At 35.5% G+C, this 275,346-nt stretch overlaps 8 protein-coding genes and 1 pseudogene across 13 annotated transcripts; 7 read left to right on the top strand and 2 right to left on the bottom strand.

Moving 5' to 3' along the window:
* Positions 1-17,272: 17,272 nt before the first annotated feature.
* On the bottom strand, positions 17,273-32,837 carry LOC115444716 (putative cyclin-dependent serine/threonine-protein kinase DDB_G0272797/DDB_G0274007). The gene is made up of 3 exons (XM_030170598.2): positions 32,711-32,837; positions 18,929-19,199; positions 17,273-17,983 (listed from the first exon to the last, which is right to left on the bottom strand). The coding sequence occupies exons 1-3, from the start codon at positions 32,723-32,725 to the stop codon at positions 17,295-17,297; spliced, it is 975 nt and encodes a 324-aa protein (XP_030026458.2). The 5' UTR covers positions 32,726-32,837; the 3' UTR covers positions 17,273-17,294.
* A 6,837-nt stretch (positions 32,838-39,674) lies between these two features.
* On the bottom strand, positions 39,675-53,524 carry LOC115444700 (protein mothers against dpp). Its single transcript, XM_030170580.2, has 3 exons — positions 53,023-53,524; positions 46,834-46,995; positions 39,675-46,593 (listed from the first exon to the last, which is right to left on the bottom strand). The coding sequence occupies exons 1-3, from the start codon at positions 53,128-53,130 to the stop codon at positions 45,595-45,597; spliced, it is 1,269 nt and encodes a 422-aa protein (XP_030026440.1). The 5' UTR covers positions 53,131-53,524; the 3' UTR covers positions 39,675-45,594.
* A 681-nt stretch (positions 53,525-54,205) lies between these two features.
* Positions 54,206-60,233, top strand: LOC115444715 (stress-induced-phosphoprotein 1). Its single transcript, XM_030170597.2, has 7 exons — positions 54,206-54,458; positions 54,538-54,987; positions 56,943-57,402; positions 57,784-57,984; positions 58,245-58,441; positions 59,324-59,449; positions 59,564-60,233. Exons 1-7 carry the CDS (start codon positions 54,450-54,452, stop codon positions 59,741-59,743), a joined length of 1,623 nt encoding a protein of 540 aa, XP_030026457.2. The 5' UTR covers positions 54,206-54,449; the 3' UTR covers positions 59,744-60,233.
* Positions 60,234-71,224: 10,991 nt separating this feature from the next.
* Positions 71,225-104,784, top strand: LOC115444721 (protein croquemort). Its single transcript, XM_030170610.2, has 11 exons — positions 71,225-71,455; positions 77,088-77,217; positions 78,415-78,594; positions 84,222-84,347; positions 84,886-85,095; positions 95,292-95,500; positions 96,458-96,566; positions 96,981-97,141; positions 99,389-99,493; positions 99,951-100,098; positions 100,631-104,784. The coding sequence occupies exons 2-11, from the start codon at positions 77,101-77,103 to the stop codon at positions 100,742-100,744; spliced, it is 1,479 nt and encodes a 492-aa protein (XP_030026470.1). The 5' UTR covers positions 71,225-71,455; positions 77,088-77,100; the 3' UTR covers positions 100,745-104,784.
* Positions 104,785-115,714: 10,930 nt separating this feature from the next.
* Positions 115,715-187,560, top strand: LOC115444720 (protein peste). 4 transcript variants are annotated; one of them, XM_030170606.2, is made up of 10 exons: positions 115,715-115,840; positions 156,611-156,751; positions 174,408-174,546; positions 174,995-175,152; positions 179,779-179,994; positions 182,187-182,312; positions 182,673-182,844; positions 183,390-183,592; positions 184,084-184,157; positions 184,372-187,560. In XM_030170606.2, the coding sequence occupies exons 2-10, from the start codon at positions 156,632-156,634 to the stop codon at positions 184,637-184,639; spliced, it is 1,476 nt and encodes a 491-aa protein (XP_030026466.1). In that variant the 5' UTR covers positions 115,715-115,840; positions 156,611-156,631; the 3' UTR covers positions 184,640-187,560. The 4 variants fall into 4 exon arrangements, with proteins under 4 accessions (XP_030026466.1, XP_030026465.1, XP_030026464.2 ...); XM_030170605.2 differs by lacking the exon at positions 115,715-115,840 and adding an exon at positions 122,364-122,686; XM_030170604.2 differs by lacking the exon at positions 115,715-115,840 and adding an exon at positions 139,320-139,498.
* A 3,233-nt stretch (positions 187,561-190,793) lies between these two features.
* On the top strand, positions 190,794-198,910 carry LOC115444722 (protein FAM151A). Of its 2 annotated transcripts, none has more exons than XM_030170611.2 (5): positions 190,794-190,951; positions 194,381-194,482; positions 195,025-195,269; positions 198,078-198,320; positions 198,655-198,910. In XM_030170611.2, exons 1-5 carry the CDS (start codon positions 190,921-190,923, stop codon positions 198,883-198,885), a joined length of 852 nt encoding a protein of 283 aa, XP_030026471.2. In that variant the 5' UTR covers positions 190,794-190,920; the 3' UTR covers positions 198,886-198,910. The 2 variants fall into 2 exon arrangements, with proteins under 2 accessions (XP_030026471.2, XP_030026472.2); XM_030170612.2 differs by lacking the exon at positions 190,794-190,951 and adding an exon at positions 192,801-192,953.
* A 25,396-nt stretch (positions 198,911-224,306) lies between these two features.
* Positions 224,307-253,833, top strand: LOC115444709. Of its 2 annotated transcripts, none has more exons than XM_030170592.2 (6): positions 224,307-224,744; positions 249,578-249,788; positions 250,033-250,174; positions 250,751-250,865; positions 251,284-251,522; positions 251,795-253,833. In XM_030170592.2, exons 1-6 carry the CDS (start codon positions 224,322-224,324, stop codon positions 252,084-252,086), a joined length of 1,422 nt encoding a protein of 473 aa, XP_030026452.1. In that variant the 5' UTR covers positions 224,307-224,321; the 3' UTR covers positions 252,087-253,833. The 2 variants fall into 2 exon arrangements, with proteins under 2 accessions (XP_030026452.1, XP_030026451.1); XM_030170591.2 differs by having other exon boundaries at positions 251,783-253,833.
* Positions 253,834-264,295: 10,462 nt separating this feature from the next.
* LOC119190465 (titin-like) lies at positions 264,296-270,200 on the top strand. The gene is made up of 4 exons (XM_037442432.1): positions 264,296-264,525; positions 264,713-265,873; positions 265,906-269,655; positions 269,849-270,200. Exons 1-4 carry the CDS (start codon positions 264,417-264,419, stop codon positions 269,998-270,000), a joined length of 5,172 nt encoding a protein of 1,723 aa, XP_037298329.1. The 5' UTR covers positions 264,296-264,416; the 3' UTR covers positions 270,001-270,200.
* A 2,243-nt stretch (positions 270,201-272,443) lies between these two features.
* Positions 272,444-275,346, top strand: part of LOC119190464 — a 9,162-nt pseudogene continuing 6,259 nt past the window's right edge.

Here is a 275,346-nt window from a genome sequence, read left to right as displayed (position 1 = left end):
ATCGGAGCCTATGACGGGATCTCACTTAACCGCTTAACGATCAGTATGAAGATAATATTACAGTTAATATCAGGCTTTTAGTATTATATAGCTACTTTGAAATTGTAAAATATTAAGTTTGGAATCTATTTTGTACCCACAGTGGCATAATATAAAATATCACATTACGTATTATTTTAACGACTATTTTTTTTTATAGATATGTCTTGCGGCTTCATTTTCGTAGATATTAAGAAATTTTATGAAAAAGTATTTTTTTATTCTTTTTTGACATTTTATATTAACATATTTTTCACCGCATTCGTAATGTTCACAGCATACAATCTTCTTGAATAGTGCCGATTTCTAGTTACCATAGTATATTTCCACTCCCTATTAGTGTTACCTAGAACATTTAACTGCCTTCGTGTCGTAGTTGTATTGCGTAAGCGGAACGACGACTGCTTTGACTTCCCGGGTTTGAGTCTCGGCTAAGATCAAAAACATTGTGACTGTGTTTTTCGATAATTACTCAGTAACAACTAGGAGTCAGGACGTTGATTATGTGAAACCCTAGTCCCTCGGAATGTACATAAAATAGCCGTTGGTCTTGCACCTGATCTCTCTCCGGTCATATCAGATTGCCGTCTCACCGCACTATAAGAGTGACGGAACAGAGAGTGCACCAGAGTATTACGCATACAAGCACTATAATATCTCCTGCGTACCTAGCAGATCTCCGTTGAGACTGGCCGCCGTCGCCAAAATTAGATCAGGAAGGATTTATTTTATTTTGAAAACCATTTATGTTTTGATCATAGTTGACAGCGTCACTGTATTCGTCTTGTATATGACGAGACTCAAGTAAAGATACAAGTTATTGTACATAAAACACAACTATTTATAAATTAGTACGCTTCTTACAATCCTAATGTTAACAGACGGTTAGGGACAAAGTTAAACTTGTTCTAAAGAGGTACAGAGCAGATTACGACGATATTTTATCACACGGCTGACACCGCGCGTAACATTAACATGTCCAGACATAGACCAGGAGTCTTCATGTTTTGCATAGTGTCCTTTTGTTACATAAAATTTGTTTATTGATCACGTATACAATTATACAGCTTTATACAGTAAAGAAACATAAACCAAGTCTTTTGATATAATATCAGCCCTGAATTAAATACTGTCCCACTGATGGGTACGGACCTCCTCTACTACTGAGAGGATTAGGCCTTAGTCCACCACGCTGGCCTAGTGCGGATTGGTAGACTTCATATACCTTCCGGTTTCCTATATAGAACTTCTCAAATGTACAGGTTTCCTCACGATGTTTTCCTTCACGGTTTCGTCGCTTTAAGCGACCGATAATTCACAAGAATACACACATGATTTTAGAAAAGTCAGAGGTGTGTGCCCTTGGGATTTGAACCTGCGGATATTGCGTCTTGGCAGTCCGTTTATACAGTAACTAAGCTATCAAAGCTTCTTTTGATATACTTAATATCAGCCCAATAGTATTATAGACTGTTGTTCCAATCCCGACACTGGTCTATGTAGGACGGCTCACCACGCTCTTATAGTGAACTGCTAGATAGTCCATTTCCGCCCAAAATGTATAAGAAAATTCACAGTGTTACCTAATACATTGGAACTTATATTTTATAGGGCATATATGATCAGATAAACCTTGTAGGGCAGAATCATGAACATTTCACTAAGAAATATGTAATTTTGATTTACATTACTTATTTCTTAAATGCGAATTATAGATATCATAATAATACTTGCTCCCCGTAAATTAGACATCAACGAGCTGCCATGTATTATAAGAGTAAGCCAAGAAAGTACCGCTAAATAAATATTCATGTGATCATCTTAAAATGTTATTTGTGTGAAAATATAATTTATAACAACATTTTTATGTTTAATATACATTGTCATTAATATGATTCTTGCAGGTATAAGTCTTACTCCCGCACCTGATTCTTAATAATTAACTTGCTCTACGTATTTAATTCTTACGTTATATTTGTTTTATAAACAATAAAGAAGATTTCGAGCACGAAGGCTGTGGGTCTACACGTGCTGACGAGCATGAATGATGAATGCTCATGTGTCAGATTACAAAAGCATTAGCCTCGTTTGTGCCGAATACTTGGCAGACACGTTACTGGCCCACTCCTTGAATATTATTATACAACTGACGGAGCGAGCAAGTTACTCGACTGTCTGTTTGTGCATACACACATCACGCATTTATCTCTGAAGGGGTATAATAATATAATAATAATATCAGCCCTGTATTATCTACTTGCCCACTGCTGAGCACGGGCCTCTCTACTACTGAGAGGGATTAGGCCTTAGTCCACCTCGCTGGCCTAGTGCGGACTGGTAGACTTCACACACTTTCGAAATTCCTATAGAGAACTTCTCAGATGTGCAGGTTTCCTCACGATGTTTTCCTTCACCGTTAAATGAAGACTGAAGGGGTATGCAGAGGTGCAACCAGGGCACACACTTTTCGTCAAATGTGTTCGGACCCATGATTTGATAGGGGGCGAGCCTATTGCCATATCAGGCACAGATTCCACTCCGGGTTGATACTGAGCAGAAAAACCCAAACATTTTGTCCGACCTGGGATTCGAACCCAGGACCTCAGAGCACTGCCGTACACAAGTAGAACTATGCCACTGAGGCAGTCATTCTGTGTGCTTACATATATATTCATGACGGGGTAGCAAGAGCATTATGTTATCATCAGTAGATCCTCTATTTAAGGCTTATTTTGCTTGATCAGCTCTTTGGAGCACTGTCTCGAGTTGGTGAGGGACATACTCACCTGATGCGTGGCATCAGACTGATGATAGGAATGTCAATATCTGTCTTATTTCAAATTTAGTAAATCACGAGACGAATAAGCTCTTCATAATGACAAGCGTCGCGACTATTCGTAAACAGTATGTAGCATAGCGATAAGTGAGCTGTTGAACGAGAGGTAGCGGGTTCCATCTCCGTAGCGATACAAATGTTCGTATGATGCGAGCACACACACACCTTTTATCCCCGAACGATTAAGCAGAGGCGTAATCAGTGCACCGACTTTCAGCCGTATGTTTACCATCCCATGATGTAATAAGGAACTATCCTGTCGCTACATCGGGTACAAATTTCAGACTCCGGGCTGATACTAAGTAGGAAAACCCAATAACATTTTTCCCGACCTGGGAATCGAACCCTAATAATAAATTTGAAGTCGGACCGTAATACAACTAGGCCCCCTAAGCAGTCACAGAAAATAATATCATAAATTTACCATTTAGCTAGAGTACAAAAAGTCACCGAATTACTTACTGTTATGGAAGAAAATAAACATTAATTAATATGCATAAAACGTGCAACCTTAATTTAGAATATACCGTATTAGGAAGGTGTTAAAGGTCAAGATAGTAGGTTTGGTAGAACTTGACCCCTTTCACTTATCTTTTCATAAGTCGCTTGACTAGGTTGCTTAGTCGGAATATATCAAATCTCTTATTTAATATACTGAATAACTAGACGCACAATCTACTCGCCTTTTTTGGAGGGCAACAAACGCGTTATCGCTACCGTCACTTGGGGTGAATGGGTCGGTTATGTTGGTTTTTAGTCTTACGGCCCAATGTCAACACTCGGGAGTATAACATCATCCGAGCGAGCATTGGCCCGAATCCCTAACCCCTGTATATCCCACTCCGGCACACCAAACAAAATCCGCGGTGACCTTCGACGCATACGGGGCCACCGGGCTTCAATAGTCCGTTCAATAGGCTTGTAATTCAAGGAGTTGGATGGTGTTTCTACTGTTTATGGGCGTCATATCGGTTACCATCACTAACGGCAAGCTCGCCTCGTTATTCAAAGGAATAAATAAAACAAAACCTCACATGGTCTCTGCTGGACTAATGTGAAAATTACCTAAAATCTTTTATATTCCTTCCAACTGAGAGTCCATAAAAACATCCTTTCCAATAATTCTTATAAATCGCAAATCTTTAGGATAGTAACATCAAGTCACGAGCCAACCGCACTGAGTTATTCGCAATTAATGTTAATATCAAAGACCCGGGGCAAGTTTACTTCAATGACAAACTTGTTTCATGTTCTTAGAAATCATAAACTTGGTAATAGCGTCTTGAGGTTATATATTGAAATCGTACATTTCAAATTGATCTTATAGTATGACGATATATTTATTTGAAGAACTTTAATACTATATATACTCGTAGATGTTAGTACATGCATTTGTGCTGATTGTTTTTATTACATTTTTGTTAAATATTAACTAACTCAAATAGCCGATGTAGCACAGAAAGCCGCTAAACTTAAATGGAACTGGGCTGGTCACGTACGTCGTATGCCTGACGAATTTTGGGCCAAGATTGCTACCTTATGGAGCCCTGACACTGCTCGTAGGCGGCAGACCAAAGAAGAGATGGCGGGACGAACTGGATTCATTTAAAAATAACTGGTTCACTATAGCGCAGGATCGTGATTCATGGAAGGATCTTGGGGAGGCCTTTGCCCAACATTGGGACATTATAGGCTGATACGATACGATACGATTAACTAATGCGTATACAATAGTTGCACTCAAACTAAATTGCGCTTGTATCTTGGACAGCTATAAGTTACGAGGAAGACGATGAGCCCATACACAGGAAATAATGCAATGGTATGATTTATAAATATTAAGTAAATGGAAATTAGGTGAACAAACAATTAAATTAGGTATTCACACCTTTTGTTTCCTCTTGTTTTCTAATTCTCGAATTGAAAATTTTCAATATAATATAAATAATTTGTAATACTGGTTAATAAAATGCAAAAAAAAATAATTAGATTAAATTTAATATCAGTCATAGAATTGTCACAACACCTTACAATTTATCTTGACTTATTTATTCAATTAAAATATCTTATCAACTCCTTAAGTATAGACATTTATCTAAGAATCAATCAATATGGGTGCATAAAAATACTCGTAATTGTGTTTAAAATGTGTCGGTAGAAATCAGCAAAAGCCGTCAGCCTCGGCGCGGCTACATTCTTAGACAAAGGCCGATTCAGACCACCTATCTCTGCTGAACACTACATCGTAAAGACCAGCGCACGCGCTCATTTCCTGCGCGATATTTTACACGTAAAATTTAGTAAGGTATGACCCCCTTAATTCTTTTGTCTCACTCTAGGTTATGGAAGTTGATATTTTTTCTGACTCGTATTTTTCTCTAATCAGATAAATTGATTGACTGGGTTGATAAGTTTTAAAACTACAGGTAGCCATCTAACTTCTTAATCTTTATCTTTATAAGTAAGTATACACTTCTTCAGATAGCTATAGAGATATACTACATCTTTACTTCCACTCTGCAAATTCCCTTATATTTTTATTAGCTTTTCCAACTTTCTGCAATTACAACGTATAAAATCAAAAGTATATATTAGAGATAAATTGTAGTGTGCGCTCGCCCTTAACCTGAACTGATACGTTTCAGGGCTAAGAGAAGGTGGGGTTCAAGAGTCATGACCTTTTGAAACTGAAATTAATGTATGCTGACTAGCTTCTTTTGTTCTGTACTGTGAAAGTATGTCCTGTAGTCAATTTGGTACACAAGGCCGGACTAAGCAACATCAGAATGTCACACAGTATTTCTTAATTTTCTAAATTAACTTAGTCATACAACGCTTTGTCTCCCAAAGACCTCTTCTGGATTTTAAATATAAGTCACGATTGTCCGCAAACAGTAGCTTTAAAGTCTTTTATTAACTCGGTTTCTATGCGAAGCTTAAGCGCTTGCCTTAAATCGTTTCTTCTCGTCTGAAATAAGATAGCCATCAAATTTCATTGGAAAATTTTTGTATGCATTTTTAAATATTAAAAATATATAATCTAAATTGAAAATAATGCGAAAATATAAGTTATATATGCTTATTAGTTAATCAAAACTAGCTAACTTTTATTCTTTATAATATTAGCTCAATTTCTCCGTCCATAGCCCTAATCTCGTTCCTGCTGTCATTATATTCTATACTTGCAAGCCTGTGGTAATATTTCTCAAAATATTCAATCTAAATTATTTTAATGAAAATTTTTAACATTCATGTATTGACAGGTCATAAGAGCCTTTCATATGCCTACATGATGAAAGTATTTTATTATTTTACTCAGTGAGATTTTTGTGTTTTTTTTAAATCATCACACTAGTTATACATTACTCTGTAGACATCACATTATAATCCAATATTATCAGTCGTTTACACGATTGATTTTGATTAATAAAGACCTATCTCGAAACATTTAAAAATAAATGATCCATTTCTCAATTTAAAGGACCTTCAATCTTACATCCTAGTCACGTCAGGTATGACTAAATCTAGTGCATATAGCAAAGCGCGATACACGCACGGGGCCCGGAAGCGACGCCGCGACCGACCGACCTTGGCACTGCTTTCGTATTGAAAGCTTAACGGGAAACGCAGACTGTTAATGTAAAGGCAATGCTGGCATGAACGGTTTATAGTTAAAATTTCGTAGTGGTGTTATTAATGGATGTGTCTGTTTAGTTAAATGATTTGCTCATAAATAAATAAACTATCTCTACTCATAAATAAATAAAAAAATATAATATCTTTGAAAGATGTTATATAATGAAACATTTATAAATTTAAAAGCTTTTTTAGCTTTATTCCAAGCTTAATACTGGGCATAAATCTAAAGTATGTCACGTGTTTTCTGAGTAAAGAAATGCTCCAAAATATGTTTACCAGTTGTAAGAATCGATCACGATGTCAACGTATACAGTATATTAAAACTAAACCAATAAAGTACCATGGAGGCATCAACACTTGCTGAAGTAGCCCTTAATTTCAAAGTAGTAAGGTCTCGTCAAGTTTGTCAATAAAAATTCCGTCTGCGCATCACCTAACGCGATAATTAAGGCAAGTATATTACATTGTAACTGGATAAGATCTTACGAGTTCAAAGCAATAATTATAAATGACAATCAGTATTATTGAGGGTAGAGCAATTAGCAACCAAGTTTCTAAGAACAATGAGTTTATTGTCGATTGGAAACCTAACTGGTAACAATTGTCAGTTTGCGAAACTCTTTCTTTTTGTTTGCCCGTATTAAATACAAAGTATACACAATGTATCATAATGGTGAGTTGTCAGTTTGTTAGAGTACATGATATCGATATACGTTATCTATAGTTCTAGGATTCATTTTTACTCTCAAGAGAGCAGTTCACAATAATTCTATCTGTAGTAGATCAGGTCACTGATAATTGTTATCAGATCTTATATTGATAACTTTAGATTGTATGTTAGGAATTCAAAAAGTTTGTAACCAGTTTGCAAAACGAATGTTTTTGGAGGAAATCATATTATGTACCCTGCATCTAAGATGTTTTTATTACATAGATACGTTGTCCGAGCTCAATACTGGCAAGACGAAAGTAAGGTAATTGCCCGACTTAACAGCTAATGAGCGTGCGGCACTAACGTTGTTACGTAACTGTCGATGTATATAGGTATATCCTTTTCTAGCTAATATATGCTGCATCTTTTTATTTCTTCTTCGAGCCAATTTGTAATTATATGTACAAGTACGTGACTATAGCAAATAGTGCGCCGTTTTTATGTGCCATTTTGTTAGTCTATTTGTAAAACGTCATTGCCCTGCATAATAAAAACGCCATTATGAATCCGACATCGCTTGTTAAAATCCTTTAAATAATACATTGCGAGTGCGGGACGTAACGTCTTTGAACCAAATTTTGACCACCACAATTTTGACCACCACAATTTTGACCACCACAATTTTGACCACCACAGTTTTAACCACCACAATTTTGACCACCACAATTTTGACCACCACAGTTTTAACCACCACAATTTTGACCACCACAGTTTTAACCACCACAATTTTGACCACCACAGTTTTAACCACCACAATTTTGACCACCACAGTTTCTTATACTGGCACGGCAATCTGAGTCTACTGCACCTGATGGTAAGTAGAGTGAGGTCCAATAGAATGTTGACTGACGAGAGATGATTACCCCTCGATAGTCGTCGTAATTATGCCGGCCTCCTGATCCTGTAATCTGTTTATATAATATCAGCCCTGTATTATAAATTTGCCCACTGCTGAGCACGGGCCTTCTCTACTACTGAGAGGGATTAGGCCTTAGTCCACCACGCTGGCCTAGTGCGGGTTGGTAGACTTCAGACACCTTCGAAATTCCTATAGAGAATTTTCTCAGATGTGCAGGTTGCCTCACGATGTTTTCCTTCACCGTTAAAGCGAACGATAAATTCACAAAAGAATACACACATGATTTTTAGAAAAGTCAGAGGTGTGTGCCCTTGGGATTTGAACCTGCGGACATTCGTCTTGGCAGTCCGTTCCACGCCCAACTAGGCTATCGCCGCTTTTTGTAGTCTGTTTGTGATGCGTTTAAAATTATAAAGAACTAATATAAACCAACACATAAATGGTATATTATATGACCGACAAATTTGACTATGACATTAACCGGACATTACATAGTAGGCATTAGCTATGTGACAGGAAATATATTGACAAATACTATCCTATATTTACATTAGATTAATTATTTTCATGGCTTTAGGATATGGTGTGAAGTAACTTTAGATTATTATCATTAATAATATGTCAATTTATTGAAGTGGTGTCAGGTGAAGGGATTTCGATAGAATTATCACTAATTATGAGTGAAACTGTAGTAAACACAAGACCTTACTTATAAATATATACTTCTCTCATGTCAAAGATGTTTCGTCTCCCTTCCTCTGTCGTTAAATGTCACTGCCAATAAAGAGAAACTACTGACTAATGCAGGTATTTGCAACTTTACAATAGGGCGGATGTAGGCTATATTCGCTCCCTATCACATCACAGGACGAAATACATATGGCGATAAGTGGGTTGGTTGTACCCTTGTCTTCGGGTTTAAAAGCGTGATTTTTGTTGAATGGTTATAGGGTATAACTCCAAGTTTTAACATAGAGGTGATACATAATTCAAACACAAACTCGGGTAATGGGTAAGTTTCTGTACTCACCGGCACAACAAGTAGACAAATAAACCCCGGCTGACACATGTGTTACAATAATAATTATTGACATTAAGATAATTGTCCAACATGTTCTCAATGAAAATTTACAACAAAGTAAACGAATTGATTTTCGAAGATATTGAGGATCTTTTGACTTATAGAACAGGGACTTATGTTTCGGGTGACCATGGAACATGTCATTGGAACGAACTATTTTTGTTCTTTTACGTGTGTATTCCCAATTTGGTCAGATATATTCCACCCGATACTGAAGTATGAAATACTAGGTGTGCTCGCGGCTTCGCCGACGTGAAAGTCGTTTCTCGCTACAAAAGTCTCTTAAACACTAGCAATTTACAGCGCCATCTATACGACGCAAACACCATCTATTTAAAAAAATATTGAAAATTTCCATTATTTCCCAAGGAAGCAAATTATCAGGATAAAAAGTTGCTTATATGTTAATCCAGGACATGGTCTATCTGTGTGGCAAATTTCATCCAATTCACAGTTGTTTGTGTATTTACTGCTAACAAACAAACAAACTTTCACGTTTTTAATATTAGTAAGTAAAAGAAGTAAGATAAGATAAGAAGTAACACAAGACTAGAATTTGCTCGTGACTTTGCCTGCTTCAATGATTTTCCCTGCTATAAAAGTCTCCATTGTACTTTTCCGGGATAAAATATAACTTGTGTATATCAGACTATGCAAACAAAATTCCATTATACTGGCTGATATGGTGATAGAATTGCGTCTTATCACATCACAGGACGGATAACAAATGTGTCAAAATACGCTGTATGTCTATTGGTTGCGGTTCTGCCATCCCACGAAGATAAAAGCGTAAGCATATGTTTTTTCATCTCAAATAACAGGATCTTATATTCAATTACTCAAATATACATACATAATATAAACTATAGTGTTTTGTTCAATACGGAAGTGACATTTGGGGAGCGAAGTATTTACCTTTTTAATTTAATCTACAGAGCAGTTTATGATTCAGAGACAGCGATGAAAATATACGATGACCATTAATTTAAATATTACTGTATATTCCTCACATGCCAGACATACGTAGTCATCTAGGGCCTTATTCTCTCACACGTTATTTTGCAAGCAGTTCAGTGCAAGCACGTAACGCACCGCGTCGCGTTTAAAACAATATAAATTATACACAACACCATTCCACGCTGATTTCACGTACTTAACGTGACACGGCAGGGTTAAGAATTTACACAGGGATAGAGAATAAAGTCCCTAAATTAATAAGGAGAGAAGGCTGTAACAGGCTGTCAGTATTTTATTTTCCATACAACTATTAAACTGAAAATAGCTGCAATAAGAATTTAACACCGTGCTATTTTAAATTTTTTTTTATGCGAGCATGGCAAAGTGCCCCCCGCTGCTCCTGATGATAAGTGGAATAGAGTCAATAGAATGTCAGCGGACGAGAGGGCTACCCCTCGACAGTCGACAAAATTATGCCGCCCTGTTGGAACCGGTTATACACAGGTTTATCCCGGAACGCAACAGACACGTGGACCACTATGGTGGGTTTTAACACCTTGTGTACGGTGGTTGCTATCTCGGATATAAAATATATCCTACCAACACCAAAATTAGTTACTTCTAATAGTATGGAATAAATAACTCAAAAGTAATCCCTACATTAATATTGATAGCAAAGAAACCGAAAAGTCTTTAAAATATATTCAAATCTTTAGGCGCACCTGTTCCACAGATTTGTTTAAGACGCTAAACGATCATGAAATTAAATAAATTAATACCTCATATTATATAGGTGACTGACTCCACGCAATCAAACTAAACATAGCAATCTGACAAAAAATTGCAATAATTCGTCTTTTTATAACATTAACGAATGTATGGAAATATCACAAGCATGTTCATGCTAGCAGTAGTTTTTGGAATTATAAATATTGAGAACCTGATCTTGTTTATATATATATATTATACCACAAAAAATATCTATTATAATATTTCAACCCGGAAATCGAACTGAAACCTATTGCGCCTCAGGCGATTACGCACCCATGTTGCTAGACGTCGTCACTAAAGCCTAGTTGAGACTACGCCACTATTTAAGTCAGTAGTCAGTAATTTAGTAATTCTAACGAGACTGTACTTGCCTACTCGACTAAACTTTCGGTGTTCAAACACGTTTAGTTACTAAATTATTTACTGTTCGACTAAAATACTATCCAAATCGGAACTAGGCTTAAGTTATAATTCTCTTGCAAATATCCTACCATCGTACAGTAACGAATGGACATGATATTGGATTGCACATGAGTTTTAGTTAGTAGGTTTAGCTCGCGGTTTTTACGAAAGAGATGGACATTAATTTATTTGCCATTTCTGTTCGTTTTTACTGAAATATATGTCAAGTTTCGTGTTGTTCATAGCTCCACTCACGTAGAAATTCTTTCTGATAAAAATCAAACTCTCTAGGAAAAACGGCCCTATGTCTACGCACTGTGAAGACTGCCATGCCGTCAGCATAGAGAAACAGACTTGTAATCACAGCAATGTTCCTCCTTAGATAAATAACGTCTATGAATAAGGGGGTAAATCTGTTCCGCAATTCATTAATTTGCCTGAAACAAACACAAAAACATATATTTTAAGTTATTATATTATTATATATATATTTATTATGTAACATTTTGTAAATACTTAACAGATATGTTTTGATAGCCACTACTCGTAATTACGTAATTTAATATGTTTCAATTAATATATTATCGTACTAGTACGAGTATATTATATTTGGAGAGTGTAAAATTAAATATTATTGCAACACTGTTGTGTAAGTATGAATACAAAATGTCTTCGGATTTAGATAAATGAAAAAAGACGTGGTTTATTTATTAGTTCTTTACAATTCTTATGAATAATAATAATTTTTAATATTGTGTAGAGTTTTAATTGGAACTAAAACGATAAAAAGGGCAGAATTTATTCGTATGATAAGCGCAAGATTTAGATCAAATTTAATTTCAACCTGTCAGTTTTATTTTACAATTCCACAATTTTTGATTTTTCTACTGATGACAATAATCACGACAACAAGCTATCACGTCATAGAATATAATCAAGATGAACGGACGAGGCACACTGTTTGGTGATCGCTCCAAGGATAATGGCGTTAGATCATAATATATTTAATAGTACCTAAATAATTTTGACTTGCGCTTGGTCTCCACACAAAATGCATGCCCATGCATGGAGGCACATTTGCCACGACCCTAGGCACACAGTTCAGTGTGTATCCCTCATGGTTGCTAAATACACATTGAGGCTTATGAGGATACGCGAACATTTCCCCTCCCTCTCCCTTCCAGCTGTCCTGAGAGGGCTCCTTCTCCTTCCTATTCTTTTTCTTCACTCTATCCCCTCCCTTCATCCTCCCAGGCCCTGAGACCGGATAGCCGTGGGTCACCAGCATAACGTGCGCTGGCACCCTCGGTGATAACGGAAGGGCCTACCAACTCTTCACAGGGACTGCCGTGGTTGCTAAGCCGGGGGATCGCATGCACACTGTTCGCAGGGTACCCTCGGTGATAACTACGGCTGGTCAACAAAAAAAAAATTTAATTTTGACTCAATCTATGTATATAAAATTAAAATGTTGAATTTTTTAATGTGTTATAACTTATTAACCTTTAGGAATATTTCAGTAAATAAATTAAATTTGGTTCTTAGTTTGTGATTTTTGTTTTTTATTCACTCTACCTACACAATCTGAATTAAAATGTACCTTCATAATACTCTTAGGTAGCTTGCGGTACAGTTTCGCCTAGTTTAGTTACCACTGTGCCATATTTATGTTTATTAAAGTAAATTATAAAAATGTGTTAATATTTTTATAATATTATAAACAACTAGCTTTTGCTCGTGTCTTCGCCTGCGTGTAGGAGTTTTCCGGGGATAAAAAGTTAGCTATATATTTAAAGCTATATATTTTCCCGGGAAAAAGTAGCCTGTAACTTTCCCAGGATCTCAAATTATCTTCATTCTAAATGTCATAACAATCCGTTCAGTAGATTTTTAGAAAATCTATAACATACAGGCAGAAAAGGGGACTTTGTTTTATAACATGTATAGATTTAGAACTTCGACGTGATTCATTTCGATTTTTACCATGAGAGTAAGGTCGACGGGCGAGAGACTGACGTATCTGTCGACGGCGACACTTCCGATAGCGCCACTATAATTATATCTGCTTCCTTTCCCACATTATTACCTCAGAGACGCTTCCACAAACCTTGATGGTCGATAATACTAATAAGATTTAACGGCAATTCTTTCGGTAGTTTGGTAATTGTTTAATTTAAAGTGTCGATCTGAAATTATTTTTATTTTTGGAAGTATATTAAGTTTCTTACTTATTATGTTACTTCTTCTTCCTTTTTTGAAGGTAGAACAACGCACTGTTTTAATATTCAATATTGTCTGCTTAATAATTAAAAAAAAAAAATGTTTCTCCGAAGATTCGAGAGATCGCAACTTACAATATGTCTAGTTTTAAATAGACCCACATAATTATGTCGAGTTAGCGATAATTATTTCTCATCCTCAATATTTAAAGGTAAACGACACTCCACCTACCTTCTCTTTGCCCTCATAGTACCAATACTAAACGTTCCTCACATCTCCGCTGTTCATCTCCGTGCAAGTCCCATTATAATGTGCCTTTTAAAGACAGAAATACCGTATACGTCGATCGATGTCATGCTTTTGCTAAATTTATGTGAGAGATATGTGACAATTGGAGAAATTGATATTTTACACACTTTTTTAATCTGTATTTACATTCAGTAGTGTGTAGCGGTGATAGCCTAGTTGAGAGTGGAACGGACGGACAGACTAATTGTGTGTATTCATTGTGAATTAACGCTTGCTTTAGCGGTGAAAGAAAACATCGTGAGGAAACCGGCATACCTGATTAGGTCTCTATGTGCATTATCGCTTGCTTTAACGGTGAAGGAAAACATCGCGAGGAAACCTGCATACCTAATAAGATCTCTATGTGAATTTTGAGGGTGTGTGAAGTCTGTGAATCCACACTAGGTCTGCGTGGACTAAGACCCCTCAGTAATAGAGGAAGCCCGAGCTCAGCCGTAGGACAGTATATTATAAACGATGGATATTATTATAGATACATATTTTATTTAAATAATACTAACATTGACTGAAACTGCAGATCAAATCAAGGTTCACCCATTCTACTGAGAAGATGAGCTTCATCATTCGCCCTCGTTGAATCCAGGTCCCCACGTACTCGTAGACTGATGCAGTTATAATTACATACAGCGGTGGTAATGACGTTTCGTATCGCAAGTGCTAGCGAACGTTAAGCAACCTTACCATCAGTGTGCTAATCACTGACCGTGTTTACTTCATTCATGTATTTTTTATACACGTATATCTCCGAAGCATCTAGCATTTATCCCCGAAGGGGTATGAAGAGTTGCAACCAGGTCACCGCTTTATCGCTAAGTGTGTTCCGTCCCATGATAAGGTACAAATTCCAGACTCCGGGGTGATACTGAGCAGAAAAACCCAAATATCAATTTGGCCGACCTGGGATTCGAACCTAGACACACTATCTGTTGGTAAAATGCCCCATTTGCAACCCCATTCATTATAAATCTTGGGTGGTCATATACGCTTTCCCCGCGTAGAAATGAATACAATGTGTATTATATAACATTTATTGGAGTATTTACAATCCCAGCACGTAGAGTCTGTGTACTGAATCATTTATAGAGTTACATAACTTGACATTACCGTATTACATATTAAATTATATCTATGTTGTGCGCAGTTTTTCGAGGTATAGTCCCTAACAATCGTATTAATAAAGACTATTAACAAAATTTTAGAATTCTTTATGTGATCTATCAATTTTAGGTTGAGAAATGCTATTGTGAATCGGACATTAGTTGAAGTTGTTGAAGCAGCTGTATGTTTCTCTATAAGTTGAAAGTGTTTGCGCAGCGTCTAACTAATCACTGTATTTGAAATAAAATTAGTTTTTAAAGTTTCTTATAGTTTATTTTATTCATTTTTTTTCCGGAAGTTTCGAAGACTGCATCCTTCATGATCTCGGCAGTCTTCCAAAGCTCCGGAGAAATTAAAAAACCGCAATAAAATCCGAAAACTAGTTTTATTTCGATATCTAACATTTGCGTAAACATCAGAAAATATTAAACACTGTTTTATTACCTTCGTCAAAAATTCTATAATCAAAATGACTCACTGATATTTCTTTTATGTGTCACCTATCACCTTGTATCATTTTCTTTGAGGCAGGGTTACATAAAGTACGCATACTTAAAATGTTGTCACATGTTTATAATCAAGAAAGTTAGAATATACCTCAACTCGTATTTTATAATGGTTTTGTATTAAATGGGCCTGTTTCACAAGTTTCAAGTACATATGATTTGACGGTTATTGTATTAACCAGGTAATGTAAAAAATATTTTAATCCTTACTTGCTTTTGCTCGCAGTTTCGCCCGTGTAAAGGACTTTTTCGGGATAAAAGTCCCGCTTTATATTTTCCCTGTAGTCTGTCATACAAACATACATAAAAGGGGATTTTGTTTTATAATACGTATAGATTTACCCCCTTAATTATAAACGTTATTTATCTAAGGACGGAGCATTGCTGTGATAACAAGTCTGTTTCTCACTGCTGACGACATGGCAGCTTTCGCAGTGCGTAGACATAGGGCCGTTGTGATTGGCTAATATTGAGATACAACTTGAATCTAGTTAGCTGTCAGATAAACAAAGCTGAGAAACAGACTTGTTTTCACAGCAATGCTCCGTCCTTAGATAAATAACGTCTATGAATAAGTGAAATAGAATTTAACTTTTATATTTGGTCGCTTTATACGGTTATTTGACGAGCAGCATTTACTCAGAACTTGTGAAAAAGACCCTTAAACTCTTTTAAGCTGGGATTTTCTATAACAATGCTGCAATATAGCATCAATGTTGTTAAATTTTTAAAAAGCATTTGCGTATCACGCCATTTCTATTATAGAAAACCACAGCCTTAGCAAATTTGTTTGGGCTTGACAAATTTATAGGGACATAATACGAATAATATTAATATCTAATTGGCACTATCAATTATCAATTCAAACTTTATATAAATTACTGTACTTTTAGTAAAATACATTGGAATTATTGGTTTAAAATATACATACATACTTGTTACACGTTATATGTCACATTTTGTTAATTTTTTGTGTAATACTGGTTTAATAACTTAATTTGTATTCTGGAGTATGATAGTAAATATAGTTGATAATAAATAGAGTATAATAATATATAAATACAAAAAATATGTATACAATACAAATATATGTTATTATATGCTAGTATATATAGTGGTATGCGACTTGGTGTAGTCTTGAGGATTAATTTAGATGAATCAAGGGAACAGTATTTAATATTAAGATATAATACATATGCAGCTACATAAATACCATTGGTAGAATATGACTTATAGAAGGGGTACATGACAAAGTACATACATACACTTAGGTGGCCAGCGCCGACCACAAACTTCCACAATATTTACCAAGAAACTTGTGGATGGATTGTTGACTGGTGTAGTATAGATTTCTGCGGACTATTATATTGTCTAGTATGTATATATTATGTTTACATATTTTTTATTACGTAGAGAATGTATTTTTATCGTAATTTTGGCACATATTTTGTACAGAAAAATGTGAATTGCAATAATTTAAATAGTTTGTACAAATAGATTTAAAGCCACGAATATGGGATATAGAAAAACGTATTGACTAGTTCTAAATGTATATAAAATGTTCTATGTTTAACTTGTAAAAAAGGATAAAAATTATATTTCTACATTTTAAATATTTATTTACAATTTTTATTTATTACTTGATTGCATACGCAAGTTAAGTACTAAATAAATAAACACGAGTATAAATCGAATTAATTAAATTAAATAATTCTTGTAAATTTCAAGCATTTTTGTAACTTTTAAATTATGTTTTTACTAAAATACACGATTAACTACTTTAAAATTGACCCAAAGTTACAAATAAACTTGAAATTTTTAAGCTCATATTTAATTTAATCAATTTTCTCAAGAAATACTAAAAATTAACCAGTAAAGTTAATCGTGTAAGATCCAGTGCTGGGGTCGAAGTTCTGGGCAGGGTGACCTCCGAACTGGTTGTAGTTTTGTCCTTGATAGTTTTGGGGTTGGGGTTGGGGCTGTGGCTGGGGTTGGGGTTGGTAGCTCTGAGGTTGGTAATTCTGGGTTTGGGATTGAGAGTAAGGCTGAGGGGTAAACGCCTGGTAAGAGAATTGGGGCTGTTGGTGATACACCTGGCTCTGAGGCCTATTCTCCTGAGGGAACTGTTGAGGACCCTGGCTGAACAAACTGGTCTGCTGTGAGAACAAAGGTCCAGATCTGAACTGAGAAGAAGTCTGAGGCTGGTACTGTTGGAAGTTTTGTTGAGGTTGAGATGGGAATTGGAAGTTGGACTGAGGTTGGTAGTCCTGGAAATTAGTTTGAGTTTGGTACTGGGCTCTTTGCGGCTGAGGTCTAGCCTGGAAGCTGGACTGGTACTGCTGGTATTCTGGTTCTGGTTCAGGCTGAGCTGGCTGGGCTGGTCTGTGGTATTGCCTGACTGCTTGAGCTGGTTGCCTTTGTGCAGCTCTGCCATTGTACTTGGGGTCTTCGTAGATCTTGGGATCCTCTCGGTATTGACCGTCATCTTCCTGACCGTCAGTGAGAGCGTTGGACGGGTCGTGTAGAGTCGGTGGGGGAACTTGGATTCCTGCTCCTATAATTGTAAATAAAATTGTGTGTTAAATAGATTACTTTGACATTTACTTTGGTTATGCCACTGCCTATGCAAAATCTATTTTTGAGAATAAATTTTACTTAAATAACCCTTAGAATTCAGCCTATCTCCATATCAAATCATATCAAAATCATAATAAACATATTTAGAGAAAAGATATCTTTAAACATAGGAAACACTAAATCCTGCTAACATAAGGATAACTCAAATTAACATTTCGGTCGTGAATTGAACCCACCCATGCAATTGTATCATACAGAAACTATGTATTACTGCATACCTCATCGTAAACCTATTATTGATGGATTAATAGCATAACTTACGTGAAATCTGTACTCTACCTGCACTATTATAATTGGAAAAGGAAATTTGTCTGTTTATCTGGTACGGTTTACGGCTTAATCACAAAAAAAACTTGATAACGGACGTAAGCTGGGCCTTTGAGAAATTTTTCTACCTCAAAATCAAGGCTATATGTGAGCAAAACCGAGAACAAAACTAGTAAAGAATAAATCGACATCATTAAAACATTTCTCAACGTCGGAAAACAAGCGAGAAAGATGGAAAATGAAACGTGAAGTAACGCGGCACAGATGTTTGTGGGTTAACGGTAACCGCGGCGAGCGTTGGGCCAACAAATACTATTAGTTTTTATTATATTATATAGGAAATACGACATGGAGATTCAAATAGTTAAAATTATATTAAGAATGCGAAAACTTTTGTGATTGTTAAAAACGCAGAAACCGCAGAACGAATTTGGATTTTGGGTATAGAGTTAAACCATATTCTGGATTTTCATAGAATACTTTAACTTTGAAAACCTGTATGTGAGTTTTATAAGGGGAACAGCTCATGTCGGAGCTACAATGAACTCATAATAGCCTATAATTACATAAGGTAAAGTATAAAAATGTTACAAACCTTCAGGCTCGAATCCTCTTTGACTGCTAGCACCGTACGAGATCTCCCTTAACTTGCCATTCTCGTCTACATAACCGTACTTCCCAGCCACGTCTCCGCTTGGGTACTTCGTCTCGATCTTGAAGGAGCCATCAGCTGCTTCGTATCCGTAGCTGTAGGACCCGTCGTCGTTCTGCCGGTTGATCTGCTTGAGGATCGGCACTGGTGTAGTGGTGGGGCCGTTGTGGCCTTGAGAGGAGATGGCGAGGATGCTCGTCGCGAATATGAGGACCTAAAAGGAGATTTCATTAGCTGTTGTTTTTTTTTACGTACATAGCATCACGCCTTTCCTATTTTTTAGACGTAAGCGAAAATATAATTCCAAAGTCCAAAGTTAAAATGAAAATTATCTTTCTATGATTGATTTAGAAGTTCTTTTAGATTGTAATGAATGTACTACCGCGTCGAAACATGTTATTACTATGAAGGAGAAGCGTCACAAGAAACAACTTCTTCCTCTACCTGACATTTCACCAATAATGATAATTCTCTTGTGATTTCACAAGAGAATTGTGATTCACCGGCCACAATTTTAGACTCAGGGTTAATATAACTGTACCCTACCCAGGTTCTAATCTTGGACAACGCGACAGTGGTCCTACAATACATCTACAATGGCATAAATAGAAATCAAGAAAAGAATTTGCATGGAATATTGAAATCACAAAATATGAAACAAACCGTTTCATAGTTAAAATGAAATAATTATTTCATGAACGCGCAACAGACCGTTTCATTCAGAAAAACGAAATATGAATGAAGGTTGTCCTTGAGTCTAACAAAAGAAAGACGCTGTAACGATAAACAACGTGACGACCTTGATCTTGGCGCGGAAACGGGACGGATCCGTCACGATCATGCTTTTGCTTTTCAGTATTAAGATGTAGTTACTTAAACTAGGAAATATTTAACTGCGTCTTCTATAATGGGGAAGTTCCTTAAGTTTAATTTCGTACATTATATTAGATAAATCGACATCAAAATTGATTGTAAATTATAGCAGTTTTTAATATTTAAAGTATTGTGAGCAAAAGTAGGGGCGTGGTGGGGTTATTGCGCTATCTCTTTCTCACGTAGCGTTATGGCTGTTGACACTTAGTGTCGTCACAGTTTGCTATGATTGTTATTTGACAGCTACCTTTTCCACCAAAATTCAAAGCTTTATAACTTTATTTGCATGGATTTTGAAAATATTTTTTCAGATTTATTTTGGATAATATACAGTTTTGATAAATGTATTTGAAAACAATGCCGTAAAATATCAGTAAATAGTAACAGAACCCAGAACTTTGAATTACAAAGCCTTCATGACCATTGCCAAGCCACGAGTTTAGGTCAATATAGTCTAGGCTCGTCCCCCTTAGATTGTAGATGTAAAGAATGTGATACGTGTGTGTAGATTAAAGCTGTGAAATGGTTCTGAAGATTGAACCGAAACACAAAAATGTTCGCACTTTACATGAGATATATATCGATAATAGGTTGTCAATGCCGGGGACATCTTTGTACCCTACTGTTTGGATGCTTACGGATCGGATACGGATAAATCCTTATGGATTACAGAAAATCCCTCCTCAAATTCCCATTTGCTATATACCTAGATTGATTTTTGATCCGTTTCGTTGACCCTAGTGCCATTTCCGCTAATGAATAATAGGTATGTTTCCCAGAAAGCAATGAATAGGCGTTGGCCGCGGAGAATGTCCGAGCGAGGCCTTGGCGGTGTCGGACGCAAATACCAACTGTATTGACTGGGGTTTACGAAAACTGGGCAGCAGTATCAATATATACGTAAACAAAAAACTAACTAAATTTGTATCCCTTTTAAAGCACAATGCGCGCTCGTAGGAGTGCGATATGGTATAATTAAAGATAATAGAAGTGCAGAATAATAACATTTACGTATAATATGTTATAAATATATCAAATTCGACGGTCGAATTTCGATCACTGGAAGCCCACTAACCTGTACCTACATTTTATAATGCGATCACGCAAACGCTCACGCCTTTTATCCTCGAAGGTACAGGCAGAAACGCAACTAGTGCATCCAGTTTTCGTTGTGTATTCCGTCCCATGATGTGATGGATGGCGAGCCTATCAATATTGGGCGATATTATCTGAACCTTACGAGAAAAACAGCCGATACACAAACTTACAATTTATAATATCTAAGTGACCTTTTAAGACGCACTGAAGGAGCATAAAATATTCTTGGTGTAAAATATATGGACGGAAAAATTAAATAGCCTTTTTTCAACATCTTAGACGCAGTGCACATATATATTTATTGTTCTGAAGTTCTACACTACTAAAGATTAGTTGATTTATCAACTTTGTAAGTGCAATGCGTATAGAGTTTGCCGGCAACAAATTAGCGTCTGCGCGACGCCTAATATGTTTTACAATAATAACTCGTGTATCGACAAGGACAACGTGACGCAAGTTCCGTAATTAGTTTATTAATATTTCGTGATCGCTCCAATTTTGATTGGGTAATAAAGATTTTGTGCGAATAAGTAAGCAATTACTTCACGAGTTATCTGTAAATATTTCAATTGTTACATTTCAACGCGATATTTATCTATTTATTTATTTTTATTTTTTATTCTTCTGATTCAAAAACCAACGCCAGGCACACCTTGCCCGGTATTATAAAGTACAAAATCTGTAACAATAAATCCCCTAGGCACTCGATGCAATCGAATGCTAGATTCAACTTCCAATAATAATGATACTAATAATATCTCACTTCGGACGTTTGTCGCGGCCCTAGGCACACAGTCCAGTGTGTATACCTCATGGTTGCCAATTAACATTGTGGCCAATAAGGTTTCACGAACATTTCCTGGAGTTCTCCCCTCATCCCATTCTAAGAGGTTTCCTTATCCTTCTCCCATACTTCCATTTCCTATATATCCCCTCCCAACTTTCCTCCAGGCCCCTGCAGTCTCTTAGTCGGGGGATTCCAGTATCCCATTTCCAGGTTTACCCCAGTATTGACTGCGTAGTCTGATACACAAAAAAAACTTCCTATAACTACACTAGCTATAATACCCTTCAAAACATTACTCAATTAAGTGCTGCAGAAAAAAAACGATGGTATCTATCAAGATAAGCTCTCGTAAATGTCATACATATTTATTTCCCTCGTTGTATGAACTTATTTGAACGTCTAAAAAGGACTAGTTACATTTATATTGAAAAAACAATCGCATAAGAGGCTTTACATCGTATACATCATTATAAAATATCTTTGCATAATTACTTCCTCCACAGTGTGAACCAGACAAAAAACTATATAACGCATTGAATATTGGAAGGATATCTAGAATTATAATGAAACAAAAGGCTCTTGTACACGAATTTACAATGCTTCATACAATGGACAATTCAATTCTTGTTACAAGCTAACGTGATAAGTTGATTTTTCCGTCTTAAATTTGGCTCGCTTTGAGAAAATATTTCAAATCTCAAAAGACAATTGTTTGCAATAAAAAACACGGTAGCCATCTCCGGAGCATACAAGGCATCCCTAAGATGTCCTCTAGCTTTGAGATAACTTCACGGAACAGGCTTAACATCTACGAATTTTATAAATAAGAACTACGAAGTACCAAGGACCTTCGATCACAATTATCGAACTGCAGAAAGCAAACCCGTAGTTTGTGGTTTCACCGATCATTCATAACCCGTTGCGCTACGGAAACTTTTGAGTATTCAGAAAACAAACTTAACCCTTTTAAATATAGTTTACTTTCAAATTCTATCATTTATCTCTACCTTTAATTTTGATAAACTTGTTCAACACAGAATCGTCATGAATTTAATAATGAAAATTCCCTATATTAATTTACCCCTACAAAGAGTTTGTCATAGGCGAAGTATACCGCCTTGCCATATGTATTTCTGTAATAATAAAGTCATCGTTTTGTCGCACGCTATAACTCTCATGTTTTCTTCGGATTAAAGAAACTTGATTTAATTGCGAATCATGTTACAAACATATCTATTACTATTCTCTTTCTAATATATTTATTATCTATTCCCCCGCATTGGCCATGTCACATATCGTTAAGATATTACATTGGCATTTTTTTGTTTTTAGCCAGAGGCGCTAAATATCATTTATAACCAGAGAAAAATGTATTGTATTTTTTGCACGAACAAAGCACTGAGTTATTGCAATCTGTTTTATATAAATTGTATGATACAAATAAGACCAGAACATGATGTAGCAATTATATGAGACAATTTGACCTTTTGTATTGTGGCTGCAAATATCTGTACTCATTATCTACTACACCAGTTATATATACTATTAAAGGCTGTAAAATTTACAGCATTATACAAAGTTTATAACATTTAGGTCCTTGTAGCTTGATAAATAACAATTAACAACGCAATAAGCTTGGATTTGAACCTCAGTATGGATAATGAAAAAGAAATAAGAAGAGCCCGCGGATTTTTGTTCATAGATTTTCAATAACTGCATGTCTCAAAATGTAGAGGCATAGTTATTCAAAATTTATAGGAAGTCCGTTAACCGTAAGTCTAAAGGCCGTCTCGTAAATTTCGGTTATAATAAAAGTAGAACCTAACTTATATAATTATTAGAAACGTTTATACTATAGCATTTCTACAATGCCTTACTTACTTTTTTTATAAAGACAAAATACCTCACTGAGCACGTTAAATACAATCTAGTCCAAATAAAATGTATCAGCATCACCTTATCGGCTTTACCCTGTATACGGCTACACACACCAATTTCGGATGTAATTCCAATCAAACCAGCTTATGTAGCTACGCACAATAAGCACGTCATTACGAAAGCCTATCAATAACTCATATTCATAGAAGGAATGTTCCAGATTAATACATATTGAAATGTAACAAGTCGGCCTTGCGAATCACGCATAACATAACTTGATAACGAGAAGTACACCTTACGTACACCCTACTAGGGTATACATTCAACCAACATGGGAGTGAAGGAATGCAATGTCATAGCACAAAAAAGGCGCGACATGTCTCAGAAACTGGTTCATTTTCCGGGCGTTCTTAATTTGAAAAAATAAGTTTTTTATTCAAAGAGTTGAAACATTGTTTCTATAAGGCAGAGCCATGCTATAGATAATTTGCTCTATAGCAATAAGAGCCATAGACATACTAGCTTTACGAACCGGGCTAAAGTACCACGTTTGCTATCATTCCCTCCAATGGGACTTCCAGAAAAGGTTCAAATTCCCGACAAACGATTATCGCACGGTTCTTAAGTGTGGGTGTTGCGAGTCAAAAAGTGCCTCATAGTTCCTTATTCCATGAGACTTATTTAGAGTAGGTCAGCAAAATATGTAACAGATGTATTTATTCACAATATAAACTGCCAGTCAAGTTGTAAGGGCCCGTCCTAGTAGTATATTAGCGGTGGCGAGTGGCGACTGGTGAAACCACCACGCCCCCCATTTGCGGCCGTCATGCGTCGCGCATTCCGCTGCTTGCAACACAGTTTGTTATATTGCTTGTTTTTATTGTTGCCTGGATCTAGAGATATTTTTGAGTCTAGTACAAATGAAAGTATTAGTAGTTCGTATATTCTTGTGAAAACGGAACTCTAGTCTTCAAAGCTCAATATCGTTTGAAAACTTTTAACTGCATGCAATTTAGTTTTTAGTTTTAATAAGGTATTTGGGTTATTTTTGTTTGTCACGTTTATCATATACATATAAAAATACTAATAAACAAAGATTGATTAAAACCCAGTGAAAAATCAATAAGTTATAAGTCTTTGAATTTCAGTAGAAGGGGTAAATGTCAAGACACGAGAAAAGGGAGAAATACGCGCAGGTGACGTCATTGGGAATTACGATGCGTGCGAAAGAAAGTGATGACATTATACTAGCACTAATGCACCCACTACTGCACGTTGCAATATTTAAAATATGAATTACTGGCTCATTTTTTAACCAATTTTAATGCAGTTTTCACAGATGGGCTACGTGCCTATAGGATAATGTGTAAAATCAAACTTAGGAAAATACCCTACTATATTTTAACCAGTGATTGAGCTAATTAACCAAGTATATTGTAATTTTCTGTGAAAGCTAGGTTTTTCAAACTCGCCTGAAGGGTTGAGGTCATAAGTGTGTATTTACATTGTATCAAAATACAGCTCAGAACTAAGGACAAAGCAAACACCCTTCGAACTACTAAGAATTCAGTTAGGCTGATATTGATTAACGAAATTTAGACTCTAAAAGGTATTACGCAGAATTTAAATTAAAGATTCTGTAATTAAAAAACAAAGCTCATTCACAAAAAAACTGTTTATCGCAATGTCTGTTAGTATGCGCGAACAGTAATAGTTGATAAGTTGAGGTAACGCCGCGTGCTTGACCTAGTTCGGTTACACAATGCTCTTGCCAAAACACTTAGATCACTGTTTACATTGTACTTTGAGTTTCCGTAACAGATTTTAATTGTAGCAATATTTGCTGGCGAGGTTGTCTGCGTCTAAGTTCTTTTGATAAGGCATTACAAAAGTTATTAATTTCAAGAGGAAGATTCATAAAAATCAGTTTAGTCGTTCCTCAGGTTATATTTTTAATCATAAGATATAAAAACGAATGTTTAAATAAGGTATTATGACAGTTATTAATTGTTAGTGATAGGTCCATTGTTATCGGTTAAGTCGTTCCGAAGATTATCGATAAACGTAAGATAGGTAAAACAATAACAAATGATTAAGTTTTAACTACATATGACTACAAAAAGATATTTTTCAATATCAGAGACACGAACTTTATTTGTTACTACATAGATTGAAATTTCAAGGAACAATAGCTTAGTTTTATTTTAATCATTTTTGTTCTTAGAAAGCTATTGTGTATTAATACTCTATTATGTGACTTTTGCAATGTCACCAAACCAATTAGATCGTAAGTACAACAGTGCATATTCGTGGACACGTGACCTTAGCCAGCATGTGCAGAGGCCGGTTTCAGAGATTGGGTCATTACCGGACACGCTCCGACCACTGGGCATCTGAACAAGTGCGAATAAATCATGTACCCATTCATTTATACTTTGTTTATAAATAACATGTGATTCATAAATCAAATAGGCCGAATATAGACGATGAAATAGGGACAAAACTGGTCTTATGATTATATATATGCATGATCCGTATTATTGTTTAAATATTGAATATTTCCAACAATTTATCCAGATTATATAACCGAATTGTAGAAAAATCTAATTGTATTGACATATTTAATGACTCGCTTTCTATCTTCAAAAAGAAAATATTGAACTCGCTTGTTGAAACCTAAATCTAGTTTTATATTCAGTCTTATATTTAGAATATACTGCACTTATGGTGCAGCCAATTGTTTACTGGTATGTAATAATATGTTCATGCTGTTTCCTCCTGTAATTAAAACTGCACTGCAGCAATTACTTACTGTAATGTTACAAATAGTTATGTAAGGTGTATGTTTTGTTAGCTGTCCAAATTTAAAAAAAAATTGAAAATGATGTTTATTTAGGTAATTAATTTAATTCAACTATTGTTGTCCGTATTTATCTTTACCTTTTTTATTAAGTACATATCCCCTCTGAAATGTTACTAAATGCGAGAGAAATTGGCGCTTTCCCACCAAATTATAAGATAATCTTTAAACTGATGAAAATAATATTAGAATATCATAAATAAGTAAGACCAAATCTACGTGACTTTTCTTGCCACAACGGTGGAAACCAAAATTCTATTTGACCATAGTATTGTAACATAGTTGCAAATTGCAAGAAGTCACTGTTCTAGAACAGTTCTATATCGTAGGGTTTTTTATTTAATATTACTTTTAATAATTATGTTCACACAACGTGGAGTACACAAAATAAATTGCGGTCTATAGTATTATACATATAATGATAAGTGGAGATTCGACGCGGTCCAAAATTGAATGTTTGCCAAACCAATGTCCTAGGTGGATATATGCTCACTGTAACGTATTACTTTCCTTGTAGGCTTGCGATGAATATTGTTCCTTCGACAATAAAAATTAGTTGTAATTGCGACTCAATGATAATAAAAATGATACATACCACGTCTACTGATATGAAGACTCAAGACGGAACCTATTTAGTCCTTAAATCAATTAATTTAGTTTTCGTCGACTGACTCACGCACATATCATTACTATAATTCTAAATAAATATAGGTTTTATCAAATTTGGAGCACAAATAAAGAACGCGTTGCAAAATCCACCACAATGACGACAAAATTGAAATATTAAAATATTTCGTGAAGTAAATTACTTAAATATAATGATATCCGTAATTTTATTGTTTCCGTAATGATCTAATAATTTAAATTATTAACCACAGAATACTGAATTGTAGATACTATTACAATAATAAAAATTTGTAATTTAAAAATATCTTTTAAAACAATTAAAACTTACAACGTGATTATACACCCCACAGGATCCCACCAAGAACATTAAACAGCATGGCGCTGAAATTCACGCGTCACTGGGAATTAAATAAATAGAGGAAAACGAGGAAGTAGTTAACCTAATAGTACCTAAGTGTTCACTGCCGCCCAAAAGAACCATGATACTAAAAATATTATCAATAACTCGCCAGTCTGAACGAAGTAGTTATTTCTTATGTTTACGCGAATGTTAGCCATTACACTTAAATTATTTTTCGGATTTTATCTCGGTTAGCGGTTGCGAGGGGTCCTCCCCGTGACCATGAAGGCTGCAAAATCTTCGAAACGTCGGCAAAAAACTAAAATATGAAAACCGCGATAAAATCCGAAAAATAGTTTAATTCTAAGTAGTTATTGTCGGTTTGAGATACATTACTACTCAAGTTTCATAATTCCTATGCTTAATTACAATACCTACAAAATCCTTCAAACACTTCGACTCGTGTAAATCGCGGATAGATTTAAGTGATTAAATATGGCATTTGCCCTTTTAGGTCAGAAACGTAAAAAACGGCCCAAGTTGTGAATGGCCGAAGAAGTTGCATTCATTAACATTACATTACACGAGTTACGTGCGCGTGAGAACTGCGCGTTTGTAAAACGTATACGATGTAATAAAAATGGTGTAGATTATACAATAGTTTAATAACAGAATTATTAGTCAGTAAACATTTAACTAACATTTCATCATAAACTAGTTCTGCGCGGTCTGACTTGGTATCTTACAATGTCTAATCCTGTTTCAATTACTGAAGAAAGTAGGGATTATGAATCTTAATTATTGAATTCTGATACTATATGTTCTTAATGACTCTCAAGAGGCTGCAAATAACAGTACAGAAAGATACTTTGGTAAAAACAATTTAGATAAGGAATCGATATTGAACTTGACTTTCAACTACTGCACATACATAAACTTATCATTATTATAACAAAATAGGTACAATACGCAACATGAAAATATAAGAGCATGTCATCATTTTTATTAGTACTATATAGGGCAAGATATGGAACAATCATTAGACGCCAAAATTCAATAGATGCTGACGCGATACTAACGCCGATTGTGCTAATTATTTAAATTAAAGCTTGTCACTAGAAGACAGACTCATCGACATCTTTTTAATAAAAAAAAAACTATGATACAAGTAGTAAATTCGTAAGTCTATATTGATCAGTGATCACCAAAGTTACAAAATTACAAATATTTAATATATAATGCTATATTAAGTGAGTATGGTACTTTCTACGGTTATGTTGGCTACCGTGGCGCGGGACGGGGAACGACTAACGCTAGCTAACGAACTCCCGCGCAGCTACTAAACGAATATTCAAGAAAAAATCAAATTCTATCACGAACATATAGCGTGTTCCTACAAGAATATTGAAGGAAGTATAACGTACTAGCTTTTGCCCGCGGCTCCGCCCGCGTTATAAAGTTTTTCAGGCTAAAGTTTTCCGTTATAAAAGTAGAAGTTTCCCGGGAGCCTATGTTCTTCCCAAACAAACTGTCTCCATACCAAATTTCATCATAATACGTTGGGTAGTTTTTGAGTTTAACACGTTCAGACAGACAGATGCACTGGGGGACTTTGTTTTATAATATATTTTTTAGAACTTTTTAAGTGGAACAATCCCGTCATACATCATTGTTGCATAACTTTAACCGTTTACGCAGCGCAGGCAACGGAAGCTCTCAAAACTAATAATTTTCCCCGTTTTTGCAACATGTTTCATTACTGCTTCGCTCCTATTGGTCGTAGCGTGATGATATATAACCTATAGCACTCCAGGAACAAAGGGCTATCCAACACAAAAAGATTTTTTCACTCCTATTGAATATAGCGTGATGATATATAGCCTATAGCACTCCACGAACAAAGGGCTATCCAACGCAAAAAAAATATTTCAGTTTGGACCGGTAGTTCCTGAGATTAGCCATTACTGCTCCGCTCCTATTGGGTATAGCGTGATGATATATAGCTTATAGCGGTCCACAAATAAAGGGCTATCCAACACAAAACGATTTTTTTAGTTGAAACCGGTAGTTCCGTAGATTAGCCATTATTACTCCGCTCCTATCGGTCATAGCGTGATGATATATGATTTTGAGCACTCCACAAACAAAGGACTATTCCACACAAAAAGAATTTTTCAGTTCGAATCGGTAGTTCCTGAGATTAGCCATTACTGCTCCACTCCTATTGAATATAGCGTGATGATATATAGCCTATAGCACTCCACGAACAAAGGGCTATCCAACGCAAAAAAAATATTTCAGTTTGGACCGGTAGTTCCTGAGATTAGCCATTACTGCTCCGCTCCTATTGGGTATAGCGTGATGATATATAGCCTATAGCACTCCACGAACAAAGAGCTATCCAACGCAAAAAGAATTTTTCAGTTTGAATCGGTAGTTCCTAAGATTAGCCATTACTGCTCCGCTCCTATTGCGTATAGCGTGATGATATATAGCCTATAGCACTCCACAAACAAAGGGCTATCCAACGCAAAAAGAATTTTTCAGTTTGCACCGGTATTTCCTGAGATGAGCCATTACTGCTCCGCTCCTATTGGGTATAGCGTGATGATATATAGCCTATAGCACTCCACGAACAAAGGGCTATCCAACACAAAAAGAATTTTTCGGTTTGGACCGGTAGTTCCTGAGATTAGCGCGTTCAAACAAACAAACAAACAAACTCTTCAGCTTTATATAATAGTATAGAAGTATAGATTATGAGCCTTAAATCATATGACGAGCATGCTTCAATTCTCAGCTTTATAAGCTAAAGTTCTGCGTAGCGTTATTTATGTACCGGTGCTCGTGACGCTGGCATGTTAAATCAGGCGAGAGATCTTTTGTCTGCTGTTATTTATTGAATAAAAATCATCGACAATAACTTTATGACGCGTAATTTTTTTTAAATAAAGGTTTTTGATTTACTATCTTTAAACTATTGACTTACTTATTCTGGAATAAAAAACTAGGAAATATGACCGACTGTCTCGACGGTGTGGTTGAATTACGGTACGACTGCAGTGCTGAGGTCTTGGGTTCGATCTCCTTGTCGGGTGAAATGATATTGCGTTTTTCTACTCAGTATCAGACCGGAATTTGAAATTTGTGCCCAACATAACGATGATCCCGCCTCTTATCACAGTATGGGACGGAATGTACACGGCGGAAAATTGGCTGAATCAGTTGCACCTCTACCTACCTCTTTGGGGTTAAAAGGCGTAAGGATGTGAAATATAATCCTTTTTTGAAAATAAACGAGCCACTAATAATTTTGATTATCTACTTATATGACACGGTCAATATTGAGCCGAAAACCGTATAAACCTCAAATTATTATTTGACAATGATTACGTCATCCAGACTCCCAACTCCATAATGCATACCTGCTTTGCTAAATAAACGCGAAGTATCGAAACAACCTCGACTAGTTAGTAGTACTACTAGTAGAAGATTAATGACAGTAATTCACCACGCTAGGGATATTTTAGCTGGTTTAAACTGTAAAAGTTATGTAAAATGTAATTTAATTATTAGCAAGATAAATTACATTACGACTGATAGGAAGACCACGTGACAAAAACTGTAACAATACCACTAAAAAAAATAACTCATATTCAGCGGACGTCTGAGATACTCTTTTGATACGTATGAATCTCCAGATTTACTGGTTATATTTTACAGCGAACCAGAGCGTAATAGTACTAGCATATTATATCTATCAGAAGTGGATAGTTACTCTATCTATTCTTAAGAGGTTCCACTTAACATTAGTGATTTAAATAAAATGCTATAACGCATTGCTTTTTCCGACTACTATTACAAAATGAAGAAAAAATTGGCTAATAACACTTAAATCCACTTCATTATAATATTATGTATTTGAATTCAAGTTTGTATTCGTTGATCACTGGTAGATAATTCCACTACTGCATTAGAAAACATAGGACCTAATCAGCGAACATAATCTATGCAATAGGATGCTATTAAGACATACATTAAGCAAATTAAGTCACTTCTTTGAACTACAAACATTTTAATTAGACATGATAGATTTATAGCTATTGCTGTTTAAAATAGAGCTTCTGAAATACCACAACCAAATATGGACACTTATGAAATTATTTAGAATAAATTTAGAATAGCAAAATAAAAGCATGCCGGTTATATTATAATTTTATAATATTTATGATTGTATGAAATATTTATGAAAAATATGAAATATTAGTTCACATTAATTATCTATTTGTGTCGTTTTGTCTTTATGTAGTCAGTAAAAAGGAACACTTTCCAAATTAAGATTTGGATCCACGAGACCAGCGTCTACGACTAAGGCCTCCACTTCTTAATACTTGGTAGAGGAGGTCTATGACCGTCAGTAAGACAAAATGATAATATAGGGCTAAATTTCAGAATAAAAAAATAACAAAAAACACACTTTCCTGTTCTATTTATATCTTTTACAAACACTTTTCCAAAACACACACACCACGTCTTTAAAATATGTAAAAAATTACGATTCTAGGAACACTAACGATTACAAATTACTTGAAACAGGCTGTAATAAACTATCCATTAAAATACAGAGCCGATAGTGAGACATATTTATCTAGGCTGATGAAATAACGGTAAGAATTCATAAATTATGCTATGCCTATTTTCCTTTGTTTACAAGAAACTTGTTTTATGGTTGTCATATTACATAGTCGTTAGAACGGAGTCCCTTTAACAAAGTCGTTTATCATTTGAATATTATCTTTCGATGCACTTATAAACGAAAAGTGACACTTCGTTATGAAACTTATTCTTCTTCTTCTTTTTTTTTTATTAGAAAGCAAATACGTTTTTACTGTTATACGGATAATTATTTTAATAGTTACGAGGAAAAACCATTTGAAGGTTAAACGCATTCCATTCCCTTTATTTTTTTTTACTTCATTCGGAACGTATGTAAAATTGGAAAATATATATATTTTGTGTTTAAAAATACTATTACGATTGTAAAACTTTTGATTATGGATATAAGTCGTTCATTATTTTGTGCGGAATTGAGATAGTTATTATCAATTAATTAATTAAAAAATACTTTTAAATCACACTGGTGAATAATTATTATATCAAAAATAACTCTTTAATATGGAATAATTTTTATTTATTCCAAATTGAAATCCAAATATTTATTTGTTTACAAACAATAATAAAAGATAAATTTAAAACACTAACCTTAAAAGCAAACATGGCTGCCGGTAAAAGCGCGCGTTTTCCTAGACTTGTGTCAAATTTTCCCGCGCTGTGCGGAGTATGGCGGCCGTTCACAACACGTCTGAGTGCCAGCCGACCTCCACTTGTATTTATAACGTCGTCATTTAAATTACAACAGAGGTTTGTTTAATATTATTATGCTACTCGGAGCCCTAGCGCGGTTTTGTAACTTACACCCCCGCCGCTGCCATGTCGATGGCTAGGCTGTTTAAATTAGCTTCCATGTACACGCCTTTTTTTTTAACATGGAAATTTAAGGAATTTCTTTATAGGTTTTATACCATATGTTTACAAGCAATAACTACCAAATTTTATTAAAGTTACTGTGACGGAATTTAACTGGTTAAACTTATGCTACGTTATTCATTTAAAGAATTATAAGTTGATATCTAGTATTACCTACTAAAGACTTATAAGCTTTTTAGGGTTTTAATTCTCTCACCTTAAAGTATATATAGCGTAACGAAAAAGTCTCAGTATAATTATAAATTATAGCATGGAAATAAGAAACAAAATATTAATATATATGTAACAGGACAAATACCGTATGTTAACAACATATTTTATGGAAAGTGTAGATAAGTTCTAAAACTAGACAGATCCATCATCAAGTCATGTACTTCTGTACAGCTTATATAGCATTAACGACTTTTTTAAATTTTACGAGCTTTTCTCGAGGCTACGTACGCTAACGTCTTTGGTTCTAATAAAGCATTTAAATAAAAATGTCATAAGTTGATGGCGTTGCTATAAATGTTCGGTAAGTATTTTGATTAGCGAACTTAGATTCGTTTTAATAGTTCTTGATAACTCCCTTTAACTTAACCTCTATAATAGCAATGTAAATGACCGTACATTACTGCTACCAAACACAAAAAAAAATATATTAAAACCGGACTAAAGCCTTCCGTAAACAAAGAAATGCCCATCAGTAAAGGAACGAACAATAAGAGCAATCAGACGTCGCCTACGAGCATTCCAGATGTATCTGGCAAGGCTAAGAATGACCGGTTATGTGTGAAGAGCTTGCCTAGTTTCTGCATTGTCATCACGAAATATTCTGCATAAACAGATCACGAGCTTAAACGTATGCACATAAAAATGATACAAACTGCGCATTCATGCATATTTTAATTATTCTGTTGGCAATCACAAAAAGCTACATTTTTAATTACTGAATGAGGAGATCAGCAAGCCGCTCGCCTGATAAATCATACTTCCGCCCATAAATAATAGTAATGTTATCCTTTAAATTACAGAGCTTAGTGCAACACCTAAGTTCATCGCGTAAACATCCTTATAAAACCCAGTACATAAAAGTAGAGGCAATGTGATTGAAGGACGCCTCTTATCAGCCGACAATAATTTTGAACTAAATAAGATGAAATAAATGGCCAGGATTAAAGACACTTGTATCAGTGTTAGGTGGCTATATTCGTGAATTATATTATTAATATTAAATAGTATTCGGCTGTTACACTACGATATGAATCAGACCGTGAGATGACTTGACACGGCTCTACACTCGTGAGAGACAGTATTGGATTTACGGATTTGCGAAGAGTTTATGGGGACTATATCCCCCAGCTCTAAAATAATAAAACACAAAACGTAATACACAATATATTTTGGCAATTTACTGTAGTGCAGGACGACATAGCATTTTATTAGTAATACATGTACATACTTTGCTCAATATATTACGTCTCAAAAGTTGTCTGTATATTACATGGCTCTATCCTCAAGAAAATATTTGTTTAACATTTGATTGTCAGCTCATTAATCATAAAAGTCGTGGCAATAACACTACTTAAAGATTTATTTAGAGCCCACAAAAATCCTAAGTCCGTGTCTGTAACTTTATCTCATGCATGTCGCACCACGACCAGCACTTGTCGCTCCGTGTGCGGGCCCTCGGAACCTGACAGCTTTCGTAGCAGCCAATATACAATGTACCGACACCGACCCTTTGTGAAACATCGGCTGTTTATTTGGAATTCCTTTGCAATGAACTTGAAATGGACTTCTTTGATATTGTTCAGAGATTAATGGTGTTGGAAAGGTTTTGCTCGTGTTAGTTGAGAGTTTAAGATCCTTATTCCTCGTATTGGAATCATACATAATACAATTTTAAAGTATCTTTCCTGAATATGTAGATAGACGTGCATTAGTGCACGCACGCCTTACATTCCGACCGACCTATCATCTGACGTTACAATCCTATCACTATCAATAATTATAATCCCAAACAACTCTTAAATTTGACTTATAGGTACTTTGTCTATCTGAGAATGAATCCTCACTTATTTTGCACTTTCATTACGTTTGTCAAAATGATCATGTTCATGTCGTGGCAACTATTATGGTTTTCCACTTTAGCGATATTTGTAATGTGGCAACTCTCATGGGTTTTGCAGTTCATGAAGAAACGTACTACAAAAGTAACTATTAAGGCGATATATTTAAAACAATATCAGCGCCTCAATCACAAGGCCAGAGAGAGCGGTTCCGCATTTTCTCTGTACAGTGTGACTCACATCGTATCCGATCTACTGTTCATGTGCAAGATGGAAGATTTATAGAAGCGGGTTGAGAATACTAAATTTGAGTGAGTTCGCCTTTTGATAATATCACGCCGCGTTAACTCTACAAGGGTAAAATTCACTTTGTATTTTGTATGTGAATATTATCTACTAAATAGGTTGTGGTAAGAAATATGAGCAAGGTAACCAATGGGGGCCTCAGAAGTGGGGGGATGCAATCTGGGAATCCCTTGGGGCCTCTTGCTTTATAAGGAGCCACGCGCAGTGAGGTCCTTTTAATAAAAACTCAGTTATTTCATTAGCTACCTGATGGCCATTTAGGCTCAAATTAAGAAAATTGTTACCTCTAATATCTGTCACATAATTATGCTACAGGGCAGGTTGTGAGCTTACATGTTTTCTTCCTCCATTCATGCACAGTCTGTACAAGCAAACAGGCTACTTGCTAGCATAATTATTATTCTTTGTCAGCATCAGACAACATTGTATCTTAATAGTTGAATTTATTGGAATTAAAGAGCAGTTAAATAGATTGTGTATTTGAACGCATAGTGCATTGGTGGAATAGTCAGTTGGTATAATCTTTTTCTTCAACTGGTCTTCTCCCATACCAAGATGGGATCAAACAGTATATTTTTACGCATGTTGCCGAAACGATTTTTCTTATTTTTCGATCAATTGCTTTCCTCACATCAATTCGTACTGGAGAAATATACTCCTATGTAAATCGTGTAAGGAATACCCACATAAAGTATTGGTCGAATATGTAATTTAAACTAGAATCTCCGATCTGCAGGCTCTAGATCCAGAACCAGATTGTGCTGTACTCAAATTATATACTATCTGCGAGTAGGTTCCCTTTAATTGTATAGTTCAATAATACAGTATTTCTTTTAGATAATGTGACATTGCTGTGATCTCCGTAAAAGGCCGAGTGTGAGTTGGTCACGCATACCAAACGCTGTGACATTGCGTTCAGAATCCGATTTTCAGTGAAAACAGTTCAATGCTACCTATTCAATAATAATATACGCATTTTACGTTTAGCGAATATACATATTTTTTTCTATAATAAACGTTTTATACGTGGATTGATACAGGACAAATGTTATATGATACCATGGAACTATAACAAAAAAATAACATTATGTGGATGTTTTGATACTAAAAGCCTACTTTGCTGGGTATTGCGATTGTATTTAGATCTTGCAAAGGTCTTGATTTCAGACAGCCGGTCATAAAGACTAGTCCAAAAAGTTTTCTATAAATCGTGTGTTTTGTATCAGTGACATAAAAATGGAGTAGGTACCTAAGGGCAAAAGGATAACAATGGATAGAACAACACACTAATAATATATGCAGTATAGTATAAATGTTACAATGTAGGTATTGTCTAACAATCAGAGATGTAATGTAGATTCCCTTGAAACATGTTATAATTTGCGTGTTTCTATCTTTGAATCCCTAATAGTCTTGTTTTAAAATAGGCGAACATAAAAAAAAAGAATATTTTTGGTAAATTCAAAATACTACATAATATTGAAATATCAACAAATTAAATTAATGGTGTTCGGATGTTACCTAATGTATTATTTATTTATTATTACGATTTTCCTTGACGGACTCGTATTTTCTATAGACTAATGTAGACTTAACATTTAATTTTGGAATATGGTGTTAAAAATATCTATAATGGAGGAAATAATAAAAACCTCTTTCCATTAGCAATATTATTAACATAATGTACCTATTTTATTAACGCTCCCAGGATAAATATATAAACTGGTTTAATTAATAAAAAAGTGATCCTAAAAAGTTTTTTTCAAACCGCCACCAGCTGAAACAACAGTATTAAAAATTACACATTACTCACTTTTTAGCCACCATTTTTGCATACTGACAAAAATTAAATTGTATTACATCACACCACGTGTTAGCCATAGATGCTAGCTATACTCGATTGGGCATCTGTTCAGCGTCCAAACTTACTTACCCTCATAACTTAATACTTAACAATTAGCTATAAAATTACTCTAAAAATTCATCATTGATATAAGTAAATGTTTATTTATATTTCTAGTACAAAGCTTGTGAGCACACTTTAGTATAGTTCAGGCCGTATCTATTTGATTGTTGTAATAATCCGTTATATTTATAAATACATCAAGGGCCATGTTAACATACAGTTTGCAACCCGTGACATCAAAATAGATAGTAAATGTGATAGGATGATTTGGCGACAACAACACGATAATCGTTGCGGTTCCGCAGACTACAGGCAAATGTCAAAGGACGGCGTTTTGCAGCGATTTTAGGCTCATATTTAGATCATCAAAGAATTCCACGTATTTTTTAGAAATATCTTTACTTTTTATTTTAAAAATCATAGCAATTAGGTACTGTATATCGGCTAATACAACTGAGTTAAAATCCGAACCAAGTTAATTGATATAGAACTGGTATAGCGAATCCTATACAAACCTTACAAACTACATAACACTACTCTACGTTTTTACAAGACGCTTATCCAGACTTACTATATATAAAAGCTGATTACTAATCCAATTACATAACAGTCCGAATAACCCCAAAACAGTCGCAATCGATGATGGAGCACCCCAATTTTCACCGCATTACGTTTCAGTGCGCGTGCGCCGACGGCCATGACACCTACCATTTGTATTCCGCGGGGAGCCGGTCCGTAACCGATAATTGCATATTATTTCACCCATTGTTACTCGCTGTCATGCCTTCATTAGGTGCGTTGCGACAATTCTCATATCGTTTATTAGTTCAACTTAGTATTGTAACATCAGGTGGTACATATTTTCTTCCGTGGCGTAATCGTTGATTCGGTTTGTTTTAAAGCAGACTAGACAGGCTCTCCGCCCTGTGGAATGGGGTCGTTTGGAGAATTCTACCACGGTATCCCCTGCCTGTCGTAAGAGGCGACTAATAGGGGCCACGAAGGGGGTCGTCGGCGGGCAGCAGGGGGCTGTCCGCCCTAGTGCATTTCTCAGCCCCATAGGAGACGGGCCGCAAGGCGGCACCGCGCAGGGGCGGCTGCGGTCGCAGACTAGACACTTCAACGTCAGAGGAAGCCCGCAGCCGTCCCTAATGCGCCGAAGAGGGCCACCGCGGAGTTTTAGCTGGTAGGCCGTGCATAGGTTTAAGTTGTATATAGGGTTAGGGACTCGGCCCGGCGGTCGCCCGAAGGTCGTCATCAAATCCGGGCGGCTCAACGCCGGGCCGTAAGGCACGGTTACCCCAGCATAACCGCTCAGTCGCCCCCCACGAAGGCTGGGCGGTAGTAATAAGGGACTTTCTCCGCGAAACAAAAAAAAATAATAATAAAAAAAAAAGACTAGACAGGCTCGGTGGGGTAGTAGTTGCGACATATTGCCATGCTGAGATCTTTGGTTCTATTTCCGGGTTGGACAACACATGGATTTTGTAACACGATTTTCTGGACTGGCTTTTTCAGACCCAAGTATACAGGTCAGGGGAGACCGGTAAAAACAAAGCTAAATCGTTCTAGCGACATGCTTGAAAAGATTGCGCGGTCTCCACATTTATTTGGGATTCAAGGTCAGGTAGAGATACACTGATATCGCTCATTTAGTTACGTAGGACGAAGCCTTGAAATAACCCACCGAGGCACGATCAATTGTTTTCTTGCTGGGAACACTCATGCCCTAGTTGACAATAAGGGCGTGCACTCAGCTCATAACTTCAAGGAAAATGCTCGTGAAGGGCTATGTAGATATACAAATACACTTATTAGCGGACACGTATTCTTGGCCCCACGCTAGAATTAAGCTCAAGGGCGTAGTTAGCACAGGTGACGCCTGGGCGCATGGATGTCATCCATAAAACAGACTCACTGTGCGGTGACGACCCTCCCCCCCTTCCCCGCAATTCTCGTGAACTTGGTTTTCACACCAAATAAACGCCCGCACGAGGAGACATTTGCGGCCCTAGGCACACAGTTCATTGTGTATACGTCATGGTTGTCAATACACATGGAGGCCTATGAGAGCTCGCGAACATTTCCTGGCCTTCTCTCCTCTGCCCTTTCTATGAGGGTTCCTTTTCCTTCCTAAAATATCTCCTGCCAATTTTTCTCCGGGCCTCCCAGATTTCCCCCGATGTTGAACGCGAGATCCGATACACAAAAAGACTGTGTGGTGTCATCCATGAGGTTTTTGAGTTTTTGAGATTACTGTGTATGTGGATATCGTCGTTCAGGTTAAATGATTCCATTTTCCACATTTTCGCTACTTTATAATCCAATAGGTTTGAGGTTGGTTGGAATTCTTTCGAAACAAAAAACCATTGCCCATACAATAAGCGGACATGTTCTTTAATTAAAACACAATTGGTATCAATAAATGAAACTTTATTAATGGCTAAACAGGAGAAAATAAAAATTACACATACGATGGCATCTATGCACTTACAACTAACTTACATTACTCGGAGCGAACAAACACTTTTTGTACAAATTACAAACGAATACGCTATTTTTGACATTCCGAAACATCTACATACAAATTTCGCATAATTTAGACTTAACAGAGCCATAAAATAATCTTTACATAAATCGACAAATCTAATTTTATCACGTGATCGAGAAAACTATTTTTTCAATTTTTTTACGCTCTAACAAGTCCAAAACCATTTAATCCAATTATAAATATAACAAATCGTACTGAGACACACCGATATATCGAATATATTGATTTAAATACTTTTTAGCTTTCATCACGAGCATTCATCGACATTGGTATCGTTAGGGCCTCGCCACACTGGTTTAATTTGCACATCCGTCCGTCAGCGCCATCAAAATAATATACGAATACATGTTATATTTACTACATCGGCTATTGCATATAAGAAATCATTTAATTTACAACAAAATATAGAACAAATTCTGTTGTAGTGTGACGAGGCCTTTACGACCCTGGGTCCAAGATGACACGTATAATATAATGAACACTTGATTACAGCGATTAAGACCGCCGCGAGGCGCCAAAATCTCTTTACATGCGATGTCACTTAAAATATCTAATTAAATAAATTCGAATAACGAACACAATACGAAAAATTTATTTACAATAAAAAAAATCTCATGTCGCACTCGCTCCACACGCTCGCTAACTTTACGAAGCCGATTTGAAGACACAACATATAACTTTGTATAAATATAAAGCAAATAAAACATGCTACATAAGGCTTTTAAAGCGTTATAACGCTTATTATTTTTAGTGCCTTTCAAAATCAGCTCCGATACATTAATCTAGACCAAATGAATTGTATCAAAATTTAATTTTATGGTAAAAGTATAAATTTAAGTTTAACCGCAAAATATATTAATTCTTCAATGAGTGACAATGGAAAACTTCGTTTAAATAATTATATATTTACCTATACATGTGGCTTGACAGTGTCAAAAATATTTATTTATTGTTTTTGCTTGAAATTTCACAATTTTAAATAGTTTATTTTAGTATTTAACACGCATAAGTTGATACAATCCACTTAGTTTATAAAATATACGTCATCAATATAATGATGTAAAACATCAAGCATGCTATAATTTACACAGACGAAGAGAATCCACATGATTTGTATGAAAATACTCAGCATTTATTTACTTTGAATATCAAAAGGAAAATAACTGTTAAAATAAAAAGATATGATCTTAGTGGGAAGTATCCGAACTAATATGTTCAAACTTCTGAATACACCAACATTATCGAAAAAATCTCACAAAGTTGTTAAAAATTAATAAAGTTATTTTTGGTAAAAATAGTTCTTTTAGTATAATTTTCAATTGTTTGACGTATTCCAAGACTTTTTCTCGGAAATAAATATAGTCATGCCATAATTTAATTGACATTCTTTCAAAGGGTCAAAAATGACCCATTAAAAACATGCATGTCACATCATACAAAAACCAAAATATTTTCATACAAATACACAGAATAAGAAATAACGTATAATGTTGGTATTAAATCTAATTACAATTAGGCACTATAATAGTCAAATTATTAAACAAAATGCAGTAATAATATGAATACTATTTCTTTTTAATGTAAAAAAAATATAAATATAAGGCATTTGTCAAAGGTCAAATTGTAAAAGGCACGTTATTGTAATAAAAATAAAATAAAACACCATAATGGTGAAATACGTTTTGCGAAGAACAGCATCAATTATGAACAAGCACTATCTCTGTGAATTAAAATTGATATAACATAAGAATACGTGTAAAGAAATTTACAGAATAATGTTTTGTATTCACTACAATGTCAGTACAATTAATATATATTTTTAGAATTAATTTTAGTCGGCGTATTTGATGTGCCTATTAAAATTATTTGTGCAACCCTCAAAATTCCTATTGAGAACTTCTCAGGTATGCAGGGTGCCTCGCGATGTTTTCCTTCACCGTTAAAGCAAGCGATAATTTACGAAGAATACACACATGATATTAGAAAAGACAGAGATGTGTGCCCTTGGGTTTTGAACCTGCGGACATTCGTCTCGGCAGTCCGTTCTACACCTGACTAGGCTACCGCCGCTTTGAATATCATGCAAAAGATAAATAGAATCAGAGATCTTGCTTGTTCACTGATACCAATGTATATATATTTATGTCTATAATATACATACAATATATTTATTGGTATAAATGTACGCGACCTGGTGAAAGATACAATTCCATAGAAATTGTCAAATATCTTCAGTACCATACATCACATGAAGGTGTTAACATTTAATAGACTTTTTAGTTATCAATCGAGCATATAAATTTAAAATAAAAAATATTTACTTTCTTTTCACGTAGTTTTTTTTTTTTATAATTATTAAGACATTTTTCTTTTTGGCTCAGACGTTACTAATCCTTAAAATTTGGTCAAATATATTTTAAATTACAACAATCACCAGATCGAGCATACAGAGTTCACATTAAATCCTGGACGGCACTGTCTACAGCAGGCACATTTACACGCCCTTACGTACAATATGAATACATACAAAAGTATGAATAAGGCCTTTACCAGCATCACTGTATTGTTATATCCCATATAATAATATTTTTGTCATCAATTGCACTACATTAAGGCCCGGGACACTACAGGCGTTCTTCATAAGGAACTTAATATTTTGAGATCAATTTGAGACCAAAACTCGTGGCCAGAGACGGGTCACTTAAGAAGACCCGAAGGCGCCGCGAGTGTCAACCTCGTTAACAGCATACGGTGTCCCGATTTAGTTTAAAAAATGTAGATCAAAAATAACGATGCAAACGTTTATTGAGGTCGATGAATATGTTAAAACAAGTTACATTTGGTTAAGCGACATTTAAAATTAGGAAATTTCCATATCATCAACAATCCATATTTTTTATTTTTTTTTTTTATGAATTTTTACTATTGTTATAACAAATTCGCCATCACTAGAAGTGAAAAATTACTCAATACATTAATAACGCTCAACATTAATTAACTGCAAATCGTGGACAAAATTTCAACGACCTCGATAAACCACGTCCATCTCTACTCAGCCTACACCCTGTGACGTCAAACATCTTATTTACAACCCGAACAAACGAGTCAATATTCTTCGGTACATAATTTCGTTACACAATAACAATTTTGAACATAATTTACAAATAAACAAGTTCGTCCAAATATTTGGTGCCAATTTCCAAATTTACCGACAATTGGACGACGGTTAAATAATGTTTTTATTGCAAAACACTGTAGGATAATTATCTGAATTAAAGATTAAGAAATTTTATGAAGTACTGGGAACTATCCAAAAAATGTAAATCATTTTTTTTTCAAACGCAACGAAGGTACGGTTTACAAACATTTTATGCATACTAATTACGATTTTCGGTTTTATAGAAGTTTTAATATATTGAAAAATCCGTTAGAATCAGCGCACATCAGGCAAGCTATATATCGTAACACATAGAATTACAAATATCCCCCTAAATAAATGAACCTAATCGGTGGGATGATGTTGCCCAATGTGAGCACTAGACTTTGGTTGGTTTCTATATTCAATATTAAGAAGTTACTAGAAGTGACAATTCGTTTTAAGTTACGGTCAAGTCGGCAATTTGGAAATGGGCTAAACTAATAAATTTCAATAATACACTTTACAAAAGACGAATAGAAACATTGTTTATTAACTCATGCGATGGCACTTATAAAAATATTATTATTTTATTGCCGAATAACTTTTTTTAGGGCATGAGTTCTAATATCTTTGTGAGTAAAGCTAACTTAAACTTTATCTATAGTCAGCCAAAAACAGGTAATCCTGGTTACATAATAGAAGGAAAAATATGATAGACCCTTGGCCAACAGTGAAAAAACCATAGCTACAATTTGACATAGACTCAGTCACATTTATTTGGGAATTTTTTGTATTTCGATTTAGATTCGGTTAATCACCAGAATTAATAGTATAGGAGTTATTTGGCAATAAAATATTTTTAATCTAGTGTACAATAAAACACTTACAACACTAATGTGAAATGATAGAGTGGTTCATGTGCGCTATATTACTTTTTATTTTGTTCATATTTAAAATATAATCAATTGAGATCATCGCTAAGTAGGTTTGAATTTCTCTCCATTTTATAACATTGCATATTATAACATATTTTTTTTACAATTCCCTTTTTGGTAATAGGTCAATTTGTTTGTGTACTTTCAATATTTTTCTGTGTTTTGGTAGGGGTCTAAATTGACCCCTTCCCAAGAATTCATGGTTTAACCTATTTCGATCTAAAGGTTCAATTTAGACAGTTTTTCCTATCCTCATTAATATTCTACTAAACTATTCTCTATACTCAAAGTTATAACTTAATCATAAGTTACTTAACCCCACAATGAACCACGGAATCATAAACCTATAACATTAAATGTTAAAAATTAAAATTGCGCTTTCATTATAACTAAGCTAAAACATAATCTAGAAACTAAGCTTTTTACCTACGCGAAAATAACAAGTATATAATATCAACTGATATCGATTTTTGATGGATATAATTTTGTTTTAAGGTTGCCGCAGTCTAGCTATGCTAAGCGACATGATATATAAATATTCTTTGCTATTTTTGGTAACACGAAAAAGTTTCATATTGTGTTTAAAGCGCCAAGTAAACGCCAAACATAATTTATATTTACTGAAAGTAGGTCATAATAGTGTCGCTTAGCACAGTTCGCAGTAACTTTAAGAATTTTGTCGTGCAATTTTCGTCAAATGCAGAATTTTCTATTTGATTACGTCTACATACAGACAAACCGATGAAGCAACGTATTAAGAAAATATGCGACGAACAAATCGTACACGACTTTAATACTTATTTTCACGTATTTTAATGGAATTTGCAGCCGATGTAAACAAACTTAACATTTGCCTTTGAATAACCGGTTTTCATATATTTAAAAATGTGCATGGAGTATAAAGGTGATTAAGGGTCAATGTACAGTTCACGAAAACTATGTTTTCTCTATTAATGCTTTAGTTTTAAGTTTCAGAGTACAAAAAAATATAATTGAAGACATATCTTATTGATTAATAAATAATTTCAAATTTATTATGTCGTGAAGTACCGATGGAAAAAATAGTTTACACTGCAAATTCTATTAAAAATATAAATCAATATTAAAAGCATTATTTACATCAATAATATCGTTAATTACCTTGTCAACATTCACGAGTATAATTACTTAAAGTTCTTATATGTCTTTATAGTTACTCTAATGTACACTTACGTTAAAATTGGACACTCACTTTGAGCTGCTTTTGTTTTCGCCTTGCGGTCACTAACGTACGTGGGAGTTTCGGGTCGGGCTTGCACTTTGCGAACCTCCGCTATGCGGTAAACGAAACGATACATAATTCTGATATTTGATTGACATCTTGCTCGTATTTGATGTGCAAGAGTTTTAATACACGATCCCAATCTTTATCTTCGAACCGACTACAGGAATAAACCAATCAAATGAAGTCTTTATAAACACATGTCAATAAAACTTTATTTTGATTGGACCATTTACGCGATGGATTGAAAAAACGATTTCGATCGTTTAATATAAATGGCGGTTAGACGCTAAGCCAAAGGCTATTTTCCGAAGGTTGTGTGCATAAAGTGTTCGCTCGAACCAAATCCGAAAATTTCGTTTATAAAAAAATGAAATGCATTCCGATGAGATTGACGACTCTAATAAAAATACCGAAATCTCGGTGGGTGTTAATACGTCCATGCGGCGGCTAAGAGACGGACGAGATCGCGTTGTGTGGGGAGCCCATCTGCGTGAGGACCTTATCCAGCCACTGCAGCGGCCCGTGCAGGTGGATCTCGATCCAACACGGCGTCGATGTCACATCCTGCCGGTGGTACTCCGCCCCCCAGCCCTTCACGAACGACATACGTATGGTACACATCTTCGTCAGCTCGTATACCGCTTCGAAGCCGTGGTTCACGCTTTGAGAAAGGAGTTGTGCGAACTCGCGGTTGTTGAAAATCTTGAGCGAGCAACCCGGCGGTATCTTGCACACGGTTGACGGGTGGAAGCCGTGGTGGTGGTTGCAGTTACGACTCTGGACGAATATCGCCGCATCCGACAGGCATTCGGCATACACCTCCCCTCCCACGTAGTACAGATGCACACCTTTGCCTATGTGACGTCTTGTGTTCTCAATGGTGGAGTTTCTGTTGACGTTACTCAGCTGGCCCAGGCAAAACCTATCGCTGTTATTCGATGGATCAGTAAAGCCGTCCACGACAACCGAATGCGAGTTACAATGAAACACTTCGCCCACTCTGCAGTTTAGTTCGTAGTAGGCAACCGACGCCCAGTACAGTGGCTCTTGGTAGGAAACCGGCGCCACCTCACCAGGAGGCTCCGTGTCTTCTGAAGGCGGGGAATACGCTGGCGGGGGAGTATCAGGCAGTTCAGAACTGGCTGACGGAGGGAATCCTGACCCGGAGTACGAGACATTATGGGGCATGGAGGGCTCTGCTGTCCTTTGGAACGGGAGCAGAGAATGGCCGGGGGCGAACTCCGAATGACGTGGAACCAGAACAGGTGGTAAGACTGGACTCTCAACGCGTTTGTAGTGATAGGGGTTTATGCAAACCTCCTTCTGCTTGGCACTGAAGGGGTACTGGCAGATCTCTAGAGGTTTCAGTTCGTGATGGCTCTGTAAGTCCGGCCATCTCCATACTCGACAGTATATCACGTGCGGAAGACCTTTTCGATGTGAAACCTGGAACGAATATGGTGGAATATAAGAATATGATTGTCTTTTTGAGTTTGGTGTATCATTCTTAACTTTATGAGTGTCTAAATCTAGACATTTACATCGTGAAAGAAAGTAGTTATCATTGAGTATCAATGATTTGTGTGCTTTTCATCGCTGATAAACTGAAACTGAAATCCCTCATCTCTTGACCCAAAACTTGTATCTCTGTATGAGATTTTGTCCTGTGATGTATTTCCTACCTACCTGTAACCTTCCATCAAGCGACCGTGGTATAGTAACGCATTTGGACGGCGTGCCGGGACAAGACAGCGCCCGCTCCAACTCCTCGATGGCGCCCTTCCTCTTCTTCAGCTTCTTGACCAGGCTGTCCACCGCCTTCTCCGCCCATTTCTCTTCTTCGTCACCCTGGAAAGGAAGAAAAAATTATGTCAGTGCTAATAAAATTTAAAATTTTTATTACTTCTTGACGATCATTAAGGCGACCAATGAAATTTGTCCTCTGTTTTCGGCAACAAAATCCAACATTAAAGAAAGAAGGAAATACATTGAGCCGATAGGGGACCGGACAGGTATTACCAAAAAATCTGAAATTCAGTTTAAAGTAAAGTTTGTAATATTAAAAATATTATCTCATATTTGTTTTTGTAAAAGAGTTGTGATTTGTATTTTTAAATCAGTAAATAAAATATAATAATTATAATATTTTTAGTCTGTTCTTTACGGCAAATGAAACACCAATCACGGCGCATGACGTCACACGTGGGTAAAATGTAAACAAACAGACGTCATCTGGATGTCATACCGCGTTGTGTTATTTTAATGCTTTAAAGGTGTTTTTTGACACAGAACTGCTCTAATAATTAATATTAATTTATACGGGACGTTGTTACTATCTTCCAACTTAACGTTTACAGATTGTTTAATCGTTAATCATAATGGACCGCAAAAAATATCGTTGGTGCGTCGTACCTGAATGTAATAATACTTCTATATCTACCAAACAAATTATTTATTGATGTACCACGAAAAGCAGATATACGAATAAAGTGGTAGCAGTTAGCAAGACGAACTTGTGAGGATCACTTTGATGTAAGTAATTAAAAAATAGTGTTTCGGTTTAAAATAAATCGATGAATATTTCAATTAATTAAATCATTTGTACACCCAGGAGGTTATGGTTATGAGATGTATTTATTTATGTTTTAGCTGCCACATGATATGGAATAGAATATTTATTTATATAGAATTCTGGTTGTTACACAGTAACCTGAGATTGCCTGAGATTAACACGGTCTATGCAGTGTTGCCAGATCATAATTTCTCTTTACCCCAGGATTATTGGAATTTAAAATTTTACCCTTAAACCAATCATAAATAATTCGGTACTTTTTTTTCCCCAAAATTACCATAAAAATACCCTGCTGATTCAGTTTTACCCTAAATCTAGGGTAAATAACCCTAATCTGGCATTATTGAATCACTGTTCAAATGACAAGACTTGTCAAGTTGCTTTATCCACGTATGACGTCACACAAGACGAAATGACATAATGTATCGTTTGCGCGGGAATTATAGCTATTTAACATTTAGGCATGGTTTTATGTACTTTTTAAGCTTTATTTGTGCAAAATACTATTTTTCTTGGCTATTTATATCCACAATGATCAATTTAAAACACCTTCTGAAAATTTGTCCGGTCCCCTATTCTAATGCTAAAAATCGGATATAGTACAAGTTTGACCGAGAGCTGATAAAAAGTGATCTAGCTAAGTAACTATTTTTTCAAGTTATATAATGAATGAATAAAAAACCTACTTTGGAGGCGCACTATTGCCTTTTCATTTCAAGTTAATGTTTTCAATAGAAGTAATTAGTTTCATATTTTACCAAAACAGCCTTTTGCTAATCTCGAGACCCTGGCGTATTGGTTCAATCAAATCTCAACTTGTAAAAAACGTGTTGCACCAACGTCACGCAATACGATAACAAAAATATGTATTCAAAACCCTTTTTCCTTATTAGCTGTTTCTTAGTAACTAATTGTGGTGAAATAAACTTGTAAAATGTAATAGGAACCTGTTGTTAAGGACGAAATGAGGATAAATAATATGTAATCCATTTTTCCAAGAAACTTGACTTGGATATAATCTATTCAAAGTACTGTCGCCATGACAAACTGCGTGATTTCCTCGAAGTTATCGTATCGATAACTATGATCCTGGGTCTTGTTTCAATATCATCACGAAATTTATGTATTGCCAATATTCAATTCTCCAGAAACTTCTATAAAGTAGGATTTAGATTAGCAAGAAAACTTTCAGATGTCATCTTCTGTCAGAGCTTTTTACAGTGTAAACTACCACAGCAAGCTGACGGCTAGATTTTTTTTTATGTTATAGGAGGCAAACGAGCATACGGTTCACCTGTTGGTAAGTGATCACTGTCGCCCATTAACATCTGCAATACCGGAGGGCATAGAGATGCGTTGCTGGTTTTGAAGCTTGCAAGACTTGCCGCTAGCGTAAACGCATCTAGAAGTTCTTGCGCAAAATGTTGTAGGTCAGGGATGGCAAACCTTTAATGGATAACGTACCATTATTTATAACAAAAAAATGGCATGTAACGTGTCATCCAGGACTGGTTTTATGATTATTTATCCGAGTGCCCCTTTTGAGCTACTTTTTTAATGACCTAACTATATTTTTGTTTGGCATAATATTCGCGTGCCCGAATTATTGTATCACGTCCCACCACTGGCACGCGTGCCTTTGGTTCGCCATCCCTGTTAAAGGTCGTAATGAATTTTCAAAATCCTTTGCTCGCCTACATTATGTACAGACAGTTCTGTGCAACATTTTCTGTCTCTGGTGCCACTTCTGCTACCTTCTTTATGCGAGAAACTCGTTCTACTATCTACCCTGGTCGAGACAAGCCATTAGTGTTGATGAACTACAAGTGGCTCTATCAGAATTTGATAAAAAAAAATTTTTGCGGATAAATGTTGACTACATACTTATACACGTGGAAAAACCCGTGTGATGAATCATTCCCGAGAGTCCCGTTTCGGGAACAGACAGACAGTGTATATCCATTTTTTTTAGCTTACAATGAATCATTTGTAAACTTTATCATCATTAAAAACTTTGTTGTGTTTTTCGCCGACTGGCATTATACATATATCACCATTGGTTGTTCCTTGCAGCTCCGCCGGCGTGATAGATCTTTACCGAAAGAGTACAGCCTTTTTTTAAATGTCCATGGTAAAAGTGACTCCACTGCACCTGTTGGTAAGTTGGGTCCAATAGAATGTCGACTGACGAGAGATGATTACCCCTCGGCAGTCGACACAATTATGCTGGAACTCTATCCCCAACTCTTATTTTCTGCCCTTAGACCAATCAGAAAATGGCGTTGAACTAGAAACTTACTCGTCATTTCATTCAGTCTTTTTTTATCTTTTATTACATTTAAGTCGAGTGATAACAGAGAGATTGCGTCGATGTACTGTTATTTGTTACGCGATACGACTTCCGGTGTGAGATTTCAGATTCAAGTCCCGGTTCTAAAGATATTTTGCATTTCTCGGCTTAGCATCACCCCAGACTATGGTATATGGCCTAACATTCCTGGCATTGCAGGTATGTTACATAGACTCGTAGTTACGCAGACGCATATACTTCATAAGGGAAAAGGCGTTGTGTTATGTAAAAAAAAAAGAATTGTCGCAAGTCAAAATGTGTCAATAATGGGATAATCCTCGCAGGCACTATCGCACCACGGCATTCGTAAGCCAACGTTAAAAATAGCCGCCACGTACCGACTAGGTAAATAAATAAACAGTTCAATGAATCACATATTCCACGAAACGACATGTGCAAATCCAAGAAACGTTTAGTCATTAATCGAAAATACGTGGCCGAGTGTACCGTGGGTGCGTTACCGGAACCTTAGTTCCGCGTTACAACGCTAACAATTGTTATCACGAGCACCGAATTCCTAGGAAGACAGTACTTAGTAAGCAGTCGAAGGCTGCACACGGTAAAGAGCGTGAGAACTGATTTTAGTAACTAAAGGAGATCTTAAATTATTGTTTTTATGACGACAGTATCGACCAACAAATATTATATCGACAAGGAGTATTCGAAAATATTTTAAAAGCCATATTTTTACATGCACATAATAAAATACCATCAATGAAATGAAATTAAGTTATTTATTTGAACCTGTACTATGTAATGCATTATTTAGATTCTGCAGCGAGCAATATGATAAATATTTCATATTGTTTAATATCAATTACCAGCAATTATGGAGCCACAATTGTATATTATATGCTGGATCATGTTGGAAAATATCACTGCCAATATATGGACATGAAAAAAAATATTTAACAAGGCAGAAATGTGTGGGCCAACACACACACACACTCAAAAACCTATTAATGTGACAACAAATTTGCTTTCTACATGTTGTCCATATGTATTGGTGACAATTGATTAGACATAAATTTATCTATACATAGAAGTAATGGATGTGTTTACAGTAATCCGTTGTAGTCCAGTCTATACAAGAGGAGTCCAATAACGCACATTCTTAAATTAATCAAATAGCCACTATATACTACATTAATAACAAACTGCCTCAGTGGTGTAAGTATTGGGTGTGTCCTATTTTAGGATTAACCTAGAGTGTGGGTTAATTTTCCCCTCAGTATTAACCCAGTCTGGAATTTTTGCCTAATATGGTGATAGGCTCGCCCTATCACATCATGGTATGGAACACACTTAACAAATAGTTGGTGCCCTGTTTTCACCTCTGCCAACCTCTTCAGGGATATAGCTGTTTGTGTACTAAATTAATTTTGCTAATATAATAAATATGATGGTTTGCAAAAACATTTGTTGTTAACAGGTTTGCATGTTCATTGAAGAAGCACACAGATATTAATTGATTTTATTGAAATTTTACAGAAATCTTGGATCAACATATTTCAGGCTATTTATTTGTTTGAGATATGATTTGTCTATAGCGGCGATAGCCCAGTTGGTTGTGAAACGGATTGCCTAGAGGAATTTTCGCAGATTGAAGTCCCAAGGGCACAAACCTCTGACTTCTATAAAAAATGATGTGTGTAGTCTTTGTGAATAATCGCTTGCTTTAACGGTGAAGGAAAACATCGTGAAGAACCCTGCATGACTGAGAAATTCTCTATAGGAATTTTCGAGGGTGTGTGAGGTCTACCAATCTGCACTAGGCCAGCGTGGTAGACTAAGGCCTAATCCCTCTCAGTAGTAGAGGAGGCCCGTGCCCAACAGTGGGACAGTATATAATACAGGGCTGATATTATTATATTATTATTATTTGTTTGACCGACTTATTCTCCTAGAAATGACATTTATGCAGGTAGAGCTGATAGCAATACCTGTTAATTAAAAATATTAAAATGTCAATGAATCTTTTCAAGTTGTTTATTTCCATTTATGTCTTCTGGTATGAAAACTGCAAAATTGATATTTGGGAGCTAGGCTTTCTTGTATTTATACAGAGTTATTTTTATATTGCAGTACTAAATGAAACCAAATACTTATCTTTACTGCTGTTAAATTGCCAACAAAAATGATCCATGAATAAGGAGTATTTTGATCAAAAATCCAAGTTCTATTTTTCAGATATTTTTAATCAATTTATTATCTAATATGTAGTGTGTATAAGTGTATTTCTGACTGAAAATGTGATTTTGGCTCTCCAACAAGTTCTTTTAGAGCGATAGTAGTGGGATTGGGGCATGTAAAAATAAATTTACTTTTTGTTGTTATTTATTTTGTTTGCAAATTATTCTTTTATATTTTATGATGATGATGATATTTATTTTATATTTACAGTTACTGTAATTTATTGTAGTAGGATAATCAAGAAGCCAAGTAGGTTGGTTTCATTTACTAATGCAATATCAAAATGACCCAGTATGTAAATATTTGCTAGGATGTCATTATCCAAAGGTCAATTTTGCACAAATAAAAATAAACTTATTTTTCAAACTGGCAAATATTTCCATAATTATTATTGTACACCGGAGAACCAACATTCATTTTACAATAACATATTATATATAATTTAACTACTGTTTAGTAAAAACATAGGGCACAAGTATTATGAAACTGTTTAGTTCATCATAGTCAACTATTCAGATCTTTGTTAATTATGTTCAAGTTGATGAAGGATATTTTAGACACAGTAGAAAGAATTTGCAATCTATACATATACTGTAAACAGTTTTTTTATTAATTATTGTGTTTATATATGCGGTTTCAAACTTAAGTGGCAGAAAGGGGGCGACAATTTCTATTTGATACGTAATTTGTGGCTCACCCAGTCAGCAGAGGTAACTGGCGCCAAATACTAAGAAAGATCAAACAGATAACTATACAGTACCTGCTTCCATCCCAAAAGCTTCTTCACAGCGGGGCTAGTGAAGGAAAACAAGCTGTTCAGGCTGGACATAGGCCCGCTGCTCGAGGATTCCCCATCATCCGTATCCATGGTAACGTCCTGTCCTCTATGAGTCACCAGTCACCAGCGGACCTTTTCCCGCCAACAATTACCGATGAAAACGCCACACCATCGATTACGGCAATTTGGTATTCCCCACGACGTCCTAGGACCAATTATTACGACCCACAAAATAACGAATGCTGACAACTGACAAGCGTCCGTCTCACAATGATTTACGACTGCACAGTACTTTATAAATTTCACCACGTACGTTACGGTAGCACTTTCATTATGTACACGCGTATTTTAAATAACATTTATTGGCGAAAATATCATCAATTATATAGAAATTAAATAAAACACTTGCGAAGTAAAAAAGAACAGCGCAAGATTTTACTTTTCTAGGCACAGATAATGCAACGGCCCACGCTGGTGTTACCGGTTTTTTTCTGGGTTACCAACTCTCAAAATATACTGATTTAACACCATCAGCCATCGTCGATCGATACCATCAGCTAGAATCTTGGCTAGAATATATTAGAAGTATTCATTTTTATATAATATAATGATAATATTAACTTTAGGAACTAAAATTAATTTTACATATTATATACCTACACATCATAATCTACACCTTATGTTCATTAGTAAGTTGTTGTTGTACGTGTGCGAGTAATAAAGAAAATAATATAACTAATCCATTCGTAAACTCATATTCACAAACGAATTATAACGGTACTTATATGATTGGTAAATTAAAAATAGTCAGCTATGTGTTTAGTACAAACAATTATTTGATTAAATTGTTAAATTGAATTGAAAGATTCGACTAAAATCAAGTTTTGCGTATAATTAACATTACTTACATTCTATTTAGTAAAAGAGGAAGCATTCTAATACTACGTATTTTATAAATCGTACCTATATATAATCGACATACAATATTTTTTACAAATAAAGCATTCCAAAACCAAACAATTTAAAATGATTATTTTGAATCATCACTGTTTCTACATTCTGTATTCCTTACCACGCAAAATTATTAATTATCCAACGTGTGGTTTAGCAAATAAAATTTATATGTTCAGCATGAACTTCTAAAAAAGCGACTAAAAGCCATATGCTAGAAAAGGATATAAAATAATATGATGTCAAAAATAATCTAGCTGTTGAATTATACTTTGCGTTGAGAATGGAACAATAGCTTTATCGTAGCGAGAATTTTCTCGAATTTGAAGTGTCATTTCTAGATTTCGTGCTGTGTAATTTACAGTGGAGAATCGAACAGAAAGAAGCTCGTGCAGTGAATAAGTGATCATCATTCATAAGTGCTTAATAAATTATAAATAAATTATATTAAATTAATTATGGAACAGGTAAGAGGTTATTTCTGTGGTTCGTTTGAGTGTAAATTAAAAAAGTCCGTAAGTTATTTAAATTTGAAACATGTTTTAGGTGAATCAGTTGAAGGAAAAGGGAAACGCTGCTTTAGCGTCAGGGAATTATGATGAAGCGATTCAATGCTACACGACCGCGATTAACTTGGACCCAAATAACCACGTTTTGTTTAGTAATCGGTCAGCTGCGTACGCCAAGTCCGGTAATTATACGGCAGCTTTAAAAGACGCCGAGCAGACAGTAGCTATAAACCCCACGTGGAGTAAGGGTTACTCGCGGATGGGCAGCGCCCTGGCGTTCCTGGGAAGACGGGAAGAAGCTATCGCAGCCTACGAGAAAGGTCTAGAATTAGAGCCTAGTAACCACCAGCTTGCCGAAAGCTTGAAGGAGGTGAAACAGCAGCCCGTTGATAGGTTTATGTCAGAGGCAGAGGCTTTGAAGAAGCTGGAAGAAAATCCACAGACAAAGGAGTGGCTCAAAGATCCTGAATATGTGAAAATGGCATTGGTAAGTTTTTTGTATGCATTCTATGTTACTTAAGATATCCATCATTGTCCAAGTTACACAGAATGATAATTTCAGTATGCATAAAAATTTACAGATAGTACACAGTTGTTACAGCATTATTTCTTTTTGGAAACAATAGGAAGCATCTTACAAAGTGTAATAGGAAATATTGCTACATGTATAAAAACATAATGATAGCATGTATGCCTTCTTACAAAAAAATGCTCTCTCATCTCATCTCATCAGCCTACAACTGTCCACTGCTGAACATAGGCCTCCCCTAGAGTGCACCATGCTAATGTGATAATGAATAATAAAGAAATGCTAATGAGACACAAATACCAAACAAGACCCAAGACTTACACTGAGAAAAACACATTTTCCCTGGATACATAATTTGGTATTCCTTAATTCTATTTGAACTATCAAAATGAAAAAACAGATTGTATTATAATTTTCTCATAACATTTTTAATTAAATCGGAACCTAGAGGACTGGCTATGAGACCAAGACCTTGTGAGCTTGTTCTGCATAGATATAACTGTCAAAAGCATTTTTCATTGTATAAATAATTCCAAACGTAAGTAGATAATGTAAGTGACTTCTCCGGCCACCAACACCTCAGTCTGCCCTCTGACTAGACTACAAAGTCTTCAACACACTGGGAGACATTATAATATAAAAACTATGATAAAATTAAAAAACTAGTTATTTTCATTTCATTTATGTAAACCTAAAAAATTATTTTCAATTTGGATAAGCTATAACTGACCCTCATTTGTAAGAATTTTTGAAAAATCAGAAAAAACCCTGATTTCCATTAAATAAAAATTGCAAGTCATTAGTATTAATGACAGCCATGGTCAATAGTATATAATATCAGCCCTGTATTATATACTGTCCCACTGTTGGGCACAGGCCTCTTCTACTACTGAGAGGGATTAGGCCATAATCGAACCACGCTGGCTTAATGCAGATTGGTAGAATTCACACACCCTTAAAATTTCTAAAGAGAACTTCTCAGGTATGCAAGTTTCCACACTATGTTTTTCGTCACCATTAAAGCAAGCGATAATTCACAAAGAATACGTACATAATTTGTTTAGAAAAATCAGAGGTGTGTGCCATTTTGGGTACTTGAACCTGCAGACATTCATCTCGGCAGTCTGTTCCACAACCAGCTAAGCTATCGCCGCTTTTGGTCCATAGTTATTTGGTGTATAATATGAAAATGTTTGTTTGTGAGAACTGAAATATATTAAGTAATGCATTTTATATTTACTTATTACCTTTGGCAATAAGCATAAGTTCCCATGATGGTAAACCACCACACATAAGAACAGCAATAGTGTCAGCCGTCAGGCATATGGCCACCCTGCCGCCAACCAAAATGCTCTTTTTTACTACCAATCTATTCTATAGTGTCCCTTGCATTTAAAAATTGTAATCGTTTTAAAGCTTATGTTCTTTAAATATGTCACTATATTTCTTTAAGAAGTTAGATATAAACTCCTGATAAGTTCAGTGAGCATAGAAGTCTTCTGAACTGTGTTGTGAATCCCAGATGTTTTAAGTTAGAAATTGATAAAGAATACAATACTGGACCATTATTTAATACAAACTTGTGATTTGTGTAGAATTACTTCTAGCATTTGGCACTTTATTGTAAAAACTGTATGACTGTACTTTATTGTCTATAAAGTTCATTACACAAATTCTGTGGTGAAATTGGTTTTATAATATGGTTGATAAGATAACTAATACCACATCCTATGATTTAGATATTATGCCCTGAATGCCTCTAGCATCAAGGGCATTCATGCAGCTATGACTTACCATCATATAACCCACTTGAATATTTGCTTACCTTCTATAAAAACTTTGTGTATAGAAATGCATCAGCTACCGTAATTTTATTTTCCATGACATGTAACAATCAATCACGTTATTTGCAGAAAATTGCTCAGAACCCATTTGATGGCTATAACTTAAAAACAAGTGACAAGCGTGTGTTCCCAACAACATCTGTGTTACTGGGTCTAGGCCTCAACTTCTCTCCTATGGATGTAGACCCGCCGGCGGATGAGAAACCCGAAGCGCCACAACCAAAGAAGGCAGAAGAACCCCCCAAACCGAAGTACCAGGATGTCCCAGAAAACCGCAGATTGGCTTTAATAGAGAAAGATCACGGGAATGAATGTTATAAGAAGCGGGACTTCGATAATGCCATCTTACACTATCAGAAAGCCGTAGAGCATGATTCCACAGACATCACATTCTACACCAACATGGCGGCCGTGTACTTCGAACAGAAAGATTATGAGAAATGCATCAAGGAGTGTGAAAAGGCCATAGATATTGGCAGGGAGAATAGAGCAGATTTCAAGTTAATAGCTAAAGCTTTTACTAGAATTGGTAAGTGATACAGTAGCATAATTAAGTTGTTATACAAGAAATTATCCATTGTTATATGAGAAACATATTCATTTTAATTTGATTTATATTATAAAGTATTCAATACCTGGAGTCTAGATTTAGAGTTCAGCTGAGAATCAGTTTTGTAGTCCATTATACATGATAAAACTGCTGGGCGGTAGACTATTTTGTTTGTTTAAGTGTTTCATAGGTGACATGCATTGTGGAAACTCTTCATGCATATTTATTTCAAATTCTTCTTTAGTGTTTACTATTTTTAATCTACATAGGTTGCTAGATTTTTTTACCATTATTTATGTTAATCCAAACCTTACAAATCTTGCACATTTTATTAACTTTTTATAACATTTCCCACAATAGGTAATGCATACAAAAAGATGGAGCAATGGAAACTAGCTAAAACATACTATGAGAAATCAATGTCTGAGCACCGCACGCCAGAGATCAAGTCTCTGCTGAGCGAAGTGGAGCGTCGAATAGTAGAGGAGGAACGAAAGGCGTTCATAGATCCAGTGAAGGCTGAACAGGAGAAGGAGCTTGGCAATGACTTCTTCAAAAAAGGTGAGGGTATTTGCTTTAATCATTATTCTAAATATTGTAAATGTTTAAATAACAGAAACTAGTTATATATATCAAACTAGTTACCAGAATTTTCGACAGCAAAATCTACTTTTTTTTGTAGATATAATATGTAGGTAAATATAGAATGTATGGTTTACTACTGCTAAGAAAAGTTTTAATTTGGTTTTTAATTAACCCGAGATGCTATCGATAATATAAAAAGATGTGCAAAGAAAGCTGTAATATTATTTTCTCCCCAGGTGACTACAGCACCGCAGTGAAACACTACACGACGGCCATCCGACGCAACCCGGACGACCCCAAGCTATACTCGAACCGCGCCGCATGCTACACTAAGTTGGCCGCGTTCGACCTCGGCCTCAAGGATTGCGAGCAGTGCTGCAAGTTGGATCCCAAGTTCATCAAGGGATGGATACGGAAGGGAAAAATTTTGCAGGTAAATTATATATTTCTTTATTGGGCTATTCTAATGACTGCCATGGTGGCATTGTTGAATTATATTTATATTTGGTGGTACAAATGCCAAGTGGGAGGTTATGGATACGAATCCTGAGTTAGGCAAAGTAAAAGTTTTTTCTGGTCAGCAACAGAATGTAGTTTGAAATTTGTGCGCGATATGACGATAGCATAGGCCCTTATCATATCACGGAATACATATTATAACAAAAAGTGGATGAACTAGTTGCGCTTTTGCCTACTTGAGTGTATGTATGTTATAGTTGCCATTTTAAACATTTAATGTTAAATGCGGTGAAGTCCATGGAAAGTGTTAATCAGTAAGAACTTTGATATCTTGAATTTTGACATAATGATGCTAGATTGAGTACTAAATGTCGCATGTGGGGTGTGGAAAAGCAATACTGTCAAAACAGTAGAAAAATTCCAAAGACTTCATTTTACATCAAAAGTTTTTTATTTTAATTTTGTGTCCCACGAATTTTATCTCATAAATTAAATAGTTTTATATCCAAAGATAAGGATGTTTAGACAATGCCAGCTTTTGTAAACCTAATTGTGTCAACAGACTGCTTGTGTCTGTCTTTATTATTTTTAAAGTTAGTTAGTCATCCAGTGATTGTAGATAGTGGCCACATCCTGTCAACAAGTGCATTAGTTATTTTGCATAATATTTGTGAACTTCATGTATATTGTGTAATTAGACAAAATACAAGATAGCATAAAATATATATATTAAATACGTATAGTATTTAAAATTGTTTAGTTAAGCTTTACACTGAATTTCCTTAGTCAGTGACAATTAAAGCAATACTTATAACTTTTTTCCTTTTGTTAAAAATCAAAATAACATTTGTTATAGGGCATGCAGCAGCCGTCTAAAGCTCTCACGGCATACCAGAAGGCGCTGGAGCTAGATCCCAGCAACGCAGAAGCCTTGGAGGGTTACCGCGCCTGCTCCACACAGCTTAACTCCAACCCTGAAGAGGTAAGCCGAAAATTTAGGCATAATTTTCTTCTATACATATTTACAAACAAAAATGTGTTTAGAACCTTATAACTATTATATGTATATAGTAATTGTGAATTAAACTTTGTTTAGGTCCGCAAACGCGCTATGGCTGACCCTGAGGTGCAATCGATTCTCCGCGACCCCGCCATGCGCTGCATCCTCGAACAAATGCAACAAGACCCGCACGCGCTGCAGGATCACCTTAAGAACCCCGACATAGCAGCCAAGATTCAAAAACTCTTGGAGTCCGGTCTCATCGCCATACATTAGCTTACCAATGCTTCTAGCGTAGGTTCACCTCCAAACGTATTGCGTTCGATCGGATAAATTACCATTATAGTAGCAGTTTTGTGTACTGGTAACACTGTAAACGGTGGGAGAATTTAAAATTTTAATATTAATGAACTGCCGATCTGAGGGTATAAAATTCGGTCGTCACGGCCGCCACCATGATATGGAGACGTTCTTAATTTGTTTCACAATACGCCTACTAAATATTTTTTTTTTCATATTATATTGAGTATTACAATAATACTGTTTTACTGTGATTTTATTCGGGTGTTCAAAGGTGTTGCTTGTAGGCTTTTTGAACCATTCCAACGTGTGCTTTCTCGGTAACATGAATTGCTAGAAACATTTATGCCCCTTATACAAATGGATCTTGCTATTTGCAATTGGATATTTTGGATACGCCTAAATGATGGAATTAAATAATTAGCATTTTTTGTAATTAATTCATTAAAGAAATATGTGTAGGCAATAACATGTTTTATTTAGCCCCTTTGTATCACCATCTAGTTAATTTTCGTTACAGAAATTCCATTATGACCTGTTCATGTTCCTTGTTTTCTCTACACATGCTAAAATTTAATATTCTGAGGTAATAGCAGATGAAGGATAATTCAGTGCTCTAGCCCTGCTTGGTGGAAAAAACAGACAAAGCAACCGTTCTTACCTACCCACATGGATTTGCATACCTCTGAAATTGTATACTGTAACTGTGAATTTTGGTATACCAAAATATAATACCAAAAATAAAAATTTATACATTCTAAATGATACCCAAAGATTATAATCTTTGGGTATCATTTAGAATGTATAAATTTTTATTTTGTTACATTGTGCCTACATCGTTAACAAGAGATGATTTTGCCATTATCATAGCAGGAACTCACGGTAAAATTTTGAGAGGTCTAATTTTGCCTGTGACTATTGAGCGGTGAATAAAGAAATGGCACAAGAAACATCCCGTTTCACAGCTTTTAAGGGAATGTCACGCCTCACATTAAATGTGTTAGCCGATCAAAAACACATGATTAAAATGAGCATTATCTACGTCAACTGGGCCCTTATTCTGTATGATAGTGTAAACGCGTAATGCGGCCGTGTCATGTTATCTTCGAGAAATGTGCGTGGAATGGTATTCTGTAAGCCTAATTTCTATAGTCCTAAACATGATGCGTTATGTTACGTGCTTGTTACACACTGTCAAAATAACGTGCGGGATAGAGAATAAGGCCCCTGTAGATGATAACTAAATAAATCTAATTGAAAATTGTTGAACAGGCCTTTATTAAATTTTGTTTTATATTAGTTCTGTACACAAAAAAATAACATTATACGGAACTACCTACACTTGAATATTTGTGAAAACATTTGGGGGTTTTGCTAGACCAATATCAGCTTTATATGTTATGTACACAAAGTCGTTATTGCTTTGGCGAAAACGTGTAAACATTTTGACGAATATGCAGTGTAGTGACACCATTACAGCATCAAGAAATTGGAAGACGTTTTAAAAACACGGTAACATTTTTCTGTCAATGTCAAAACCATCAGAGTTGACAGTTGACAGCACACTTCTCTAGGGATTTCCAACAGGTAATACCAAAAGTATCGATACATACATCAACTATGTTTATGATAAGTATCATAAATAAAAATCAAATCAAATAAAATTAAAAATCTTGAAATACTATCGCTACGATTTAAAAGGTAATACTAAACACTACTATATTTAGCCCAGATTATATCAATATACTCTCAAATCAAATAATTACTAATAAACGGATATTTTTTACTGTAAAATATCAAGTACGTAATAATAATGATGTGATAATAGATCGATTGTTACGCCGGGTAATACATGTTGACGTCACCATTCCGCATGACGTTAACCTTGTTAAGGCCGAAAAAGATAAAATGTCTAAATATTTAGACTTGGCACACGAGGTTACCGACATGTGGGATGTGGACTCTACAAATATTGTTCCAATTGTCGTTTCTGTGTTTAATTTTTTTATACTTTTATATGCATGTTTTTTAATATATATGTAAAAATGTAAATTAAATCTCTAAAATAAAGATAATTGATCATGATGTAAAATAAAGCAACAAGATAATATTTCAGTATTTAGATTTTTTTAGAGAAATTAAACGAATAATGTATCTCTTGCCTTAGTAAATATAAGTTTTCTTGAGTAATTATTTGAAATTTCTATGAATGTTATTTAAAATTGTTGCTAGTTCCGTTGCAGATTTTTGTTGTTAAGTAACTACTATGAGATGTACAAAAGCTAGTAATCTCCTTCTCTGAAACCAAGATTGTACTATGTATCAAATATTTTCTAAAAGGAGTGGGGCGAAGTAGCGATTATCAAGCCTGATTTTACTGGTTTCACTTTTCTAGATATTCTTACAAGATTATATAAATTATATTTTATCAGTTTGTTCGGTTTAACATGGAAAAAATATCTATTTCAATACTTCTATATTTCAATCAATAATTTGAAATAATTTAATATAATTAAAAATATCGATATATTAAATAAAAAATATCGATATTTTACGATAAGCTAATATTCCACTCACGAATCACAGTTGACATTTCATTGCAAAGAGAATTATAATATATATGGAAATAGAGAGCCTACTCGTTGGGTTTTTGTGCCAATCGACATTACGGCTGCTTCATACTTGTGAGGTAGAGGGCGTTCGCGATTTTCGTTGCGTTTCACGATTCAGGTTTATTGTGTTTTATTATTTTGCAAACGGTTTTAAAAGTGCAGAAGACGGCAATCCAAGTATTAAAATACTTAGAAGCAGATCTGTATTTGCTATGCCGTCGTAGTATAATATTTCTGACATCTTATTTACAGTGTACTTTTATCATTATTAATACATAATAATTCGATAGTAATAAGATCTAAGAATAAGATCGTTAATCAGACAAACATCATATTGAAAATATTATTTTTATTTTATTTTTTTGCTATAACATTTTGTGTACAAAATGCTTATAGTAAGTACTAATGATATTCACATTCCATATTAGATTTACAAAGTATTACACCTCTATTAAGCTATGTAAGCGCTGATAATTTGATCTTAGTTATTAATTATATTCAATGGAAAAATAAACGATACTACTTTAAAATAAACTGTAATACACTGTAAAATTCCGAAATACTAAATAATAAAATATACTTAAAATTATTTTATGTCTAAAAATACATACTGTGACGAATAATAATTAACATTGATATTTATAATATGCTAAAACATTCTCAATTGTCAAACTATATTTTTATCACAATTGATTTAACTTTATAAAAATATATGAATTCTTTTGTATTTCGATAATCATTTTAATGTATCATCAAATAAATATCAAGTATCAATGTTCAAATAAAAGAGAATTTATAATTTTTTATAAAAATTGCCTAATAATATACGATTCAATATAGAAATACATAAAAATTTACAAATCTAGAACAGCAATTAACTCTGAAACATACTAGCTAGCCATATTATTTATCTTTGTCTTCATCAAAAGGCAATTCGGATTCTAGCATTATCTTTCTACACAAACAAGTGAAACTAATATTAACAAGAACAAACTTATTCTAAGCCAAACAAAATTATTTCACAAATAAGTCACGCTACTTTTAAAAATTGAAAATGTTCACTGGAAAAGAAATTAACATCAAGTTTACAATGATCATTATACTTATCCATAGAAAAAGGAACTATAAAGATTAGCATTCATTAAAATATACTTTCTTCGTCATGCGAAGGTTGTTTTACTAATGATAATAATATAAAAAATATTTTATGTAGATATCAAACAGATTAATTTAACAATTTGTTAAATAAGAAAGATTAAATAATTATAATAAGAACTGATTTAAAACAGGTCTATGAAACCGGGTAGTAATCAACAGCGAAATGCGAATGCGATACAAATTGCCAATACATATTAGATATATACCATAACAGTGGGTATATGATCTAAATAGAGTATGTACTAAAAAAAAGGAGAGATTCGAACAATTAACGCGATAAAAGCAAAATAATTTCGCACTTGTGTACATATTATCTTTAAATTGCCATCACTTAACTATTAATTATGGGTTACGTGGTGGTTAAATTACAACATACAATAAACACAAAATGAGCATTATGATCAAACAACGAAATCATAAATAAGTCGTATACAAAATGATAATTGTTACATAAAATATAAAGGAAGTAATGCGAATTGCTGCAGAAATGTAGGTACCAGTTGTAACATTAACAAAACATCAACTAAAGCAAGCAGGTCGACGCAGGAACGATTGAATATTTTCTGAACGATGCAATATTATTAGGCGACACAGAAGGTATATATTTTGTATAATAAATTAATCCTCTATCAACCTGGTATAGCTGGTCCTTCGTTAATTTGACACCTGTATAACTAAAAGACTTCATCGAGCCAATTTGTAATTATATGTACAGTCATGATGCTATAGTGAATAGTGCGCCCAGGGGGTGGACACTTAGAACATTTTATGTACTGATGAATGATTATATATCTTAATGCCGTTACATAGAGTTTAGTTTTGGTTGACAAAAGGACGTCTCATCGTAACATCTTGTACCAACATAATAATCCAAAAAAAAATTAAAGTATGTTGGCTACCATGATAGTTGATAATTTGCCGCCATTATTGACGGTAGATTTGTCATTGTTGAAGTTTATTTGCAAAAAAATTGTATAATTGCGATTATGTTCAATAATAAGTTAAGTTTTATGTCGAATATGTTGAGTTGAGCCAGCTTTTCCGTTTCGTGTATATTTCTTCTTGAAGGAATTTGTGTAGTGTGTGTTACGAGATAGTGATTCTTATTATTCCGAGATATTGACTCTAATTCTGTTTACATTTGTGTAGTTTATTTATTTTGTGTGCGAGAATGGGGAAAAGAATTAATGTGTATAAAAATGTGAGGTTTGTGGCATACAAAAGTACCCAAAGTCAAACATATTTATGGCTAAGTATCCACTTGATCCACACCGGTAACAGAAAATTTATATTATGATTTAAAACATTACATAAAAGTGATGTATGTTTAATTCAAATTTACAAACTCAGGTAGTCGTTGAAGAGAATACTCTATATTATCGAGTTTCAATTCTATGCTTAGTAACCTAATCAAAAAGGCACGTGCGAAATCTATGAATTTGCCCTTGCAATAATTGTATCATAGTAATTGTTGATTGGACGGAAAAAGATCATATCTGTAAGGTATTGAATTTGACAATTTCCATATAAAATTGGAAATAAATAACGGAAAACTGGAGTGTTATGAATTTCTAAGTAGGAGACCTAAACATTATACAATTTATACATAAGAAATTCACGTGATAATATTGTGTATTTTCTAATTAAATAAAGGGAATTATTAAAAATTGTGGACGTTTTATTTTTAATATTCTAAATTCAATCATAATTTATACCAGTGTAAGATTTATGGTCAGCAATTTTTATCGATATAAAGCTGTTGATACAAAATTATCGATAATATCGATTAAATAAGGAACGTCCCTAGGAACGAGCAGATTTATAGTAAGTTGGCAGCCTTGCGTGTCATATTTTCTGCGTAATATTGGTACAAAATATAACTCTACTGGGCTCACGTATGTGTGCGTGAGCTCAAATTCAATGTACTAAGTGCCGCCTCTTCTTACGTAGTATATTACTTACTCTATGAGTGCGCCGTTTTATGTGCAATTTTGTTAGTCTATGACGCGTCTATTTGTAAAACGTCTTTGCCGGTGCCACACACAGACAAATATTAGAACACTTGTTTGAACTCATGTTTGGCACGGGTATTTGCGTATTTGTATTCTATTACAGACACTGACCAAATTAAATTTTTTATGGCATTTTACTTTTAGGTTTCCATATATAACCAGTTCTCATTCAAGCAACTCTATAACTTTGAACGCTTGATGTGTGGTCGTAAAACCAATACCGAATGACAAGATAATACGTAAACATTTAAACAAACTTTGCACAAATACGAAAATTCCCGTGCCACACATGAGTTCAAATATTTTTGTTATCTGTGGCGCCGGCATAATATTATCTTTTGACATTGATAAATGACGATGTCTTAGTTTTTTTAATAAAAAAGAAAAGGTGGACCAAGGAACAACTTTATTCAACTGTATGTGTGACGTCATCAATAATTTCTCTGTTTTTTATTTTTTTTTTTATTTTGAAATTAAGTATTCAAAAAATATGAAAAATACATAATCGTACTCAGAGTAGAAAAATTAAGAAATGGTATTTTTGTTTAAGGCGATACCTCAAGGTCCATTTTCATACATTTTGTTTCACCTTTAATCTGGGTAACTAAACAAGTATTGGCAAGTAAAGAATTTAAATTCACGTCTAGTTAGTGATTAGTTCTCGCAGTTGAAAGAAAAACGTAAAAATAATTAATAATCATGGATATTTCTGCCTTTAAAATGTCGTCATATTAAATTTTAAAGGCCGAAATATCCATGATTATTAATTATTTTTACGTTTTTCTTTCAACTGCGAGAACTAATCACTAACTAGACGTGAATTTAAATTCTTTACTTGCCAATACTTGTTTAGTTACCCAGATTAAAGGTGAAACAAAATGTATGAAAATGGACCTTGAGGTATCGCCTTAAGGCACTTTAACATTTTGAAATGTTAATTTTACGATGAAGCTGTTGTCCATGAAGGATACATCAGTAAAAAGAATCACACTTGGACTTGATAATTTATCTATTTTAAACTCAAATCAAAGTCGTTTGCCCTTATGGTAATTTTAAAGGATCTTTTAGTAAGGGACCGTAAACACTGTAGTCACAAGAAATCAATCTTATGAGACTGCTAATCATTTTTGTAGATACATATTCTATTTTTAAGATGGGACAGCAAGGGCAGCACCTTTTACCATTTAAATATGAACGTGAAAGATAAAAAAATATCTGTATAAATAATAATAAACAATACGTGAACAAAAAAAAAAGCGGCGTTGGCCTAGTTGATTGTGGAACGGACTGCCAAGACGAATGTCCGCAGGTTCAAATCCAAAGGCACACACCTCTGACTTCTCTAAAAATATTATGTGTATATTCTTTGTGAATTATCGCTTGCTTCAACGGTGAAGGAAAACATCGTGAGGAAACCTACAAACCTGGAAAATTCTCTAGAGGAATTTTCAAGGTTGTGTATCACTACTACTACGTTGTGACTATAGGTTATATATCATCACGCTATGATCAAAAGGAGCGGAGCAGTAATGAAAACTGTAGCAAAAAGGGGGGGAACTTTATAACTTTTGAGAGATTTAAACGAAAAACTATATCACGCGGGCGGAGCCGCGGGCAAAAGCTAGTTTACAATAAATAAAAATCGCTACACCCGTTCAATGAATTAAATAAATTGTTAAGTAAAATTGTGAAATCTACTAACTGACGACATTCTGCTGGAATTCTGCTCTTGCCGTTAAATGTTCAGCCGCAACAGCTCATAAACGGGGTTGTTATTTGTCCTTTAACGCGTATTATGTCATGTTACCAGTATTTTCCTTTCCGTAAATATACAGCTTTAGTTACATCTTTCTTTAACCAACTCTGTTATGGGACCGACATTAACGGGTGCCTGGTCGCATGTTGTGTTGATTACGTTAAGCCCAGCATCAATGGCATCTTCCAAGACAGTTCGTATTAATATTTTTAGCTCTATCTTATTAAGTCCATTTGTGAAATAATATGCTATTGGCTGATTAAAATATTTTTTTTATGCCTTTTATTATAAAAACCAAAGCGTAGCTAGAAAAAGAGCATTTTTAATGTGAAGCAAACTCTTGTATCTTTGTATGGATCATATGACACAGACAAAAGACCAAAGCAAAAACAATCTTTTTTCCTTTATTTCCAACAGTGGAAAATTATAGGATTTATTCCTGCGATTATATTAATTTGGCTTTTTTACAGTTCTTGATGATGGTAGAGTAAAATACTTGCATAAAAGTTTGTAATATTTAGGACGTTTTTTTGAATAAAGACAATGACAATGTTTTTTCCTCTGGTGAAAATCGTCTTCCCTTCACTTTCGTAAATGTTTTATATTTTTTTGGAATAAACCAATTTGAGTATTGTATACCGCGTGTCTTCGGGACCTACTTGTAAGGCAGTAGATATGGTCCGAAAATACTTTAGTAATATCTGAAAAATAAAACATTAATGAATATTACTGTTCGAGCAAGGAAAAGTAACTTGTTGAGTAGGACATATAAGAAGCGGTACATTTGTCCCGTACATAACGTCAAAAAGGAAGAGTGGCTCAAAATTATATATTGTACTACTTTAAACTTTATGTCGCGGCAGTCGCGTTACTCATTCTCCGTGGTTAACTATAGGACGAGGACAGAGAGATAGACAATTACAATAGGACGTTATTTTACAATGAACATTATGGTACTGCGTTTCGAGTCGCGAGTCAGAGGAAAGTATTTTGAGTGTTATCATTACAAAATACTGTAAGGCGCACATTAAAGCGCCTCGCCTCAGTACGCCTCGCCTAATTTGAAGTAGGACATTGTACCGGCTCAATGTTAAAATGAGGCTACTCTTACAAACTCGTTTTCATGTCATGTCCTACCCAATTCTAATTAGTAACTATACGTTATCAAATATAGGATGATAATTTTGACAGCTCCTTCACATGAAGTTTCGTATTTTTTTTCGGTAAAATTTACTACAGGTAATATCATATTTTATTTTGAAGTGCCACTCATTATCATAATGAACAATCACGGACTATCGCAAATCGCCATTGAAATAAAATAAATCGATAATATAAAAATTTGCATTTAGATTTAATTATATTATTTTTGCAAATATTCGAGTTGTTTGTAATTTATCACATTTATTGGTAAAAAAATCTATAATTAATATATCTAATGTTTTCACGATTTAAATAGTTAACACAATGATAACTGCAAGTGGTGTAGGGTTTAAAAAAAACATAAATGGAAATGGCTTACCAATAATAAATAGATAATTCAATAAAAAATATTTATATCATCTGAACATACCAAATAATTATGCAACTATCGATATCAAGTTTTATAAAAATGGTAATCGATAATCGAATACGTTCAATAACGATTATACCTTAGCCTCATCATTAGTGTGATTTGTCAAAATTAACATCCTAAATTTTAAAAAGTTTTAGTAAACATTTTCACAACTTTAAGTAAGATATGTATATAGCATTACCGGTGAGATATGTGCTTCTTTCGGCCATTAAATCCATGTTTTCATGAAATGAATATCCGGTGTATAATGTTCTGTAACATAATTCGATATGAGAGACATGAACGGACAGAAAAGTGAAAGCCGAGATCTTTAGAGAAGATTTTCTCGTAGTGTCACGCACGTTAAAAGCCCTTCCCGCTAGAAAAATGCCTAAATAACAGTATCGATGCATAGCACTGTCTATTTTATATTCAGATTCACAATTAAAATACTATCCAGGGGATAAAAAGCAGCCAGCCTATCTTATATTATTGCAACTTTGTCCGTGTGCCAAATTCGCTTAGCACACATATATTATACACACATTATAAAAAATTAAATAAAATTATATTAGTAAGCACTCAGGCTGCTGTTGTGCTGTCGCCTGTACTTTTAGTCCCAACTTACATACTTTTTAATACGGTGGCATGTAACCACGGCAATATCCCTTTTTTTAGTTACTTTTTCCAATTAACAAAGCTAATAGAAATGTTTCCTCATCTGAATTCACTCTATTACTAACTGTCCAAAATGCGTAGCGAACTGTGAGCCCGCTGCGTGAACGCTACGCACCCACGGCTTGTTCGCTACACGCCCGCCGCTGAATTTACAGCGAATTCATTATGCATTTGATATATCAGTGTGATATATCGTATGCCGTCAGTGTGATATATTTAAGGGTACAACATCTAGTCTAAGCACTTTTAAGGAGATATATAATATATAAGTATCTGAATCAGTTCAACCTGTAAATTTCTTGGCGCAACATGTGGAAAACATCTTACCTAGATTCAAAGTGGGAAATGTAGTTCTACATAAAGCACCAATATATAATTTATAACAGCTCTCAAAGTGCTTATGTATATATGTACCGCAAGTTTTTTTTTATGTATATTCTTGTCCTCTGTTAAGAGTTTTGTCGAGAACTTTAATTCAAACTTGAAACCTTTTGTCCTGCCAGGATTTCCACCTATAACTAGTTGCTTTAGGGACATAATGTAATGGTCCTGAAAAATAATACAATAATTTATTAAAATATAATAAATAATAAATGATGCCATGTATTTATAACACAATACAAATGCAAGGAATTAGTCCATTAGAGATACAGCTCTGAAATTTGTTTATTCAATAGTCAAACCAAAATAAGTATATTAAACCAAGATGACGTAATAACGACAATCTTGTCTACCAACAGATTTTTCATAGTTTAAAATCAAAAGTGAATATCGCATAATTTTAAGGTATGCAGATTCCCACACGTATTTTAAAAAAGACTATTTAAATGAGCAGATTTCGCCATCGCGGTGACTGAGTAAATATTATGTACGATTTTAATGAGTACTATCGATATTATTTTTATAAAAATATAAATGTCATTTACCATCAATCGCACAACCAAGATAACATGAGACATTTTGTCCAAATATTTTATCAGTTCCTTATCGCGTGCAAAACAAATAACAAAGCCCGGGGTGAATTAGTAAGAAGGCAGCGGTGGTCCGTTTGAATAAGCAAAGTTCTTTCATTATTGAGGAAATCGTAATCGAACTTATCGCACACAAACTGCAATGGGAAATTTGAAAATTTTCAACCGGAATTCAAATTACGGAAACAAGGCGATATTGCCACTTTATGCAATAAATATTTTAACATGCTTATGAGAAAATAGATATGTAATTTATTGGAAACTAGAATAAAATTTAAAAAGTATGCGTTGTTTTGTTTATAATTGTATTAATAAAATGGAAAAATTAAATTAAGCTTCAGTTGTCATGTTACAACAAAAGGAGAACTTTAATATTTTACCATTTAATAACAATCATCAGATATTGTGGCAACTCGTTTGAAATTGTATCAGACGACTTGCCACAATCTCTGTCATTGTGTCAGTCAATTTTTATCGTATTTCGTTCGGAATTTTCAGTAATGCATATTTTTTAATTAATTAAAATAGCCTCTGACATTTGTTTTTATGTTTTTACTTATCTAATTTAATTACGTACATAATTATTTTATAAATAGGGATAAAAGGCATGATTAGTGTTTTGAAAACTTATTCTCCAGTGTCATCTAACTGAAAGTATCTTACAACAAAATTAATTTGAGGTTAGACCAAAAACAAATAGAGTGACTGTTTGAGAGTGACATACCCCTGTTTCATTGTTTTCCATTTGCTGTCGTATGGGATGCACGCGAGCATTTTTATAATAAATTTTACGTTTATATTATTAATTTAATTATGTGAAGTGTTTAACTCAATTATAAAGTGTTAAGAGTGGCGCAGTGGTTGTTTATTGTGACTAGAAGAATACCAAAGAATATTCTGAAGATATAACTGAAAATTTATATTTATCTAACAATTTGTCGCATCGGTAAGTGTATTCACTTACGGCAACAATGAATTATGTGTAATCATCGTTGTTTTTGCAAACTATTACGTATAATAGTACGCACTATTTGTAAAAGGATAATCAGGACATATACTTTGAAACCGCGTTATCACCATTAGTTTATTTCTCATTTTTTTATAACGGTTATTTATGGCCTAGTTAGATAAACACAGATGCTATGTTCAGTTATTGTTTTTTTATTTAATTACCTATGCTGTATTGGCTAATGCCTATACTTTGTAGTATAAAATAAAAGAGGTAATGTATTGAATGATACACACAAGTTATTATTAACGTAAATTATCGGCATAATCTGCGCTCTACTAAGATAGTCTGTATCTATAATAATAAAAATGATATTTTCAATACACCTACCTTTGTAGATCACAGTATAGTATATGCTATAAAAGTAAAGGGTAACATTATTTTGTTTCTCTTTACTTTGTTATGTTTATTTTTTATACACCATCTAAATAATTTACATAAAAAGATTCAAAAACAATAATTGATAGTGTCATAGGCTTCAGATTTTGAATAACCTGTCAAATTCCTAAGGCATTTTATAAATAATGTGGCACTAATGTTTTGTTAGGTAAACAAGAATATACTCAACACATAAAACTTTGGGATTTTTTTAAATTAAAAATGTACTCATAATCGAAAGCAATGACACCTTAGCGTATAAAAAGCCTTGAGCCTTGAGACATCTTGAAAAATAATACTTAGGTATGTTAAAGAAATCTATTTTAATTTTATTAGTGCTTGTTTCACATCACTAAAGCAAACATTATCTATCAGTAGTAGTACATTAGACAGCTAATTAAGTAGTACGCATTTGAAAAGTGAAATAATGCACAAGAATTTCTTATGTCAATAAAAGATTTATTCATGACTCAATAAATTATATTATGTCTAGTTATACAAATCAAAATAAAAATAAGACTGTTTGATTGTAATTCCTTATACAAATTTCATGTTAAAACAACTGTGTACTCAATTTATTATTAGAATGTATGTAAATGAGTACAGCATTTAGATAATAAACAAAGATAATAAATGTGTTAATAACTTATAAATTATTTAATGAATCACTTCTGAATTTTTATTATTTCTTGCTTATATGAATAAACTTAGCTCTAAAATGTTTAGGCTACATTGTATGTACCTATAACTGTAGACAAGTGTCTAAGTTCCAACTCTAAGTGATTTTTGTTTAACACCTAACATGGGCAAAGCTGAAATCCCTCTCAATTGTTTATTAAAAGAAAATGATATGCGGAATGCTTTAGTATTCCTAAACATTATCTTTACATATGATAAGGTAGCTGTGTACTAAGTAAAATATGTGGCAATGACGTATTCATATAAAAATAAACAGAGTTACAAGATAGCCAAGTTTGGATTTATAATAAAAGGCTATGTGGTAGGTGCTAAATTTGAACATAGAATGTTATGAATTTTTTGCAATCGATTTTTTTTCATATGGTTACTGTAATGTGATACCACTGCACTGCAATGTTGTCTGAAGAGAGATGATTAATTTTGCTTGTTTTAACCGGATATATACAGGGTGATCCTGGAACACGACGCACTTACGTTGGCCAGTATGGAAGGTTTTAACTTTTAACACATTGTTGTGTCGCTATCTGAGCGGATAATATATCTTACCACTACCAATGACGAGGGCACGGCAGCATCTTTCGCTTGGTGGTGAACTTCATTTTTACCCATGATATTAGAAACATATAGAACTTCGAATACTATTTTGTCGCGTCTCGTTACACTGGCTACAATGTCGTCGAGCCGAAAAACTGTCTCCCTATTGCTGCTCGGCGACAGAAGTGAACAAAACACTCTATCATCGTGAATAACGGAAAATTTTCTCTTACCGCGCCATCATTGCGTATTATTTGATTAAAAGGATTTATTTGCTTGATTATGCTTGTTATCTATAAGAACATACGAGTGTAATTGTTATCTTGCAAATATTTTAGCTATCCCGTGGATTATTATTTACGTCCGTGGTGTGATGCTTTAGGAATGCTAATCATACTTATGTAATTGATGTAGTGCGAACGACAAACAACGATACTATATAACCGCTCAGTTGATATGTTTTGCGATAGTGCTAAAATAATTGTTTTTTTTTATATAACCGGGCAAAGGTAGGTGGCTGTCCGGATATTATTTCACTGCCCATTTTCGGAAAAATCCTTATAGCGGGCTTTAGCGAGGCGCATGTTTTCTGAAACACCGGCGTACAACGAATATAACCGGCATTTCGGCAACTGTGATGAATGAAATGAAGTTTTGGTTACCGTCATAGATATATTCAATTTGAGCTGAATTTATCGGCAATGCAACGTTTGACGACAAACATTTGCAGTTCATACACCATCCAATATTTGTAGCTAGTACAAAAATTTGTTGTGGTCATCGAGAGTTGGTCTCTATATTCTTAAGTCGACTTAACACTCGTCTGCGGCATGGCCGATTTCCAAAGAATTTCGAAGTGATTTTGATAAATAAAACGGAATTACAATAAGTACAATCAGAGATACGAGAATCATTCATGACTAATCATGTAAGTATTCGTTGAACGGAGATATGAATGGAACTGATAACGCACGTCCAAAGTATTTAGCACTTATCGGTTATAGGTTACATCTCTGTTCTGTTCTTTACTATGTCATGGTAGATATTTGAGAGGAACAGGACATTTCTATTGGCTCCATATTTTACTGGATTAGATTGTTTCCGCAAATTTATACTATATGGGTTCTGAAAGCAGTCTCACGCTTGACATTAACTTCTTTTGATCGACAGAGAAAACAGATCAATCAAATTGGCAAATAGATTTTAATCGGTTAATCTTTGCATTGGGAGTAAGCGATAGCCTATTTGGGATTCGTATGGACTGCCGAGACGAATGCCGCAATTTCAAAACCCAAGGGTACGCGCTTTTGACTTTTCTAAAATTATGCGTCGATGATTTATGGAAATTGGCTGTTGGCTATTCGCGTATGCGTAATAAATAGGATCCATATGCAAATATTTTTGTTGCAATTTGAGTTCATGATAATACAACATCGTTAACAGAAATGTAACAGAGGAATGTTAGCCTGTGTTATATACACAGCGGTGATCGCTACATGCTCGCACTAGTCATATAGGTTTTCCACCATGTGTAAGGGTCAACTCATACTAGCGCAGAGTCGATGTGCAGCGAAGCGTCAATCTAAAGCGTGGCGTAGATTAGCAAGAAAACTTGCTGAAGACGACTTCCGCATGCGATTAATTAACTCGCGGCAAACTGTCTTCCACACTGCCGTGCTAAGATAAAATGTGGTATCTCAAAAAAATCGAAATATTGATCTTTATAGCGTCGGATAGCTTAAAGAAATACCTATCCAATGACCTTACCTAAATATCGGTATCTTGTTTAGAACTTGTTAATAAAACTATTTTAAAAGAACTATAAAAGTTTCCCTGACATACCGCTTTTGTGCTTAGCACGGCAGTAAAAATGTGGCTACACACACTACATATGCGACATTTTGTATATTATGATAAGAACCAATGAAATATATCTACTAATGAAAACGCATCTGAAGATTTTTGCGCAATACATTGCTGCAAAAACTTGCTATTCTGCACTTTATATTAAAGTTAATATCGTTATCGTTTATCACGATAGAAATATGTCCCTATCATAACAAGAAGAACACAGATAGAATGATAGGCGGATACCTCGTCAGTTACAAAGAGGCGCCAGAACATTCTAGTAATATTTTGTCAACGAAATTCTTGTTTCCTGATATTAATATTTTATCTGATATCGCATAAATTAATACAGATAGTGCGTGCGATATCACCATCCGTTTAATACGTTGCGTGGCCTATCACTGTAGCCAATTGGCTAAACGTCTGTTTTATCATGAGTATATAACGCACTTTTCTGCAGGTCTTTTGTATGCGAGAAACCGTCTGGGTAAGACGCATTGTCGCAGACGCACTGCATTGTCTATTTGTTACGCATTTTTCAAGCTGTTCTGTTCCAAGGTGTTTATGACAGTGTAATGCAAATAGGGTACCGGACTCATTTTTGTTCTTTACTATTATCAAATATTTACATAATATAAATTATAACACAGAAGGAATTATTAAAATCCGGTAAAAAATCAACAAGTTATAAGTCTTTGAATTTCGTTGGAAGGGGCAATTAACAAGAAACAGAAAGGAGACGAAATAGCCACATGTGACGTCATCGGGAATTACGACGCGTGCGAAAGAAAGAGATGAAGCGATATCCCCTCATCGCGCCCACTTCTGCACATTACAATATTTGAAATATGAATTACTCGCTCATTTTTTAACCAATTTTTATGCAGTTTTCGCAGGAGTGCTTCTTTTTCATATTATTAACCATTACATATAGAATAATGTACAAAATCAAGTATAGGCCGGTCCCCTATTATAACAGCTAACTTCTTACGTCTAAGGACGGGAGCATTTCTGTGCTGAACGCGGTTTTGTATTTAATCCTAGAGGTGTTGCTGGGCATACCATTGACAGAAATGCACTTCTTGTAAATCAGATTACTCAAAAATATATCGGTAATAGAACTATGTCGTAGATACAATACTAGGAGCATTATCTACAGACCTTCCCCTAGTAAACGGCTTGAGCATTCAGTCTATAAATTAATAAGAGTTGCGGGCGGGAATATGCAAAGATTTACGAATAATTAAAAAACACTTTAAGGTCTTTTTAAAAAACTGTTCCGTTCACGGACGTCAGACCATGTTTAAATAAAAATTATGAAATTGTATTACTGATTAAAAAATTAAATTATTGTACGGGCGTTATTTATCGTCAGCTTGTTACCGAAAAAAAAATATATTTCAAGTTGTTATTTATTTGTTTTGTAATTTGCATACTATATTCATGTTTGCGATATTTCGCATTCGGCCATGAACTCATTTGCGGATTCGTTCGCATAATAAGTGATCAGATTCGTTTCATAATATGCAAACACTGATTGCCTTCACACAAACGCTCAGGACATTTTTCATTTTAAAATATGTTATAAAAAGAAAATACTTCTTTCATTTTCGTTATCACTTAGACTGTAAAGTCTTCGAAACGTCGGGAGAAAATTATAATATAATAGCCGCCATTAAATCCGCAAAATAGTTTTATTTCAATGTCTAACATTCGCGTGAACATAAGGAATCGTTAGTTAATCGATTTTAAACATTTTGAAACACCTACATGTATGAGATTAGCCATATTATTTGATTATGTTTTAAGTGTATGGACAAATTCGTATTAAGTCAAATCTTTTAATGAATTTGTCTCTAGGACATGACGAGAAAACTCCTCGCTTGTAAAAGATCAACTATACGTCAAATAGGAATAATAGTGCTTGCATCGCTTCAAATAGGAGTAATAGTATCTGGCGACAGAAACACACAAAGAAGTAATACTTACCCAGATAAGACTTGCATGAACAGCATTACTCGTATGTGATTTACCACCTAGGAAAGCTATTGACAATTGTTTAACTTGATGCTGAAGATTTTACTAAAATATACGTATTCTCTTGATACAGGTATTAAGTCACAATGGTGTCATCAGGATTAAAGAGTGGCCTTTTCATGGGCTTCGGGGCCGGGCTGGTGGTGGTCGGGGCCGTCATGGTGGTTTATTGGCCTCCTCTATTTATGTCACAACTGCAGAGGGTGAGTTTTGATTATAATCCTCGTCGAGGACATGTCTTGTATTGTAGATAATGGCTTAGTACCATTAGCTTCTGTGGTATGCTTAAAACTTTCTGTGGTATGCTAGAAGAGAGGAAGGAATTGTGGACCGGAGTAGAGAAGTCCTATTGATAGGTAAGTCGAAAAATTACGTGCATCGCTCTTAGAATGACGAGACGATTACTTCTATTGTTCATTACTACAAAGAACGAAATGAGTAACTATAAATCTCTTACCTGAATTAGAAGTATCGTGGATGGGCTGCTGAAAGAAATGAACTATGAATTAGGGAATGTTGCTATAAAAATGCTAGAGCAAGTTGTTAACTTAATTGAACTGATGTTCGCGTTGCTTTTGTGTGAGACAATGGTATTACTCCGGTTAAATCGGCTCGTAAATAAATATGTATTGATTTTGATGAACAGGTATTCACGTATTTTTTTATTTTAGCACGGTCTAGTGAGGTCACTGCACATGATGGTGAGTGCGGTCTATAAACGGCATGGCGCATCAGCATGTCTTGACGGTTGCCTAATGCCGGCCAGCTTTATTGCATGGTCATGCTTAGATAGCAATTTGCGTACAATTTAGTCTCTAAATGCAATTGAGTGGTGGAATAACTGGTGGAATATGAGCGGGTTGTAGCAAATGTATAAAATGATTAGCAATTATTTGCCATTGATAGGTCTCGATGCGAGGACAGATATGATAAAATCTGCTATAATATCCTAAGCTTGGAATTGTGGTAATGTCCGATGGTACGATGGTAACAATTGCAGCGTCATCATGACGCAGGTGGTGGTAAAATGCTTTAGAATTTATAAGGGTCGACGGTGGAGTCAAAGCCTGACAGCATAGCATAGCATTCTGACCTAACATTTCTCAAGAACCGTCACTAACATTTCATTAGTTTTGTTTGTTTTGGTTCGATAAGTCTGAAGAGATATAATTTAAGTGAAGTGGTGATAGTGTCGACTGAAGAGAGATAATCGCCACTCCACTTACAATTATGTAAGTAAATATAAGTAGTAGTAAAGTGTTGACAAGGATACTGTAGAAATCGTATTATATTATCAATCAGCATCGAGCCAGAATAAATAAAAATGCCTCGGATGTGGAAGCAACGCCTTCAAGCTTCCGTTCAGGACAAACTTATTCTCATAAACCTCTTATTTCCAGATGATGGTGCTGTCCCCGACTTCCATGTCGTTCGAAATTTGGCGCGAGACGCCGATCCCGATGTATCTTGAGTGTTTCATGTTCAACATATCGAATGTGGATGATATTTTGGCCGGGAAGAACGTCTCTTTGCAAGTCACGCAGATGGGGCCGTATGTGTTCCGGGAGACGCATAGCAAGGTAGGTTGTAGTTTTAAGTATTGTTTTTTTATATTACTCTTGTGCATATTTGTAGTTGTTTAGGCAGCGCGCTTGCAGGAACAAAGGCAAAATTTTCTTTACGACTTTTAAATGTTTATCCCACATCAAAGCCTGGGGAAGACAGCTAGAAAAGATTACTCTTCCGCTCAAGCTTTGCATTTTCTAATCGAAAAACAACTTCATTCCGACCTGGAAATCGAACTCACAGCCTAACGGTTTACACTACCAGTAAACGAGAGTCGATACGGTTACATGTGTTATTTGAAATCTTCATATTATACAGCGTCGAAGCGTCCATACAACTTGATTCCTTCCGTCTCCCTTTTTAGGTTGATTTCCGATTGTCTTAGTTTTTGTTGTCTGTTAAATTGGCAGCGATATGTTAACTAAGGCAATTTATTTTTGCCTAGAGTTACCTTTTGAAAAATTTCACTCTTCGCCACTGATATTGTGTTAATATTAAATAAGTAGGGCGTAGTAACAACAAATAATATATCGAACCGGGAATGGTTAATTAATTCGATCGAGCCGGTGAATATTCAACATACTTATTATTTTGTTTTCTGTCTGCGGCTCTCTACTATTAAATGTCAGTTACTAAACTGGTTTGCATGCACAAAAAATCTATGTCTTAAAAATAGTATTCATTATTTTTTTTTATACGCGCGTGGCAAAATGACTAGTGCATCTGACGGTTACAGAGACTTTCCCGCTTCCACACTCACCACTACAACTCTTGTAAGCCAGGATCATTAGTACGCATTTCATGACCCCGAGCGGTGAAGCTTGGCGAGTCTCAGGGGACACTAATTTTTCATTATCTCGCAACGAAATTAATCAAATAGAAAGGTAGGGAGGAGTTGGAAATATTAATTTTCCACTTCCCTCCATGGCATTTTGACGGTCAGTGGGATAGGGTCCTAGATAGAGAGTTGAGTGACGAGAGATGTTACTCCTCACCAATTATGTCGGCCTGTATAAATCCGGGTGATTCCAAAACGCGACACATTTCTTGAGTCGCTATCAGGACGGATACAAATGATATTAGTGTCTGTAAACAAAGGATTTTCTAAAGGTTTTATTCTCGCACGTTAACAAACACTACTAAATAATAAATATGCGTGTATTTATATTCATGCCAGCCGGAATTTCATCGGATTCATGATTTCCCGAGACATCCCGACTATTAAAAAACCTTTCAGGTAAATACTTTAACGTTCTCTTTTTCTCTTTATTAGTAACGCATTAATAATATATTTAAAACACAGGGTTACTTTCAAAAATCGTTTATTTTGCATATATTCAGCGTATTGGCAAACCGGTTCCTTGTTTTTCAAATGTCAAAGAGTATTACAATGTTGCCAACCGCGTTTACGCGTATATCTCTACATAAATTAATAAGTTTGGGGAATTAGTACTCAGTTTGCTATTATTAAAAGATATTTAAATACTATGTTAACGTTTTTTGAATGGTCTCAATGTTGTTCAGGGAATTTTCTGGTTAAAAGACGAAGACCTGGAGACTATCTTTGTAACCTTGTCTCCATTTTTGAACCTGTCCATTTGTCACTATTGTAAAATCTACGTATTGTTATGCATTTTTTTTTCTGGACTGTCAGTTATCATCAAGCTAAGTATTTTTGTCCTCTGATAAAAAAGCAACAAAGCACCCAGAGAAGTGTTCTTAGTTTTTATAAACGAGCTTCTAAGTTTTTATTGATGAAATGATCTTTATATGAATTAGTAGGTTTAGTGGTCACTTTTGGGTCCTTGAACTAGCAGTAAAGTTAATACGAAGCTTAAGGCGAACAATTCGAGGTCTTTTTACCCGATTGCCGAAGAGTAATGTTTTTTTTGTGTCCCTGGCAAGCACGAGGACCCCCAAAGCACGCCCCGTTCGCCCATTCTAACTTTACATCCAAACTTACAAAGCAAGCCCTTTATAATATAAACTAATATATAAAATTCAATATTGTTTTCTGTTTATGATTGTTGTGCCATTTAAAATTACGTTACAATGACAAATACATTTGTTCCATTGTTTAATAAAGAGCACTTTGTAATGTTTCATCACTATCTGCTCGTGCTATTTGTATAACCGTCAGAATGAGACTTGATCTATTTACTATTATTTATTTACTAGTTATTACTCCCGGCTCTGCTTGTGGGAAAATAATGTCCTTTTATAGACGTACCGCTACACTTTACCGCGACAAAAGCTATAAGTTTATCCAGGGTATGTGCGAATTTCGTCCAATCCGTTCAGCAGTTCTTGTATATATATCTCTAATAAATATCCAAACATCTTCCCTTTTCATTTCCATAACATCGAACCGAAATACAAGCCGTTCGCCTGATGACAAGCGGTAGGACACACCTTAAACAGTAGCTCCATCAGCCCCAATTTCCCTAAAAACGTGACTCGTAAGTCGATGTCGTTTAATTTTGAGGCTTGTGATTGGTCGAGAGACCGATACGTCACACACGTGGTAGTCTCTCGACCAATCATAATTTAACGAGACGGATTCGTGTCGTCTTTATTGGCTATATTCTAAGTACAATTATTGATCTTTCAATTAATTACAAATTACTTTTTTTTATACGTGTATGGCAAAGTGACCTCACTGCACCTGATGGTAAGTGGAGTGGGGTCCAATAGAATGTCGACTGACGAGAGATGATTACCCCCCGACAGTCGACACAATTATGGCGGCCTGTTGGAACCGAATATACACAGGCTGATCACGGAACGCGACACACTTACGTGGGCTACTATGGCGGGTTTTAACCACTTTGTGTAGGGGGTGGCTATCCGGGTTGATATAAAATATATCCTACCACTATCAAAATGTACTATAGTTGTTATCCTGACAAATTCCATGTTTAATTATGATTGGCGACGTTCTTCTGGAACACAAATAATCACAAACTTCTAGGCGACGGAAGCAGACGTTCCACCTGAAGCTGTTCCTGCATATAATATGCTACTCCAGTGAGGCCAAATGATGTCAAATATAATGTTATAATCAATTAATAGTCTCGTTGATTTGTTGATCTAGATTTATGATGCAGAATTAGGTATTTAATCGCAGCGTGACGTCTTGATTTATGAGGCTTGTATGAGGTGATGCACGGACTGTGACCACGTGGACTGCATTAAATACGACAATCTTACTATTAGCATTGTTAGGTGTCGCTCGCGACTTCGCCCGCCGTAAACACCTTTCTACATATTACCCTAAATCAATGTCTCCACAACGCCATCATTTTGAAATCAGATTAAAAATAAAAAAAAATCATGGCAAATATAAACCCGGGGCCAAAATGATACGTTAATCTAGGACATTGTCTCCACGTGTGCTAAATTTTATCCAAATCCGTTCAGCTGTTTCTGAGTTTATTTTTAACAATAATTCAAAGATTTTTACAGCTATTCGCATTAATAGTATTAGTGAGTAAATTCAAACAATAAGTTGATGATTAGATATGATTAGATATTTGTTGCTTGAGGTCTCACCACGTAATAGGCTTTTCCAGGATAAATATCAAAATACCTATTTCACCAGGATAACGCTGATTTTTTTATCCCGGATAGATTCAAGAGTAACTTCCATGATAATCATGCGATAGTTGTTACCGTAATATTTATGTAACTTTTAATTCAATTGTTTTCATTATGAGTTAATAAATGCTTTCCATTATGTTTATAAGTGTTGATAAATGCTAACCGCTGTGAACTTTACACTAATTACTCAGGCTATTGTTCTTATTTTTTTATGTGTCATTACCTGACTTCACCACAGTGGTCAATGTAAGTTGCGGTTCGTTATGCGTCTGCGCCTCTGATTTAAAACATGCTTATGATTTATAACATTACAAAAACTAAACATGCCTAAAACAAAATACCGTGTCCATCGATATATATATATGTACTACGTACTGGATCTGGCGTTCTGTACACTCGTTGTGCTCGAATCAACTGTACTGCAATCCGTACACCTGATTTTAGTATGATTTCAACATTGATAGCAAGTGGTTATAGTTCGTGTCTATACAATATACGTCAATGACCGTGTATTAGTTTTTCTACTCTGATTGTTCTTTTTAATAGGTAATTTCAAAGAAAATTAAAAACCCAGAAATGTTGGCTGACGTCAAACATAAGATTGAATGAAGTAGTTTCCTTTGGCTATCTTAATATCAATTTAAAAATGGCGACTGGCGAGTATTATTCATCGTTAATCAGTCGACACTCTATTTGTTCCTTAGTTCGCTTACCATCAGGTGCAGTGGGATAAATTTGCAAGCTAAGGGCGTATTCACAACTTTCAATAATCGCACTGAAAACGCGCGCTTTTCTTACGCACACTGTCTTCAGTGCTCGCACACATATGGAGCACCTACGCAGTACGCAGTTCCTTTCTGCATTACGTTTACTCCGCGTGGTCAGCTCGTTTAAAAACACAGTGTGAATAGATCCTAAGAGGTAACAGCCACTTCCACGACACAAGACATATCTAGAAATTCCCTGATTTTCAGATGTAAGTTGTTTGTCGCGGGCAACACGACTCCTAGAGGTCTCGATACAAATAAATGCGGATCAGATAATCATTTGTCTCGCTGTGGATATCGAACTTGTGGTTTAACGACCCACTCAATAACACGTGCTAAACGTATTTTTAGCTTTTATTTCAAATGTATAACATTAAGAAAAAATTAAACATTGTATTTGTGCAATATGTTATCTAAAAGAAATTATCATGTTTATGTTATATCGATAATTTCCTAATGTAAATGTCACTAAAGTTGTTGATTTGGTGCCTCTCCGCCTCAAGTAAACAGCGTTTTAAATTGCAACCAAGACAACTAGATAGATAATGAAATAAAGAATATTTTGGTAGCTTAAAATTTTCATAAATGCTCAAAATTGTTTTTTTTAAAGAGGTTATTCGTAAATCTTTGCATTATCCCGCTCCTAAATATCTCGTCAAGTATGAAAAGAATTACTCGCCCTTTTCACGAGGCTAATGTTTATTAAATAATGAAGGAGAATCATATTTAATTCCAAGTGTGGAGAAATTTGAAAAACGGTACGAAAAACCCAGTTTTTGTAATTAAAGAAATTCGATTACTGGTATCTGTCCAAGACTGGTGCCTCTACCCTAATTCGTTATTTATGCATGTTTGGCATCATAAACACATTATCTGGTTCTTAACAACTATAAAAATAATAATATTATGATACTGATAGCAATGATTTAGTATTTGCGATTTTTATTTTGATAGATAGAGAAATTGGAGTTATATTATACCTACCTATATATATTTAGACATTTTGATTTGTATTTTTATGTCACATATAGCTTATATAGACTGAAGATCCTGAGTTCAATTTCCAGACCAGACAATACTGTGTGATTTTTTCTATCGCAATTCATAGTTTGTCCGACATTGGAGCCACTAGTTAAAGGGCAATCAACCATTTGAAAATTAAAGCCAATATAATTAGGAACCACTGTAAAATTTATGTATATAATAACATGTATGTTTGATTATCAGCTTAGTGAAATACATAATAAAAAGAAATGGATTTGATTGTGTTTTAGGTGAACCTGTCATGGAACGATAACTCTACGATTACGTACTATAACCAACGGTTTTGGTACTACGAGCCGGAGCTGTCCAACGGCAGCCTATCTGACGAGATTACCACCATCAACCCCATCATCGCGGTGAGTTTTGTATCCTACCATACTGGACCTGATGATACATATACTGTCTTCTTATTAACAGCCAGTATTACGTCAGTTGACGGTCGTCACAATTATGCCGGCCTGTCTTAATCGATCCCGAAATGTTAGTGTATTACAATTTATATTAATCTAGGAAAGGATTATTTTGATACAACTGATTGGCGAGACCAACAATCCTCTCACCAAACGCTGCCCATAAACAAGCCTAGTATTAGATGTTAGACTGTACTGAAATTAAACAATTGTCTATTTCTGTCGCCAAGCATCAGCGTGTAGTCACTGTTGTGTTCCAGTTTAAAGGACATTGTAGCCCGTGTAACCACTGGACATAATGACTTAACATCTCATGTCTCAGGATGGCGAGCGCAGTGGAGTACCAAACAATACTTTGTAATTCAAGGTGTTGGATGGTGTATCTGTTTATGGGCGGTCGTGTCGCTTACCATCAGGCGAACGGCAAACTCGTCTCGTCAATCAAAGCAATAAAAAAAACCTGACGTCATCACCTCGTTCCCAGACGGTAGCCTACACGATGCGTAACGAGCGGATGATCATCAAGATCCCTGTAGACGTGTTCCTGCGGCTGTACCACAGCAACATGTTCCTTACCGCCAACGTGTCGTCGTGGCTGTTCGACGGTATCGATGACCCAGTGTTGGACATCGCGTCGCAATTCCCCAATCTGCCCATGGAGATACCGTACGACAAGTTCGGATGGTTTTATGAGGTGAGTTTTTTGCTAAAATTATAATTAGTGTTATGAGGGTAGTTTTGGACTTTGCTTTTTCTTAGGAACTTTGGTTTTAAATCTTCGATTATATTTCGAGAATAAACAATTCAAAATATGTCATTTGTGTGCACTTCAAAAAACTATTCTGATTGGTCCATTCCGGCGATGGATAGGAAAAGCCGTTAAGATTGTTTTAATTTATGATTTAATTTCCAATAAGTTATCGTCATGAGAAACTTTGTGGCGGATGTTTCAGTGCTAGAAGTGAATGCGGAAATATTTTCAATGTGTGTTAAGTGCGAATGCTTATTCGCAACATGTTCCATTATATGCGTCTTTTCAAAGGTAACATGACAAAAACACAACCATTATGGCTAATAGTTAACAATATCTTTAAGACTTGGTGTATCTGTGTATTTATATATATTAGCTACGGTCGTTTGTTAGTATGATTGTATGTAACGGAAACTTTGAAGACAATTTTGACGTACTTCAAGATGTTGGATTAATATGAAAATTTGCATACTTGTCATGTATGGATGACAATGCAATAATACGAAAAAAAACTGAAAAAATACGTTTTTATAATTGTTTTAGGAAGTATCAAACAAACAAACATTCACAAATGTTACATTTATAATAATGATTTAATTGTATGTAAACCCAAACATGGACTTTGGCCTAGCTAAGTCATGCCCGGCACAGCGGTCAATGAGTCATTATATGAGACATGATTATCTATTATTTAATTACATACGTACTAGGAACAATGTACATAAGAAATATTTCGGTGACAGTAGCGGTTTGATATACAGGGTCATTTTGTCATAGTGTTACTATATGAAACCACATACTCGTCTTCACCTTTGCTGACATTGTGCCAAAAACCATCCATTAATAACTAATATTTTCACCAAAAAATCCTGGTTTTAGTTTTCTGATTTGTTGTGCATTTTGTAGTTTAATGCGAATATGATGTGTGCTTGGGTGTTTTTCTGACTAAAGGTATGATGTTGCCACTGCAACGAATTCTCTGAGAGTAGTAGGTAGTGGCTTTAGGGCGCGTAAAATTAAAATTACTTTTTATTATTATTTATTTTGTTCGAAACTTACACTTTTTTATTTTACATCTACGGCTCAAGTAACTTATTGTAAGGTGTTATTTCTCAGTAGATAAGTATGTGGTTTCATTTAGTAACGCGATGTCAAAATGACCCTGTATGTAATAAATATTACACAAGAGTAACGTAGAGCTAGGGCTGCTTCCGAGCAGCTATCTTATTGCAACAAGATATCCCGGGGCCGTCCCGTATGCGCCGAAAAAGGCCACCGCGGGTTTTGGTTGGTATGCCGGTGTAGGGTATACAGGGGTTAGGGACTCGGTCCAATGCTCCCTCGGATGATGATAATATACTCTGTTTGTTTCCCAAATAAATTAATAAATAAATACTCCAAGTGTCGACGTTGTGCCGTAAGACTAAAACCAACATAGCCGTTCCACTCGCCCCCCAAATGATGCTAGCGATAGCGCGTTTTTGCCCGCGATAAAAAACACAAGTGTTGCCAAGTTTTTAGTAAGGTGTTGCCACACACTTGGATGTAATGTGAAGTGTTCATTAACGCATTTATAATTAATTTTGCGTATATTTTTATTAGTTACATGCAAACATAGACTGCTGTGTATTTTAATAGGTCTCTCGATTAAATTTACATACTGTAATATTCCAGTTGTACTTACAGAGACTTGCATACACAAGACCTGTCAGCCAAATGCAACAGTAATAATAATACTAGCCCTGTATTGCATACTGTCCACTGCTGGTCGCGGACCTCGCCTACTACTGCGAAGGTTTTGGTCATAGATAACTCTCCGCGCTGGTTTAGTGCGGGTTGGTAATATTTACATACTTTCGAAATTATACTAGAGAATTTTTAGGTGTGTAGGTTTCCTCGTGTTTTCCTTGACCGTTAAACCGAACGATAATTTAAAAATAATACACCTTATTTAGCAAGTTTTATTATGGTCGTACAGTTTACTAGCTTTATTATCTTTTTATTATGCACCTGCTTCCGTCTCTCACTATCAACTTGAAGAGAATGCCCTTGGCGTTAAGTCTGCCTATATACCTACAAAGTGTAATCAAGAAATAACTTCGAAAATTTAGATGTGTGTGCCCCGGGCTTTGAACCTGTGGACCTTGATCTCCGCAGTTTGTGTCATTCCTTATTAGGCCATCGAGCACTAATAAAACATTCCTTATAAAAATATTGAGAATCAGTAAAATTAGAGTCCGCTACTCGCAAGGCGCATATTTTCGCGCGTATTCGCGATCTCATCTGACTTTCACTGGCATCCATTGCACGTAATCACGCAATTATCATTAAACGTACACTAATAACATATAAATTGAATCTTATAGGACATACTGAGAGAAGCTTGTGGGAAAATGATTAGAAATATTCTCTTTGAAATTCTAAAATGTGTGAACTAGAATTGTGTTAAAAGACCTTTGGAAGCGCGCATGCCTTTTATCTCCGAAGTGGTAGACAGGGCTGAAACTGGTGGACCCATTTTCCGCCGTGTGTATTATGTCCCGTGATGTGATGGCGACCTAATCGCCACATAAAATTTAATAATAATAATAACCCTGTATTATATATTGTCCCAGTGCTGGACGCGGTCCTCCTCTACTGCTAAGGGGGATCAGACCTTAGTCCACCACGCTGGCCTAGTGCGGATTGGTAGACTTCACACACTCGATAAATTCCCGCTATAAATTTTCGCGAGAATGAAATTAGCTTATGTCCTTCCCATGGGCTCAAACTATCATCATACCAAAGCTCATTGCAATCCGTTGGGTAGTTTTTCAGTTTATCGCGTTCAGACAGGCAGACTCATACGGCGGGAGACTTTGTTTTATAACATATTTTATAGATTTTTTAAGAGACACAATTCCGTCACACATAATTTTTGCTTAACTGTTTACGCAACGGCAGCTCTCAGAAGGAAGTAATGTTCCCCGTTTTTGCATATTTTTTTTCATTAACGCTCCGCTCCTATTGGTCATAGCGTGATGTTGTACCTATAGCCTGTAGTCTTCTTCGATAAATAAGTTATTAACAATAAGAAAAAAATCAATTCGCACTAGCAGTTCCTTAGATTATCGCGTTCAAAGTAGCTCTATTAAATAATAGTATAGATATAGATATGGTATCTAATATGTCACCACTTGTTTAATTCCGAAATCCGAACAACGCATGCCTAGCGTTACGTAACATTAGTAATAAACAAACCTTATTACTTCTCGAGACAGATTCTACCATAAGCATTGACGTATATTATATAGACACGAACGTCCATATAAACTACAAGCATCCTTGTATTTGAATGGAATAGCATCCAGACAGACTTTATTTTAGATGAAAAATAATTTGACATGCTATCAAAAATGGAAGGTCCAATTTCAAAATCAATGCCGTAAAGGACTATTCTATTTTATCGACGCTAAAGGTAAGTCTGTTATGAAATTTCTTTTATTTGTAGCTCTAAAGAGAGTACAGTTTACTGTGTTATAGAAATTTCTATGTGAAAGATTGGGTTGAATCCGTGTAGTCGCTGGGTTTAGCATTTATATAATTAATAGGTTACTTTTATAAAGATACCTGTACTAAAATTCATATAGCTTAGAAAGCATACTTTTAAAAGTATTTTTTGGTCTCGAGTCCGTAATTAAATATAACATTTTATGACACATTTTAGAAACTAAAGCGTAACAATAGCCTAATCTGCATATCATGAAAAACTAATGTCATCGAACTATGTTGACATTAAGTCATTGCATTCAATAGTATTAATAAGTATTTTCGCTTCCCACGCTTTTTGCAAACTATTTTTAACGCATAAATAAATTTATAAACGCAACGTGTTTCCGAGCAAGTGCGTAAATTCTAAGTTTCTGAGTAACGGTGTGCGCGGACCACGGATTTGTTCAAAATCTGAACTAAAATGGCAACTAAAACTTCACTGTTATAACCTATTTATTCACTTGAACAACAAATAATTTTACTTATTTGACTAATATTTTTATTCACATCCAGGTTTACACTTGACTCAAGTTCTTATCTTATGAGCGTTACTCCGTACATAACCAAACGCTGTCAATTTGAAATCATAATTAAGTCAGGTGTACGGATTGCAGTATAGTTCAGTCAAAGACAATGATTGTACGAAACGCCAGATCTAGTACGTGATACATACGTATATATTATATCGATGATCATAAGTAACTTTAACTTATAAAAACATCCTTTCTCATTCTCCTAGCTTCTAAATAACTTAAAATACACTCATTAAAATAACGGATGTAAAACAATAACAAAGTGTTTTATCGGTGACATGTATTTATAAAGTATGAATAGATGCTATCCCTTCGCGTAGGATGGTCAGGAAACGGTACAGGATATCGATGCCGGCGAAGCGATTACGACTGACAAGTTATTAAGTTTCAAGAATTAAGTATTAAAAATAAGCTCGGTTCGAATGGATTATACGGAAATTTAGGTGTGGTTGAAATCCGGTGGTGCTAGGACCATACCTCGACCAGCGTAAGTTGAGCTGTCTGTTTTCTTTTAAGGCATTTTGTTCGAAACAGCAGTGTATGTAATATGGCTTGCCAATTTTGTCCTTTGTCTTAACTAATATTAAGTGGATTGCCTCGGTGGTGAAGTTGTATTACGGTATGGCAGTGCTCAGGTCTCGGGTTCGATCCCCGGGTATGGCAAAGTGATGTTGGGCTTTTCTACTCAATATCAGCCTGGATTTTGCCTGGAATTTGTGCCCGATATCGCGAAAGGTTCGCTTCTATCACATCGTGAGATAGAATACACAATGGAAAGTAGGTGCACCTGTTGCGCCTCTGGCTACCTCTCGGGATGAAAGGCATTAGTGTGTGTAGTGTTAAGTGCAAATGATAGAGACAAGCTGTAAAGTGTTTTAGCACTAAGAACGACCTTGACGTATGAATTTTGTCGGGTTATCGAGAACAATAAACGATTCCCATCGCTATCTTAGCGTCAATCATTAAAATTATAGATTTCGGTTGTAAATATACCGATATCAATAAGTCCTTATTGATATCGTATTTGGTAAAAACATTGGGAAGTTAATTAATGTACTAGCTGTTCATTCACTTAGGACATGAACACATTTATTACATTCATGAATAAAATACCTACTTTTTATTTCTATCTATTTTTGTTAAAATTAAATTATAACTTCTTGTGAGTTGACCACGACTATGTGACCCCCCTGGCGCCAAAGCTGGATCCGCCCTTGACAGCATAGCTGGCTTAATGTAATGTGTATTACACCTCTGCGTACCCCTGAAAGGGGAAAAGGTTTGATGAATGTATACGTGTACTGTATATTCTAGTTCAGACCTTAATACGTATATAATACAGTTTCTTTCAATATTCCATTATGTTCCTTAAAAATTGTATACGAGGAAAATTGTCTAGAATATCGCCAAGGCCGAATGTTAGCTGCATGCATTACGTGAACTTGATGCGTTTATGATTGCCGTGATGTAGGTTAGGTAAAATTATTTAACCAGTATATCTTGAGCCGTAGTTTGTGCCTTGGTAATAGGGAGGAAGACTCCACGGCAGGAGGCTATTTCTGTTATTTAATGGACATTTTCATTGTAATTTTGTGTATTATGTCTTAACGACAATTTCGGAATAACGAGTGCCATGCAAAACTACAAAAATTTGGCAAAGCTATGCTATATATAGTATATAATTTACTCGATCAGCTGTAAGTCAAAAGCCGCCATCTTGCCTCTTAATAAAGTTTGAACTAGGAATCCGGTGATGTTTTTGACAGCTATTTTTTAAACTTATTTCATTAATTGTTTTCCGAAGATACAGGCCTTGCCTAGTTTGGGTACCCCTGGTAATTTGCGTTGTTGTTTATAATTTCCTGTAATTTTATTTATTTTTGCATATTTTAAGCTCTTATGTAAGTCTGATTTGTAATAAACTATTTAAATTTGAATTTAAGCAATTCTTAATCACCTCTTAACGCTAAAACAAGTTTACAAGTAAGGCGGGTAAAGTTTTGGGTGACGTCATAACCAATGTCCTTAGTTATGCATTCAAATTCATAGAGCATAGCGGCATACGACCCCGGCTATGCCCTGGATACTCCTCCCCATCCTCGCTTTTCCTTAACAAAAATAGGCATGCGGGTTTGCGTAACCACAATTTCGTGGCCTCTTCCAACCTGGCTCGAACCAAAAGATTCAGTAACACATTTCTGCCGCACCATTAAGCTATGGAAGTTTGCCTCATTCCTTCAATTTGGGGTCCTTCAGGTGGAGCGTGAAGACGCAATCATGCAGGCCTGTATAACTATGCAGATTGTCCGGTGATATGTATCTCATGCCGGTCGACATAGTTTTGGTCTTCTCTTTATTTAAAATAAAAAAGAACACCATTTTCAAGCTATAATTTGAGACAACAGTATTTTATTATTTCTTCCTTAACATTAATAAATGCTGGTTAGTTTTCTTTTTAATCGGGAGGTTGAATTCAATTCTGATGTTAGAAGTGAATTTTATATGATAAAAACCCTATCATTTAGGGTCAAATAAGCCGCGTGACCTTATTGTTTAATCAATTGTGTCACTGTCAAATGGAATTTAGGACAGTGTCGTGTACGATGTAAAATAAATAAATATCCTTTAACTTTGTTCCAGAACCATCGATATATATGTACTACGTATTAGATTTGGCGTTCCGAACATTCACTGTGTTCAACTAAATTGAACTGCAATCCATTCAAACTGACTTTAGTATGGTCAATATTGACAGCTTGTGGTTGTGTACGGAGTGGCGCTCATGATACAAAAACTTGAATTTAAGTGTAAACCTGGATTTGAATAAAAAATATAAGTCAAATAAGTAAAAATTTTTGTTGTTCAAGGGAATAAATAGGTTATAACAGTGACGTTTTGGGTGCCATTTTAGTTCAGATTTTGAACAAATAGTTTATAAGGACGTTCGTGTCTATAGAATATACGTCAATGTCCAGAACATTGAGAATTAGTTTTGTTTGATCGCCGATCGCCTGGAATAAGAGTAGGTAATTAAATGTCTAATTATAGCTTACTAGCGGCCCTGGCAGACATTGTCTTGCCCAAAAAGGTGATAAAACCCTAGAACTCAAGTACAGCGCCACCTACCGAATCTAATTATGAATCTATACATCCAAAGACCCAATCAAAAACACATAACAATTTCATTAAAATCGATCTAACGGTTTGGGAGGAATTCAGTGAAGTATAGACACAGGGAATTTTTATAAAAAAAGGAGCTGTCTGTAAAATTTATATTAAAAAATTCGCAATGTTAGTAGTCGTTAAGTTTTTTGAATCTTTCCAATTTTTCTGCGCAATTTTCTTAATTTTTTCTGTCATAGGAAACTTGTCCCGACAATAATTATTTTAAAATTTGTTCAGTTATTTTTGTGGCTGACTACGTAATCTCATTCCATTATGGAGTCACTGCATTGCAAAAAAAATAAATGAAAATGACCATTGACCATGGACTCTTATATTGTAATTCATCTCGCAAGAATAAGTTTGATTAATATGTTATCAATGAACGTGGCTGGACCGATGCTTGATATCACATTCCTTATATTTCACACATTAAATTTGATTATGTTATCTACAAAGCGTTGTAATTAGCGAATTACGAGTATTTGCATTTGAGTGATATTCAGAAATAAATGCTAGCCTTCCTTTACATCAAAGATACACAATATTTTGTGATTTGTACGCTAATATAAATTTTAATGAGGAGCCAAGTAAGTCGCGTGCTTGTAGCTTCATCTTTTATTCTAGGATAAAAGTACCACATTATACTTTTCTTGCATGAAAAATAGCCTACGTGTTTATCCAAGAATTGAATTAACCCTGTACCAAATTTTATCCATATCCATTCAGTGGTATCTAAGTTTGCTTATAATAAACATCAAAAAATCTTGTTAAACTTTTCTATTCATTATATTATTATACAGATATTTAAGGACCCAAACATACAAATATAAATGGTCCCATATTTTCTAATCCTTTTAAGCAACAGGATCGATTGGTGGGCATCACAAAATAGTTTTTACATTATATCAAATTTTCGTGATGATTGTACATTCGAAAAATAACTGTGAATGCGATTTGCATTAATATTTTTAGGAATGGTGGACAGCCCCCTAAGAAGCAGTTTCGTTAAAACAGCTTTTTTTGCTGCTTTGTATAGCTCGCCCTATACTAAAATACCCACAATTAATGAGTTAAAGAATACGACTATGGATTTAGCAGGATACCATGAATGTCTTTTGCAATGAATCCTCGATTGTTCGGCGGGTACTTGCTCCGGCGCCGCACAATTGATTGCACGCGGCGCGTAACGTTTCATCACCATTTGAGCGACTTTCTCTATTGTATAACGATTATTACAACTGCTTAACTGTAATGAGAATTCAGTACGATATGCTGTTTTTGTATAATGGGTCATTTACTTTGCGGTAACAAGATTCAATTCTGGATGCAGAATGCTTTTGCCAGGTCCCTTTGAAAATTAGTATATAGGCTATGTTCAGTGATGGACTTCAAGTGATTGATGGTGATACAAAAAATTAAAGACCTCAACGAAATAAGAAATTTGTAGACGTATTTTTAAATGGTTATCGATACGCTGCAAATGTTGGTGGTGGGATATATTTTATATCAACCCGGATAGCCACCCCCTTACACAAAGTGCTTAAAACCCGCCATAGTAGCCCACGTAGGTGTGTCGCGTTCCGGGATCAGCCTGTGTATAGTTGGTTCCAAGACTGGCATAATTGTGTCGACTGCCGAGGGGTAATCATCTCCGGTCATTCGACCTTCTATCGGACCCCACTCCACTTACCATCAGGTACAGTGAGGTCACCATGCTGTGCACGTACATAAAAAAAAAAAAAAAAAAAAAAAATTCGACTAAAACGCGTTTTAATTGAATCTGACAGAAATTATGTATTGAAATGCACGTATTCGATGCCTTTGAAATAAACAGTTTGCATCGGTTCATAAAATTTATATTATGTCTTATCAAAACCTCATGTAAAACTTGGTGTCACACCTTGACGGTCACTTTGGACCTTAAAGAGTCCAATTATACGTTTATTGTCTTCATAAATTCCTACATTGAGATAAGATATATACAATCAACAAAGAGATTAACATAGGCTCGTAATGTTTGAGATTATTATTAGTATTATTGCTGATACACTTCGGGTTTTTACAACCACTTTATGTTGACCTCTCTGTTGTATGGCAGCGTGTTATGTAGAAAATCAAGCTGAAATGTAATCGGATTTAAATAAATTATTACAATTAATAATAATAAGCACCTGGCTATCAGTCGTTTTTTGCGGCAGGCTTATCAAGGAATTTAATCAAAGTAAATTTTAATGAAGGTCATACAGCCTTATTTAGAAATTAGATGTTTTTTTTATACGTGAACAGCAACGTGATCAAACTGCACATGATGGTGAGTGAAGTGGAGTCCAGCAGAATGTCGACTGACGAAGATGATCAATGGCTCTCTGATAGAGATCGCCTCGAGCGATAAAACCGCCATTTGTACCACCAATGTTTCCACCGTTTTTATACAAATAATAATAATAATAATATCAGCCCTGTATTATATACTTGCCCACTGCTGAGCACGGGCCTCCTCTACTACTGAGAGGGATTAGGCCTTAGTCCACCACGCTGGCCTAGTGCGGGTTGGTAGACTTCAGACACCTTCGAAATTCCTATAGAGAACTTCTCGGATGTGCAGGTTTCCTCACGATGTTTTCCTTCACCGTTAAAGCGAACGATAAATTCACAAAGAATACACACATGAGTTTTTTAGAAAAGTCAGAGGTGTGTGCCCTTGGGATTTGAACCTGCGGACATTTGTCTCGGCAGTCCGTTCCACACCCAACTAGGCTATGTGGTTTATATGTGTGCCAAATTTCATCCAAATCCATTCAGCAGATGCGGTACCTACACAAACTTTAGTATTTATAACATTAGTCAGCTATGTAGGGGGTGATTTGTCAAAATATTCATTAATAAATACCTATTTTTTTTTGTCCACAGCGCAACGGCTCCGTAGAGTTTGACGGTTCGTTCATAATGAGCACGGGCGCGGCGGACTTCTCTCAGCTCGGCAACATTCAGAAGTGGCGGTATTCCACACGCACGCCGTTTAGGGGCGAGTGCGGGGAGGTGAAGGGGTCGACCGGGGAGCTGTGGGCCCCAGAGATGGGACAGCCGGAGGTGTACATATTCGCGTCGGATATTTGCACGTGAGTGTAAATAGCATCATCATAGCTTTATTAATTCAGGAATGGGCAGAGGAGTTATCAGAACCATATTTTGCCCGGTATGATAGAAATTATGTAACAGGGGGAGAGCCGGTTTACCGAACCCCATTTTAGACTCCGCGCTTATGTTGAGGGTAATAATCCAATATTACTTTTCCCGATCCGGAGTTCGAAGCCGAGTCGTGCCTACAAAACCACAACCCCATCGATGCAGGCACCCTAGCATACAAGAAGTCAGATATTTTATTTTATATCCGCCCGGATAGCGATCACCGTACATAAAGTAAAAACCCGCCATAGTGGCCCACATAAGTGTGTCGCGTTCCGGAATCAGCCTGTGTATATATTCGGTTTCAATATGTCGGCATAATCGTGTCGACTGTCGAAGTGTAATAATCTCTCGTCAGTCGACATCCTTTTTTTTATTGCTTTGAATGACGAGACGAGCTTGCCGTTCGCCTGATGGTAAGCGATACGACCGCCCATAAACAGTAGAAACACCTTCCAGCATCTTGAATTACAAAGTATTGTTTAGTATTCCACTGCGCTCGCCATGTTGAAAGATGAGATTTTAAGTCTTATTATATCCAGTAGTTACACTGCCTACAATGTCCTTATAACCGGAACACAACAGTGATTACACACTTCTGCTTGGCGGTAGAATACCCAGGCGGACTCTCACATATGACAGACCTACCATCGTTCTATCGGACCCTGCTCCACTTAATCCATGAAGCATCGGAATGTTTGCCGGCAAACATGACAGCTACATGACATTACGCGAATCACGGGAATAATATATAACCTTATTGTTCATTACATAATAAGGTTATTTTCCCGTGACATGCGTAATATCATGTAACTGTCATGTAGCTGTCATGTTAGCCGGTTAACATGTCAAGCGTAGAGTGGTATAGATTTTAATTATTCTTGTTACAGGTACATGATACTGGCCAAAGATTCTGACGTCACCATCGAGGGTATTGACGGCGTGCAGTACGCGGCGAACGACTCGGTGTTCGACAACGGACATCGATACCCTCATACGGTGAGTCATTCGGAATATATACTATTCTATCATTTATCCCGCGCTAATTTGGGGTTGACGCAAGACAGCCATGTTGGGGAATGCCTTACCCCCGTATCCATAGACGTTATTTATCTAAGGACAGAGCATTACTGTGATAACAAAGTGGCATTAACCACTACTACTACTCTAAGAGAATTCGTTGCAGCAGCAACATACTTTCAGTCAAAAATACACCCAAGCACACGCCATATTCGCATTAAACTGTAAAACGTCAAAAAAAACACAAAACTAAAACCAGGATTTTTCGTGAAAATATTCGTTATTAATGGATAATTTTTAGCACAATGTCGTCAAAGGTGAAGACGAGTATGTGGTTCCATTTTATAACGCAATGTGAAAGCGTCCCCGTAGTGTGAGATGATGACATTGCAGGCGTGTTACTGCGACGAGGTGCGCGACAGCAGCTGCCTGCCGCCGGGCGCGCTCAACGTGTCGGTGTGCCGGTTCGGCGCCCCGGCCTTCGTCTCCATGCCGCACTTCCTGCACGCCGACCCCTACTACCCCAGCAAGATCGACGGGCTGGACCCTAAAGAGTGAGGAATATAAATTATTAGCCATTACTGCTCCGCTCCTATTGCGTATAGCGTGATGATGTATAGCCTATAGCACTCCACGAACAAAGGGCTATCTAACACAAAAAGAATTTTTCAGTTTGAACCGGTAGTTCCTGAGATTAGCGCGTTCAAACAAACAAACTATTCAGCTTTATATAATAGTATAGATTTACACCTGTATTATACGCGCCACTGGTCGACACGGACCTTCTCTATTACTGGGCCGTAGTTAACCACGCTGGCCTAGCAAGTGGCAGACTTAATGTACCTCAGAAATTCTTGTGTACGTAGGACTAGCTTTTGCTCGCGGCTTCGTGCGCGTGAAGGAGTTTTCCGGGATAATTTTTTTCGGACTTATTCGATGTGTATCTTTATTTCAACGGTTGAAAGACTTATTGAGTTAAATGAAATTTTAAAAAAAATAATTAACTAGTTTAAAAACACATAAAAAAGAGCTGAAACTTAATGTCGAAAAAAATATCGCTTATGTCCAATTAGCTTTTCAACCGTTGTTATTTATGTAGGTATCCTCACAATGCTTTCCTTCACCGTTAAACGGAACGATTATTGATAAAAAAAAAAACATTAAAAAAATGACGACGAATATATACGTCCTTTGGAGCCGTTTAATATACACACTAACATCGAAAAGTCATTGAGTGTGTCTTGGGGTTTGAACATGCGGACCTTGGTCTCGACAGCCCGTTCTATCCCAGCTAAAGTATCGTGCACTGAATAATATACCTATTTTAGATCGCCAAGAAAAAAATCAGTTTTGGATGAATTTCGTTCTTAATGATCTAATGACCAAGGTCGTATAGAAACTCGTGTGTTTATTATCTATCGTGCTTTGAATCTCTACATTTTCTGTCAATCATTTATGGTAAAAAAAATATTAATTAGAATTATAAATATTAGCAAATACTAAATTATACTACTTAAAAAATATATATTTAATAATCAAATGAACGGTAATTATCTAATCAAGTTGTCGACTGAGATATTTAAATTCCAAGGTTTATAAAAAGTGTGACCTTCGCAGCAGATACATTATAATGTACATGTTAGTGTTTATATCATTGCACAACACATTTGTCTAGACTTGAAAAACTAGCAAGGTTACAAAAAATCTATACATATGATAAAACAGTCTCCTTTTCTGTCTGTCTGTATTTCATCGATTTTCTCAAAATCTACTGAACGGATTTTTATGAAATTTTATATGGAGATAGTTTGAGATCCTGGGGAAGTTATAAGCTACTTTTTATTCCGGGGAAATATAAAGCGGGACTTTATCCCGAATAACTTCTCTACGCAGGCGAAACCGCGAGCAAAAACTAGTAACACGATATGACGCTACGTATTCCTTTTACGGACGGCTTAAAGTACAGTAAATGTCAGTGATGAACAGACGGCAGATGAGGCAAAAAAGTTCTCGAGTGGAGAACACGTACTGGCAAGCGCAGGGTTAGACATCCACCTGTAACGTGGACAGACAACTTGATAAAGGTCGCAGAAACACGCTGGATGCAGCCCGTTTTCGACAGGTCCGTCTGGAAATCTTTGGGGAAGGCCTATGTTCAGCAGTGGACTTTATGTGCCTGATTATGATGACTCAGTGACTGTTACTATTGTCAACATTTTGATGTTTATGTTGCTCGAGTGCTCGCTGGTTTCCAGAAAACATATAGATCCAAAGCGATCAGAGTTTGTATTTATCTACTCTTATCAAGATGTAACAGTTTGGATATCTCAGTCTTATCCCTAAACACACAAAAAATATATTGTACTATACAAATTGGACACTATTATATGATTCCTTCCTAATTGAATTTCGGCTACGCCATCCAATCTCAACGGATGTCAGTCAAGTACACAGGAGATATTACAGTGTACAAGTGTGCGAGTAATATACAAGCACTCTCTGTTCCTTCACTCACATAGTCCGATGAGACGACAATCCGACATGACCGGAGAGAGATCAGGCGCAGGACCAACGGCGTTACGTGCTTTCCGAGGCACGGGGGTATAAGTTGGCGGTGTGAAACTATGAGAGTGAAGGAACAGAGAGTGCACCTGTGTATTGCGCACACACTTGTGCACTATAATATATCCTGCGTACCCGGCTAATCTCCGTTGAGATTTGTCCGTCGTGGCCGAAATTCGGCTAGGAGGGGACTAATATATAGCAACACTAGGTAAAGCCTCTGTTGTTTTGACTTGCAGGGAGTACAAATTCCGCCTCTCGCTGGAGATGTTCACGGGCATGCCGCTCAGCGTCGCCGCGCAGCTGCAGATCAACCTGCTGGTCCGACACGTCAGCGGGATCAGGTCAGCCGGTTTATTATACTAGGATTAGGTAAAAAAACTTGCAGAAGTTATCTTTCGCTTATTTTCGCCGTGTAAATTATGGCAAATTGATTTTTGCAAATTTCAAGCTTGTAGGACTCGTCTGGAAGTTCTTGTGCAATGTATCGCTGCTAGAACTTGCTTGTCTAAACTTTGCTTTAATTCTTGCGTACCACCCAACAGTGATGTCATTTCGTGTTAGAAAACTTTTAACTGACTATTTGTCACTCAGTAGCCTATATAGGTGTTGTGGTTTCGTTCACTCAAATCACTTGCGGTTAATGAAACTATTTCGGCCATGTATCTGCCACTGTATCTCTTGAAAGCTAGAATCGACAGTAGTCCGCATATTATGACCCCGAGCGGTTGCGTTCGGGTAGTGTCTCATCTTATCTAGTGCATGATCTACAAGCATTTGACGTGGTTCGTCTGTATGCAGCTTGAACAACCAGCTGCCGGACCCCGACACGCTGGTGCCGATGTTCTGGTTCCGGCAGGAGATGCAGACGACGCCGGAGTACGCCGCCATGGCGCGCTACGCTCTGCGCCTGCGCTACTGGGTGCCCTACGCACTCTACGCGCTCAGCGTGAGTACAGCCACTACTAGATAGATAGATACATAAAAAAGTTTATTTAGGCTACAATTAACACTCAGTATAACTTAAGATATAACATAGACAATAGACAAGAAAGTCCATATCCATTTGTGAGATATTGCAACCGCAAACGGGCCCCAGCTCAGCAATATGCTTTGCTCCAAGGAGCAAAACGCTGGTAATTCTGTTACTACTACCACACCTAAACATTAATTCAAGTCAAAATAGTACATAATATAGTTTCAGAGTCGACATGTGAGTATTTGATGTTCTTCTTTCAACAGAAACCGCCATTTTTAAACCTTTCTGATCGATATCTAGGGATACCTGCGGTCACAGAACTTAGATTTTTGATAAATTTTGCACCTTCAAAAAAATAGTTTTTATAAGTAGATATTTCACATCCACTCATACTCCACTGATCGATTACTTTTTTTAATACCATAAATTATCCAATCATCTATTCCATATTAAGCACACCTAACACATCTTTTTTTATAAAAAAAAACATAAATGTTTTCAGGTAATCGGTGTAGCTCTACTTATAGTAGGCGTGACAGTCCTCATCAGGAGGCTGCTGAAGTCTCCTGAAACAACACCGATCCTCGAGGAGTCGTCATCCCAAGAGAACCAGTGACGACGAGTATTATAGGATTATTGTAACTGTTATATATCATGGAAAGACAGAGTAATTCCGCTTAGATATCTGTATTGACGATTTGCGGGTAGAACGAAAAATATCGTACTATATTTCCATTTCCATGTTTGAGACAATTTAATTTGGACGGATTTATGGAACGTTTTCGAATGTGCGTCTATGACTATTAGATACAAGACCTATGACTTTTTGTTTGTTTTTTAAGTCAGTAATGTTCCGTAGCATTAAGTAGTGAACGAAATGAAATTGTGAGATAGTCAATTCGGTTTTAGTAAAATTATTGAACGGTGACGTAATGGAATTTTTGAAAACTATTTAGGACATTGCCTGTAGACTTATTTTTTTTTATTAAGTTAATTTTGCCAATATACGACGGTTTTTAGTAATATTTAAAACAATGAAATCAATACGTCAATGTTATTTCAATTATTAACTATTTTTCTGACCATATTCAACTTTTTTGACAGCGCTAATTTTTAAGTATGATGTTTTAAAAAGAAATATTTATAATACTACAAAAGACATCTTGACGACATGTGCTGTCTGAATTTGTGTAGAAGAACTGGGAAAGGATTTATAAGATATATATTTAACTAAATATAGATAGATGTTATTCAAATTATGAAGTCGGAGAATTATTATCTTTACTTAATATAAATAAATAAAAAAAATATGGAACTTGAGATGATATATGATGATATGAATAAAAATAAATACCAAAAATGGTTATGTGTGTCTCAAGAGGGTATTATGGCAATATTATTAATTGAAAATTTATCAAAGATATCTAGAAATGTAATATTAGCATTATATTAGGAGAAATGGTTAGACTATTTGTCCTCTGTCATAGTCAACGAAATGGCGTTGATGAAATGATACTTCATTTTAGTGTCGTCATTTTTAGGAAATGCTAGAAAAAACACGTTTATAGCTAATCAGAAATAAACTATGAATCTGGATAAACCATCGAAATATAATTTAATTTTTGCACAAAAATCAAACATTTTTCATAATATTTCAACACGGACTTCAATTCCGTTTAACCTAAATCTAATTCCCATAATCAAAAGTTTATTAAAAATGCTGATCGGTTAGTAACAGCAGTTTGCAATAAATGATCCCAATCTCAATCTTCAATTTGGTTTCGAGAATGAACCAATCAAAATAACTCATTTGTAAACGTCAGAAAAATACTTTGTTCTGATTGGTCCATTTTTGAGATAGATTGAAAAAAGCGATTATTAAAAATGGCGCTTAGTTAGTTCTAGTAATTACACTTAACTAAAGATTAGTAAATAATGTGCCTTGCCAGTAAATTTATATGTTGAAAAATTTTATTCCAAAGAGTATAACGTTTACTGGTAAAAGGTAGCGAATATGAACATCTTCCTTGAAGCTCATACGTAGGATTATTGTGCCTTGTTAATTAAGCCTTACTCAGTCAAAACCGCGGTTGTACCGTCAGTAAAGACTGGGACCGTAGCGTCAGAAAAAAAATGGGAATGTACTTTTGATTAGGACAAGGTCACTGCATGGTATGTTATCACCAATCTTCTAAAAGTCTCATTCTTGCAATTTGTGCATTATGAACGTTATGCTTAGAGCCAAATTATATGTTAAAATTATAGCGTATTTTTATAAATGTAAAAATTATAAATAGTAGTCATAAAATTGATGACTCGAATGCTTTAGGTCGTAAATAAAAAGGCATGATTTTAATTTAATTATTATCCATGTTGAATTAACTAGGTATATCGACGGATGAAAGGCTAATTGACTTAAGTGTAATTTTTTTGTGATACAAAATTTCGTACATATTTTTAAATTTGGCACTTTTTTCTATGTTTTTTTTAACCTAGTTAAAATTTTCGAAATAAATGACACTTAAGTCAATTAGCTTTTCAACCGTCGAAATGGTTTAAAAATGGTCAATAAATAAAAAAAAAAAGTTGATTTTTTTTTTATATTTATAAAAACATATTTAAACCACCCTTTTAAAACTATACTTTTTATTTACGATCACAAATTCACCATTGCGTGGGAGTCGTCGAAATATATCAAATAGGAAAAATAAATGTTAGTTGCAAATGCTCTTTTTACTTTTCTGCAAACCCTATAGACTATGCAATCAGATCATAGCTTTTCGCTAGAGTTGAGTACTTTATCCGGGAATCGAATAAACACTGTATAGTGTTATAAAAATCTGTTACAATACTGTTATGTATATACCTAGTCCTTCGATGTATTTGGGGACGTATTTAATGTAAATATGTAATCGGTTTCTAGTTTTGTACATTAAATCTTCTTCCGTTAGCTTAAGGTGTAGAATAGACGTATTCACAGTAGAAAAAACGACATAGATAATTTTTTTTTAGGTTTTTTATTTACTGTAAATTAGACATGCAGATGCTCAATAATATAATATGCGGTTATGAATAATATAATTTATAATTGCATATAATGAAAATGTATATATAATAATCAAAAAAGCATGAGTGCGTACGAAAAAAAAATCAGTGACTTAAGAGCGAGTCCAATGGCATGTCCAGTGTATATTATGTAATGGTGTTATAAGCCCGTGTATATTATGTAATGGTGTTATAAGCATGTGTATATTACTTTTTATTGAAAATATTTGTATAATATCACTTATAATGTATATTTTAAATTATTTAGCGCATAATAATACATGTACCAAAAATTATGTTTATTTTGGGCGTTATTTTTGAAATATTATTATCTTTTCAGTCTGAAGTTAGTCGCGAATTATTTTATTGTTCTCAAAGAGTTTGAATTATGACCTTAAATACAATATCGATAGAGCTCAAAATAAAAGTGTAATAATTCTGGGTTAATAACTCTTTTTTTAGGTGACTAAGAAATAAAGATGGATGATTGTAAAAAAAATTGTCTATGAACCTGTTTCATAATATGCAAGTGAATTTTATCCGCCAGTTCACAAATAGATATTGTAGTTAGTAAGTATTTGAGGAAATAATTACTTATGTATTTGGCCGTCTTGTTTTACGAGTAGAAATTAATTAGATCTCTTGAAAAAAATGCCAAGACGTAAGAAATATGTACCATTATTAAATTGCTCTGCTTTTATCAAACTACCTCTAACCTTATTGCTTTTAGTTAAGGCTTATTTTACGGACCGCAAAACTAGGCCCTTTTCAGGAACTTGAACACTGTTAGCTTAACACAAATAGCTTTACTCTTGCGGGTTTTAATTCCTGTTAATTCTTCCCATTATTAAACTAGTATTGATAAAATATTACCCCCTTATTCATAAACGTTATTTATCTAAGGATGGAGCATTGCTGTGATAACAAGTCTGTTTCTCAGCTTTGTTTATCTGACAGCCAATAAAATTAAAGTTATATATCAATATTAGCCAATCACAACGGCCCTATGTCTACGCACTACGAAGGCTGTCATGTCGTCAGCACTGAGAAACAGACTTGTTATCACAACAATGCTCCGTCCTTAGATAAATAATGTTTTTGAATAAGGGGGTTAGTCTATTGTTCCACTATCATAGGAAATGTAAGATGCCTGTCTATGGTCGGTTTGAAGTTAGGCACGAAAGAGAATTCAATACAATAAAATGATGTTAGAATTACGATCATATTTTAAGGGGTTTTAAAGTATTTTTTGCAATGATTTAGATGTGTTTTTGTTAATTAAAACATGTATTAATACACAAAAGCCAGTTGAACCCTCGTAACAGTGAGATTTTGAAAGACAAATATTGTTATTTATTAAAAAAAAATATCTGTACCTATCTTCACACCGGTCATGGATAAGCGTCAGTCGCATTTTATATATTACGAACTTAGAAGAAATGCTCTTTATGTATCCCTTATTTTAAGGAGTTATTTTTATTTATTTAGACATCTTTATTATTGAATATATGTTTCATATCTCATTTAACTGAAATCATTTAAATGACGTTTTTGTAAATTGTGTATTGTTGTTTGTATTGTCTATGGGATGATAAAATTTTATGAAACGTTTTGGCTTCGTATTTAATTTAATAAATAATAAAGTTGATCAGGAAGTTACACCCTGGGTTGCAAGGCCTTGTACTCACGAGGCTATCAACAGTAGACTTGCGTTTTGAATGCGTATATACCAGTTGCTCGCAAGTAACCGCCATACAATGTCACTATGTTTGCACACGAAGTGACGCGTCGACAATTCACTTGATATCGGTCACTTGCCGGTAGGTTGATGAGTCGAATAGCTTAAAATGGTGGCAGAGTAAGATATAAACATCAATTTTGTAAAAAATATATCCATGTTTATATAAATTTTACTGGTGGTAGGTCTCTGATATGTGAGAGTCCGCCAGGGTAGGTACCACCGTAATGTTTACTTCTGCCGCCAAGCAGCAGTGTGTAGTCACTGTTGTGTTTCGGATTGAAAGACATTTGGCCAGTGTAACTACTGGATATAATAAGACAACTGCTCAAGTCTCAGGATGGCCAGCACTTTGGAATACCAAACAATACTTTGTAATTCAAGATGTTGAGTGTTTCTACTGTTAATGGATCGTTTCATTTACCATCAGGCGAACGGCAAGCTCGTCTCGTTATTCAACGCAATAAAAAAATATATGCACTATCGAAATACGTAAAGGCTATAGTGGTTAAAGTGATTTTATTTCCTAGAGCTTGACATTGTTTTTGACAGCTCAAGAACAAATAAATGAATAATATAAACTTTGAGTCCACTTTGAGTAGTGCTGCGTATGTAACCTAATTGATACCATACTAGTAAGCGACCTGTGCTTTAGATCTCAGTGGCATAACTTTGAATATCTCCGTATTAAAAGGGGCTAAATGTAACGACTGTACAATGTACGGTTAGGCTCAAATATATAATTTGACAGAAAGACTATAATTGGATATTAATATTATTTATCTGTATTGCGTGACGAGGAAAACAAACCTGCTTTCTGTGGGCTACTTGTTTTTTCGTTTTAAAATTAATGCTGTCAGTATAAATAATTAGTGTTATATTTTACCACAACATAGCTAGGTTTTTTATGTCATGCGAAAATTCATACATTTGGACCTTTTCGCGTTTATATTAATTTTAGGCTGACTACATTGGTGAACAGTAGCAACACCGCATTTTAACTACAAAACTGCATGGCACAGCTGCGCTCCTTGCTCCGAGACATTACCTCATTCTTTATTTATGGGTCCACTGTTACAGAGGTAATTTTACCAATGTCAAAACATAACATAATTTAAATAGGAATAATTATTTAGTTTTTAATTTAATCTACAGAACGTATACTTAATCCTGAAATTCTTTAGAAGCATGCTTAATGGAAACTTTTATTTTAATCTAAATTATAATAATAAAATATATTATCATTTTTATTCCAATTATATACATTATTGTTGTTTTCGTTTTTACCCGGCCAGTCATTTTTTTATACAAACCGCAACTAGTCCATGTTGCTTTTCCAACTTGATGGCAGAACTATCGTAAAAACGATACAACCTACAACAAATTGGAATTAGACTGGAAAGTAGGAATAAAGGGCAGATATGTCGTGTCATACTTCATTGCCTAGCAATCACACTGAAAAATCTACACTATTATATAAAGCTGAATAGTTTGAACGCGCTAATCTCGGGACCGACTTGTTCGAATTCAAAAAATATTTAATGTTAGGTAGCCTATTTATCGAGGAAGGCTATAGGCTATATAAAATCATTCTATGACCAATAGGAATGGAGCATCAATGAAAAATGTTTCAAAAACAGGGAATATTTATTCCTTTTGCGAGTTTTAAAAGTGTGTGTGTGTCAAAGTTACGCAACAAATATGTATGACAGAAGTTCTAAAATATATATTATAACCTCAGATTATAACACAAAGTCCCTTGCCGCGATAAATTAAAAAACTACCAACGGATTTCGATGAAATTTGGTAGGTATGGAGATAGTTTCGAGTATATGGGAAGGACATTTCTTTTTCTCTAACTGTTACATGGCGGCATAAATACATCATCGTAATACAATTCTAATACAAATAGGCTTTTGTATTCTGCAGACGCGCCACATAATAATTAACATAGTAAAACATAATTTAATGTAGGCAACCTTGATGTCCATAATTTAGCATAAGTGATGAGTTACTCAGACTCGGTCTAAAAACATGCACAAAGAAATAAGCCTCACGTATACTGATCAAAAATCAGGGTTGCCAGTTGTTACTGTAATATTACTGGATTTTATTACCATAATATGACACCTTCATCCTCTAAAGGCTGGCATGATAAATATTTACTTTCTAATAAAACCATCGGATTTTATTGCGGTTGTTTATTATCTATATATATAAAAATGAATTGCTGTTCGTTAGTCTCGCTAAAACTCGAGAACGGCTGAACGGATTTATCTTATCTTGGTCTTGAATTATTCGTGGAGGTCTAGGGAAGGTTTAAAAGGTGAGAAAAATTCGAATAATTGCCGGGAAAATCCTCAAAACAACATTTTTCTATTTCCCATACAAACGTTTTCTAACTAATACGTAGAGTCAATTTGAGCTTTATTGCTATTGTATAAAGTTCACTGTTGTCTAAGCAATGTAGGTGTGTTCCTAACATCAAAGCAGTGTGCGTTGGAGCACAGAATATAATAATGTAATGTCGCGTTCTGAAACTCAACAAAAGTGATATCGCGGACCCGACTAAATTGAACAGTCACAAAATTTAATATATCATTAGTTATTTGGTTGGCTTCACGATATTATTTCTTTTGTTTTACTTTAAAATGCATGTTTTCGTTATGGACAATTTTTGAGCTACTTTTGCATATCTATACTTATAATGAATCTGTAGAGAGGTCAATTCTGTACATGAAATATATTTCCAAAATAACTGGGGGTGATTAGGGATCGATACTGATGCCAAAAATGCAATTAGTAAAATTTTTGTCTGTCTGTCTGTATAACCGTTATAGAAACAAAAACTACTCGACGGATTTTAACTTAACTTGGTACAATTATTTTTCATACTCCTGAGCTGGTTATAGTATACTTTTCATCACGCTACAATTAATAGGAACATAGCAGTGATGGAAAATGTTGGGAAAAACGGGAGAAGTTACTCCATTTTTAAGCTTCCCTCATTTCGTGTGCAACCTTAATGGTTAAAAGTTCCTTCGATTTCACCAGGATCCCATCATCAGACCCTGACCGGACAATCGGACCACCTGCATACCACCATAAATTAAAAAAACATCCCGACAATATATTATAAAACATAGTCCCCCGCTGCATCTGTCTGCCTGAACGTGTTAAACTCAAAAACTACCCAACGTATTAAGATGAAATTTGGTATGGAATCAGTTTGAGACCCTGGGAAGAACATAGGCTCCCGGGAAACCACTACTTTTATAACGGAAAACTTTAGCCTGAAAAACTTTATAACGCGGGCGGAGCCGCGGGCAAAAGCTAGTATAAAATAAAAATCCCGAAGTATGGAAGCAGGGCCGTAGCTAGACTTGAATTTAAGGTAGGACAGCTGTTATTACGAGCAGGGCGGAAATAAAAATGTTACTAGATCTGATCTGCTCAATCGATTTTTGGTTTCCTTAACTTGTGTGAGTGAGCAAAAAAAAAAGGTAAATTAACTTACGTAATTTTTAAGCTAATATATAGATTGTAACAAAAATCCCCTAAATCTCGAAAGAAGGTATTTCACCCCACAATACGAATAACTTATTATGGGACCAACTTCCAAATCGTAAAATAAAACCGCTGCTCCATATATATTCATTGAATCGTAATGTACAATTTAGTTCATTATTAAGGTAGAGCATTAGCATTTTAAGGTAGGGCATTGCCCCTCAATGCCCCCCCTAGCTACGGCCCTGTATGGAAGACTTTACAGACTTCGTGGTTACCTGCGGAGAACTGAGGTGTTGGTCGTCCGAAAACTCCGTCCAAATCCGCAAAATAGATTTATTTCAATATCTAACATTTGCGTAAACATAAGAAATTAATAGTTACCTTGTCGAGCTTATATCTTCCTCCACTCATAGCCGTGAGTTGACCTATAGCATTGTCGAGAGCAAGTCACTCACCTGGTACTTACGCCACGCCTGCCCATTAATAATAGCAACAGCATCAAACCCGGATGACAAGAACAGTTCGAATTTAAACATGAAGCGCCTCTTTAATGTCCGTATGTTACTTGTAAATTAAGGCCTAACTAATACAAGTTGTCAACTATGTTCAATAATCAAATTATATAGTAACTAGCTTTTGCTCGCAGCTTCGCCAGCGTGAAGGAGTTTTCTGGGATTTTTTTTCCGACTTTATCTAAATTGTAGCCTATGTGTTATTCTGATGTATAAACAATATTACCGTAAAGTTTTATCCAAATCCGTTCAGTAGTTTTTTCGTGAAAGAGGAACGATCATATATTCATTCTCACAAACTTTTTCTATTTACCAATACCATTGAATAGAACTCTAATACGTTAGATCAGGTATAATGTAACATTCACTTGAACTATGTGAGATAAAAAAAAGCGGCGATAGCCTAGTTGGTTGTGGAACGGTCTGCCGAGACCAATGTCCGCAGGTTCAAATCCCAAGGGCACAGACCTCTGATTTTTATATAAAAAAAAAATATGTGTGTATTCTTTGTGAATTATCGCTTCCTTTAACGGTGAAGGAAAACATCGTGAGGAAACCTGCACATCTGAGAAGTTCTCTATAGGAAATTCGAAGGCGTGTGAAGCCCAGCCCAGCCCACTAGCCCAGCGTGGTGGACTAAGGCCTAATCCCTCTCAGTAGTAGAGGAGGCCCATGCTCAGCAGTGGGCAAGTATATAATACAGGGCTGATATTATTTATTATTATTTATGTGAGCAGTGAGATAGGCCCTAGTATCTCAATATACCGTAAATATATTTCTGGGTCTGGCAACACTAACATGACCGACACGCAGTACCAAATGCCTAACATTAAAATTTAACCAACGCGTTACTGACCAGGCTTAACAGCAAAAAAAATAATTTATATGTTGTGCAAATTTTTTTGTATTACGACCTTGAATTTGCTTTTTTGCACCTTGTTCTCAATTCTATATTTCTGCTATGGTGTTTGGGGTTAGCAATTGCTTATTACGTATCTTATGACCGTACAGGGTCAGTTATGGAGGTCAGTTCTAAGCATAACTTAAGTAGGGTTATGGTTTCCCCATGAAGATACTATATAATGAAATGAATTATGAAATGAAATGATTTATATGAATCTGTAAAATGTTATACATTATTTAGATTCCGTCAATATTAACTCTACCACCAGTTCGGAAAGCAGTTTTCACCAGAGAAGAACGGGCAAGAAACTCTGGTGTTGCTCTTTTCAATCAGTTTAGGGTAAAGACTAGAGTACATGATAAAGTGAGAAGAGAAAAAAAAAAGTTTAGAGCAGTTCATTTATAGGCTCGTGAAATAAGGAATAAGAATATAAATGCCTCATTTAATATATCAACCATATTTGTACAGTCTTTCTCTTGCACTGTCCCTTATATGCGCAATCTGCCTGACCGGACATCTTCTCCATAGAGGAGCGTATCCATGATTCCTCTTCAGAGGCGATCTTCTATTCGTTGCAAATGCTAAAAAAATAATTGTTCTTCAAAATAAAGTTATGACAGGCTGCTTACATGATAATATAGGCACACTGTTCACTGATTGATTTCGAAATGAGAACCTAGGGCAGAGGTTCCTAAACTTTTTTTTACTCAGAGACCACTTTCAAATTGTACTCCTTTCGGTGGAACCTTTTCTTTTTTTGGTCTCGCGGAAAAAGAGCACTATCTACTTATCTATCTGGGTAGTTATATTAGGGTCACCGAACCGTAAGACCCCTATCAATATTATTTGTCTACATTGATAGGTGAAGTCAAGCTTTCTTTACTATCATATCAGATAAATTTTCTTAGACTCCCGCGTACGAATTGTAGACCCCCATTTTTGGTCACACCAACGTAGACCCCTGACCGTGGACCTCTGGGGGTCGACCTGGACCACTTTGGGAATCTATGTCATAGGGCAAAGTTTTACAGCATGTATGGTGAACATTCACAAATCTAAACTGAGGTTTAGGAGTGGCGGCGTCCACCCAGGATAGTACCCGATCCATATTGCAGTCATTTTAACATTAACCTACATAGCAATAATACTTAGGTATGTAAAATCCTCGATTTTTTTTAATGGTTTAGCAGATTAAGTATTTATTTATATTTATGTTTTGCATTTGCTGACATTTCTATTTATTTAAAGGAATTTCGGTGATAGGTATGTATGCATGAGTTGCGTATCTTATTATTATTTTTGTATAAAAAAGAAAATTTATTGATCGTTGTTCACCTATTAATGTATTATTTATTTTTATTTGAATAATTTAATGATATTTGGGTTTTCTGCTCAATATCAGCTCGGAGCCTGGAATATGTGGCCGATATGGCTATAGGCTCGCTCGATATCACATCCTGGGACGGAACACACTCGGCGAAAAGTGGGTGCCCTGGTTGCACCTCTGCATAGCCCTCCGGAGATAAATGCGTGATGGTGTGTGTGTGTGTGTATGAATAATTTAATTGTCTCGGTGGCGTAGATGTATTACGGTACGATGCAATGCTGTCTTGGGTTCGATCCCTAAATCGGGCAAATTGATATTGGCGTTTTCTACTCAGTATTAGCCCGGAGTGTGGTATTTGTGCGTAATATGGCAATAGGCTCGCCATTTATGACTTTATGGGACGGAAAACAGACTATGAAAAGTGGGTGCACCAGTTGCGCCTCTGCCTACCCCTCCGAGGAACAAAGGTGTGAGTATAAGTTACTTTTAATTATATTGAGTAGATATTGCATTTTCATGTATAGTCTAAGTCGGTAGTATGTTCACAAGTTTCATAAATGACGTGAGCACTAAGGTTTTTAGAAAGTCCATGGTCCAATGGAAGGGATGTGGTCTAGAGGTCCCTACCCTAAACATTTCGATCGACCCCTGAACTAGATTTAGTATCTCTGTCTTAGCGAATATTTCTAAGATCTCAGTTTTTATCACTGAACTTTAATTGATTTTAAATTTAATTAGTACTTATTTTTTCTAAATTTAATCTCTGTAAGCCATTGAATGAAAAAATGGTAAATGAAATATCATTAACCACACGTAACCATTAACAAATTGCCACTTTGCAATAAATAATCTTTAGATATATTTTTGGCAATCTTGATATTTCTAATGTCTTCAATAGCACTATCTAAATGACCTAAATAGATAAAAAAATAATTTAAATAAATAACAGTTTTCAGTCACTACCTATCTAATTACGTGATAAAAAACATCTAGTTATAAATATTTGGATAATTTATATTTAAAATAGAGATATAATATTATTTAGGTGGTAAAGTGGTACTAAAGTGGTTTTGGCATTTGGAGAGGATGGATGATAGGAAACTGACAAAGAGGATATATGAGGTGAATGTGGATGGAAGAGCCGGTAAGGGTCGACCGCACCGAACCTTCGAATGTCAGATATCTGACATTATTAGTAAAGGCCAGGTTAAAAGTACCCGCACTGGCATGAATGATTGATGAAAGTGGAGGAAGCGAGAGAAGTATGCCAGAATCGTACAATGTGGCAGTCCATAGTCTCTGCCTACGCCTATGGGATAGAGGCGTGATACTATATATGCATAATATTTTTAGAAGAAATTTAAAGTTAAGACAGGTCTCGGTGGTGGAATTATTTGGATTGTGCGGGACGAGTCTCGTTTTGAGGCTTTTGGTTTGAATCATCTTTCGTTAAAAGTGATATTGGGCAGTGGCGAAGGGTGAAATTCTTCAAAAGGTAACCCGTGACGAAAAAAAAATGCCTTAGGCAAACAAAATAAAAAGAAAATTGTTAATTTTACAGAACAGACAAACGTAAATAAACCTAAAAGGGAAGCCGGTAGGAATCGGGTTGTATGGACGCTTCGCCACTGATATTGGGTTATTTTATCAGCCCGGACTCTGGAAGTTATGCTTAATATGCTGATGGCCTCACCCCCTATCATATCATGAGACAGAATTCACGTCGTAAAAAGTGGGTGTATCAGTTGCACCTCTGCTTATTTCTTCGTGGTTGAAGCGTGATCTTTCTATTTTAATACTTTAAAAAAATATATATTAGCATACAATTTTTAGTGAATGGTTATCTATATATACAAGGATTAATGACATTTTATTCAAATGAATTATTTATATATTTATCTATAAATTAAAAAATATTTATTAACATTTAAACAACTTATTGTATTTATTTACATCAATAGGTACCGAAATGTCATGTTAATTATAAAAAAATAAATGAGATTCGATAGTGTTCATGCTTGTTATTGAGGTTTAATCTACCCGTGACGGTTATAATGCTAATTGAGTTAAGCTACATTCTTTTCGAAAATTTAAAACTATTTTTTTATTTACTTTATAGTCTTTCATTTATTTTATGCTCAATATAAAATATCTTTAATTATAGGCGACTTTATTTGAGTATATAATTATGATAAGTGCAGCTATATTCGCCTAAGTGATGAATAAAGCATTTCCTTTTTAAAAAGACAGACCAATACACTGGTTCCAAATATTTTTATATGTAACTTAATATTGCGAAAAATGTCGCCTAAGTCAATTAACGTTACAATCATCGATAAGATCTCATTAAAAAAAGAGATTTATGGATTTGAAAATAAATATAAAACATTTCAATAAAAATCCCGCTACGATGATTTGCGACTTCTATTTGAATGACTTCGCCCTGTCGTTATTTTGTCATAAAAATATTTTTTTCCTTACCGACATGCATATCAACATGGATATGCTTCCGGCGTGTTGATAAAATTATCACACTTTTAAAATACTGCAAAAAGTGTTAATTTAATCATGTTTTTCTATAAAGTTAAAAAGTTTTTAAGACAGTTTTTTTGTGTCTTGCTAACGAAGGCCGATTTAAATAGGATAAACTGATAGTCCATATTTAGCCTATCTTTAAAACGCAGGTTAGATACAAATTTATGTGACAAAAAGCATACGACCAGGTCAGACTCGTGTTTTCTTATATCATGATAAATAACTTATAGGTATTTTATACTGGAATTTTGCTGTCAGAGGTAAAATTAAACAATTAACCTATCCCCATTCTGAACGAAATGGACATGGATGGAAACCCAGGACCTCAGCGCAGTAGTTATACACGTACCGCGTAGATTACAACTATGCAACCGAGGGTTCAGTACATTTCTATAATCTACACCAGAGGTTCTCAAACGTTTTTTTTCTCATAGACCCTTTTCAAAATTTTACTGACTCCGCTGGACCTTTTTATTGCTTTCGCAGTGAAAGTGCATTATAACCAACCTCCAGCCATCGCGGGGGGTATATTGGGGTCATCGGGTCTCTTACGACCCCTATCAAAATCATTTGCCTACATTGAAATCAAGCCTACATTTTAGCACATTTTTATCAAACCAGATAAATTTTCGTGGACCTTCTGTTACAAATTGTGGACTTCCATTTTTGGTCATGCCAACGTAGACCCCCGTCAAGTCTCCTGTGGACCCCTGGGGGTCCACCTGGACCACTTTGGGAATCAATTATGTATAGCAATTTATTGTCTGTATATTTCCTGATTCTTAAATTTATCATTCGTAAATCATTAGAATTTTTGAAATATAATTAATGTAATAATTAACATTAAACGAATATTTTAATTCAACTTTAACATGCTGTCTATCCTGTTTGTTTTTGCATATTAATGCAAGCATTCATTATATTGTGATGTTATGTATCCAATATCAACTACTTAAAAATCTTGAATTAAATAATCTTATACATGAATAAAATCTGAATAAGATATTAAAAACATGCAAAATTTTATGTAATATAAGATTTTTTTAATAAAGTAAAGGGAGTCACGTTTCAGGACGTCGTTTTTTACTATTATAAGAAGAAAAATGTTAAAAAAGACGATTTTTAAGTAGCCCACTTTTATCTACAGCATGAATATTTTCGTCATAGTACATACCTACGTATACATTAGGTTATTATTTTTTTATTTGCGTGGAAACTTGAACAACGCCGCCTCAGCGTACTTGGAACTAAAATGCGGCACCATAAACATTGTGCTCGTGTCAAATTCTATTATTCTATTATATTTCTATTATTCTCTAAGGACGTCGGAGATGCTAGAGGCAAAACTAAGTCACTGACTACTTCGAAATACTTTTTTATGTTTTATTATAAGTTTTTATAGCACTGAAATAATACCATGGAACGAATACTAGTGGTGTCTCATATGTGAGAGTCCGCCTGGCTAGGTACCACCGCAATGTCTATTTCTACCGCTAAGCAGCAGTGTTTAGCCATTGTTGTATTGCGGTTTGAAGGGCATTGTAGCCAGTGTACCTGTTGGATATAATAAGACTTAACATCTCATGTCTCAGGATGGCGAGCGCAGTGGAATATCAAATAAGATGTTGTAATTCAAGGTATTGGATGGTGTTTCTTCTGTTTATGGGCGGTCGTATTGCTTACCATCAGGCGAACGGCAAGCTCTCCTTGTCATTCAAAGGAATAAAAAATAAATAAACGATTTGCTCTTTCATTCTGATGAGTAACGGCCCATAGATTAACTACTATGCAATTCACAGTTTTGGGTATTAAGATACGGTTTATAGACAAACATCATCGGACGAAAATCTGCGCGACTCGACATTAAAATTAAAAAAAGCGCCACAAATCCCCGCCAAAATGATTTTAAAATCATCGTAAAAGTTTATTAATGATTCTCAAACACGTTAATAAGACGAAACTATCACTCACAAGGTTGATAATACTAATGCTAGCTGTCTCGAGACGTTATTATCAATTCATATCAGTTCCGTTCCGTCTATCCGCACGAGCCGTCGTGTTGTCCCGGATCAGACATTTCAAGTGACACAGTTATTAAGTACATTACAAAATTGTATGTTAAAATTATTTTTGTGAAAAAGGTGAGTGAAACAAAATTTATTGCGCGTGTTTATTAAAAAAAAGTTATTTTTAGTGCAGAATTTGTGGTTATTATAGATATTTTATTTAGGTGTTGATAAATTGAAATTCGTATTGTTATTGTATTATCTTAAAACAATTAAATATATCGTTGCTATGCTCCGATTCATTCTGCATAATATTATTTAGAATACTTATATATTACAGCCACTAAAGTTTTATATCTATTGCGATCTCAAATATCGTAGTGGCATTGTGCCGATGAAATACTGTAATTACCATTGATTTATTTTAGTAAATATCAAAGTGAATATTTAATTAAATTGAAGGGTTATGTTGAAAACTAAAAATATTAGGTATTCGCAAATAAATATAAATAAAATCTAATTGCACAATAATACCTAAGCAGTGTCACTAATACTTTGTCAACGGACACAAAATAGTTGAACAACTTGTATCGTAACAAGCCCCGAATTGACATTGTGCCGAAACTAATTATAAATACGTTTTTATCTAAACATTTTCACAGAACAAACATTGGAATTTTGATACACTTATTATCTAATCCACAGGATAATAAATAAACAAAAAACGTACGTATACACTATACACCTGTGTCCATACCTAAACATTTATATCAGTGGTGAGTGATTAACTATTTATTTACTTCTGCATCGTAATTGGAAAGTCTACTGATTACTGTTAATACTGATCAGGACAACATGTTCACGCTTCCAGCTCCGAAGGGTTGAAACAAACGGCGAAACATGTCAAAACATATCAGCACTAAAACTTTGAGATCCTGTTTTTGACAAGTAATTTGTACTAGGTATTTATAAGAGCACTTGTAGTTTATAAGAATCTTAGATAACTGCATCGATACCGTAATGCACTTCGCATCGCAGGCAAATCCTCGGCCCGATGCATGTGTCAATTTGTGACATTTATTGACACGTTGTCACAAAGAGGTTATTTTGTCAATAGCTGAGATAAGATCTCGTGGCGTTAATGAAATTATATGAAATCATAACTAGCTCATTTTAATATTATATTTTTATTGCTTTGAATGACGAGACGAGCTTGTCGTTTGCCTGATGGTAAGCGATACGACCGCCTATAAACAATAGCAACACCATCCAATACCTTAAATTGCGAAGTATTGTCAGGTGTCCACTGCGCTCGCCATCCTGAAACATGAGATGTTAATATTTATTATGTCTAGTAGTTACACAGGCTGAAATGTCCTTTAAATCGAAACACGGCAGTGACTACACACTGCTACTTGGTGGCAGATATAGACACTGCTGTGTTATTTACCCAGGCGGACTCTCATATGAGAGACCTACGGCCAGTCTAGCTTTACATTATATTGTGTAATACTAGTTGGCACGGGTCTCAACGGCTACCACGAAGGCTCGACGCCGGTCAACTGCGGAATTAGCATAAAAGCTTTTATTGAAAGAATTTCGGGAATCAGTTCAGTAAATGATAATCTCTACAAAAAAACAAAACTTATCAGTTTGTTATATCAATCCAGATAATTATGTATGAGTCATATTGTTTTTACTTGTTTGCACAATTAGGAAAATTGGCTTATATCATATTATATTATAATTTATACTAATATTATAAAGAGGGAAATTTTGTAGGTTTGTAGAGGCTAATCTCTCGAACGACTGAACCGATTTTGAAAATACTTTCACTAATAGGAAGCTACATTACTCCCGAGCGCTATAGAAAGGGAGAATATTAATCTGGGAATCCCTTTGCAGGTGGGCGACTTTAACAACTAATTTATTGAATACAACATACGTACTACTATCTTTTGCATTACGTTTTGACGTAGACTTATTTATTTATGGACAAAATAACTACCCGTGCCTAGAAGCCAACCAAAAACAAAGAAATAGTTGTCTGAGTAAATTAGTTTTTGTTACTTTTACTAATGTATGTGCCTCTATATAGTATTACAGAATAGAAATAAATATATGGATTACTTATAATGTTGATGGATCTCAGTGAAGCAGTTAATTATTTATTTGAAATTATTTAATATAAAGGGACCGCGATATTGACATCATCTTATCACATAACAGATGATTATAACTAATATTTCGTTTTTCTAAACGACAATAGTCTAGTATGCCTTGGACGGCTAAAATAAACGTTACGAACCCCTAAGGCACGCATCTCTGATTTTTCAATTGCAATATTTAGTTTATAGTCACTGTTGCAATATTTCCAAATATTTTTAGTGACGTTTTAACAAATTATGCATTCGAATATATTCGCCACTAGACTTTAATTAAAAAAAAAAACATATTGCGATTTTAGATAATGAACGAATATTTGAAAAAAAAATCGATGTCATAAAATTATGCCTAAAAAAGGTAATTTTTGGTCAAAAGTTATGTACACTGTTTTATAATTTTGTTTTTTTTTTTTAACGTGCATTAATCAGTTGTCACAATTAGATAGTTTTTTTTTATTTCATAGTAGTTTAGTATTTCTCTTCTAAAAGTAAACAGAGTCTGCGCGGCGTCTTATTCTTAAATTAAGGATAATCCCGATTTTATTTCTAGATAACATTATTGTGTAGTATACAGCAGTGGGTGTAACGACAATCAGATGATCTCTTGTTTCTCAGTAATGCGCTGTCTTTGAAATGTCCCTGATTATATAAACGGGAGCAATATGAATCATATATTTTATTTTGCCTTCTTACTATTCATATACTATTTAATACAGCCTCAAGGTGCGGCAAACCGGGAAATCGCTCGGGTTTCGTGATTACAGGGGCCTTTCGCAGTGTCTTACAGCTTCTTTTTACGATATAGACGAAACTATTGGTATCAGGGAACTTTTTTTTTATCACATTTCAATGGTCTTATATGGATAATGTCTGTTAACTATAAAAAATAGTGATATATGTACTAATATATAAAGCTGAATTGTTTATTTGTTTGAATGCACTGATCTCAGAAACTACTATTTTTGTCAATAATAGGAAACTTTAGCTATAATACTTCCAAGTACTATGGGCAACTTTTTATCCTAGGAAAAAATAAGGTGGAATAAGAATACTTATTGTGGACCTAAATCGTAATCAGTCAGTTTTATTGAGCAATTTATATATTTTAATATCACTATATTTTCGAACCTCGAATTTATTTCTAAGGACACAAACAACTATTAATAATTAATTAAAACTACCTACATCTTGAATTATCGTACAATATAAATATAGCTTTTCCCTATTTATAAGAATTTCCATATTTAAAATGACCTTTATCAATGGAATTACGTGACAGGTCCTCCTAAATATTCATTTTCGAGGTCAAACTTGTATGTAATTAATGCTATACATTATTTATTTTATATTTAATGAACTTCTGGTTAAATAAGGAAATTGTTACTATAAATAAAGTCTTAGGTCAGCGTATTTTATTGGTATCGTAAACGATAGTCTGTCTGATGATCCATCAATAAAATATATTGAAGTCAAATAATTATATGTTTATTTAATTTTAAAATTATTGATCAATTTTGTAGCGTCGTTTCGAAAGGGGACATTTTGATTAAACCGGACACATGTTGAATATACATTATGAAAATATACGAAAATAGATTTTACAATTAAAAATAGAGAGGTTGTTCAAGTTGAATATAGGTAAAACTATGTTAAAGTCTTCTCTGCAGAATTGTAGTAACTTCTATGGAACCGTATAAAAGCTTAGCCCTACATGCCGTTAGTTATATTATTTTCTTTGGATCAGACCTTGAACTTATCTCAAGATTTATTAAACTGAGACGGACAACACAAAGTTCATTACCAAAGGCGCCTCCTACAGTTACACAATATGGCGCCAACGCGTCTAGGTCAAAAACGAATGTTACACACAAGAGAATATATTTACTTTTTTATGTCATTATGCGATGTAATAATTTAGAAAAAAATATTACATGTATCTATGGAAGATAAGAAGCCCGGGCTCTTTTATTTTTATTTAGAAAATAATAATTGAACTTTCTAGGTAGGTCACCTCATGACTTCCATGACACAATGGTAAGAGTTTAAGAATTGACAGATTATTTTTTAACCGATTTTAAAAGGAGAAAGTTAAGCTATATTTTTGTTATATCTAGTGTTAATTTTTACGCCATAATCCGATTTTAATGATTCTTTTTGTTTTGGGTTTAGTATAGCTTCGGAATGGTTCCATTTTAATTTCATACGTATGGGTATATTGTTCCTAGGACGTTCAAGATGCAGAATTGAAGTCCTCAAATCCGATTTGGATTTTGAGAATTCTTTTATGTTGAGATTAGTTTGATTGATTAGATATAATAAATATTTTTTAAATGACAAAATACTAAAACTAAAATAAAACTGACTTCAAAAACCACTAGGTACAAACAAAAAAAAAAACAAAAATAGTTTAATAAATTATTCCTTTAAAAATACAATGATATAATCTTATTTGGAATGCGTGTTTTTATGTTAATATATACTATGAATATTGTTTGAACTCAGTGCCTAATTTAAATTGCTAACTAAGCTAATTAAATACGCGAACAAATATACGAAATCAATATTCAGTTTAAATTAGGCACAAAATTCTAAAATAAATTTATTGAGCATATAAACATAAAAAAATATGAATTGGAAAAAATATTACATTATTTTAATAAATAACAATTTACATAATTTTTATTTCAGATATATTGATACATGTAAAATTAAATTACTAAAGCGCATTATTTTACTTAGTTATACTTTAGAAAAAAAAGCTTTAAATAAATAACCTGTAAATTGTTTATTAAATCGTTTTTAAAGTTTATTTATTTTTTGTTTGTAGTAGTTTATGAAGTCGGTTTTAAATATTTAAAACCTGCATCTATAAATATTGTAAATTTGTTTTAAAAGTTCAATTAATTCATGAACATTATTTGCTTACAAATTACTTCTCGTACGTTGCGTAATAATTAAAGTAAATTCGGAATATTTTTAATTTCAATTAGTTTTAATAACGATCACATATGAGTTACATCAATCGGTAAAACATTTCGTGGATATTTTCACAATCGATAAATTTTATATTCGGGTATTTAATCTTATAACTTCTGTGTGTAAACTCATAACTTTAATTATGAAAACTAGTACAGTACGTCTAGAGGCCTTCAAGAGAGTAATATGTTAAGCAAAACTGCATTAAACTTTATATATTAAGCAAAAATAAATTTCCGTTCTCGTAGTGTTCCGCAGAGGCGAAATTTGTACGCGAAGTGTGGCTTTGCCAAACAAATCTGACCCATGATAGTCTGTAATAAAGCGATTAGAAAAAAAACAAAACATAAGGTGAAGGAACCCTTCTAAGGGTTCCGATACTGATATTTTTTCTTAAGTTAAGCCTTGATCAAATTTGGATGTGATTGTATAATACTTATAATGGTCAGCTTATATTACTTTGCGAGAGAAAGAAAGCCTTCCTCAAATACTATAATAACAGACGCACGGATTGAGACCCTTCTCCTTTTTTTGGACGTCGCGCGGTCGGCTGAAAAACACAAGGGGCATATGAAAAGCAAACATTTGACAAAGAAATCATAAATAAAAATAACTTTATCGGAACTTTAGCGGAATCCTTAACAATGCAAAAGTGAAAAAAAGCATGTTTTTATATTGTTAATTACGTTTTTTTTTTTAATGAACTCGTTAAGGATAAAGTTGTGAAATACTTCAAAACAAATTGAACTCGAATTTTTACACGTGTTTAAACGCGTTCTTTATAAACTAGAGCAGACTTATTGATATTTTTTAATTTTAAAGGCCGCTGGAAGAAAGACCAAAGAGTTATATAGACGTATTGATGTACATATTGTTTACATTTATAGACAAAAATAATTTTAGATTTCGGTAATACAACGGAGCGGGCTACGCGGATTTCTAAAACCAAACTAATGACGATCTCGCGTCACCGCGCGTGTTTTCCTATAGGGTTGTCTACTCTTCCCACATACATATAAAAGCAATTTTATAAACAGCTGTTTTTTTAAAGTCACTTCAATAAGAAACGGTTACTCAATACGTCATTTTTTTTTACTAGATCTCCTTGACCCGATTGAGAGATGACTTTGGCATTAAAATTATTTGTTAATATGTTGTATAAGGTAACGTAATCCTTTAAGGCTCACCTTAACTTAAAAATATTTCATGACAAAATATACCGAAAATCCTTTGAATAAATTTCAATATCTCTACATATTCAAAAACTCAGTAATAAAAGCACTAAATAATCGTAGCATATTTTTGCACTACAACAAAAAAAAAATGGACGGTGAGCGTTATTATGAACTGGACTATTTTCAATCGCACAAACTTACTAAAAAAAGGAGGGTAAATTATGAAAAACTTTCGTGATTCAACTTGTTGACAATTAAAGATATTACAAACGATTACAACTAGAACACAGTTATCAGATACAAGACAACTCACTTGAATTCACTTCCACCGCACTATCTTCGCTCCGATTGTAAGGTGCGGCATATCTAATCATAATCGTCTGTCTTTACACGTGGTGTACACTATCCTTTATTTCGGGAACATTATCAAACGGAATTTATTTGCGACCAGTCGTGATTTCAATTTCTTTATATTGGAGTGATTTTGTATGCCAATATTTTGTGTTTCGTGAAAATTGCAAAAAAGATATGAAGTGGATGTGAAGTTTTCGACGCATTTTGCGTCTGAAGTATAATCGTGTTAATATTTTATGTGATTCTCCTTAGAAAGTGAGTTTTGAATAAACATGCAAAGAAGTAGTGGAGCGACAACATCTATGTTAATGGTAAGTTGGAGCCAAACGCGGCACAAAGCAGTGCGGTATTCTTTTTGCAATATGTTTATTTACAGTGTAGAAGCTACATACGGTGTTATAAGGGCTGTTCACGTTACACACATAATGTAAACGAACTGACAAAGTATTTGAAATTTTGACGTCACTTTTTGCGTTACAACTGGGAGCAGAGCACTTTTACATACATTTGTGCGCGTTTCCAAGGCACAAAGAGCGCGCGTATCACAAACGCGCATTTTCAGTTTTGAAGATTGCATTTAGTATAAAGGTTAAATGCATAAATTTTGTAAATATTGTCCACACCGAGCTGATAATTAGTTTTGGCTAGATTAAATTTGTACGTCACATTAATGCAAAAATTAAACATATTATAAAACAAAGTCCCTTTTTCTGTCTGTCTGTATGTTATCGATTTTCTCAAAATCTACTGAACGTATTTTTATGAAATTTGGAATGGTGATAGTTTAAGACCCTGGAGAGGTTTATAGACTTTCTATCCCGGGAAAATATATAGCGGGACTTTTATCCCGGAAAACTCCTTCACACGTACTAAGCCGTGAGCAAAAGCTAGTGTGAATATTTTGATAATTACGATTGCAATTAAAATGTTTTGGTTACAACAATATTAGATATGGATTTACATGATCGAAGATTATAATTAAACCCCAGAACTATTTATTAATCAGTAATGCATTAATGATACGTCATATTCAATGAGTTAGAGACTAATCGATTGCGTCAAACATTGAAAAATATTTATGAGTAACGCAAGCCTTTCAGACTAGAAGCTTTACAACTTACGCAAGCAACGTTTAAGTGAAACATTCGTTGCGAAACTTAATTATGTTACGTAAGTTTGAGTTATCGAGGGGATGTTTGTGAGGGCTGTCTGAAACATTAACGTTTATATAAATTGTTGTGGTAGCCCAGTGGTTGAACAGGCGGTAGGTTTGGGTTCAAAGAAGTGATAGCTTTTTAAAATATGTGTTTTTGGTGCAATAATATTTAGTATTTTTATAAAAAAAAAAATCAATTGTGAAGTTTAGTTTGCAGGATGTTTTTGTTGCTTTTTTTATCGCAATTTTTACTGCTATGAATGACGAGACGAGCTTGTTCGGCTCACGGTAATCGATACGAACGCCAATAAACAGTAGAAACACAGTAAACAAAGTATATATGTAGTTTGGCATTCCACTGCGCTCGCCATCCTGAGATATGAGATGTTAAGTCTTATTATGTCAACTAGTTACACTGGTTACAATGTCCTTCAAACCGGAACACAAAAGTGACTACATTGCTGCTTGGCGGCAGAAATAGACATTGCGGTAGTAGCTACTCAGGCGGACTCTCACATATGAGAGACCTACCACGTGTAAGAAGGGTTTTACCGTTTTTTTTTATGGTACAATCACCCCTCTTCATTTCTCTTATCTAAACTCCCGTTCAGCATAAATAGTTTTTTGACCATTCCAGTATCGGAAGAGGCTAAAGGCTTATTAAAAAAATATTTTGATTTTATAAAAAAATAGTAGGCATGGATAAAAGTGGACGTACGGAGCGACATAGTCGTGAAATAACGACCAAGCTCCTTAAATAAAGATTAAAAAAAAAAAAAAAAAAAAAACTCCCGTATTATTAGCAGTATTTATTTGCACGACACGCGCAAAGTGGACAATTGCTGATTTATATAATATAGGTTAAAAAAAATTAGTTTAAATGCATAACAGCAGAAAGGCTAAAAAAAGATTATAAAATATAATATGTTTGTTTCAAAACTAGAAACAAATAAAGAGAAGGTTAATATGACTAGGTATTTAAAAATGTTTATTGCTTAAGTGTTTTATTTAAAGTGGCCAAATAAATAATTCTACTATCTTACTTAGGGGCATTATAGAATAAATATTAATGTTTTCGTGTTGGTTGGAAATAAACATAGAAAATGGTTTTTGAATGGCAAACGGATAACAGGGAATGAGATACACCATGGCGTACGGAAGGGAGAGGTAGAGGAGATCAGCTGCCTCTCTGTATTCAAAATAGTTTTGTATATAATATTTGTTGAGATATTATTCATTTTTAATTTACTTAAACAGTTCGTAATGTCAAACGAAATTTTAACACCCTAATTACTGAGCCTATAACGATTCTCGGGCTTCCAGTCGTCCAGGCAAAGTTGTACAGCAGAGTTAGCGTACTTAGGAAGTGAGAGTATACTAGATTTCCAGTAGAATAACAACTTATATATTTGTAGTACGTTGCACATCAGAACACGATTATAATAAGTCTGCACATAGCACTTAGTAACAACTGGACATTGTTAATCATTCTAATTTCAACAATTCAAATAATATTATGCTGCCAGCTCATATAACAAAAAGGCTTTGTATTTGCCTATGCAATTTCAACAATATTTGTGTAATGGGTTGACTTATAAGGATTAAATATATCAAATTCTTACTTTTCCTTATGAATCTAATTTTATGATTTGCCGTCCCCTAAGTTGAAAGCTAGGTCATGGTTATCAGACTTTTTTATCTCAGAGAAATCAGTAAGTCGTTTATACCGGGAAATCTCTGCTACGAGCCATAAAAATAAAAATTGTGTGACAAATAGACACTTCCGCTACATTGGCGTGAAAATCAAGATAAAACTTACAGGCGGGAATAGATCCCAGCAAAACAATATTATCTATGGAATGTCCATTCTGTTGCAAGTAGAAAAGTGCAGTAACCAGCAGTGTTATACCTACAGCGAGGTAAAGGATATAAAAAAACTCGGCACTAATATAACATGAATATCACAAATTCATTTATTATTTATGTGGTATTTAATACTTACGGTTATGTCTTTACTGCCGAGTACTGTAACTGATCTACAATAATATTCTATTGCCATGACATTTAGCTTCGTATAGCAGCCAATTACTGGGCATCCTCACCCCCTCTGACACACCACTGATGGAAAAACGCTACACAATGTGAAAAATAAATGTAAAATTGTGTAATCATTCGGAAAATAATTACTGGGAATTATGAAGTCATTAAATGTCTTAGGTGGTTGCGCGAAAAGTCTGTGCACTAATTGCGTCTCTAACTTTTCGGGAATAAAAAGCGTGAGTGTGTGCGTGTTATAACAACTTATTGTTCGCTTCAGCCTTAGCGAACGTCGTACTGGTTATGTCGTTGTTTTTTATTTTTTTTATATGCCAGTATAGGCAGTCGAGCTAGCGGCTGGGCTGATGGTAAGTGGCCACGGCAGCTCATGGTCTCACAGACACAGATAAACCGCTGTCTACCGTAGAGACAATACTCTTTATAAGCCTCGTTTGAAAAAGGACTAGTCATAGCGTAGTATCGTATAGTAGTTCTAGATAAACAATATAAAAAGATTGTTTGCGCAAAATTAAATATGTACGCTAACTAATCTTACACAACCCGGATAAGATATTATCTAGAGACTTCAAATAGTCAAAATCTAAGTAAAACGCGATAAGCGAATGGTATGATGAATAATGCTGTAGTGGTTATTGAAGTGAGGTTCCGGGTTCGATTCCAAGAACGGTGAACAAATATTGGTTTTCCAATCAGAATAAATGCCAGGTGTGCAGAATTTGTGCTGATTTAATCTGCCTAATATACAGCATGTTGACATCGGCGCAACAGCTATCAATCATTTTGGCGAAACTATTTGCATTATTTAAACGACCATCGACCTCCTTTGATACACCCAATGACAAAGGTTATAAAAATCGAAACCAAATATTGCCCGGTCCGGATTGAACGCAGGACCTCCAAGCTCTATACGGCATAAAATACATCTGAAAGCCTAACGCTGCTCGTTTGCTGGTGGTAGGATATATTTTATATCCGCCTGGCTGGTGACCACCGTACACAATTTGTTAAAACCCGCCATAGTGGCTTACACAAGTGTGTCGCGCTCCGGTTAGTCTTTGTATATCCGGTTCAAACAGGCCAGCATAATTCTGTCAACTGATGGGAGGTAATCATTCTAAATTCTATTGGACTCCACTTCACTTACCATCAGGTACAGAGGGGTCACTGCCATGCACGTAAAAAAAATCACCACAAAGTAAGTATCAAAAATAAAATATCACCACAAAGTATCAAAAATAAAATATCACCACAAAGTATCAAAAATAAAATATCACCACAAAGTACCAAAGATAAAATATCACCACAAAGTATCAAAAATAAAATATCACCACAAAGTACCAAAGATAAAATATCACCACAAAGTATCAAAAATAAAATATCACCACAAAGTATCAAAAATAAAATATCACCACAAAGTACCAAAAATAAAATATCACCACAAAGTACCAAAAATAAAATATCACCACAAAGTACCAAAGATAAAATATCACCACAAAGTATCAAAAATAAAATTTTGATTCCCGAATTTGGGCCCATGTCTACGTAATGTAATATACAACAGTGAAGGTTAAATTTGATCAATTTAAGACCCCAAGATAGTATTACTAATTTGTTCCCATGAAACCGATAGGGGAGTGCGGAGTCTCAATACTAAATTGCAATTATTTATAACTACGGTCTCGGTCAGGCTTCGTTCGGCTTATATAATTTTTATAACTTAAGCGTACGATTTCGACCACGTTTGAGTAAAAATAATAAAGAGTAATTAAAAGCAATAATATATGTCACTAAGAGAGAGTTTGCCTTGTAGGCAAAATATTTTTTAGAAACTGAAAGTGATTTCACTTATTCTAACAAAGAAACAAAATAAAAAAATAATAGTAACTTTAGTTTTCAAACATTTGTTGTTTAGGTATTTTTTTTATTGAAATTTGATTTCAATCGCTTTTATACACGAATGTTATTCTTTGGATATGTACAGAACAGCATTTCAACAATGTTGTAAGATTTATTGCTGTCCAGATCAAGTAAAATTTTCTTTTCCAAAAAATAAATTAAGGCTAGAAATGCGTAGAAGTTTCGATATTAACGTAAACACAAAACAAAAACACACATCATGTCTTTTTACCACGAAGGAGTAGGAGAGTTGCAACTAAGCCACCAATTCTGCGCCAAGTTTGTTCCGTCCCGTGATGAGATAGAGCCCAAATCCTAATTCCGGGTTGGTAGTGAGCAGGAAAACCCAATTTTCATTTTTTTCACTGCACCTGATGGTAAGTGGAGATTAATAGAATATCTACTGGCGAGAGATGATTACCCCTCGGCAGTCGATATAATTATGCCGGCCTGTTAGAACCAGATAAAAATAGACTGCCAAACACTGCTGTACCCGGCATTCGAACCCGTTACGTTACCCTAAGCAACACAATTACGCCACAGACGCAGTCGTTGCACAGATGTTTATACCATTTAATCATTCATTGAACAATATCAACTGATACTTCCGGGAGAGTCGATAAGAGACACGTGTAAGCCATATCTGTTACTAACTTAAAAAATATTTGATTAACTCAATAAACGATTAGCTCAATTTACGTGCATTTATTAGAATTTAAAGAGATTATGATCTTAGCATATTTTGTGAATCTACCAAAGATACTAAACTATATAGTTAGTTAACTGACGTTTGGAAACGTAGTGTCCTTTTTTGTATGACCTCGGTAATATGAACCCACTGCGCTTGAAGTTAAGCGGAATGGGGTTGACTAATTATGAATGTTTTTTTTTGCTGCGGTGAACAACGGGGGAAATCAGCGAATGGGATATCGGATCCCCCGGCTTAGCAACTGCAGACTCTTGGAGGAAACTTGGTAGGGGATACCTGGGGAATAGAAGGAACCTTATTAGGATGGGAGGAGGGAGAAGGACAGGGAATGTTCGCTAGCCCATAAGGGCTAGCGAACCAATTCACATTGAGGCCTATAAAGGCCTCAATGTGAATTGGTGTCCATAAGGCATGCATTTAACTATGTGCCTAGAGCCATTGGGCGTGTATTCGGTGTGGAGACCGAACGCTCAAAAACTGCCTTTGGGGACGAGAGATGGTTATCCCTCGTCAGTCGGCACAACTATGACGGCCAGTTTCAAATCGGATACACACAGGCTGATGCGGCTAACTTGAGTCCCTATGGCGGGTTTTGCACCTTGTGTACGTTGGTCGCTCTCCGTACGGATACAAATATACTGCCACATACATACTTCGTTTACATATCATCACGCCTTTACCTTATCAGGGGTAGACATGGGGGTATATATCTCCAGCTATGTTAACCCCTATGAGCCCATTTATATAACTATCCGATATTAAAAGTTTTGCAATTCACGCCAACTCATTAGTGTAGAAGGCGTCGAATACGAGAAGATTTCTGCATAAAGCCGTGGTAGCTCCGAGATAAGTTATCAATTGGCCGATACCGGTAAATCACAATGATCCGAGGGTCGCCGCATTTTATTCGCGCCGGAAAATGGGCTGCCTTTGGACCGGTATTTGATTTGTGAATGTTGACTCAGATGTAAATTTTATGCCATTTTTTTAAACATCTCTAAAAAGTAAAATCGGCGTCTTAATTGGAAAATAATATATATAAATGATTAAAGAATTTGTAGGAATTATAATTGAATTGACATATTATTTTGACGTCTTCCTGATTATTGAAACTTTGTGTAGATGTCTGAATGTTGATTGGAAGTAAAAGCACGATTCCCTGGGGTCATAGCCGCTAATGATTGTACAAAGGTATCTTGGCAACGGCTCCTGAACCGATTTTGGTGAAATTTTACATAGATAGACCATGTCTTGGAATAACTTATTTTGTACCTTAATAAAGTACATATTAGAATGTAATAAATACGGTAAGCTGTTTATGTATTTCAAAATCAACTATAAATACGGTTAAAGAACACAATTTCTGACATGAATTCTACATAATAATAAGTATAATAAGTTCGGCAATCCGAAAATACCCGAACATAATCGATTGTATAGCTGCGTTTGCGCATAAAATTATCGATCATACAGCTGCGTATGCTCATAACTGGCAGTCCTAGGTCATTGACAGATTCACTAAGTTTACAAATAATTTCGGCTACTGATAACGGGTTCTTATCAGCAACTGCTGTCAGTATGAGGTCATGTCTGCATGTTATTGTGTACGTTGAACAAAGTTCGTGACAAATAAATAGATAACATTAAAGAACGCGTTTATGATGGGTTATGCAACCGGTGCTGGTCAACTTCGTCGTAAGGGATTAATTTGCAGTAATAATTCTTGTATCTTATAATAATGTCAACCTTATATTATATACTGTCCCACTACTAGGCACGTTCTCCTTTAGTACTGAGAGGGATTGAGCTTTAGGCACGCTGGCCTATTGCAGATTGGTAGACTTCACACTAGGTTTGCTATACCATTGTGAAAATGTAATAATAATAATAATATCAGCCCTGTTTTATATACTTGCCCACTGCTGAGCACGGGCCTCCTCTACTTCTGAGAGGGATTAGGCCTTAGTCCACCACGCTGGCCTAATGCGGATTGGTAGACTTCACACACCTTCGAAATTCTTATAGAGAACTTCTCAGACGTGCAGGTTTCCTCACGATGTTTTCCTTCACCGTTAAAGCGAACGATAAATTCACAAAGAATACACACATGATTTTTTTAGAAAAGTCAGAGGTGTGTGCCCTTGGGATTTGAACCTGCGGACATCCGTCTCGGCAGTCCGTTCCACACCCAACTAGGCTATCGATGTGGATGTGGATGTAGCAGAGTACTTTATCTAAAATGTTTACAAGTTACAGTTGACTTAATATTTATTGGTTTGACCGTAAGATAGAGATTGGGATCGATTATTAACTTGTCGATTTTGTCCCCTACCAAAGCCCTTAGTCCGTCCCTCTGTGGCCTTTTGAGACGTCTGGGCCGGATGCGGCCAGTTAGTGGGTCCGTCATGAATTCACGACCGCTATTACTCGTATCAACGTACAGACAAGTTTATGAAGATGATATATTGACATATTAACGTAATTTTTTTGTACCAGATGGGATCAACTTGCAAGTACGTCTGATGGTTATTGACCATAAATGTCTACTTTAGCGATGGGTCACCGAATATGAAACAGAAATAAAGCCAATTCTAAATATAATTAGTGAAGGAAAATTGTAAAAAAAACTTACATACTTAAGAATTTTCGGGAAAGTATTTCAAAGGTATGCAAAGTCTGCCAATTCGAACTTGACCAGCGTGGTGGACTAAGGCCTAAACTGTCTCAGTAGTACAGAAGCCCCTTGCTCAACAGTGGATAACATATAATAAAGTGTTAAATTTTATTATTTATAATGAATGAAACTACTTTTGTATATAATAAAAAAGTTCACACTTAACATACTTTGACAGCATACTAAAACAACATCTGAAAGAAATGAGTTTAAAAGCACGACATTTTGCAATAGAAATCCATAAGTAATGTATGAGATAACAAAATAGAAATAGAAAATTCATCCTCCAAGTGAGAATCACGAATACAAAATTCGCATAAACCAACGTTCTTCTATAATGTTATTAATAGCTCCATTTTATTCAGTATTATTTTAGTATAGTTCCAAATTCACCCGCATGTAGGGCCCACACATGCCCCGATTAGTTCTTATAACACTAGATGGCGCCACAGCTGTTTTGCATCGCGCTATCGTTTAATGCACATATGAAATAACAGTAGGTCACTTATTTCACAAGTTAGGTTGACTGGTTCAAAATTCGGTGCCTGTTTTGTACTCGTAGAGTAATTTTTGTAGTTACGGACCTCGTGTTCGTAGCGTGTCATTTAAAGTGGTAGGACCATGCTGTCGATCTGGTCTACAGAAAAAAAAACTGATTAAGATGATATACTCAAGGGAAATTCCTTAGAGTGCACCTTTGCATGTCAGTGACCTCACGAACCCATTTTAAATCCCTCCCTTTTTCAATATCCATTTAATTTCAATTCCATCCCACTTTTGCGCTTTAATGCTCTAAAGCAGTGTTTCCCAACCTTTTTTTTAGGTCACGCCCCACCTTAACATTCCAAAATTTTGTCTGCACCTCATACATAATTTTTAACCTTGAAAAATTGTTTTGTTCCCTTAAGAAATATAAATGATAAGTTTTAGGAAGAAATCACTATGAAATAGTTATGAAAGCATCGTAAGTAAAATTTCAAAACATATAATCATAAACTGAAAATTCTGTTTAAATTTAATTATCAAATTGCCCCCCTGTGGGGCGTGTGTCCCACGTTGGAAAACACTGCTCTAAAGTGTTTAAAGAACTAAACACTGTACTTGCTAGAAATCTATCTTCTCCTGAAAACAGGCCTTTATTCAGACAGTATGTCCATTTGAAAACCGAATAAATCAGATGTTTTGTATGGAATACTGTAGTTTAAACACATTGTTTAATATAATAATAGTTTTGTTATTATACATATTCAATAAGCCAGTGCATCAGAATTTATGACTTTGTAAAACCTAATATTGTAATACGCTAATGCATGTATTTTGTGTTAATTAAATAAAAATAAGTAAATTACTAAGTGATAATATAATAAACATTTATTCAATACAAATATGATCATTAAAATTATAATAATATCATCAATTCAAATTTGTAGTGCCATAATGACTATTATTATTTTTACGTCATGTTATGTGACTCATACTTTGTTTCTTACGTCAAATAATTTGTTAGGGAAAAGTGTAATAACTGATTACAAATAAGTACTATTGAAAGCAGACATTAAACAGTATAGTTATTTGTAGACATCAGGATCAAATTATTGCTCCAAAAGTGATTACCAGTTGGTAATAAGTCGTTGTCCTTGTGACAAGATATCACAGCGTCCTTAGATAATAATATTTTTTTTTATATGCACATTAAAAACGTGTAAATCAAGGTATGGAAGAAATACGAATTATTTTATATTGGTGTTTTGTTATTTCACTGTCGCTTGAGTAACCTTTACATGAGCGCACAATTTTTGTATGACAATGTTCCCAATGTCGGCTCTGTATAAACTTAGGTCCCTTTGAGTAAGAGAAACCTTTATATACATTTTTGTAATACTATATAACAATTACAAAGTTATATAGCCCCTAAGTGACAACATACATGGATTGAAACTGATATATTGGGTTTGATTTTCTGAGAGTCGCCTAGATATGTGAAGCCATTTCTGCAATTTTCTTTGTATGACAACCGGTCTCGGTGACATCTTGTTGCTTACCTGAGCCGAGCCAGTCATGCTGTAGATAGATATATTGCGGGTTAAATACCAAAATCATATACATATATACATATTTTGAAAAATTTTATGTTTAGTTTTTTTATATCTTTATTTAGTATAGGAAAATGTTACTATAACTATCGTATTTCAGCTGTTTTAATAATAATAATAATATCAGCTCTGTATTATATACTTGCCCACTGCTAAGCACTGGCCTCCTCTACTACTGAGGAGGGATTAGGCCTTAGTCCACCACGCTGGCCTAGTGCGGATTGGTAGACTTCACACACCTTCGAAATTTCTATAGAGAACTTCTCAGATGTGCAGGTTTCCTCACGATGTTTTCCTACACCGTTAAAGCGAATGATAAATTCACAAAGAATACACACATGATTTTTAGAAAAGTCACAGGTGTGTGCCCTTTGGACTTGAACCTGCGGACATTCGTCATGGCAGTCCGTTCCACACTCAATTAGGCTAAGCCGTTTTATTACACATATATTTATTTAAACACATTCAAATTTCTATTGAAATGTTTTTATTTTTAATATAACGTTCGTTTTCTTGATCGTTCCTATTGGTTTCTACGCGATATTTCTATGGCTCTACGTTAAAATATAATGTAAGAGATCGACGAAATCGTCAAGTGGCCCGTGAGAACTCCGCGCGGCATCATAATGGGGCTATTTTCCAATAAGAAGCACCGAGCGGCCGTCCATTACGTATATGTCTGAATTGAAGCATCCGTTAGCGTTGCGTAGGCGCCTACCACTTTCTTTACTATCTTATTAGTATGAATTTTTCTAAGACAAGCAGAATCATGGACCATATTAAAGATACACTCCTTTAGACATAGTAACACTCCTTTTCCCTTTTCACGGACAGGCTGAAGTTCACCACGCTCACATATTCTAGGTCACGAAAAAGAAAGAGAAAGACGCTCTATCTGGCTGCCTCTTTGATGTAAGCTGGCATATGGACTGTTGATCGGCAGGTCCGGGGTTTATTCCTCATATTGTTATTTAAGATCAGGTAGTCGCCGAGTCGTGAACTGATATGAACCAAATGGTTTTTAAATGTGCTAAGACGTGTATGGCGCTGACATCGAGTCATGCACTAGGGCCTACACTACAAAAGTAAATGTACCTAAGCCGATTTGCCGGTGGTAGGAAAATTTTCATATCCACCCAGATATCGACCACCGTACACAAGGTGTTAAAACCCGCCATATTGGCCCACGTAAATCGCGTTCCGGGATCAGCCTGTGTATATTCGGTTCCGACAGCCCTGTTTAATTGTGTTAACTGCCGAAGGGTATTTTCTCTAGTCAGTTCACATTTTATTGGAATTCACTTCACTTACCATCAGGTGCAATGGAGTTATTCAGGCGTGACCATTTAAAAAAATATTGTTTCGCCGCAAAGTTCTTTAAAACACCGACGCTCTACGAAGTCTGCATATGCTATATGTTGATTTCCGTGGGTCCTTATATCCTCGTATAAAAATGATATTTTAATGTCTAACATTCGCGCAAACAAGAAATTAGCATTACTACGCGTTGTAGAGAATTAAAGCCATTACACTTTTCTTTTTTTATTATTTAACAAATGGCGTAACACAGAACACAGTCATTATAAAGAATACTTAAGCACTAAAATACATTAAGACTAGATTGTATTCCTTAAACCTATGCCCTGATTGAAATTATACTACGGGAACGACTCTACAAAAAACAATTAACAATATAAACATCTGCTTATACTTAATTGAATTATATAAACAAAAAATGTATGGAAATATGTATACTTTGACAGAGGCAAGATCTATGTTGGATGCCATGCGTTCGTTTCTGTTTATATACAGTCGTGTCGCATATCGTTCAACCACCGACCTCGTCATTCGGTTATATAAAGTATAATCCAGAATGATAAAACATTACATCGATAACGATATAACAGGAGTCATTGGCAAGGTCGCTGTGTAAATAAAACTGCTCGACCGATTGCGATGTACGATATACGATAGTCTAGATATAATAGATAGATCAATAGGCCAACCAATACGATAATCAATATCTCAGACGATAGGAGATCGGACGACTACGACCGACAAATCGGATGCTCGCTTGATATCAGGATGGCTATGCCGAAAATCGAAATGGTGAACTCAAACAGCCCTAGCTAGAGATATGAGTTAACTATTACAATGTATCATATGTTACGTCTTTATACTTATAAATGCGAAACTTTGTGAAAACGTTCGGATGTTTGTTAGTAGTAAACTGAAAAACAGCCGAACGGATTTGGATGGAATTTGACACACCCATAGACTATGTTCTGGATTAACATATAGACTACTTTTTATTCTGGCAATATACCTATATCGAGGAAAAATATTTTAATAATATTTTTAAAATTCATGGTTATAGATTGCTATATAAAATTTGTATTAAGAAAGGGTTTTAACGTGGACGAAGTGACCGAATCCTAGTTTACAATATAAATTACTATTTTGAGACTGAAGTGTTAAAAGCATTCTAATTGCAATATAATGTGATAATATTCCTATATATTAAACGTAAATGTGAAATAAAAATTTATAACATTCGCAGATAGCATAATGCAATAAAACACAAACGTCACTCATAAGTAATATGTAACACGCCTCCTAGAATTTATTGCCAGTAAAGAGATAAGCGGCGATAGCCTAGTTGGGTGTGGAACGGACTGCCGAGACGAATGTCCGCAGGTTCAAATCCCAAGGGCACACACCTCTGACTTTTCTAAAAAATCATGTGTGTATTTTTTGTGAATTTATCGTTCGCTTTAACGGTGAAGGAAAACATCGTGAGGAAACCTGCACATCTGAGAAGTTCTCTATAGGAATTTCGAAGGTGTGTGAAGTCTACCAATCCGCACTAGGCCAGCGTGGTGGACTAAGGCCTAATCCCTCTCAGTAGTAGAGGAGGCCCGTGCTCAGCAGTGGGCAAGTATATAATACAGGGCTGATATTATTATTATTATTATAAAGAGATAAGACAGTCGTATAGCCAACAGCCATGCTATTCGGACTGCGTTTTCGGACTTTGATCCTTCATTTCGATATTCGACCGAACCGCCTGATCCTTCGAACAATTCGAATCACTTCGATAGTATTAATGTCCAGATAGATGTCACTCAATTCGTGATTAAAATATTACACGCGCCGTTCAACTGATAAGATATCCCTTAATCGTTGATCGTTAATTATTACTTTGTCAAACGTCGTATAAAACTTTGTTTACAAACGTTGTAAAATGCTTACTTTGATGTTTCAGTTTTTTATTTACCGTAAATGAGCAACGTTCATTGCAGTTTGAACAATATTTTGATATTGCTGCTGATAATTATGATAAGCTGCCATTTTTCTTCATGCTTTGAATGACGAGACGAGCTTGCCGTTCGCCTGATGGTAAGCGATACGACCGCCCATAAACAGTAGAAACACCATCCAACACCTTGCATTACAAAATATTGTTTGGTATTCTACTGCGCTCGCCATCCTGAGACATGAGATGTTAAGTCCCACTATGTCCAGTAGTTACAGTGGCTACAGTATCCTTCAAATCGGAACACAATAGTGACTACACACTGCTGCTTGGCGGCAGAAATAGACATTCCGGTGGTACCTACCCAAGCGTACTCTCATTTATGAGAGACCAGTGTCATTTGTGATAATTTGATCGCGTTTAACAAGCTGAAATACCAATGACCAATTTTCTAAGTCAACACACAGTAAAGACCTGCCGTTCAAATAGATATGCGAGGTCCATTCATCATGATAATTATCGGTTAGTAAACAGTGAATCATTAGCAGCATTGTACGTCAAGGTCGATCCGCATTTCATTCGACACGTGTTCGAATGTTGGCGCATCGGTGGTATCCTTAGCAAGTGACACATAGTTAAGACGCATCCCCGAACAAACGGCCTTGAGCAATACGTTTCATGATGGAATATTTGACTTTGTTTAATTTTATGCATTTTTTAATATGTAACAGCAATAAGCACAAAAAAGATATACTTATGTGAAAACAGCATTAAAATTCGATAAGAAATGAAGCAGTAATTAAAATTTCAAATATTGCTACGTGCAGGAGTGGGTTTAGAGTGGGGAAACTGCCAATTCCATTCGTTAATCTTCTCCCATTAGCAAAATCTTCAACATAAAGACTTTCAACTATAGTACCGCAGAAATCTGCAGTCTGTAACAACGTGACATTGGCGGAATAGTTTCATAATCAAGCTTGTCGTCAGTAATCAAAGAAGAAGAAGAATAATTGTGGATTTTTATCATATTTCAATGATTCCTTCTGTTTTACAGTTTATACGAGGTACACATTTTATAAAAGTTATAAAAACAATTAAGTCAAATACTCTAATGGCGGCGCACGAGTTATGAGCGGGAATATACAAAATTTTAAAAATAATTACCTTATAAATAAATTTTAGGTCTTTTTTGATAATTAAATACCAAAATTAAAATAATATGTAGGTGCTCTATGAGGAGCTGCATGGAACTAACAATTTTAAAGGCATTTTCATTATGAAATTCACGAAACAATATTCACATTATAAAGAAAAATTAAACAATACAATAAAGATAACATATCCAGAAATAGGTTTATTTTTTTTTCTATATGTACCTATTATATATTTTGTATGTACCTATTATATTGAATAGATAGTTTAAAAAAATACAGCTAGTGCGCCGTTTTACTTGGAGTAGGACCTTAAGGCGGAGATACGCATGCCTGTGGCTGGCACACTTGCAAAGCAGCCTCTTGAACGTGCCATCTACTGTCATGCGTATATGCTAACTGACAAGTCTGTATCCAGCAAGTAGATAGCACGTATACGTCTTGTAAATAAAGGCATGCGCAGACGTAAATAGTAAGCAAGTTTAATTTGCAAATGTGTTCATAATTTGCCAGTCTCTTCTTCATGGCACGATCTTTTGGATTCCGATTTACGAATGCCAGACTTCAAGACACTGTGAGCTCATTGTACGAAAATCGGACCGTAATGACTAATGTTGAAAACTTTGTATAATTGTAAAATGTGGGTAGATATTGTAACTTTGACTTTTCTGGGACCAATAAGGCTGCAGTCTTCGAAAAGTCGGGAGAAAACTAAAATATAAAAACCAAGATAAAATCCGAAATCTAGTTGTATCTCGATGCTATTGTTTATTTTGTATTCATGTGTATCTCCGAGTTAATAGTCAGTGCGTGGTTATCGAGATCAGTGTTTATTTATTTATTACACTTTGTACACATAGTATACAGGTGGATTTAATGCCAAAGGTATTCTCTATCAGTGAATCTTAAGTTGGTGTACAGAGAGACAGGTGCTTCGTAAAAATAGATTAATCAAATGATTATCGAAATGAAAAGAATATAGGTATTCACAAAAATTGGGTGGCAATGCCGATATTCGAAACGTTTAACGAATATCGTATTGTGTAAAAGATAGATTTTCATCAGCGAAGGATAATACAATAATAATTTGATTACAGGCCGAAATTTAAAACCTTTTAAATCATTTTTAATCCTCAGCCGTATGCATAGAAAGTAGATATATTATCACGAATAATAATAATAAAAACCTACTAAAAACTAGCTTTTGCACGCGGATTCGCTCGTTTGTTAAAGTTTTACTAAGATAACAGTCTTACTTTATATTTTACCCGAAACAAAATGGAATCTATACTTTAAGTTAAAACTCTAATATTACGAGTATATCGGTGAAAACTGCATTTAATCTCATGCAGTTACAACAGTGCAAATGTACGGACAGACAAAAATTTTAAAAACTGTTTGGCTTCTGTTTCTCTAAAAAACACCCCATATTAGTTTCTTCTCAATATCCACAATGTTATGTACATGTACAGACATCGCCCTGTTACAATTTTATTATACGTAATATATTAAATTGACAGTTATCTCTAATTGGTAATACGTGTTGAGATTGCAGCTACTGGCTGTTATTAGACCGGTATGTCACTTAAAATGTTATTGTTATTTACGAATCTGTAATAAACGAATGAAAAAAATAGAAGCAGAATGTTCATTTTACTGTCAAATGAAGTCCCAACTCGCTTCGAACAAGGGAGTCCTCACAACGAATTTTGTATTCCACGCAAATTACAACATTATTAGAAACTTATGTAAATATTTTTTTGTTACATAAATCGTTGGCCAATATGATTATTACCTGTTCCACTGATTTAATTATCAAGGTCTAAACAGAATAGTCAATACGTGGTGCGAATATTTTTACTACGCATGTCAACGCATTCTTAATTTGTTTTGCGTTTTAAACTAAGGAAACGTCTCATCTATTTATATTGCGTTGTAGAACTAAAACATCATCATTAATATTGAGTGCGATAGTGTCTGTTAAGCTTTTTCGAATAAACCACTAAGCTGATTACATATTAAAGTTGAACTGTGAGAAGGAATATCTACTTTTTTTTTATATTTGAAAAAGCCATACCGGTCATTATGGAAAATCTTTATCAGCAAGCACGAAGATGCGAGCAACGAATTGTAAGTTATAAATTTTCCAAATGTTAAACGGGGAACTCCAAAAGTAAGTATATTTCTTTTATTATTCTAGTATAGGATTGTCAGATTTTTTTGCAACATATAAGGGACAAATGCCTAAACGGGCAAAAATACGGGATTTCAGTTTTTAACATAAGACAAATAAGAAACGAAATTATTTAGTGACATTTTTTAATATTTTCCTAGGATCGAGTTTGTTTTCACATATTTTACAATCAATACAAGTGTAATCGTAATTAAAAAGAGGTATTAACTCGCTTTTTATTAAATTTATTACAACCGAGTCGTATTGATACGTATGCGGAAATATCAACGTTGCGTACGTGAGTAATTGTCAATCGTAGATCGATCGATGTACGGGACAGTCTCTCCCGCCGCGCCGGTTTTAAAATGTGCCTGAAATACGGGACGTCCCGGTAAATACGGGACCTCTGGCAACGCTATTCTAGTGCCACACACACACTCACGCCTTTTATCTCCATAAAGGTAGGCTGAGGCGCAACTGATGTACTCATATACCACCTCGTGTATTGCGTCCCATGATATTGTGATGGTACCATGAACATAATACCTTTGCTAAATATAACAGTTATATTTGCACCATTATTATTAATAATTATTAAGCAGCCTTTTTGGTTGTGGGACGGTTTGACGAGACGAATGTCTGCATCTAAACCCAAAGGCACAGCTCTGACTTTCCTAAAAAAAAATATGTGTATATTTTTTGTTAATTATCGCTTGCTTCAACGGCTGAGGAAAACATCGTGAGGAAACCTATATACCTGAGAAGCTCTCTATAGAAATTTCGAGGGTGTGTGAAGTCTACCAATCTGCACTAGGCCAGCGCGGAGGCCTCATCCCTCAGTAGTACAGGGAGCCCGTGCCCGCAGTGTGACAGTATATAATACAGGGCTCATATAATTATATATTATTACCATTATTAAGATCCACCATAACTTACACTTCGTTTATGTATCCGATACCACTAATTCATGTGTTATTAATGATACACCTTCATCTTATAAATTGCAATAACTTACAGGGCACTGATAATGAGATCATGACCTTATCATGTCCATGTATCTTCCTCCGAACTTGATACTATTTAGATCTTTAACGTATTGACAGAAATATGTTTATAATAGAGATGGCAATGAGTAAATGGGTCAACCGATGGTTTAAGTAATCATCGTATATTACCAGGACCCGCTTTTGATATTCGGGAACTCCGGCGAAATATTTGTTTCGCTATTTATTTTGGTCACCTTTTTTTAGGACCAAATTATATATTTGTAGGTAGTGACGTTAATGATGTCATTCTAGCCAGTCTAAAAAACCACAAAGCCCTCCCTGTGATTCAGCGTGACGGATGACGCACTCCCTACCCCCTAAAGCCGGTCTTTAAGGTATTAAAAAATCAGGAAGTCTATTGTCTACATCTCTTGCCGGCGACATTTTGTTTGCACTTTATTGAACTTAACACTGGGTTCAGGGAAGTCACTTTGCAGCGCTTTCAATAGAAAATATATACATATCAAAAAACACTCAACGAAGGACCGATCTTTTGCTTTGAGGTAGCAACATGCTCTTGTATCTTGATGAAATAGGTAACGGCGCCAGTCATTGTGAACTGTAATCTCGTCATATAGTTTAACTAGCTTTTGCCCGCGGCCCCGGCCGCCTGAAAAGTTTTTCGGGACAAATATATTCCCGAATAAATAGACTATACTACGCAGGAGTAATGAGGGTTCTTATGAGTGAAAAAAATGTAAAAACCGTTTCAGTAGTTCCTGAGATAAGCGCGTTCAAAAGAAACTTTAACTTTACTTATAAGTATAGATATCATTTTAGTGCACTTATACTAATTATTAAGTAAAAATACAAAGTTGTGCTGATCGTTATAACTGACCTGTTACTTTGAGCGTCACCTAACAGGGTCAGGTTGGTAATCGTAAAATTTTTATGAACACAATTGCTTTTATAAGAGTAGTCGTTTAATTTATGGTAATAACGTTTTAAAATGTTACTATTCCACGACTACAGTTTATTGTTTGCTTTGTTTGCGACCAATTCTGTATTTTCTTCATAGATAACATTTTAATTGAATTATAAAGTAACGTGATCGAAGAAAGCCCGGTTTCTGGCCCACCATCCATGTATATATTGGTATTTTATTTTGTTGTTGAACAAAAATGTTTAGGTATTTTATTATTAAATATAATAAAAGAATCTTTTATTATATCTTTTATTATTAAATAATATTTTATAATATATAGGAATGGATAAATATTAACGGTGAAGGAAAACATCATGAGGAAACTTGCACATCTGAGAAGTTCTCTATAGGAATTTCGAAGGTGTGTGAAGTCTACCAATCCGCACTAGGTCAGCGTGGACTAAGGCCTAATCCCTCTCAGTAGTAGAGGAGGCCCGTGCTCAGCAATGGGCAAGTATGTAATACAGGGCTGATATGATCAATTCTCTTTATTTTAAAGATATTTTTTTTTTTATATTTTTACATATACATTTAAAAAAAAACATGCATAAAAAAATAAAAAAAAATTTTGACCCTCCGATGGCGAAGCTCAAGACCCAGGCCACCGGCGGTTAGGGATTCAAAGTGAGGAATCTCCTCACAATGCGCGCCGTGTCCAGCAATACTGCCTTCTGGCCTCCGACCCAACAGCCAATTGAGAGCTTCCGAAGATGTTGGTCGAGGCTCTTTGGTATCAACCCATGCGCAGAAATGACAATCGGGACAATAATTGTAGAGTTCACATCCCACATGTCGGTAACCTCATGTGCCAAGTCTAAATATTTAGACATTTTATCTTTTTCGGCCTTAACAAGATTATCGTCATGCAGAATGGTGACATCAACAAGTACCTAATGCCCGGCGCGACAATCGATTTACTAGCACAATCAGGCTTATTGGCAATAATTGTCCTGTATGTGATAATAGATCGATCCCAATACAGCGTTGCATGATCATTTTCGAGAACTGGTTGTGGTATATACTGGTAATATGGTACTTCAGAAGACACAAGACCATAGCGAAGAGCATTTTGCTGGTGTGTGATCTTGGCTACAAGGTTGTGTCTATGCAAGTACTCGCCGTTAGCAAGATACGAACAACCGGAAATTACATGCCTGATTGATTCACCAGGACGATGGCATGCCCGACAAATATCGACCGTACCGTCCTTTAGGATGTATTTCCTATAATTGTTCGTGTTGATAACTTCGTTCATAATTGCAATTGGCTGATATTATTATTATTATATATAGGAATGTGTTGCAATTTAATCAAAGGGTTTTCATGAAGGTTTCAAATTAGGTGGGCCTTAAAGGGTTCCATTACGTTATTCAAAATATTAACAAATAATTCTAATGCCAGTCATCTCTCGTCCAGGCTACAATGTGATCAATTAGTAAAAAAATGTGACGAATTGAGTAACCAATTTCTATTGAAGTGACTTAAGGCGATACCTCAAGGTCCATTTTCATACATTTTGTTTCACCTTTAATCTGGGTAACTAAACAAGTATTGGCAAGTAAAGAATTTAAATTCACGTCTAGTTAGTGATTAGTTCTCGCAGTTGAAAGAAAAACGTAAAAATAATTAATAATCATGGATATTTCTGCCTTTAAAATTTCGTCATATTAAATTTTAAAGGCCGAAATTGAGGTATCGCCTTAATATACAGTTGTTTATAAAATTGCTTTTATATGTAAGAACAATAGACAATCTCAATGGAAAACAAAGCACGGTGACGCGCGATCGTCATTTGTTAGGTTTTAGAAATCCGCGCGGCCCGCTCCGTTAAATTACCGAAAAGCTAAAATCATTTTTGTCTATAAATACCAACAATCCGTTCATCAATACATCTACATAATACTTTGGTCTTTATTCCACCGGCCTTAAAAAATAAAAAATAAAAATAAATCTGCTTTAGTTTATAAAGAATGCGTTTAAACATGTGTGATAATTCGAGTTCAATTTGTTTTGAGGTTTTCTACAACAATAACCTTAACCAGTTCATTAAAAAAAACAACGCAGTTAACAAAATAAAAACAAGTTTTTTTTTCACTTTTGCATTGTTGAGGATTCCGCGCAGTTATTTTTGTTTATTATTTCTTTTCCCAATGTTTGCTTTTCATACGCCCCTTATTTTGAACTGACGTCCAAAAAAGGAGAAGGTTCTCAATGCGTGCGTCTGTTATTATAGTATTTGAAGAAGGCTTTCTTTTTCTCGCAAAATATTATCGCCGAGCCTTGTATGTTGCTTACGCGATCACGTCTAAATTTCATCCTGGCTTAATTTTAGGAAAAATATTCCCTATTTTCACCTATCTTGCTCCTTGTCTTCAAGTTATAAAAACCATATATTATACGGATTAGTAAACAACTTATGCGTAGAAAATTTAAGTAATTCACTTACTTTTGTGACGTTTCACAGATCTTCGCCCGAAATTAATAACCAATCCTAATCCAATGTATGCCATCTAAGATTGATAATTCATTCGTTTTTATGGATAAAGCATGCCAATAACCAATCCATAGATTCAGTAAGCTATCTCTAGCAATAATCGATCTTTGAGAGGACGGATTACAGATCATAGATTACCCTCTGTTTGAAAATGACAGTTTACGCTTGCCAATACTCTATCTACCCGTTTTGACATTTGATTTGATTGTTGTAAACAATCGCATTTTCCAATCGGACCAATTCCTCAGTTTACTCCATATGTTTTGAATATCGCTTACACTGATTTTAAGGGAAACGAAAAGGCAATGGATATATCCATATTCTCTAGTGACAGTGACGACAATGATTTGGAGGGACTAGCGATACTGATAGCGAAACTGAAAGTCGCGCTTCATCACGGGTAATGAAAAGAGTTAACTACATGCAGACCCTGGATGAGTTTGATTTCACGTTTGGATTAGGCTTTCGAAATCTGCTTGCCAATCATTGTTAGTTAAACTGATCTCGTATATTCGTGTTACTTCTATGTACAAGGTAAATAATTTTTGACATTATTTACAAAAATACCGTACCTACCGAACTATTAGATAGGTACTAACAAGGGGCAATTGCATCGTTTTTTCAGGAACTATGGTGTTTCTCCATTCCATCAACTTTTGCTGAGGAATAGGAAATATTTATATTATCTCTTTCAGGACATTTGGTACATGGAAACGTCGCTTCCCTGTGATTGCATTGACATTGCGTTTATCTTTACCTAAAGTTCAAACAATAATAATTGCAACTGCAGTTTTGCACAATATTTGTCGGAATCACAGGCTAGAGGAAATTCCAACCCAAGTGGAATTATCCACTGCTGATATTATTAATTATGAGAACAATATAGAGAATCAAGATGTTGGAGAAAGAACAGCATTAAGGCGATACCTCAAGGTCCATTTTCATACATTTTGTTTCGGCTTTAATCTGGGTAACTAAACAAGTATTGGCGAGTAAAGAATTTAAATTCACGTCTAGTTAGTGATTAGTTCTCGCAGTTGAAGAAAAACGTAAAAATAATTAATAATCATGGATATTTCGGCCTTTAAAATTTAATATGACGAAATTTTAAAGGCAGAAATATCCATGATTATTAATTATTTTTACATTTTTCTTCAACTGCGAGAACTAATCACTAACTAGACGTGAATTTAAATTCTTTACTTGCCAATACTTGTTTAGTTACCCAGATTAAAGCCGAAACAAAATGTATGAAAATGGACCTTGAGGTATCGCCTTAACAAATAACTTCTTTACTTAGTAAAATAAAATACCTTTACAATCACTGCTATTTATTTTATTGCTTATCTACATTTGTAATTCAAAATAATAATTACAAATTAACATAGTTTTATTAGTTGAAAGTTAAAACATAGAAACAGGCAAAATTTCCATACATTATCTATACTATTATATAAAGCTGAAGAGTATGTTCGTTTGAACGCGCTGGTCTCAGGAACTTCCGGTTCGAATTGAAAAATTCTTGTAGTGTTGGATAGCCCATTTATTGAGGATGGCTATTATAGAGTATATGTATATCATCACACTATGACCAATGGGACCAAAAACGGCTAAAATTGATAACTTTTGAGAGCTTCCGTTGCGTGCGCTGCATAAACGGTTAAAGTTATGCAACAATTATGTATAACGGAATTGTAATTTGTTCCCTAACACTGGATAATGTGTACAGAGTCCAATTATTATTATATGGCACCAAGTTTACTGCGTACTTCATACTAAAAACTAAATCCTTTAAAGATTTATTAATATATTATGAACAATGTTATAACTTCAGTGTCAAAATATGTCAGCAACCACATTACTCACGTTCCATTTTGAAACTAATTAAAAAGTTTGTATCTTAAATATGACATGTACTAATTATTAATTATTTCTTTTGAGGGCTAAAATACATAAAATATTTTTTTATTACTCCAAGTCGCAATTAGGCAAATATTGAAACGAATAGTTTGTATGGAAAATACAAAAAGTATTTTTTTTACGAATGGAATATTCTGCATAAAATGGAATGGTCAGGAGGGAACGCATCTGGAAAGGATTGCCAGCGATCTATCGTTGAAGGCAAGCAAGGATAGGCGAGTTAGGATATCGGCATGCCGATAGGAGACCAATCGAAAGATAGTCGGCAATCTAAGATAGGTTTCTGTCTTGGATAGTAGATACATTATTAATTTCGGGCGAAAGTGTTGGTAGGATATACTTCATCCGCGTGGATATCGACACCATCGCATACAAGGTGTTTAAACCCGCCATAGTGGCGCCATAGTGTGTCGCGTTCTGGGATTAGCCTGTGTAATGTGTATATTCGGTTCCAACAGGCCGGCATAATTGTGTCGACTGTCCAAGGGTAATCATCTCTCGTCAGTCGACATTCTATTGGACTCCACTCCACTTACCATCAGGTGTAATGAGATTTTCCGTGCCCGCACAAAAAATCGATGAAAGTAGTTTATCAGTGTTTTCATGAACCGATTATCAAAAACTAGTACTCAAGGTCTTAAGTTGAAGAAATATTTATCTATACACATTATAAAACAAAGTCCCCTTTTCTGTCTGTTTGTATATTATCGATTTTGTCAAAACCTACTGAATGGATTTTTATGAAATTTGGTATGGAGATAGTTTAAGTTTAAGGCTACTTTCTATCCCGGAAAATATGTAGCGGGAGTTTTATCCTGGAAAACTCCTTCACGCGGGCGAAGTCGCGAGCAAAAGCTAGTAAAGCGATAAAAAATACATTAACTTTGTCACTGACCACAATAGTTACTTTTCAAGTTTTGAAAATACAAGTTTTGCTGGTTTAAAATAAAAAAAACAGGCCCTATGAACTCTGACCTCCAGAGTCACCTATAACATTACTTTTTATCGCAAAGGTTATCCGTGAGCGGGCTAAACCGGTATACACGGAAAGACAGGCGGGAATGATAACTATCAAGATGACCTATTTTAAACGCCGGTTATATTTGGAAGTGGCGGTCAAGAGATCCTTTACCCGACGGCTGAAGGAGGGTATTTTTTTTATTCCTATTCCTAGCAGCGCGAAGCTCCCCCAAAAACGAGGCCGTGGGTAGCCCATCCACCACCTCTTATGGCCACTACAAATATTTTGATTATTATTACTTAGTATCGGATAAATTTATAAGTTCTTCTTTGTCTATAACTAATTATTTTTTATTATAAATTACTAAGTAGTTTTTTATATGTATATAAATATTTTTTATCTCAGCCGCTGCAACATTTTAAAAAAATGCCGAATCTGCGCAGGAGTCACCAAAACAATTGAAATCGGTGAAAACGTATCTAAATCTTTGTTCCGATGTTATTTTTCTACCTGACTAGAATACTCGAGACAAGTCAACATTGACCGCACTGTGGTTAGGAGGGATATAGTGTTACAAGCATGAGCCTACATACATTATAGCATGAAGACCAGTGTTTCCCAACGTGGGGTCCACGCCCCACAGACGGGCAACTTGATAGTAAAGGCAATTTAAAAAAAATTTCTGTTTTTCATTATATGTTTTGAAATTTTACTTAGGATATTTTGATAAAAATTTCATAGTGATTTCTTCCTAAAACTTATCATTTATATTTCTTAAGGGAACAAAATATTTTTTTAAGATTAAAAATTGTGTATGGGGGGCATAAAAACTTTAGAAATGGTAAGGTGGGGCGTGGCCTAAAAAAGATTGGGAAGTACTGAATTAGACGAATGTTTGTTCCAAAAGATCAAGCACTATTGGTCCTAGTTATGTCAAAAGGCACTAACCCACAAAATATGCAAAACTAAGTTATTAATATTTAATAAGTAATTAATTTAAATTTGACTCTTTACTGTTCAGCAAATCAGCAGCATCAACCAATCCACATGATTTGTATTATACATGGAAAAATCCAGCTGCCACAAATAATAATCCACAAATGATGTTGAAAAGTATTTGGTATGTTTAAGCATACTCAGTCCAATTAAAAACACGTTGAAAGCTATTTCGGTGCAATTTAATTTTTTTTACCAACTTCAAAAAACGGCGGGGGTTTTCAATTCGTAGTATATTTTTTTCTGTTTCTTTTTTACTTAGTACGTAGTCATTTATAAAAAAAAAATTGTTACTTGATATGTCATTTATACAGTTATATGGAAAATTCTAGTTGACATCTTTCGGATCCCACTTTGCTGGCCTTCAGGTGTAATGGGATCACTTTGTATTAAAAGAAGAAAGCTTCCTTCTCTCTACATCATAATTTATATTCCTTTTAACCCGAAAAACGATTTTCATATCCGTTTGTGAGTTAAAAGTATCCTTTAATAGAAATAATAGACCTACGTCGTATTCTCGTCATCGATACGAAGCCTCAAGGCTGAACGTGACACTCCCCGGAGACCACGCACAGGGACAGCAATTCGCAACCAACATCCCTATTCTACGTCGATTGGATTCCGCGCGGAATAATAAAAACAAAACACTTTCTAAATAAAACTCTACAAAGTTAACGCAAGTTATTAACAGAACCCTTAAGCAACATATTAATAAAGCTAGTGCACGCTGCCCACTTCGTATAGAAATTCTTTCCTGAATAATATAGTTTTCATACAGGAACAGTTTGGCTTTCTATTAGTTTCAGATCGTTTTAGAATCGGTCAAGTAGTTTTAGTGATACCATTAAGCTGCGATTTCTCGAAATGCGACAGATGGCGACGGCAGACGGCATTACTTTGACAGTATTAATTTGAGTACGATTCTAATATACGACTGCAACTGACTCGCGGCAGTTTCTGTCGATGAAACGAAGACGTTTCGCACCCGCAGCGTGTTCGCTACGAATTCGCGGCCAATACGCTGGGCTTCCGCTCTCTTCAATTCACTCGTAATTCGTCAGTCTGATAAGAGCTTACAACCCGCCTTAAAAAAATATTTTCTGTGGTATTAGTGTAGTATTATAACTGAATCCTTGTTTAGAAACCACGGGGAATCCACGCAGTATCATATAGAATTCAACCCAAGGTCTAGGAAGACGTGATTAAGTAATCCATTGCATTCCCCGGGGTCTGGATATTGCTACTGCTGTAAAGTTATTGGTCTTTAAATAACTTAGAATATTATGACAGTGTAACTATTTTAATATTGAAGTAGGCAAGATTGTTTACGCGATAACCTTTTATATTATAAGTTCTATTCTAAAATGTATTATGGGCTATGTTTTATTCTAAGAACATTTCGCTCCATTAGAACTAAAGTGACCTAACACAAAATTTATATATTTTCTGAGTTTGTTGTTTTCTGACCTTACAAAGCATGCTTTTATGACGAGAAATACAAAATTATAGAATAGAAACAGATCCTCACTTTCAACGACTGTCTAACACAATGCTTTTTATATTGTTTTCAACTCTTTTTTAATCGTTTCCCACAAATCGTCTTGTTTGAGTTAGGTCCTTATAGGGTGCGATTTATAAATATCATGAATCATATGACAGCTATCGAGAAATGGCAGAGTACGCTTGGGTAGTGAGAATATTTTTGGAAATAGATAGTCTGATGGCGGCAGCGCGTTGAACAGTTGACGATACACTTTAAGCGACTTGAATTCAGCATGAGTGTTTATAAATAACTTAATGGCCATATCGATTGTTTTAAAAAAACTCGGTTACATAAGAGAAGAGTAAGTGGAATGCTTCATCAGGATATTCGCAGTACCGAAGCGAGATATCACGGAAACCCGAACATAAATATGATAGCTGTTTATTAAGAATAGTTCTCCAAAAATAATATGAAAGAAAATTTTATTCAGAATATTTTTTATATTTTTTTTGGATCGTACACTACGGCGACAGCATATATTTTAAATTAGCGCGAAAATCTACTCAAATTAATGTAAAAAATCATTCATCAGATATGCTATTTTCTTGCATATTTTTCTATTTATCAAATTATTTGCATAATATTGAGAATGATTATTTGTGTACAATACATAAATGCTACCAGTTATATAACTATTGAATAAACATTATTAAATATGAATGGACATTATGGATGCAATAAATCCAAATATTTTAATGAATGTTATGACTTTATTAATATTAATATTTGGTCTAATGTCATCTCGAAGTCTTGTATGTCGTGAATCGTAAAAAATCTATTTCGGTATATTTGTAGTAATAGACATTTTCGTTTATGAACGAAGAGACGATCTAGTTCGGCTGGCAATGTCAGGGACTGCAAGTAATGTCACACAAGACTTTAAACTACCTATTGACGTTACACTGCATTTCTTACGCTGAAAAAAGATGTTACAAATAATGCTGTGGTAGATATATTTAAAAAAAAAATGGCGCATGTCACGCACAATGGCTCGACCACTTTACAGGCTAAGTGCGAGAAAAGGAACACACAACCAGAACCATAACCAAAGAAAATGCTTCAACAGATAGTTACACTTATGATAAGTCAAGGTACATGAGAATATTTAATTAATATTAAATAATGTCATTTGTATACTTAAAGATATTTTATATTGGACATAAAATATATGTAAAACTATAAAGAAGGAGATATACGTACAAAACGACATATAGTTTTGTTTTTGGATCGCAACTTTTTATTAATAAATCACAGCTTATTCGTATTGTATACTAGTAATCTTTGGTTATTTACCTATGAATTGTAATAGGTATTTAACACAAAAGCCAGCTCGGGCTGGTAGAAAAGAAGAAATAAAAAAGATGAGAAAGATTAACATTACTTATCGGACCAAATTTATGACTACCGAAGTGGCAAAGTTACGAGATAAGACACCGGTCTGAGGTCCTGGGTTTTGTCCATGAGTCGTGCAGTCATACTAGGTTTTTTGGTCAGTATCAGCCTGGAGTCGTATAGGCTCGTCACCTATCAGATCAGAACACATTTGACGAAAAGTGGTTGCCTCTGCCTACCCTGTCAAGGATAAAGGCGTCGTGTGTGTTCAATTTATTAGTGAATGTGCGTGTCGAACTGGATATCTATCAATCCATCTTTATTAATTTAATAGAAGTCGCTTCTGTGACATGAACCCTGAGTTTGAAATAGCAATGCCCATTACACAAAGAGGATCAGACCTAGAACCCAACACGTGGAAACATACTGCGTTCTTGTTAATATAGATATAAAAAACCGCTATATACTTTGCCAGGATAGAAAATAGCCTACATTCTCCCCAGGGTCTCAAACTATCCCCATACGAAATTTCAACGAAGTCCGTTGGGTAGTTTTTGGGTTTATCGCGTTTAGAGAAGCAAACAGATGTGATGGGGGACTTTGTTTCATAATATATTTTTAGAAATTTTTAAGATTAACAATTCTGTCATAAGTTATTGTTGCGTAACTTTAACCGTTTACGCAGCGCACGCAACGGAAACTCTCAAAGGATAAAATTTGCACCGTTTTTGCAACATTTTTCATTGATGCCCCGCTTCAATTGGTCATATCGTGATGTTCTATAACCTATAGGCTTTCTTGATAAATAGGCCATTCATTCTTCAGCTTTATTTATTAAAAAATTTAAAAGGGATGAAAATCTTTTTAGAAATGCGATTTAAATATGTATTTTCATTCATGTAATTGATGTAAAGTGATTTCCTTCGATTATATGCTGTATTGTGTTGATAATTAAACGTCCAAAAACGAGAAACGTGGTAACATTTACTATCTTGTGACGTCATCAGGAATCATGATGCGCGCTAAAGAAACAGTTCGTGTTATCCCACGGTCATTCGTACACATTGCAATATTCGAAATTTCAAATCCTTTTTTATTTTTTTAACTAATTTTCTCACTGTTTTTTAAAAGGGCTTTCGTTTCGTTTTATTTATATTACGTATGGAATAAATTGTCAAAATTAAATAGCAAAATATTCTATTTTTCACGTATTCCATTATAGATTTTACTTATCTTTTGCCTCCTGTCTCACGTCACATTTACGCGCCTTAGACAAATACATGTAATATCGTAACACGTGTCGAATACAAACTACGCATTCAAATCACATTTACAATTTGACACGCGGCCTGTATTACGTAGCAATAACGCGACATTTTTGTATTTATGCCAATGATATTTATATCCAAAATGCCGGCATAAATATGCATATGTGCCAAACATGTCCTTTTATCCATCATGTGGGCATAGGATCGTCGAAATAGGATGTATAACTCGCCATCCAGGACCGATTTTGCCTATATGAGTGACCCTTTTTAGCGACAATTTTTATGACCTATGTCTTTTTTTGACAGGATTTGGCAGAATGGCTTTATGGCACCTGATATTAAGCCTTGTGAAGCCTAAATAAAGATGCATTTACAATGTTTGACATGTACTCGCGTGCCCGATTTATTTTGTCGCGTGCCCATTGGTTCGCCACTTCTGGTATAACACAAGTGTTGCCAGAGAGTCTACTTCGAAAAACGAAATCCGTAGTTTCGAATGACGGATCGCACATTTTGTTACTACGAAGTGTTACGGATCCGATGACGGATTCGACGACGGATCCGATCCGTTCATCGCAATATTTCAGACATGGAATTTGTAAGAACTTGGAGTTATATTTTTTAAAACTATCTGCGAGGACAAAGTTCTAATGCTTTCTCCAAAAAAAAAAAAAAAACGGGGAATTGATCCTACCACTAAAGTAAGCTACGGAATGGTGACGGATCCGAAGTAATTTGGTAGTAGAGTTAAATTCGAAATTCGTCATTTTTTCGTTACGACGTTCGTTTTTCGAAGTAGATTAGTATTTGCGGACTGCCCAAGTTCTAAATGTATCACTACTGCTTGTGGGCTAAACATCATACATACATTCCGTTCTCTATTAAGCTTGTATGTAGTTGATGCATAATCTTTTTGTTGGCGCGCGTTGACAGGATCTATTAAGCTATAAATTTTAAGTAATGTTTCCTTATTAAGTACGCCTTGACCGTCCGCTGGCGTGTGATCATCTTTGATAGCATGGTTTTGATATGTATGTATATAGATATGGTGATAAATAAGTCGGAGTCTTGACTACTGCTTCATCATCCTCAATAAAGGGATCAAACTTTGCTGCCTAAAGAAAGAATGGAGGATTTATAAGGTTTTTGGGCGTCCATTGCTCTACCACGGGGAACGTCTTAGAAAAATGTTATACTTATACAAAACTTTGTAAAATGTAGGTAGATATTATAACTGACTTTTCGGATGATCCTCAGTCCTCCGTGACCACGAAGGCTGCAATATTCAAAACCTCGGGAGAAAATTATAATATAAAAACCTTGAGAAGAGATGAGAAGATTTTTTTATTGCTTTGAATGACGAGACGAGCGTGCCGTTTGCTTGATTTATTAAATTGACGATTCATTAAACCGTCTACCGCACTATAAAACATGTGTCAAATGATTATAGTATCCTACTAGTGCATAGCTATTATGTAATTTCTCCCATGGGTGTATAATTTAATTTGAATATGAAGCAAGCGGTAATTTACCAATAATACACTTATAACTTTAGGTAAGTCAGAGGTGTGTGCCCTTGGGTTTTGAACTTGCGGATATTCGTCTCGACAGTCCGTTCCTCTCCCGATTATGCTATCGCCGCTTTTTATTTACCAATTATTCCACGGCTTTTCTTGGACATTTGTAGTCTATGATAATTTGTGTTTCACTTAGCTTTATAGTAAAATCTGCACTAAAGCACTTATCTCGTTTTAACAGGATTTGCTAAGTATTCAACATATTTTTATTTTAAAAATACACAGACAATATAGTTACCTAATGGGAAAAAACCGGTTTTTTTATAATAAAATTTCATACTTTATATTCTAACAGATTTATAAACTCTTCTTTATGTAATATATTAGCATTTGTCCTCGATTCCGCTTGCCTGAAATACTTATTCCTAAAATACCTACCCGCTTTATAAGTATCTGTTCAGGACAAAAATATAGCAAGCAGACTTCTTCAATTATTGAACCGATTTTGAAAATTCTTTCACTAATAGCAAGTTACATTAAGTAATGTAATTGATAATTGCAGACATTATACCATATAATATTACAAAGAAACTGAAAAATTTCCTCTTTATATTAGTATAGCTTATGTTTACAGCCCAGTTTAAAAATAAGTAGCAAAACAAAGTGGATAATTAAATGATTGCAAAATTTGTCATACAATTAATTGTGTTCTGCCAATCATTGCTGTGGAGGTGCAGGTCGCATACTCCGATAACAGTATATTGACCGTATGGTATCCACTGAGCAATCCGGTCAATGAGTTTGACGAAATGTGAAATGATTAGCTCACCGTATATAGATAATACTTATATTCTGAGCAAAATAAAAACATGTCTACGTCAGAAAGAGTGAACCAGAGAATGTTGCCAGTAAAACGATAATCACCATATAAAAATATTGCATACAATATTAGTTGGCAACAATACTAATCATGAAGTTTATAGATTAGGCATTACATATCTATGAAAGTGTAGGTAGATATTGTAATTGACTTGCGGACGACCAACACCTTAGTGCGCCCTGTGAAGTGAAGGCTGCAGTCTTCAAAACGTCGGGAGAAAAAAAAAATACCTAATTATCCCCATTTGTTTAAGTTTTCATTTTTTATTGGGAAGGCAAAGGGTTCTAGCCCATAAAGCCTCGTAATTAATAGTGTTTTAATGAAAAGTTAAGGCCTAAGGAAAGTCTTCATATGATTTTCATGTTTAACATTATATAAAGTAAGTCGGAGCAATAACTATCCCTAAAATGTGACACAAGAGAGTTAAAAATATTCATAGGCAAAAGAAAACGAATTCTACAGCCACGCTATCCATGCGTGTTCATTTTATTGCCTTATAATCTTGATCTTTTTTAAATAATGATTACACATATTATTTTTAAGAGCACTTGTTACTCATTTAAATATTTTATTCATTATGATATGTATAATATTACTTATTATTTTTTTTATTGCAGATATAATATCTGCTATATTATTTGCAATGTTTATTACCAGACATTCCGTTAAATAGATTTTATAATTAAATTAGTTTTTAATCAAGATTAGTTACCTATTACTAGATATTCGTACTTTACCAATTATTTTTTACAATGGAAACCAATATATGTTAATTCAGTGTAAGAAATTCTATCAATTGTTTTTAAAATAAATTAAATTAGACAAACCATTAAGTTTAAAATGTTATGAGAAATATCCGTATGTCTGTTTGTGGCATCGCACTTCCCGAACGAGTAATTCGATTTTGATGCCGTTTTTTTTTCTACTTTTTCTATTTTCATGCGTTCAATCGGTTTATAATTTATGAACAATTTTCTTGAAAAATTAGGAGCCCTGGTTGCATTTCTGCCTACCCCTTCGTGGATACAGGGACGATGTGTGTTTGTATTTGATTTTGTACAAACGATATGGTAGTATTATTAATACCTTGATACATTTTTGGACTCTCAAATATTTGAGACCTACCACCAGTACTTAACATGCTTAAGAAAATTACAATAGTATTTGTTAGTACATAGATAACATCGAAAAACCAATTAGGTTTATGTTTCTGCGACCTAGTCTTCTAAAGGCAGAATATTTTTTGTAAGACAGTCGTTAAAAGAGTTAGTGTGGTATCTGTAAGCATCCACACCGGCTATAAACAGGCACAATACCAGAAGGATATAATAATAAATTTGTTTAATTTATGACATAAACTATTCAAAATATGGTAATAATACCAAAGTAAATATATTCCCTGAACCGTTTCGAGGGAAAAGCAACTTCTAAGTTATGTACAAACAGCCACAAAAGTAGATGAACAAATTTTAAATTTCAAATCGCCTATACACGTTAAGTTGAATTGTTTTTTTTTTGTGAGAAATAAAGTAAATCTGTATTTTTTTAATTAAGTATGTGAAGAAATAAATTAACATAATTGTGTAAGGGCGCTTTGAAATTTTAATTTGTTTAGCTATGTCTTGTTATTATATGTGAAGTCAATTAAGTATGTTTTTTTTTTTATTCATTGGCAAATTTATGATATTTACGTAGGCCTACAGTGACCTTTAAAATAAATAAAAAAACATGTTTTCTCTAATCTTAATTGTTTTATCGAGATAAACTAAAGTTTTTTAATTGATTTGAATCCGATTATTAGCGAAGAATATTGTAACCGACATTTCTTACTTTTGCTGAAACGGATTTCCTTTATTAGTTCTAAAATATTTGTGTTATATTTTCTTTTTTAACGGAATAGTTATTCTAGTAATAAAAACCTGTAAAAAAATCAATTTAGTATTAATATGGCAAAAAGGACGCAAAATTTACATTTCCCCTCTAAAAAAAAAACCTTTAAAAAGCAAATAATAAAGTTTTTTTTTATTTAATTTTTTTATCACTTTTAATGAGATTGAAAACAAATATTATTAAAAATATTCCGCTGTATGCATTAAAAACCTGTAGATCTTTTAAAATGGTTTCACACCATTTAGGCGCTCCCACGAAACAAGCTTGCGAGGTTATATAGCTATGTGTTTGTTACAGTCAGCGAGTCTGAGCGGCAGGATGCGCGGACGCACGATACGCTGGCGATGGATCGCGATCTGCGGGGGAGCGTTGTTAGCACTCACGGCCCTGGCTACGTCCCTGGCCTGGACTTCTATATTCGACTCTGTTCTATCTTTGGTAAGTTGAAAAATATTGTACTCTTGCAGGTATCAGTGATCTATTTAGGATTACTATGTATTGTAGATGTTATATATATTATAGTTTAATCCAGTTATTATGTGACGAATGAAAAAATTAAGTCTGTTTAATAAGATCGCAGTCAGTGTCCATAACCACCACGTATAGTGGTTTAACACTAACGAGGGCAATAAACCATCGCAAGTTTTTTTATTCCGGCACAGCAAAGTGACCCCTATGCATCTGATGGTAAGTCGCCAGTCGACACAATTATGCCGGCCTGTTGGAACTGGATACACACAAGCTGATGGGCCACTATGGTTTTATAATTTCATGGTTTTTTATAGTTTACTTAGGGAATACCTAACGTGACCAGACGTCCCGTTTTGAACGGGACCGTCCCTTTTTTCGGTAATTTGTCCCGGTGTCCCCACGAAAAACTCGGGGACACAATATTGTCCCTTTTTAGAAACCGTGCGAAAATTTATGAGCCGACCAGGCTGCTACTTGACTCCGACGCCTACGAATCTTTTCTTTAATGAATAAAATGTGGACATCTGAAAAAACTCAGTTACAGATTCCAGTTCTGAAAGCGATGTTGATAACTAAAGTCAATATAAAAAAAACAGCTGTAATAAAACAAATTTGTATCTGACATAATATTTTTAATTTATAATTATCTAATAATCTAATGTTGTCTTATTTTAATAACATAAATGCGAAGTTTGTAAAAAGGTTTGGATGTTAGGACGTTTGTATGTTTGTCAGAAGTAAACGCAGAAACAGCTGAACGGATTTGTATAAATTTTGTATTTAGATGAGATTTTGCTTCTTAATTTTATCTTTATAGTTGTTCGGGAAAAATGCGATTTTCCGAGTTTTCATTCGTGCAACGCTCAGCCGCCAAAGTACAAATTTTCTAAAAAGCGCAGAAGCCCCCGCGCACCGAAGGACGCCCTCGGCGTCTACGGCAGCATGAGGCCAACTACGCGCTGCCGTCCATCTCGGGGGTCAACCGAAAATGTGCAAAAGATGCACAGAAATGTACTAGGGCGGACAGCCCCCTGCTGCCCGCCGACGACTCCCTTCATGGCCCCTATTAGTCGCCTCTTACGACAGACAGGGGATACCGTGGTGGAATTCTCCAAACGCCCCCATTCCACAGGGCGGAAGACGCCGGTAAGTCGTCCACCCGGCGCCTCCTTCGTCTCCTCTGAGGGCTAGAGGAATCCTCCCTCTCTCGATCCCTCTCGGAACTCTCTTTCTGCGAGAGGACCACCTCGCAGAAGTGGGCCACCGCACGCCAGGCCTCCCGAGTGCCGACCATGGAAGCGACCACGGCCGGCAGCGAGAGATCTCCTCCGACGACTGAAACGAGAGCGCTGCGCTCCTCGTTGCTGGGCAAGACTCCAACGTGTGTTGGGCCGTATCTCGCGAGCAGTTGTCACCATGGTGACACACGGCGCTTATTTCCTTTCCAACTATATGCCACAGGTACTCACCGAAGCAACCATGCCCGGTGAGCACCTGTGTCAGGCTAAATGTCGCCGCGCCGTGGCGCCTGTCCAGCCACTGTGTAAAGACGGGACGCACTGCCGCGACGGCCCGAAGCCCCACTGACGGGGCCTCCAGCCTGAGACGCGACTCCTCCACGGCGGCTCGCTCTTGGCCTCCACCTCCTTCGGGGCCGGATGGTGCCCGTTCCTGAACGCCTCCTCCCTCCAGTGAAAAGCGTCGGAGAGAGATTAGGCGCCCTAATCCCAGGGCAGGAATCCGGCCAAAACACTAGCCGGCTCGTACTTGACCGTGCGGTTAGGGAATACCACCTGACTTAGTCTAAACATAAATTTAACATAACTCAGACAGCTTTGTTATTTTTATCTCTGGAAGAGATCTGAAAGTGGCAACAGCCCGGTATTTTTTTTATCCGGCTCGGCAGTGATGTTGCTGGTAAGTGGAGTAGGTTCCAAATATAGTCACGACTGAGAATACATTAGCCCTCACCAGTTGACAAAATTATGCCGGCTTGTTTAAAACTGGGTATACGACATTGGCTGATCTCGGAACCGACACACTTACATGGGCCACTATGGCGGGTTTTACGTCTTTACTATGGTCGCCATCTGAGCGAATTACAAAAATTAAACTGGATAAAATTTTATCATCATTTAAACACATATTCATAATTTATAACAAGTTTAAAATATAAACTATTTTACGAAATAACTCATTTGTGTTATAATGTTTGACATTAATCAATCTAAACAAGTTTTTAACTAATGATTTTAAATTAATCTATAATTCATTATTGGGTCATCGGCCTTTTATGCCTTTACATAATGTTATATTATTTTCATAAAATCTTTATGAACATCTGTCACAATAATGATACCAGCTGAGTATTAAATAATTTCTTTGAATTACAATATTATACCAGCAGTTACGCACGCGCAGAAATTTAACCAAAGTTTAAATGTAATTTGCTAATATCTAAAATGGCGATAACTTTCTTTTCCGATATCCGATTTCAATAAAATAAATCCCAACTAGAGCAGCGTAGTGGATGAGGCCTAATACCTCTCAAAAGTACAGGGGACACGTGCTTAGCTGGGGACAGTATGTAATATAGGACTGATATTATATATATGCCCATATTCTACTTCCCATCTGGTCCTGTTCACGTGTGATAACTACATGAAAACTAACAAACACAATAACAAACAGCAGGAAAATAATCTAAAAATCCGTGCAAGCATATATGACCAAAAAAACCGTAGGGGAAAATTTCAAAATAGGTAAACATGTCTGCAATATTATACTCAGATTATAACAGTACAAAACGTAACATATAAAATAAGATCAGTCCGTCCCGTGACGATAAAGTCTGCAAAGTATTCGAAACGTCGGTAGAAAATTATAATATTAAAAACTGCGATATCTCCGCACTATAGTTTTATTTCATTTTCTAACATTCGCTTAAACATAAGAATAATTATAAAAATTAATTTATTATTGTGTGATATTTTACTTATATCTGTTTATATAAAATTTTTCTTCTCCTCATTTAGTATAGCTAAATTACAATTCAGGTCAATAACGCGACTGTCTTTTCGGCTTACAAAGCCGATTAGTCAAATAACCCGCACAGGGCACCGAAGCCGTACTCGCAAATCTAATTAAGCAGCCACAAGCTGCAATTAAGTGTATTATTTATACGCCATTGAAATTAGCAATGTTTTTATGTATTTTTTATTCAATTTGTTTCATAAATGATCTTAAGAAGCATTTATTTAACGCGTTATTTAGCGATTGATTTTTTGTATTAGTTGCTTGATGGAATAATCAATTGGCAAAAAAAAAATACATAGTTTGATTCAATTTAGTTATTTATTATTTTCATTTTCATTAATTTACATAATGCAATAAAATTAGTCTTTACACTTGATTTAAAGTTTTATTCGCGAGTTAAAACATAAAGCAGTACCTACTTCATCAAAAGGCCTAATGTCTCTGTAGAAGTAGAGAGATAGTATATAATACAGGGCTGATATTAATATAATAGCAGCTAGGTGGGCCCGCGTAGTAGATATTTCTTAATTTTTTTTGTTCTCACTCCCGGTGCCATAGAATGCAAATGTTACATTCTGGGCATTCTGTCCTTGCTGGGCAGCAAGGACCCACGCTAGGCTATTATGTATATCTACAGGGTATGGCGATTTCTTCATGAGGATTCAAACTAAAGTGGAATTTAGTGCACACTTTTTGGTACTATTTTTGTTCCCATCTCACTTCGTATGTAAATTAATATTGGTACAGTAAATTCATGACTCTTTGAAAGGTCTTATTAGGTGCGCTTCGCTGTAAAGGACATTGTAGCCATTTTGGAGGGCATTTTGAGAGTTAAAATATCATGTCGCAGGATGACGTGCGTAGACTGGCACGCAGTACTTTGTAATTTAAAACTCTGGTGGTGTTCCGGATTGGTTGAGATGCGATCAGGCGTGCGGCTTGATCGCATAGCATCGCTCTCTATATCTCAGGCACAGATAGAGATGGTAATATAAACACATTTCTCTCACTAGGCATGTTAGATCCCATATAATAGCGAGCGTATTACCATTCACCGTGTAAAATACCAGTATCGGAGCTGATGTCAATCAGAAAACCCAATGTCTACCTGACTCGGGGATCGAATCCTAGCCCCTTAATCTTAGAGTCTTACCACAACACATCCACGACACCGACACAGTGTATTTAAAACACATAGCACCATTACGGTTATAATCAGTTGGATGTATAACACAATATCACTAGCCGAATTGGAAATAGAATCAGTGATTATAGGCGTAGCTAGAAGGGCAAGGATGGGTGGCGCCCACCCTAGAAAGGTCTACGCTCACCCTAGAAAAAACCTAGCGCTTATAGGAGTTTCGCGCGTGGTGCATACTTTACATTGAATTTTGCTTCTGCCGGGTGTCTCGTCTCGCTATAGCGACGACAATGCCTGTGACCTTAGGCCTGCCGTTATATCAATATGTCTCTGACATCATTATAGCTTTGTAATATATACTGTCCCACTGTTGGGCACAGGCCTCCTCTACTACTGAGAGAGATTAGGCATTAGTTCACCACGCTGGCCTAGTGCGGATTGGTAGACTTCATACACCCTCAAAATTCCTATTGAGAACTTCATAGGTATGCAGGTTTCCTCACGATGTTTTCCTTTAACGTTAGAGCAAGCGGAAATTCACAAAGAATACACACATCATTTTTAGTACAAGTCAGAGGTGTGTAGTGTGTACCCCTGGGTTTTGAACCTGTGGACATTCATCTTGTCAGTCTGTTCCACACCCAACTAGGCTATCGCCACTTCTTCGCGTAATTAATACAAAATGATTGTACCATAACGGCTGGACGGTATTCGTATAATAGAAGCCTAATACGTCGTAGAGTTCATGGTCACGCTTACAAGTCAAATGGCTTCCTAGTGTTGCATACTTCGTCCGAAACGGGTTTTCGAACGATGCAATGTCTACTAATCTGCAGTTTGCTGCTTCGGATAATTATTGTGCAATTGAGAATTTGATATCAATCAAAGGAAAATGAGAGCGACGATAGCTTAGGTGGGTGTGGAACGGACTGCCGAGACGACGGTTCAAATCCCAAAGGCACACACCTGACTTTTCTAAAATGATGTGTGTATTCTTTGGGAATTATCGTTTGCTTTAACGGTGAAGGAAAACATCGTGAGGAAAACCTGCACACCTGAGAAATTCTCTCATTTCATAGTCCTTAGCTTTGTTAAGTTTTGCTTATTCAACTGAAGTAAAGTTGCATCTAAATATTAGCCAATCACAGTGCCATTATACCTACCTACGTACAACGAAGGCTGAAAACTTTGAGAAACAGACTTACTATCACAACATTGCTCTGCATAAAGCTAAGTAACGTTTGAGAATACGAGCCAATATGGCTATGTTATTAAAAAAAATACTTTGAACTTGAAGTTGATATTGAATAAATCAACTTATACAAGAATCCACACATTGTTAATATCAGAAGTACCTGTAATGTACCGTCTTGTCGGTTATGTCTGTCTGGGTGTACATCAATTGATAATAGACAAATTGAAATCGATTGACCGGTCAAAAGTACGAATCAATAATTAAATCGCGCTTCAATTGTACGCATGTGTTTCATTGACAACCCAATCGAAAGTGGATTAGCATTTAATCAAACCAATGAGGCTTCTTCATTTGTAGCTATAAATAGTTGAGTTGACTGAATGCGCATGCGCAATAATTACACGTGCCCTAGTGGCATTGTCACTATGTAGTTTAGTTTTCTGCATAGACGAACACGTCAATTATCTACGAAGGTGTAGGCAGGGTGCGTCACTATAGTATATATATCGTATATCTTATTTCCTGTTCGATAAAATAGCAGAATCTGTTGCTAAAGGTTCATGAAATCCACAACTGATGACGTAGGTATATATAGTACCAGTTGTAGGTTGTGTCTACGACTAGTATCACCGCTTACGGAAATATTTCGTGAAACACGGCTTTTCCGATCAACATAAAGGTCATATTTCAATCACAAACTACTTCACAGCTCATTAATAGATTATTGGTATAAGTGCAGACTAATATTATCCGCAATTAAACCAGTTTGATTATCCCGAATGTGATAATGTAACCATTTGTAAACAAATTTTTGCAAATCATTGAAATAAATGTCTTCAAATAGGCTTTAATAGGCTTTGTTACTTTATTCGCACGTGACGAATCAAATTTGCAAACCGGTTATGAACCTATGTAAATGTACATTATGTCGACATAATAAATTAATAATATGGGTATAATGTTATATCTTCGTGAATAAGGTCATTACTAGCTTAGTCTTATTTTATAAATATAGTAGTTTCGGTATTTATTTATTAACTGCTTTTACGATTTTTTTCTTACGTTTATGCGAATGTCAGATATTAAAATTAAACTAGTTTTCGGAATTTATCGTGTTTTTATATTTCAATTTCTCCCGACGTTTCAAAGACTGCAGCCTTCGTGGCCACTGGGGAGCGGGGGTGGTGGGCTGAGGTGTTTTGGTCCGCAAGTTAGTAAGAAGTTAGAAGTCAAAGTTACAATATCTACCTACATTTTATAATAATAGGTAACTAAAAATTTTAAAATTTTTAGCTGTCGGTGATCCGATTTACGCAGAATAAAAATTTTAAAAGTTGTTAATATAGTAATTGGTGTATATGTTCTGAGTTATTTATAAAATTAAGTAAAAAAGATATGTTATTGATACGAGTGTTTATTTCAGAGTAACTAAGCAAACAACAAAACAACAACATTCAAATATTTATAAAAATAGTACACATATAAAATAATAGTCATAACAAAAGTTACATTCTACAATAGTTGTATAATTGAAAAATGTAGGTAGATATTATAATTGAGACTTCAAGACACTGTGATGGTTGTGGGAAGATTTACAAATAAATTACACAAGTATAGATCAAACACAAAATATAGTACTATGCTAATATCAAATCGCCCGTAAATTAGATAGTATTTAAGGGCCTATAATATTACATTGAATGTTTATTTTTTGTTGTTAATTTGCTTTCATTTGAAAATTCATGTAAATGTAATCCATGTGAAAAATAACTAATAATATTAGTTCATGATAATATTATTATGTTCGGAAAATTGGCCAATATTTTTTAGTACATGTTGTGGTGGTGCAAAACATGTCAATATCGTATGATAAGTAATTGTTTAAATGAATTGAATGCTCTTAGTATAAATGTGTGCTATATATTTTGTTTTCGTTTGAGGAATATTTAAGATGGCCTTTATCTGCTATTGTTTACCTGAAACTATTTTTCAACATGGTAGAGGTCTTAGACTACATGCCTTTCTACGATTTTAAGCATTTTATTGTTTTCTATTGGTATTAACAATAGGCCATTTCTTTACTTTCTGGAAACAATCTCACTTTATTTAATTGTGTCAATTTATCTCATATATAATGTTAATTTTCAATTTCTTATGTGTATTTTATTTAAAATATATATATTATTAAATTAATAAACTGTTATAACATCAGGAATACGGCGTCGATTCAGTGATATGACGTCACACGTCTGTAAATAATGAACATTAACTTAGATGATAGCAGATGTTTACAAATTTGTGACGTCATCGTAAATTTCGCCAAATCGAAACCATCTACGATCAAGTGGTTACAGCTAAACATAAATTAAAATTATTATCAAAGAATATTTGAACCTCAGGCTGCTATTAAAACAATTTTAATAAAAAATAAATCAGTCAGTTGATTTGAAACTGAGCTTAAACAGATTAAAAACATTAAATTTATTACTAAGGATACCAATAATCGTTATAAATAAAATTTATATCTCATATCTTTGTCTATAATCTTAATATATTTGAGAGCTTAGTCCCACCGCCGACGATGAACGAACAGCGAGTAGAGGTAGAGGTAACGAATTAGCGAGCATCGAGCAGCGAATATATACTTTGTATAGTTTTGTCGCTGGGCTATAGCTAGTGTACGAGTGCGGCCAATTATTCGCATAGTAGTAGAGAATGAGAGATAGGGTCCTTGGCGAGTGATCCAACAAGGGAGCATCACTCAGCGAGTATTATTTGAAACTTGCCGTTGTGAAAACAAGTCGAGAAAGTTCTCGCCGGCAATATGAACATTCAACAATCTGTGCTGGTGGTAGGTTATTTTTATATCTGCCTTGATAGCAGTTACCGTAGACTAGGTGTTAAACCCGCCATAGTGGCTCAGGTAAGTGTCGTGTTCCGGGATCAGTCGGTGTATATGTAGTGCAAACAGGCTGGCATAATGTGTCGACTGTCGAGAAGTAATCAACTCTCAATCAGTCGACATTTTATTGCACTTTACTGCACTTACCAACAGGTGGAGTGTGTGCCAAATTTCATCCAAATCCGTTCAGCAGTTGCTGCGTTTACTTGTAACAGACATACAAACATTTCCACAAATCTTCCCATTTATAATATTAATAAGATAAGTTAATAATCAAAAGTATACAAATATTTAAATGTAGTATCCATGATAACATCTGTAACTTAAGTGACAGAAATTATAGGTCATCCAATGATGACCTATAATTTAACTGTCTTTAAAAGTTTCCGTTAGATAATTGTATCTATCTATATTTTAGATCAAAATTTTAAACTCTAAATGCCACACCACTTAAGACTTTTTGCATCGTTCAAAGTAAATGTTTCCCGACACTCTGCCATTCGACAATGTTTCTGGAACCGTAGTGTCTATAACCTATAATTTTAATTACGACAAGTGTATTATTACTACCGCTCAGCTATTGTGAGGGCGGCTGCGGTAACTGTATGGTTCACCTTACGACTTAATGTTGAGCCGCTGGAAGAGCTGGTATTCATTGGACGATCTCTAACGCTATATACATCCTACGAACGGCATATCAACTAAAACTCCGCGATGGCCATCTTGGGCGCATTGGGGCGGCTGCAGGTTTAAAGTGTCTAAATTGTCGTTCGCACCTTCGCGGTGTCTCCTGGTACGGCCCGTCTGCTGTAATGGGGGGCTCAGAAGCCTTTACGCGCCGAAGAACGTCTTTGGCGTGGACAGTATGGCGACGAGGCGAGAGGTCACAACAATGTATTAAACAAATACAAACGTACATCGGCATACAGATCTCTGCCGACCAGCCTCGATGGTCTCTATTAGTCGCCTTATAACAGTAAGGGTTACGCTGGTGGAATTCTCCAAATTTTCCCAACCCACAGGGCGGGAGACGCCAGTCATTCGTCTCACCGGCGCCTCCTACGTCCCCTCTGGCGGCTAGAGGGCCCTTACCGCTCCCGGTCCCTCTCGGCATTCTCCTTCCGTGAGAGGACCTCATCGATTAGACCACATCTGCAATACAATAAATGCGATTGATAATCGTTCCAATTACGTGCACTTATGAGTCACTTAGTTTAATTCCGTCAACCATGATGTATTGTAAAAGTAACTTACAGGAATTTTCGTACAACTCAAGTATTTTTCTTAAATAAATATTATTTATCCTGATTCAATATAACATATTTGACATTATTAGGAATTTACTTTTTTTTCTCAAAATAAGTATTTAGAACACGAAAAAGAGTGACAGAGTTGTATTAAACGAAATAAATTTTTGATGCTTAAAAATTGTGGTGATTCTGTATTTTTTTTTCTAAAGAGATAACACACTTTTTAACTTACCGGCAGAACTGAATTTATTTAATGCCCGATTGCTTTAGTTTATAGTTATAATTACGTTCGAATATCCAATTTAAAAATAGATAATTTTGTAATAAAATTGTGTTGAGAGATAAAATTCCTAATTTACCGATATCTATACTATTATATAAAGCTGAAGAGTTTGTTTGTTTGTTTGAACGCGCTAATCTCAGGAACTACCGGTCCAAACCAAATCATTCTTTTTACGTTGGATAGCCCTTTGTTCGTGGAGTGCTATAGGCTATATATCATCACGCTATACCCAATAGGAGCGGGGCAGTAATGGCTAATCTCAGGAACTACCGGTCCAAACTGAAAAATTCTTCTTGCGTTGGATAGCCCTTTGTTCGTGAAGTGCTATAGGCTATATATTATCACGCTATACCCAATAGGAGCGGAGCAGTAAAGACTAATCTCAGGAACTACCGGTCCAAACTGAAAAAATATTTTTACGTTGGATAGCTCTTTGTTCGTGGAGTGCTATAGGTTATATATCATCACGCTATACCCAATAGGAGCGGAGCAGTAATGGTTAATCTCAGGAACTACCGGTCCAAACTGAAAAATTCTTTTTGCGTTGGATAGCCCTTTGTTTGTGGAGTGCTATAGGCTATATATCATCACGCTATATTCAATAGGAGCGGAGCAGTAATCGCTAATCTCAGGAACTACCGATTCGAACTGAAAACATATTTTTGTGTTGAATAGTCCTTTGTTTGTGGAGTGCTCTAAGTTATATATCATCACGCTATGACCAATAGGAGCGGAGCAGTAATGAAACATGTTGCAAAAACGGGGAAAATTATGAGTTTTGAGAGCTTCCGTTGCCTGCGCTGCGTAAACGGTTAAAGTTATGCAATCAATATAACAATGATGTATGACGGGATTGTTTCACTTAAAAAGTTCTAAAAAATATATTATAAAACAAAGTCTGCCTGAACGTGTTAAACTCAAAAACTATCCAACTTATTAAGATGAAATTAAGTATGGAGACAGTTTGAGACCCTGGGAAGAACATAGGCTCCCGGAAAAGTACTACTTTTATAACGGAAAACTTTAGTCTGAAAAACTTTATAACGCGGGCGGAGCCGCGGGCAAAAGCTAGTATTTTATAAATAATAAAAAAAAAACACTGTCAGCTTACGAATTGACATTAATTTTAGAACATGTTAACTGTATTTTACTTAAAAAAAAATAAACAACATATTATTTTTTAAGCATCGGAACCTAGAAGTAAAATTGCAATTATCATTTTTTGTAAATACCATAATATTATTCTTGTGTAACACAAAAAAATATTTTTTGGAATACTTTAGACTGGGGATCAATAAAAAATAAAATAAGCTAAAAAAAGGATGTAACAAAAAAGACTCTCATATGGAAGAGTCCGCCTGGATAGGGACCACCATACGGGAAGCAGCCGTGTGTAGTCACTGTTGTATTCCGTTTTGAATGTTATTATAGCCAGTGTAACTACTGGACATAATAAGACTTAACATCTCATGTCTCAAGATGGCGAGCGCAGAAGAATACTAACAATACTTTGTAATTCAAGGTGTTGGATGGTGTTTCCACTGTTTATGGGCTGTCGTATTACCATCTGGCGAACGGCAAGCTTGTCTCGACATTCAAAGCAATAAAAAAAATGCAACATGTGTAAAATCACAATTGCTATATGCTATTGACCTTGCCTTACATATATTTAAAAGAAAGCGTTTTATAAATGCATACTGCGTAATATAAATACTGTAATTAACATTAAGTGGTAATTCAGAGAGATACTATTACCTAGATTTCTATTTATTTAGTTAGGCAGATTTATGTGGAATGTCTAACTGGTAATAAATCACCCGTGTATTTAAAAAAAAATAATGACCATGTAATTTTTTTTTACATCTGTTTCGGGTGCCAATAACCTTATTTAGAGCTGATGGCAGATTACATTTGTATTAAAGCGGATAGCGGCTTTAAACGTGCTCAACATAAAGCCGTTATATATAGGTATCCAATAACGTTTGCTACCATGCCGTCCTCTTCTTATAATATTGGGTGCAATAAGTGAAAGAAGTATTTAGGGATGCAACGTTCTTTGCCGACTGCTATTTTTTAATCCCTGCGCATCCCATAGTGATAGTGCCATCCTTGATTTAAAATTATGGCGAGAAGATAAGCGATATCTGTTCTTTGATTTAGTTTGATAGACATTTTTTATACGTGCACGCATATTGCCTCTACTGTACGTTGCATGGGCTCCGATTGGTCGACGGACGAGAGATGATTACCCCTCGACAGTCGACACCATTATGCCGGCCTGTTGGAACCGGCGACTCACTTACGTGGGCCACTATGGTGGGTTTTAACACCTTGTGTACGGTGGTCGCTATCCGGGCTGATATAAAATATGTCCTACCACCAACAAAACACTGTAGCCAGTGCCGCGGGCATTATGACACTCTTTAATATCGATGACAAGCGCAGTTCAAAAAGAAGGTTCTCAAATGGATTTTTTTTGTATGTCAAAAGTAATTTATTTCCGATTTGAAAAAATCTTTTTTATTTGAAAGAATATATTTCCACATTGGTCCGATAGAAATATTTTTATTTTTTTGTGGTTTTTTATTAGTTAGTCGATCTTGTGCGACTTGATTGTCTCAAAAAACTATGTCTAAATAAATACGTCAAAACAATCATGTAACATTGCCCTTGCACTACATTACTACATCGATGTAAGCTAGGTTTCAAACCAGTATCCCGTCCAAGGACGCCAGTTGCACGTGCCAAAACTTTAGACTAAAATATTTAGATTTAGGCATCTAAGTGCTAAATACATTTTAAATAATTACACAATTAACATAATTTTATTATATGTACGCGTTAAATGTAAGAAAGTTGTTAATGTTAGTTGAGTCTATGAATCTAGAATCAAACAGTGGCTTCCGCATTTGATTTATACATTCGTATATAAATTATTTTTAGTATATTATAAAACCGAAATTAGTTTGTCGAGAATCAGTAGCACATCCATTGATTTATTTTTAACATATATTATATTATATCCAAAAAACATATTAAAATTTCATCAAGCTTGTTAACTTTTGTATTAATAAAATTCGGCGCGTATTTGTCGCTCTGATACCTATTACTACAGCCGACTGTTACAAGCAGACCCTTCTCCACTCCGCGGCCCCGCACACGTCCCGCTCGATCCTAGCGGCACCGCGGACGGTGTGCTAGATCTATTAATTCCGCGTGAGGTTTCATTGTTATTATTATTTTTGTATTTTTATGTGATGTTTTACACCAAAATCTAATTTTGGTGTTCCGGCTTTATGGTATACAAAAATGAATCTTGTATATTATAAAATCCTAGACCATTTGTGTTCGTTGGCGAATTACAAAAGAGTTACGGATTGTGATCAGCATCATAATCATCAACACTCTAATTACTGAAATATATAAGACTTTATTCTAAGTAATAGACAGTGTATAAAATGGTTTGATAAAAGTATTGAAATATTTTCGCGGGATAAAAAATACTCAGGAGGAATATAGCTTCCTATTAGTGAAAAAAAAAATAAAAATCAGTTAACTAGCTGAGATTAGCGCGTTCAAACAAACAAGCTCTTCAGCTTTATATTAGCATAGATATACATTAATTTGAGTCTAACTATTTTTTATTGTTTTTTTATGGCATTTGTCGTTCTTTATGCCAACTTCAAGTAAGGGTTACAAGGGTTATCGTTGCGCCAAAATTTATTTTTTACTGAGAGCATTCGTATTATCTCTTATGCTTATTGTTAGAATAGTCTATCAGGTAGAAAACACGCACAGCACACCTTAATCCTCGAAGAGCAGAGGTGCATGCCTATAGGTGCAGTGAGATAGACTCTGAGGGTCATATTATTGTGCAATATTAAATCGCTAATTATAACACGTACACAAAAACTGTTTGAAAAATAAATAGCCACATAAATATCCGATTAATGTGTAATAAAGTGTACCGACTTTAATATACATAACGAACCAGTTGTTAAGCGATATAATTCGGATAAACATGGATAACGAATTCATAAACATCTGCATAAATTTGCATTTATTAAGTCGCTTAATGGAATAAACTTTTAAACCTAATATAAGAACTGGTGTTATTCTCGTGTTTTGATCCTAGGTTAGAAGTATTTTAAAGTTTATAGAGCCACATTCATCTTCTGTGCCATTCCAATGTGGAGTCATAGCTATATTTTTTTCTGGTGAAAGGAATTGGTTATTTTTTGTGACCAGCCTTTTGCCTGACGCCAATCCTTTCTAGGAGACCAAATTTCAGATAAATCATCTTAACAAACAGTGGTGGAGCCTAGTTGGGGTGGGTGTGGTGCTCCATCCGAGAAAGCACTTTTAGGGGGGTGATAAAATGCCTAAAATAAACCTTTAAACGTGTTAACTTCTAGCAGTGTGGGGAAGGGAGGTCACCAGGTCTCAAGGAGTGCGCCAAAGTCTCTAGAGCAGTGCTATAGACATACACTAGGGAGCTAAAAAAAGGTCACCGGAAAAAAAGGGAGCGAAGTTTTTTTTCGGCCCAGGCGCTCCTCTTCCCTTTCCTTGGGGCGGCAAACACATTAGGTCCACCGGACCTTTGGACTATCTAGGACAAAAACCTAAAATGGCGGCCGCTCTGAGAAATCAGGGATCCATCAGACCATATATGTGTACACAACCAATAATTTAAGGAGGCGAGTTTGTAGAGCCACGCTGAAGATAATTATGTCTGCATCATGACGAGACCAGATTTGCTCGGGTGATAACATTGCCTAATGTCTTACATCAAATAGCAGTTTTTTTATTTTTTGTACGATCAATGAAAATCTTTTCATAACGATCTCAATTTTTTGTTTTCCAACTTGTTTCGAAGTGTTGTTAACCTTTAATAAGTTCAGCGTCACTTCTAGCCACTATTTGCTACACATAAAGAAATCATCACATACAAGTAGTTTTTTTTATCACTCTTTTTTAGGGTTATTTGTTACGAAAACAATCCTTATAGGAACACTTTGTTGAATTCCCGTCTGTCTATCTGAAACTACCGTTTTCCTCGAGAACGCGTAAAGGTATCAAATAGAAATTTATATAAAATATACCGGTCTAGTTTCTATTTCAGCTGTGAAAAAAATAAAGAACCATGAAACTTGTCAATAAGGAATGTGTCACAGCACATTTAAAGGAAATATTACTGCTGGTATGTCTCTATGTGTGAGAGTCCGCCTGGTACCACCGCAATGTCTATTTCTGCCGCCAAGCAACAGTGTGTAGTCTCTACGCAATGGAATATTAAACAATATGTAATTCAAGGTGTTGGTGCTACTGTTTATGGGCAGTCGTATCGCTTACCATCAGACGAACGGCCAGTCTGTCTCGTGATACAAACAAAAAAATGAATTTCTTTTATACCAGAGAACAATAGATTTTGCACATCTGCAGCGTGAAGAAGAAGAAGAAGTGTTGTAGTATTGTATTTTTTAATTTGGTATAATTAGAAGTGACCACCCTATTACAATAGCTAGGAAACTTAACATCCAAAGTAATATAAAAGCTTCTACAGCGGTCCCAGGATCTTAGTCTCAGAAAATTATAGAGCCACGAGATCAATCGCCGAACCACGAAGTATGGTCGACGGCCAATACATGCAAAAAATGTCTGAGGTTACACAAATTCATTCAAGAACAGGTTCTTCTAGTTGTCCAAGAAACTATATAAATAAAAAACGTGGCATATAATTTAAAACAAATAATTATCCAGTTGCCTTCCGGATATATAATAAATATTATAGGTATATTATAAAATCATATACAGTAAAAGTATTTATATTTATTTGGACCAAAATTAAACATTTTATTTATCTATTTGGCAAAGGTCAGTGTGCAGGGTCGTAGTTTTCCTAAAATTAACTTGAACTTCGAAGGTTCAAGTTAATTTTAGGAAAACTATGCAAACATATTTGGAAGAGGTTAAGTTTCAGTCAAGACCCGCTCTCGAGCAAATGGCCTTGAGAATTCGTTCCGTACATTATCAGCGCGCAATGTACTGCGGGAATATGCAAAGATATACGAATAATTGTTTAAAAAACCAGGTTTAGACATTATGAAAAATTTAAATTAATAAAATATTCCTTATTAAATTGTATATATTTTGTTAAATTGTTGGGTTACAAATTAAAATTAAGTACCTATAATTTAGAAGAGGCAAAGAATCAAATATTTTTCATATCCACATTATAAAAAGAATAAACTTTTTTTCTGTTTTATAAATATCAAGTAGATTCCTATAAACGGTTTGCGTGCCGCTCTGCTGAGGGAGCGCCTTAAAGTTTCGATGTAAGTAATCTGCGGCCCTGCTGGTATATATGTTTCTATATTGCGTATTGTACGCCAAACACGCAAGAGAATCTCGACTTTCATAAACAGAATTACGGTGATCAAGCATATCAAAATAATATGTTTAATGAATAATATTTTATTTTTATGTATGCAATATTAAATCTAGTTAAAAAATATTATATTTGTAACACGCGGAAAAATGCTACATTAATGAAAATAAAGACCGCCATTTTGCATTAAAATGGCCGTTATGTTCTACGTGCCTGTTTGTTTGCTAAATTTAAATAAATACACTTGTAAGGTCGACTTGGTTACTGAAAATGTCGTTATAGTGTTTAAAAAATGTATGACCAATGTCGACTACTTGAGGTTGCGTATGATTTTATGTTCCGAAAATGACCACATATTTTCATAAGAACATTTTTCATTGCATTCTTTATATCAGGTATTATAGAAAGAGAGAGACAAACAGAGGTGGAAAATTACTAATTTTGTTTAGTTATTAAATCTACATTACTTTGTTTGAATAATTTTGGAATCAGTTCCATAGTCTTGAATCAGTAATGTATATTTTTTCGCTGATCAAAACAGATCGACCATAATATTGCTATTTAGCATTTTCACGGGCGTGTCAACTTTGACCATTTTTATTTTAAGATATTTTGTAATACTTCGAATTATAATATTTATTTACAAATTGCGCAATAAAATATCGTTTTTTAATTTAAAATATTAAAACCGGTTTATTGTATATAGGTACTGACGTCGCTAAACATGCCATTAAATAAATAATTTGATGTTTTTAAATATTTATAAGAAATACTTTTTATTGAGTGTTTTAAAACGTGACTAGAATAATGGATATTTTTAGATGCTTATCGGAATTTTATATGTGGTACCGATGCGCTAAGGAATTCCAAGACATAAATTTGAGCAAATTAAAAAATACCTCTTTTTAATGTTATAAAATTATACGGTTACTTTTACAGTTAATTAATATTGATTTTATAGTCAGCTATAAATATTATTTTGTAAATAAATTGTCTATTAATGACAACAATTCATGTAAGAATTGTTTCGTTTAACTACCGTGTTTGCCAAGTATATAATAATAATAATAATATCAGCCCAGTATTTTATACTGTCCCACTGCTGGGCACGGGCCTCCACTACTACTGATAGGGATTAGGCCTTAGTCCACCACGTTGGCCTAGTGGATTGGTAGACTTCAAATTCCTATAGAGAATTTCTCAGGTATGTAGGTGTCCTCACGATTTTTTGATTCACCGTTAAAGCAAGCGATAATTTACAAAGAATACACACATAATCTTAGAAAAGTCAGAGGTGTGTGCCCTTGGAATTTGAATCTGCGGACATTCGTCTCGGCAGTCCGTTCCACACCCAAATAGGCTATCACCGCTCTTTTTTTCTGTTTGCTAAGTGGTGTAGTATTTTTTAAGAGCCACTTCTTTTGACAGCAATTAGCGCTGACGCCCAACTCCCGTTCGTACAACTCCTGGCTGGCCCCAACAGTGCCCATCTTCTTCGACATCTACATGTTCAACTGGACTAATGCTGACAAGTTCCCTGAGGAGAAGCCAAATTTCGAGGAATTGGGTAAGTTATCTTCATAATTCGAGTTTAATATCTCTGTATCTTCAGGTTTCGTGTCGTGGATGTGTAGTAATTGAAATTAAATTACAATATCTGTGTGGAGTATTTGGGCAGTGTTTTCGGCTGCAGCGAAGCTTCTGCCAATAATTCAGCAACTCTAGACATCGGTATAAACTGACCAGCGAAATCATAATTATATTAAACAAATCATAAAATTCAAAACGTGTAAAACAAGATTTATATTCCATTTAGGTACCTATTTAACGCAAACAGAATTCACGCAAAAAATCACGCACGGGAGCCAGCTCTTGTATAGAGCGAACCTATAATTCATGAGCTATAATTCTCCAGGTCTATAAATTGACAACCGAAAAAAAATCACGCAAGGGAGTAATCTCTCGAAAATTATATAGAACGAGGGACCTATAATTCATGAGCTATACTTCTCCAGGTCCGTACAGATACCTGGAGCGACGAAAGCACGTGAACATTACGTACCACCCGAACAACGGCACCATCGGCTACCGCACAGTCCGGAGCTGGGTGTGGGACCCCTCCAACAATGCCTCCCTGGACGACAACATCACCACCCTCAATGTTATAGCAGCTGTAAGTTCACATCACTCTTCGTCAATGGCATTTGCGATAATGAAACGCACTCTACCTCTCTACGCAAGGTTTTGTTGTCAAAGAACTGGTGGTGTTAGACAGTATTATTTATGGAGAGGCATAGGTGCCGTCAGGCGAGCTGATTACACGTCACGTAAACCCATATATAAAAAATCTATTGCGTGATTCAAAACCATATTTTGGTAGCCTTAAGCCCAGCCGACTAGAGTGGAAGTTGTAGAAAATTCACGTGAAAAATTTTTTTTTGGTAATTCTTTGTGTTACATATTTATCTGTAAAGACAAGAATCTTCTACCTATTTGGAAGTTATGTAGTGACCATTTAACACGCTCAGCTTCCTTTTCTTTTAAAAAATGCCATGACCCCAGTTTCAAACTTGTTTATTAAAATATTATGAAATATAGCCTAAATAGATTTAATTAATGTAAAATATTTAACGCCTATATTATTGGTACACTGGTGGCGTAATTGTATTGCGTGCGTGTTTCGACACCTCACGATAAAAGTTCCGGGTCCGAATTTTGGGGCGGGCAAAGTGAGATCCAGTATCAATTAGTAAGGAGTCTGGAATTGCCGGGGTATGGTGGTAGCGTCGCCCCTTATAATGGGACGTATATATTATGCGACGCAATACACATAGTGAAAAGTGGGCGGTGTGGTTACACTTCAGCTTACCCTTTCTGGTATAAAAACGCATTGTGTTCGTTATATATAAGTATACGTGGTTGAAACAAATTAGATTTAAAAATAGTAAATAATTTAAAAATAATAAAAAATTTAAATACATACTGGTCAGTATAAGATGAATTTCGATAACCTATATAGGAATTAATAAATTCAAATTATTGTCATAAATATGAAATATAATGCCAATTCTGAAAACCCGAAGTGGGCTCGTTTGACACAACTGCTTTATGCTTGAGTAGGGGGCGATTTATTATTATTAAATCAAATATGTAGAAGAGTTTACGGGTCAGATTTGGTATCGTAACTGACTTGCAGATATTGAGTAAAGTTTGAATAAGTTATTGTTCTGTGGCTTTTTGCTTTTATAATCAATTATTTCCGAAGCCAGTCGTCTGTTATACGATATCTACAGACTGCGTAGTCATTATTTAGAAGTCGTGATCTATTTCTCAAATTTAAGTCACCAGTTTATGCCTTCGCAAATTTTGAAGGTCGGTTTAGCATATTGTAAAATAATTTATTCATGGGAGGCGTGAGTCAAGTATTTTAAATAGGCAACATTATAATTTAGACTGGTTTTTATAACTTGCTATTAATAAAAAAAATATTTGAACACTCAATGGAAATTATGAATTCCGTACATTGGTTTTCTCTAATAGAACAAGTTACTATCAGATGTGTTAACTTTGTATTATCAGAATGTTCAACTATTCACCAGATACGTTATGTTTGCATTAGTGGCAAAATTATACTGTTCGCTTTGCTGAATGTTAATTGTCACTAGTAAGAAGTTTCCTAAATTTTTTACAACTGATTACCACCCCGTACACCTGTAATCTAATTTGACGGTCTAATGCAGCGAAACCATTTCTTGGATCAGCTAGGTTATGGGACAGGCCGGCGTAATTCTGACGACTAAGGGACCGTCAATGTTAAGACGTGTTAACTAAAAGATTGTCTCCACTGTATTTAACATCTAAATGCAGTTATTCACCATCCTACTTCGTTTCATCGTACGTCGGTAGGTCCTACGTAAGATGGTAGTAACTTTATCATCATGATTAAAAATCAGTATTACCTTCGTAGCCACAGTATCTCTAATACGCCTACCTACAATCTACGCAATATGGAAATTATTATCGTAGGCCTATCAACAAAAAAAAAACGATTTCCACGCGCCCTGTTTTTTGTGTAGGTAAAAACTATTATTTTGTGTAGATATTTATCTAAATGTAACAAATCCTTGTTTGTATCGCATTGTTACAATTATCTTATAGTTTCACAGGTGACCACGTTTCTGGGTAGTGTTGTGTAATCCAACTATGAAGTTCATCAATGAGAGACGTGTCAACCACCACTGAATACCATGTACCATATTTATGCCATATATTTGCCAAAGTGGCTATCACGCTCCAACCAATTAATGGGAACCGTACGCAAAGGGCTTTATATACTAGTATAGTCCTGTTTCACGTGTTATACACAAGTTTATAACACGTGATAGAGGCCTATTATGTTTTGACAAAAAAAAAACCGCAAGGGCTTTAATTAACAAACTTGCCCAAATATTTCTTACATGATTAGTGAATTAATTGCAAAAAAAAGGCCAAAAGTTTAGTGGAAATTTGACTTAGATAATGTTCAATTTAAATTAGGCGCCGATTTCAAATATAAAGTAAATACATAATATAAAGTTTGTTTTTGTAGTAGTTTTCAAGAGGTTTTATTTTTGATTAATTTTAGGGAAAGTAAAACAAACTTAGCATGTACAGACAACTGATTCGCGATCACAAACTGCCAGGATTAGGGCAGGGTTAATATTAGTTGGCATCGAGACGGCTGCAAAATATATCAAATATTAATAATTTTGTAGACCTTTATAGTCATGCAATAGACACTTATATGTAATCTGTTTTTTTACTTTACTGATCTAACCGATTTCGTAGCTTCGATATAGCCATTAACAGTCTGACAGCTGAACAATTAAAATATTTAATAAAAAATTTGCAATCGTCCAGTGTGTACAGACGAGTTTTGTTTTTGTAATAAAAATGCAAATATTTTTTTTTTGTTTATGATTATGAATAGTTTGTAACCGGTTGCGCAACGTCTAAACATGTTAATATATATTGCGGACCATGTTGTAAAATATGGCGCAATGTGTTGCCAATTGTGTAAGGGTGGGGCTATTGTTCCCGTGCTATATTTTTCTTATCAACGGTATATATCTTGTCACTACCGCCCAGCCTTCATTGGGTGGCGACTGAGCCGGTATGTTGGGGTGGGTACGCATGCCTTACGGCCCGGTATTGAGCCGCCCGGATTTGATGTTGGCCTTCGGGTGACCGCCGGGCCGAGTCCCTAACAGTACCTACGCACCCTACGCACGGCCTACCGACTAATACTCCGCGGTGGCCATCTTCGGCGCATTTGGGACGGCTGCGGGCTTCCTCCGACGGAAGTGTCTAAAGTCTTCGTCCACAGCCGTCCCTGCGCGATCGTATTTACCCCTAGCAGTATGAATATAATCCACATGGATTTGGTATCTCGGACTTCGTTAAAACTCCACTGATCCCGCGGCTTGAAGTTATAATGATTTTTGACGAACACGACCAGACGAACTTTGTTTTCGGTAGCTAAATTAATGAAGGCAGTGATATAGTAAAGCATAACTTATTATGATGCAGTAATTGAAAGCTAGTAAATATCCTCCACGGCCGATGGTAAACCAATTTGCCCGGCTAATCTTAAAAAGTATAATATTCGAAATTCGATTTTTTTAACTTAAATATGTTAAATAATGTTCAAATTACTAATCATGCGTAATGTTTCACGTTTGTCTTTTACAAGAAGATTAGTTACTATCCTAATTCTGCTGAAGCAATACATTTATAACTTTGCTTGATGATTGACGATTCAATTACTTTAAACTAAAAACTACTATTTATTTGTTAAAGTAACGTCCAAAGTTACTTTGACTAACTGGTAGTACAGCTATCGAATTTTGTATATGTTGTACCGGTATTGGTATGAGTACGACTATCGCGCTGAGGTCCTTGGTTCGAATCCCGTGTCAGGCCAAAAATAATTGTTGGGTGTTTTCATCTTAAAAATTACTTAGTCACAGTATGGAGTTAGGAAGTTAGCTTGTGATACCCTTGTGCCTAGAAAAGCACGTAAAGCCGTTGGTCCTGCGCCTGATCTCTCTCCGGTCATGTCGGGTTGCCGTCTCACCGGACCATAATAGTGAAGGAACAGAGAGTACACCTGTGTATTGCGCACTATAATATCTCCTGCATGGTTGATCTCCATTGAAATTGGCCACCGTGTCCGAAATTCGACTAAGAGGGATTCATATGTTGTAATTGACGCGCGTTTTGCGCCAGATTCTAATTGATTCCCAATTTTGTGTAGCACACATATTGTTTTACCTTCCGTATAGTTAATCTGATTAAGAACTTCCTTAAACACATATTCGTATAATCTGACAGATGTTGAACGCATGCTAGAAATAAATTTGTATATTTTAAAGAATTACTCGTTAGTATAATTTGATATAATTATTTGTGTTTGATTTGAAACGTTTCTGTTTCTATGCACGTAATTAAAAAAGCGAAGCTTATACATAGACGTTACCAAAACACAAACGAGATAGTAGTTTTTTTATTTATGTTCTCGGAAGCGGCTAGACTGATTTTGGTAAGAATTTCATTAAGAAATAGAATGCTTTTCAGACAAATCTAGGTTAAATTTTATCAGTTATTAAAAACAAATGTTAACTAAAATAAAATTCTACAAGTGCTGGTAGATCTTTAGCTGGACATGGTAGACCCACCTTGGAATATTCACCCTGGTAGGTCCACCCTAGTTGGTCCACCTTGGTAGTTCCACCAGTTTATTTATTTTGTTTATTTCCAGTCAGCCATCTACCGCGCCAGGTTCTGGGGCTATTTCCAGCAGAAGGGCCTCTCGATGGGGCTGGCGATGTTCGGCCACGGTATCTCCATCTCCAAGTTGGCCAGGGAGCTCCTGTTCGAAGGTTACGAGGACGGACTCCTGGACTTCGCGAAGACTTTACCAGCCAGCACAACTGGAGGCGCGCCGCTTGTCGACAGATTTGGATGGTTCTATTCCGTAAGCCTTTTCTTTACACTAAATTAATTATTCATACTTTAGTAAGTGAAGTAATAATATACATAGATGAGAAATTTATATTATTTATTTTATTTATATATATGGGAAACAATATTTTGACTCTTGTAGACTAGTTAAGATAATTAAAAATACACAAATCAATGAAGTTGATAAAAAGCTATTTTTACAGTACAGATGTTATTGGTAAAATTTATTAGTTACTACCGAAAAAGATGATGATGATAATTAATAAAATAATAAGTGAATGCCAAATATAATTACTTACCAGTTCACTAGTTACTAATTGTAAGTAAAAGAGAAAAACTAGACCAAAATTACCAATTTAATATAATAATAAAAAAGCTAAGCTTTTATAAAGCTGTATTTATGTTATTTTTTATTATTTCGATTTTTGTGATATATGCGAGAACATTGAATTGTTTTTGATGAAATTTGGCAAATAATTCTGAATTAACACATTCTTAATGCTAAAAGTACGCAGCTGGTTTTATTTTACCCGCCGGAGACACGAGCGACATCTTAAACAAATTGCTAGTGCGTTCCACATGGTCTGTAAAATATTTAAAATATATTATTTTTAAGTATATTAAATTTTTTCTTTAGTAAAATATAATCTTTATACATTGATAACTATAACAATTTAATAAAATTGTCAAAGTGAAGATAAATAATCAAAATCTAACATGTGTTACGTACTGACACGGGTGGCTTTTAATAAATTTATAGTAGAACGGCTTGTGCTTTTGATCTTTAAATTTCAAATTCAAATAAAAATAAATTAAATTTAATAAATCTACTTTATGATATGATCCTTTGTTTTTTTTTTATGTTACAAATATATTCAACTCTACGGTCGAATTTAATATTATGGAATATTATCACATAATCTTTTTTTAATTCTTCTTAATTCTTTAGTCATATGCTGATGGGTTTAATTAATGAATTTAATATAATTACTTTATAAAAAAATACAAACTACGACCCTGACGCCCAATTTTATACATAATTCCATATGTTCTCGCCTCGTTTTAGAGGCTTGTGGTGTATGCTGGCAGTATACTCGAAGTCCAAATGTAGAGTGAAGTGAAGGACAGTCATAAATATGTTAATGATAGTTTAACAAAAAAACCACAGTACATTTAAATAATAATAATAAAATGTAATTAAAATACGTAGGTATATCATAAAATTATTTGAAACTAAATTTAGCAGACGGCGATTAATTATTTAGATAATTTATTCACATGTTTATTTCTTTACGTTATTTTCGTGACATTTAACTTTTTTTTAGACTTATTTAGTTTTTATTTATATTATACTTTGACATTTTGGTTCTGAATTCTATTCGTACGTGTCTACAACTATTTCTGGGTAATAAATATAAACAACCAATTAATGATCGCAATCCCAAATATACAGATCAGATACAGATCTGTATTACAAAGGCGTTCGGTCCAATCTGACCAGAAATAATTTAATAATTGCAGACAGCTCGGTCTAACACTCAGACTCGTAATGTTTGCAAAATTTCATCACATTTTTTCTGTGTGCGAGCAAAAAGGTTCAGACCTATCAATTCACATGTATAGCTTAATTAAAGAGGAAAAATCACAATACCAGTATTGTAAAGATTGGATGAATTAGAGACTAGTTCAGGTTCCGCCTTCTCACCCTCCACTGCAACTCTTGTAAACCAGGATCAGTAGTGGCACTCATTTTATGACACCGAGCAATGAAATTCAAGGAATATGGGAGCAACTATAATCGGTCTTTAAGTGGAATTAAATTAAATTTGTTTTTGGTTGATTCCTTTGCGGGTTAAATATATAGATAAATTGGCATTAGGAAAAGGCAGATACACTATCATTCCCTTTCTTTAAAAAACTGTATGACTATATGATTTTCTGCGTAACTCAAGCCGTTTATGGTGTACAGTGTCTCTGTCTAAATCGCGCCGCGTTCTGGAATCAGCCGGTGTATATCCGGTTGTAACAGGCCGGCATAATTGTCGACTGCCGAGGGTGATCATCTCTCGTCAGTCGACATTCCATTAGACCTCACTCACTTACCATCAGGTGCGAGACGGTAACTTTGTAGTGTCCGTATAAAAAAATGACCAGTTTTATTTTATAACATTAAACCATAGTGTTTTATCAATTGCTTCTTTTTAGAGAAACAACACTGATACCGATGGGTACATGGAGGTGTCTTCGGGAACGGCTGACGGTCTTCCCGGACAGATCCTGAAATGGAACCATGAGGACCACATATCCTTCTACAACGGAGAGTGTGCGAAGGTAAGAATCTAGTATTCAAGTCGGTGGTAAAGAACTTTTGGGTTTTTGAAATTTTCTATTCATAAATCATTGATAGCATAGTATAGAAACTGGTGGACGAATCGTCTATTAAATACTTTTTTAGAAATGTACGTCTTTTTATCTGATTAGAATTAACGCCTAGAACAACCAGTGTAAAAAATATTCACAGAGCTGATGCACTTCTTCATAACGTGAATCAGTCATGAATGACGACGTGATTTTTGCGACCGCCAGGACATTTTGTTATTTGGACTACTGTTACTCTTCATCCAAAAGCCGTGACTCACTGCCAAACTTTAATCGTTCAACTGCACGACCTAATGATCAAATCTTATCTAGCTATCAGGCAGTGCAGGCGAGTTCATGCCTCGCAACTTGACCGAGGAGAGTAAGCTGACGATGTTCGTGCCGGATCTCTGCCGCACAGTCAACATGGAGTTCGTAGACAGTGGGCTGATGGACGGGCTGCACTACCACAAATACCACGTCAACGAGCGGACATTCGATAATTGTGAGTAGGCCAATAGACTGGGTGCTTTAGGCTGTGGAACATAAATTGTACATTTGATTGTTAGGAGACAAATTTGAAGATAATCGCAAGGGATCAGTGGGCCTTAAGGCAATTTTTTTAAAATGCCTCTCCAGCCTTGAGCTGAACAGAATTGAAGTAGACTGTTGAATTTGTTAAAAATTAAAAAAAATACCTATTTGTTATTAACTTATTTATTATTTCTAGGCTAGATTCAGTATCTATTTTTAAAATATTTGTGTGCTCCAAAAGCTGGTGTTGGCGAACTCTATCATTATTACTTAAAAACAATGTATCTATTTACCCGATCTCATAAATATATATATTTTTTATTTTCATTGAGAAGGAGCATGACAGCCATGTTTTCTGCATCGCCATTTATAATATGCTTAGATTACGGTTAAACATACCTATAGAAGGCAACCTTACCTTTACAACCTTTACAACGGGAGGAATTTGCCCAAAAATTACCTTAGGACCCAGTCAACTACACTTTAACGCTTTATTAAACCAAGTGCTCCTTCCAGCGTCCACTTCACCGGAGAACACGTGCTACTGCAACGGTCCATGCGCGTGGGGCGGCGTGATGAACGTGTCCGCGTGCCGCTTCGGCTCGCCCGCCTTCATCACGCTGCCGCACTTCCTGCACGGAGACCCTGCCTTGCAGGAATACGTCACCGGCATGCGACCGGACCCCGACAAGCACTCCTTCTACTTCGCCGTTGAACCTGTGAGCTACTTTTCATTTTCGACAACTTGGGGTCCTAAAACGAAGTGTTAAGAAGCAATTAGGCAGGCCAGTATAATAATGCCGAACGTCTGGGGATGTTTTCAACTCCAACTAGTTGACATTTCCTTTGGGCTTCACTGAACTTGAAGCCGCATTGCTGTGCTTTATAACAAACAACATTAAAAATAGTTAGCCATAATTCAGAGTTTGTAAAAAAGAACATTGTGAAGCCATTGTCATGAAGTTAGAAAAGTTTTATTTTAACTGAAATTTTAAAGATGTCAATTGTGCTTTTTTTTGTTTATCCAACATTACACCGGATGGTAGGTCCAATGTAATTCGATAAAGTCCTTATAAAATAATGCGGAACGAAAGCCTCGCCTTTCTCAACTGGTATTGTATATTTACCTAACCGAGCTAGAATATACATTATCGACATCCTGAGATGTAAAATAGATGGTAGCTTGAACCCAATGTAATTTTCTTTCTAGAAACTGGGCGTACCATTAGACGTGGCTGGTCGGTTCCAGTTCAATGTGTACGTGGAGCCGAACGATTATATAGCGTGAGTACTTCTACATTATTCCCGCCAATTCACTTATCTTCTATGGTCATAATAGATTTTAAATTTCGAACCATACCACCATTAAAATAAAACACTGAAATTATAATCTTCAATTATGGTGCCATATTTACCTAAATATTTTGTATCAATTCGAAATATAAGGTACAAGAGTTTGATATTTGTGTGATAAATAAATAACAAAATTATTTTGCAGATTATACGAGAAAGTGCCTCGAATGCTCTTCCCCATATTCTGGGTGGAGCAAAAGGCGAAAGTCGACGAGCGGATAGTGTCTGAGTTGAGAACCGTACGCGCCATCTTAGATTGGGGTTCCACCGTCTGCGCATGCGCAGCCGTAGCCTTCGCGATTATCGTCACAGTCATCACTTGCTACACAAGCAAGCCCGATTACAAAAAGGCTAAAGACATCATTCACGAAAAAACCAAAGATGAGGCGGAAATAAAGCTGAATCCCACATGAAGCAGCGAGGGCTTGTAGTTGAATACTCATTGTATTATATCACGGTAGGTTTAAGCCTAGGAGTTATTCGGGTAGGATATCATGCGACTGGTTCTGGGGACGCTTTGGAATCTGTATATAAATTTTTATCATAGGTAACATGATAGTTAATAGTCCAGTGGTTATTTATTTTACTATTTTTCTTTTTTTTTTTTAGTTATTATTTATGTGCTTTAATTTTATCAATAATAACAAAAAATTAAGTAGTGGTCTAATTTCGAGCATCAAATGACCACTGTTTTGTTTTATCTACATTTTGCATCGTTTCTGATTGCAACACAAAATAAATTTAAGATTACAAATAGCCGTAATAGGTTTCGATTGGAAGAAGTGTCCTCAAAATTAGTTTCAATCACCACGAAACATTATTGACTCCACTGCGTGATTATTTTAATTTATATTAACAGATGTAAGATAAAGAACGAATGATAAGTGGAACGGAATGAATGAATTGAGAGATACTCTCCGTCTATCCAGTTTTAGTGTGATTAAGAGATATTTTTAAATTAATAGGTGAAGGAATTTGTAAATAAATGGTAACACTGGGCAAGCCGGGATGATTGCGGTGTACCAGTTAGATAATAATTTAGTATGTAATATGGATATTCTCTTAACCTTGACAGTTTAGGTAATAGAATCTAAAGAAATACGAAGTTACGAAGCCGCTGGTAAACATTGTAAAAAGTTTAAACCGTCTTTTTTGACTGTTGTGGGGAACTTCGCTCGAAATTCTTCGAGCCAAGATTATACTTTGATTTGATTTTTAAGTAATGCCATTTCTAAGGGCTTTCATTATTTGTAGGCATCTGATAGATGTAAAAATCTACCTTTTACGAAGGGCGGTAGACGATAGATTACATGACAAATTTTAGATTTTTTATGTAACATTGTATATAAGAGTTTGCTTTCTTCGGAAATTATTAAAATGTTTGTATAAGTTTCATTAAAATATTTGTTAGGCGCCGCACAGACTCTATCAACTTATTGTCAAGAAACACTACACCACTATGAAACTGACAGTTCCTTCGGCAAAATTACCATCAGTCTTATACTAATATTATGTTTTTTGATAACAAGTTGATGACATCTCCGCGACGCTTTAAAAACTGAACACATTTACGTCAGTTGTGTATTTATTTTAAAACGTTCATTGTTGATAGAGAAATTACTTTTAAAAACATTAAAATTTTCAAAATCTCGAAGTGTAAGTTGGAATTTAAAAATGCCGATAAATTACAAATGCGTTATTTTCGTATTTCTTTACGCAACTAAAATTATTCTTTATTAATTCGCCAAAACAATTGCCAATTATTTTAATGGAAAAAAGACGAGTTAATTAATCATGTTGAATTTGTCTTTGTTATATTTTTTTCGTGAGTATATTTGAGCGAACATGACACGAAACGACAAAAATAAACATATTATTATTAAATGTAAACTTTATTCAAATTCAGACAATTTAGCCAGTTAATGACAATTGAATTACTTATTTCGTTTTTGTTATTTGTGACATTAGAATTAACGACCCGAAGTTACGTAAATTTTACTCAAAAAAAGCTAAGTATATTACAAATTAATTAATCGATGTTATTGTTGACTTACTTACGTAGTCTTCGCACATGAAAAACACCTAAGTAGGATTTGTTTATTACGTAATAATTTCATATAATTACGCGAATTCTAGACATTGATATAAAAGTATTTAACTATTTTCGCCTGATGCGACGTTTAGAAGACTATGCAGCCATCGTAGGTACGGGGCGGACAGAGGTGTTGGTCGTCTGTAAGAAATAATAATATAAATAACAGCCATAAAATTCATAAACAGTTTTTTCATTATTTAAAGGATACTAAACGTATAGTTTCCCTCACATCCCACGCTCACATATTATGGAGGTGTTTAGCAAGAGTTTGTTGACTACGTAATATATAAAAATAAAATAGTGTTTATATGTTTATATGAACCAAAGATATTATTGTACATGTACAGTCACCTACAAAAGTATCTGAACTATTCCAAAACTCAAATCGACTATGCACGATAAGTTAAATTGATTTTTTTCTTTGTGTAAAGTAAAGCAAATACTTTTTATGTTATTTTTGTGAATAAGAAATGGTGGTAGATACAACAGTGTGCAAGCGATTTGAAGTTTTGCATTTATTCAGGTACTTATGTGAGTGACTGTATCATAATTATATAAGTCAATTTAAAATGACTATAAAAATATATATAAAATAAAGTTGTAAAATAGTTGAAGAGCAGTGATTCTGTATGTATAGAATCACTGCATAATTAATAACCATGTGGTTATTGAACTTTATTGTTAATATACACAAGTTTTCTAACGGAAATATTGTTATTTAAAACAATTATAACTTTTAAAAGTAATATTTCAAATAAAATATTGTAATTAACCCATTAAGTCCATCTTAACATAATAAATAATATGTGTGATTATTTTTGTATCTGAAATCTGTTTATTTTTAAAATAATTTGATTATATTCTGAGTACCTGTATTCTGCTTTTTTAAGAAAACCTGAAATTTCCCCAAAGAGGTACAATAAACAGTTGGTAAATGGGTAGATTTTATGTTTGGGAATTTAGCTGGTCATACCTTAAAAAATATTTCTGCCCGTTAGTCTAACATGAAAATGAATTTATTATTTGTATTTGTAACATAAAAGAGAAAATGCATTCCATTTTTACCAGATACTATTATTGTCATAAAGATTTATTATTTTTGTATTAACTTATATAAATGTATTGATACCGTCTATTTTTATAATTTCAAAAGTTTATCGAATGCATATTAAATATGCGTATCTAATATAAACGAGCTAGATTTTTTTTAAAATGGAAAAATAAAATCAAGTAACAATTGCTGTGTTTTTCATTTTACAATTTTTTTTTAGCAACCTAATATAATGTGAAACGCTCTTTTTACAGATTTAAACATTATATTCGCAATGATTACAGAATACAATTTTTTGACTACATGCAACGTGCAAGCAATCTATATACTATTATATAGAGCTGAAGAGTTTGTTTGTTTGTTTGTTTGAACGCGCTAATCTCAGGAACTACCGGTTCAAACTGAAAAATTCTTTTTGTGTTGGATAGCTCTTTGTTCGTGGAGTGCTATAGGCTATATATCATTACGCTATGACCAACAGGAGCGGAGCAGTAATGAAACAATTTGCAAAAACGAGGAAAATTTATTAGCTTTGAGAGGTTCCGTTGCGTGCGCTGCGTAAACGGTTAAAGTTAAGCAACAATGATGTATGACGGGATTGTTTCTCTTAAAAAGTTCTACAAAAATATATTATAAAACAAAGCCCCCGCTGCATCCGTTTGCCTGAACGTGTTAAACTCAAAAACTACCCAACGTATTAAGATGAAATTTAGTATGGAGGCAGTTCGAGACCCTGGGAAGAACATAGGCTCCCGGGAAAATATATAGCGCGACTTTTATAATGAAATACTTTAGCCCGAAAAAACTTTATAACGCGGGCGGAGCTGCGGGCAAAAGCTAGTAATAAAATAATCGCCGCGTTCCATATTTACTCCTCTTATGCCAGCCTGCCTGCGCAGCCGAATATTTACGGAAACGCCCGATGTCAGGATAGCGTAACAATTTTTTTTAGCAAATCTAACAGGTTAGCGTTTTTGTGTGGCTCACTTGAATTGTGGATAGTATAGGGAGACGGTTAATGTGATTACGTCTTTTCGTTAGCTGGGCGTACAAGTTTTGCAAATATCTTGGCAATTGTGTAAACAGTTTATGGAATTTACTTTGAATGATAGAAATGGTCACATGATGGTATCTGGTACCTGTTGAACTTCACGACTAACTATTAATTAATATTACACTGTATCTTCAATTTGGCTACTCGATGTTAAAGCATAACGTATTTAATACAATCTAAGTTACTTAAACACTTTTAAATTAAATAATGTTCGTTTAGAAAAATCTATTTATATTAATAAGTTTTGCCCATACATGTTTCGGAAAATGTTAGATCTGTGCAAAATAGTTTTGCTTTCGTCTTTACGACCGCCTGAATGATGGAAAATCCACTTACAGGCTCGATAAATTAATATTAAATCCTATTAAAATTACCCATAAGGTGACCGACCTAGGAATCGAACATAGAGCAACAGAACAGAAAATACTTCCTGTCAGCGCGCAGTCCCAAACCATATTTTTTGTTCAGTCGCTATTCGCGTGCCCGCTTCACGAGTCTAATATTAGATCTTGCAACTGATTGGAGGAGTGCACTCGATTTATTACACTTCAACAGAGTCATATACATTCAATGGCTTTGACGTAGGCAGGAATTAACTTTTTATATGCGAATAACAAGACCGGTACATCGTCAGATGGTAAACACGCTTAACAAGATCACTTCACATAGAGCATCATCATTTCAGCCGGGAATCGTCTGCTGCTTGACGTAGGCCTCCCCCATTGGCGCCATAGGGACCGGTTCTGGGCCGCCTTCATCTTTCGGACTCCGGCGATCCTCACCAGGTCGTCGGTCCATCTCGTGGGGGGCCTACGCCGCGTCTTCCGGTTCGTGGTCGCCACTCCAGAACTTTTCCGCCCCAACGGCCATCAGTTCTATGAGTTATGTGCCCTGCTCACTGCCACTTGAGTTTCGCAACTCTGAGGGCTATGTCGATTATTTTGGTTCTCCTGCGGATCTCCTCATTTCTGATTCGATCCCGCAGAGCAATTCCGAGCATAGCCTTCTCCATTGCCCTCTCGGTGACCTTCATAGAGCATACACATTGTGTATTTCAATGGCGAAGGGTCTTCATACCTCGGATCCTGCTGTTTTCCCTATAAGCAGGATTTATATAGAATCTAATTATCATTAGAATGATTTGCAGACAACATTTAAGCATATTATTCCCTATATGTTGTTTCGGGTTTCCTTTGATACAATTTAAACTGGCACTGGTGTATTTAAAATTAAAATTAACATTGCGCTTATCAGCTCGCTTCAGAAGTTAATATAATAATAGCATCTCTGTATTATAATATACTGTCGCACTGTTGAGCACAAACCTCCTCTACTACTGAGAGGGATTAGGTATAAGTTCACCACGCTGGCCTAGTCCAGTTTAGCAGACTTCATATACCTTAAAAATTCTTATCGAGAACTTCTCAGGTATGTAGCTTTCTTACGATATTTTCCTTCACTATTAAAGCAAGCGACAATTCACAAATAATACGCACATAATTTTAAAAAAAGCAGACGTACCATTTGGTTTTGAACCTGCGGACATTCGTCTCGGCATTTTCACTTCCAACTAGGTCTCCGCTATTCAGGTGATTAAGCTCATGAATACCAGCACTGGGTTATACTGACCCATGTTGGTCACGAACCTCGTCTACTACTCACATGCTTAAACTAATAGTACCATATTAAATACTCATAGAACGAAATAATTATATTGATTCTGGTAGTTTTGCACGCAACAGTTCTCTACAATGTTGCTTAGAAAAAGCAGTATCTACCCGATTGGATCTTGTACCTTTGTCTGCCTCCAAGTGTCGGGTTTTGATAAAAAAATATCATGTATATGATGTTACATTCGTCTATCACTCTCAACTCATCTCCACAGCATTCCCTGTACCTACATATAGATTCCTTATATCTCTAGATAAACCGGAGATTCGATAAAGTTACAAGTGCTATAGATATGTGACCCCGACCTAACGGATTATCTACATAAAAATAGATAGACAGACACATCGACTTGGTGGTAGAGTTCTTGACTAAAAGTAATTAATTTCATAAACTATTAAAGACATTTCAAGAATGCTAAAGATTGGTAAAAAAGATTGACAAAAATAATGTGAATTTACGAATACTGGTGTGAAGATCCAAAATAATCAAGAGGATTCGATACACATGGCAAAAAAAATTTTAGGTTCTTCAATAGATATGGAAGAAAAACCAATATCATCACCTATAGCAAAATATAAAAAAAATAATCGTAAACAATTAAAATTAAAAACAAAGCAGGTCAATCCACATGTTCCCGCTAGCTATAGATAAAATACCGACGTGGACGGAGTGCAAAAAGCATTCTGACAGTTAGATTGGTCAATTTACCAATCTACAGGTGAACAGGGTCCTGCAAGGAGATTCAAATTAGCCCACCGTCCGGCCGGCGGAGCGTTAAGACCACTGCGTTGTAAAAAAATAAATAAAAAAATAAAAAGAAAAAATGCTCGCGCTCCTGTTACTGGCTGTTGTGGGTGAGTTCTTCTTTTTATTTAATTATGGCGGGAAAGTTTTTAGAGGTTAGAAATCAAGAATTTTTAAGTACTTACTGTTAAGTGTTAAGGAAAGAGGTTTTTGCATTGAGTTTTCCTGGTAACCATATAGCTATAAAAGCTATTTAAAACTGTTGTGAGATGCTGTGTACATTGTTGTTGTTTATTAAATATTATATACGTTTATTAGTCGACCGCAAAAAGATATCAAAATCATTATATTATAATAAATTCGAAAGTATTGACGTTTTAGTGTTTGTTAGAGTAAGCGTATAAATCAATGAATGCTTTGCATGGAATTCGCCACCTCGATACTACGCCTTAGAGTACCTAAAGACATATCCCGTAAAGGTGCATAAGAACAATATTTATAAGAAATGATTTTAATATGAGCAGGGCCGCGATCAAAATCTGGTCATTTATAATTTGCCGTTGTATCCTCCTTTTACAAATGTCACGTGATTGATTTTTACTGGCTAACATAATTAATTATCTCTACACAAATAAAAAACATTTTCAGTTTAGTAGAAAGCCTCTAGCGGCAACGTACTTAAACACCTCGTGAAATGGAAAGCCTTGTATTCGATTTATAGGACGGACAATGCTAAATATGAGTTTCTAAGACGATTTAACCGGTACTAGGTCTTCCAAAGGAGAGTAGAGTCAACCAGATTGACATGAGACAGACAGGCGATCGTAAAAACTAACACAAAACATTTATTTCTCGAACCTGTATTGCGCCAATCCGACATTGAAGTAGTATAAAGACATACAGAAAAAAAAAAACAGAAATTTTATAAAGAAACTTACATACATGAAGGTGTTAAGTCTCACAATCCATCTCAAATCAATGACGAAAATTGGAAGACCCTCTCAATGATAGAGAGAGACATAAAACAAAAATGACAGTAGTTTCCGATCTGTACATTGTAAATATTCCTTAATAATTAACCTATAGATAAATACAATGTAAGCGCATGGTACACCAGCAATAGATTTGTCCATCTTTATTAATGTCAAGAGTAACTATTTTCGAATCAACAAGGATCGGCCTTGGACGGTTCTGGCGTCAGCGGTCACGTGTGCCTATTAATACTAGACAGGATAATAGTAACTAGAAGAAACACAGGATGTTCATACATAAATTCTAGAAACGTAAGTCAAGCCTTTATTCCCGAAAGAATAGTTTTCGTAGCGAAAGCATCCACGAGCAAGCCTAAACTCATTTTGGCTTCTAATTTATAATAAATATGTGTATATCATGTGAAATATAAATGTTGTACAAGCTTTAATTGTTCAGTACGGGAATCGAAGTTAAAATGTTACAGTAAGTATAGAGCCCACGTACGCTGCGACTAGGCTAATAACAATAGATTAGAAATAGAATTCCAATATTTTCAATATTTTCTGACCATTCAGCTGGATTGTGGCAACTGAAATGTAATTAAAACAAAATCATTATTTTATTTCATTAACAGATTTAAAAAAAATCCATCGCTTATAATAAGCTCCTATTGAAACTTTTATAGCAAAATATACTAAAATAAGATTGCTAAGATAATTCGGTAAGGAATATTACTATTCAGTTTTCAATAATGTATCACTAATATTGCATAATATTTGTTAATTTAAACAAAATACGTTTGACATAAATATAATCTATTTTTATTGATACAATCCTTATAATTTTTATAAATTATTTATGCGATCAGGTAAGGCTGTAAGATAATGAATCCCTTGCGTCAAAGAACGTTTATATTAGAAAGTAAAATTCGCACAAGTCCGTGGCGAAATTCGGAACTACATCTGCGCTTAATATAGTACGCCATAATGTATGACTACTAGCGCCACTTTTAACTGCATGTTTATTTGTGTCAAGGTAGCAATAGAGCGTTTGTTATGTTTGGTTATTTTATGTGAAATAGTAATAATAAAGCGTAAATAAGTGACGAAGAGATAAAACACAATATAATACACATTAACCGTAAGTAGATACATATGTTATTATCAATAATTTGTGTTCTTAAGAATTTTTTTAGGTTAATAGTTAAATGATATCAGCTGTTTTTGTTTCTGTTTGACAAGTGACTAATCACATAATATAATTTGTTTTTGTGTTGCCAAACCAAAAAATAATAGATGTTATGGTAGATTTAGAAATAATAAGGAGTTTTTATTACACAATTAGAAAGCTGTAAGGTTTTACTAAAAATTAATTTCTTGTATTTGTAATATTTTTGGCTTTATATCGGCCCTTTTATGCAAGGATTATTAATGCAGGTAATTATTTTTTGCTAGTAATATCGTATTACTATCAGTCTCATAGGATGAATTATAATAAAATATCAACTACTTCATGCCACACATAATAGTTTATTAAATTATAAAATAAAATCTTCGGGTAAAAAAATATTTCTCTTGTGCTCATTGGAAAAAATTAGAAAGAAGGAAGAAAATAATAATAAAATATAGGCAATCAATCCTTGGATGCGGCGATAGCCTAGTTGGGTGTGGAACAAACTGCCAAGACGAATGTCCGCAGGTTCAAATCCTAAGGGCACACACCTCTGACTTTTCTAAAAATTAAATCATGTGTGTATTATTTGTGAATTTATCGTTCGCTTTAACGGTGAAGGAAAACATCGTGAGGAAACCTGCACATCTGAGAAGTTCTCTATAGGAATTTCGAAGGTGTGTGAGGTCTATCAATCCGCACTAGCCTAGCGTGGTGGACTAAGGCCTAATCCCTCTCAGTAGTAGAGGAGGCCCGTGCTCAGCAGTGGGCAAGTATATAATACAGGGCTAATATTATTAATATACATAAATGCGTCTGCAACCGGACTATAATTGGTCACACTACCTTACGTATCCTTCCTTCCTTTTCGTAATATTGATGTATATAGATCTACCAATAACTCATCAGAACCCATCGCCGTACTCACCAATTCAAACGTATGTTTCATTAAAACGACAGGGCTGATATTATTTTTATTTATACAAACCTTCCTATTATGCATTTGCTATTTAAATGATGCATGGTTAGCGAAGTGACGTCAACGCCATTACGTTGCGGTGTATGAGATAATAGCATAAAGGTTTATAATATTAATTTAGTCATTTTTTTTTACTACGTTTTAATGCCATAGTAGCAGAAGCTTTTTTATATCTGTAAGTGTAAACTTTGGCAAGATTCACCTCTCATTGGTATGCCCTAATCTTAAACATTCTCTAAACTAGCTCAATTGATCGTAGATATATTTTTTTGTAAAAAAAAAGCCAACAATTAAAGTAAGGTGTGATAGGTGAGCGAATTAATTTTAACAGAAAAAGGCGCGATGCTATGCTTATGCACATATATACATAAATTATACATATACATTATACGTAAAGTAAAAGAAATATTCTTTCTAGCCGCCCTGGTGCAAAGTGACGAAGAAACCATGAAGAACTTGACTAAAATCACGTGGGCGCACGCTGTCAACAACAAAACATATTTGACGGCAGCTTTAGCAAGTAAGTAGTGTGACTACTTACTTAAAGACTAGACTTGGCCCTTATTCTGTATGATAGTGTAAACGCGTAACGCGGCCGTTACGCGAAATATCTTCGAGAAATGTGCGTGGAATGGTATTCTGTAAGCCAAATTTCTATAGGTCTAAACATGATGCGTTGTGTTACGTGCTTGTTACGCACTGTTAAAATAACGTGCGGGATAGAGAATGAGGCCCCTAAAGAACAAAGATTTAGTAGTTAGTAGTGTTAAGTTGTATTTATTTTCATGCAGTTAATAAATGGTCCCAATAATAACTATGTAATGGTAATTATAATTTTACATTGCTTCAAGCCAATTCAAAAGTTCCGTTATTGCATCTAGAAACGCCTACACAGAAACAATAGCAACATCGTAGATAACTTTATAAATAAACTTGCATAGTACTTGCGCGTAGGAGTCACTTTGAGATAATTATTTAAAGAACATTTATTTGTTATATGCTAAGAATAAAATCTAAATTGAATTCTTGTTTAGTTACAGTTAAGATTGCATTATCTTCCAGGCGAAACTTCAATGCTGGAAGCGGATATTGTCCTCGGGACTTTAGTTGGTCAGGACGGTCCCCCGATTCCCATAATGGCCCATCCGCCAGCCACGACATCCGATCTATCCCTAGCAGAGTTCCTGTCTACAGTAAAGCAATATAACAACGTGAATTCAAAGCAAAAAGGGGTGAAGTTGGACTTCAAAAGTATCGAAGCTTATGAGAAGAGTCAGGATCTGATCGCTCCATATGCTAAGCCAGAGGTATGTATAGGCATATGTTCACGCTTTAAAGCAGAAGGCGTAGCTAGTAAGGTAAATGCGAATAGTGCTCTTAGGGATCATGGAACTTACTTTCATGTCAGAATGTGGTAGGAACAGTAAAAATTCATATCGAACGCAATATGCAACACGTGACAAACCAGTTTTATAAAAAAAAAATTCTGTTGTTTTATTGATAGACCACAATGATGGTGCTAGTAAAGAAATAACAAATGAAAGATATTTGATACACATTCCTTTGGGAAAATATTTTAGTAAGACTTGAAACTGAATTCTAGAGGAAAGTTTTAAACTTTAAGTATATTAATGTTCTTCTGGCAAACGAATTGACAGTGCACTGATATTTATTAAATTGTAACGTTCAAACAAATAGATACGTTATATAGGGTGTTACCGTCATTACCCTTCCTCGCTTCGCTGTAGTCGGGTAGAATTGTTTCTTCCAAAAAAAGCGTGGATGATTATCCGAATGGATTAGGGACGATACATTATGAAATACTTAGTATTTGGGTTCTCATAAAATTGTAAATGTGTACATTAACTTCTGATATTTCTACACAAATCAATTATCTTGGTTTAACTTTTTAAAACAGACGTCGGTACATTATTGCAATTGTATTTTTCACATTTGGTATGATATCTGGATAAACATAGACATCTTTCTAATCTACATTTTTTTTTAAAGTTCGGTAATGCACTCGCAATAGGGGACCGGCCTATGCTTGATTTTGTACATTATTCTATATGTAATGGTCAATAATACGAAAAAGAAGCACTCCTGCGAAAACTGCATAACAATTGGTTAAAAAATGAGCGAGTAATTCACATTTAAAATATTGTAATGTGTGCAGAAGTGGGCGCGATGTGGGGATATCGCTTCATCTCTTTTTTTCGCACGCGTCGTAATTCCCGATGACGTCACATGTGGATGTTTCGTCTCTTTTCTGTTTCTTGTTAATTACCCCTTCCACCGAAATTCAAAGACTTATAACTTGTTGATTTTTTACCGGATTTTAATAATTCCTTCTGTGTTATAATTTATATTATGTAAGTATTTGATAATAGTAAACAACAAAAATAACGGCGATAGCCTAGTTGGGTGTAGAACGGACTGCCGAGACGAATGTCCGCAGGTTCAAATACCAAGGGCACACAACTCTGACTTTTCTAAAAAATCATGTGTGTATTCTTTGTGAATTTATAGTTCGCTTTAACGGTGAAGGAAAACATCGTGAGGAAACCTGCACATCTGAGAAGTTCTCTATAGGAATTTCGAAGGTGTGTGAAGTGTACCAATCCGCACTAGGCCAGCGTGGTGGACTAAGGCCTAATCCCTCTCAGTAGTAGAGGAGGCCCGTGCTCAGCAGTGGGCAAGTATATAATACAGGGCTGATATTATTATTAAACAACAAAAATGAGTCCGGTACCCTATTCGACAGTCATTAATATTAGTGAATGTCCAAGTTGATCATAAACTCTATAGCCAATAGACCATCGATCTCAAGATCGTCGTGAGCTGCGATCCTTAAAGATAACGGTTATGGAAGATGTAATAACTCAATCCAGGCGACCAATAGATTAAAATACTATAGACGAGTATTTAAAACGTGTCGCACTACTTTTTAAAATAATTTTACAAATTAACTATAGTATATTTGACAAAATAACTGTAGTAGAATAAACATAAAGGAAACTTTCCGCGGTTCTCTTTGAACAATATATTTACTGCTTCACAAAGGTATCGCTATAAATACAATTGCAGTTGAGCCATTAATTGCATCCAAAATTACTGTACAATTTACCTTAAACACGTTTTCGACGCACGTATAGTTCAGAGAGAAAACAACGACGTAATAATCTTGTTTTCTTTCAGTTAACAATAATTAACGTGAATAAACATTTGGGCAGTTAAAATTAGCTTCCAGTTAACCTATTATGTTACAATTCTACTCGAAAGCCGACCTTAAGGCGTGGTAAAAAGGCCCTTTTTAGTTAGATTAGCACTGCAGGCAACCGCAGTCATATTTCAAGGGATAATAACCGGTGTTGCCACATAAATAAAGTTGTATTCTAAATGGTAGTTTTGATATTCATCGGTAAATTGATAAATTACTCGGCGTGTGAATTATATGAAGGATTTTGTATGCTCTCTTGCGACGGCATTGGTTAATAAAGGGCATGGGATATTTGTGTGCTGTTTATTTAGAAAACTGTGTCGCTGCACGCTTGAATTGGGCATTCTTTATGCTTTTTATATTTTTTTGATTGTAATTTGGTGTTTTGTCCAATTTTGATTTTTATTTTTAAGGGTCATATTGAATTAACAGGTCGTTAAAATAATAACGTTTTAAACAATTTGTACATCACTTCTGTCATCATGATATTCAAGATATAGATACTTAGGTATACTATAAATCTTTTTTGATTACATTATAAATAATCTAAAACTAGGAATGGGCGTCCAGTGGGAGAAATGCAACAATGAAATTTAATATATTTGTAACAAATATTATACATTATTATATTTTTCTGCACTTCTGTATATGAACTTATATTATGTCAAATATTACACTTCTCTGTGCGCGCAATGTATTTAAAAATGAGTACCACTTTTTTTTTCAAGTTTTATTATAATATAAAAATAACCACCCTGAGTGCGTATTTTCCATTTTATTATTCCTTTAAGCCCCAGATTTACATCTGGATCTTAAAGAAATTTTATTTTTTATTTTATCTATTGGATTACTCCAATAGATAAAATCTAGATCAAACTTAAAACCCCCTGCCCAGGCAACCTTCCCTCTCTGGCTGAACGCTGACATCCTCCCGGGGCCAGTGGAGGCCACAACCAAACCAGTGGACCCCATTAAGTTCATTCAGCTTGGCGCCAAGCACCCTCGCGCTGTTCTTTCCATCGGCTGGACCACCAACTACGGCGGGAACATCACCGAGGGAGAGTACAGCCGGGACCAGATCGGGGCCATGCTCAGGCTCGTCAATGAGCAGAAGATAAACCAAACTGTCACATTCCCAGTAAGTTTTATTTTGATCTTATTGATTATTCAGCATAAGCCTGATTGATGATGGAATTAATGGTATATAAACTCAATAAAGTCATGACGGTGGTTAGTTACTTTCTTTATACTATTGCATGGTATTGTAGCGAGTAGGCAAGTCACTCACACAGTGTATATATATATGTTTAAGTTACAAAAGTGGGTGTTTTTAGAGGAATCCCTTTTAGTTAACGGTTATAGATCTGAAATTTTCTTAGTATCCGACATTGCAATAATCAGCTGATAATTATAATTTGAATGAGTCAAGCAGATCAGAATCAATCGTAAATCCTTACATTCCTAATACCCAGGTACGCGCTGGCCTCGCGTCAAACAGTCAGCCAGTCCTCCTGGACTTGCTCCGAGAGACAGCTTCCCTTAACTCCTCGATGACTGTCTGGTCGAGTGAGGGCGACAACGTCGAGGTGGATCGTCTCAAAGCCCTGATCTTAACAGTGGGCCTGGAGAGGACCTACTTGGACGTGCCGCACGATCTGGCCGCCAAGCTCCAGCTGCCTCCAGCAGATAATGTAAAGAACTGAGGAGTAAACTTAGTTTGAATATGGAGCTGGTGTTTTATTTTTTGTACTAATTGGCGCATTGGTTTTAATAGCTTAACCAAACCTACCCTATCAGTAAACGCAGAAACGGCTGAACATTTTTGGATAAATTTGACACACACATATTCTGGATTAGTATAGACTTCTCTTTTTCTGAAATAATACACAATGGTTCTTTTATTCTAAAAAAGCTATGAACAGAAACCAGTAGGTTAAGAATTTGCTATAATAATTTTTATAACTGATTGTTTGCGAAAAATCCATTAGACAGACGGCCTGATGGTGATGACCCACAGCTATGAACATATTGGAATAATTGTAGGCACATTGACAGCGTGAGTAATTTAGAAGGAGAGAGCTTTACTTTCTATAAAGGGATTTATAGAAAGTAAATCTCAGAGAATAAACAAAACCATAAACGCCAAAACTAATAGAAATTTCAATGATAACGATTTCTTATGTTTACGCGAATGTTAGACATTGAAATAAAACTATAATTTCAGATACTGCCGACTCACCGATAGTCCCTCATTGTGACCTTGAAGACTGCACTCTTCGAAACGTCGGCAAAAAATTATAAAAATAGCGAATAGTTTTACTTCAACAACCTTTAGATCATAATTGCAATCCACTATTTGTAAAATCTCAAAGAAAGCTTGTAAAAGTTAGGCCGACGTTTTTCCAAGATAACCCATTTGGAGTATGATGCCACAGATTAAATAAACACGGTGAATCAGCTGAGAGCGGCATCCGGCTGATGTCATGCGGGGCGTAACCAGAGTACCAGGGTGGGGCATTCCCCCTAGTTCGAATGGCACCAATCTATATTCTATTTATGGTCTAGATTTGGCGAGTTTACTCTATCTGGATAATTCGAAAGGTAAAGTTTCAAGATCATTGCTAGACTATAAGTAGTTGGTGATTAGTAAAAACATTATAGGGTGAGTAAAATTTTACAGAAGATGTAAAGGTAAAGATAGGTAAAGATGTTATTCCAAACTCTATTTTCATGTTCTATCGACCTTTCTTTTGATGCGTATAAGAAAAATCAGATATGTACACGACCTAGGTGCTTTGATGCAAAAATTCTTTAAAAGTGGTTTGGACATTAAAAATGTTTAACGGTAAGGAATAAATCAAAAATATGTTTTGAAGAAAAAAATATCACCCTTTCTGGTATAAAAGCTTTACGCATTTTCCATCTTTCTCTTAACATTCTTCTTCTAATATTTAAATTCTGGATACGTCCATGTAATTCGTTACGAAATCCTGCAATGTTTATGTGACGTAGTGGCGGGAAATTATGAAACGTGATAAAAATCACTAGAAATAAGCGGCGAAGTCTTCATCGAAAAATGTCGGTGAGCGCATCGTCGAATCGATACAGTAAATATTCTTTTAGCCTACTTTACTTTTTTAAAACATTCGAAATTCAAAACTGTTGATTGATTTTTCAACGCTGATTTAAACCAGCCAGTTATAATATACAAAAACATTAAAGTTTGTTTTTTGATCTAGTAATATCAGTTGGTAATGACAGTTATTTTTCAATCCAGTTACAATAATAAAAAATCAAAACTATGTTGAAGCAATAAATAATTGGGAACTTATAACAAGTTGTTTAGATCAGACTGGTCGATACAAGTTATTTAGGTGATAGACTTGTGTAATTACATATAATCTTTAATTAATCTTATCCATATTCGAACAATACAAACTTATCAATATGAATGTGTTCTTTCTGTTAGAAAACATAAATTGATCTAAACAGTAAAGAACTAAACAACAAATTTTATATAAAAATGCGAAAAATATTTTATACCCGCATCGCCCATCTTGTTTAGCTATTATTTTCCCGCCAACACAGGAATGTGTCTAATGCACGCCATTTGCAGCGGCCGCAGATATATGTTTCCACATCAAAGCCATAAATTGACCGCGTATCAAATTCGCACCATCAAAGTGTGCGTCGTTTCGAACATCAAACGATTCTCTCGCGTAGAATGACGTCGGCCATCTTTTCCCGCCAATTCGAAATGTTTGTGGTTCTTTTATCAGAAAATATTATCGTCTTTTGTTGTAGAAATAACTTTAGTAAAAGATAGTTCTTTATGACAGTATTTTTTTATATCTTAAAACAATAATTATACACAAGTAATAATAAAATATAATTAACTAAGGACCCGATCCTCCTTTGCATGCGTATCACTAATAATAATAATTTATGGGCAGAGACTTCTGTTGGTTTGATTTCTACCAAACTTCACAGGACCACCTGTTGGGTTAATCGGTAAAAAAACACTTAAAAATGTTATTAATATCGCTCCTACGGTTTTGGAGTCCAGAAACACATTTATTCATATATACATAATATGTAGGTAGATAGATCATCGAAATGGATAGAATAGTTATACGTTTCTATAAAATAACTCTATTTTAGCCGACAAAAAAACGTAGGAGGTTCTTAATTCGATACGTATTTTTTTTATGTTCGACCATGCAATACTTTTTACGGAGTGGACTAATTTTTGATAATTCTTTATTGCATAGGGTATAATCCGTAACTGTAATGTTGAGTAGGACATACAAGAGGCGGTACATTTGTCCGGTACATGACGTTAAAATGTAAGAGTGGCTCAAAATTATATATTGTACTACTTCAAATTTTATGTCGCGGCAGTCGCGTTACTTATTCTCTGTCTCTGGTAAACTGTAGGACGAGGACAGTGAGGTAGAGAACCGTATGTTACAAATTACAATAGGACGTTATTTTACAATGAACATTACATTACTGCGTTTCGAGTCGCAAGCGGGAGGGAAATATTTTGAGGGTTAACATTACAAAATACTGTAAGATATGCATTGAAGCGCCGAGCCTCACTACGCCTCGCCTCATTTGAAGTAGGACGTTGTACCGGCTCAATGCTAAAAAGAGGCTACTCTTACAAACTCTTTTTTATCTCATGTCCTACCCAACTCTACGTAACTGGTTACATAAAAATTTTGAACAAAATTCTTTTAAATTGCGTTGTAAAAACCTTTTAGCTTACATCACTCTCTAATCCTAATTTATGTATCCCTTTTTCAGTCGTATATCCTTGTATCTTGTTCACTCCTGTCAAAACACTGTTTACTCATCCATTAATAAACAATACGTTTATGATTGTTTATTATAACCAACACAAAGTGTAACAGCTCTTGGTCAACAATCCTTTGCTCAGCTACCGAGAAACAGTTGCAGCTGGTGAGCACTATGTCAATATTCTTATGTCTCGCTCACTCCCGTGTTGTTAGACAAAGACGGCGAGTCAGTTGCAAGGATGATGGACTGTTAAACAGGATTAGAGGCTGGTTCAAGTTTGAATGAGCGACGTTTTGCTTAGTTCTACTTTAATGTATCGACTGCCGAATCGATTTTTTTGACTTAATGCGATGATTAATATACAACGCCACGATGTGGAGTGTGCATGTAGTTGTGAACAGGAGATACAGGGTTCGATTCCCCGGTTTCATAGTACTTACTTTGTTAGTTTTTATAATATATTATGTACCTGTAAAGATAATATAACATTATAAGGCTTAACAATATTTTAGGCTAAGGAGCGGCACGGAGACATGAGGTATGTATTTTAGATTTGTAAGATCCGGCTGGAGTTGTTAGTTTATCGGCCATTTGTACACCGTACATAGCAGGTCATCCGCTAATCAAGCATTTCATCGTACGTGAATACCACCCACTAGAAAATCCTACAGCACTAATGAAATCGTAAGTGGATTAGTGATATAAAAAAAGATAATTAATGAATCCCTCCTAGCCGAATTTCGGCCACGGCGGCGAATCTCACCGGAGATCAGCTATGAAGGAGATCTTATAGTGCACAAGTGTTTGCGCAATATACAGGTGCACTCTCTGTTTCTTCACTCACAAAGTCCGATTAGACAGCGATCCGACATGACCGGAGAGAGATCAGGCTCAGGATCGACTTTACGTGCTTTCCGAGGCACGGAGATATCACACCGCTAACTTCCTGCCTCCGAGCTACGACTGAGTATTTTTTTAAGATGGAAAATCCCAGTCTCAATTATTAATGAAAAAGATAATATAGAGATTTGACGCGACAAAGATAATTCTCATTCCACGTATCCACGGAAATCTCAGAAGCCTGTATAAAAAGAACATCTGTTATTTCACGGAGGTTTTCATAAGATAGATGCAGTACACTAATATTGTTTGTTTTATTAACTCGATCACTCAAGCTGTAATGCCGCCAATAAATTTTCAAATGCTCGATTAGAACACCAAACTCAACGGTTTCAAAGCGTTCAACGATACAGCAATATATCTTCATAATATAATTAGGTGAGACATTCTAACTCGCTTACAACCGCAAGGAATGCTGAGGTCAATAAACCAGCTTAGTTCAACTAAATGTTAACTATATTAGTCTAGTTCTGATCCAGTTAAACGGAACTGAGCCTTTGTAGATAAGAAAATATCTTCTATCTTTATATTAAGATACTAATAATATCACACTGGCCTAGTGCGTGTTGATTGATTCCGCACACGCTCAAAAATCCTATGGAGAATTTCTCAGGCATGCAGGTTTCCTTACGATGTTTTCCTTCACCGAGATATGTGCCCTTGGGTTTTAAATCTGCGGATATTCATCACGGCTGTCCATTCCACACCCAACTAGTCTATGTGTTTTTTTTTGATTCGCGGAGAAAGTTCCTTATTACTACCGCCCAGCCTTCGTAGGGGGTGACTGAGCGGTTATGCTCAGAAGCCCCCGCCCACCGAAGGATGCCATCGGCGTCGTGAGCGTGAGGCATACTACACATTGTTGTCCATCCCGGGGGTCAACCGACAGATGTGCAAAAGATGCACAGAAATGCACTAGGGCGGACAGCCCCCTGCTGCCCGCCGACGACCCCCTTCGTGGCCCCTTTTAGTCGCCTCTTACGACAGGCAGGAGATACCGTAGTGGAATTCTCCAAACGCCCTATGACATAAGATGTTGAGTCTCAAAATGTCCAGTAATGCTAAATATACAATGACTTCCAAGACAGTATTGAGCAATACTGCATGGCGCCAGCTATAGAGTGCAAGGCATTAGATATAAACCTAATGAAATTGTATATAACTAGTTGTAGCGCGCGGCTTTGCTCGCGTGAAAACTGCGCTGAGACAATATTAGTGTATTTCAAGGATATTTGTTTCAAGTCTGAATAGTGTGGTCGAAAGTTGATACGACAATCCTTGTCTTTGTATGGGTGACCCCATACAAAGACAAGGATTGTGTGGTGTTCAGTTTTTAATATTTTGAGCGCCTCATTGGTCCGCTGCCAGCATACTTAGCATATGAAAAGTGGGATTTTCGGTTAGATTTTTGAGGATATGAGAATTGGTTTGATAACATACCTCATTTACTGAAGGTTGGAATGTGCGTTAAACATGCTGATAAAGTATATATATTCAAATAAATGTGTCTTTGTATCATTTCTTTGCACTTCTCTACTTGATAATACTCAGGGGAAGCCGAGACGCGTTGCTAGTCGATAATATAAATTGTATGTGGAAATAAATAAATAAAAAAATAAAAAAAAAAAAATAAAAAAAATGAATGCAGTAATTTCGTTTCTACCTATCTCTTCCAAGATAAAGCCTTTAGGTTATGTTTTTTTTATTATTTGTAAACGCAACACTCATCTGTCATCGGAGCTGATGCTGTCAATCATTGTTGAGACTGACGTCTTGACAGCGAAAGTCTCGTCATTGCCTAAACCTTGTTGATACTGTGAACTCTTTATTAAACGAAAACAAACCTTCCAAACAGTTTGTTTATGTTATGCAACACCCGTTCCAGCACCGACGTGTTACAAAATTAAAGTCACTTGCAATAAGAGCGTTTGTCCACCGCTGCAGTCCATGACTCCTGTCGTAATGCTGGTAACAGTGTGTCCATTGCGATTGAGCAAATCAATATTCACAATCCGAATATAGATAGTAATGTATTTTAAATAACATAGCCGACAATATAAAAAAAAATGTAAGCTGCTAAAAGTCATGGCTGTGGTCTTAAACCTAGGATACGTAATGCTTAACGGAAATAGTAATCAGAATTTGGAAGGTCTCCGAATACTATATTTATGATATGAAAGCCAACCTTATTGTCATTTCATTAATTTTCTGGTAGTGTTATTATAGCCACCAAGTCTGGGTTAATTTTTGACAAAACTATCCATAACGTAGATAAAAACAATTAAAATTGCCGTTGCGTGGATGGTCATAGCATTGGTGGTGGTGGACAGTCGCTCTAACTGCGGTACACACCACGCAGTTTGTTACAATGAACGTATGACAGATTTGGCTCACATGACGGCCTTCGTTAAACACGTTGTATTGGTTTTACAATTTGTGATGCTGATTGCCTTGTAGGTTAAAATATTGATCTTAGACATATTTCAGGAAAGTTAGACCATTACGAAGGCAGAAGACTAGATTTATTAGAATAACAAGATAAGTAAACTGGTGCCGAAATTTTTTAACAAGGTAAGTCATAGCTATGAATCCTAAAGTAAGCTTATTATAACTTAAGTGGTACTTAAGCAGCTTACATGTTTAGTTTACTGGCAATGTAAGTGAATCTATAAAATAAATAAATAAATAACTTTAACCTGAAACACATCACTTGATCCACGTTATTTCTTCGCGGCATAAAATCCAAATAAACAAATGATATACATAAATAAATATGAAATTCAAGCGAAAGTATATACGTAAAGCAGTAGCATTTACCAGACAAAAGCCTGCAAAATATATTTGATTGTTAAAATAAGGTTCAAAGTCGACTATCTTAAGAACGTCGCGTGTCTTAAAACTCGGTAGCATTATGTTCCCCGCACACCACACTACTAGTAAATCCCAACATTGCTCAACACATCATGCTTAACAAAAGGGTCCAAACGAAGCTTGCCCAAACCCCAAGAGACACAAAGCCCCGGTACGCTGAATAAGTCACGTAGCGACGGGTGTGGTAACCGCTGACATTCCATGTTAATTGCTTTAATTGGATGTAACTAGAGAAATGTCTCCATCGGCAGATTCGATGAGATAACTGGTCTAGAGAGTTCACGCCTTCAGTGTGGCTTGTCCACGCTATTGGGTTTGTGAGATTCTTTTACTTATTATTGTAGTTGTAGTTGACAGTTACTGGGAATTGTCTGGTAGTTATAGAATATGCCAGCTAGTGCCTTAGTAGGCAGACGGGTCAACTGACCTCTAACCATCTGTACTGATTATACTAATCACCCATAATAAAAGAAGTATTGAAAAGATTTAACAAAGCAAAATTGAGGTTTAACTTTGCTTCTATTTCCTATTTGCACTATACATTCCATTATATTTGGACAGCATTATACCATCAGGTAAAATTTCCATTCCTATAACCTTCGTCAGTCTGAATAATTGTGCACCATATGGCCAACAGCAGACCATCTTCCGCGTAACACGATCAGTTTCAATTGGCTCGTTAGCACCATCTGCTTTCTCCAGATTGGTCGTGAACTTGGTGCTGTATTGTCGCATGATGTCACTTTCATTTCGTCATCGGTTTTCTTGGTCACTATTTTCGCAAGAGTTTTTATTTTCTATATACTATAATCTGTCAACAAAACTTTAATTCTTTGAACTACTTTAATAATAACTGTATTTGTCTACTTACTTTGAGGGTTAAAGAGCGATTAATGCTCCCAGAGTATCGAGTTTTACAGCTCGGTTTAATAAAATGGTGGGCTGTGGAACTTGGCTTACAAGAGACGCAGTGGTGGGTACGATATCGGAATAGTCTTCACTTAAATAGCTATGACGAATACTTAAAGCTTGTATGACGAAACAAAATAAAGAGTAGACTAATGGACGGCTGGATAGCAACTGCCGCACGTTTCGGGAAATCCATCGTAGTGAATCATCCTATTTTCCAGTCGCATTCCAAACTCACAGAAACCTACTTACCTGAGAATTACCCTTAAGAATTTCGTAGGTAACTCGACCATTGCACTGTATTTTATACTCTCAAATTGTATTATTGGAAATGGCATTTTCCTTAATTGTTCTAGCGACTTCTGTGATCACGGATGGTCTTTTGACTCAAATACTTCTATCGATCTTTAACACAATCAGATGCACTGGTTGTAACCACTTCCACATACAAGGATAAGAAAAAACCGCCTTAAAAACACTATACTAAAGCATGCATGAATTTCTCCGTACTGTGATTTAATAAACTATCCCTAATCAAGATGATGACATCATGTATGAATCATCAGAATGCGCAACACATTTCTATCCGCCCGCTCCCGATTCGGCGCGCGTAGCCTCATCATGTCATGGGAATTAATCTTGCTGCTTCTGGAATAGTAAGAGTGTAGTTTGAGTTCGTCTCACGAAAAATGCCGTAGGATAGAGATTTTATGAGGTATGCCTATGCGTTAGATCACGTAGGCAGAAGTATTGGCGCACGGTAAGCATTCCGCGCCACGATGTTATAGGGACCTATTTGAGGAACATTTAATTCAGTTGCAGAATTAACAACACCTGTAGATGGATAGGTCACATTTTTTTATTGCCTTAGTAGGCAAAGGAGTGAGCAGTATTCGCCACCTAGAACGACCCATGACAGGGGCTTAGACAAGCGTTGCCTACCGTACTTGTTTGTTGCAGGCTCATTTCTTTGGAAATATTGATAAGTAATTGAGACTATAATAGTAGTTTTAGATATATCTTGATAATATTGCATAGGGGCATAACAGAGTAAGCTAATATCGATGTTTCACTTGAATAGATTATTAAGAAGATCATCTCAAAATAAATATAAATCTTATTGAGCAAAACATTTTAGCTCTAAATTACATCCAAGAGACAGGTTATTAACATTTTCACAAGCCATGTAATGTTCGAAATAGATTATGGATCCATTACCAAGAACCGAGTGATTCGGCGCCGCAGCGTCTGACATAAACGACGTGAAATAGAACCGATAACTCGGCCGTGCATCCTAAATATAGTACAATTACGTCTCTACAACTAACATATTGTAAAACTACTAAAGAATTTGTATGTAGGGCTTGCGAGGTACCATGGTAAATATAATGTAATGTGGTCATAGTTGTCCAGTGTACACAATATATGACATCACGACATAGCATTTTATATGCAAACCTAAAGATACGTATACTTCTTGAATCCAACGTTGCGCCTCGTATGATGATGTCTCTTATCTTTAGATTTAAATTAATTGACTTTTTTTGTATACGTACACGACAAAGTGACCCCTCTGCTCTTAGTGGTATTAGGAGTGGGGTCCACTAGAATGTCGACTGACAGGAGATAATTACCTCTTGGCAGTCAACACAATAATGCCGGCCTGTTGGAACTGGATATACACAAGCTGATCCCGGAACGCTTCACTTACGTCGGCCACTATGGCGGGTTTTAACGTCTTGTATATGGTGGTCGCTATCCGAGCGGACATAACATATATCCTACCACCAGCAAAAGCCTATAGCCCGTATTCACAAACGTTACTTAGCTAATTATGGAGCAATGCTGCGATATTAAGTTCGTTTCCTACTGCTTTCGGCAAAACAGCCTTCGCAATCCGTAGACATATTGGTGCTGTGATTGGTTAATATTTAGATACAGCTGTACTTCAGTTGGCTGTCAGAACACAGTAATACAAAACCATAGAAAACTATGAAATTGGCGAAACTGTGTCTTCGTATGCATTGTGCGTCTTCATAATATTTTTTGTGAAAACGAGCGTAACTCGTGCCTAATGCATAAGTTTTGTGCGAAAAACTTGACCTTTACCTTTGAATTGATCAACAATAGAATCTCTAGACGGTCGCCAGAATAATGTTGATCTGTCTTACTAGATGTATACAGGTCCAAGAGCACTGAGTACTTTTTGGAACTAGCCTCAAAATACAGGTTTTATCATACGATTGTAAATACCCAGTTGATGATGAAATAACACGACAAAAAATATAAGATATTATGTGAATACATACTACAATATTTGCCCCAGGTTATAATAATTTTAATAAAATCAAATTAATATCTTGGATCTTTCCCTAAATAGAAAATTAAGGAAATAGATTTAATATTCATTAGATTTTTTATGAATCTAACCTAGTTTTTTTTGGATGAAGCTGATTTTGTGTCACGCCTATTTCACACTAAACGCCATATTCCTAATATTGCATAACTTTTCAATAAAAGCGTTTTGATAATCACTGAGTATTCATAGTAAATGTCCGAGAAAAATCACGAATAGTATGTTATCTGGCTGGTATCCAACAATAGGATCGTAAACAGTTGACCTACTATTTGTATGTTCTTCAATCAGCTAAAAGCGGCGATAGCCTAGTTGGGTGTGGAACTGCCGAGACCAATGTCCGCAGGTTCAAATCCTAAGGGCACACAAATCTAATTTTTCTAAAAAACATGTTTTTTGTGAATTATCGCTTGCTTTAAGAGTGAAGGAAAATATCTTAAGGAAACCTGCATACCTGAGAAATAGTCTAAAGGAATTTTGAGGCTGTGTGAAGTCTATCAATCCGCACTAGGCCAGCGTGGTGGACTAAGGCCTAATTCCTCTCAGTAGTAGAGGAGGTCCGTGCCCAGCAGTGGGACAGGATATAATACAGGGCTGATATTATTATTATAATCAGTTAAAACAAATTTAGTAGTCATTTTGTATGTAATCACGGGCCCTCCTAATAGTATGTTGAAGGATACTTAACGTCAGAAGAAACGAGATATCTATATATCACTACGTAAAAAAAAAACTTTGTACCCTTGAAGCAAATTTGGAACAATTAAAGATCATATAGCGGAGTGTGGAAGAATTAAATGTATGTATAATATGTGCTACAAATATATTCAATTCGACGGTTGATTTTCTACCACTGGACTCATTCTATACAGATGTACTTGTACATTAATTTATTAGTAGAGATATTGTGATTCCAAGTTTGATGTGGTGTTGCTAATGTTTTTGGGCGGTCGTATTGCTTACCATCAGGCGAGCGGTATGCTCGTCTCTGCATTCAACTGCAATAAAAAAGTCTGCGAATTTGTCCTAGTTGTATTGCAGGTTCGATTCCCGCGTGAGATAAAGTAATAATATTATATGGTACATAAATATTTAGATATAGGCGAAGCAAAAGGCAACAGGCTCGACCCTACGACTTCGAAGAAAAGAATATGAAGAAGAGGGCACGGAGGACGAGATTGGGCCTATGGATAACCTTCATACCCTGTGAACTGCAACAGCAAACTGACACTAGTGGTTTGTTTGACATTGGTACATCTCTGTTCGAGCTTGCCTAGAACTGCAAACATATCTACAGCATAACAATATCACCTAATACCACTATTGCTCCCAATTTTCGAGTAAGTAGGTATACATCAACTCATCTCACCATCAAGAAGGTTACAAAAAGAATACAGACCGTGACCATGGGAGGTTGCAAAGTCTTCGAGCAGTCAGGAGAAAATTATAATATAAAAAACCGCGATAAAATCCGAAAAATAGTTTAATTTCAACAGCACACAGGTTATCCAGACAATAGCAACGCGGAAGACCATATCAACCGCGATCTTTGCATACCTCCGAGTAATCTTTATTATAATTTCTCAAACATGTTCACAACGAGAATTCCCTGGATACTGTTTAGCTTAACAAATAATTAAACCGAAAACGGTGAGGTATTATCATTAAAATTCCCATTGTGGGTCCCAACATGCCATCCTGTCTGCAGTTTGTAGTTGGTAGCAAAATGCGGATAGATCAGGCGATTGAAGACTCTATCTCTTCGGTATAACGGTAGTTGGGGGTGCAAACAAAGGGTGGTGCAAAGGGTGTCGACCTAAGACATGTGGCGGACACGTGACTGTCTTGAGGCCCCACACCAATGCCACGGTAAAGTTGCATTCGCAGTAGGATGTGTTTTCTGGTGCAACATTCATGCATGTTGCGTGTTGCATTTAAATTATATGCTTCGACTTTTGTGGTAACGTTGTGTTCTATAAATACAATATTCTATATGATGAGGGCTTGTGAAGGAAACAACATTACTTAATTTATAAATAATCTAACTGTTACATCCGTAGTCTCACCTAAACACCTACTTATACAGGATTTTCAATTCCTAGCAGATCTCACACTAATCCTTGCATATACCACAGACAGTACCAGTGAAGGTTGTCCCCCGTGGGCTCCAACGTTAAGCAACTTATTCCTACAAGACCAATAAACCGATTTAAACAACTTTATCAGGAAATTTCTAAATATGTAACTAAATACTAGACACTGTGAGCTCATTCTGCGTAAATCGGAGCGTTAACAGCTAAAACAAAAAGATGTTATATAATTATAAAATGTAGGTTGATATTGTAAATCACTTGCTAATGACCAAAACCTCAGTCCGACTTGTGACCATAAAGGCTTCATAGTCTTCAAAACGTGAACATATTACTACAGTACTACAGGAAGAATTGACTTAAAAAGTTTTTTATCAAGGAAATTCAAAATAAATATGCAATTAGCTACTGTTCATTTTGAACTGTGGCGAACTTATGAATGATGTCTATCTCCTCGGGCACGTATCTCTTACGCCGACCAGGGTAAAGCACCATTCAACTAATAGATATATTAAACTCTGAATGAACACGAAGTCGGTACATTTACTGAGAATGTTGTTACTGCAATAGATAATTATGTAGATGTTACTAGAATTTAAAGAGAATTAAGTTAAAGGAGACAAACTGTTTTAACTTAGCGGAGAGTAAAACGGATTGACATAGAGACTATTTCAGAACAATGTGAACGTTTTTATTAATATTTGACAGCTTATGTGGTAGAACGCGTGATAAGTCGAAGGTTGAATGAAAGGCGACGAATACAATCTCCTTAATGAGAATAATGTGCAATCTCCGAATTTTGTTTTAAGTCTAGGTTTTTTAATTTTATTTATTTTTCCTATTCTAAGTCTAAGTTTTTATTAGAAAGTTTCTTATAGTTTCCCAATATCCATGACATAACAACTGTAACAAACAGAAGTGAATTCATTAAACTTACAAAACGAGAAATTAAAATTATCAGTTACTTCAGTATTTGTTTTTTTATAAATCTACGGCAAAGAAACCCCTCTGCTCCTGATGGTAAGTGGAGAGAGGGTCCATTAGAATATCGACTGACGAGAGATGAGTACCTTGGCAGTCGACACAATTATTCCAGCTTATGATATACACAAGCTAATACCGGAACGCGACACAATTACCTGGGCCATTATGGCGGGTTTTAACACCTTATTTACAGTGGTCACTAGCCGGGCGGATATAAAATACATCCTACCACCAGCAAGTATCCTGATACTACTTCGAACGGTACTGCTCGCAAATCCATTGGCTATTTTTAAATATACTTAATACCTATCATAAGAGATTAGCAAGAAGCATTAAACTTAGCTACAGTTGTTTCAGACACATTCCAACACTATCCATTAGCAGACATATTGTCTACAATGTTACCAATTGTATGCAGCAGACGATGATGTCACGGCTCAATCAAGTCTGCGAAGGAACTCCGAGGAGTGATTGCTGATGTCAACCTCCCAATGAATCATATTGCATTGGAGATTTCTCGATGCTAAGATTTATAATGGGATAAGAACTGTTCTAATGCTAATTAAGTTAAGTCTCACATACATTACATACATAGTCATTAGTCTAAAATGTATTCCTTAAATCGTTCAACATATTAGAGGTAAACATCAGCGTGCTTACATTAATAGTTAGAGGAATAGATAAAAGAAGGGAAGCTATTTTGGGGTCGATTATCTTGAGTGTTAATACAACTTTCAAGTTGATCTAAATCTGTTTAATTTTCTTTATGAAATCTTAATTTAGTGTCTATAGAATATTTGTCTACAGAAAGTTGATATAAGGAACAATATTATTGACATAAATAGCTTTCATACTTGAAATAGCACCAGACCATCGAACATTTGTAATAAATTTTCAACTTAGTGCAATATATAATATATAAGTTTATAAGAGAAAAAATAATCTTTTTATAAGTTTACGCAGATACCTTTGTTGCAAGTAGACATTAAATCACATATACCATTAGCGAATGAATTCTCGTAACCAACAACTTCAAATTCTTTTGTATTATAAATAAAAAAGAACTCGAAATTAGGACGAAATGAACATGTCCAAAACCAAAAAAATCTAAAAAAAGACTCGAAATGGCGGCGCTTGCGCATGAGTCAAATCCCTGCATGGTTAAGTGGAGCCAAATTGTGATTTCACGGCTCTGGGGCTGGCGCCAACAGCATGCTCTCCATATTTCATTACCAACCTAAAATACATTTTATTACTTTCAATTAGAGGGATTCCAAGAATATTGACAATGAAGAATTATTTGAAGTGCGAAATCGTACGTTAGTAATCATCTAATATTGAAACTAAATAAATATGCGCCGAACAAAAAAGTAAGCTTGTATTCAGGGTATCATTTTAGATTACTACATTATTATTAATAATTAAAATATACTGCATAACATACGCGCACTGTAATAACGTACACAACATACTTTAGAAATACAATAAAGAGTTTCAAATATAAAGTATAAATAGTATTAGTTGCGTATGAAAAAGCAATACCTTGCCTAATAAGGCATTCCATTCCCCTGTATTTTTTTAGATGGGGCACGTCAAAGTGACCCCACTTCACCTGATGGTAAGCGGAATTAGGTTTAGTGTCGTGTGACGAGAGATGGTTATCCCTCGCCAGTCCATACAATTATTCCTGTTTGAAACATTATACAGGCTGATCACAAAACGCGACACAATCACGGGGTTTGCGAATATCCTACCACTAGCAACATAAGTTAGAAGCATATCTATCAATGGTGGAGAGTCCATATAACCTTATTCCTGCTGACTTCTCTTTCGTAATATATGTAAAAATCTAATTAGCATTTGATTTGCAGACGGCATTTATGCATATTATTACCTATATTATGTTGTGTCGGGTTCCCTTTTAGAAAGTTTCACACATTCACCACTGAAGTCTATAATTTTATCTCTCATTTCATTTAGTATACAGTCACTAACTATGCCCTTGGCAGAGCTACATCCATGGGACCATAAAGGGCATCAGCTCGCCTCCATGCAATAAAAAAGAAACAAATTGTATCTCAATTGTATCGATCATAACTTCTGAGGAATAAATGTTCTAAGAACATCTACATTGTTGAACGAGAGCTCTGGCCGCGAACGTTCCTGGAACTACACAACGGGCCGTACGAGTATTCTGATGAAACAAGTTATTTCAGAAAACATATTGTTTTAGTTAACAATAGTTATGCAAAACAATGTGTTTGCGGAAATTAGTGTAGAGAAAACAAATGTAAACAAAACTAGTAAGTAGTATTCTGATATTATACTATTTGTTAGTGCAACACTAATAATAATATCAGCCCTGCCCACTGTCCCACTGCTGAGCATGGGCCTCCTCTATTTACTACTGATAAGGCCCTAGTCCACCACGCTGGCCTCGTGTGGATTGGTAGATTTCACACAATTTCAAAATTCCTATAGAAACTTCCCAGGTATACAGGTTTCCTCACGATGTTTTCCTTCACCGTTAAAGCAAGCGATAATTCACAAAGAATACACACATGACTAGAAAAGTCAGAGATGTGTGCCAACACATTGGTGCGACATAATTTATACACAACGTCGATCGACATTATATCATTATTTATATCCAGTTATAAGAAACGGCTAATAACTAGACTACCGAGTGATGGAGGATTTTGTACCGTAGTGGTGCTACACTTAGGTACTTACTTAGGTACAAAACATCCTCATGGTGTAGTGTGCTTAAGTTACCGGTTTTTATACCGTCCTAGTCAGGGTCTTGAAGTACGCCAAATTTAGTCAAATCCATTTAGCGGATTTTGCGTTTATTTCTACCAAATATCCAAACAACGGCTTTGATTATATGAGAACAGTAAGATCATACCACGTTGCGATGCGATGGTTGATTCATGACGATCCAAAAGAGTTTGCAAGAGACTATAATGATTGTTTGGTGTTTACGCGAATGTTAGTCATTAAAATTAAATAATTTTTCGGATTTTATCTAGTTTTTTATATTTACGTTTCGTAGACTTTGTAGCCTTCGTGATCCTGAGGGGGGGGGGGGGGTCTTGGTCATCCGTAGAGTCAATATTACAATATCTACGTACATTTTACAATTATACAACTTTTTAATTTTTTTATAGTTGGTAGTCTGATCTACGCAGAATGAGCTCACAGCGTCTTGAAGTCAGGCAGCCAGTCTTTTGGGTTCTGATTTAATTAAATGTAGAACTACATCGCAAGCTTTCAACCTAGACATTATTTTTACTATTAAACATAGTTTCGGAGTAATTATTTGTTTTATTATTTTTCCAACGTCCGCCTCTTATTTGTCGTCAATCAGACAAATCCCAACTACGTCTGTCATCCACCTCTCTTTCATATCGCTCACATACTATACCATTCCCACAACAAAATTAAGTAACACTATCCAAATCACATACCCTTACAAAAGAACCCAACGTCAAGCATCAGACATGTTCACAGGAACTGACCCTGTCTAGTTACAGACAGGCGCGACCTCGGGGTCGGGACATGATAAACGGCCTGTGTGGGGTGACCCCTAGAGTTGATACTACACTAGTATTAGCACACGACTGCGTTTACTTTTCTGTATAATTAAATAGGTACAATCGTTTGATTTATTTTACTAATACGCGTGAGTCCGTTTAGGTAGGTTCGCTTTGTTTATTTTTGCCGTCGAACAACAGTGTATGCATTAACGTATATTCTATAGACAAGAACGTCCATATAAACTATTTGTTCAAAATCTGAACCAAAATGGAAATAAAAACGTCACTGTTATGACCTATTTATTCACTTGAACAACAAATAATTTTATTTATTTGACTATTATTTTTTAATCAAATCCAGGTTTACACTTAGACTCGTGTTCTTATATCATGAACGTCAATCCGTACACAATCACAAGCTGTCAATATTGACCATACTAAAGTCAGTTTGAATGGATATCAGTTCAAAACAGTTGTACACAGTGAATGTTCGGAACGCCAAATCTAGTACGTAGTACATATTATATCATGATTGTATGTGTATTTTTTATTCCAATTTAAAACATTAGTTGAAAATACTAAAATTAACGTACCGAAATTTTGTTTTAGATAACGTTGCAACTATTGGGGAGCCGAGAATCTTTTCACACGAGAAAGATAGTTGTTCCTTCTATAAAAAATAAATACCTAAAGGGTGGGATCAGTAAACAAACTTAGCTAATAACCGAGACCTTGATGTCGCGACAGTAATTATTTACGATATAGCGGCAATAAAAAGTAATGTAGTAATATTTAATGATTTTTCTTATGTCGGCGCCAGCGCAGGAACTTTATGGCATGTTTACTTCTACGGTATGCGTGTGGGTTGTATATTGTTATAATTATACTATAATTACATCGTAGTATTCTATTGTTTGATATTTATGTAAATTGCTTTGGTAAAGACTGAGTTAAACTGGACTGGTGTAATATATAGATAATACAAACGTGGCCAATCCATGTTGCCGCTATCGACAAAATTTAAATTATCTACATTTAAAATACTCGGCAAATGGTAACTAAAACTTGCAGTGTTATATGCAGAAACAAAAAGCATTTTCGTATTTTTTTCTATGAATTTATTCAATGTAACTTAAACAATACTCATAAAGAATTTTATTTAATACTCTCGTACATTTTATACCCAAAAGGGTAAGTAGTAACGAAATGAATACAGCCTAGATCCTAGTCCTTTAGAACTATATTACAGCTCAAGATATAGCGCCATCTTTCGGTACACCCTTGTACTACTTTCCTCCGACTAGGAACTCTATAGAATTCCCGTATTTGTTTAAAATAACACCATTTATAAACACAGAAGCCAGGATCTGTGATGCGGCGTGAAATTTGAAATTTATCGCACATTTACTCGCGTTCCTGGTAACTCGGTGATTTGTTTCAATATTACAGCCATGGGAAGTCGTTGCAGATGTGGGTCGCCGCAATAAATATGTTTACGAATTTTAGTGCGTTCGTCGTGGATTGCCAACATTTTATTGATTTTACAATTTGTCAAGTTGTGTTTAAATGTTCGGTAATAATGTACAGTAGCAACACCATCGAACATTAAAAATGAAACGATAAATTTCAAACATGGTCCAATCTATACACACACACACACACACACGCAGTACAACTACGCCACCGAGGCAGCCAATCTATAGCAGGTGGAAATACAGAAACGCACAAATCACATAGCGTAGATCTCAAATTTGTATTAAGAAATGGTGTGAACATGGACATGTTTGAATTTATAACTTTAATTTTCACTCCCATAGTCCGGTGAGACGGCAATCCGACATGACGGGAGAGAAATCAGGCGCAGGACCAACGACTTTCCATGCCAATTTTCAACCTCCGAGCTGCCACTGAGTAATTTTTAAAATGAAAAACCTAGTCATAATTTTTTACCCGACCTGGCATTCGATCCCCGTGTTAGTCGTACTCGTACCGTGTACGCATAAAACTACGCCACTGAGACAGTCATGTAACAATAGGCTGCACTTCCCATGTCGTATTCATTTGAAATAGCTTCAAAACTGTCTATACTTCTGGGTAAGGCACGGTGGTATGATGATGACTAATATAGTGTACGTCATCTCACGAATATCCAGTTACTGGGTCAGCACAGAGATTGCGATAAACAAGACTGTCACATCTCGTTTATCGTAATCAGATTTGACCCGCACTGAACTCACCATCATGTCCACTTGTAGTCAGTTTAGGCCTAAAAGCGAATAATATTATACATCACAGGCTTTTAACAAATAGGATCTTAATTTAGAAATCTCTTCTAATCGAGTATGTCAGATTAAGGGCTTACACTTACCATATGTGTGCCATCCATTTCCGCTGTTATTTGGTGAATAAAACTCGATGTAATGAAAATTCCATTTGCTCTCTTATTTGCTAGATCATAGTTCACATTTTGAAAATCCGGTCATAATAGCACCTTTTAACGAGCAGTAAAACAGTCCCGTATGGCAAACGTTGAGGAACGCAAGATCTCTTATTCATTCTTGTTTTTGATTACACTTACAGTACATTACAGTTACTGGTGGCAAGTCTTTCATATGTGAGAGACCGTCTGGTTAAGTACCACCGTAATGTCTTTATCTGACGCCAAGCAGCAGTGTATTGTCATTGTCGTGTTCCGGTTTGAAGAACATTGTAGCCAGTATAACTACTGGACATAATGAGACTAAACATCTCATGTTTCAGGATGGCGAGCGCGGTGGAATATCAAAAATACTTTGTAATTCAAGGTGTTGGATGGTGTATCTGTTTATGGGCGGTCGTATCGCTTACCATCAGGCGAACGGCAAGCTCGTCTCGTCATTCAAAGAAATAAAAAAAAACACCGTACATACCTACCTATGCCATCAGCTTCATTGTAGATACATCAAAAAAAAATACTATGATGACGTCTCTCATCTATAAAACCTTAAAATATTTTGAGTTCACCATACATTATTTGTTGTCTAATTTTTAAGAGTTTAGATATAGTATATTTTAATGTCAGGTCAGTCACCAATAGTGTAAACAGAAGTCACGTTTCCTAACATAGTAATATAGTGTACTACTACAAATCTAATTAATGAGGTAATAAAGAGAGTTGAACGCGGGCCGAAGGTTGGCGACCAATGACAGGCAATAGCTAATGTTACTTGGCCTCTCATGTTTAGCGGAATGATTGTGCAGATGGTATACCAATTCTACTCCATCAGGAATCATGCATAAGCATCTTATATACTATCCCAAATGCAGGTCTGTAATGCTTAGTAGCAACATGTTAAGGCAATAAAATTTACAATAAATTACCATTCGACAAAAAAAATAATACCTTGTCATCACTTTAAAATAAAATTAATAATTGGCTTTTATCAAATTGTTTTATAGCATTAAGGAATAAGTACTCTGACTTTAAATAAATTTATCGTTAAGTTTTGCAATTTTAATACATAGATTAGTATGACGACTTCTGTTCTGCATAGAATATTGTAAATGGTATAAGAATATTACTGTGAACCATATTTTATATTATACATAAGAAAAAAACCACGTAAAAGTAGTAGCACTCTGTTTTATAGTAGTATTGTACACCGGTTCCTATCCAGGTTGAATATATTGGAACATTTTTATATTTAAAAACCACTTGTATATTTAGTACCTCCATTCTCCAATAAAGGATTTTAATTTCTATTTCATGTCGTTTAAATGAAACCATATATTTTTTTTTTATCTCTGAAAACGTTGTCAAAATATCGACCCTGTATGACAAATATTGTGCACCAAAAATCCCAATTTACTTACTTTTAGATTTTGGTCATTTTGTAGTTATGGCGTGTGCGTCAAGTGTGAAATTGACGCTGTGACGAATTTTCTTAGATTAGTAGTAGTAGCATGAGAGAGTCTAAATTAAAGTTACTTTGTTTTGGTATTTTTTTTTCGAGACTCATTTTTTATTTGATATCTAGCGTTCGAGTTAAGTGTTATTTTCAACAAGATAAGTATGAGGTTTCATTTCATAATACTATGTCAAAATTACCCTGCTTTTTTTATTAGAACTCTATAGGTATGTTAATCCAGAACATGGTCTATCCCAGTGCCATTGCTATGCTTAAAACATATCTGAAGTATAATAATCAGTCGCTGAATGCGGTCAACAGATCAGCTGATAAGATAAGCCGATGCACGTTCACTAAACTTAGAATTCATTGAATCAAAATATGCACAAATTAATTCATTCAAAACCAATTAAATTTTATGTCTTTTTAATTTGTGAAGTTTATAGCATTTTTATTTACTATTCAAACATTAAATAAACATAAAATATTTAATTACAAATTACTTAAATTCAATTTGCATAAAAAATTACAATTTATTTTTAAGTACTTATTTTGAAATAATTAATTTTATTGTGAATGAATTAAAATAACTCCATGAACGTCAGCCATTACTGCTAGTGTTTAATTTGTAGTCGTCGCTGTATATTTACGACTAATTAAGTCTGGAATAGAAATAGGTCATGGGTTTACGTGATTGACCTTAGCGTATGAATAAAATATTACATGTAAATTACTTTATGGTACGCATTATGTTCTTTAACGATGACATAGGTTCAATAATTAGGTACTAATAAATATTTTGCACCTTAGTTTACTGCTGTGGATATAACAATTTTATATTGAGCCGGTTAATGTACAAGAACGAGTACTGTAGAGAGGTCAAGATATATCTTTTTAACTTCATCAAACCTTAGATTATATTACCTTTCGCGCCACCCAAATGAAGATAAGAAACATCTAATTTTGTGAACAAAATTAAATGGTTTTTGCTAAGTGTGGGGTATTCAAATTCGCGAAGATCGATGACTGAGGCTGACGTTTTAGTAATAACGTTCCTGCCTACCCATTAGAAACAACGTGGCGATGGGAAGGTTGAACTACTTTCACATATAATCTTGAATGTATGGAACCATATTTACCCGAGTATGGCAACATCTTAGAAGCGAAAGCGACTACATCTTAGAAGGTAATGATACGGAATGCTGAGTTGAAAGAAGGATCCGAATCTAGTTAGACTCGAATTTCTACATTATGTCGTAAATAAGTATTATGTAAAAGTATACGGCATATCAAAAAAATTTTTGGTTTGTGAATTATATCACATTTTTTCCAGCACTAATGCGAGCATAACCGCAACCAATAGCTAGTTGATCATAAATAATGGACACTAAATACTCAGCCACTCAAAATGGTATGTGTATACTACAAGGCACCTGTTTTGTATTTAACTGGATTTCTGCGAGTAACGGAATGCCCCGCATATCTGCAAGTTTGTATGTTTTGTTACGACATTCTCAGAAACGTACGAGCTACTTTTGTTTTCTTTAGACGACCTCGGTGCCTGTGGGACATTCGATTCTATAACTAAATAGCTCTGTGAATCATATTGCTTTTAACAGACATTTCATGACTTTGGAAGTGAATATTTATAAGTATATTGTTGTATTAATAACTTAAGGCCATATCGAATTTGGTCAGCTATTTTAGTGACTGTACCAAAGTATTTGATGACCATTGTGAACCTTAAGAGCTATTTTCTGACGTAACTTTGGTAAAAATTGTGCACATAGTGGTAGTTATTTCAACATAGGCAGAGAAACTCGATTACTCTTTATAATTGTTTTCGTAAATGTAAAATAAAACAATGTATTATTCATCACGTAGGGAAACATAGTTTCGATTGTGATAAGTGAAGGTACATGAGAATATTTATTACTTAAATAAAGTCGCTTATATAACTAAAGACATTTTATCATTGCATTTTATATTGGAATGTAAATCTTTCACGTTACCTACAACAGACGACATTCACGACAAAGCTGGTTGAAGAATGAGAAACGACAGATCATCATTTGATTCGGTTGAAAGATTGCATATATTCTTATTTATACAATATCAATGTGTAACAATCTCTACAGATTTCAGTAATCAAAACAAAATCGGCATGTGCTATCAATTCCAACCACTTCATCTTATGCACATCATTACTCCAGCCCTTTTTAGGGTGGACGCATCAAACACATCTCCGAAACAATTTACCTTAGTTTTTACGAATCGCCTGGCAATAATGATTAATCCATCTGATATAGAAATATAACAAACCATACTACGCGAAAACATAACATTTTTATTCCTACCCTGAATTAAGAACATTCATCTTTCCTGTTTTTACATTAAAGTAATGGTTGAATGAAGCTAATGTAACTTTAATAACGCAGAGATCAAGGTTCGAATGCAATAACTAGTGCAATTACTTGAAATTGACATACTGTGTACCGTAGTGCTGAACCAGTTTGGATGCGGTTAGAGATTTGCTGCGTGAGGCGAGTGTATTTTTATAAAACCGAGTGTTTTATGACCTTTTTATACGATGTAGCTTTTGCCTGCAGTTCCGCCCGCGTGAATCGTTTTTCCGGTATTTTTCCAGGGGTAATAGTAGTCTATAGAACGCAGGAGTAATGTGGCTTCCTGAGAGTGAAAAAAAAATCGAAATCGGTTTAGTAGTTAGAGATTAGTGCGTTCAAACAACCTCTTTAGCTTTATAATATCAGTATAGTTATTTATACGTTATAATTTAAAATCACGTAGGCGCGTGTCTGAGTCGAATTTTGATTAATGGCGCCTTTATAAAAGAAATGGGAGGGGATATACCAACTCGTCTCAATTTTGCTCTCGCTTATACAAAATAATATTTAACGTAACCAATAGTATATTTATTTATTTTTTATTTGAACAGCAAAACAAAACATACACCTTACATAGTTTTTTTAACAATTCAGTAAGTAATTGCTGCAGTGCTGTTTTAATTACAGGCTGTCACAGCATGAACATATTAATACATAACAATAAACAATTGGCTGCACCATAAGTGTAGTATATTCTAAATATAAGACTGATAATTATTATATCTGATAATTATTAAAGAAGGAAAGAAAGAAAAAAATAATTATTACGGCATTATTTTTAAATTATTGACGGCGTTTTCCAAATTACAATTTTAAACCATTTATATACATTCATTTAAAAAAATATATTAAACCTGTACGTACGGAGCACTAGCTTCTCCAGCGGCGTGCGGATCCCTAAATACTTCTGACATTGCGGTATGAATGAGTGGTTCGAGACAGGAATGTATTTATAGCATCTATAGGTACATATCTGTATACCAAGTAGGGGAAGTCGGGATGTCGCCGCTTGCGCAATATACACTAAGGTTTTGAGCGAAACGAAAAAGGCATACTATTTTGCGAATGTCTATACCTATGTAACAATTCTTTTTAATTTATTTATTATTTAATAAGGTACACCAACAGCATATATATCCTTAAATCTAAAAAACAGTATTGCGTGTTGACAATAGGGTACCGGACTCATTTTTGTTCTTTACTATTATCAAATATTTACATAATATAAATTATAACACAGAAGGAATTATTAAAATCCGGTAAAAAATCAACAAGTTATGTCTTTGAATTTCGGTGGAAGGGGTAATTAACAAAAAACAGAAAAGAGACGAAATATCCACATGTGACGTCATCGGGAATTACGACGCGTGCGAAAAAAGAGATGAAGCGATATCCCCACATCGCGCCCACTTCTGCACGTTACAATATTTTAAATATGAATTACTCGCTAATTTTTTAACCAATTGTTATACAGTTTTCGCAGGAGTGCTTCTTTTTCGTATTATTAACCATTACATATAGAATAATGTACAAAATCAAGCATAGGCCGGTCCCCTATTGGCTGATATGCATGCCTCTTACGGGTAAGAGGTATACACAACATTCACAAAGTAAATATAATGTGACTAACAAACATTAATACTTATCCTACTAATATTATGAATGCGAAAGTTTGTGTGGATGTATGTATGTATGTATGTATGTTTGTTCCTCTTTCACGGAAAAACTACTAAACGGATTTGAATGAAACTTTACAGTAATATTGGTTATAGGTCAGAACAATACATAGGTTACAATTTATAAAGATTTTGGTCATAATATAACGATACACATCAAGTAAGTCGGAAAAAAATTATACCGTAAAACACCTTCACACGGGCGAAGCCGCGAGCAAAAGCTTGTTTTATATTTAAAAATTACGTAGCAACTTGATGTAATATTTTTCAATTGGGAAAATCCGGAAATTTAATTTAATTTTGTTGGTAAGTTTAAGTAAATTCCGTATATTGACGGTGCAGATAAATCATTAAAAATGTCAATTAAAATTGACATTCGAAAGTTAAAAAATGCCTCTTTAGTAGTTTTAAAATAATTCATAAATTATTTTCCTGCACAGTGATATGTGTTATGTACATTACAAATTATTGAACATTACAGTCGCATTAAAATATGGTCAGTTCATCTCCTTATCGAATATTGTCACTCGATACTTATGTCAATCAACTAGATATTACAAAATCCCTTCTCACGCACAGACCAAACAGACAGTTTCAAATTAAAATTTAATTAAAACTAAGATTTCGCGACATTCCCGCCGCGCCGGCTCGTAAAGTAAAATCATAAACATTTTTTGTATCGCTGGCGCGCGTTCCCCGGCGCGGCGTCTCAAGCGGCCATGTGCCAGTCGCGACCCATCCGCCAGCCGGGCACCATGCTGCGTCTATCGCTGCTCCTCGTGCTGCTCACCAACCCGATCAGGACCTACGTCACAGACGCGCCCTCCTTCGCCGACCGCCTCGATAAATTATACGAGAAAATCGAAAAATTTAATTCGCCGAAAGGGCGCGCGCCGCAAACGGCCGAAGAAAAGTTGTATGCTAAGTTGGAAAGGCTGAACTCGCTGTCTCCGGACAAATCCGATGTTAGTGGTGATGATGAGGAGGAACTCCTGTCTGCGATGCAGTCATGGGCGACGCTGAGCCCCGACCAGCTGCACGTGGTGTATCACGATCTACAGAAGTTGCGAGCTGAGGAAGAGAAAAGTGAAAGGATTGTCGACCGAAACGAGGAGTACGGAGAAGGCGACTGGAATGATGAGGTGAGTTTAATGCTAGATTTTATTAAAATTCTTGATGAGTTTCGGTTCTATGAAGTCTATTAACAGATAGGTGATGGTATATGTGCCGTGTTAGTAGCCGTTAGCCGTTGAAAGTGAATTTTATGACAAGCATGTAGTAAAAATCAGACATTGTTTACAGAAAAAGAACTCAGAACAATTACTTATAGCATTTAAAAATACAATGAACATGTGATAACTTCAAACAGAATAAACCACATTAATAACAGTTCACCGCAAACATTTAAAACTAAGACGCCAAGTACGCATAAATATAAACAATTATTCATAGAAAATTATGCATGAACACTGACACGAAATTCTACATTTTAAGTTTTAAACGGCATATTATGTTATGTATAAGACATTCAATATTCTGCAAGACGCACTCTGTAGCCCAGAGACTGCAGCGTGCGTTCACTTTATCATCTCAGTGTTATTGTTGCCGTATCTTATGTTTATACATTAAGTAATTACTCTTTGTCGTTTTTGTTTATCATCTTGTGAAACTATCTGGAAGTTCTGATTTCATACAAATATTTGTGATAGAATGCGAATTACACTCGTTAATTTGGCAGATTAAATGAGTACGATCTAGTAATATTTCTTAGTCCAATTGCCAAACGACATGTTTATTTTTATAACTAATTAAGCGATATTTTTAGTCTGTAGCTAACTCAATTATATTATTTTGATGTAACAGTTTATTTAAGAATCAAACCTCTTTATTAGCGTAGCCATATATTTTTTTGTAGTTAAGTAGATAAGCAGCTAAAATCAAAATAAGTAGACAACAGTTTGAAGCAAATTCTTACAAGATCCCCGTTTTGTTAGAGTAATTGAAGTTGTTAAAATTAGTCATCGTATTTTAGTTATATTATATTTATTTATAATCATCAATTCGTACTGGAATTATGATTGGCTTATCTTTACCAGGGAATCCCGAATATTCTATGATTGAGAAACATTGCAACTTTAATTATATTGTTTTTTATTAAGATGGAATAACTACAAAAATTATCTTATTATAAAATGTTCTTCATCAAATTTTTTATCGAATGAATATTATTTATATTAAATTCAGTCCAAAATATTCGTAATTGATTTACAAAATTATTGCACAATATTTTTATTCATCGAATAATTTTTATTTTTACCTAGTATTACGGGAAAGCTAATGTTGTTATAGTAGATCCAGACAAAACCGGCGCGAAAATTGAACTCACGATTTTTTACAAGCCTATTTCCCATTACGGAAGTCGTCAAACCGTTGAATTTAGAGTATTAACTTAATCTTGTATTTCACTATTTAATAAAGATAAGGAAACAACTAATTATTGGGTGTAATTATCTTGGGCAATGAACAAGAGTGTTACTACGAGAAAACTCGTCTGATATTAAAAGAAAGGTATGGAAAGAAGCATTCAGAGAAGTAATAACGGATTCTTTACACCAAATTGTATAAACGATCTATCATTTAAAACCTTTGACTGGCAGGGTAAATGCGACCAACAATGATCTTTCGGTAATCGCGTCTATATTCTATCATAGTCTAGATTTCACAAAGAATAACAAAACGTCAATACATGTCATAACATGTATAACTTATTGGTTAGGCGGTTGAACTACCCTGTAGTTAATTTTGTTTACTCTCTTAATTTAATCATACAGAAAAATAACGTGTTGGCTGTTATGCTGCATTATGTTATACCTTCGGTTAATGGTGGAGGACCTACAAGTCCCATACCAAGTGCAAGTCGATGAAAATCGTTATTTATACTCTAGTTGAAGCAACGCATTCCCATTTCCTCTGTTGATACCAGTGTAGATATTAATTGTAATTTTACCATCGCGTGATTAACTGTTTCTTCAACATCTATAAAAAGGAAATAAACAGGAATTATCTAAAATTCTGTTCAGGACTCTTACAACAATTTCTCATTTCGAAACCCTCTAGGACAAGATAAATTTTGTTTTGCAACATTATCCTATTGACCTTAACTGTAACCGTAACTTCGCCAAGAGCAAAATTGACGATAAATTTTATGCTCGGGCGAAATATAGGTCAAATTACATTAAGAGAATATTATAGTTTTAGTATGTTTTTTTGTATATGACGTAATATGCCTAGAAACGCGTTAACAATTAATTATTTCGACGTTTGAATGAGAAATTCCCATTTTCCTGTTAGTAACTGGATATAATTAGAACACGAGGGAATGTAGGCCAAATGTGGAATACAAACTATTTTTAACTAATTAATGAAGTCGGCAATTAAACTTTAGTTAGCTACGAGAGTTAGCTTTCGCTTGCTGTAATTCTCCATACGATACAAGGACCTTTTTCATACGGTCACTGCAGGGAGACCCCACCGTGCCTGATGGTAAGTGGAGTGGGGTCCAATAGAATGTCGACTGACGAGAAAAGATTACCCCTCGACAGTCGACACAATTATGCCGGCCTGTTTGAACCAGATGTCCTCAGGCTGGTCCCGGAATGCGACACACTTACGTGGGCCATTATGACGGGTTTTAAAATCTTGTGTACGGTGCTCGCTATCCGGGCGGATATAAAATATGTCCTTTATATCGCCACATGTATTTTGTATCGGCAAAGACTCTTAGGCGGGCGAAACCGCGACCAAAAGGTAGTTAGTCATAAAGATTTATTTAATTTCTGATTGATCTCGAAAGAGTTATCTGTTAATATTTTTTTGAAATTTGTCCGTAGTGTTTCATCGGCAATCATTCAATTTGATGAAGATAACCCTTTGGACATCTTATAGTTCTTATCGAAGGTATTGAACTTTAAAGTTCCTATATGCAAAATTAACAAAAACATGTGTACTTCCTCGAGCTGGACATCGAACAGATAGTCAGCAACAGATTCCTAAAAAATTTTGCTATAACGATAAATTCTAATTATTATTATAATTATAATACAACTAATACAATAACGAGGAGTGAAGCCTTTCATCAGCTGGCACGCTGGTTGAAAGCATAGATATCTTCGAAATTTCCAGATAAAATTCCAATATTTTCTGTCGCTGTTTTCCTCAAACGTTGAAATGAGCGATAATTCAATCAATACTTTTATATAGCGGTGAGCGCCCTGAGATTAAACTCTCGAATTTCTTTTCGCAAACCACAGGTCATCGTTCAAATTGAGACAAGATGTAATTATTAATAAATCAGTATAATAATATGTTACTAACTTTAAACTCTTCTGGGATTGAGAACCTTCCTATTACTGAAATAATATTCAAAATTGGTTCAACAGTTTCTTACCTCATACTAATAAACTTTACCTATTTACGTTACATTACCAGTATCGGCGCTGATTAAGTCGTCACAACTAAATGCATTAACATTAAATCGTAACGTATTACCAGCCTACATAACCGAAGGTCTCCAATCGCACCATATGGCTGAACCTTAAGTGCTAACTATTAAACCGCACTTTCTTGTCTTGTTTCTTATTCTGAGAAGTTAATGAGCACGTTACTGTAACAAACAGTTCATGTTGTCTAATTTGTATTTATGGTATGATTATTAATTTGGTGAACTTCAACAGCGAAGAATGAGGTGGCGGTTCATTCGTTTGTAAGTCATGGGACAATGTTATAATTTCGACTCTTGAGTGCAAAATTTCTTTCACCCTTGTCTACTTTGGGAAGGGCTGGGGTATATGGGCTTCCAGAAACTTCACAGATTACGATACAAGCACCTGTAATTTCTCATAGATCCCTGATTCTTTCACGGTGTAAATAAATAAGTCTCCATCACTCTTAATTTGGGAATTTAGATATTTCACAGACTAATGACTTTATACAACAGCAAACAGTTATTTCTCGTTTGAATTTGTGAAGAGAACTACCTTCCTACGCTCTCACTCCTTCACCACGTCTACATTCAAATTTAATTGTCCAACTGCAAAATTTCATAACAAGTGAACTCAGAAACAGAACCATTAGCGAAGTCAGTCATAACACCGTAAAACAGAAATTCTAAGCTAATTTATTTGAGCGTTTGATGTCTTGTTAGCCTGACGTCCGTCTTCCGTCGTAAAACATGATAAAACACCGAACCCGACCTGGATTGTTTGAAAGAATGTTTGGCTGCTAAATTATTGGTGATTGTGAAACTCTTATTTCAATCTAGCAATTTATTTCGTTTAGGCATTTTTGTTGCACTATCGCAAATAGTGTTACGAATCTTATTATAATAATAACTAGCTGACCTGACAGACGTTGTCATGTATTAACTATGAATACACGCGCGCATTCTGTCAATCGCTAACAGTTATTTCAAACAACTCACAGTTAATTAAAATTAATATTGTCGTTAAGTTTTCTTAAAATGTTCCGTTCAACTTCCTTAATTTTTTCTTTCATAAGATCCTTTTGCTGACAATAATTAACACAAAAAGAAAGTATTAGCGAAATTGTTTCATACGTTCACGCGGAAATAGAGACTTATTTTTATATATAAAGATAAAGATTTAAAGGATCATTTGTTGGACGTAAACACGGCCATATTTCGGGGCATAAATCTAATTATTATTGACTTATTAATGTAAACTCTGCTCGCGTAAAAGTTCTTTGTAAAAGTCTCACTGTACATTTTTTTTGGGGAAAAAATAGCTCACATGTTTGACACACATCTATGACTTGTTCCGTATCTCAAATATTATCCAAGTCCAATTAAAGATTAATGTTCAACTTAAAAAAACAATTTCACAAATACAATTACATTAAAATCAAGGTTTACTAAAATTCCTTTTTCAAAACATCGGTTAGTGCAATAAATTAAGTTACTACCCTGACTAAAGTTTAACATCTAAAAATGTTTATTCGTTTGCTGGCTGGTCTATGCACCCGTCTGAACGGGACCGGTCCTACCGAGTGATTTACTTTTTATTTACCTCGCTAGTTTATGGTGCTCTTCGTGAAACTTCCATGGATGACGTCATGAGATACGTTGGGATGTGTGTGCACTCTTTACGCATTTGCCTTTATACAATCATCCCAATATTTAATGTCTTTTCTTTCTGTGGGTTGCCTGTTTTACGAACGATTATTAATATAAAGACATATGTAATCTATCCGAGGACTGTAGTGTTGTATGTGCTTAGTATAGTTTGAACTAGACAGTTACTGTTTTTAGGAAATGACTTCGAACTGGCGAAAGCTATTCGTAATGTCAGATTCTTTAGGCAGACAGCGTGTAAACCAGCACGTGGTTAAATAATGCTGAGTGATCATGAATTTTGAAGAATACCCACGGTGCCAATGGATTTTTAAGTAAAATCTTGATTGAGATTGAGGCTTCTTAAATACATCGGGTAGCTGACTCATTTTTAATTGCGGTGTCTTGGGACCACCGGCAATGCTAAACTATTACTTATATAAAGATAAACTCTGCCTCGCCTTTTCATAAACAATGGCTGCAGATTGAATTCATCTCATAGCTATCGTCAATCCCGTTTGTACGACCTGTAGACACATCGTCTTCTATGCCCCCTGTCACCTGTCACCCGATGGTGTCTACTTCTACATCTTCAGAGGCTCTTCAGTCTTCACTATGTTAGGAAGCTTGACAAAATATAAATGCTACACCTAGAGCTCATAGCTTTATCCCCATATGATCTTCTAGAATCTTCTTAACAAGCACATGACTCCGTCACTCCAAACCAAAAGTACTAAACGGAATGCCACGTACGTTGCACAATTCCTGGCATGCAAAGAACATCGCGTTCATATGTCAATGTATTCCTAGTGTAGGTTTATTAATTACAATTAATTTTATTAATCGCATCGCTATGATATATGCTCGATCCAGAAGATACATGTTTTAACATCCGTTGATTATTATTCATCAACGAGCAACATTTATATCTTGTTGGTTTTATACCTTCATATAACTTTGTTATTAATACACATTGTTAAAACTTAGAGTGGATTGTAGGAGATTGTGGGTTTTAATATTGAGATAGTTACTATTGTTATTTAGTATTGTATTGCTTAGGAAATTAGTTTAAAAATATAAACTTACACCTGAACTGCCCTCATATCTATACGACTATTATCAGCTAGGATCGGCTACACGTATTACTATGATCTCTAAAAGCTTAAAACTGTCTGATATTGTCAATATATCTTTAACCAATATATATTCTACAAAAAAAAAGTAAGTCTTAAATATAATTAGCTATTCTTCTTCAGAAAACTCGAGCTAATTGCCTTAGAATCTATTCACAGAACTGACTACTTTTCAGCTGCTGCTATACCACGGATACAATTCAAATAACAAGCAATGAAGGTTGAAAATAGTAATAAACAGTTCAATAAGTAGAAAATCAACTTAAATTAATAGTCACTTGACTCGGGCTAACTTTGGAATTGCATTTACTGTATAAAATTGTATATTTGTGCAATAGCCGCCAAGAATGCCGCAATGAATGAAACCTTGACATAAGTTTAGCCATATTTTAGTCGTATGAGTTGTTTGAGGAAGGTCGTGCAAGGACTTCTTAGAAAACTCGAAAATTCTGCAAAGTGACATATCACGTCACTGACCTACATTTACTAAATAGGCATCAAGCACTGGGTTATAAAATGTTTTAAATGACATAATACATCATGGAAGGAAACATGTGCATAACTATGGCGATTCGGACGCAGCGTCATTCTTTGATAGATCATTTGAAGACTGCTTTGTACTTGCTATCAGCTGACGCAGCACGTCTTGATGATGTATCATAACCAAAAATGTTTTATAAATATTTTGAGGCCGTTATACGTTCCACAGGGAAAACAAAAAAATCTCAAACGTATTTAAAGAGCCCAAAATAAAAAAGGACATAAAAAAAAGTTAATAATAAAAAAGTGAAGGTCGATCAGGCAGTCGACGCGACCAAAAATACATTCAAAAACATAACCTCTTTTTGGAACCTTCGTATAAAAGGGCTGTGGGTGTAACACGAGTGTATTAAGGTCTAAATAAGAGTTTAACAAGCAATGCGTTTTTATGAATCTCGCGTGAACAGCACGCGCGGAGCCGGTTTGTTGACCTTCTCTGTAATGGCGAGATTAGACGCGCCGCAGTTACGCATTGTGTGAATAGCTAACACCTCTTGCTTGAATTATTTTTGGGTGAGTAACAAAGGGAACATCTTGTGTAGAGTAGATAAATTATTCGTCCTCTCTTTGGTTTAATGGCAGCGTAGAGATGTACATTGGAGTCTTGAGTTTGATTACCAAGTCGAGTAACGCTTTGTGGATTTTCTAACACTATTATCTGGGGGTGATTCTCTGGCTATAGATTCTGAGTGAGTTGTTTGATGAATTGTTATATTAGTTAAACTTTAACTGATATTTTGCGTGCATATGCTTTAACCGTAAAAGCATATGCATGCAAAATATTGTAGGGACATATTTAAGAATGAAAGCTAACTGAAAAAAATTGCAACACTGAAATTGTTGCTACATATCTTATTGCAATAATGATTGATGTACCGAGTCGCCAACACGAGCTCTTAATCATAAACATTTACTAACACCCAATAAAATACGCATTTAGTCGGATTGCACTAATGCGAACATACATTACTGATTTATTACTATTAGCTAATATTGCAAATCTTATTAATATTACATAATATTTGAAAGTTTATGAAGATGTTCCAGTTATTGTTAATTCCCCTTACTATGTTTATAATTTTATAAATTTAATGGAAAAGATTGAGAAGGTATTTGGATGTTTGATAGACGTAAAAGCAAATACAGCAAAACGGATTTCACGAAACTTTCGCATATTGAGAAATGACATCCTGAATTACCTTAGTGATTATTTTTTATCGTAAAATATACAGTCAGAAAGGCATTTCATACGACAGAAGCGAGGGAATACATCGCACTCGTACAGACATTGATTTGAATAAAATATGGCACGCATAAAGAAAATATTCTTGATTAACATTTCACACATGCCATTTTTAGTCCCAGTAATAACATGTTCCGTCGATCATCACGCGGGCGGATATGAGCGAAAGCTGGAGTAGGCATGATTAAAAGCATGTAGATTAGCTTGTGGGTGGTTATCGTATAAATTTTAACGAGTTGGGTTGAGGTGTCATTGGATATCTAGTAGGCCGGCATAATTCTGGCGACTAGATGCAACGTCTCGACATCATTCTTGCGATTCATCATACTTCCTGCTATGTGTAGTGTAAGATTGTTGAGCCCAACAAAACCATTTATAGGTGGTAGGTCCTTAAATGTTTCCCTTCCTTTTTCAAAAAAGATTCTCATATACCATCGATTCTAGACGAATAATTTATCATCATAATTAACTACGTTTAGTCTTGGCTCAGACAAGATCGTAAATATAAATAGTAGGTTTGTTTGTCCAGTATTTATTAAAGACGAGCCGATCAATATGTGCCGTTCAAATGTGGCCCACTTGGCTCGCGCCGGCGCACATCTGGCTCAATCGTTCCGGGTTCGTTTCCTGTCTGATGTATCATCGATTGTAGGAAGCGTTCATCAAACTATAATGCCATGTACTTAATTGGGTGGGCAGTAATGCATTTACGGTTGAAGTTTCATGTCTCCTAATAAGATTAACGATACATAGGCTAAACATTTTATTTTTTTCAACGGAAAAATATTGCATTATGGGACATAACCTATAATTACTTAGAGTGAAAAGTTCGTAGGGTTTGTTGATTAACCATTTGCCAGAGGATTCCTGAGCCACCTCTCGTGAGCAAAAGACGGGGAGGGGGGGGTTATATGCCGGTGTTTACGGTATGCTGTATTTAGAGTTAGGGATAACATTACCGTCGTCAGTTTCGAATCTAAACAGTAGAGGTAAGTGCATGTTACTCACGAAAACTAGAAAATCCAAAGTATTGCTATAAGTTGTTTTTTTTCTTTTGGTAGGATATATTTTATATTTGCGCGGATAGCGACCACCGTACATGTGTTGAAACCCACCCTAGTGGACCATGTAAGCGTGTTGCATTCCGGAATCAGTCTGCGGATATCCAGCTCCAATAGGCCGGCATAATTGTGTCGACTACAGTGGGGTATTCATCTCTCGTCATTTGACATTCAATTGGACCTCACTCCACTTACCGTCGGGTGCAGTGCGGTTTAAATTTATTTTAAATTATTATTAAATAAATTTTAAAGGTGAACTAGTTATTAAATAACTATTATGGTGTAAAATATATTATATACAAAGAAAATATGTATAAAAGTACCAAAACTGTTTATTGCCAAATAATTATTCATAAATATAAGGTAAAAAATGTGTATCATATTTTAACTTTGACATCCCAAATCTTTTGAATATTGCCGCGTGGGTTTTCCAATTATTGTTTATAACTGACATTTAATATCTTTGGTAATTATTTTTGTACTCTTACTAATACCCACTCTACGATATCTTAATATAGCTATGATTTTACCTAGTGGTACACTGAAATCGATGTGCAATTAATAAATTAAAATATATTAAATGATATCCTCACAATGTCAGAGATACATAGCCATACGAATCAAGTTTGATTACAAGCTTAGAAATGAATTATTTGTTTTCTTTTATTGCTTTGAATGACGAGACGAGCTTGCCGTTCGCCTGATGGTAATACGACTGCCCATAAACAGTAGAAACACCATCCAACACTTTGATATACAAAATATTGTTTGGTATTCTGCGCTCGGCATCCTGAGACATAAGATGTTAAGTCTTATTATCCCCAGTAGTTACACTGGCTACAATGTCCTTCAAACCGGAGGACAAAAGTGACTACATACTGCTGCTTGGTGATAGTAATATACATTGCGGTGGTACCTAACCAGGCGGACTCTCACATATGACAGACCTACCTCCAGGAAAATTGGTTGATCGGTTCATTCGTGCCACGATCTTCGTTTGCGGATAAGGATCGGTTTACAAAATTGGCCGATAGAGATAATAGCTTTCGAAAATTATATCAAAGTTGTAAATTTTTTTAGGGCTCAGCAAAGTGACTCCCTGCAGCTGATAGTAAGTGAAGTGAGGTCCAATAGAATGTCGAGTGACGAGAGATGATTACCCTTCAACAGTCGACACAATTATGCCGACCTATTGGATCCGGATATACACAGCTGATCCCGGAACGCGACACAAGTGGGCCATTATGACGAGTTTTAACACCTTGAGTACTGTGGTCGCTATCTGGGCGGATATAAAATATATCCTACCACCAGCAAGTCTCAGCTGATATCCCATTTCAGAGTTGCTGATTTACATCTTTAACACGGCCCTAAGATTAAGGAAAACGTATAAATAATACAAAAACCCGTAGACCCCTTAATAAAGACAGTAAAAAGCAAGAAACAACCACAACAAAGTTCCTCGAAAATAAATCCACGAATTGAAATATATCACTTAATTCAATCGAGATCTCGTTTTAACCCAAAATAAGAATGTCTTAATGTATGCGGTTTAAAAATTGACTTTGAACCGTGCCCATAAGGTTTGTAATATGTGTTAAATTAATGCCCGGAATTTGCCTTTAAATCTTATTGGCTGACATTTTTGAGTGAATTATATTACAATGCAATTTTGGGGTTATAAATTAATATTTAGGACCCATTGTGATATTTTGGAGATATTGTTGTTAGTGCATTATTATGAAACGATATGTAGCACTTTAATTCAAAGTTTTGATTTGGTTTGGCGAAGGTAGTTGGATCACTAGAGGCGGTCTGACCTGAGTTATCTATGCTTGGAAATAAAAAAAAAATATTAACATCGTACTCATTATTGAGTCAATCGAACCTCTCGAAATCCTAGATTATAAGCAATTACCTCTTTTTTAAGTCGGGTAATAAGAAACCGTAGTCTTCATATATAATTCTAGTCATCTGAAACTCAGTTTAGCCTTATCTAAGTGATTTAAGTGAGCACGAGCTTTGTCCCGCTTCTCAGAAACGTGTCTACACGTAGTACAGTCAGCTACAAAAGAGTTGAAAAAATCTAAAACTTAATCGCCTATACATGTTCAGTCTTACTTATAAAAAATTCGCAAAACTATGCTTAGGTAAAACACAAATTTACTCGATCAGCTGTAAATCAAAACCCGCCATTTTGCCTCTTAATAAGATTTAAACTAAACCGGTAATGTTTTTGACAGCTATTTAAGCAATTCTTAACCACCTCTTAACGCTAAAACAAGTTTATAAAGTAACACTGAATAAGCTTAATTCAAACATACTTCTTTGTGTGAAGTAAAGTAAAATCCTTTTTGTGGATAAAATAAAATGTTGGTAAAAACACAAACGTGTAAAAACTATTTTAAATTTGTTTAGCTATTTATGTGGCTGACTGTACATCGCGGTATTTGCACAGGGGATTCACCTTTACTAAATCTACCTGTATGTAATACTTAAGATATTTTTATGTAGAATATGTAAATGATCACCAGAACCCTTAGATATCAGAACATTCTAGCGATACGATTTTGAAGAAAATAAAGGATTGGAAGAAGTGAAGAACATTTCTCTGGCTCAGTATTACAAGATTCTATATTATTTTTTTTGCACATATTGATATAAATATCGCTGGTTCAATAAAGTCATATAACTTACACTTACGTTAAAATATGAAATTCAAATCTTTATGTTGGTAAAAATGAGAATAAACAATAGTTTATAGTATCCCCTTTATTTATTTTTCGCACATATTGGAATTTTTATTGTAAAAGACACGGAAGTGAGTGACATAATATAACTCAAATAGAGCAAAAATATAACTTTATAATAGTGACTAACCCCCTTATTCATAAAAGTTATTTATCTAAGGACGGAGCATTGTTGTGATAACTAGTCTGTTTTTCAGCTTTGTTTATCTGACAGCTTGCTGTTTGTTCAGCGTTGTTTATCTGACAGCCAACTAGATTCAAGTTGTATCTCAATATTAGCCAATCACAACGGCCCTACGTCTACGCACTGCGAAGGCTGCCATGCCGTCAGCACTGAGAAACAGACGTGTTATCACAGCAAAGATAGAGCTTAGTTAAATAACGTCTATGAATAAGGGGGTAAGAGTTTAGAGTGGCAAGCGCAGTGAAATACCAAACAATACTTTATAATTCAAGGTGTTGGACGGTGTTTCTACTGTTTACGGGCGGTCGTCTCGTTTACCATCAGGCAAACGGCAAGCTCGTCTCGTCATTCAAAGCAATAAAAAAATGTGAGCCATTGTTTATATCAGTAAAAATTAGCAATCGCGTTAATTGCATGACCTCACTGATCATGGTTAGGCAAAAAACTAATTTTGTGTTAAACTTCGAATACTGACAACTTATTATAGTTACTTCAGAACATTGCGAGCGTAGGTACAATTATAGGTACAAACGTCTTGATTGAAAGTGAAGTCACTTTCGATGATTACATAGTTCAACAAACATACGTGTTCAAGTTTGTTACGTGTGTGGCCGCCTTTTACTTTGACTTGTTTATCATACAATGTAAACTCAGCCTAAGGTCTATGAGACGCTCTTGAGATAAATAAATATACTCTACAGTGGCACATATAAATGCTCACGCTTACCCTTAAACAGGTAGGCAGAGGCGTAAAGGGTACCAGAAGAGTCCCACTCACAAACAGCAGATACAAAACACAAGCTCAAACTCTTATCCTCGCAGTATTACAGAAAATAAACTAGTGCATATACACATTGTAGAGCTTATATTCATCCCATGATATGATAGATCCTATTGCCGTGTCGAGGAAAAATCTTAAAGCAACTCAGAGAGTTCAAATCGACAACACATAATTTTTGTTGCCCCATCAAATCAATCACATAGTTAACAAGCCTTGTATCAAGTTAGAACGGTCTAACTTTCGACCTAAATGACACGAAGGTTTGTCTCAATGCGGGAATCGAGCCCCTGGCCTTTAGCTCACAGTCGGCTCACCGCCCGCTGCGCTACGGAAGCTGGCTTATTGTCATTTTTATTGTTTTTATAATTTATTGCTTTATACGAAGTGCAGAGATTAATTTTATTCCGTTATAAGTTTAATGTTAATATTACATTTGATTTATTATCTTATGATTGACAGCATAATTGATGTTCGTTTTTATTAAAAAAAAAAAAACGATTGGACAAAAAAATAAATTGAACTTTTACATAAGTAGTGTACATTGTATAACATCATAATTATGTAAGTATTCATGTTTTCTTTCCTATGTCTATACTGTTACATATTTTTTTTAGAATATTGCTGTGTTAGAATCTCCATCTGCTTGAAAGAGTATTAGCCCTCATGATTTTATTTGTGACGCGAAAGGAGTGTGTCATCGGGCAAAGTGGGAATTAGTCTCTGCCTACCCCTAAGGGATATAAGACAGAGGCGTGATACTATGTATAATTTCTGAAGTTTTCATAGTCCACATATAAAAACTAATTTTGCTCAAAGATAGATGTCCAAGACGTGCCGAAGACTGCAGCCACTCTACAGTCTGTGGCTGAATTCGACAGCATTGTTGCCTGCTGTCGTGGCCTTTTCTTTTCAGTGTACTGCAGTGTGGGTTGCTGCAGCGGTCTGCAGTTCATGTCCGACTCATACTTTTATAGTAGAATGTGAAACCAAATAAACATTCAGTTGTTTTACGTGATGTGTTAACAAATGAATATACTCTATCGTTATATAGATGTAAGCTTACACATAATACAAATGGACTTTAAAGATGTAATACCTGGAATCTAGATAAGGTGGATTATGTAATTCGTAATAATTTTCAGTTGCATGAACAGAATGTCGCCGTTTATTGCAACTTTGTCTCTCGCCTTACGAAACGTAAAGATAAATTGTCTATTCTTAAGTTGAAACCAGCACGAAATTTGCATTAATAGTTTTGCTAATCTGTAAGTTTCAAATTATTATTGTTTTCCACAAAACACATTAGCGCTATTATCTGTTTAGAATTTTGTATAATTTTTAAAATATGGGTAGTTTGTTGACTTTTCGGATGACTAACACCTCAGTGCGTCCCGTGACCAAGGCCGCAGTCTTCGAAACGTCGGGAGAAAATTCAAATATTTTTATATTTAAAAACATACATTTTGCATTTATTCCCGAAAGGCTACGCAGACGCGCAACCTGGGCTCCCATTTTCCACCAAGTGTTTTCCGTCCCATGGTAGGGGGCCAGCCTATCGCCATATCGGGCACAAATTACAGACTTCGGGCTGATACTGAGCAGAAAAACCCAAATATATAAAAACCGCAATAAAATGCAAAAACTAGTGTTATCGCGATGTTTAGAAGTTGTTTAACGAAATAGCTGGACATATAGATCAGAAATCTTATATAAGAGAGTCATTTGCATATACAGCTACAGTTCTATACAATTTTATTGGGTGTGGTTGGTTTCCGCTTGGAATAAAAATCTCAGCCCTCACTGCGTACTTTTTTCGAATAAAAATTGCCAACAATTAATCCACGACTTAGTTTATCCGTGTGTCGAATTTCAATCAAGATATTTCCTTACTAACATCCTAATACTTTTAATACATTTTTACAACCTTTCGCATTTACTTTTATATTATTAAGTAACAAAAAAAGTAACAAAGTAATATTGTGAGTTAATTACAAGTTAATGTTTTCTAGTTAGCGCGATTTACATGTAATTACGAATGTGCGGCGCATCGCAGGATGTGAGGTCAGACGGCGTCTCGGGACCTCTGCGAGTGCATTCGTGAGGCCGCGTGACGTCACGAGCCTACCTCCCTGCACTCAGGCGCACCCAAAAATGCACAAATATTTACAGATGGTTTTTTGACATCAATAAATTTTATTTTACTGATAGTCGCCCAGTTGTCGCAATTTGACTGCAATTCATTTAATTTTTAAGTTGTACCTTATATGAGTTACTTCTGCACTTCTCTATATGAACTTTAATTATGAGAAATGTCACATTCCACCGTGCGTACAAAATGCAAAACATAAAGATTTGAAAATTCAATAATTCCACCCTGAGGTTGTTTGGCAGAGATCACTCTTAACGATAAGACCGTCTGTCTACTGTTGTATTAGCTATAGTTAATTTGTATGTGTGTTTTTTTTTCTTTTACTTATGTGGTGTTCAATAAAGAATTATCTATCTAAGTATTAACACCCAAAATTCAAATTGAATTCTAGCCTCATCCTAATAAGTCTTTCGTTGTATTAGATCAGGAACTTTCCTACAACATATAGAACTGAAATATTTTCGGTTCCCACAAAAAATATTTCTTCAGTGTGCGAAGATCGAACCTGTAGTTTAGTACTAAAAGCCACTGTGGGAACGACTAGCTTTGATCGCTGGTTTCTGATGTTTTTTTTTCCACTCACTAAGCATAAAGGTTGCGTTTTAAATAGACTAAGTGTTGAATGGTCCATATAACCCAATTCCTGCCGGCTTCCCTTTCGTAATTTATGTAAAATCCAATTATCATTAGAACGATTTCCAGGCCCCATTTATGCATATTAGTAGTACCTTTATATTGAGTCTGGTTACCTTTTGGAAAATCCTTTCGCCACTGTAGACTAATGTGGCATTTAATAAAACATAATCGCAATAAAAACACAAATTTTATTGGTTACGGGTATGACAAATACCCAAACAAACTGACAATCGGACTGTCAAAGCAATTAATCACCAGGCCAGAAACGCAACAGCTTTCAATATTACCATATCAGCAAACTACAAAAACAACAATACTTCCACCCATAGTAATGCAACTTTGTTTATCGGGATTGCAATAAAACTGGACGGCATTGTTGTCGGCAAAAAGTCGAACTCGCGAGCCGTTGATCGATGACATTCATCGCGTGTCAGAATGGCGTGGACCAGTTTTTGCTGACTTGAGGCATGGCTGGCATTTACGATTTTAGTCAATGGTTTGTACAGGTCTGTCCACCTGGCATAGACAATGACCTGGTATAACACCTGGATGACAGGGTGTGTTTGTTGCACAATTCAACCGTTAAGTCCACCAAATTGTGGAAAGCTAGTGATAGGATAGCCGCCCGGATAGAGACCAACGTACATAAGATGTTAAAACCACCGCCTTTCCGCCTGTGTATATCCGATTCCAACAGGTTGGCATTATTGTGTCGACTGCCGAGGAGTGATCGCCTCTCGTCAGTCGACATTCTATTGGACCACAGTCCACTTACCATCAGGAGCAGTGAGGTCAGAATGCCTTGCCCGTACAAATAAAAATATATTAAAGTTATAGAGAAAGTTAACTATGATATAGCAACAACCAGTCAGGAAATTAGAAACCAGCTTCTAAAACGATACGATATTTACAAAATTGTATTCGGAAATGTCGTCTAGCCATGAGCCAATGCGGCATGTACGAAGGCACCGCAATGTAGTAATTGCAAAGCAAACGTTGCAAACGTTTTGAGGCCATATGTTCGGCGAGATTGCACCGAAGATCATAGGTTATCTGATGTACCCGCTGTAATTGCACGCTTGTAGTTATTGGCGAAGGGAAAGGTATGCCTTTCAGTAATTAATACCAGATTTGTTGAGGTAACCGTGTAGCATAGAAAAATATTTTGACAAGGACAAAAATATGAAGATAATGTGCTGTTTCCTCTTCGCTTTTTAAGAGCTTCAAATCTCACCTCCTCGAGAGATCTTTTGATTTTTAGTCAACAGCTTTAAAACTTCGATGAAGACCGTCTATTGGCGTTTAAAAATATATTTATAGCATTATTTGTATTTGCGAGTAATTTTATTTCATTAATTTGATACGCAGTAACCATACTACGTAGTACAAATATTTGGCAATATTTATTTGCAAATTTGTAGCTAAAAGTTATTCAAGTTCGCACAATCCATTTCTGGTAAGAAATAAAGGCGTCTAGAAGTTGTATGGCTATTATAATTCACTTAGCGTTTCACTGCAAACTCCTACTGACTCATCAAACCACAAATTTTGCCGCAAAAGTGGAAACATCCACTATTATTTTATATGCGCGTTTCGCTGCTCAAAGTTAAACTAGTCCAAAATAAAAAACGCGCATCGTTAATCACTACGCTTTGAAATGTCAAATCTTTTAAACATGTCATTAAACGCCATTTTCAAAAAAACGATTCCAACCGCTTTTTTAAAAAATGGACCAATTAGAACAAAGTATTTTTACAAATGAGTTATTTTGATTGGTTTATTCTCGGAATGGGATTGAATATTGAAATTGGAATCGATTATTGAAAACTGTTAAACATACAATCGCTAAACTAAGACCTCTTAGTAACAATACCATAATTATTTGGGTTCTAGAATAATTCAATTATTTTCACGCATCACATTGTTTACAATTTGAATCTTGTCCTTAACAATAAGGCCATTAAGATAATTAACTTAACCTTGACTCTACAATGTAATATTTCCAAATTACAGTAACGAAGCCGGCATAAATCGAACGATAATGAAGCGACGTAATTCCTTATCTCTGCAAGTCGCGTGGATCTTCCATTCATCGAAATGTCGAAGGTTATCGGATATTACTACTGCATACGCGAATTTAGCTGGGATTTAATTTGGTATTATATTTTATGTTTTATCTATAACTAGCTTTTACTCGCGGCTTCGCTGGTGTGAAGGAGTTTTCCGGGATAAAAGTCCCACTATATATTTTCCCGGGATAATAGCCTGTAACCTTTCCAGGGTCTGAAACTATTTCCATAACAAATTTCGTTTTATTATACCACGTTTTGTGTCACGTCTCACGGGAACTGGATAAAAAGCATCCTATGTCCGTCTCCTGGTTCTAAGTTACCTCTCCACCAATTTTCAGCCAAATCGGTTCAGCCGTTCTTAAGTTATAAACAGTGTAACAAACACAACTTTCTTATATACATACAGATATAGGAACAGTAGGAGTACCCGCGGATTTTACTGCGTTAAAGCCTTTTCCGCTCATAAACCCTCATATTTCCGTACGGATCCATAAAGCCATTAGTTTAAAAAATCCGATTAAAATATAAGGAAAAAATTACAATATAATAACCGCGATAGAAACCGTAAAATAGTTTTATTTTAATTAAAATATACTTAGTTTCCGGATTTTATATTAATTATAGCTATATTTCGATGTCTAAAATTCGCATACACAAAAACAAACTATCCAAATTCAAATTTAAAGTGTATTGCACTCTACAGTCGCTTTTGCAAAAGATGTTACATTTTTACACGTGACAAAATTCTGGACCCTGTGGGCACGGCAAAATTTTAAAAGGGAGAAACTATATTATTAAGTACTTATATAAAGTATTTGTTATTGGTATTTCCCCCTCCAATTGAGTTTATAATTTAAATGATACATTTCACTACTAGGACAAGTTATTTAAATAGAACATCATGTTATAAATAAACCTAGTATTTAACTGCGACCAATGGAGGCCGGTTTATAAGTTTCCTAAATTAATCCTACTTCCATCTCGAATTATATATCGGAACGTTGTTAATATTGTGAAGTAAACACAAAAATTACAATAAAAATTGACACAAGTACTTGCTTTGTTTATTCAGTGACAATTTTCTACCCGAGATTCAATTTTTCTCTCTTATATATAGCAAAATATATTTCAGATCTAGTCATATATCTGCGTACCAAAATGTATCTAACAACCCATTTTAGCGGTTAATGCGTTCGCCTAAATAAATTGTAACATTTATGACATTATAAATATAGGTAAGGAAAGCCTTATTTGTCAATGATTTTCAATTAATTTGTAATAAAAAATAAATGAATTTACAAAAAAAGTTATATGACTTGTCCTAAAACAATTCATTTTAATTTAAAACTCATTGCGATTAGCTTAATTTCGAAATAGTCGATTTCGTTACTATACACTTACAGTGTTTTGTTACGCAGTCAGAAAATACGTGACGCGAGAATTTCCACGCACTGTTTTCCTTGTAAATATTTAATTAGCATTCGTAGAACTAATTAGTACTCCTCTAACTATAAACTAAATCAGTTGCGTTGCTTTGGTAACTTGTTAAATTATGTGAAAGTTACGGTACTTGTTAAATAAGGATGCAATGATTCCATCCGCGTCTTTGTGATAGGAGTTGCTCGCAGATAAGCTCGTGAGGTACTTTCCCGATATAAAAAATGCAGTGTGCGTTTCCTCTTTGTGCGGGCCAAATTTTATCAAAATCTATTTAACGTTTAACGGTTACAATAAACATGTAAATTATCTTCACAATTTTTATTATTACTTTTCGTTCGATAATCAAGGATCGTAGGGTACTACTTCAGGGACATAATTGTGTTGGGTAGACTGTATAACATCGCTCAGAGGTCCTGGGTTCAAATCCTGGGTCGGCTGATGTTGCGTTTTCTGCTCAGAATAAGCCTGAAATATTAGCTGGACATATTAATAAGCTCGCCTTTACCTCATCATGAGATGGAACACATGGAGAACAGTGGGTGCCCTTGTTACTTCTGTCTACCCTATCTTTGATAGAGGCGTGACGTGTTTAATTTTAACCACGTATCTCTACTCATACAGATATTTCTCCGCAAGTATTTCGGTCTACTATTCTGGAGACAACAAGAGCATTGTAAGTGAAATTCGCATACATTTATAACACCTACCTTCCGGATAGTTTGGCACCAACAGCTGTTAATGGACACCCATTACAATTAGAAACTTGCGGTGACGCTTCTTCCAAATGAGACGAATAGATTGGTTGTTTTGTGGTACTTTTATTAATAGGAAAATATCAACATCCATTTGTTTGATGAAGCCTATCGTCAGTTAATGCAATATGCAAGTTTATAGACACCGGGATGGATTCTCGGAGACTATAAACGAGTGAAATTCTATTATAATAAAGGTGCGAATAGAGCACTGCAGGAATCAGATAGCGAAAATAGATTTGCTTTTGACTAGAGTCTAGATGGACTCAAAATTTCGCCCGCATCGATTTTGGTTTATAACATATACAAAAGCATGGGCTCTTGCATTACTTACCATTGTAATCGGTTTTTTTTTGGAGATATGCCGTGGTTATCACCAGGAGTAACCCTGCGAACGGTCCATCGGCTTAGCAACCACGGCAGTTCATTGTAATCCGTTGGTAGACTGTAAACGATTAAAAATAAAAGGATAGACGTTAATTAACTTATGCTCTTTTGGGGTTCAATCTTACTCAGTAGTAAATTTCATCCGAACTGGGTTTAGGCGTGAAAGCATAACAGAAAGTTATTTGGCATTCATAATATTAGTCAAACATAAATACTGCCCAGATTGCTATTTCTATACTTCTTGCCAAAAATCCCGAAATTTGAAATAGATTTTAAGTTGGTATGAACTAAGCTGATCTATATATTCTTGTAACTGAAATGTCAGAACAATAATTAATTTGTGCTCACTCGCGCGATCTATTTAAATCCGTCGCGACGATGTATTAAAGGGCTAATAAAAAACGACACAAACTATGCCACGCCGCTCACTTCCCTTTCTTCAAAATACATACATACATACATACATAGTATTACGCCTTTATCCCATAAGGGTAGTCAGACACTATGGATTGCCACTTTTCACTATTTTGGCACACTTCTCTCGCTTCCTCTATCTTCATCAATCTTTGCATGCATTTCGCCGGTTCAGGGTATTTTTGACCTGGCCCTTACTAAAAATGTCAGATATCTGACATTCGAAAGTTCGGTGCGATCGACCTCTACCGGCTCTTCCATCCATATTCGCCTTATAAATCCTCTCTGTCAGTTCAAAATAATGTTATATTTTTTTATTGTCGGAACACTTATCTCACTCATAATAACTTATATCTCCGAAACTAAGAGAAACGAGGAAAAAGCTGTAACATTTTATTACTACACTATTAAAAAGATTGCTTATGTCGTATTTAAATTTGTTATTTGCCCCCAATGTCGCTCGTGCTCACGGTTTCTATCGTGTGAAAGGTATTTTCTAGAAAAAGTAATCAAATTTAAAAAAACTAAGGATCGCTGCACGTTTTTTAAGTGTTTTTTATTGGTGCCGTAATTTCAAAGGCTACCTTTACAAAACTGCATGACCGCAAAATGGAAATGGACTTGCAACATCCAAAAAACCGAATCTTCCATTCAGCCTTTCAACACAAATAGTTCACAATATTTTACGTAAACATGACGTCGTTTACCAACCCATCAATTATGTTATTATCCTGTCATTCACTTTTCGGCGAAAGTATGACTACTGATGAAAAAAATTATCATTTTTAAACAGCGGACCTACTGCGGAGAAATATACCTTTTTTGATACTTGGAAATCTATTACCGGTTTCGGCCCGCAGTCCTACTGCAAAGACTTATAATTTTTGATACTTGGAAACTTATTTTGTTACCAGAGATCGTAGGTTGAGCGAGGTCATCAAAATATGACCACACACTTAGATTTTGCTATATAATTTATGCAGTTATTTAGGGTGATTTTTTATTCTCCCGCTGATCTTTTGTTCGCTAAAATTGTGAACACTTTTTTTTTCGATTCGATTCCGTCTGTCTATAAGAAGAGCTTAAAACATTAAATACGTAAGCGGCGCAGGATTGGAACCCTATGTGGTGCATTATTATGCGGTACAATAAATAAAATATAAAAAAGGACGAGATGTCCTGGTACATACATGACTTTTTCCAAAAAAACCTGAACTAAACTACCAAACTATCTTAAAAGATACTTTGGTAAGGAAAACTTAAATAAAAACTTTGTAAACAGTAATAATATTATCCCTAACCGCCGGTAGCTTCGGTATTGAGTTTCGCCATCATTCATTTTTATATGTATTGTTTTTTATTCAAGAATATATACAAAAATGTAAAAAAAATCCTTTAAAAAAAAGAAAATTAACACTATATATTTTTTACAATAATGTTTGCTTCAATATGTTTGCTGAGTTTTCTTTTTTTAAAGCTATAAATAAAAACCAGCCGCCATAACTCCGATCCCACGGTTTATGATCATCCATATCATTTAAATGATGAATAATAATCAACAACATTCAGAGTTAACACAAGCCTCTTAGAACACCTATAATAAGAATAATTACGTTCAAGTTGTCTTGTTTAATTAGATTTCTCCTACAATTCACTTTATTGCTTGCTTTCTACTTATTTAAAGTCTTTCATCGCTTAGCTATAGATTTCCGACTTTTTCTTCGAGTAGAAATAAGAGGAGATAAATTGTATTATGCTTTACCCTAAAGGAAAAGTATTAGAATTCGTACTTTAAATTGTTTATCAATTTGAATTTCTCGAAATAAAATGCAGCCTAGATTAAGTAATCTTCCATTATTTAATTATCTGAAGGTGAGAGTTCCATACATTTTCCACAAATATCGATCCTGGAGAATACAAATTTTTCGAAAAATTTGCAAATGTTTGTGACTGGTCCTTCGAACTTCACGTTTAACTGCCCAAGTACGTTGGCACTATACCACTTTAAACACAGTGAATAATCTATCAAGGATTTATATTTCAAATATAACACATCATGAACGCCGGCTTTCCGCGTTTGCTCTTTCGTAGTGAGAGTGCTCGCACCGACCAGGTGCACAGGATGTTTATAAACATCATCCAAACTGAATTACTCGTGACTACATCGACATGTTCCAGCTTCCCGGCGAAAACTGGCTCGTTCTGTATCTATATTAAATGCCTAGTAACACTTCTTAATATTAATGATGAGACTGCTTTTAATGAGTCCATATTGATATAATTTTCTTCATTATCATTATCGCTATTCATGCTCATCTGAAACTTTTAATCTAACCTTTTTTTTGTAATGTAAGCCATAGACGCTACGGTCTACCGGAGAGGTCATCTGTGCAGGTATGCCTGCGCAGGTATCAATTGAAAGAATTGATTTTATTTATCCTGCGCCGGTCGGGCTGCTTTAATGAGTCCATATTGATATAATACAATATGTAGACACCTTTTACACTCTTAAATTTTTTCTTCATTATCGATGGACCGTAGCATGTATGGCAGCCATAAGGGGACCCATGTTGAGCGACTGCAGGGGCCCGGAGGAAATTTGGGAGGGTAGTGTGGGGAATGGATAGGGGCCTTCTTAGGTTGGGCGGCGGGGCGCTGGAGGCGAAATGTTCCCGAGGCCTTTATAGGTCTCATCGTGAATTTAGCAACCATGTGTGTGTAAACAGTTTACTATGTGCTTAGGGCCGCGACAAATGTACTCCCGTATATTCCTTATGAAGACCAAGCGTACAAGAATTGCCTGGGGGTTACCCCCTTTGTGACGTCATAGATTTATACACTGCTCCGTACAGGTCGGCCCCCTCTTACAATTCTATCCAAATTCGTGTCATTGCATCAGACTATTTTCTTTACCACACGATTTGAATTTATTTTTGTTGCATACACAATTGAAGTGATTACGAGCACCCTAGTGCTCATAATTTCAAAATCCATCTCACTTCAGTTTCCAATTAAGCCCATCTTTCATCATCACGCAATCCGTACCATTAGAAGTTCTCTCTTAACTTCAATAAGTGCATTAATGAATGCTAGTTTTAAATAAACATTGGCAATCAACATTCTACAGTCGAGTTTATATCTCGTTTGATCGATTGGATCATAAAAAAATCGTATGCGCGTCGTGAGATAAAACAGATGCGCCGGTGGTTCTTTAAATAACCGGCTATTCTGGGCGTCGGCTCTCGAACCTGCCTCGCCGTTCATACTTAGGGTCTGGTGGGACGGATTGGGGCAGATGGGGGCACGACCCCTTTTTGTGCAATTGCATACCACTAGTAAGGCAACTGGCCAAGACTCTGTGAATTAAAAGCTTCTCATGGCACTGCATTGCTTGTGATTCCTAATTACCACACGATTTGAATTTGTTTTTGTTGTATACACAACTGAAGTGATTACGAGTACGCTAGTTCATAATTTCAAAATCCATCTCACTTCATTTTAACAGTTCTCAAACTTGGATGTTGTTAAGTCATAATATCTATTACATGGGTTTTAGTGACTTGTAGTTCATCTAAGCAATTTTGCAGCGGTATCTATTATTAGTGAAGATAATAGTAAAATAGAATTTAGCTAACAAGGTTTTTTGTTTGTTCTTTTTGTAAAAGTCTGCCAAAGCTTCTTTACTGCGAGTCGCATTTCATAAGCAGACAATGTATTTTAAGTACAACAGGTGATGTCAATTCGACCGTCAAGCGACGCAACATCTAAATACCTATTGTTTATATAAATTTTGGCCTGCACTAGAACATGGCACAATTAATTTTCCCGTGATAGGTTTAAAAAACAGTGGGGGGACATTTAAAATCAATACAACTCCATCTCTGTCCTCTCGTGTCTATATTAGGCATTGTTATAAATCGAAACAAGGGGTTTGTGAGTAACAAATTAGCAGCCATTAGGGAGGGCTGGCCTACGGAATTAGAATGCTAACCCTGAAAATGTTATTGATCTCTGAGTTATTTGTTGCTTTTGTTAAGTCTCCGAGTTTAGCTATATAACTGAACACGCCATGTGTTTTGGTTCCTATCGTTTCTGCTGAATTGGATGATAATATACACATGTATCTTAAAAAAGTATGTTTATTTTAGGAATACATATTTTATGGTAATTTAATGTTGCTATTATTTAATAATAAATTGATTTCCAAGTCGTCGTCATGATGTACAATATAGAAACATGACTTCGCAGTCTTAGAAAAAAAAATCCTGTGTTATACCCCCAAATTTAATCCTGATCTTTCCCTTAGTTTCAGGACGAGCTAGAGCTTCCAGAAGGCGATTACCCCAACGACAAGGACTGGGATTCGGACGATGACCTCGATACCGGCGCTACCATGAAGCCAGTCTTGGACATCACGCCGTCCGGCCTCACCAGATTGGATGCGTATAAAGACATCGTGGTGTCTGCCGTGGATCCTATAGCCGCTACTAATGAGAGACCTAGGATATTGGATGATTGTGAGTTGTAAAAAAAAATTGGAGAAATGTCAGCAGTAAATCACACATAATTCATAGATCACGCGAACAATATTCATACATCATTCCCATAATGTGATAGGGGAACGTCATATCAGGAACAATTTAAAACTCAGCGTACTGCTGATAGCCCAAACACGTCACCACTCAACTAATATAAGGATAACAAAACTATTAACAATTCCGTCTGCACCTATTCTGACATGTTCAATTAATTCCCTTTCAGCGGCGCTGACTCCCAAAGGACGGAACCAGTTGCGGCACGACGCGACCGCGAACATGATGCGCGTGGTGCGCAGCAGCAAGTGCCTCATCCCGCAGGCGCGCTGGTTCACTGTGCGACAGCTCGCGCCAGCCGCCGACACTGTGTGAGTACACTGTGGCATATTCACCAACACTACCTAGCTAAGTACGGAGCAATGCTGTGATAAGTCTAGTCCCCACGTCTTACCGCAAAATAGCATTTGCAGAGCATAGGGGCTCCTTGATTGGTAAATACTGATATACCTATGACCACAATTGGTTGTCAGATAAACAAATCTGAAGGAGGACAAAGAAAACTAAGAAATTACCTATTTTATGCATTCGAGCCAAATATGCATCCTCATCGTATTGTGTGTATATGGGTGCTTATTTATATTATCTATATAAACACCTACTCTATCTTGTCTGTATATCATTCAAATGTACTGCCTATGATGTCTTGAGCCAAACATACTACACGAACACTACGTCTTCCTGACAATTTGGCGGCTATTCCCTTTCAGTGCTGGTCTAAGTAATGATTTTGTATTTCGTTTCACGACACTACTGTCACCATCCGTAGACTCTCACATAGACATCGAATGGCTGCTGTTACCACCAGCATTATAGTAAAAGCCAAGGTTTATTATAATGCTGGCTGGCAATAAATACTATTATAATAATGATGTCGATGATTCCAGATACATGCCACCATGCGTGCAGCTACACCGGTGCGCGCCCGACGCTGGCTGCTGCAACAATGAGGCGGAAGTCTGCGCACCCATCGACGGGAAATACGTCGCAATACCTTTCTACGTGAGTATAAAATTGTATAACTCACGCTTGTAAAATACAGTGTACATTGTCGTCCAACAATTGCTTATTATATATTTGGTACTCGGTAGAGTCGGCGACTTGGCTTGGGTCTGAGAAGCAGAAGTCAGTGACCAAGGATCACCACTCTACCATTACGTGGACCGTTAACTTAGTTGTCTATAAAAGCAAAAAACATAGACAGGTCTAGATAAACAAACTTTATGGCCTATCTAAAGTTTTCACATGTCATTTCCCCCGATTGCTGAATAAATAAATATTAAAGCACAGCCCAATACCCGTGCTGGTTATCTTGGAATATATCACATCTCTTTTTAGATTGTAGACAGAAGGTCATTCAATCAGATACCTGCTTGATGAACTGTAAAGCCGTAAGCGAATTGTTTGATATTCTTTCTAGTTGCACAAAGCTGACGGACGCATGCCAATCGCAAGGATGCTGTTCTTCAACCACACGCAATGCGCATGCGTGTCCCGGGAGACTCTGCAAAGCACGGTGCGCACCAGGATCGACGCCAAGTACGAAAGCCGGGAGTCCAGGAGGGACCTGCCCAATGAGCGCCAGAACGACTGGAGGGTGCCCACCGAAGAACCAAAACCTGAGAACGAGGAACCGACTAGACCGACTCTAATACGCAGGTATTAATATTATATTACATTAAATAAATAAGAAGCGATTAACATTATCCCTATCTGTTCATTTTCAAACATCCTGCAGCTGTTCAGCGTAGAATCTGTGAAACTACAGCTACTTCCCTCAGAATTAGTCTTCGAATAGAAGCGTATATTGCTCTTAGACAATAACTTTATTGCCCGTTTGACTTTTCATAATACGATGCTTAAAGTAAGTTATAATCAAACACAACTCTCCTCAATGACGCATGACACCTTAAGAATAGCAATCCTTACAGATGTACGTGTCCAGCGCTATTCCTCGCGAACATGCCCGAGAACGGCTCGTGCTCGTGCGTGTGCGACTGGCCAGAGACCGTCAAACGCCGCGACTGTCTCTCTCTCGCGCGCGGGAAGGAGCACTTCGGCCTCAGGGACAGAGTGTGCGTCGACAACGGGGACTGCAACCCCCCGACATGCGAGTACGGCGCGTACGACAGGAGCACCGGCAAATGCCCCCTCAAGAGGTTTAGGAGGTTACGATTTCAGCACCGCGCGAGGTACCAACCTGACAAAACTATTGTAGTATGATTGTTTAGTTGAGTATTGGTTATGCTTGTCAGCTTTGTGTTCCACGTGACTGTGGGCCGCAACTTTGTATTACTGGTGTGTTAACTTTATGATAGGTTAAGATGGTACAGAGTTCAAAACGAATCCTTTTTAGGTTTTGGAATGTACTAGATGGGCATTTTATTAAGTCTGTACAGTTAATTAGCCCAATGCATTGCCTGTTGTATAATTTTTTTGTAATTCAATGGGGTATTTTAATCTTTAATCCCCAACGCCAACAAAAGGTAGTTGTTATGTTTAATTTTTTTTTTAATCAGAGTCCTGAAATTAAATATGATCCACTCATAAACGTGTAAGTCACAAGCTTTTAAAAAATAATTTCAAATAAATAGATTAATGACGTCATTGCAATTAAGATGCATGCGTGTGAGAGAGAAGGCGAGATAAAATACCCTATTAGGATAAACATTAATCGTAACGTCACAATGTAACGAGAATACTCAACGTTTTGTCAAAGTTACCCAATCCAGTAAGGTACCAAAAGTAAGAGAATGGTGAACAATATTGTGTTTTAATATGTCGTACTCTGCCTGAACCTAGTCCATGAAACTAAGCGCTCATCAATGGATTGTATTAGTTTGAAATATCTCGTGTGCTCTAAATGAATATCAATAAATATTTATGATATTTACATTTATCTCCGCTCCTTTCTTTGTAAGTTGGCATAATATCCGCATATATTCAAATATTCGAAAATAAATCTATGTACAATTATAAATCAACTGTCTAGAAGTACAATATATAAAATATTACCGTGTATAAACTGAATAGAATTTAACTGTTACTTATGGGTTCTTACCCTAACGACCGCCCATTAAGTACGGGACTGTATTATGTGCCATAAGTGGGAGCCCATTTGTTCAATACCTGTTGATCACCTTTAAATTGTTATTATGACGCGTTAACTTTCATGCTTTAATTACGCTTTAAACGCCGAAAATAGGACAGTATTTTGTGTCCTTTGAAACGTCCAAGAAGGACCAAATACATATTTTGACGACTAGGTCTTGTGGTAGTTCCCTGAACTATCTGTCAATTGGGGTTGATAGTGATTCGATGAAATTAGGAAATGAAAAGGACCGATTGTTATTAAACACTTGATTAGCGACATTTTGTAGAAATTTTATTATCAAACAGGTAATATTGAGTGTAAATATAATGCTCTCACTATAACAAGGTACTATGGTATATTTACATGCAAATTAAATTATATCAAATGATGCTAAGTCTTTATTATTGAAAATTTTCCAATAATCCTGAAATATAAATTAGGGACCACGAATTATTGTCGTTTCAAATTTTTACCAATATGTGAAATTTAAATTAAATTTTTGCACCGTAAAAATTAACATACGACCTTGTAATAGTGAGTCAGGAATATATAATTAAATCGTTGTTGACCCCATTCACCCCTTTACTCTCCTATAAACCCCAGTTGTCAGTAATAATACCGTTTTAACGACCCGCACACAGCACGTGAATGTCGTGCCTTATTTTGTTTGCAATTTGAACATAATAAAAAACGCGTAAAGCGAGTCCTCACGTTGTAACTTATTATGTACTTACACGTATTATATTTTTATAAGTTGACATTTATGTAAATTGCATAATATTTTATACGTTTCGAGACTAAATTATCATAAGAATAAATTTAAGATATTTTTTAAGTTTGTAAATAAATTGACGAATAAAGTCTATGTATTATGTATTTAGTACTTTTTTTATTTTTTGGCAAATGGAAATGAAATGGAAACCTAAAAACTTCATCCATAAAGATCTTTTCGGATATCGGCTATACGAATGTATGGCTCGAAAGAACTTCTCCCTCATTAGACTCATTACGTCACACATATCATGGAGAATGATTAACGTCACTTATACTTATCGGACAATTTGTAAACGCCTCAGAGATCATATATTTCATAGTCATTGGAATAAGTATACTTCAAATTCCGACCTAGTCTTAAGCTCAATGTGGCAGAACACCGATTATGTGTATAGTAGACTAATATTCCTCTTTAAGGGCTGAATTTTTGTATTGAGAAGGGTTTTTTATGGGATCCCGCAGACAGCACCGGAGGAACCCTGCGAATGGGATACTGGGGTCCCCTGGCTTAGCTACTGCAGGGATCTGGAGAAAATTTAGGAGGGGATATCTAGGGATAGGAAGTGTGGGGGAAGGAGCAGTAACCTTCTTAGGATGGGAAGAGGGGAGAAGGCCAGGAAATGTTCGCGGGCCCTATAGGTCTCAATGCGAATAGGCAACTATGAGGCGCAAAGGTACACACTTATTTGTGAGCAAGAGGGCTCCGACAAATGTCCCTCGATGCATGGCCGTGCAATCAGTGTGGAGATTGAGTGCAGAAGAATTGCCGCGCGGGGATATGGAGAAGGGTGCACGTAGTCCGAAGAAGATGCTACAGGCGTGCAGCACGTACGCAATCGCTTACATGTGTGCACATGGCATCAATTTTGCAAGGGTACAGGGAAACAGGAACTCAGTTCACAAGAAATCACATCACAAATGCATTTTAGCGTTTTGCGGTTTTTGCAGTAGGTAACATAGAGCTTTCAGTATAAGATTTTACAAAGAGTATAATTATAAACGGTCGCTACAAAACGGCGCCGTGACGACGAAATTACTTCGAGTATTTTAAATGATACAAATGGTAAGCACTAAACTACGAATTGTAAAGTACTGTTATAAAAACCCTTTCAATTAAAGGTTGATCTACTCTTACAGTCTGGTTGTCAATTATTTCTGATTACACTAGGCGAGCGTGATGGACTTAAGGCTTCCTCTCGATAGTAGAGAGGAGGCCCGTGCCCAGCAGTGGGACGGTACACAGTACATTATACATACATATTATTTAGTATTAACTTCGCATGGGGCCATTAAAACACAGGTTTACTGCAGATAATTTTATTAAAAGCAACGTCTACAAATAGGTCTGCTTACAATATCTAACACGTCGAAACACCACGGTATCTACACACTGCTTGCCTACGGAAACATATTTACTCTCGCTTATAAGATACCTACTATCATAACCGAAAAGGATTTTATTAACATATCGAAGCAATACGCAATAATTAGACAAACAACGCGCCAGTTGTTCAAACAGGACATCAAATCTCATCGCAACAAACACCACGTAGTGCCTGACGTAGGAATTTTAAATAGTTTACGTAACTTTAGGTTTTCATTTGGGAATTTTTCAGATTTCTATTCTTTTCTTACCTTAAAATGCAATGTGCGAATGATTCCTTTTAAGGAACTATACTCAACCTGCGAATTTTTTGCACGAAGCCCGTCTCTCTTTAAAAAATCATACTAAGATTAAAAACCTTTTACCAAATAATAAAATTGCTCAGTTATACTCATTAAGGTTATAGCTTAAGGTCCATTTTTCATACATTTTGTTTCACCTTTAATCTGGGTAACTAAACAAGTATTGACAAGTAATTTCGTCGAATTAAATTTTAAAGTTGAAAGAAACGTAAAAATAATGAATATGCATGGATATGCCGGCCTTTAAAATTTCGTCATATTAAATTTTAAAGGCCGGACGTGAATTTAAATTCTTTACTTGTCAATACTTATTTAATTACCCAGATTAAAGGTGAAACAAAATGTATGAAAAATGGACCTTAAGCTATAACCTTAATATTATTAACACGGTAATATCAATTCGGTTTTCAGACACTTTAGTTGATTATTGTGGCCCAAGGCATCATAACTAAGGTGTTTTTGTTGCCCTATAAAAAAAGGTTGAAAACGACTTCTCCAGCGTCTTGTAACGGTTTTGGATATTTTATTATTAAGACGAGAAAGTGACTTCCCTGCACCATAAACTAGAACCAAGGTGCCTTTCTATAATCGTTAAAGTTAAAGATTTGTAAAATACAAATCGAAATATCAAATACGATAGTAAAATCAATACTAGGTATACATTTTTTCTGCTTTCTATTAGCTTTAGCGATTGAGAAAGGCACCTTGGCTAAAGCCTCTGGTATTAAGTGAGGTGAGGTTGAAAGTAAATGTTGACCGGCAAGAGATGGACAACCCTAGACGGTCGGCACAGCTTTTTTTGTTCATCTGATCCCGCAGTCAACACCGTGGGAATTCTGCGAATGGGGTACTGGAATCACCGGCTTAGCGACTGCAGGGTCCTGGAGGAAAATTGGGAGGGGACATTTAGGGAAGGCAGTGTTGGGGAAGGACAAAAAGCCCTCGTAGGCGTCAATGTGAATTCGCATGAGGTATACACACTTAAAAAAGCGACGATAGCCTAGTTGGGTATGGAACGGACTGCCAAGACGAATGTCCGCAGGTTCAAATCCCAAGGGCACACACCTCAGATTTTTCTAAAAAAATATGTGTGTATTCTTTGTGAATTATCCCTTTCTTTAACGGTGAAGGAAAACATTGTGAGGAAATCTGCATACCTGAGAAATGCTTTATAGGAATTTTCGAGGGTGTGTGAAGTCCACCAATCCGCACTAGGCCAGCGTGGTGGACTAAGGCCTATTTCCTCTCAGTAGTAGAGGAGGCCCATGCCCAACAGTGGGACAGTATATACAGGGCTGATATTATATACACTTAACTGTGTACCCGAGCCGCAACAAATGTCTCTCCATGAATGAGCGTGCATTCAGTGTGGAGACCCTGAGCACAAGCATTGCCTCAGGGGATGGCCGACACGAAAGCCACCCTGCCTGATTGCTACTCACGATCTAGTGATAAACTTCTCTATTTAATTTCAGTATTAGCATGGGTTCTATGGGATGAGAGTAACCGAGCTACTATATTAGAATATTCTATGTGGCATGGTCGCTCTCCACAACCCAATCAAGTATATATATTCGGTACCCTACAACCAGCCAATTTTAAAGCCCTAAATAACAGATTTTCCATTTATTTGAGCAGGTGACAATGACGTAACGTTTCGCTGATTTTGCCACAACTTAGTATATAAGTCGTGGTGGGGCTGCGATGGGCAAAGGCGACCGTGACGTCTGGCCATAAAGACACTGTCTTGGGCCGACCAACATGGACACCGTGATCGTGTTTTGCTTCGTTCTTGTGAGTATTTCAAACCTAGTCTAAGCGGTGAAAATTATGCATCATACGACGATGGATTGGAGTGCACCCGAGATGGGCATTTTCGCTGCAGCCCAAAAATGTCTCCAAAAACGGCTAGATAATAGTGGAAAGACAGCTCTTACACTCTAAGGCTTACTGGGTTTCTTGTTTTTTTTTGTTAGTTTAAGGAAACTACCTATACTATTATAGTAATATAATAATAGTAATATAGTAATGGTATATGTAAATATACCATTTGCATTTATTTTTGCCATTATGTTTAGTAGTCCATCCTCACACTTGGACATTGACTTTTAAATGAGGAATATTTCAATAACGTTATGTTATATTGTGTCGTGATTTTTCCTTAATTATCCTTACATATTAGTGTGGTATATAAGGGGTATCATCATTATTGGAATCGTGGATTTGTATACACGCCCGGATTGCGAAGATCCTCAATTACTGTAATGAATATTTTTGACATTGTTAATCTTATAGGTTAAGGTTTATAATGAGCGACATAATTTTACTTATTGCTGAAAATCACTTTGATTATAATTTGTTATTCGTCTATAAGTTTTCCTTAAATACAGTAAAAAAATATGTTCAAATTCGTAGAAGACGGGTAAGACTGTACGCACACTTATTGTATAGGTACCTATTTGGTATAATATAATAAGAGATTTGTCAATTCTATATAAGGAAAATATAACAGTGGGTTTCATACAAGTGTCATTACTAATGATAATTGTTTTACTAAGTATTAGTCCACAATGTTGCAGTAGCTACCTGAATGATTCAATATTAGAAGTTGAAATTATAGGTTCTATTCCCATTGGGGTTTTAATCTCTAATGTTTTGTCAATTGAAATATGACGCGACCGCATAAATAAGCGTTTACTGTATGCAGTTTGTAAAACAAAAGTGCACGGCGTAGTTTTCTATACAGGTACAATTTTATGTCTCTGTATTATTTTATTATTATCTATACTATTATATAAAGCTGAAGAGTTTGTTTGTTTGTTTGTTTGTTTGTTTGTTTGTTTGTTTGTTTGTTTGTTTGTTTGTTTGTTTGTTTGTTTGTTTGTTTGTTTGTTTGTTTGTTTGTTTGTTTGTTTTGTTTGTTTGTTTGTTTGTTTGTTTGTTTGTTTGTTTGTTTGTTTGTTTGTTTGTTTGTTTGTTTGTTTGTTTGTTTGTTTGTTTGTTTGTTTGTTTGTTTGTTTGTTTGTTTGTTTGTTTGTTTGTTTGTTTGTTTGTTTGTTTGTTTGTTTGTTTGTTTGTTTGTTTGTTTGTTTGTTTGTTTGTTTGTTTGTTTGTTTGTTTGTTTGTTTGTTTGTTTGTTTGTTTGTTTGTTTGTTTGTTTGTTTGTTTGTTTGTTTGTTTGTTTGTTTGTTTGTTTGTTTGTTTGTTTGTTTGTTTTGTTTGTTTGTTTGTTTGTTTGTTTGTTTTGTTTGTTTGTTTGTTTGTTTGTTTGTTTGTTTGTTTGTTTGTTTGTTTGTTTGTTTGTTTGTTTGTTTGTTTGTTTGTTTGTTTGTTTGTTTGTTTGTTTGTTTGTTTGTTTGTTTGTTTGTTTGTTTGTTTGTTTGTTTGTTTGTTTGTTTGTTTGTTTGTTTGTTTGTTTGTTTGTTTGTTTGTTTGTTTGTTTGTTTGTTTGTTTGTTTGTTTGTTTGTTTGTTTGTTTGTTTGTTTGTTTGTTTGTTTGTTTGTTTGTTTGTTTGTTTGTTTGTTTGTTTGTTTGTTTTGTTTGTTTGTTTGTTTGTTTGTTTGTTTGTTTGTTTGTTTGTTTGTTTGTTTGTTTGTTTGTTTGTTTGTTTGTTTGTTTGTTTGTTTGTTTGTTTGTTTGTTTGTTTGTTTGTTTGTTTGTTTGTTTGTTTGTTTGTTTGTTTGTTTGTTTGTTTGTTTGTTTGTTTGTTTGTTTGTTTGTTTGTTTGTTTGTTTGTTTGTTTGTTTGTTTGTTTGTTTGTTTGTTTGTTTGTTTGTTTGTTTGTTTGTTTGTTTGTTTGTTTGTTTGTTTGTTTGTTTGTTTGTTTGTTTGTTTGTTTGTTTGTTTGTTTGTTTGTTTGTTTGTTTGTTTGTTTGTTTGTTTGTTTGTTTGTTTGTTTGTTTGTTTGTTTGTTTGTTTGTTTGTTTGTTTGTTTGTTTGTTTGTTTGTTTGTTTGTTTGTTTGTTTGTTTGTTTGTTTGTTTGTTTGTTTGTTTGTTTGTTTGTTTGTTTGTTTGTTTGTTTGTTTGTTTGTTTGTTTGTTTGTTTGTTTGTTTGTTTGTTTGTTTGTTTGTTTGTTTGTTTGTTTGTTTGTTTGTTTGTTTGTTTGTTTGTTTGTTTGTTTGTTTGTTTGTTTGTTTGTTTGTTTGTTTGTTTGTTTGTTTGTTTGTTTGTTTGTTTGTTTGTTTGTTTGTTTGTTTGTTTGTTTGTTTGTTTGTTTGTTTGTTTGTTTGTTTGTTTGTTTGTTTGTTTGTTTGTTTGTTTGTTTGTTTGTTTGTTTGTTTGTTTGTTTGTTTGTTTGTTTGTTTGTTTGTTTGTTTGTTTGTTTGTTTGTTTGTTTGTTTGTTTGTTTGTTTGTTTGTTTGTTTGTTTGTTTGTTTGTTTGTTTGTTTGTTTGTTTGTTTGTTTGTTTGTTTGTTTGTTTGTTTGTTTGTTTGTTTGTTTGTTTGTTTGTTTGTTTGTTTGTTTGTTTGTTTGTTTGTTTGTTTGTTTGTTTGTTTGTTTGTTTGTTTGTTTGTTTGTTTGTTTGTTTGTTTGTTTGTTTGTTTGTTTGTTTGTTTGTTTGTTTGAACGCGCTAATCTCAGGAACTACCAGTCCAAATTGAAAAATTATTTTTGCGTTGGATAGCCCTTTGTTCGTGGAGTGCTATAGGCTATATATCATCACGCTATACCCAATAGGAGCGGGGCAGTAATGGCTAATCTCAGGAACTACCGGTCCAAACTGAAAAATTGTTTTTGTGTTGGATAGCCCTTTATTCGTGGAGTGCTATAGGCTATATATCATCACGCTATGACCAATAGGAGCGGAGCAGTAATGACTAATCTCAGGAACTACCGGTTCGAACTGAAAAATTCTTTTTGTGTTGGATAGCTCTTTATTAGTGTAGTGCTATAGGCTATATATCATCACGCTATGACCAATAGGAGCGGAGCAGTAATGGCTAATCTCAGGAACTACCGGTTCAAACTGAAAAAATATTTTTGTGTTGGATATTTCTTTGTTCGTGGAGTACTATGGGGTATATATCATCACGCTATGACCAATAAGAGCGGAGCAGTAATGGCTAATCTCAGGAACTATCAGATCGATCTGAAAAAAATATTTTTGTGTTGGATAGCACTTTGTTCCTGGAGTGCTATAGGCTATATATCATCACGCTATGACTAATAGGAGCGGAGCAGTAATGGCTAATCTCAGGAACTACCGGTTTGAACTAAAAAAATCTTTTTGTGTTGGATAGCCCTTTGTTCCTGGAGTGCTATAGGCTATATATCATCACGCTATGACCAATCGGAGCGGAGCAGTAATGAAACATGTTGCAAAAACGGGGAAAAATTATTAGTTTTGAGAGCTTCCGTTGCGTGCGCTGCGTAAACGGTTAAAGTTATGCAACAATGATGTATGACGGGATTATTCCTCTTAAAAAGTTCTAAAAAATATATTATAAAACAAAGTCCCCGCTGCATCTATCTGCCTGAACGTGTTAAACTCAAAAACTACCCAACGTATTAAGATGAAATTTGGTATGGAGACAGTTTGAGAGGCTCCCGGGAAACTACTACTTTTATAACGGAAAACTTTAGCCTGAAAAACTGTATAACGCGGGCGGAGCCGCGGGCAAAAGCTAGTCATATATAATTCTGATCTCTCTCCGATCATGTCGGATTGCCGTTTCGTGCACTGTAATACATCCTGCATACTGAGCTGACCATCGTTGGGATTGGCCGCCGTAGTCGAAATTCAGTTAGGAAGGAATTTATTATATAGTCAATATACACAAGATAAGCCTTTCATCTTAGTTGACAGAATTGTATGCAACTGTTGGCTATGTTTATTATAACCTTCTACTCCTTGCTCTGCTCGCTCGAGTCTTTTCGCTAAGAGTCCCAAAGGCAGTTCAGATACCTACAGGGAAAATTTACGTCTTTCGGCGGTCTACAACATAGGATTTTTAGCCATGTATTAAAGGTTCCTTGTGCAATATAATCCACAAGGAAACCTTACACCATAATATAATCTTGAAATTATAACTACCCAATGTTGGGATTTATAAGGTTCATAAAAATCCATCAGAATTGGTCCAGTCGTTCAAGAGAATAACCAAAACACACTGACAAGCCTTTTTACGCGAAGTGGTACTAGAACCAACAACTAGAGCATCCACTATTCCATCCCACGATTATATCACGATATAGGTGGAGAGCTTATCGCGATATTAGGCACAAATTTCAGATCCCCAGGTAATACTGTTCAATTCAAACCCAAGTACTGTAACCGCTATACAACACCACCGAAGCATTAACGGAAGCAAAACTATTTTATCGGAAGATAAAAGATGTTGTCTGTTACATTCGACAACACAGCAACTACAATTAAATTAATATTTTACTTCTATGGATATTTTTTATACCGCCACAGCTAAGATCCTTCTACACCTTATGGTAAGTGGAATGAGGTCCAATATAAAGTCGACTGACGAGAGATGATTACTCCTCGGCAGTCGACACAATAGGGGACCGGCCTATGCTTGATTTTGTACATTATTCTATATTTAATGGTTAATAATACGAAAAAGAAGCACTCCTGCGAAAACTGCATAAATATTGGTTAAAGAATGAGCGAGTAATTCATATTTAAAATATTGTAATGTGTAGAAGTGGGCGCGATGTGGGGATATCGCTTCATCTCTTTTTTTCGCACGAGTCGTAATTCCCAATGACGTCACATGTGGATATTTCGTCTCTTTTCTATTTCTTGTTAATTACCCCTTCCACCGAAATTCTAAGTCTTATAACTTGTTGATTTTTTACCGGATTTTAATAATTCCTTCTGTGTTATAATTTATATTATGTAAATATTCGATAATAGTAAAGAACCAAAATGAGTCCGGTAGCCTATTATGCCAGCATCGGAACCGAATATACACAGGCTGATCCCAGAACGCGACACATTTACGTGATCCACCATGGCGGGTTTTAACATCTTGTTGTACGGTGGTCGCTATACGGGCGGATATAAAATATATCCTACCACCAGCAAATTTACACAAAGTAATTTTGAAATTCCACATGCGACGTAAGTGATTAAGTAAACGTATCGAATATACAAACTATTGTTCCTATACAAATATTGTACAAGTGTTTGACAATTATTGTTCGCACCACACCATCTCCAATTATTGTGGTAATTCTTGGTGTATTAATAACGAATTATTATAAGAATGACATGGTTTTCCTTTTCATAACATGGTCTGCATTACCAGGAGTTAGATTATCATTTTAGAGACCATAGTGTAATGCAGTAAAATTTTTAATTGTTATTTCTAGATCTATTGGTTATACAAGATAGTTTTGCTTAAAGCTTGACCCGGAAAACAAAAAATCTGCCGTGGAGGCGCCACTTTTGCCTTCTAGTTTTAAAGTAAAAAAAATCAGTACAAGAAATTAGTTCCATATTTTACCACAATATGGCGAGGTATTTTATTTTCCTTGCCAGGCTATAAAACTCTGCTAGAGTACGTACTATCGCTTGTATACAATCATCGCCAAGTAACAAGTGACATGATTACCTTCCGCAGTGAAGTAGTCAACCACAAAATCAGTTTTGAGGTTTTGAATTCATCCAGCTACTTATTTAGCTGAGTGTACATTGCAGACAAAATTCGCTACGCCTTATCATCTAAGTCAAAGAGTATAAATATGGTTGATTCTGGTCGTTACATTACGAGCATGTTGTTGGGTGTTTAGGTATCATCGAGCGAGCAATCTGTTTCTCTCGTCATTCGGTTAATTTATATTTTGATTATGGTAATTCCAAGTATTGTTTTATTGAATATCGAAATGGGGAAAAATTTGTACTCAATTTATTTATATTTACTAGACAGATGTTAATTATAATATGTTTGGTATATATCCTCAAAGACTGACAGGAGTATATAGCAAGTGCTCAAGCGCACGTAATGGAGCTATGACTAATAAATAAATAATAATAATAAATAACTAATAATAAACGCAAGAAATAGATAATAAAAATAGATCAAGACGTAGACTTTCAAAAGGTTTGATTAGTTGTAGTTGTATAGCAAATTTACTCTTTCAATGATTCTGAATTATATGTCCTATTCGATCACAGCAATGGAGTAATCAGTACAAAGTTTCATCGTACAGTTTATGGATTATTTTGATCGCTATATTTTCGTTTGAGGTCGATGTAGAGGCTAGAGACGCATCGCAATTGTTTAATTTCGTGCGTCATGGAACAAATTCCATTGACTCCGCATCGAATGAAACAACTGATTTAAATCAAGTTGTTTCGAAGTTATAATAGGTACCCTCTGAAAACCCTAGATACGCTAACACATATAATACTAACAGATTTTCTTCTTTCCAGGTGCAATTGTCGCAAGTCAACTCTCAAATCTTCGAGTCGCGTGAGTAAATGTTCACTTTTATTAAAAAAGTTATTAAGGCACGTAGGTATTTGCTGCGTTGCACTTTACAGAAACATACAGTATGTATAATAGGCATGCTAACATAATCATCATCAATCAAAATATTATAACTTATAAATTTCATAATAAAAATATAACGGGGTGTGTTTTTACTTTAATTTTTACCAGCCTTAATTGGCGATATCGTCCAAAAAGTTTCTTTCCCAAATGAAATTATTGAAGTGACTGTCAGTGAAGGCGCCGAGGAAGATACACTGATCAAAAATATTTTTTGTGCGATCCCGACATATTAAATAGGAAATTCAGCGAAAAGACCATCACATAGGCTGAAATTAACAAAACAGTTATGTTTTTTTGCTGAATTCAGATGACTCAGTTAAAAAAACAACAAATAATCCCATTAATTAAAATTTATTGAAGAAAAATCGAGTTATTTTAACATTGCGAACACTTAAATATTTTATAATGTGTAGGTATTGATTACAATTGTTTGCATAGCTGTTGTACTCCTATGTAACGTTATGAATTGTTCAAATATTTACATGTATGTATCACAGGATATTGCGCATATATAATATTAAAACATTAATTGTTCCTCATAAAGCGTTCAATATATTGTACCTATGTAACTACTGTATACAGTTATTCATTCGAGGTATGTAATAACGTGCCAAGGATCTAAACACAAACAACTTTTGTGTTTTTCTAATAAACAAAAACAAATTTGATAAATAATAAGAAAACAACATCCAAATATATTCCAAAATTAGCCCATTTATCTGCGTACTATAATTATTCTAGTTCATTATGCAGAAAAAATTACAAACAAATTATTCTTCCAGATCACGGTGACCACAAGAGCCTTCTACGTACAAACCTTTTCCAAAGTCCGGTAGCGAAGAGTTCGTACGTAGATCCGGACGCATTTTTCCGTGATTCAGCGATAAAGAAGAGTTTCAAAAATTATGCTCCCAATATAGACGAACCCCAAATAAATCAGAAGCATAATGGACGTAATCTACCAAATCGAAGAAATGAGCTTAAGACGCTAATCAATCACGGGATAGCTAACAACAATGAAGACTTCAAATTTTTAAGTCAATTACAGCAAAGCCATGAGAATACCGATGTACATAAATTGTTGAAAAATGAACAGGAATCCCAAAAAGATGTGTTAGATCAAGAACTTAAAAACTTGCTGCATGAAAACCAACTAAGTAACGACTTTTCCGTGGGCGTTAAATTTTCAAAACAATCAAATAAGGACCTTAACGATAAAACATCAAATGATAAATCAACCAATCAAGAACTTAGTGACCAGAATAACAAAGCCTTGAGCAAAGAAAATTCACTTATTAAAACTCAGGTTGATATAGATAACAAAGAATTATCTTTGTCTATAAATGCACCAAACATACAGAAAGAAACCAATCAAGAGACATCGTCAAATCATAAAGATATTCGGAATGTTCCGCAGCGTCAAAACCAGCAAGTTTCGAGCCATAAAGAATCCAATGAATCGTCAATAACTTCTACAGACGAATTCAATAAACAATCGCAAAAACAAACTTCGGCTTCATCACAACAAAGCCGACAAGAGTCTTACATAAACCAACAATCACAAACAGAACAAGATTGGGTCAAACAACATAGCCGCCAAATAAATGATAAACAAGATACGACCGTCTATCGAAGTAAATCATCTGTAACAAATGATAACGTATCAGAATCTAATACAAAGAATTGGAACGTCGAAAATCAATTTGAACAAGAATCTGTTATTGTAGATAATATCAAGGCTGAAGAGAATGTAACTAAAGACGACTTTATATCTAACAAAAAAAGTAATCGATTAGAATATTCATATGATTTAGAAGAAGAAGAGGAAGAAGAGGAGTTTTGGAGAAACGAAGATGCGTATATTGACGATGATACCACTGATCCTGGGGAACTAATACATTTAACAAGTCAAGATGAACCAGCAATAAAGCCAAATGAAGAAAAAACCACACATCGAATCTGTCGTACGGCCAACCATCTCCGCAAGATGATCAAATAAATTCACATAAATCTTTTCAATCACATCGAGGTCATCACATCCCTTTACAGCCAGTACGAAATCCTTCACTAACAAAATCGGATCAAGACGTAACCCCTGTAAAACAGACTCGAAATTCATCTTTACCACCTATGCAAAACAAGCTAAGACAAAATCAAACACCACTACAACCAAGTGATGATCACCTGCTTTTACTACCAAATCAACATAAACCTCCTACATTGCCAGATGAGGATCAATCCTACGCAGACTTCAGTCGAAATCCACCTTTCTCGCAAGCAGAAGATGATAAACCTTCTATATTAACAAAGCAGAATGAATTTGCACCACAATCTCAAAGTAAACCTTTAGGACCTCGTCCTAAACACAAGCAAACGATCACACTAATTAAACAATCACAGATAAATAAAGAAAGTGATTCATGGAAAGATTATAAGAAAACCAATAAAAATGCTGACGAAAATAATACGATATCGCAGGATGAAGATCAGTCATTACAAGAGAAACCGGCTCAAGATCAAACTACAACACAAAGCAACACAGATCGGACTACTACAGAATTTGATCAAGATCAGCCACCTTCACGACCGAAGAACAATGGACTTCTTCCACAACCGGAACAAAACAAGCCACTGACACAGACAAAACAAGATGAGCCCTTGCCCCAACCAGCCCAAAATAAACCACTTTTACAACCGGAACAAAACAAGACGCTGACACAGACAGAACAAGATGAACCCTTGCCCCAATCAGGACAAGATAAACCACTTCTACAATCGGAACAAAACAAGCCGCTGACACAGACAGAACAAGATGAGCCCTTGCCCCAACCAGCCCAAGATAAACCACTTTTACAACCGGAACAAAACAAGACGCTGACGCAGACAGAACAAGATGAACCCTTGCCCCAATCAGGACAAGATAAACCACTTCTACAATCGGAAGAAAACAAGCCGCTGACGCAGACAGAACAAGATGAGGCCTTGCCCCAATCAGGACAAGATAAACAACTTACACAACCGGAACAAGATGAGTCCTCGCCACAACCAGGACAAGATGAGCCCTTGCCCCTATCAGGACAAAATAAACCACTTCCACAACCGGAACAAGATGAGTCCTCGCCACAACCGGAACAAGATCAGCCTTTGCCCCAATCAGGACAAGATAAACCACTTGCACAACTGGAACAAAACAAGCCGCTGACACAGACAAAACAAGATGAGCAGTTGCCACAACCAGAACAAGATGAACCACTTCCACAACTGGAACAAAACAAGCCGCTGGTACAAATAGGACAAGATGAGACCATGCCACAACCACTAGATAAACAACTTCCACAACCGGAACAAGATGAGTCCTCGCCACAACCGGAACAAGATCAGCCCTTGCCCCAATCAGGACAAGATAAACCGCTTCTACAATCGGAACAAAACAAGCCGCTGACACAGACAGAACAAGATGAGCCCTTGCCCCAACCAGCCCAAGATAAACCACTTTTACAACCGGAACAAAACAAGACGCTGACACAGACAGAACAAGATAAACCCTTGCCCCAACCAGCCCAAGATAAACCACTTTTACAACCGGATCAAGATAAGCCTATGCTACAAACAGGGCCAGTACAAGATAAGCCCCTGAACCACCTGGAACAAGATAATACCCAGCCACAGTCAAGACCAAGTAAATCTCTATACGAGCCAGATCAAGATAAATCCCAACTTCATCCAGGACAAAATAAGCCTCTAAACCAGCCAGGGCAAGATAAGCTCCTACGACAGCCGGTACAAAATCTGTCCTCTACAACACTACATAGGAGTAAACCTAAATTATCCAGTCCAGACGATCTGCAACTAGACCAATATCAAGCAAATCAATCTAAGTACCCTCAGCCAGAGCCACATAACAAAGACAACGAAGGTTTCCAGAATCAAACACCTCACACAAAAGATTCATCACATACCTATCAAGAGAGTGAGTGGACTAAGCATGAGCAAAGAGAAATTACATCACCATTGCATAGTCAAGAATCAACAAAACAATCCGATCATAAGCAAACAAAGAACGAACAAGAAACAAAAGATCAAGTTCAAGATGTACTAAAATCATTGCCTAGTCAAACTGAGGCAACAATTCAACAAACAGATAGTTTCAATAAATCTCAGCAAGATAAAATTTCAGTACAATCCGACCAAGATAAACCGACAGAATTCCATCAAGAAAAAATAACTAAACCCACACAAGATACGACATCGCCTAATGTGAGCACTGATGAATCTACACCACAATCTAATCAAGATAAGTCTACTAGCATACCTAAAAACGATAATGGTAATAGTCATCCTAATCAAATAAAACGTGAAACTTTACCTGAGCATGAAAAACCCGTAACGAAATCTGATCAAGGCAAGACTGACACTAAAGTTGACGCGAACAATCCTGCATACAAACCTGGTCAAGATGAGAGTAGTATCTTACCTCACCAAGATAAACTTACAAGATTACCTAAGAGCGATGAAACAACTAAACTGGAACCTAAAACTAATGAAGATAGGCCTTTAGTTATACCAAAACAAAATATTCCTATATTGAATTCGCATGAAACTATTCCTACAATTCAACTGGTATACACTAAATCCCAAAAGGATAAACCTCATCTAAGTGAAACCCTACAGAAAGCTAACCAAGATAAACCTTTGTCCATAAATAAGCCCTTAATTAAATCTGACAATGATAAAGATAACATAAATAAACTTAACCTAAATGAAAATACATTTAAGGCTCCCGAAGATATATCTGTAATCAAACCTGACCAAACTGAATCTACGTGTAATAAAAGCAAACCTAGTAATCATAAACCTATGTCCGACCAAGATACACCAGCAATAAACATTGGTGACAAGAGAACACCAGCCACACCTTATACAGACAAACTTGCATCTGAACCTAAACAAGATAATCCAGATGAAGTGGCTATTACCACAATTGGCCAAAATAAATCTGCAACCATACAAGGTAAACCCATATTGCAATCTATACAAGACAAGTCTCCTAAGCAGCCAGATCAAGATTATGTTACAATTAAACCTGCGACTGAACCGTCAGATGAGCCTACGAATGAACCCGTTCAAGAACCTAAAACTACTGAAATACCTGATCAAAATAAATCTAAGGCAGAATCTGCTCAAAAGGAGCCAATGAAGCAGCCTCACCAAGAAGTAGTAAAAACGAACATTATTAAACCTATCACAATGAAGCCTCCAACCAAACCTGATCAAGAACCTAACCTTGTAGTAGTACCTGAGAAAGCTAAACCAACCGATTCTACTGAAAATAAACAATCAAGGCAACTAAATCAAGACGTGCCTAAGTTCGCACCAAAGCCTGATCAAGTTGCAATCACGCAAAAACCTAATCTAGAACCACTACCTAGAGCAGTACCTAATGTTGATAAGCCTGCTATTAATGCTAAACAAGATAAACTAGACCAATCTTTAATGAAATCCAATGATAATCAATCTAAACATAAAACAGATGAAGAGCAACCTATAGTTACTCGTAAGCACCCAAATTTTAAGAAACCATATTCAACCAACGGCGATGAAGGCCTACAATCCCAAAATAGTGAAGATACTGCACAAATTACTAGGTCTAACAGTTGGAGTGAGAGGGATAGTTACTCTGAGAGGCGAGGACGTTACGACCTCTCTCGAAGTAGTAGCATACATGGTAAGACCATTTTTTAATCAATTTTACTTATTAATATAACCTGTTACTTTTATCCTTGCAACGGGGAGCCGCGGGCGGAATCGCGAGCAAAAATAATAAGTCAAAATATTTTCAGCGTATTTTTTTATTCAATACAACCACATCTTCGAACTGTGAACCATAAGTAACAAAATTTTAATAAAAATAATTCCAGACGTACAACAAGCGATCGAAACGGAGGTGAACTATAAAACCCTTGTAGTGAGCGACGGGTCTAACAGCGGCAGATGCTACTGCTCCTGCGACATCAACAGCAAGCCAGTCTTCATCAGCCTGGACCAGCTGCGTGGGTGGCCGACATTATAAGACTTTATTTTTATTGGAACCTAAACTCTATTATAGTAAAAAAAAGAAGAAATGTGATAATTGCAGCCTTGTTCAGTTAGCATACACTTCTATCCAGCGAACGACTTGCACGTTTATACTTGACAAAAAAACACCTGCGAATGTAATCTAGATTTATCTCTAAAGCCAATCGAAACACCAAGTAAAATGTTTGGTATAAATTTGTTTTTCTGTCTAACGAGTTATCATAAAAAATATCGTATTTTACTGTACTCTAATCCAATAATCCTTTATCAATCGATGCTTTAAAAGGTAAGTACTTATAGTAACAAAACAAAAACACTACAATAATACAAACACATTGTTATGACTAATTTATTGTATAACTAATTGACTACACTTCATAACTAAGTAGCGAGGGTGCAGAGAAGCGCGGTGCCCCTCTTGACCCAGAAGTCAGAGGTCTCCTTGCCGGAGGGAAGGTCCACTGCGACCACGAACGCTCCCCTTGCGCATCGGGTAGTAGTAACACGGGCAGATGTAACGATCTGACACATAACAATATACACAGTGAATAATTGTGGAACAAACTTGCTTCTTGGTCATAAGTTGTTAATCGCCTTTAGCAATCGATTCTTATCCACAAGTACCGGTCAGCAGAAAATTATTACCAAACATTAGGAATTGTCTTACTATCATTAATGCGCACAATGTGTCAGCTAGCTTGATGATTAACTACTGGAGAAAACCCCTTGCCATGACCTTTAAACCAGGATATATCGCTATGTATCAACAATCTACGAAGTTCTCGATTCAAGATGAACATTCAACTGCTATAATTTTTTGGCAGATTGATCGAATTTATTTATATCTCTTACTGAGCGCACATACCTACGCTGTTATATCCACTCGGACATTCCACGTCTCGGGAGGAAAGAACCTTTTTTCGGATATTGTGGACAAACCTTCTCCTTGTAGTAAATGATTAATTGATTATAGTAGTGTTGATTAATGTCTTCAAAGGCAATATAAACATAGCAATAATCCCATGTAATTATCCTCAGTCATATTAAATCTGTGTAGTTTTGATACTAACTCTTCAAACGCTTGCCAGTGGCCCTGATCGGTTTGAAGTGTATGGGCGTGAGGGGGTACACCAGCTGCATCGGCAACGGCTCCTGGAGGTAGCCTCCACTTGAACCAACTAGCACCCTCCAAATATTGACCACTGTGATGCAAAGATTTATATTAGTTCAACTATTTATAAAATTCTCAATAGTTATAGAGTACATACTGGCTGTTATTTAACGAAAGTATTTTCTTTTTTCTGGCACAAAAAAGTGACTGCACTGCACCTGATGGTAAACGCGATGCCGTTCTTAATATCTTATTGCAACAGATGGCTATCTCATGCCACACGGAATAATCATGTCGTCCTACTAAGACTCCTTCACGCTACTTCAGAAGGACCACGTAAGGTATTTCAATACTCGTCAACTATCAACGGTCACATGACTACCGTTTCAATAAGAATATAGGCTCACGCTCATGTATCTCCAGAAGGATAGCTGAATATGTATTTAAATTTAGTAAACTTTATATCCCTCTAAAATGAAGTAGACGCTTTTGAAATAATCGCCCTAAAAATTAGAACCAGTTTCTCTCGATTTTAACAGTAACTACACTGCTCATAAATCAAGAAGGCAATACTTCACAATCTAAACAGTAATTACTGTATAAAATTGTGTATCAAAACAAACTGCCTAGAAAAATTGCAACATCATATTATTTTATCGAACTAAAAACAAGTAAAGAAATAATTTCAAAGAAATATAACACTCGCGGATTTAGGTATTAAATCACATTGCCGAGTAAACAAGTTGCTGATAGCGTATCTATATGTACATAATATATAATTCTGTGGCGCTCTGCCTAGTCAATCGCTGACCGGGTGCAATACCAAGCGTTTACAGCCAAACAAAATTCCCCAGCTAGTGTTTCTACGCCTACTGTTGCCATCTCACTCACTTTCCGAATAAAACCGTATATTTGTCTCGCTTACGAATTAAATAATGTTTGTAATATTGAATGCCCTATCTACGCTTATTCATTAAGTGTATTCTCTCAGCAACGTGACGGGGTAGACACGCATGCGCACGAGACGACGCAGATACAACAAAGACGTACACGAAGCATAATAATAGTGATTTATATATCGTCATTCAAGATATTGCGTAATTAGCATTTGTCGCAAATGCCATTGATTATGGTGCCAATATTGACAATCGCAAACGCCAGTAGCCGGCGAGCGGAGGCACGCGACGTACACGCGCGCGCGGTCTCGGCCGCTCACATCCCCGCCTGTCGTGACGCGTGTGAATAGCCCTTTACTCTGCGCGATATTATTCAGTCGTATTTATTTTCGCAACTTGTTTTGAATACACGTTGCAGTGTGCGACCAACTATGGTATTCGTGTGTCAAATAATAGTAGACAAACCCAATGAGGATGGTGTGCATCATGCAGGCGGGATCGTCTCTGGCGTCGTCAAATATGCGATGGATCAGCCGACAGAGTTTGAAGATATCACGCTGTCCTTTAAAGGCGAATCGTGGTGCTCGTGGGTAACGGATGACGCATGCACTACGTACTTGGGGACAGAAAATCATGTTTTGCAAGCCATGAGCCTGCTCAACCAGAAAGACGACAGCGTGCAAATCCTGCCCGCTGGATCTTACGAGGATAAGTTCCTTTTCACGCTGCCGAAAACCATCCCGCCGTCGTTCAGCGGGCAAAATGGCAACGTCACGTACCGAATAACATTGGAGGTCAGGAGAATAGGCAAGTTTAATGTTTTGAGAAGATTCGTCGAAGCGGAGGTGATAGTGCACAATTACTTGGATCCTCTGATACCAGACATTCCAATAGCGATCCGGGCCACCAAGAGGCTGCTCAAGCTCTCAACCGGCAAACAGAAGATGAGTTTAAAAGCGGAGATTCCAAAACCGTACATAAAGCCGGGGGAAAAGGTGGAATTGAAATTAATGATAACGAACGAATCGATTGTAAGAATCAAGGGCATACGTGCGGAACTAATCAGCACCATAATCTACACATCCAATTGCGGCTCTAAAACAATTGAAACGCATAAAATAAAAGATTGTACGACAGAGACAGCGAAAGTACCGTCTCGACACACGACCAGCGTCAACATTAGCGTTCCGATATTGGAAGAGCACAGAAGCGTGCAGTACAGCAAGGTGATAAGCAGTGAGTACAAGATCCTGGTGACTGTGAGGCTGCCGATGCCCTACTGCAACATCACCACTGTGGTGCCAATCCTCATCGGCGAGGGAGACTGCACCAGTAAAGTTGATGAGGATACAGGAATGTTAGGAAATATCAACCGAAAGAGCTATATGGTTCTAATTTAAGAGCAAGTTCAAAGACTGACTGCCGGAGGGCTTTATGAGAAACAGCATTCTATGTCTCAGTATGACAAACACAATGCAACAATTTGCAATTCAAAGTTCTAGATGTGACAGCTGTTTATGGGCAGCCGTGACTAGTCGCGGCGCCAGCCATCAGGGGAAAGGCTTGTAAATCTCGTCATTTAGCTGTATAAAAACATTTGTACAAAGAAATTTAGCGATTATAAACTTTATTGTATTGTTAAAAGGTTTTTTCTTGTGCTGTAATTAAACTAAGTACGAATTAATTATTAATAAAGAGGAACGATTTCCTAACATTTAGGTATGTATGACATAAGGAAACTCACGATTACGCTTATATCGTTTGCGTTCCAAACGTGACACATAAGCATAAAATTGCTAAACCATACGCATGCATTGAAGATAATAAAAACTTTAAAACAAAGAAAACAAATTAATAAGTTAATAGTTACGTAGTAAAAAAGGATGCTTTCAAAATCAAGGCTTTTGTGTAAGTAGGGTTGCTTTGAAATGGGTGATGGTCCCAGGGTACATTTTTCCTGTCTAAACAGTATTACAAAATATGACTAGGTACCTTATGTGTTTTTATAACTAATTATTAACTCACACCGATTGCCATGAACTTCTTGCCAGGCAGTGAGGTTGTTGTCACAGTCGGAAAAAGTACATCACAATAAAATACATACATTTTGAAACAACTAACTAGATAAAAAAATATTATTCAATAAATAATTCTCTATCATTTGTATAACACAAAAAGGCTTCTTAGATAGTTTTTTGTTTTAATTTTATGTATATTGCTGTGCCTGTTACAAAAATAATAGCAAAAACGAGGCGGAGACATATTGCTCGTAAACTTCAAACGTAGCTATATTTAGGCGAGAAATAGTCGTGACACAAATCCTATAGGTATAATAGTCTGTTGCACGCGTAATGCCAAAGAAGGAAGGCAACAATGAAGGCAAATACAAAACCGTTCCCAGTACATTACAGATTATTATCCATTACTAGAAAACTACAGGACTAGAAAATGTAGGAACATTTGTTGCCTTGGAAATAGTTATATACAGATGTTTCGTACATTTACTCCATAAATGATGGGCACTAGGCACACAAACAAGTTTGCATTTTCCACATAGAACTCGCTGTGACGTATCGCGACAACCTTTGTGGCGCCAGCGATAAACCGGCCGGAGCGCGGGGCGCGGGTTCAATTGGCGGGGACGTTTGTTTACTTTCTAGTAGCGTTGTTGAATATTGGCATTAGCAATATGTTTTTGCTGTTGGTAGGATATGTTTTATATTAGTCCAGATAGCGACCACCGTACACAAGGTGTTAAAACCCGCCATATTGGCCCACGTAAGTCGCGTTCCGGGATCAGCCTGTGTATATCCGGTTCCAACAGGCCGCCATAATTGTGTCGACTGTCGAAGATCACTCCTCAGTCGACATTCTATCGTACCCCACTCCACTTACCATCAAGTGCAGTTGAGTCACTTTGCCGTGCTCGCATTTAAAAAAGAACCTCTGTCTGTAGGTGAAGAGTGATTTACAATGTAAATCTAATTTCCGATGGTACTATTACTGTATGTGGCGGCGGTGACACTTACCATCTGGCGAACAGTATGGCACGTTTTCTAGTTGTATACAAAAAATATGTTAAATCTATCTGACCAGGAAAAAACATAGCGACATGTTATAATAAAATATGGAACTAATTTATTGTATAGACTACGACAAATTTAAAATGGAAAAGCAAAAGTGGCATCGTCATCTAGCCGGTTTTCTATTTTTCTGGCCAGGTAATAATTCAAAGTATTATTAAAACCGGACTAGTGCAGATTGTATTTGTACAAGAATTCATATCATAGATATTAAAATATAAAATTTTTCCTACCTCAGATTTTTGCTTTAC

Source organism: Manduca sexta, chromosome 24 (assembly GCF_014839805.1).
Source record: "Manduca sexta isolate Smith_Timp_Sample1 chromosome 24, JHU_Msex_v1.0, whole genome shotgun sequence".
Classification (NCBI taxonomy): Eukaryota; Metazoa; Arthropoda; class Insecta; order Lepidoptera; family Sphingidae; genus Manduca; species Manduca sexta.
This window is presented reverse-complemented; position numbering and strand designations above follow the sequence as displayed.

Coding starts and splice junctions, on each gene's coding strand:
- LOC115444716 (XM_030170598.2), bottom strand. Junction 17,984..18,928: donor AAGAGGATTCGAGCCTGAAG/GTTTGTAACATT, acceptor TTACAATTATAG/GAGCAGGAATCCAAGTTCCC.
- LOC115444700 (XM_030170580.2), bottom strand. CDS start 53,130: ATGGATACGGATGATGGGGAATCCTCGAGCAGCGGGCCTATGTCCAGC. Junction 46,996..53,022: donor AGCTTTTGGGATGGAAGCAG/GTACTGTATAGT, acceptor CTTCCTTTCCAG/GGTGACGAAGAAGAGAAATG. Junction 46,594..46,833: donor CGCTTGATGGAAGGTTACAG/GTAGGTAGGAAA, acceptor TATTCGTTCCAG/GTTTCACATCGAAAAGGTCT.
- LOC115444715 (XM_030170597.2), top strand. Junction 54,988..56,942: donor AATATGTGAAAATGGCATTG/GTAAGTTTTTTG, acceptor CGTTATTTGCAG/AAAATTGCTCAGAACCCATT. Junction 57,985..58,244: donor CAATGACTTCTTCAAAAAAG/GTGAGGGTATTT, acceptor TTTTCTCCCCAG/GTGACTACAGCACCGCAGTG.
- LOC115444721 (XM_030170610.2), top strand. CDS start 77,101: ATGGTGTCATCAGGATTAAAGAGTGGCCTTTTCATGGGCTTCGGGGCC. Junction 77,218..78,414: donor TTATGTCACAACTGCAGAGG/GTGAGTTTTGAT, acceptor TCTTATTTCCAG/ATGATGGTGCTGTCCCCGAC. Junction 100,099..100,630: donor ACGCACTCTACGCGCTCAGC/GTGAGTACAGCC, acceptor AAATGTTTTCAG/GTAATCGGTGTAGCTCTACT.
- LOC115444720 (XM_030170604.2), top strand. CDS start 139,454: ATGGAAAATCTTTATCAGCAAGCACGAAGATGCGAGCAACGAATT. Junction 179,995..182,186: donor GATTTGGATGGTTCTATTCC/GTAAGCCTTTTC, acceptor GCTTCTTTTTAG/AGAAACAACACTGATACCGA. Junction 182,845..183,389: donor CGAGCGGACATTCGATAATT/GTGAGTAGGCCA, acceptor TGCTCCTTCCAG/CGTCCACTTCACCGGAGAAC.
- LOC115444722 (XM_030170611.2), top strand. CDS start 190,921: ATGCTCGCGCTCCTGTTACTGGCTGTTGTGG. Junction 190,952..194,380: donor CCTGTTACTGGCTGTTGTGG/GTGAGTTCTTCT, acceptor TATTCTTTCTAG/CCGCCCTGGTGCAAAGTGAC. Junction 195,270..198,077: donor CTCCATATGCTAAGCCAGAG/GTATGTATAGGC, acceptor CCCCCTGCCCAG/GCAACCTTCCCTCTCTGGCT.
- LOC115444709 (XM_030170591.2), top strand. CDS start 224,322: ATGTGCCAGTCGCGACCCATCCGCCAGCCGGGCACCATGCTGCGTCTA. Junction 224,745..249,577: donor AAGGCGACTGGAATGATGAG/GTGAGTTTAATG, acceptor TCTTTCCCTTAG/TTTCAGGACGAGCTAGAGCT. Junction 249,789..250,032: donor ACCTAGGATATTGGATGATT/GTGAGTTGTAAA, acceptor ATTCCCTTTCAG/CGGCGCTGACTCCCAAAGGA.
- LOC119190465 (XM_037442432.1), top strand. CDS start 264,417: ATGTATCACAGGATATTGCGCATATATAATATTAAAACATTAATTGTT. Junction 264,526..264,712: donor TATACAGTTATTCATTCGAG/GTATGTAATAAC, acceptor TTATTCTTCCAG/ATCACGGTGACCACAAGAGC. Junction 269,656..269,848: donor TCGAAGTAGTAGCATACATG/GTAAGACCATTT, acceptor AAATAATTCCAG/ACGTACAACAAGCGATCGAA.